Source organism: Phyllobates terribilis, unplaced genomic scaffold, assembly GCF_046119375.1.
Source record: "Phyllobates terribilis strain yellow unplaced genomic scaffold, ASM4611937v1 Scaffold_7__3_contigs__length_470593459, whole genome shotgun sequence".
Classification (NCBI taxonomy): domain Eukaryota; kingdom Metazoa; phylum Chordata; class Amphibia; order Anura; family Dendrobatidae; genus Phyllobates; species Phyllobates terribilis.
This window is the reverse complement of record NW_027362767.1, coordinates 246,490,418-246,742,189: the sequence shown is the minus strand read 5'-3', so window position 1 is coordinate 246,742,189 and position 251,772 is coordinate 246,490,418. Positions and strand designations below refer to the sequence as shown.

At 43.4% G+C, this 251,772-nt stretch overlaps 1 protein-coding gene across 14 annotated transcripts; it reads right to left on the bottom strand.

The window, feature by feature from the left end:
* Positions 1-40,034: 40,034 nt before the first annotated feature.
* Positions 40,035-249,049, bottom strand: NACC2 (NACC family member 2). 14 transcript variants are annotated; one of them, XM_073640151.1, is made up of 8 exons: positions 248,898-249,041; positions 85,621-85,695; positions 77,381-77,449; positions 69,822-70,743; positions 53,364-53,558; positions 47,574-47,679; positions 46,981-47,078; positions 40,035-45,113 (listed from the first exon to the last, which is right to left on the bottom strand). In XM_073640151.1, exons 4-8 carry the CDS (start codon positions 70,684-70,686, stop codon positions 44,608-44,610), a joined length of 1,770 nt encoding a protein of 589 aa, XP_073496252.1. In that variant the 5' UTR covers positions 70,687-70,743; positions 77,381-77,449; positions 85,621-85,695; positions 248,898-249,041; the 3' UTR covers positions 40,035-44,607. The 14 variants fall into 14 exon arrangements, with proteins under 14 accessions (XP_073496252.1, XP_073496254.1, XP_073496253.1 ...); XM_073640153.1 differs by lacking the exon at positions 85,621-85,695 and adding an exon at positions 124,668-124,761 and having other exon boundaries at positions 248,898-249,036; XM_073640152.1 differs by lacking the exon at positions 248,898-249,041 and adding an exon at positions 100,478-100,513.
* Between the last annotated feature and the right edge of the window lie 2,723 nt (positions 249,050-251,772).

The window sequence follows — 251,772 nt, the reverse complement described above, 5'->3', positions numbered from 1 at the left end:
CAATAAACAGATGGTGGATGCCACCGCTTGGCGCTGACCAGGAGAGTTTCTACTCTCTTCCTGAGTCCTAGTGGCCAGTGTGAGGCAAGTAATGGCAGGTTGGTACCACATAGTACCTATATGGTGGAGACACAGCATATCATCATTTTTAAGTCAGTAATACTACTATTAATTCATTAATACTACCCACAATGCTGTGCAAGCAACATAATAATGCCCCAAAATAGCCCCAATCATATATCAGTACCCACAGAGAAAATATTAAAAACAAACAAATACAGGTGCTTCTCACTAAATTAGAATATCGTCAAAAAAATGAATTTATTTCAGTTCTTCAATACAAAAAGTGAAACTCATTATATAGAGTCATTACAAACAGAGTGATCTATTTCAAGTGTTTATTTCTGTTAATGTTGATGATTATGGCTTACAGCCAATGAAAACACAAGTCATTATCTCAGTAAATTAGAATAATTAACAAAAAAACACCTGCAAAGGCTTCCTAAGCATTTAAAAAGGTCCCTTAGTCTGTTTCAGTAGGCTCCACAATCATGGGGAAGACTGCTGACTTGACAGATGTCCAGAAGGCAGTCATTGACACACTCCACAAGGTCCCAGAGTCTGGAGGAAGAGTGGCGAGGCCACAATCCAAGCTGCTGGAGGTCTAGTGTGAAGTTTCCACAATCAGTGATGGTTTGGGGAGCCATGTCATCTGCTGGTGGAGGTCCACTGTGTTTTATCAAGACCAAAGTCAGCGCAGCCGTCTACAAGGACATTTTAGAGCACTTCATGCTTCCCTCTGCCGACAAGCTTTTTGGAGATGGAAATGTCATTCTCCAGCAGGACTTGGCCCCTGTCCACACTGCCAAAAGTACCAATACCTGGTTTACACACAACAGTATCACTGTGCTTGATTGGCAGCAAACTCGCCTGACCTTAACCCCATAGAGGATCTATTAGAGAATCTATGGGGTATTGTCAGGAGGAAGATGAGAGACCCCAGACCCAACAATGCAGACGAGCTGAAGGCTGCTATCAAACCTGGGCTTCCATAACCCCTCAGCAGAGCCACAGGCTGATCGCCTCCATGCCACATTGATGCAGTAATTGATGCAAAGGAGCCCCGACCAAGTATTGAGGGCATTTACTGAACATACATTTCAGTAGGATAACATTTCAGATTTTAAAAACATTTTTCAAGCTGCTGTTATAAAGTATTCTAATTTACTGAGATATGACTTGTGTTTTCATTGGCTGTAAGCCATAATCATCAACATTAACAGAAATAAACACTTGAAATAGATCAGTCTGTTTGTAATGACTCTATATAATATATGAGCTTCACTTTTAATATTGAAGAACTGAAATAAACTAACTTTTGGATGATATTCACCTGTATGTCCGAGAGACCGAATAATCCATCAGTGGTGTCCGGATAATGGAAACGTAGAAGCTGTAATTTTCTGTTCTGCCAGTAGATGCTGCTGTGACCTTCAACTCTGCAATCCGATCATCCGATCAGCGGAAAATAGAAAAAAAAAAAGAAGTTATTCTGTTCCCACTTTGGCAAGAAATATATAGAGCTTGGCTACATTCACAATGGGGCTTTCAGTAGCAGGAATATTGTCATTTAAGGTGCAATTTTCACAAGTCTCCTGCCCCTTTAATGGCGAGCGTGAGCCGTATCATAAGGGTCATCACTTAAAGGTCATTTAAAAAAAAAGTGCAGCTGGGGGCGATGGGTTTTCTGAAACTGGAAAACCTCTTTAAGGGGGGACTTAAAAGGAGGTGTCTGGGATATTTCCATTGATAGGTCATCAATATCTGACCAGCGGGGTGCAACACCTGACACCCCGGCCTATCAGTTGCTCCCGGTAGCCACGGCCGGGGATTACATATCCACCCTCTATTGATTTAGGTGGTGGACGTGCAGTACTGGGGGGCAGCACATACAGTTGATGGAGTTGTGTTGTGCAGCCCCATAACGGAACACTTCGGGCCAGCACGGAGAGAACGGATCACCGGGGAGGGTCGAGTGTTGAACCCAAACTGTAGACCTATTTGAGGGTCTTGGCCTCCAATCTATCACGCGCCAAATATAATGCTGGTGTGGCAGAGGGACTTCTTTATGAGCTCCTCTAGTTCCAGGGATGGGGTGCAAATATATATATTTTCTTACCCAGAACAAAAAAAAAAAAAAAAAGCATATTTGTTACCACCACTTGCGCAATTGATCAAGCTAATAAAATACCAGAAATATATAGCATACGGCGAATGCCAAAAAAAAAAAAAAAAAAAGACAGAATCACTTTGTTTCGATAACTTCGCCCTCCCAAAAGGTCTAATAAAAAGAGATCAGAAAGTCGTCCGGACTCTGACATGCTAATGCTAAAAATTACAGATCGTATTGCAAAAAAAACCAAGTCCTGATAAAACTCTATAGACCGAAAAATAAAAAAAATATATAGCTCTTGGGAAATGAGGTGGAAAAATAGAAAATGAAGAGGGGGAACTGGGACTTTGTTACCCAAGGGCCCGTATAAAGCTGGTGCCGGTTCTGTCCTTCAGTTCTAGTCACCGTTCCCCTTTAAGTACTAGGCAGTAGTAATCTTAGCAAACACTAAAAAGGAAAATGACTACTCACCTTACCAGTTTGGGCTAGGAGGAGAGCTCTCCATAACATAGCAAACACATAATGCACATGCAGGATGGGAGCTCTGGCGCCCCCTGCAGGGATTCATTCTTAACTACAAAACTTGCAGACAGAAGGGAACATTTCCTGCACCTGGTTCACTGGTGCAATTTGTTAATGGCTGTTTGCAGGGTGTATATAGGAGTATACAGGTGCAGGCATCTCTGATTGTCCAGTTCACACATTGCAGTTTAGTGGAGTTTATTTTAACCTCTTACTGACACAGCCATTTTTCCACTCTTATTAAGATCCATAACTTTTTTTCTCTACATAATTGTAGGATGACTTGTATTTATTTTGCAGGACGAGTTGTTCTGACAATGGAAAAAAAATGATTCCAAGTGAGGAGAAATGGTGAAAAAAATGCAAATCCGTCATTGTTTTTTTGGGTCTCGTTTTTCCGGCATTCATTGTGTAGTAAAAATTCCTAACATGATTTTTTTTTTAGGACAGAACGATTACGGCGAGACCAAATTTATACAGGTTTTTTTTTTTTTTAAATATTTTGGAATTTCTAAATTTGTAAGGAAAAAACAAATGTGTTATTAGAAGACGGCTTGTTTTCTTGCTTGGTGAGCTGTAGATTTGATTGATACCATTTTGTTTATTTGATTTTTTGGGGGCGGGGGAATCCAAACTGACTGAAAAAATGTCAAACTGGACTTCTAAGATGGCGGCAGCGGAAGCCTTCGGTAGGCTGCCATGGCAACCCTTCATTAAACCGCGATCTTCCCGTAGGAGGCTGAGGGGCACTCACTCAGATCGCAACCATTTCCAAACTCGGACAGCAGTATCTAAATGGTTAAACGTCGGTGTCGGAGGCAGGTGGTGGCTGTATAACACAGCCGGCGCCCACTCGATATATAAGTTATCATCTGACCCCTTTAAGTCATGACAGAATTTGGGTCACCTTGTGCAATTGAAAAAAAAAAATGGCGTCGTTTCCCATAGCAACCAAACAGGTCACTTCTTTCATTAGCCAAAGAGCCTCTCAAAAAAATCTGGAGTCTATTAGTTTCCATTGGCAACAGTTGAATTTTCCCTTTACACAAGGGTTCATACCTTGTCCCTGTATCTGGATGCAGTCTTTATAGGCCATGGCCCATTTCTGGGATTTCACACAGATTTCATAGATATGCTCCACAACACGTCGAAACCCCAGTCAAACTGAGGTCAAAAGAATTAACCAAGAGTAAAAAAACATGGCCGCTTACTTCAAAGACTGGCGCCACGCCTGTCAACAGGCTGTGTGTGATATTACAGCTCCATTTACTTCAACCCCTTTAATGATGACCAGATTTATGCTACAACCCTTAAGGGACATTGATATTGGTCGTCACCCCCAGCTGCTGATGACACAGAACCAGTTTACAAAGAAACATGAGTCAAGGGCTGAAGAAATCAAGGAATGGAGAGCGCTGTCACCAAGATGACAGTTTTAAAGGTGGTTCTCCTGGAAACAGCGCCAGTCTGGCCTAAGGGCTGTGTCTGGTATTGCAGCTTAGTCTATTCAATTTAAAAGAACTGAGCTGCAGTACATCTATCATATATATATTATATGTCCGAGATGGGAATACTAATGATATAGAGAAACAGACAGAGGTAAACCCGGCACACACAATGGCGACCCTATAGTGCAGAGTTGTCAGGCCTAGATGCACAGTAATCTGTAACAGACCCCCCAATCTGATCATCCTCGATACATAGCCAGGTGGTGTCATGGAAGAAAGCCTGACATGTATAGTATTCATGGCTCAGATCCGGCTCCCGCGAGGCATGGGATGAGCTGCCATGCTGTCAGATGTGATAATCGGCCCTGGCGTCCCGCTCCTGTGCTCAGACAGTCATTTTCCTGTCAGAGAATAATATGTATCCCAGCGAAGCAAAGTCACTTTCAGGTTGCACTTGTGGTTCAAAATGACTGTTCTCTATAGAGGAATCAAGATGCGACCCTACAGAACAGAAAATGGGGCTTCAATCATGGGTGCACGCACGAGGATAGAGAAAACTAGCTGGGTGACACCTGATCTACAGCCGGCACCAGCGTCTAACTGAGCTAGCTTCAATGGCAGCAACATAACCCTTTAGATATTCTTGTGACACCGCCATTTAAAAAGTTGAAAGTTTATGGTCTTTAGCAAGGGGTGTGTGTCTCACAGATCCGTGGGGGCGTGACTCACAGGACCCTGAGGGGCGTGACTCGCAGGATCCTAGGGGGCTTGGCTCACAGGACCCTCAGGGGCGTGACTCGTAGGACCCTCAGGGGTGTGATTCGCAGGACCCTCAGGGGCGTGGCTCACAGGATCCTCAGGGGCGTGGCTCACATGACCCTCAGAGGCGTGACTCGCAGGATCCTTGGAGGCGTGACTCACAGGATCCTCGGAGGCGTGATTCGCAGGATCCTTGGGGGCGTGACTCGCATGATCCTCGGGGGCGTGATTCGCAGATCCTCGGGGGCGTGACTCACATGATGCGCTCATTACCCTGTGTGCCACGCCCCCTTGTAAAGACTATAAAAATTAGCACTCAAAATGGCCCATATCTCTTGAAACGTATGGCGTTTTTTTTTTTTGTTAAATGGTATACTTAGGGGAATAAAATGAAAGTAAAAACAGGTAACTTTTAACTTGGTGATGTGCCCTCGTTAAATAGAAAAAACTCCTGGTTAGCCATCTTGTCAAAGACCCACAATGTACTGCAGACTCCCCCCTCTCCCGGCATCAAGGCGGTTACAGGTACACCTTTGTCTGAGCCGCAGATGTAGCAGGATTTAGTGTGTGCCTGTCACAAACTTTAATGATCATAAAATTTCTTCAGCCTCTTCTAATGCTCCATTTTAATTTGCATGTAGTAGCATTTCAGCGAGGGGAAAATGCTGATGTGCCGTTATGTTAATGCCTTTCTGCATGTTACATCCACTCATAAATCTGCAAAAAAGAAGATTTTAGTGCCAGCTATTCCCAACTAAATAAATAAATAAAGTTCACAACGGACGATTTCTTACCTTTTACAGGAGGTTATTTTGCATTTATATTCCAGTTACAATTAAAGTCCTATTGATAGATCTCTCCTATGTCCTAAGAAGAGGAGGGACGGGGGCCCTCAGGTTATGGGAGAACTCCACCTTCATATCCGTGCTCAGCACAGTCCAGTCATTCACTTACACCAACATGGGTGACCTCCATTAACACCAGATGGGAATGATTTAAAGTGTAAATATGATTTTCTTTTCGTGGCTCTAAATTATGATCTGATTCATTTAATAATATTTCTTTATAGGGTTTCAAGCTTGGTTGTTCTGAAGCAGAGATCCACATCTTCTTTCATAGAGATTCTGATGACCATCCACCACTAGGGGAGCCCTCTTTAAACATAATAAGGCTGTATTCAGTAAGGTGTTGAGCTCCCCCTTATGGTGGCTGCAGGTAGCCAGAATTTCATGTGGATGGGGCACCCACTAATACTGTTCCCAAGGGTTCTTACCAAACCTTTATCTCTAATAAAATTTATGAACTTAAAGTCATAGTTATTGGTATTACATATAATAAGCGGGGGAAGGGGATGTGACAACCTTTCAGTTTCTCTTATAGAACAGAGTGCAGTTTTCACTATCAAATTGTGGGGATGGTTGATTTCACATGTCCAACATACACCATCCGAGTATAAACCATGTATGGATCAGCCGTAGGTCTCATGACCCGAACTCAACAGGCATATATGAAGCTGTAGAGTTTGGATCAAGAGCACCATGGCTGGTGAGGGCATCACAATCAGGCCAAGAATGCCAGACCTGTGAATTCTGCCTTAATGTGTGATATTATGTTTTAGTGTTTCATTCACCCAGGGTTATCACTATTTGGCCATTACTATGGTTCTACAGAGCAAGATTATTGATGGTTGAGAGTTCTCCTTTTTCTTGGGAATTAAGAGTTATGGTTGGAGAAAAGCTGGAGTAAATCACATCCTAATATTTAAGCCTGACCCAAGAGATATCCTCTTCTACCTTAAATTATTTGAGATAAAGCCCCCTTCAACTATCTACAAGGTTTATTATATCTACTAATAATTTTGATAGGACCCTCCAAATACATACACCACTATCTATGGCACACCGAGACACAGGATTCAGGACAAGTCAACATAAATGTGTTCCTCACAATATGAGAAAACCCAGAGGAACAGAGCAATGGTGTACTGAAAGTTAAGAAATCTATACCAGACGGGATGATAACGCTTGGGAGTCCTACACTGATAACAATTGAAAAATACCAAAGAATGTTAGAACAATTGGTCAACTAATGCCAGAAGGGTCTGTAAAAATAGTAGGTTCTAACATTCCAGAGCCTAGAACAATGGTTCATCAACAATTGAGAGATCTAAAATTATCATAAAATCAGAGATGTGGTGTCACGGGTGTGTCAGAAGTGACAGACAGTCGCCCTGCAGTTGGTTGCAGGAGATCTCTATGTTTGGCATTGCAGACACCTTCTTAGAGGCTGTCTCTCTAGGACCCAGCGGCTCCTTCCTCTGGCTAATTAACACCCTGGCCTGGGTGTATAAATACATGCTGTCTGCTAGAGGGAGGTGCCGGCGATACTCACATTACCCTTTGTGAAGTGCATTACTTCATCCTCTCTGGAGCTATTAGGACGGGTGTTCATCTCTCTGAAGTCGACTAAAAGCTAAGCTATCTTCCCTTGTTTGTTCCCCCTTGTTGTCTTTAGTGGTCAGTGGGGATCGACTAGCGCTCATTCCCCTCCCTTCCCTAGCCAAGGCCAAACGCCAGGGAAAAACAGGGCGAGGTTTGCGTGCGGCGATTGGTGAAGAGCCAATATAGGGACGTTAGTGGAGACAAGGTGATACTAGGAGGTCTCCACTCCCCCCTTTCCCTAGAGTCTGGGCTCCCTTTCCCTCTTCCCTTTGTGTTGCACTAAGTCTTTCCCACACCTTGCGTGACATGTGGATAGCTCAGAACAATGACATTGACATTTGAGAGCTATAAAACAATGGTATAAAGAGACACTTGAGAGTTATAGTACAGAGGTATGAAAAACACTAGAACAATAGTAAGAAGAGACACTTTAAAAACTACAACAATCGCAAAAAGAAACACCTAGGGCACCTAGAACAATAGCTGAAAGAGACTCTGAGACTCTTGGAACCTACAACAAAAGGAGACACTTGTCACCATGTACAATTGCAAGAGGAGAAACTTGGGACACCTAGAACAAAGAGATACTTGGAAACATAACAATAGCAAAAGGGGACACTTGACATTTTTGAACAATAGCAAGAAGAGAGACTTGGGACACCAAGAACAATAGCTGAAAGAGACACTTGTAAACCTAGAACAATAGCAAAGGAGACACTTGTCACCTAGTACAATTACAAAAGCAGACAGTTGGGATACCTAGAACAAAGAGACACTCAGAAACCTATAACAATAGCAGAAGAGACACTTAGAAACCTATAACAATAGAAAGAAGAGACACTTGTAAACGTAGAACAATAGCAAAAGGAGACACTTGGGAATCCTGGAACTATTATAGCACGAAGAGACACTAGGGAAACCTAAAATAATTGCAGAAGAAGACACTTAGGAAACTAGAACAAGAGAATTAAGAGACACTTGACACACCTATAAAAAAAGCACAAGTAAAAACTTAGGGGTTCTATAATAGCAAAAAATGAGACCGCTAGGTACTTATTGCTCAAACAATGTGTAATTATTGACACCCCTAGAGCACCACATATTTACTTCTACTGAACTTTATAATGGCTTTATTATTGTTCTTTTATAAAGTATTTTTGGTGGCACAAGAATTAGTTTGTAGTGCCATCTCAATACAAGTAAACAGTTAGTTTTTCATGGTTGCGGTTTTGAGTTTTCCAGATTTTCTTGGAGTATTCTGGTGCATAAGTGTCTTGAGCTGCTTAGACAGTCAGCTTCCAGGTCAGTGCATTGGCTTTTTACAGCTTACTCCTCTTTCTTCTCCACCAAAACTTTCTACTATGAGTCTGGGATGTGGTTGCTGAAACTTAATGGTGAGGACTAATCTAGAAGCCAGTCCGACCCTAATAGTACCATGCAAATAAATGGTTCACCCTGTTGCCTCTGATTCCTATTCCAAGAGCTCCTATCGTCCTTTGTTACTGCTTTCTATTCATTTCCTAAATGACTTTGCTAATTACATTATAAGAACGCAAGGCCTAATGCCTAATTACAGAATTAATGGAGCATGGTAGATACAAAGTACATAGACTAGAAAGAACTTTTACTTTTCCTGCTATCTTTATTGGCTCTTCCACTGCAGTCACTCTAGATGCCACTAACTGAAGAAAAAATACAAAATTAATACTGCATGGTCCCAAAATTCTCTTGTATTTCAAATCCAAAACAGTTTTAATATGGAAATATCTAAGTCTGGAAATTCAAGAATTCAGAGATAGAAACAAAATTAAGGATGTAGCAGGAAGTTAAGGGTTAAAGATCTGTCAGGTCTCCAATCTGAGGACAGCATAGGACAGAGGAGGAGATGCTGAGTTTGGGGATATGTACTTTCCTATGATTTAATTCAGGGGTTTCCTGTAAAAATTACTGTCAGGTCTCATAGAGAAAGCCTGTGAGTCCTACTTCCTCCGCCCACAGACAGTGATGAAAGCTGTTTTCACAGGGGGAGGGACAAGCAGGACTCACAGGCTTCCTGTTTGTGTTCTGGCAGCGGTTAAGCAGCTCTTTACATGAAAATCCTAAATAAAATATTATCAAGCTGTATATTCCTACATTCAGCGTCCTCTCCTCTATCCATTGCTGCTTTCAGATAGGATCTAGACAAATCCTCTTTAAAAACTGTCAAGAAGAAGGGTAAAAATGTTGAATAGTCCAACCCCATAGGACCTTTGAGACCTATTCTGTTTTTATTTATTTGATGTGCAGTGGAGGACCTCCTGTACATGGAATCAGCACCCTGGAGGTAACACTATTAGATCTTTGTGAGCTTATTATCACTTGCCCTACTTGACAACTCAAGGATGCCTTCTAGCAGGGTCTTGTTGTGTTTCCCTATAACCAGATCCCCCTTTCAGGCTATATCTGTTCTATGTCCCCCATTTCCCATAAATATATGTTGGATACTGGGTCTCCATCATCAGACAGATCATTATGGTACACTACATAAGAAACCTTCATAAATCATTGAGTTTTGGGAGGTTCAATGGAGCCCAGGAGATTTGCCAACTCTTCCTGGATTTCAGCAGGCCTCCCTTTTTTCCAGGAGACCTTCCAAAGTGGTCATGTATCGTCTGAGCTTACATTCGAATGGCTGTCTATGGAATGCATGGATACACCAGGTCTGCGGGAGCGAATTACTGGCACTTAAGGGGGATCTGGAGTCTTAATATGGCATATAAACAGGGTCTTATATAACGAGACAACCATGAGAGGGCACCATCTTTTTATTGGAGTTTTTAGGTTCTCCTGGAATTTATACTTTAATCGTCCTATAACTTCATAAAATTCATATAGATCTACCAAAAACATAAAAACTTTACCTTCTCCGGATGGCATACCAAGTCCTCTAGAAAAGGAGTATATCAACTTAGGTGGTTCATGCTTTTTCCCAGACTTTTCCTTCATCATGACAAATGACCAAAATGAAATTACATTTTCATCCCTTTCCTATAATTTTTTCTTGTTTTAGCTTCCCGGATCTGGGGTGATCAGAGATTACACAGTGTTTTAATAGCAAATTGTTTTACTTAGGGCACACAAAAAGAAAATGGCAAACTTACAAGTTCCATGGAAATAAAAATATATTTATAATTCAAAACTGGAATTCTGAAAACAAAATATTCAGACCATCATAAAAAAACAACAAAAAACCTTAGACTAGAATGCAATATATGAATATAGGCATAAAACAACACAAAGTGCCCAAAAGGAATTGGTTTAGTAAGAACTGACGGGTATTGTTTTTTTTTTTTAATTAAATAATTTTTAATTTTTTGCACAAATTTAAAAATATTTATACACAAAGCTATATTTCTTTTTGCATCAGTAGAAAAAAAAACACAGATTTTAATGTGATTGTAAAAAAATATTTTTTAAATAAAAAAATAAGAAAGGTGGAAAAAGTTTTGTAAAAGTTAAAAAAAACTATAAAAGTAATATTTTTATAATAAAACATAAAAAAGGTTGAAACTGTTTTATAAAAGTTAAAAAATAAACATAAAAAATAATATCTGCGGAATATAAAATATTTTTTTTTAATAGGTCTCATAAAAGCTACAAAAATGTGAAAAATAACATTTTGTAATGAAAAAATAAAAAGGTTGAAAATGTTTTGTAAAACGTAATATATATATATATATATATATATATATATATTTCTAAAAAAATAAAGGTTGAAAAAGTTATCTAAAAGTATAAAATATAATATTTGTAATAAAAAATAAAAAGGATGACAATTTTTTCTAAAATGTAAAAAAACTAAATAAAACAATACATATTTTTGTAATAAAAAATAAAAGGGTAGAAAAGGTTCTCTAAAAGTGAAAAACAATATATAAAATGATATTTGTAATGAAAAGGTTGAAAATTTTTATAAAAGTAAAAAAAATATATTTTTTGTATTAAAAAATTAAAAGGTTGAAAAGTTTCTACAAAAACGTATTTCTTTTTATAAATTAAAAAGCAATATATGTCACGTGACATCATTGTTATGTGACCGCTGCAGCCAATCAGCAGCTGCTGATAAAACATATCCAACATGTTCTAATCCAGTTTAGACTCAGTTTTTATACTTTTTGCATTACACATTGCCTTTTAGCCACCTTTTCTTTGTAGGTTTCCAGCTATGCTCAGGTGAGAAGTTTATTTCAATGCATTGCTACCTGGATATAATTTGCACTATTTCTTTTGGGATAGCAGTACTGTACCCCCCACATACTAAATGCTGGGAAATGCTCATCTGTCCTAATTATAGTGACATTTGCTTCTATCTTCTCCAATGGAAAAAGTTAGGGGGGATATTGTTGAATAGAAACACAGAAAAAAAATCGTATTTTCTGCTTTTAGTCGTCTTGGATCGGGAATGAATTATGTATGAAGTCGTGAGTTAATTCTGTCTTATTGGTGGCTTTCAAAACACATTGGTTAATTACAGAACTAAACGCACTTGTCAACTTACAATTTAAAATTGAGAAGAAATCATTCTGTTTACAGATGGAATTAAATAAGTATCAATTCTGGTGACAAGAAAACAAAATCTGATTTACCCTTAAAAAGTAACTGGGAGAGGGAGGGGAGGGCTGGTGCTGGCATTGAAAAGGTTTTCAAGAATAAGAAAATCCCATGAGTTTCCCCTTACGCTCTGATGTTCACTTTTTGGTGTGATGACATAATAATGTCATGTGACCACGATGGCCATAAGTGCACGGAATGGCCAGGAAGTGAACTTCAGAGGAACAGAGGCCAGTGACGGTGCACCAGGACATAACCTTAAGGGTATGTTCACACAGAGCTTTTTTGCAGCAAAAAAAAACGCTGAGTGTTGGTAGGGATAATACCGTGTTCACTACATGTGTCTTTAATGCATTTTTCATATATTCAATTAAGTGGACATCAAAAATGCCACAAAAACGCTGAAAGAATTCACAGCAAGTATTCAATTTCCATGTAGCGCCCTCACAGGTGACTTAAGGCATTACTCATTTCTCATTTAAAAGTTTTTTTCCCATCCTTATAAATAGGTATCGTCGGATACAGCTTGTAAATACAACCAATTTTGTCATTTAAAGTTTATTACAATTTTCAGCCGTTCTTAAGATATTAACACTTTTCATTTGCTTATAGCTCGTTGCTTTGGAAACCGACCACCGCTGCTAGACAGCAGAACATGTGCAGTGCTTACAAGCTCTTTTCTATTGAGCTTGTAATCACAGTTTTTAAGATGGCCAGGATTGCTGGAGCGCTCTGCTAAATCCTAATCCTGGTCAGCTTCAGCTCAGTGCTTACAAGCTAGACAGCAGCGGTGGTCGGTCTCCTAGACAATGAGCTGTAAACAAAAGAAAAGTGTTAATATCTCAAGAACGGCTGTAAAAGAAGCAGTAAATTTTACAAATACTATCCAACAATATCCATCAATGAAGCTAGAAAATAACCCTTTAATTCAAACAACCGACTGTATATAATGCATATCGGATCCTGGAGTGGGAGAGACGTCCTGGCTAATAGATGAGGGTCCAGCTTGGAGGACCCCCTTTCATTATCTCAGAATGCCCTAATGGGTTTAGTTAACCAGACAGCCCACAAGTCACTAAATCATCTTTTGTGATATTGTTATCATTTTTGGGGAAAGTTGGGAGACTTAAAATAAAAAAAATTCCCCGGTAGGAGAGGACATCCCCTTTTTTTGAGACCTAAATGGCAGTTTTGCCTAGTTATGCATCTCCTGATCCCATATAGCTGCACAGGGCACCCCCCATCCTATGTGTATCTATTACAGTCGAGGTGGGGGCCCCAGTATAGCATTTTCACAGGGGCCCAGAACTTGTCTGGATCTTTGTATCAGGTGTGCACGTATCCGAAGTTGCAGAAATGCTTAAATATGCTTAATAATATATTACATTGTTCTTCACTTCTGGCTCCTGCAGCAAAATAGGTTCTCGCAATATGTGGAAATAAATAAAAAGATTCATGAAGTGCATTTGCCTCAGGAATAATCAATGGAGACTACGTCTGATTTACTCCGCAGTCCTATAAATCTTGTACTGAGCTGGGCTCGGCATGCAGGGAAATGGCACACATCAAAATGTCTGGTTGTATGTTGCAATATGGCCTTGGGAGGGTTCTGGAAAGACGGTTTATTTCTGTGGGTGGGTGGTGGCAGCTTGTGTGGGCACCGTATTCACCGCAGCAGGGGACCTACTGGAGGCCAATGCACCAAACAAGCTCCTATAATAAAAGGGGAAGATTCTATGAATGATTACTGCATTTAATTGTGAATGTCGGCCAATTTCATATTGAAGTCAAATAAGTCCAACATTCCGTGTCAATTATTTTTTTTATTACATCTTTATAGTGATTTGATCTTTTTTTTTTCTTATATGGAGCTAAAAATCCAGAGATTGTGATACAATATTAACTGCCTATAGCCACCTCTAGGGTGAGCTCAAGAGTTTACTGCAGACATCGAATACATTGAGATCAGTAGTGAACGAGTATGCAATCAGCTCATAAGCACCCTCTAGTGGGGGCTTCAGATTGTTGGTGATGTCGTTTTCAGGATATCATGGGTGGTCAATAACTCTTATGCGCAAGGCAGATCCACAGAGGCGTCCGAGAGCTAGTGACCTGCGCTCTGGGTCATCTAAAGGTTATATGGGACTGTGCGCTTATACTGGTGGGATTGCTATAAGCTCCTCATATACTCTAAATGACCAACGGCAAATGCCGTCATATTTAGGACAGCCTAATGTGGAGGGGCCATAGGCCACTCCCAACCACGTAGGACAGTGGGATTAGCAGAGGGTGACAATGCAGGCCTCACTATACAGATGGGTAGATTTTATATATATAGTCCTATATAACTGGTCATCGCTGATGCATGAAGTAGACTCCGTATAGACAGGCAATGTCCATGGTGGAGTCTTCCTACTTTTTGTATCTTGGAGGAAGCTCATCACAACTAAATAGACATGAGTTACTCAAAAGAGTGGAGCAAAAAGATTTGTAAGACCTTGGGTTCAGTTCCCATGTCAGTAGTCAGCGGACCAGAGCCTTACCCTTCTACCAGCCGGCAACCCCCGGTTTCTCTTCTGATTAGCAGACCCGGCACAACATCATTGTTCCATGATGCATGCACGAGGTCGTACCGGGACTATGAATCAGAAGAAGTGCCAGGGACTATGATGTGGCTGTTGCACAGGGGTCCTGAGAACATTTTTGCTCAACTCTACTACTCAATGATCACCTGGAACAATCATGCCATTAATGCACCTATTATGGCCCCCACCATATTTGGTTTACGCTGCTAACAGCATGACCAATTTGTGGCGATTTGTCATAACCAGAGCCACCTTACATAGGTGCATGATTAGGTAAATCCAACTACCGCTGCTAGTGAACCACATTAAGTCACATTACATGGACTACAAAACTTTTTTCATGCAATTATTTTCATAAGATTTCCTCCAGTTTCATAAAACTTCATAGAAACATCAGAAGTCTTCATTGGTAGACGTAGAGGTCCATGAGATGTAGCCTCATAATTGCTAAAAGTAAGGGATCATAGGGTTGTGTACTTCTGAAGATCTCCAAGCCAGAGACCCTATATTATTAGATGGACAAGGGGTAGAGTACATTGTTCATTCTTCTATTGAAGAGGTGGACCTCTCCTCATGATCTGAAGGACGTGAAGATCTGTAAAACGTCAAGAAAACGACTTATATGGAATTTCTTCGAGAATGAACATTTAAATAATTGAGGTCAATTCCAGGGGTGATCAGGGACTTCTCCATAGACCCCGTTCATGTCTACAGCCAGGCTGCCCTAATGGATCAAGAATATGGAAGCAAACACCATAGGAGAGTGTGAAGCAGAGGAAGGAAAAATAAGAGAAGAGCCACGTAAGTGTTGAATCCTTATTAACCCGCTGGGTGGAAAGTGATACCAGGGAATGTGCCAGGGAAGGAGATGTCAAACAAGATTATACGAGAGTGAGATCAGCATTACTTTTGGGAAACCAAATTAAACTAAACCTCCAAGAAATACAATTTGTTACTAAAATGGATTGATAGGGCTCCAAAAATCGAACTGGACCACCTTCGTGTTGTTTAAGTACCCCAATAATAATCCCAGGATTGTAGGGGGTCAGGGTCTTTTCCTCAGCACGACTCTGTTTTTATCAATAATGAGGAACGGTAATTGGGCAAACATGATCTGTCCCCGCATCCTAAATAGCAGCAGCTTTGAGAAATGTTTTGTACAGCTTATCCGAAGAAAAGTTAGACATGGCCTGAGAACATTTTTTCTCTCACCATTGTTCTGCAGGAGAGAATCGGAGCTTGTTAAAATGTCAGAGGAGAAAATGTGAAGACTGGAAGAGTCAATGGAGAGTGGGTTACCTGACTGCGATGGCATGCCTACTATCAGAACCAGTTTAGTTGATGAAGACTTTTTATATTTCTTTTTTTTTGGGGGGGCGGGAGAGAAGGAGAAGGGGTATTAGGAAGTTTAGAAAGCTTGGAATGTATTGTGTAATCCTCACCATACTCATAGACTGGCAACATCTTAAAATATCTTCGAGAAAATTGTGTTATCTTTGCACTCATCAAATATATAGTAGTGTCTCTTGAACACTTAAAAGTGGAAAGCCATCATGGTAAAAGAAAATTATACCACCGTAATCTGCCCCCCACTCCAGCACTGTCGCTTCAACGGTATCCAGATTGGAGGCAATGACAACATGACCACTGGTGATTACATAATGTCACCAAACAGTGCTCCGATAATAACATCATATTGTGCCTAATACCACTAGAGTGCTCAAATAATACCACCTTAGTGATAAAATAATACTACCATAGAGTGTTCAAAAATTACCAACACAGAGTGCTGAAATACCACCATTACATTTTAAAAAATTCTATTATCTTGTTCTCACATATCACCATAAAGTGCTCACATAATACCACCCATACAGTGCTCAGGCAATACCACCGTACAGTACTCACACAATACTACCGTAAGGTGCTCACATAATACCACTATACAGTGCTTACATAATACCACCGTACAAACAAATGGGTCTGGAAGAAACAAGGGAAAAAGGGATAGAGAAATTGAAGGAACTGTCAAGTTCGATGGAGGGAAGCCTGATGATATATGGTTGTTTCACAGTCAAATGCATTGGATACTTGACTAGGATCGTTGGTGGTCTCAATGCTGAGCTAGATGTGAGTATCCTACAAGACAAGTTACTTCATACACTCGAGTACTGTGGGTATGACAAGGACAACATAGTGTTCTAACAGGACATTGATCCGAAGCATAAGACAAGATTGGTGAAGAAATGGTTCAATGACAATGAAGTAGATATGATGGATTGGCCCTCACAATCCTCAGACCTCAATCCAATCGAACAAGTGAGCAGAATTGAAGAAAAAGCTGTATACATACTCAAGTGAGTCGATCAGTATGCACCAACTTTGGGAACGTGTAGAAGAGACTTAGCATCAGACTTTGGTAGAGACAGGCTTGAATCTGATAGAGAGCATGCCCAGAAGGATTCAGACAGTGCTGAAAGCCAAAAGGTGGATTTATAAAACACTAACAAAATAATAAAAATTAAAATTTTGATTTTTAGGAGCAAAACAGTAACAATGCAGTGACATGACAAGAATCTGCATAACTAATCATATGCTAAATAGCTGCAAGTCATATTTATGTATGAGATAGCCAAGATGATTGTCTATAAAATGATGGCAGTCTCACGTTCGAAGCAGTAGTGGATGGTGAGATATGGAGCCTGAAAGTCAAAAGTTCAAAACATTGTTACCCTTTTGCCAATTAGTGTATAGTGCATGGCATAGTGTATAGGACAGGTAGTATAGGGATAGATAGTAGGCTGGAGTTTAGGTAGTGACGTTGGGATAACAGAGTTAATGTTTGGAATTAGTCCATAGTGGGAGATGCTTAATGTTAGGTCAAGTGACTGCTTCCTGTAATTAGAGAGTTCGAATTTGGAGTGCTGAGTAAGCAGTGCTGCCAAAGGGGTGATCCATAGCAAGAGGAGACTTAAGGCCAGGGATAGCGAGATCCTGATGGGGAAAAGTGACTGACTAGTCATGGTGATCTTCCGGAGAAGGGTCCGGATAAAGGACGCCGAGTCACAAACCACTGAACTAGCAACGCCAAAAGTAACAAGCCTAAACAGGACTGAAGTTATGGGACTGGGACTAGAGGGGGTCCTGAGTGGTAGATCCTGGGCACCAGTAGTGGAAGAAATAGGATATGGAGAGTAGAGAGACCTACTAATTAGGACTGTGGCGTTCAGGCTGGGTTGTGGTGACGTAGGACGAAACAGAGTGTTTTACTGGCCCTGGAGTAGAACCACAGAGGAAGGATACTGTGTGAAAAAAAAAAGCTTTATACCATAGACTAAATGTCCGTAAGACTTTGTACCCGCTATTCCTTGTATAAACCCTTTGCCAAGTTACCGTTCAATAAAGGAGCCAGTCATTCAAAAATAAAGGCTTTACTGAACTGTGAAAACTATGATCCTGGTCAACCCACACCACTAGCTATTTGCAGCCTGCACAGGCGTGAGGCCCTCACAGCACAAGTCCACACACCCAGCCAGGACCCACACTTTCATGTAGCACGTCGAGGCGTAAAAGGAAACGAGCGCCTCACCCGCGGCTACCGCCTCACACTGTAATACCAGCATACAGTGCTCCCACAATACCACCGTACAGTGCTCACACAATACAGTGCTCCCACAATACCACCGTACAGTGCTCACACAATACCACCATGCAGTACTCACACAATACCACCGTACAGTGCTCCCACAATACCACCGTACAGTGCTCCCACAATACCACCGTACAGTGCTCCCACAACACCATGCAGTGCTCCCACAATACCACAGTACAGTGCTCACACAATACCACCATGCAGTGTTCACACAATACCACCGTGCAGTTCTCACACAATACCACAGTACAGTGCTCACACAATACCACCGTACAGTGCTCCCACAATACCACCGTGCAGTGCTCACACAATACCACCGCACAGTGCTCCCACAATACCACAGTACAGTGCTCCCACAATACCACCGTACAGTGCTCACACAATACAGTGCTCCCACAATACCACCGTACAGTGCTCACACAATACCACCATGCAGTACTCACACAATACCACCGTACAGTGCTCCCACAATACCACCGTACAGTGCTCCCACAATACCACCGTACAGTGCTCCCACAACACCATGCAGTGCTCCCACAATACCACAGTACAGTGCTCACACAATACCACCATGCAGTGCTCACACAATACCACCGTGCAGTTCTCACACAATACCACAGTACAGTGCTCCCACAATACCACCGTACAGTGCTCCCACAATACCACAGTACAGTGCTCACACAATACCACCGTGCAGTGCTCACACAATACCACCGCGCAGTGCTCCCACAACACCATGCAGTGCTCCCACAATACCACAGTACAGTGCTCCCACAATACCACCGTGTAGTGCTCACACAATACCACCGTACAGTGCTCCCACAATACCACAGTACAGTGCTCACACAATACCACCGCGCAGTGCTCCCACAACACCATGCAGTGCTCCCACAATACCACAGTACAGTGCTCCCACAATACCACCGTGTAGTGCTCACACAATACCACCGCGCAGTGCTCACACAATACCACCGCGCAGTGCTCACACAATACCACCGTGCAGTGCTCCCACAATACCACCGCGCAGTGCTCCCACAATACCACCGCACAGTGCTCCCACAATACCACCGTACAGTGCTCCCACAATACCACCGCACAGTGCTCACACAATACCACCGCACAGTGCTCACACAATACCACCGTACAGTGCTCACACAATACCACCGCACAGTGCTCCCACAATACCACCGCGCAGTGCTCCCACAATACCACCGCGCAGTGCTCCCACAATACCACCGCGCAGTGCTCCCACAATACCACCGCGCAGTGCTCCCACAATACCACCGCGCAGTGCTCACACAATACCACCGCGCAGTGCTCACACAATACCACCGCGCAGTGCTCCCACAATACCACCGCACAGTGCTCCCACAATACCACCTCACAGTGCTCACACAATACCACCGCACAGTGCTCACACAATACCACCGCACAGTGCTCACACAATACCACCGCACAGTGCTCACACAATACCACCGCACAGTGCTCACACAATACCACCGCACAGTGCTCACACAATACCACCGCAGTGCTCACACAATACCACCGCACAGTGCTCACACAGTACCACCGCGCAGTGCTCCCACAATACCACAGCACAGTGCTCACACAATACCACCGTGCAGTGCTCACACAATACCACAGTACAGTGCTCACACAATACCACCGCGCAGTGCTCACACAATACCACCGCACAGTGCTCCCACAATACCACCGCACAGTGCTCCCACAATACCACCGCACAGTGCTCACACAATACCACCGCGCAGTGCTCCCACAATACCACAGTACAGTGCTCACACAATACCACCGTACAGTGCTCACACAATACCACCGCGCAGTGCTCCCACAACACCATGCAGTGCTCCCACAATACCACAGTACAGTGCTCACACAATACCACAGTACAGTGCTCACACAATACCACCGTGTAGTGCTCACACAATACCACAGTACAGTGCTCACACAATACCACCGTGTAGTGCTCACACAATACCACAGTACAGTGCTCACACAATACCACAGTACAGTGCTCCCACAATACCACCGCGCAGTGCTCACACAATACCACAGTACAGTGATCACACAATACCACCGTGTAGTGCTCACACAATACCACCGTGCAGTGCTCACACAATACCACAGTACAGTGCTCACACAATACCACCGTGCAGTGCTCACACAATACCACCGCGCAGTGCTCCCACAATACCACCGCACAGTGCTCACACAATACCACCTCACAGTGCTCACACAATACCACCGCACAGTGCTCCCACAATACCACCGCACAGTGCTCACACAATACCACCGCACAGTGCTCCCACAATACCACCGCACAGTGCTCCCACAATACCACCGCACAGTGCTCCCACAATACCACCGTACAGTGCTCCCACAATACCACCGTACAGTGCTCCCACAATACCACAGTACAGTGCTCACACAATACCACCGCACAGTGCTCACACAATACCACCGTGCAGTGCTCCCACAATACCACCGCGCAGTGATCACACAATACCACCGCGCAGTGATCACACAATACCACCGTACAGTGCTCCCACAATACCACCGCGCAGTGCTCACACAATACCACCGTGCAGTGCTCCCACAATACCACCGCGCAGTGCTCCCACAATACCACCGCGCAGTGCTCCCACAATACCACCGCGCAGTGCTCCCACAATACCACCGCGCAGTGCTCACACAATACCACCGCGCAGTGCTCACACAATACCACCGCACAGTGCTCACACAATACCACCACGCAGTGCTCACACAATACCACCGCGCAGTGCTCACACAATACCACCGCGCAGTGCTCACACAATACCACCGCGCAGTGCTCACACAATACCACCGCTCAGTGCTCAAATAAAACACCATAAAGTGTTCAAATAATGCTACTATATGGTGCTCTAATACTACTACTGTATGGTGATCAAATAATACCACCACCTGGGAAACACAAACATTAAAGGGGTTATCCACTACTAGGACAACCCCTTCTTGAACTAAATGTTTGGCCCCGATAAAATAATAAAGCTTATACTCACCTCTTGTGACGGAGCCTTTCCAGTGGTGTCAGCACTCGTGGTCCCGAGCCTCTTGTGCTGTTCTTGTGTCACGTGACCCCGGCACCCAATCAGCGCTGGCGTCACTGTCCCCGTCTTCGTACAGATTGAACATGAAGAGGAAGTCAGATCAGCCGCAGCCCGGACTTCCTCTTCATGTTCAATTCATACGAAGGCGGAGACAGTGACGCCAGCGCTGATTGGGTGCCGGGGTCACGTGTCACAACCACCGCACGGGAGCCCCGGGGAGAGCGAGTGCAGACACCACTGGAACGGCACCAGCACGGGGGGAGAGTATAAGCTTTTTTTATTTTATCAGGGCCAAAACATTTAGATCAAGGAGGGGTTGTCCTACTAATGATCAACCCCTTTAATTCATGTAATTTCCAATAAGCTTATGTGGTATATTAAGTCCAGTATACATGATACCAGCATATCGGTTTCCATTTATGAGTGTTGGAAGCACGGGAATACACGATAGAAGCAGAATGCTATGGGGCCTTGAAAGGATGGGGCCTACGACCAATTGGGACTTTCCTCTTTGCTACTGAGTTGCACGTTTCTTTGGAGAACTCCCTTCCCCAGAGATAGGGAATTGGACCAAGGAACATGGAAATAGTGCAAAGGGATAACCAAATATAAGAACTTTGTGGGAAAACACCCTCCCTAATTGGGGGCTCATTTAATCTTGGATGCTATATCCCCCCGATATGCACGGCTTCGGCTTTAGGTCAGGAGTTTCTAGCTGCTTTCAGATTCTGTGCTGCACATAAATATTCTGGAAAACAAGATTTTACTCACTTATAACCAGAAGAACATTCTGACGGCAGTATAAGACGTCTCCGCGCTGAACATGACTTAATACCGCCACTAAAACAGCACAATCACTTCTAATATGTGGGCAATGGGATTTACATTTGTGTAATCCGTCAGGTTTACTCCGTACGAGCAAAGCGACAAGGTTCTAATTTAGGTTTTAGCAGTAGAAACATGGATTATTTTTGCTTGCAAAAATGTAATATCTGCTCCCCGCGGGTGTAAATCACCAGTCCCCCATCTCCAGCCAAGCCTCCACGCTGGCGTCATTTACACTGACGGCTAATACAGCCTGTGATTTACTAGAACACCAGATGTACATAGAAAAAGAGGGATGGGAGCACAGAAATGGGCACAACGTCCTAGTCCCATAGTCTCAGGGGAGTAAGGACATATAGGAAGCCAATATCTCTTCTGTACCAGATACACAGTGAGACAAGACGGAAACAATCCTTGGATGGGCCCTTTAGAACTTCAGGGGGCCGATTGGTCAGGTGAGTTTGCTGGCCAATCAAGCACAGTGATACTGTTGTGTGTAAACCAGGTATTGGTATTTTTGGCAGTGTGGACAGGGGCCAAGTCCTGCTGGAGAATGACATTTCCATCTCCAAAAAGCTTGTCGGCAGAGGGAAGCATGAAGTGCTCTAAAATGTCCTGGTAGACGGCTGCGCTGACTTTGGTCTTGATAAAACACAGTGGACCTCCACCAGCAGATGACATGGCTCCCCAAACCATCACTGATTGTGGAGACTTCACACTAGACCTCAAGCAGCTTGGATTGTGGCCTCTCCACTCTTCCTCCAGACTCTGGGACCTTGATTTCCAAATGAAAATTGGAACTCTGGGACCTTGTGGAGTGTGTCAATGACTGCCTTCTGGACATCTGTCAAGTCAGCAGTCTTCCCCATGATTGTGGAGCCTACTGAAACAGACTAAGGGACCTTTTTAAACGCTTAGGAAGCCTTTGCAGGTGTTTTTGTTCATTATTTTAATTTACTCAGATAATGACTTTTGTGTTTTCATTGGCTGTAAGACATAGTCATCAACATTAACAGAAATAAACACTTGAAATAGATCACTCTGTTTGTAATGACTCTATACAATATGAGTTTCATTTTTTGCATTGAAGAACTGAAATTAACTTTTCGATGATATTCTAATTTAGTGAGATGTACCTGTATGTCTTTTTGCGGCACTTCTGGTATATATTTCTGTATACAGTCTATTTACTGCTGGCATTTATTTTTGTATACAGTCTGTTCACTGCTGGTATATATTTCTGTATACTGTCTATTCACTGCTGGTATATATTTCTTTATGTGGTTTATTCACTGCTGTTATATATTTCTTTTTGCAGTTTATTCACTGCTGGCATACAGTGAGGAAAATAAGTATTTGATACACTGCCGATTTTGCAAGCTTTCCCACCTACAAAGAATGGAGAGGTCTGTAATTTTTATTGTAGGTACACTTCACCTGTGAGAGACAGAATCTAAAAATAAAATCCAGATTGTATGATTTTAAGATAATTAAATTGCATTTTATTGCATGAAATAAGTATTTGATCACCTACCAACCAGCAAGAATTCTGCTTCTCACAGACCTTCTCTTTAAGAAACCTTCCTACTTTGCACTCATTACCTGAATTAATTGCACCTGTTTGAACTCGTTACCTGTATAAAAGACACCTGTCCACACACTGAACACACTCCAACCTCTCCACCATGGCCAAGGCCAGAGAGCTGTCTAAGGACACCAGGGACAAAATTGTAGACCTGCACAAGGCTGGGATGGGCTACTGGACAATAGGCAAGCAGCTTGGTGAGAAGGCAATAACTGTTGGCGCAATTATTAGAAAATGGAAGAAACACAGGAGGACTGTCAATCTTCCTCGGTCTGGGGCTCCATGCAAGATCTCGCCTTGTGGGGTAAGGATGATTCTGAGAAAGGACAGGAATCAGCCCAGAACTACACAGGAGGACCTGGTCAATGACCTGAAGAGAGCTGGGAACACAGTCTCAACATTATCGTTAGCAACACACTACACACTCATGGATTAAAATCCTGCAGGGCACGCAAGGTCCCCCTGCTCACACCAGCACATGTTCAGGCCCATTTGAGGTTCACCAATGACCATCTGGATGATCCAGAGTAGGCATGAGAGAAAGTCATGTGGTCAGAGGAGTCCAAAATAGAACTTTTTGGTGTCAACTCCACTCGCCATGTTTGCAGGAAGAAGGATGTGTACAACCCCAAGAACACTGTCTCAACCGTGAAGCATGGTGGGGGAAACATCATACTTTGGGGGTGCTTTTCTGCAAAAGGGGATTGGACGACTGCACCGTACTGAAGGGAGGATGGATGAGGTCATGTATCGAGATATTTTGGCCAACAATCTCCTTTCCTCAGTAAGAGCATTGAAGATGGGTGGTGACTGGGTCTTCCAGCATGACAATGACCTGAAACACACATCCAGGGTAACTAAGGAGTGGCTAAGTAAGAAGCATTTCAAGGTTCCAAATACTAAGTTCTGTTTTTCTATGGTATCAAATACTTATTTCATGTAATAAAATGCTAATTAATTATGTAAAAATCATACAATGTGATTTTCTGATTTTTTTTTTTAGATTCTGTCTCTCACAGGTGAAGTGTACCTACGATAAAAATTACAGACCTCTCCATTCTTTGTAGGTGGGAAAGCTTGCAAAATCGGCAGAGTATAAAATACTTATTTTCCTCACTGTATACCAGCAGTGAATAAACTGTATACAGAAATATATACCAGCAGTGAATAAACTTCTTTTTGCGGTTAATTCACTGCTGGTATATAGTTCTGTATACAGTCTATTCACTGCTGGTATATATTTCTTTTTGCGAGTTTATTCACTGCTGGTATATTTTTCTGTATATAGTCTATTCACTGCTGGTATATATTTATTTTTGCGAGTTTATTCACTGCTGGTATATATTTCTTTTTGCGAGTTTATTCACTGCTGGTATATATTTCTGTATACAGTCTATTCACTGCTGGTATATAGTTCTTTTTGCGAGTTTATTCACTTGCTGGTATGTTTATTCATGACAATAAGTTGCAAGTGTGAATGTGGTTTAATGGGGCACATTCAGGCATAGTTCCTAGGGCTGTGTAAGTTCTAAACATGGCCACGCTTCTCAGGGGTCAGGACAATTTGGGACAGAAGAGAGAGGGGCACTGAAAAGAGCCCAAGTAGTGCACAAAATCGGTCACTTGAAAAAGTTACAGCATCAATAAAGCAGGATGAGGTCAAACCTGAGTTGGTGCTGAAACGCTTTGACCCTTCTTCATCAGATCAGAACATGTGGAGAGTTGGCGGACTGTGGCTGTCTCAGATTCATCACAGTCCCTTTCCCATTGTAAATCTTCTCAGGGCTATAATGAGGAGCTCATGTGAAATCTACTTTCTTATTCGGATTTGAGAAGCCTTTGTTCTCACACAAACATCTTCAAAATGTCACGTTTCCATCTCCCAATCTCCGGGCTCAAGATTTTACTCAATTACCCAAATCTCCGGGGATGGCTGGGTGGAAATGAAACCTCTTTTTGATGCAACCTAATCATCTATCTGTTCCTGTCTTCTGGGGGAGGAGAGGTCCCTCCATCTCAGGAACCGTGGAGACTATATATAGTGAGGAAAATCTATTTATACTGTATATATATATTAGATTTTTTTCTCATTATCGGAACTAACTTTGCTAGCACTCTCCATGTGGAGGAACTGGTCACAAATTGTTAACTTTGGGCAGCAAGCAGAACCCGACCATCCAAACAGGACTGTCTTGTGAATGGGACCACAGAGATGAGGAGCTTGTGCAAATACTGTATGCACAAGGGGGTTTTATGCACTTTGGAAGGCATAGAGTGGTAGAATATATTACAAATTCTGAGGAAATGCTTCATCCAAAAAGAACCTATTATTTACATGAAAATTATTTTTTTTTAATTTTTGATGATTTTTTTTTACATTTATGTTCCTTTCTATAATAAAAAGAAATCCTGAAAATTTGCAGCTTTCACTCTGAGCCTTATAATGGGCTGACACTTCCTGTTCTGTAGAAATCACTTCTCTGCAGTCATATCATTATTATCACAGACAGGAATATAATGTCAGATAACATCTATGCATAGATAACCTATTGTGAATGGTGGATGTGGTATTATCTATATATAGATGTTATCTGTCATTGTACAGGAGGGGGAGGAGGTGAGCTGTGATATCAGCTATTGTGAATGGTGGATGTGGTATTATGACACTGCTCACCTCCTCCCCCTTCTGTACAATGACTGATAAAATCTCTATATACAGTAGATAATACAAGATCCACCATTCACAATAGGTGATGTCACAGCTCACCTCCTCCTGTACAATGACTGATAACACCTCTATATACAGTAGATAACACAGGATCCACCATTCACAATAGATGATTTCACAGCTCACCTCCTCCCCTTCCAGTACAATGACTGATTACACCTCTATAGACAGCAGATAACACAGGATCCACCATTCACAATAGGTGATGTCACAGCTCACCTCCTCCCCCTCCTGTACAATGACTGATAACACCTCTATATACAGTAGATAACACATGATTCACCATTCACAATAGGTGATGTCACAGCTCACCTCCCCCTCCTGTACAATGACTGATAACACCTCTACATACAGTAGATAACACAGGATCCACCAATCACAATAGGTGATGTCACAGCTCACCTCCTCCCCCTCCTGTACAATGACTGATAACATCTTTATATACAGTAGATAACACAGGATTCACCATTCACAATAGGTGATGTCACAGCTCACCTCCTCCCCCTGTACAATGACTGATAACACCTCTATATACAGTAGATAACACAGGATTCACCATTCACAATAGGTGATGTCACAGCTCACCTCCCCCTCCTGTACAATGACTGATAACACCTCTATATACAGTAGATAACACAGGATTCACCATTCACAATAGGTGATGTCACATCTCACCTCCTCCCCCTCCTGTACAATGACTGATAACTCTCTCTATATAGTAGATAACACGGATGTCACAGATTACCTTCCCCCCTCCCTGCACAGATCACAGAGCATGCCCACAACACTTTCCCATAGAAGTCTATTGTGTCCTATGGTCCATGTTACTGCTGTAAATCACATTCGTGAATGCGGTTAGCAGCTCAGGCCAGAGCCATCTCCATAATAATGTACAGAACATAGAATTAAAATAATCTACAATAATAAAAAAAAAGCATTAGAAAATGAAATTATTCGTATCCGGTTTGAATTATTACAAAATAATATTTGTGAGACATACAAAAAAAAGGATCGTCTCATGACGACACCCCACCCATGTTGTAGATGTTACACAGGGAGACAAGAGACATATACAGAAATTGCTGCTGTAATTCCGCTTACAGCCAGCAGGTGACGTCAGGCTTTCCCAGTGATTAAACCCTTTATGGATCTCATAAAGATTTGTAAGCAATTTATGGCTCACGTAACAATGGTGGATTTCACATGTTTATAGTATGTTGAGTGCATTGTAAAAACACACATAATACCTGAATCTAGTCCCATACGTGGCGCAGCTAGTCCTGACCGGAGGGCAGAGTGCGGTATACAATGTTATACTATGTGTATAAATACCAAGGAGCATTTTCTTGTTTCTTTATTACATAACAGAAGTCAGGTGACTCTCGATACACCTAGAATGAATGGTGTAAAAGGGATTGATTTCTAATGCATTTCCAGTTCCATGGCGGTGTTGCCACTGGGGGTGCTGTTGGGTCGTAGCCCCGCTGAATGGGACGACACCTGCCCTCTGGGCACCTAGAGCGTACATCTCCATATTACACCAAGCAGTATTCACTAGTTGGATATTTGGACATCTTAGGGCAGTTTTATTTGGCCCCTGTATGACGGTATTATTTGGGCACTTCTGCCAGTCACACACTGTATCGGAAATAATTGAACCTAGAATCTGATGCTTTATCTGAATTTTAGAAAGTTGGCAGAGGGCTTTTGCTCTTTAAAGGGCATATTCCACTCTGGCACCCCATCACCGCCCACGTGGAGCACTGATGTGCCAACGTCCTCCACAGTGTTTGGCCAGGAAGGGATTTAGCTGCTCTTGGCCGTATAAATCACGGACCCAGGTGCCATTTGTTCGTCTGTGGACAGGACAATCCGGGCAGGGTCCCATCTTCCAAATTTTCTGGGCTCATTGATCACTTTTTTACCCCTACCAGACAAATTTTCAAACTTTTCAAAGTTACCTTCTGGGATATAGGGTGTGTTTTTTTGCATAACCACATGGTTTAATGCCCCATTCCCTACCCCTGGATGCGGCAGCTTGGCATCGTGACAATGAGAGAAATCAGAGGAGCACTGCTTTCTTGGAGGCTTTTTAGGGAGACCCCCAGAAAATTCTGGGAGATTAGTCAAGTATGAATATAGGTGACCTGTCCGCTTTCTTATAATGTTAGTTTTAGTACATACAGTATATTCCCCGTGATATAACAGGTCTTTAGCACCTCTTCTTAGCACCTGGTGTTCCTCTATGACTCCTCGTGGAACTATGACCAAGTTGTAAAGTTTAGCAAAAAGATTTGAGCTGCCATCATCGGACGCCCGGTCCATTGCCACCAAGGATGCCGGGCCGCAGGTGTGAAGACTAAATTATAATCAGCATAAATTGTCGGCACAACCAACCGGTAAAAATATTACAAACTTTATTGAGATATTTAAAAAAGTTAAAAAAGTTACAGAAACCTTCCGCGTTTCTGGAGCAAAAAACAGCGCTCTTTATCATAGGAATAAAATAAATTGTCCTAATATGCCATACTAGGTGTTGCTATGTATACGAACATGCATAGATCAATAAGTTGGTTGTGAAACTAAGTATATGAATCGAAAACAAACAGCCCCAGCAACTAAACATTGAATTCTTTATTCCAAGAAAGATACAATAAAGTAACAAAACAAACAGTAAATGGTTAAAAAAAAAAGCACCTCACACTGAGGGACATCAAGACTAAATATGTAACCATCTAGATAGTGTATAATCTGCTTTTTTAACCATTCATTGCCAGGAGGAACAACAGAAGAACAGCACAATGCAAAATTCTAAGGATGGCGCTCCAGAATTAAACTAAAACCGTAGGACAGGCTGGCATCTATGGGCAGCGTAAAAAGCCGTGTAAGCCCATCAGACGCAGCTCAGCCGCCCAAACGGTTAAAAGCTCCCTCCGATGTGAGTAACAAGCCTCAGTAATGTGCAGGTCTGCGAGAGATAACAACTCCTGTTCAGACAGCCAGTGAAAAGGAACACTGAGGACATTTGGAGTTTTCTGCTGATTCAATTACTTCTATGTGCAAGAAGGCAAACAAAAGACTGCAGAATGCAAATGCCAGGAAGTCCACAATTGATGTTGACAGGCCGCGCGGCTCCGAAAGCTGCAAACGTTACATGATTTACCTTCCCTTGCTTAAAAACCCATCGGGTCTGCGCTCCATCCATTTTCCCGATGGCAAAAAAAAAAAAAAAGAACCTCGTATAAAAGCCACCAGGGCTCCTATAGAAGCGGAGCGCTCGTCCGGGGCTCAGCTAACAAATCTATGCAGAGAAATAAATGTGTAAAAATCCTAATAGCTTTACATTATAATGAAACATAATACAGCTATTAAAAGAGGTTGTTTTCACCCGCCGCATTATAGCGCAATAGCTCTACCTCCCTAAATAAGCCATTTATCTTCCCACTCCACTCCACGGCTCGTAATCCCCCCACCCTCCAACCCCTACACGTACAACAAAGCACTAATTTTGGAAATGCCGTTTATAAGTAATCATGTTGAAATAGTGAAAAGCTTTAGCGTCGTTTGCAAGAAAATACTGAGTCGGCAAGAAACGCGTCGCTACGGCGGCAAAGTCTGATTATTATAACAAGCCATTTAGGATAAATCAGACCCTGGGAATATTCGCCATAGTTGTATACGTTGGCATTTTGCATTCAGTCCTGGCTTTTATTGAGTCGGGAGTAAATGAGGCCCGGAATGGTTTTAGTAATGCGAAGGAAGAAACTCCACGCGTTTTATGGAAAGTCAAAGAAAGCAACAGATTAAGAGAGAAAAAGAGGGGAGAAATGTGGAAATGACATGCTTCCCTTTGGAATTATCGCTTCCTCTCACCCTGCCAGGCCCAGATATAGAGCGTTTTGCTAAGAAAAGACAAATTCAGGCGCGGAGCAGATAAATTATACGATGTCCATATTTAAAGCACTGAATAAATGTAATGACATTAGAAGAACGGGTGATGGCATGCCGCTGACACCAGATGTATTTATCATTAATGATCCATTAATAGGATAGAACTGTCCGTGGCAGAAAGAATCAGGAACTGGAGGAAAACAAATCTGTAGAAACATGTCAGATTAGGTACGGTGGAACCTAGGGGCAAACAGAGGAGGTCCTCTGCTCTCAGTAGCTAGAAAGTCTCTCTTCCCTGGAGGACCTGACATGTCCATGCATTAAACAGGCCGCCTGTTGATTTTTAGTGGACACTTTGTAATTCTTGGTTTCGCCAGCGGCGGCACTGCAGGGAAACTGAACACTTGCTGCCAGGTTCTGATCGCTGGACATTCTAGAATCAAATTATCCATTGAAGGAACAGCGAGTAATGGGAGAAGAAAAAAAGTAAAAAACAAAATGCAGGAACAGACCTGATTTTGGTTGGCACTACCCAGGGGCAGAAACAGACAGCAGAGGGCCACCTACTCTCATTGGAGATGTTTAGTGGCTACAAAGAGTATCTCTCGCTCTGGAGGACCTGCCATGTCCATGTATTACACAGTCAATTCATTTTTAGTTGCTGTTGTATAATGCCAGTGGGGGCACTGCAGGGAAACCGAATGTTTGCGGTCTGATCACTTGAATTTCTAGGATTAACATATTCCATAATAATCTTCAAAAGACCATTAATAAAAAGATTTTATTGAAAAGAGTAAAACCCCTTTAAAAAGGTTATCCAAAATAGGAAGCCTTTAAATCATTGAAAGGACACTGAATATCCAGCAGTTGGCTTTTGGTCGTTCATCATTTTGCCCAGTGGAAATGGAACAGGACATGTTACTGGTAGATATTGAGATCAACATTGACCACAGTCAAGATGCCAAGAAACAAAAGCTAGGACCCCTAAACATCTTATAGTACCAAGGATCTCAGCATCTTAGCTTCCAGGTCAAGTGCCATCTCGGGTGTCATTATGAAATGCCAATCTCCTGATAAAAATATACATTTCTTCCACGTATGGTTGGCCAACCGGTTGCTCTTGGATGCATGGGCAATCAACACTTTCCCTGAGATGTCTTCTACTGGACCCACTTGCCAAATTATAAAAGCACTACCTTAAAATTGGCATCACCAACAAGATCCTCCTGGGACCATTTGAGTTGAGTGTTGGTTCTTCAGCTTGCCATTGGTATGGGCTCATCGGGCGAGGTGGATTCTCTAAAGGTCAGGATGACCAGCACGGACCAAAGGCGATGGCAAAGTGAGCAGCACTTTCCTGATGGCACATGGTTCAGCAAGGACCAGGACAGCAGGATGTGTGGGATGACAGGCAGACATGCAGAGCAGGAAACAACAGAAGACATGGAGGCAGGACTGTAGACAAAGACAATGGCTACAGATGTATAGTCTGTCCAAAGCGTGCAGAAAACAAATGATTAAAGGCAGAGTTGTTTTCTATCAGCAGGATGATGGTTCTGGACAGGGACAAAGGTAGCAGAGATGAAAAGGTACACTGAATACTTGTTTGCATTGATGACACACATTGTTGCAGCTGCCTTTGAAGTGTGAACAGTTCCAGTGAAGAGTTCTTATGCTTACTGCAGATGAAGGGCTAATCAGCAGGTCTGAGCCAGGGAGTAAATGCAGATTGGAGAGAAACAAAATAGGAGTTGACTGAAGAGATAATTGCCAGCTGAGAAGAATGAATGGTGAGGCAAACTCAAATGGTAACTGAAAATAAAGCTTACTGAATACTCAGACACAAACAGTTGTCCAAGTTGGCTTTAAAAGACCTATGGTGATTATGTTGCAGGAGCTCAACGGGCAACTTGATTAAACCAGTGTGGACCACAGCAATGGGCGGCAGCCATAGGGGAAGGGAGCAGAACTCGGCCCTGGAGCAGAGACAGGTTAGTAACATCAGTCTTCCATACCTGCCCATTGCATCACTAATGCCAGTCTTGAGAATAACCAAATTTCCATGCTATATATCTTATCACGGCAAGGGCTAATCGGTTATGGTTCTTGTCTTTATTTTGCCTTAGCCATTCCTGCTTGGTTGAGGCATGGAGCACATGCCCCTTGATTTTAGTAGCCTATTTACAACATTCCAGCACCCATAGCCAGTTGTGCCCTCTACAGGAGCCATACCGTGGGCTACTTTAGGCACAAATACACAATATTAAAAGTTCACCCACTTCCTTGAGTCACTGGTACAAGTCATCTACCGGTGATTCACATCCTGCGTATTCCTCTTACAGGAAACAGTAGCTTGCAATTAAAAAAAAAAGTGGCAACATTGTATACCAACAGTGTGCTGTGCACTGTATATGCCAGCAGCGGGTACAGATGAATAGTCAAAATGATTCATGGAAATGCTGGAAGCTGCTGACAGAATAAAATGGAACTTTGGTAAGAGAAGCCAACTTGGCGCCCGTAATACGCTTATCCCACACATCTATATTACTTTCATGTCACAAACCAGACGCAACACAACACTTTGCCAGGTACGTATCAAGTGTTGCTAATGGCCAGTATGCTATTAGGTTAATTAAGATTTAGTTTCATGCTGAGCCTCTTTGTACTGGCAACTGATGTGGAGACAAGGAAATGAGAGGAACCGGTGAGTGCACAAAAATATTATTCGGCTGCCTACATAATCCGGCTGTAGAAAAACACCCGTCCTAAAACCAAACCTCTGCATAGAAACAACGTGATGGGCAATGCCAACCAGAAGGGTTTTTGCACCCATTTTCTAATTACTCTGTGGCATCGATTTGGGAAGCATCAATGTTCTTACCCACTTGAATTTTAGGACATATCGTATAAAGTTGTCTAATAAGGAACCCATTAGAAATGTAATTTTCTTGACATGATCCCACTGTACTCAATCTTATTATGGAAGGATTTAAGGGTATTTAGGCTCCAGGAAATGTACCAATAGGTTCAAAGTCAACCTCTTTGTAGAGGCCACTCCTATACCCAACATTCCCACCCTTCGAAAGCCCATATTGGACGCCATGATGGAGCATACTGGCATCACTCAACGAATCATCCAAAGGTGTTGGCTTTGAGGAAGTTCCCTGGAATGGCCCTGCTGTACTCGATCATCCTATTATAGAAGGATATAAGGGTATTTAGGTACCTGGAAATTTACCTATCGGTCCAAAGTCAATCTATTTGTAGAGGCCATGCCACGCCCATTCCCTATACCCAACAATCTCGCCCTTTGAAAGCCCATATTCGATGCCATGATGGGACATACTGGCATCACTCAAGGAATCATCCAAAGGTGTTGGTTTCAAGGAAGTTTTGGCATTACCCAGGAAATTTACCAACTCTTTCAGCAGCCAAGGAGTCTCACTTTTTTCTGAGGGTCTCCAGGATTTATACTTAAATACCTAAATTCCTTTCCTCTGGGATGTACAGCCCCATAGCAAAATCAAAGTAGGAGCCTCCAACTTAGTCAAGTGGCCACTCATATCCACCTCTACCTTGGCACTGCTTCATGTTGGGCCATGTTTCATGCCTTGGGTGTTGAAGGTCCTAGTGATGGAAGCAGGAGGAGTATGCCTCTCTCCCAACCCCTTGAAGGACATTTTTTGATATCACCTTGACACCCCTTTTCCCTGAGGCTCAGTAGTTACGCAAAGAAAAGAGACTTTCCTTCACTTGGGATAAAAATTCAGTTCGCTCTGGGACTAAACGTCTTAGCTAAGTCAGAGGGTCTGGTTGGTCCATAGCACCTGGGGCTCCTTTGGGTTCCTAGCTTTGCCCCTTGGCACACGGCTCAGCATTTTCTTTTTTACTCCTTCACATAAATTGGTCTCCTTTTCTGTTGTGTCATACGATCATGTTTAGTCACCTGTGTAAACTACACCATAAACTGCGTCTCTATTCAGAGAATGTCTTGTTACGTGAGGTCCGGCCACGGTGCCCGCTTTATCACTGTGTGAAATCCAGCTGATGGGAGCCGCAGTTACACATTAACTAGAAGAGAAGGGTTTATTTTATCCAATGGAACAATGATATAATAACCTATGAGAAAGGGTAGAAAATACAGGGGTCTCACCGTATTGGTGGGAGCTGGTGTAAAGGCAAACACTGAAACCTGGAAGACATGACCCCAAAGTCCCAGCATGATCTGTAAGGCACTGAATTACTGGCAGAGGCTTATGTCATGAAGGATGAGAAACCTTTGTTACATGTAGAATAATCTTTACTAAACAGTGGGGTGAATCCTAGAGGAAGTAGCCCCCCTTGGTACAAGAAAACTCATTCCTGGTGCTGGTGCACTTGAGATTCCCTCCTTGCTGAAGGTTTGCTACCATCCCAGGATCTACTTGTGAGCGGAGGAGAAAAAAACTCATGAAGTGGCCGAGAAGAAGAAATGCTTCTAGAGCGGCTATGCCAAAATCCCAAATCAGCCCCATTTAATACCAGTGTATATCTTTTGAAAAATATTTATAATCCCAGACTATTAAGTGACTTCTGTGGCGCGATATCCAGCAGAACAGTGAGCGCAGCTCTGGAGTATAATACAGGATATAACTCAGGATCAGTACAGGATAAGTAATGTAATGCATGTACACAGTGACTGCACCAGCAGAATAGTGAGTGCAGCTCTGGAGTATAATACAGGATGTAACTCAGGATCAGTACAGGAGTAATGTATGTACACAGTGACTGCACCAGCAGAATAGTGAGTGCAGCTCTGGAGTATAATACAGGAGGTAACTCAGGATCAGTACAGGATCAGTAATGTAATGTATATAGACATTGACACCACCAGCAGAATAGTGAGGGCAGCTCTGGGGTATAATACAAGATCTTACTCAGAATCAGTACAGGATAAGTAATGTGATATTTATAGTTACCCTACTTTTTATGTAGATTAAAAATGTTTATAATATAGCTAGTAATGAAAAATTCCATATTTTTTACCTAGATATTGCTTTTCATCAGACAGTGGTTAAAGGGCTTCTCCACTTTCATCTTCTTCTACACATATTTCTGATAATGGATTACCTGGTGCATCCAAGTCCGCACACTTGCAAAGAAGACGTTCCCACATCTGGAAGTTCCCATAATGTTTGATTCTGTCTGAATGAATAAGTAGAAAGCAGAGATCCCCTTAGAGAAACACTGCACATTTCATCACTTTGCCAGTAACTACACTGAGCCATGAGGTCCTTGGCGCCTCATTCCTCTATTTCACTCCTTTTCTTCAGATTTCTATTGCTGCTTAAACCACTAAGAACGAGCCCAAAGTTTAATTTCAATCGACTTTATTATTCTGTAAATGTGAATTTTACAAAGCATCTTACAATGAATGGTCATGTCTGATGAAGCCTTTGTTGTTTTATTTTTTATCTCTCGTCCATGATATGAAAACACTTCTGAACAATTTTTAAGTTTATTTTTTGGAAATGTTTTTCCCATCATTTTGTTATATTAGGAAAGCCATGGTTACAAAATAACAGTCGGAACTTTACATAGTAACAGCACATACGTACCAGTGGATGGAACAGAAAACAACATAATAATAAAGCAAATCGGGACCCGATGGTAATAACTCTGCAGTGGCTCTGTGAAGTAAGCATCGAACAGTCATGAAATACAGTACTAGGCTCAAGCTAAACAAACCCTAAAAACCCACAATGTCTTTCCTCCCTAAACATCATGTCCGGAGGATTAATGTTGTATTCGAATCCGATGCCATCCAAGTCTTCAAGTCAAAATATTTAGACGACTTTGTGCCATTATTCGCATAAAATAGTATCACGTGTCACGTTTCATCGCCCATCGTGTGCAAAACGCTAGAAGAGATTGATGACGCTGGAACCAAGAGGTCTCCAAGCTTTGTTGTGAAAATATAACTCCAGGCATGCTCCATAACAAAGATGGAGGACCATCGGTTGAAGACAACATAGGGTGGTTTCTTAGGAAATGGTCATGGAGATCAGGGCAGGGCATTTATGGGCTCAAATGATGTTAAGTCCAAATTAAAGGGCATTTCCAAATGAAGCACAAAACCTAGTGAGGTGTCTTCCTGTTTCAAAGGGGTCTTTTATTAGCATAACCCTATTTTAAAGGGTCATTAATGAAAAAACAACCCATGGTATCACATTTCCTGGAACCCAAAAATGAATCTTGAATGGAGCGGAGGTGCCCAAGCTCAACCACCTGTGCTCTATTCGTTGTCTATGGGACTGAGGAGTAGAGCACCACGCCATTCAGGATGGGCTATAGAGTCCCTTTCTCAGGGTTCTAGAGTCTCGATCTCAGATAGGGCAGAACTTGTTATTTTGTGGGGTGGAGTAACCCTTTAAAAAGAGGTTTAAATAAAACAACCTCTTTGAAGAAACACGGGAACCCCTCACTATTTTCTTCAGTTCCAATTGGAAATGCCCTTTAATATAGACTTATCTTTTGAGCCCAAGTTACTCCCCCGTAAAACTTCCTACATGGTGTAACGCAGTGGTATTCTACTGGTGCTCCTCCAGCTTTCTTGTGCTACTACACAAAGATGGACGACCACAGATTGAAGACCCCTTGATTCTCAATGTAATCAATCCACCAGCCTTGAGGGGTCCAAGCAGTGGGATCTCTAGTGATCAGCAAGTTATCCTCACCGTATGGATAGGGAATAACTTTTTTTAAAATAAGCCTTTAAGTAGATGCCAGCCTTTACTCCTGGGCTTATAAGTCGGTCCTGTGGGAGGAACTACCCTTTATGTTATCTAATAAATGCAAGCTGCTTTGGCTCGGTTCACAACCCCCTTCATAGGGGTATTCCCACCTTATAAACTGATCGCTAATGTACACCATCAATTTAATAATGAATGGAGCAGCAGTGCTGACGTGACGCTACATCCCGTTTACTCTATTCTTCAGCTCCGAGGCTCCCTGGCCACGGACTGCACAGGGGGAGGCATGAGGACTTTTTTGCACTGTTGGGTGGCCTGAAGAACTAAAAAAATGCATGAATTTTGCACTATTATCATTTAAAGGGGACCTGTTATTTTCTATAAATATGTAATTTTTGTACTTGGTGTAAATGCCGCTGTTGTCCGGATTCTGACGCCATTTTTCTTTTGTTCCTGCTCCTCTCAGTTCCTGATATGAGGTCCCTTCTTTCCTAGAATAAAAATCTAGTCTTTTTAGCCAAGGGGGCATCGTCTTCATGATGACACCAACAGAGAAAAGGAGGATCCTGCCCACTTGGCTAACAAGACTAAATTTATCTGCAGTCAAGAAAGGCCCATATCTCAGGAACGGAGAGGAGCAGGAACAAAAGAAAAACGGCGTCAGAATCAGGAGAACAGCGACATTTACAGCTGTAAAATTATATATTTAAAAATTACAATGTGCTGATGAATATGGTAGCCCAATACACAAGTCCCACTGTTTTTAAAATTAAATTTATTGATTGTATTACATTTGCACTATTTAGAGTTTTTTTCTCTTGGCAAACCACAATAACGGGGAAAAATATTGAATAGTCTTTTGGTCATGGTCTAACATCCTTCACAGACAGCGCCCCTACAGGTTAGAAAGAGAATTACTCTCTGAAAAAGGAGAACATATGAACGGTATAATATTGGCAAACATCATACGCATACAATGTGACTAGTGAGGAGTGGCCATACCCGGTCTTGGCACACTGAATCTTTGCCTTCTGTAAAGAACAATGAGAACCTTGTTTCTTTCTGGAGAGCAAGCAATAAAAAAAAAGAAAAGAAAAAAAAAAGACCGTATTTCTCTTGCCTGATCCACAGGGCATAAAATATATCAATTTCATGGCATTAACTTACATTTTTTCAGATACAGAGTAACTGCAGGACAATGAGACACGTTGAAGTGAGACTGGAGGTCACTGTGCCCTTTAATAATGCAGTGTAACCATAAAACAAAAAAATAAAGTACAGTGTCATTACATGGGTGTGGAATTCAGAGGAAGAAGACACAGCAAGAATTCAGCTTCTGTTTAATGCTCAACATTAAAGGGGAACGAAACCTATTATATAGCGTCCCCCCTTTAAAGGGGGTTTCAACCTTCAGATTACTTTTGGCTTGCACGGATTCTCCTTTTACAGGGAGTTTGTTACCAGACAGGTCCCTTTAAATTAGGTCCCTTTAAAAATTATGGCATCTTAGACAAATATGTAAATTAAGCCCCTCCCATGCTTAACCTATTTGACCAATCAGCGGGTTCCCATATAGACACTTTCCCAAATTTTTAACTCATCGGAAGCAAGAAATTTCTACTGAGCCTCAGTAATATGGAGATAAATAATCTGATTTGCTTAATGACATATAGTAGAGAAAAATGTTATAGTTTCATCTATTGTCAATTTTTAGGTTTTTCCCATAACCAATAGGTGGCCTTTAAAGGGGTCTGTTTAATGACCGATTCTTTCAGTGAATTATGGTTATTTTATATTGATATCACCAATAAATAATGTATTTTAGATGTGACACGAGATACGATCAAGCTAGAATTTCAAAGTGTCATGTATTCAAAGCCAATGTAAACCCATAATTCCTGTAAAAAAATAAAAACCTATTGCAGGAGGGCCGCCGTATACAAGTTCAAAGTTATCTGAAGGCAACCAACCCTTTTTAAAGATCCTAAATCTTTACAAGACCTAGGAGCAAAAAGGTGCTTTTATATCATGCAAATACTTTTAATATTGCTAACAAATAAAACCAAAAAATTAAAAACATGCAATGATAACAAACGTCATATTAGGCAGACCTTTCTTTGACTTATAGACAGCCCACTTTCCGGCTATTTCGAACAAACAGTTGTAAACAGGAGGGATTTAATAAAAGTTTATTCAATCCCGTTAGGAAGAATTATTTTGACCTTCCACCCACAGACATAGAGGAACTCATTTTTTTTTTTTTTAATTTTTCACGTATTTTTAACAAAAAAAAAAAAAAGAATCCTCTAAGGCACTCAGGAAAGCCTGTACAATCACGATTCTTTGTACATTCGATACCAACTTTTTTTTTTTTTCTTTTGCGAAATTTCATCCACTCCGCGTTTTTTGCCGAACATTATTAACTCTTGACACACAGAAAACGTTAGTGCAAATTTCTCACGTACGTCGGGAGGGACATCCGCAAGTCCTAAACCATTCACATTTATTTTATTTATTTTTTTTAAACACTTTTTATCCTACATATTCTGCTTTCCTAAAATCAAATATATATACAGGAAGAAATGAGCTAAATAAAAATATATATACTCTTCTTCTCTCCCATTGTGCAAGGTGCCTGTCAATACCCCTCCTCTCTTTTTATCGAGTCTGTGCAAGAAGTCAACTTTATTCTAAAATCGGCCCCTGGGGGCCCAAACATTTTTCCTTATTGTACTAATGAAATTGGGGGTGGAAAGGACGTACAAAAAAACTCATGTATTATACATTCAAGGCCATTCCGTAGAATTCCCATTAATTCACAGATCATGATCATTTACACCACACACACGCGCGTTTCACTCCCAATATAATAAGTGCTTTCTTATTCTTTAGACACTACAGATTAATACCGCTTTGGTTTAACCTTATTGATCTTCTGCTATACTAATACCTGCACTGCAGATACCACTGTCAAGATACACTGTGCGAGGAGGTACCTTGTTTTTTTCATTTGTCACATACACGTATATTAAGATCTGGTAATTTGTGCCTATGCTGCTAGAAGTACCTGTAATCAGTGAAGCCAGTAAGAGATACATTTATTGGTATCAGCTTAAGGAACTCAACGCGTTTTACCTCCTGAGACTTTTAGAAGGCTTTTTCCTTTCCTGACCGCTTTGTCTAGGGCTTGGATACACAACATATTTTGGTCCTTTCTAATTTGTGCACATTTTAGAACAGGGTTGGGTTTGATCTTTAAAAAGGGAAATATAAGAGAGGAAGTAGCCAAAAAAACAGACATTCGATAAGCTTTTATCAACATGGGTGTATTACGGCTCCAATTTGTAGGGCAAAAAAAAAAAATGGGATGAGGCACCATGATGTGGTCAATCCCATCTTTGTAACTTATGTCATAATACTGCCACGTTAATAAGACGCAAAGCTGATTGGTATAGGGTGAGGAGTCCAACAAAGGTCAGGAACACCATTTAAACAGTAAGAAATCAAGAAATAAAAAGCTAAAAATGGACTGGGATAAGTGCTATAATGATACAAAAACATATCCAAATCCAGTCCTATATGGTCCTCATCTATACACAATAACCAGTAGGATCCAAACAGCCCATCAAAGTTTTTTAGTTGGGCCAACAAACCAGTCTTGTATCATAAATAATGTCAGTAAGATCCAAAGAGCCCAACAAAGTTTTTTTTAGTTAAGCCAACAAACCAGTCCTGTATCATAAATGATGTCAAAACTGCGATCTCCTAAATGAAATGGTTGTCTATGGCCCGAACCCAAGCCCTGAAGTCCTAAAACCCTTCATCTCCAATGAATGACTGATTAACTTTGTGTGTTACGGTCCCCAAAGAAGATGCTTGTCCTAGCTTTGTGACAAAGAAAATTGGATCAGATTATTACAAAAATTTCCCAAAGATGAGCTCCTTCTGCTTCATCATCTATATGTTCTCTTGAAAAAAAAAAAGCTTATTTCACTCAAGCCAGATATCCTCTAATCTCACCAATCATCTATTATTGGGCTTTACGGGTAAGAAGCTCCCAAAGCCTATAAACATTTTTTCCCCCAGTTACTAAAGTGCTTTTACATCGTTAAGTCTGACTGAACACATAGTGCCCGAGAGTTGATCCTGATGGCGTGACCTGATACTACCTTATCTGAAGGGCCCCCATTGGATTCTGGGAAATGCAGGCAGACTCCATTAATTTGTCAAGGCTTGGGAGGAATCCAAACGCAGAAAACGGGGTTGGGAAGGTTTCTAAAATATACATTAAGACTGATATCAAATCAATAAACTGCTCTTACATGACAAATTAACGCACTCTTAATCCATTTTGAGGATAGCCTGGTGCTGTGTTAGCAAGTCAAATGCTATCGTTCGAAAAAGTTTTGCAGATTACATTTTACCCTTGCCGGAGAGATAAACATCTAATTTTGGAGGATTACGTTATATGTGAGACATATTAACCAAGGACATGTGTAATAAGAGATAAATTAAGCAATCACCAAGCCTAAAGCCCTCAAAAGCCACCCTATCTGTGGTGACAACTTCAAGCTAAACCTTCGAACCGGTAGGTTGAGGTTATAATTGACGAACCTAAATTGGCAAGTCCAACCTACCTTCTATAGTAGTCAACCTAGTGTTGATCGAAAGACCAGGTGAAGCTCCACAGCAGTCAAGCCAAGACCCTCAACTAAAAGTCCAAGGCTTTGGGTCTACAACCTTGATTCCAGAACTTCCAACCAAGTCACTATTTAGCAATAAGCCCTCCAGGTCAAGACTGGGAACAAAGTTTCCATAAACTAGTAGAACCCCTCAAACCAAGACCTACAATGTTCAAACCAAGCGTCAATACCAGAAATATCAAAACCCAAAGCCAGTATTCTCAAATCTTATCTCTATAGCTGCTCACATGTATGAGCAAAGTGGTGGCCAAAATTGATGAATTTGACTCTCTTTACCAATTGTAGTCCATGTGCTTTGGTACAAAATCTGCCATGGTGGATTTTTCTTTCCAGCAGTCACCTATTACTTAAAATCTGTGTTAAGATTAGACAATGGGGTCTTCTTTTCTTCTTGGAAATTTTTAACTAAGCATGGTTGTAAAGGTTTGCAATGCTATCGAGAAAAGGAAGCATTGGACAACAGATTGGGTCATAAGTCTGAGGGCTGGTTTATATCTCATGCCCAAGACCCAGCTGAAATAATGGAACATGAAGACTAAAATCCTATCTGTTCTCCACAAACTTCACAAGGTCTGTAGTCCATCCAACCAAGAAAATTACCTTTTTGAGTCTAGCTCTTACAATGATGTTCAAAAACTCAGGCTAAATTTATAAGAATCAGTCAATACCCAGCATTTTTCAAGGACACTTGCTCCATCTTCTTGGGAGCAACTGACAAATGATACACACTATTTTTATAATAGCTTTCCTATATTCTACCTTATATCCCAAAGCACATTTTACAGATATTTCAAATCTGCCGATAATCCATTGACATTCACATAAAAGTTCTTCAATTAATTCCAGGACCATATTCCCAAAATCACAAATCCAGATTGTGGCCTACCCTCGTTCTCGAGGAACACCACTATCCCCAGGTTAGTATAATTTAGGCCAGAACAGGTATCATATGTCTATTGATACAAGGATGACTTGGGTGGCCAAAATTGTCCGACACCCCATGAAGTTCAGCCATGTTGTTATTGGTCTGTCTACCTTTCTAAAACTCAGAAATGCAAACACTGGGCCTGCTGATCTATTAAAAGTGCATATATTTGTAGAAAAAGACACATATATGACCTTCATTATAATACAGAAGTGTGTTAGGCATCACTATTTTTTTTTTAATAAACTATTCCCAAACTTCTGGAATTTTCTATGGCTTCTACCACTTTGTATCACTCCCATCCTGATACTGTAAAATCTTTGTCACATGCTGCCCTGTTCTCACTAATATAATCACATTAGTTAGGTCACTGTCTTGTACAAAATCAGTTCACTCATCTCCTGCTGACATCATTTTACAGAATAAAAAATATTCTGTGTTTTCATGCTTTATAACCCCAGCCCTGACCTCATAATCAATCATCGGAATGCCAGGTCACTGCTGGCAACAAAGTCAGCTCACACGCATCTCCTGCTGTTCTCCTCTTTCCAACAAATGCCCATTTTCTTTATTCTATCTTTTCCTGCTTTATATCCCTAGTTCTGTCTCATTTAGCCCTCTCTTCACAAGCCATCATGGGAATGACAAGTCACTGCAGTCCACAAAGTCAACTCACACATCTCCTGCTGTTGTCATCTTTCCCATATCATGTCCATTTACTAGATATTCTTTCCCATACCATGTCCATTTACTTGATATTCTATCTTTTCCCGCTTTATGAAACTAGTCCTGTCACGTTCCCATGGTTGATTATGAGGACAGGTCTAAATGACAGGTCACTGCGGCCCACAAAGTCAGCTCACACATCTCCAGCTATTGTCCTCTTTACCATAATATATCCATTTACTAGATATTCTATCTTTATCCGCTTTAAGAAACTAGTCCAGTCTTATTTAGCCATGTTCTCACAATCAATCAAGGGAATGACAAGTTACTGCCGCCCACAAAGTCAGTTCACAAGTTTCCTGCTGTTGCCATCATACCATATTCCCATCATTTACTTGATATTCTGTCTTTGCCCCACTTCATGAGACTAGCCCTATCCTCACTAGTAAAAATAAGAACAAACAGGTCACTGTCTCTCACAAGATGAACACACTCTTAACCTGCTGCCGTCATCCTTTACGCTCATCTGATAGTCTACTGAAGTAAAATGCACCATAAAACAAGCCATGTTGCAGCACCGGTTGTCAGAAGCAGTTACATTAGTTGTAATGCAAGAGAAGAAGTAAAGAAAATAATAAAAAAAAAAACCCCAATAATCTCCATTGTACAAAAATGCCGCGTTATGGCACCTAGACTTGTTCTGTAGATTCCAATTCCCATTAGGTCCTCTACCTTGAATGACTGATGTAAGTGATGGTGACATCTGTTTTACCCGTCAACAGATGAATGGCGCTGATTATATTGTTTTTTTTTTAATAGTTTTTTCTTACGTGCTTTTGAATGATAGATCGTTCAACCTGGTTGGAAGAGAAAAAACTAATGGATGCATTCATTAGAGTAAGTTCTGTTAATTTTTCTTTTTTTTTTTTTCTTAAAAAGGAGCCCGTTTTCGTCTTCTTATCTAAGGAGGCCACTTTCGACCCGGTGAATTTACAGTATAACGAATGCGATTATTTTTTTTTTTCCTTCATATTTTTCCTTTTGTACGTTTTTTTTTTTTTTCTTTTTTTTTTTTAGTTTTTGTTTTTTTGTTGTTGTTTTTAATACAAGCAGAATAAAAATCACATTTTAGTCAGGCAAAAGTAGCAGTTCTGAGGGTAAGTGGCTGATCACATTTGTTTTGTATTAGTAATTCATGCAAGCAGTGCTAATATTACACATCCCTTCTAGGTCACCGTCCGGACGCTCGGCCGTCTTCTCACTTCTTTTTTTTTCTCTATAATGTCCCACTGTAGGCGGCGTCTTGTCTTCTCACCGGGGTTTCTGGCCTGCTAGTAGAGCCCGAGGTTTGTTCAAACGGTGGCGGAGGTGTGCTCTGGTTATCGGGTGCCAATGGATCAGTGCCACCAACCTCCTGGATGACGGAGCCGGTTGCCCCCTCGGCCTCCTGGTTCTGTTCGAAAGGGGGGTTGGAGTTGTTGGTGAGGTCAATGTTTGCTGTGTTAGTTCTCAAAGAGACTATGGCGCCAGAATCGCTTCTCCGCTCAGCGTAGATTCGTTGCTCGAACGCCTGTGCCGGACTCGGCTGGAAATCGGACTCTAGTGTGACCCCAGCGGCTGTGGCACCCATAACGGAGCGATACATCTCCACGCCATCTGGCAACATAGATTTTATTTTGGGGAGCCAACGCTTGCGCACTCTGCGGGCGTTGGTGCACATATCTGCGGCTATGACATTCATCTCGCTTTCCTTAAAGTTTGGTGCAAAATTCTGACAATATACTGGAGAAACAATACAAGAAAATTAAAATATAGGCGTTACAAATGAGCACAAATTACAAGAAAGCAAAACTGTACATCAGAGTTTACGACGGAATAAGGGGACGCGCGTTGGGCATATCACAGTCTAAGGGTAATGTTTACAGAACTGGGTCTCCCGTCGTCTTCTGGTTCCCCCATTTTGCAGCATTTGGGGGTCAGTTATTGGTTTTGGCACTCTCTGTTATGTATTGCTGTACCAGCCCATGAATAAACCGTATACCACCCCCATCCCCGAACCGCATTCACAGTAGTACAAGTCTATGTAAAGGAAGGGTGCACCAAATGCTCGGAGCAGGTTATTCTAGCCAATAAGTACAGTACTATAATCTGCCTTATCATGTGTGCCTTTCACCTGCAGCAATAAATTACTTGCGTGTGACTTTTATAGACTTCCAAGAGGTCAGTTTAGGACTTCCGTGCATACTAATCTTTAGTGACTAAGCAAAAAAATAACCCAAACACCTACAGAAAAGTACAAAACAAGTTAACCGCCCCTTTAAATTTGATGTTATTTGTCATTTCTTCCAGCTCCTTCCCCCCTTTAATGTATATTGTTAAATATTGATTTACTTCAAGACAGGCATTTTGCTAAATTAATTGTGACAATATTTAGGTCACTGCCGCTGCCACATTCAGCTCAATCATCTTCTGTTGTTGTCATCATTACTGCAATCTAACCAATTGCTTGAATGTCTGTCTTTCTCCACTATATGAAACGAGTCCTGTCCATGCCAGTAATCACAGGAGAGACAGGTCCCTTTCTCCCACAAGGTAAACACACTCTTAAACTGCAGTAATAATTTTTCACAATAATAATAAAAAAAATGATGGGTAACTAATTAAATTTTAATTGGCAGCCATTAAATATCTGTGCCATGTGATTCATTCAAATCAATGCTAGATAACATTAGGTCACTGTCGCTGACAAAGTCCGCTCACTCATCTCCTGCTGTTATCATTGTTGTAATATGAATATTTACAGGATTTTTGGTCTTTCCTAACTTCATGAAACTAGTCCTATCCTTGCTAATAGTTTCATTAAGTAGGGAAAGACTGAAAATTAGATTACAACCAAAAGGTGTTTGTGAGTTGACTTGGACAGCGTCAGTGACCTAATATTAACTACCATTGATTGAATGAACCACATGACACAGATTTCTAATGGTGGCCATTTAAAATTTCATTAGTTCCCATCATTTTTTTAATTATTGTGAAGAAGTAAGGCAGCAGGTTAAGAGTGTTTTTATATTGTGAGTGAAAGTGAACTGACTCCTGTAATTATTAGCAAGGACAGGACTAATCACAGGAGTGATAGGTCACTTTCTCCCACAAGACAAACACTCTCTTAACCTGCTGACATCTTTCTTCACAATAATAAAAAAAAATTATGGGAACTAATGACATTTTAATTGGCCGTCATTAGAAATCTGTATCATGTGGTTCATTCAATCAAACGCTAGGTTATGGTTAGGTCACTGTGCTGACAAAGTCAGTTCACAAATCATCTGCTGTTGACATCATTGTTATAATCTGACAATTTACTAGATTTTTGATCTTTCCCCATTTCACAAAACTAGTTCTGTGTTTCCTAGTAATCATAGGAGTGACAGGTCACTTTCTCCCACAAGATAAACATACTCTTAACATGCTGCCATCATCATTCACAATAATAATAAAAAAAAAATAATAATATTGAGAACTAAAGTTTTTCTTGAGGTCTGCTGATTTATCACACTTCGTGCAGGAGACTTGCGTGCTCATTTTCTACCTCCACACACACACACACACACACACACACACACACACAACATAACATAATGGTTCTTACACTTAACAGCATTCAGAACCCTGCTGTCCAGAGGTTTTCTGCTTGGGTCGCTGGTCGAGGAGCGTATTCCTGTCCCACAGCTATTAGCCAGAGTGTTACTGAAACGAGCAAATGACAGCACATTAAAAAACCCTGATGAAGGTCAGGCAGTATCTTTTATTATGACCAAAAATGAAACCATCAACAAGCAGGTCTTCAAAAAGCTGACTAGCTCATTAACATACATGCCAGACATTTACAAAGACATGACCATCTAATTTGCATGGTGATCAATCTGGCTTATAGCCCAATCAAGTCACTAAGTAGTCGAGATCTGCTAAAAGTAACTTTTTGATGGTTTCCAGTGAGCAAACTGTCATGTAAAAGCAAAACAAAGTAAAAATGATTTGTAAGGAATAAAAAAAACAATGGCTGCTTTCTTCCATAAACAGCACCACCCCTGAATACAGGTTGTGAATGGTATTGCAGCACAGTGCTATACAAGCTGCAATACCACACACAACCTATGGGTAGGGGTGGCGCTGTTTCCGGAACAGTATGTATGATGTTAGAATGGAAAAAAGTGTGGAAGAATCCAGATTTCGAGAACCTACCGGTCAAAAAATGTTGCAAGGAGTCGTCTTAACAGGACCTTATGCTTCACACCTGCGCAAAGGTGGCAGTTCATGAGTTGTCCGCGGGTGATATAAACGCCAGACCCTATGGAAACATACGATTTGTTAAAGATTATTTCCCCTGAAAATAAAAGGAAAAACTATGAGTTGTACTTGTGTGAGGCTTCTTCACATCCTCATCAATATAAAGGGTGACAACTTAGTGCAGGGTGTCTTATGAGGGTTGTCAGGTTGGCTGTGCAAGCAAACAGTAATTAGGATAGTCCTCCAATTCTGGTCCAGGGTTAGAATAATCGTCCATGGATATATAGCAGCTCAGCGCCATTAAAGTGAAGGTGGCTGAGCTGCAATACCACATACAACCTGTAGACAGGGTGGCGCTGTTTTGAGAGGTACTCCTGGACAACTGATTTAAAAGGTAGATATCATTGTCAAAAGGTGTAAATATGTTACAGGGGGTGCAAAGTGTTGCTGATCTGTGGGGGTCCGGTACCTGAGATCCCAATCGATTTATCAAAACACTGCTCCTGCATAATCTGTCTGCAAGCACGGATGGGGTTAATAGTAAGTCTATGGGTCTGTGCATGCAACTCTTGCAGGAGCTGCATGCTTCCCACTGGTATTTTGGGGTCTTAGGTCCTGCCCCCCCCCATCGATGAGCAGCAATTTGCAACCCTTGAAACATGTTTAACTAAGCTCAGGATGAACAGATCTGGTGATGCCACTCAAGACATCTTGAGGGCTACAAGATAAGATGATGATAATATATTGCGTCACGATAGTTAATAACAGGCATTCAATTAATAAAAGGGGTTGTCTGGTTTAGAAACCATTTTTTTTTCTATAAACAGCGCCACTTCTGTTTGTGGTTATGTCTGGTAGTGCAGCATTCACGCAAAAAAAGAAATTCTAATTCAGAATCACCCCTCTAAGGCTCTTCTGCCTCAGATCTGGCCTCCATAGACATCCATCAATTTCACGCCGCTCAGGGCATCTCTATCTGGAACTGAACTGGTTAACCCCATCGTCATGTGAAATGAAGGATGAAAATGATAATTTCTCACTCCATTAAGGAGAAGAAAAAAAATATAAAAAAAATAAAAAAAAACTAAAAAGGAAAGGATGCTTCTCTGCGATGAAGAGGCCGACGGTAAACCTTTTTATAAATCACAGCCCCCGATAAATCGATGGAATCAGAAAGCCAGCGAGGAGCTCCGGCGAGCGCTCTCCGCCTCCCCCCATCCTCGGCTCTAGTCTTCTTTACCTTGAATGAACTCCCACACGCAGACCGGCAGCGCGGAGATCTGCGGGTATTGATTCTAATTATATACTGCTGACTGCAGAGGAGCGGAACTCCAGCCCCTCTAGTCAAGTCAATATGCACACTGCCAGATCGGGAGGGGGCTGCATCCCAACACTGCCAGCTTCACCCTGCGCCATAGGCGGCACCACCGCTGCCTGAATGGCATTCCTGAGCACGGGAAGGTGGCACTGAGAACACTTCATTACCCTTTTATATGTATAGAGGGCTTCATAGAGTCATGTTATACACTGTAGACCTGACCAAAATGGACAGAATGTACAAAGCCGTGCCAAGGTCCACGGCATCACATGCACAACAGCGGGTTTACCGCTCTACCACACCGGCCGGGCCCCTACACAAGTCACTATATCCTAGAATCATACCCATACGAAATATTAAAAAGAATACATAGCTATACCTCTATATAGTTATACACTTACATACATATACACACACACTGCACACATATAAAAACATACACACTATACATATACAGTGCACACATACACACTATACACTGTATACATACAATCATACAGTGTACACATATACATACACTGCACACACACACTATACACATGCACTATATACATGCACACAGTCATACACTGTACACAAACACACACTGCACATATACATACACACTGGACACATACATACTGTACTCATAGTACACATACTGTATACATACTATACACACACTGTACACCTACACAGTACACATACTGTACATATACACATACTATACACATACACACTGTACACATACTGTACATCTATACACACACTACACATACACAACACATATTGTACACATACACAGTACATATACTGTACATATATACATACATACAATACACATACATTGTACACATACTGTACATATACACATACACACTGTACACATACTGTACACATACACACTGTACATATACACATACACACTGTACACATACTGTACATATATACATACTATACACATACACAACACATACTGTACACATACACAGTACACATACTGTACATATATACATACTATACACACACTGTACACATACTGCACATATACTGTACACATACTGTACATATCATATATACATACTGCAAACATACACATACTATACACACACTGTACACATACACAACACACATACTGTACATATATACATACTATACACACACTGTACTCATACACAACACATGCACACGGTACATATATATATATAATATACACAATGTACACATACACACTGTACACATACTGTACATATGTATACATACTATACACACTGTACACATACACAACACATACTGTACACATACACATACTGTACATACATACTATACACACTGTACACATACACAACACATACTGTACACATACACATACTGTACATACATACTATACACACTGTACACATACATACACAACACATACTGTACATATATCAATACTATACACATACACTGTACATATATACATACTATAAACATACACACTGTACACATACACACTGTACACATACTGTACATATATACATACTATAAGCATACGTACTGTACACATATACATACTATACACATACACACTGTACACATACACAACACATATACATATGTATGTGTACAGTGTATGCAAGTTGAGCAAAAAGATTTGCAGGAGCCTGGTTCAGTGACCAGATCAGTAGTCCGTGGCCATTGGATCAGAGCCCCTAGCGCCTCTTCCAATTAGTACAATTAGTAGATCCAACGTGATGATGTCATTGCAGCGTGACACACGTATGATGTCACACCTGACCTACTAATCAGAAGAGGCATCGGGGATACCAGCAGGTAGAGGTAGATTTGTAGGGTCCTGGTCTGACAGCCACCAAGGTCCTAAGAATCTTTTTGCTCGACTCAAATATATACATTAAATATACAAAAATGGGAGAAGAGAGCAAAGGCTGTGCATTTCTGTGAAGCCTGGGTGACTCAGTGATCAAAAGTGCACTCCATGGCTGGTAATTATGGCTGTTGTAAGCTAGCTACAAGCGTACTCACCTCTTCAATCCCTCACCAATGTGGTGCAGTGTGCCACTGGTGTTTGTGAGACATCGGTGGGGGACTAAAGTGGCCCTTACCGGCTTATCTTTTTGGCATATTATAACATTTGCACCTTTTTGTTTCCCTGAGGGCTATCTGCAGTCCTATGTAAAGCCACAGAGCATGCAGAGTGGGCTGGGATTGCTTTTTGGACCTCCTGCTATTCCTTCTACTAAAAATCCTTATCTTCTTCTCAGCAAGGAACAACAAATTAATGGGATTGTCCAGTCCAATAGCGCCACACCTGTTGGAGTTTGTGAGCGGTATTGCAGCTTCGCTTCCTTTTAATGGAGCAGCGTTGCAATAGTAGACACAAATCATGGACTTTGGAGAAAGCAGACTTTTTTTTTTATCGCCAAGGGAATAAAGGCATCCCAGAAAGGCACTTTAGAGGTTAATGTGACAGGTTCGGAAGAGAAAAAAAATGTTGGCATCTCCGAGAAAAGGGAGGAAGGAAGAGGGGGAATAAAGCCCCTAACACCTGCCAATGGTGATATTAATGCAGGGGAGAGGAAATAAAACAGGCGCTACATGTATTATGAGCCGGAGATATTAATCTGCCTTCCGCAGATTGAAAAATGCAAATTGTCGCCATCCACAGGTGTGCCGAGACACGATTTACAGTTGTGCCTCACTGTGAAAATAACCCGTGTCACATTTAATAGCGGCACATAAAATGTAAACTGCAACAAAATGAATATTCTAGCGGCATAACGAGTGTTGGTATTCTGTATGCTAACAACCATTTACAGTGCCCGCGCCATTGTGCTGTGCGGGGAAATTGATTTTGTTGGAAATGTACACAGCACTTTGGATGGCGGGCTTGTTTAGTGGATGTGACGGTTTAGGAGAGGCCACTTAGAAAGGATAAACCTGAAGTCTGGATGCGGAGCGTCCCCGGATAATGTCTGCATGCAGAGGCGTCTGCCAAGACCACCCATGGTCGCTGTTAGGAATGAGTCCTCTCTACTTGCAGATACCTGGTACAAGCTGTACCCGGAATAGATGGCATCTGGCACAGACACAATACACTTCAAATCCTATGTATATTCATGTCGCTGACTCTAACAGGAGCTGTCAGGCCGCCTGAGGCATCTGCTCTAGGTTCTGGTTTCCTTTGTCCAACTCCACCGGCATCCTCCATCCACCGAAGACGGATGTGGGCTCTAGTGGAAGGCATGGGGTGGTAATTACTAGCTAAAACATCTTTTGACTGTCTGAAGACCAATTTGGTCCTGAAACGCGTGGCCACTCAACCAATGGACTTCCACAATTTATCCATGTTGGACTATAAACCCATGTCATAGATAGTAAGCCCCCAAACATTTTGTTAGTTGCATTCTATAAATGAAATCTGGGTGGTCACAGATGAGCATTTTTCCAAGGTCAATGGGAAACCCACTCTTCTTGGTAGTTCTGTACGAGGTCTGGAATGACTCTTTAAATATCAAAACATGGCCTTATCCATCAAGAATTCCAATAAGGGAAGGTTGCCCATCAAGAAGCATCTCATATAAGATAATGGAGAGGTTGTACATAATCTTCAAAGAGGGAAATTAGTCCAACTGGCATGAGAGTATTTTTGTGTCCGATGCTCCACATGTAGGGCCTCAACCGATAGCTTGAGGAATCAGTAATTAAGAGCAAATCTTTCATAAGGAGTGAGAGTCCATCCTTCAGAACCGATCCTTCTGATATAACTCTCAATAAAGGATGGTTTCAAACGAGAACACTCCACAATGTCCAGACCGGTCACTGGTCTCTTGACCGGAACTCAACAGCCTCATAGACATATAAGAGGTTGTCGAGCTGAAGTCAGGAGACTCGTGGTTCAGTCTGGACATCACATGTGTCAGACATGTGAAACTTGCCTTATTTATAGGCAAGTTATCATTAAGGAGGATCTCACATCAGATTTCACCCTACAAACTGCACACACAGTGAAATAGACTTGATGAGGATGTTGAACTTACTTTGAAAATCCATGACAGCATGGCTGCGCAGTTCTGAAATTAAGTTGACCATTTTATAAGTCCAGCAAGATCATAACTCATACGATGTTTTTTTTATTACTATAGTGGACTATAGACCACCTATCATATAGTTATCACCCTTTTAAGCAATGTCCAAGTTTCCCACCATCCAGCCCACACTGGAGCCCCAACCAAACCCCTTTGACCCCTCTCCACTCTGTCCAGGTTTTGTCTAGAAATAAAATCTTTTTTTTTCAACCTAATAATCTAATACAACACGAAAATGAGAGAAAAAAAGCCAAAAACAAAGAAGAGTGGTAGCGAGAACGGCCATTTCCGTTCAGACCAATATTGAGAACAGTCAGTCTCCAATCATTATGGATTACGTGAGTAGCAGAGGAGTGTTACCTGCAACTAGTTCCAACTTTTCTCCGGGGTCTCCCTCCGAGTAGAGCTTGGGGTGGCAGCGGTATCCAATCTGACTTATCAAGCTGGCAGGAAGTGCCACCAAGTCTCGGCGGATTAGGACGCAGGAACGATTCTCCATCGAGGTTTGGATCTGATCCGCTTTCTCCTGTCCCACTGATTGGAAAAGAAGAATTGCTGATAAGGAAAATATCAAAGTCATAGGCTGCAATTTCCAGTTTCATCAGAAGTCTTCATTTATGACAACAATAATTACTATTATTACTATTAATTATTCAATGCCATCATATTTAGCCAGGGTCAAACTGACCATTTGGGCATTAGGATAATGCCAAACAGACCATGGCACGGGCATTAGAGAAAACACTACAACTAGTCATCTACAACAATCCCTAGCAGGGTATTCCTGACAATCACGAGCATTGATCACGCCACTGAGACCACCATGTTTTTGAAAAATGTGGTCCTGTGGCCCCATGCTTTTGAGAGTGTGTGGCAATAAGTGTGCTATGACCAGTAGTTGTATCCTGTAATGGCAGGGGGGCAATGACCACTCTTAGTCCAAACTTGTCCTTCAACAGTTCAAAACATTACTGAATCAAAATGGACACAGTCTACATAAGGTGCCAACCAGTATAACTGTGAACGGGTCACCAACACTGACAAATGCAACACAATAATGTCCAAAAATACTTTGTGCTGCTGGAATCTTGCTTCTGTAGCTAGTTATGTATAATGTCCACCTCCACTCATCTCACCAAGAATCAAGACATGGTGTTGCTCTTCCAACACTAATCACACAAAATTAGTTAACAAGTCACTGCCTCCCACAAGATCAACATACTCATCTCCTGCTGTTGGAATGAAGGTCTAAAAGGAATGAGAACAAAAGGCTAATCAGAAAATGATGGTCACTGTCATGGCAATCTTATTCTTTTTTACTGGGCATGGTATGAGATCATATAGAAGCCCAACTGGCCATATATGTGAGTGGATGAGTTCCGGTTGAGATTGTGTGTGGCACCACCATTAGATTAACACAACTTAAATGTGTCATGGCTCCTTCAGTCTGGTCTTGTAACAGTTACTCTTCGCAGTAATCACACCACATGAGCAGGCAAGTCAGTGCCCTCTACAAGATCAACACACTCATCTCCTGCTATTGGAATGAAGGTTAAAAAGGAATGAGAACAAAAAACTATCAGAAAATGATAGTCCATGTTAGGTGATCTCATTCTTCTTCAATAAGCCAGACTAGTCATATCTGTGAATAGATGAGATCCGGATAAGATTGTGTTTGGCACTATCCCTAGATTAATGCAACAGAAGGGTGCCATGGCTACAGCTCTCTTGTTTTGTGATTACATGACAAGACTTCTAGAGCCACTTGGGTTGCATTAATCTAAGGAATGTGCCACACACTCTCTCATCCGAATCTTAACTACTCACATAAATGGCCATACGGGCTTAGAACGTAATCCCACCCCATGCCCAGTGAAAAAGAATGAGATCGTCTAACATGGACTATCATTTTTTGATAGTTTTTTTGTTCTCGTCCCTTTTAAACCTTCATTCCAGCAGCAGGAAATGAGTATGTTGATCTTGTGGGAGGCTTGGTAACTCAAGTGGTGCAATTACTATGGCGAGTAACCATTGCAGGACATAAGTGGGCAAGTCACAGACTCCCACAAGATCAACACTCTCATCTCTTGCTGTTGGAATGAAGGTCTAAATGGTCAGAAAACAAAAAAACTATAAAAAAAAAGATGGAATCAAAGTTATGACATTCTATTTTTCTACACGGAGTATGGTATTTGATTTTATTCCAAGCCAGTCTATCCATATGTGTGACAGGATAGGATATGGTCATTCATCCTGGTTATTATTACACAGTGGGGTTCGTAGAAGATATCTATGAGTTTTTGTTAATGATGAGGCGATGTATCCAAGTTCCTTTAGCCCCCCATCCCACACTCACTCATTAGGTTTTACTCTAGGGGGCTGTATGATGCTACTAGAATCAAGAGGTGGTATTTAGAGGGAAAGGCGCCAATTCTTTCCTCCACAGGCCCCATAGCTACAGCATGGCAAATCTCCATTGCAAACACCCTAATTGTCCAAGTTAAAAACCAAGATACTTGAAGGTCATAGCCCAAAAGCTCCAGTTACTTCCAAATCCAGAAATCTAATAAGTCCATAACAAACCACCAGACTTTAAATAAGAATTATATCAGCGGGTCAGCAACTATGGGGAAATTATTACAGGTCACATGAATTTATACATGTGCAATAAGGCAAACAATAGTGCAGAACTGGGTGTAAAGAGCCCCCGGGGTCACTGTGCCGAGAACATGCTGAGGGCATCATTCATCTCAATAAAGACCATGAAAGGAACACGCCAGTAGCCAGGCAGTGCACACGACGAGCGGAATACTAACACCGCCACTAACAATGACGCTTTCTTCTGCAAACCTTACATAAAAGACACAATTCATGCATCCCTCAACCACTCTCATTGTTTATTTCGCATAATATATAGAGCGTAAGCTCTTCAGCCTTGGTAATGTGCATTCTGCTTGATATATATTAAATTAATTCGATCTTCAGTGGCCCTAAGGTAAGAAAAGGTTTTACAAAGAAAGACTCCATCAAGCAGCTCCTTACTAGTAATGTATTTCCAGCTTTACAGTAATATGACCACTAGGTGGTGCTCACTGTACTTTAAAATTAGCAATACTTTCATTTTAAAGGGAGTTGTCCCTTCTCAAAAATATGTAATTATTTTTAGGTGTGTGTGTGTGTGTGGGGGGGGGGGGGGTAAATGGCGCTGTTCTCCTGAATCCAGCGCTGTTTTTCTTTTGTTCCTATGCCTTTCTGTTCCTCAGATATGGCCCATTCTTCCCTGTATACATAAATCTAGACTTGTTAGACAACTGGGTGTTGTTCTCAGTAAAACGCCCACAGAGAAAAGTTCAGGGCCACACCCATTTGGATACATAGATGAGGTTTACATACAGGGAAGAGGGGCCCATATCTCCGGAATGGAAAAGCACAGGAATAAAAGAAAAACAGAGCAGAATTCTGGAGAACGGCGGCATTTACGCCAAGTAAAAATAATTACATATTTATGGCAAGTAACAGTTCTCCTTTAAATATTTAAAGGGATTTCTTTTTAATAACTATAAGTCGAGGGTCACACAGGCCTAAAATTCTAGTTATTTCAACATATACTCCAACTATTTGTAGGCTGAAGTAATGATAGTAGAGACAAACACATCAGATACCTGGTTGATTTCTCATGACATGTTTGTGATTTGTGCTTTGCTCATTGAAACAAATAATTGAAAGACTTAAAGGGATTGCATATGATTAGAAAAACATGACCTGCTTTCTTTCAAAAACAGCGCTACATTTGTCTACAGGTTGTGTTTGGTATTGCAGCTGAACACTGTTTAACTCAATGGAGCTGAGCTGCAATACCAGACCCAACTTGTAGACAATTGTGGCGCTGTTTGGGAAAGAATGTAGCCGCTATGCTTTTGACTAATCATATTGTGTGGATTACTTTTTTCATATCTAGCTCTAAATTTCAAAAGCCAGCGACATCTCTGGTCATTGACATGCTATATAGAGGTCCTACTGCAAAAATTGGCCCTCATTTTAATCTGGTAAATGGAAGCTTGTGGGCCCCAATGCAAAATCTCCAACATGGCCCCCAACTATTATGGGATTTTAGTGGGCCAAAAGGAACCTTTTGGGTCCCACAGACTCCAGGGTCCAAGTGTGACTGCAACCCCTGCATGCAACTCTTGTACCAATGCTCACACAACCAGGACTGGACGCCTCGCTAAGGGTCCTATAAAAGCTATGTAGTCCCCCTTTAAGAAAGGGATTACCCAAAATGTTCTTCTACACACAAAATGCTTACAAGTATTTTGGCGATAGGTCCACTTTAATACCAGGCGGCTGCCCTTGAGGCCGGGTATTTATGGGCTAGGAATCCCTGCCAATGTTTGCACATATTATACACACATAAACCATCCCAAAGTAAGCACGGGTGATGGTAACGATTGTGCGGGCCGTGGCACAAGAGTCCATGAGATGCGATGTTGTACAAAGTGCCAGGGTCTACATCAACAAACATCAATTGCATAGGAGAGGGCTGTCACACGCGAGACAGTACAAAGGACATCTATTCCTGGACGCAGATCGTATCCTCAGCAGACCAGACCATGAATGATGGCGGAACCCAAGTGAGAGATGTGGAGTCGCCCATGATATGGACAACACTTGTGTTTTATCTCAATACTTGTATTTAGGAAATCTTGTAGTCCAGGTTCACATATTATATTTAAAGAAGTTGTTCTATAAACTACACTTATCCACCAAATAAAAGGTATGACTGCTGAGGGACTGATTGCTTAGATGACAATGTGGAGAACAGGAAGACCAAAGGTCCCATGTGTGAAGATAGGGGTAGTGAGCATGTGCAACCACCATTTCTTAATGAAAATGAATGGAGCAATGGTGCCACAAGCTCATTGCTGCTCCTTTCATACAGGGGATCTTGGGCCCTTGGTTCTTGTTATTGGTGGGGGTTTAAGTTGTTGGACCCCAGCAATCATACAGTTATCTTTTGAGTGGAAGAGCGAGCGAGTTAGAGAGAAAGCCAGAACGAGCGAGAGCAAGCAAGCCAGAGAGAGCAAGAAAGAGTGAGCAAAAGAAAGCCTGAGCGAGTAAGAGAGAGAAAGAAAGCCAAAGTGAGAGAGAAAGAGAGAAAGTCAGAGCGAGCATAAAAGAAAGAAAGAAAGCCAAAGTGTGAGAGAAAGAGAGAAAGAAAGTCAGAGGCAGCAGAAAAGAGAGAGAAAGAAAGCCAAAGTGAGTGAGAAAGAGAAAGAAAGTCAGAGCGAGCATAAAAGAGAGAAAGAAAGCCAAAGTGAGTGAGAAAGAGAAAGAAAGTCAGAGCGAGCATAAAAGAGAGAAAGAAAGCCAAAGTGAGTGAGAAAGAGAAAGAAAGTCAGAGCGAGCATAAAAGAGAGAAAGAAAGCCAAAGTGAGTGAGAAAGAGAAAGAAAGTCAGAGCGAGCATAAAAGAGAGAAAGAAAGCCAAAGTGAGTGAGAAAGAGAAAGAAAGTCAGAGGGAGCAGAAAAGAGAGAAAGAATGCCCAAGTGAGTGAGAAAGAGAAAGAGAGAAAGAGAAAGAAAGTCAGAGGGAGCAGAAAAGAGAGAAAGAAAGCCAAAGTGAGTGAGAAAGAGAGAGAAAGTCAGAGGGAGAAAGAGAGAGAAAGAAAGCCAAAGTGAGCAAGAAAGTCAGAGCGTGCAGAAAAGAGAGAGAAAGAAAGCCAAAGTGAGCGAGAAAGAGAGAGAAAGTCAGAGGGAGAAAGAGAGAGAAAGTAATTAAGAGCGAGCAGAAAAGAGAGAGAAAGAAAGCCAGAGGGAAAAAGAGAAAAAAAAAACACAGGGAGAAAGAAGGAAAACCAGAGTGAGCGAGTGATTGAGAAAAAGCCGGAGCGAGCGAAAAAAAGCCAGAGTGAGCGAGAAAACGCCAGAGCGAGAAAGCACCAGAGCAAGTGAGAAAGCGCCAGAGCAAGCGAGAAAGCACCAGAGCAAGCGAGAAAGCGCCAGAGCAAGCGAGAAAACGCCAGAGCAAGCGAGAAAGCACCAGAGCAAGCGAGAAAGCACCAGAGCAAGCGAGAAAGCACCAGAGCAAGCAAGAAAATGCCAGAGCGAGAGGGCGAGAAAAAGCCAGAGCGAGAGATCAATCGAGAGTGAGAAACAGAAAGCCAGAGTGAGCAGCAAGAGAGAAAGTGAGAGACTTGTCCATCATGGTCATCTCCTCTCCTTCCACACTACAGGAAACTGATAGAAAGGTGCAGTGCAGTCTATGTACTTGTAGATGGTGCTGCGTAACAGGGTAGCTACCGACCTCTAATTGAGGTAACAGGGTAGCTACCTCTAATTGAGAGACTGATTTCTTCTTTTTCATGGAAAGCTAATTTGCATACTTTTTCCCATTAAACATTACAAGTAAGACTCATTACACCAGCTGGATCTCCAGAACCAGTACCTAGCAGAACCACATCTTCATCTACGACGTGGCACTTGAAATTATTGTATTTTTTCCCACAATCCCAACAGTTCTGCTCATCTATGCATGGGGTTAAAGTGGGAGAAGATATGGCGGCAATATATTTGGGCTGCTGGCTAAAAAACCTGTATGCCTGAGGGGCTCAATGTGCTAGGACCTAGGTCTACGGGGAGGAGAAGCCAAGGTGAAATCTGTAACAGCCAAGTATTCTTTAGCAGGGTATGGTGGTATTATTTATTGTAATATATGGTAGCTGTATAGCAGTATTATATTATACAGCTTTTGGCGGTATTATGTGAGCTGAAATTTTGAGCAAAAATAATGGCAAATGATGGCTTATTGGAGGATTTTGTTTTATGAAACCATCCTTGACTGGGGCAAATTATTGGCAACTAAAGGCTGATGGGGTGAGATCTTTGTGGGTGAGTACCATACAAAAAAAATATTATGGGGCCTTTGATAACTTATCCCAAAAAAACCTGAAAAAAAACACAAAAACACTTCCTCCTCCATCAGACGGAAGAAGCTGTCCGGACGGCACACGACAGCATGAGAGGAGTTAATCTCGGCGGCATATGAGGGATTACAGAACAGGTTACATGGTGTTCTCCTAAATGGCAGCTCCTCCCTGGTTTTCTCATTCCTATAAATTCCAAGGGAGCAGAACTTCTTATGACTGTCTTGTAACCGGCCTTATCTGTCCTTTTTTAGACCTCGCTTCTTGTCACAACTTTCATGGTTTATAAATACTCGTATTTCAGCAGCACTTCAGATCTTGTGGAAAAGTCAAACCATCTGCCAGGCTGCATGTGCAATTAAACATCATCTCTGGAGTTTACCCGTTGTCAGCCAGAGGCGACCACAAAGCGCGCTGGGGTTATGTTAGGATACGCCGGTGGTTACATTAACTCTTCCCTTCCTGTACACCTTTACATGGATAAATTTCAAAAAATTATTTTGTATATAACATGTATACAAATACGTATATTATATATACACAGTACTGGGCAAAAGTTTTATGCGGGCATGGAAAGAATGATGCAGAGTAATGATGCATAAAAAAAATAGAAGTGTTAATACTTTGCATTTTGTTAATTGATCAAAATAAAGTGAATGAACAAAAGAGAAATCTAAATCCCATCAATATTTGGTGACCGCCCTTTCCCTTCATCATTTCTTCTAGGTACTTGCACACAGTTTTTGAAGGAACTCAGCAGGAGGTTGTTCCAAACATCTTAGAGAACGGACCACAGATCTTCTTAATCATGCAATACTATCAGGGAGACATCTGATTGGCTCCAAATTTATTCTGCAGCAGAACAACAACCCCAAACATCCAGCCAATATCATTAAGAACAAGAAGTTCTGGAAGTGATGATCAGGCCCCCACAGATCCCTGATCTCACATCATCCAGTCTGTCTGGGATCACATGAAGAGACAGAAGGATTTACACAAGTGACATCAACAGGAGATCTGGGGTCAGTTCTCCAAGATGTTTGGAAAAACCTCCTGCCGAGTTCCTTCAAAATCTGTCTGTAAGTGACAAATGTAACGAGAAAAATTAATGAAAACAAAGAGCAGTCACCAAATATGCCATTCTCCCCTTACAGATTTTATGTTAGACCTATGATCCTGTCCATACTGATATCAACACTGAGGCTACCTATGCTGCTGAGATCACAGGTCCAGGACAACTAATGAGAGTGGCACATAAACAGCAAGAATTTATCTTAAATATTATTTTTTTTTTACGATTGAAAAGAAGAGAAGGTGCTCTCCACCCATGAGCATAAAAATTTGACAGTGCCCCCCCCCCAAAAAAAATTTTTTTCCCTAGGATAAAGTCTATCACAGCCCACTTATAAAGGAGAAGGGCACCCAATACATCATTGCCCATCCCTCTGGACCAGAAGGCCACAGCGAGGTTCAGGGATCAGTGGCCTCCCTTCACCAAAGTTTAGGAAGAGCCATCTTGCTCCCAGTATTCACATGAGCTGCCACCCTAGTACACAAGGAGATCAGTCTAGAGCTAAGATTTGGAGGGAAGAGCAGAACCTAATGGCCATACACTCCGACCTTAGACTGATCAGTGGGAAACCCATAAAGGACCGCATCACGAAAAGTCTTAAAGACAAAACACATGTGCAAAGGATCACTGTAACGCAAGCAGGGGTAAAGGATGAGCTCTTCTGATCACCTTCGACCCCAATTTCCACATCTAGGACTTTAGATCCTGTGCAGATCACGGTAATGGCCACTGTATTCATTTTCTTTTACAATAGTATCCGCTCTAGGTCGATATCTTGCGCTATGTGGTATACGTCAAAAGTGTTTTGCAGCGCATATACAGTCATATGAAAAAGTTTGGGCACCCCTATTAATCTTAAGCTTAATGTTTTATAAAAATTGGTGTTTTTGCAACAGCTATTTCAGTTTGATATATGTAATAACTGTTGGATACAGTAATGTTTCTGCCTTGAAATGAGGTTTATTGTACTAACTGAAAATGTGCAATCTGCATTCAAACAAAATTTGACAGGTGCATAAGTATGGGCACCCCACCAGAAAAGTGACATTAATATTTAGTAGATCCTCCTTTTGCAAAAATAACAGCCTCTAGTCGCTTCCTGTAGCTTTTAATGAGTTCCTGGATGAAGGATGAAGGTATTTTTGACCATTCCTCTTTACAAAATAATTCCAGTTCAGTAAAGTTTGATGGTCGCCGAGCATGGACAGCCCTCTTCAAATGATCCCACAGATGTTCAATGATATTCAGGTCTGGGGACTGGGATGGCCATTCCAGAACATTGTAATTGTTCCTCTGCATGAATGCCTGAGTAGATTTGGAGTGGTGTTTTGGATCATTGTCTTGCTGAAAGATCCATCCCCTGCGTAACTTCAACTTTATCACTGATTCTTGAACATTATTGTCAAGAATCTGCTGATACTGAGTGGAATCCATGCGTCCCTCAACTTTAACAAGATTCCCAGTGCCGGCATTGGCCTCACAGCCCCAAAGCATGATGGAACCTCCACCAAATTTTACTGTGGGTAGCAAGTGTTTTTCTTGGAATGCTGTGTTTTTTTGCCGCCATGCATAACGCCTTTTTGTATGACCAAACAACTCAATCTTGGTTTCATCAGTCCACAGGACCTTCTTCCAAAAATAAATTGGCTTCTCCAAATGTGCTTTTGCATACCTCAGCCGACTCTGTTTGTGGCGTGCTTGCAGAAACGGCTTCTTTCGCATCACTCTCCCATACAGCTTCTCCTTGTGCAAAGTGCGTTGTATAGTTGACCGATGCACAGTGACACCATCTGCAGCAAGTTGATGCTGCAGCTCACTGGAGGTGGTCTGAGGATTGTCCTTGACTGATCTCACCATTCTTCTTCTCTGCCTTTCTAATGTTTTTCTTGGCCTGCCACTTCTGGCCTTAACAAGAACTGTCCCTGTGTTCTTCCATTTCCTTACTATGTTCCTCACAGTGGAAACTGACAGGTTAAATCTCTGAGACAGCTTTTTGTATCCTTCCCCTGAACAACTATGTTGAATAATCTTTGTTTTCAGATCATTTGACAGTTGTTTTGAGGAGCCCATCATGCCACTCTTCAGAAGAGATTCAAACAGGAGAACAACTTGCAAGTGGCCACTTTAAGTAGCTTTTCTCATGATTGCATACACCTGGCTATGAAATTCAAAGCTCAATGAGGTTACAAAACCAAAAAAAGTGCTTTAGTAAGTCAATAAAAAGTAGTAGGAGTATTTAAAACAAGAAAATGATAAGGGTGCCCATACTTATGCACCTGTCAAATTTTGTTTGAATGCAGATTGCACATTTTCTGTTAGCACAATAAACCTCATTTCAAGGCAGAAACATTACTGTGTCCAACAGTTATTACATATATCAAACTGAAATAGCTGTTGCAAAAACACCAATTTTTATAAAACATTAAGCTTAAGATTAATAGGGGTGCCCAAACTTTTTCATATGACTGTATTAATTGGAAACCAATATCATACTATGAGCAGGGCCTCCATCAGATGCTACAGACAGGTAATCTAGTAGTCTATGTATTTTGCCATATTGCAAATGCAGCTCTGTTACATCTATATTGCAAACGCAGCTCTGCTACAGCTGTATTGCAAACGCAGCTCTGCTACATCTGTAGGCAATCGTCTAGATGGAGAGAAATGATACCATGTAAACAGCGAGCGATAACGGATGTTGCTGGTCTCGGCCCATAATTAGGACACTTTGCTGCCTGTCTAGACGCACAGAGTCGTCGTCGGTGCTGAATATTGTTGTGTAGCAGCTGGGCCAACTCCAGGGTAAATACCAGCGGTAGCGGGAGGGAAGGCTTACAGCTCATTGTATAGCAGAGCTGGCGGAGAGATTAAAACGGCTACTGCGACAGATCACAGCAAACATGGCAGTATTACCGGGAAATCGGCACAATCCCGACCTGTGTACAGACGCTGCTTAGTGCTAGAAACAGCAAACACAACTCAACTGCTCCGAGGACAAGGGATTCATTTACCACAACTCGTTGTCTACTCAAATCCAAAGTGCACGTATTTAGGGACCTGCCCAAAACAGTCTGACCAGAAGGACGTCTGTCGACTCATGGACAACTTCAGATCAAACCTTTATGGCAACCTGTATGACCGACTTCTTCCGAAACGCACCGACCAAAAAGTTCAGATGCTAGTTGGCAAAAAATGAAATAGTCACCTTGGCCAGCAAGGCCGGAGTTATAATATCAAGCAAATTGCCCCCTCTCTGCTAGCAGTTTTCTGACAGTCTTTTCTAATGTTGGTTATTAAAATACCACCATATGGTGATGAGAAAATACACCCATATACAGCCCACATAATACCACCATAGTGATCGAATAATATTCAGCATCCAAGTAACATGCCATTAAAGAGCCCACATAATACTGAAACATCTTTCTACATAATACTGCCATATGAATCTCACATATTACTAAAATATGGTTTTCATGTAATACTGCCATACAGACCTCACATAGTATGGAAACATAGTTCTCACATAATACTGGCATACAGACTCCACTAGTAATAAAGGTTTCTTACACAATACTGCCATATAGAGTCCACATAGCATTGAAACATTGTTCTCCCATAATACTGCCATACAGTGTGCAAAAAATACTGAAACATGGTTATTTAACAATACTGCCATACAGTGCCCAAATAGGACTGAAAACTATTTCTCACATAATACAGCCATATAGCGCCCAAATAATACGGAAACGTAGATATCTAATAACGCCATACAGTACCCAAATAATACTGAAACCTGGTTCTCACATAATACTGCCATACAGAGCCCAAATAATAATGAAACATGCTTATCTAATAATACTGCCATACAGTGCCCAAATAGTACTGAAACATGGTTCTCACATAATACTGCCATACAGAGTCCAAATAATAATGAACCATGCTTACCTAATAATACTGCCATACAGTGCCCAAATAGTACTGAAACATGCTTCTCCCATAATACTGCCATACAGAGCCCAAATAACACTGAAACCTGGTTATCTAATACTGCCATACAGTGCCCAAATAGCACTGAAACATGATTCTCACATAATACTGCCATACAGAGCCCAAATAATACTGAAACATGGTTATCTAATAATACTGCCATGAAGTGCCCAAATAGTACTGAAACATGGTTATCTAATACTGCCTTACAGAGCCCAAATAGTACTGACACATGCTTCTCACAAATACTGCCATACAGTGCCCACATAGCACAGAAACATGGTTATCTAATACTGCTGCCATACAGAGCCCAAATAGTACTGAAACATAGTTCTTACATAATACTGCTACAAAGAGCCCAAATAGTACTGAAACATGTTTCTCATACAATACTGCCATATACTGCCCACATAGTAGTGAAACATGGTTCTCACACAATACTGCCATATAGCGCCCACATAGTACTGAAGCATAGTTCTCACATAATACTGCCATGCATAGCCCACGTAGCACTGAAACATAGTTCTTACATAATACTGCCCACATAGTACTGAAGCATAGTTCTCACATAATACTGCGATATAGCGCCCACATAATCATATTTTACCTCTGTGATGGAAGGAGGATCACATTTTTTGCAAAGAAACATGTTGGAAAAGCATCCCTGTATAATTTTGAGGCCTAGAATTAATTAAATGCAGCCATGCATGGCACCGTTCTGTGCTGCTATCCTGATTGCTGACTGTTTCCAATTACTATTAGGAAGTTATAGATTTTACAATTACGGACAATAGACCCAACATTATCAGGGGCTCAGCTTCACGTTTACCAGCACTTTCAGGATGTGTGAAACAGAAGGAGCAAAATCTCTACCAAGAAGAAACCTGAGGATCATCATATTCTTAAAGGGACAGCATATGCAGTCATAGAGGTCTCCCGCCAGGCGTAACCATATATCCTAGTAAAATAAGCCCAAGAGAAGACACAGGCGCTGTGTACCGCTCATGGGATTCATCATTGATCTGCATAGAAGTCACTGCGATACCAAATTGTATTAAATAGCTTAACAAATGGATGTAAAGAAAAGAGGGGTACTGCCCCTTTAATAAAAAAAAAAAAAAAAAAAAAAGTTCAGTATGATAAAATGTCCCACACATCCCCTGAGCCACCTGAAATCTCAGGTCTCCAGGATCAGGACCGTATCTCGGTGCCGATTTAGTATCATCCACCTGATCCGTTCACTTGTGAGAACATCTGTTTAATGCAAGTTATAAAATTGCATTATCATAGGAAGGAAGGAAATGAAAGTCGTACTAATCCCACAGCACAGTCTAATCAGCAGGCAACGTACTGGAGGACCGGGCGAGGGCAACGTGCCCCGTATTAACCCTATAAAATCAGTTATGTACAGCAGATCATCTCTTGAACTAGAAGATGGTTTCCCACTCATGTTCTCCTCTGTGGACACATCAATGCAATTGTTTCCATGTTTTCCAACATCCTTTACAACTTTCTACTGCATTGACGAAATGTTCCTGACCAGGCATCTCTTCTGCCTAGAGGGGTATATCGTAATACCTAGGAAGATTCGGAAAAAGCTTCTGATGGTCCATTGACCAACTGCATGACGACAACCTAACAATGAAGAACCTCTGAAGGAGCCCAAGCTATCCTACATGGTACATTTGTCCACAAAGGAGTGTAGTAGATACAAGTCCATATGAAAGTGTATTCTGCTACTTATGGACTTGAAACTCAATCACCTGTTAGCAAAGGCCCCTTTAGATGCCCATTGACCCACTATGACCTACCCAATACAATTGTCAACTCTTTAGGTCAAGGAGATGTGCCTATCATCAGATTTGGAAGGAAGTAGAGGCAACTCTACCACTCCTCAACCCTCCCATATCACCCATTTCTTCACGTGCCCATCACGTTTCCCCCACAGTCTATATTGACCCCTATAAATGCGCATTTACCCAATATGGCCTACAGAATAAAGTGGCTACTCTTCAGGTCAAGGAGATCTTCCCCATCTTCAGATGTAGTAGGTGGTAAAGGCAGCCTAACACCACCATAGCTTCAAACCTCCCATATGACCATTGCTTCACCTGACCACCAAGTCTTCCCCAATGTTTGTAAATCACCCTGTAAATGCCTACTAACCCACGATGACCTACCCAATACAATTGTCAACTCTTCATGTTGAGATCTGTCCATCAGCAAACCTGTTAGGCAGCAGAGCCAATGCTTCATCTGACCACCATATCTCCCCCACTTTTTGTAAGACCCTTGTATGTCCATTGATCCAATATGAGATACTCAATCCAAAATCCGTTATTTATGTTGAGGAGATCTGTCCATCAGCAGACCTCTTAGGCAGCAGAAGAAGCTCAACACCACCATAACCTCAAACTTCACAGATCACTATGTCCATTGCTTCATCTGACCTCCATGCCTCCCCTTTTGTAAAGACACCTATAGATGCCCATTGACCCAATATGACCTACCCAATACAGTGGCCACTCTTCAGGTCAAGGAGATGTGCCCAACATCAGACCTGGCAGGCAGCAAACCTACAACACAATAACCTCAAACCTCGCATATCACCATATCCAATGTTTTACCTTTCCATCACTACAAATGAACTCATCTTTTTGCAAAGGCACCTGTAGATGTCCATTGATCCACCATGATCTACCCAATACAATGATCACTCTTCAGGTTGAGGATATCTGCCCATAATTAGATGTGGTATGATGTTGTGAGGCTACTTTTACCATCTAACGTCAAACCTCCCATATGTAATGCTTCACTTGACCACCATGTCTCCCCCCCACTTTACTAACAAAGAGATCATTCCAGATGTCTCCAACATGAGAGAGTCCACTATTTAGGGGTTCGCGCAAACTGGCGTAGATTCTCTCATGCGAGAGAATGGGGCCGATTATGCTAATGACACTAGGCTCAAACTCTGTCAGAGTTTGATCTGAGTGTCATCTTCGTGTGATCCGATTCTTTCGCATGAGAGAATGGCAGCAGAGGTGCGGAGAAGACGGAGAACTTAATTTCTCCATCTTCTCCATTGTCTCTGTGCGAGTACATCGGACTGTACTTGGATGACATCAGACGTGGTAGGCAGCAAAGCAAAGGGTAGTCCAACAAATATTTCTAAATCCTGAACACCTGTTCCGCCTATAGCCATCTGAGATGGTCGACCATTCCCAATGACTTTTATATGTGTGGTGGCCCTTGGTGTCCAAATTGTCAATATTTGTCTTTCAAAACTGGTCATGAACAGAATCGCCCAACATCATGATAGAAATGGAGCGGTTGTGGCAGGAACCAGGAGTGGTTGTCATAGGCAAACTTATTAACTGGTATAAGAGACCAGAGGCAAAAAAATATGTGATTCTTCATCTGATCATGTAAGCCCAGTTACAGTATCAGTAGCCCAAGGAAAAATCTGCTGTTGTGTATTTGCACAAATGATATTTCCTCATGAACGGCCCGCGCCTAATGAATGTGGCATCAGCATTTCACAGCTCGTGGTTTATATGTTACATTTTATCACTCAGATAAATAGCTGGTTTATAGCCAACATAATCATTCACACAAGCCGATGTACAAAACGTGATCCCCAGGAGTCCGCCTCAGCCCTCTCTCCGTAAGAGCTCCTAGAGCCCCTCTAAGTTGGACCTTTCAGGTCTTCAGGAGATCACCTGCAGAAATGGTTCTGGAAATCAGCTACAGGAAGCACCAAATAAATACTCAGGAGGGTAACAAGGTATTCAAAACAGATGGGCACTTGACCCAACTCCTTAAATTATACATTTTATCTTAGCACTTCCTTTCTCTAGTCATTTCCTATTTTGTCCTACTCTCTGAACAGGTCACTGCTTCCTGGAAAATCAACACACGCCTCCTTTTAACACTTTGTAGTTTCCCGAAACCCTTTTCCCTCCGCTGCATATTTGTATCCTCCCACCTCGTAGTCCCTACTATTACCTAAAAATAATATGGATAGGTCACTGCCTCCTGCAGAATCATCACACTCTTCTTTTAACACTGAAAACCCATCTGCCTCCCTACATGTCTGTATCCTACCACCTTGTAGTAGCTAATATTACCTAACAATAATATGGATAGGTTACTTTCTCCTGCAAAATCAACACACTCTTCTTCTAACACCAAAAACCCCTTTGCCAGTGTAACATGTCTGTATACTCCCACCTCATAGTCTTCATTATTCCCTAACAATAATATGGATAGGTCACTGCCTTCTGAAAAATCAGCACACTCCTCCTTTTAGTTTCTAAAACCCTTTTCCCTCTGCTGCATGTCTGTACCCTCCCACCTCATAGTCCCAACTATTCTCCACCAATCATATGGATAGGTCACTGCCTGCTACAAAGACAACGCAGTCATCTATTGCTGCTATCACTGCCAAGATCTGATAAAAAAATGTATCCAAAGTACTAATTGTAAGTATCTATTAAATTACTATTATGTTGTCCTACTATGTTTATAGATTATGGTGTTTTTTATCCCTCAAAGTCCTGGGAAAGTAAGATATGTTGTTGCTGTCTAAAGCAGTTAGTGGTTTTATGTCCAATTGATGCCACCGGATCCTGGATTCATAGACTGAATTCAATAGTTACTGACTAGCCTACAACTTGACTGCTTGGTAACTCCTTGGTGGTTGGCCACCATACCCTACATTCATGGTAAATTACCGCAACCTTGTGATAACACTCATCAGCTCTTTCCATAAATCCATGCATAAAATAAGGTACTAAAAATTATAAAAAAAAAACTTCAAAAGCTCCAGTACCTGAGTAGCCACCAGTAGATTTAATGTACATCTGTCCATAATGCTCCTCCACCATGGTTTCATAGGCTTCGTCTTCCTCTTCATCTTCTTCATTGTGGTAGGACGTAGGGCTGTCGGTGGTGGGAATACTGCTTGCACTCGGGCTTGTGCGCTCCCCTTGAGAGTATGGTACTTGCTGTACATTGGGAAAGAGTGCCGCTAAGCTAGACATGCCATAGTAGGATACTCGGGGGATTTTTGGTGGAGCAGACGCTGGGACGCCGCCACCAGAATGGTCTCTATTTTGGGTGTCTGAATGCTTCTTGCCCGGCAAATTGGGCATGGCAATGGGTTGAATCTCCAGACTTTCATTCTTCACTCTGGTCAAAAGAGGGATGGGCATGGAAGGTGACATGACGTAGGGTACCGTCGCGCCCTGTGTCTGGTTACAGGGGCTTTGCGGTTCAGAACTGGCGTCTTCGATCATAGTAGTCTGAGAGTCACAATGGGGGGAGCTCACTTTGAACATCAAGTCCGTACCTCGTTCTACAATGTGCTGGATCTGAAGAAACCCTGCTGTGTACATGACCACGAGCTGCTCGCTGGCAGCCATAGTTAGCTTTCCAGTGTAGCAAAAAGAGAGGATCTGCTGAAAACATGCCGGGGGCACGGTGGCCGGCAGCTCGAAAGCGCTTTTGCTGTTCCCGCTGAACAGATCTCTAAAGTACAGACTGCTTGCCGCCAGCACGGCGCGGTGTGCCTTGAACGCTTGACCTTTCACGACTATGGAGACATCGCAGTACAGTCCCATGAGCCTCTGCTCATTCAGGCAACCCAAGACAGTGTTCCCGAAATTGGGTATTTCAATGTGTAACATCTGTGACATGGCTGGAGTTTTGCTTACAGAGACATTCAACAAAATGATGTCGGAGACAGTTCACATCTGTAATGACAAATACAATTAAAAAATTAGTAAAAAATAAATAAAGAATAACTTTATTCAAAGCTAACGGTCAACCATAAAATCCAACGATGGATCAATGGATCTCAAGCCCACCAGGGACAATATATAAGTGTTTTTTCCTGCCAGACCTCGTTTTGTGGCTAGGTCCTAATATATCAATACTTGTCACACTTTGTCGTTCCTGCTCCTTTACATGACAACTACATGAAAACATGGGATGTTGCTCAACAGCAACCTGTTTCTAGAGAACTGGTGATCTCCAGTGATTCACTTTCCCACAAAGCCATCATTTTATTAAGAAAATAATCAGGGACGACTAGGGCAAGTAAATCTCCAGAACATAGCTTCTTGGCCACATTGACGTTGTCTGGAGATGCGCTTGGCCTGGTGATCCCCGGTTCTTTTACTTTCCTTTACAGCCATCATTTTAGCAAGAAAAAAAGAACCAGGGACCCCAAGGGCCAGCATATCTCCAGATGATAGCTTCTAGGAACCCTTCACATGGGTCATTTTGTGGCTGGGTCCCATTATATTAAAAACTGGCACACTTGAGGATCCCACTTCTTTACATCACACTTACATGGCTACAGCATGCTGAGGTATGGGTTGCTTTTCGACAGGAACTTCTCACGAGAGAGAACTAGTGTTCACCGGTGATTCCCTTATTAAAAGCTGGTTCTGGAGGAAATAATTCACTGGTGAGCACCAGATCTCTCTAGAGAGAAGTTCCTGTCAAAAAGCAACCCATATCTCAGGTTCCTATACCCATAGATAAGTGTGATATGTAAAGAAGTAGGACTCTCCACACCCAAGAGGTCCAAGAAGCTATTGTCTAGGGTTGAGCTTAATCTGGTGGTCCCTGGTTCTTCAGAGCAGTTATTTTAATTAAAAGGGAGAACCAAGGACCACCAAAAAATAGTGTCATGGCCCCATTGATGTCATAAGGAGATGTGTTTTGCCCGGTGATCCCTGCTTCTTTCTCCTACTAAAAAGATGGAGGAAACCACCAGGCCAAGCACATCTCCAAATGATGTCAAAGGGTCCAAGAAGCTATTGTTTGGAGGTGTGTTTGGTCTGGTGATACTAAAAATTATGACTTTGAAGAACAGGTTACCACCAGAAGACTAAGCACATCTCCAGTTGATAGCTCCTTGGACCCCTTGAGTGGTCACCTAAAAGGGTGTGGGAGTGCTACATTTTTAGGTCTTTAATGAAGTTCAGCATATAAAGTAGTAGTGTGGGTGTATCCGACACTAAAGCTCCCTCCTCTGCCGGCACCATCACATGTGAATACACTTCTAGGCAGGAGCTGTGCGCTCACAGAGTAGCCATTCGGGACTTTAGAAAGGTTAGGCAGTGGCCTTGTTGGTTGCCAACAATCTGCTTTGCCAGAAAGAGATATTACAAAGATACAGCTGAAGACAGAAGGGGAAAAAAAACAGTGAAGGATGCATCCCCTCTTAATAAAAAAAATAAAATAAAAATAATAACAACAACATATAAAACTTGCACACTGAAATAAAGTAAAATACGAAATAAAAAAAATGTAAAAAGCATGTCTAACAAATTAAAAATAAAATAAAAATGATAAAAATAAATAAAATTAAATGTATAAAGCCATAATTTTATTTAGCACATCCCGGACTCCGAGTGATTACAGTCTAATTAAGGAATTAATTTGCTTTAGTAACAGAGTGTTCTGAAGTCTCCAGAAGTCAGACGAAGCGACAGATCAAATCATCTCTTAACATGAGTGTCAACAGATGCGACATTTCTGAAGATCCACGTCCGTACGTGTAAAGTCAGGCGCAGCTGGTGTGCAGAGGTAGCAGAGCGGAGTTTGTCGTTTGGCACATAACATGAATGTAACCCTTCTAAGTGTCTTTAGGTGACAGCATATCCTGTAAGTCTCACGATATATTATATTTTGGGATCTTCTGTTGCTGAGGAACTACAAGTTCCAGTACATAAAAAAAATCTCATCAGGCTCTGGGACTTGCGTTACATCTTGAGAACCTTAAGTCTATTTTTTCCTTTAGACTTGGCTGCCACCCAAGGCTCTCCTCATGCTTGATCAGACTCATGGACATGCTAGGATTTGTAGTTCTGCCTCCACCTATTTCTCCTGCTGAAAGGCTATGCTTTGAAAAGCTATAGTCCTGCAAAAAAATACGGCTGTGACTTACCAAGTTCTGCAGAAACTGTGTCCCACCATTTTCAAAATACTAAAAAAGAGCTGGGAGTTGTAGTACCTCAATGTTACAAATATATATTTTTTAAATCTCAAACATGACAAAAAAAATATTTTGATGTGAACAATGAAAACAGTGTTTAAGTATAGAGTCCCTGACCATTTCCTAAGCCAAAAAGGGCTCACAGGGGTCATTGAACACGTCTCACTATGCCTTAGGGTGGCCCATTTGTGACAAGGTGTCTGCCTAGGATGATGTCCATGTTCAAAAGTCTAGGATGGTCCTGCTCAGTCAAGATTGACGGCCAAACTTACCCCCTGGACCAGGGATCGGCCACCTTGGCACTCAAACTGGTATGAAATTATAACCGGCACCCAGTAGACCAGGGATTAGCCACCTTGGGCACCGCAACCGGGGTGAAACTATAATTTACGCCTCCTAGATCAGGGATCAGCCACCTTGGGCACTCCAACTGGGATGAAACTAGAACTGGCATGCTCTGGACCAGAGATCAGCCACCTTGAGCACTCCAACTGGGATGAAACTATAACTGGCATGCTCTGGACCAGAGATCAGCCACCTTGAGCACTCCAACTGGGATGAAACTATAACTAGCACCCTCTGGACCAGGGATCAGCCACCTTGGGCACTCCAACTGGGATGAAACTATAACTGGCACCCTCTGGACCAGGGATCAGCCACCTTGGGCACTCCAACTGGGATGAAACTATAACTGGCACCCTCTGGACCAGGGATCAGCCACCTTGAGCACTCCAACTGGGATGAAACTATAACTGACACCCTGTGGACCAGGGATCAGCCACCTTGGGCACTCCAACTGGGATGAAACTATAACTGGCACCCTCAGGACCAGGGATCAGCAGCCTTGGGCACTCCAGCCTGTGGCTGCCAGGGCATGTGGGAAGTTGTAGTTTCAGACCAGCTGGAGTGCCCAAAGTTAGTAAGCGATACGCTAGACTATCAAGAATAAATTCTCTGCACCCCAAAAAGCAAAGTACAAGTGCCTACGATCTGACTGGCATTACTAAAAATACCTCAATCTTCTGTCAAACCAAAAGCCGTTGAGGCATCACCTGACAGCATCGTATCAAGTTGAAACCCTTTGAAAATCTAAAACAGATCAACTTTTCCCAATGTCCCCAACTGGAATCTTCACGCTGGGAACTTACGGCGAGCAGATGGAGAATTATTCTGTGCGCTGGCAAGGAGCACAGTCGAAAGCCCGAGTTCACACAAAAAAAAAGTCTCTAAACCGTTCCGTCTCATTATTACGCCTCACACACGCAATATGTTGTGGATTTGCAACTTATGTTAACACTCATCGACTCAGCACTGACTCATTTCATCTCGCCAGCGACGACTAACAGGGAGAACGGTGGAAAGATCATCTGAAGGAAACATCACCGCAGCTAATCACAACGCAGACAGGGGAAGTGCCATGCAACACGCCGGCAGAGGGGGAAGGGGGCACATAGTTTAGTTTTTAAAGAGACCACTATACCTTTAAAATGGGTCGTTATATACTGAAAGGAGTCTGGTAACCATGGTGATAGAACTTTTCCTCTGTCTCTTTTCTAGTTCTTAAAGAGCCAGTTGATAAAACAAAAAAAAAAAAACATAAAAGATCAATAATTAGAGATCTTATAGGGAAGTCTCTTACCGGCTTCTTCCAAATGTAGATACGATGAGCGTCCCGACTCCTATGCTACGCATTGTAAAATCGGAACGAGAGAGGTGCAAACTACAGACTTTACTGTAGCAAGAACTGATCGAAAAGACGGCGCTGCAAAAACTCGTCCTGCTCCCTTATTACTGGCAGGTTAATTAGCTTCCCGGGAAATTGGCCCTAGCCCGTCTATGTGTGCCTGTGCCGGAGCTTGGGAAATTAGATTGTGAGCCCATAGGGATTGAAGACAACAAAAAATGCATTTGTTTCTGCCGGCAAATCCTAAAATTTTGTCACAACTTACCGCTAGGGTACTAGTATATAGATGAGAGTTTATTCTTAGGTGTGACATCATAGACACAATGTGAAAGATTATACGCGGGAGTAAGGGCCCAAGTAAAATTATTTTACCCAATTACCCCCTACCACATATTATAAAAGAGCCGCGCTCTGAGTATTACCGTCCCGCAATCGAAAGTCGTACCCTCGTCTCCAGCACTTTGAAAGTTAATTCTGCTGATTTTCTGTCCTCCCTTCACTGCAGAGTCTATGAACCTACTGCATAGATATAATACATCCCAACACATAAATATTCCTGCCATGAATTAGAACTGTAGCCTACCGAAAATAGACATCAAATTGATGCCAGGTCAGAGAGACGGGCAAACTAATTAAGCGGTGAAGTGCTGGGAGACATGTTTTTGCTATATATATATATATATATATATATATATATATATATATATATATATATATATATATATATATATATATATATATATATATATATATACATACATGCATATTCACACACACAAACACTACATTTGTATATAGTCGTACCAAACAGTAGCAAAAACTTGGATCTCAAACTTTGCCTTTTGATTAGCTGGACACCTTTGCTCGTCCCTCTGTCCTTCCATCAATGTGATGTCTATTTTCGGTAAACTACTTTTCTGTCATTCGCTGTTGACTTGCTCAAAAGTGACCAGGGGTTAAAGTCAGCATGGAGTTGGCATGTTTTTCCTGTGTTTAGGTGGTCTGTCACCAGTTTTCTTTTACATTAAAAGGAACATTACAAATTAATTGGCGTCCTCTGAATTTCAGCTTAGCTACAGTGAGTGATTTAGATAGGAAAATTGAATTTATAAACCCCACTAAAGGACAGGAAAGGATATGGGTACAGCACTATGGAATATGGCAGTGCCATACTGCAAAATAGTACAAGGTATTGATATAACACATACATTACATACATGCAACAGGGACGTCGGTAAGGGAGGACCAGTGGGGGCATGTGCCCAGGGGGCACCACTAAGCCAAGGAGAAGGGAAGCCTTGCTCCCACTTCTTACAAACATATATGCTCAAGCCATGTATATAAGTACATGCCCCGATATATCCAGGATAATGCAGTAAGATATAAAACCTTTCATTACTCCAGCAAAATATTTGCATAACAAGTAAACTTTTGATTTATAGACCAGAACCAGCACCTGGAAAAGCCAATGCAAGGTGTTACCCAGGAAGGAGATACACGCTGCAAAAAGTCCTCTGGGTACCGAAGAGGTTAATGATCCGAAGTAACGTGGAGGAATAAAATGAACAATGGAGATGTCACAGGGAGACAGAAGCAGGTCTGCATGCAGTGGTCCTCTACTTACACGCTGCAGAACGTCTCCGCCGTTAGACCCCCCTTACCCTGGTCCGGTAAGATTTCGGCTCTTGCACTTTATTTTTCCTAAGTATATGGGATGTAAACATGTCCGGTTTGAGCTCGGAGATGTGCCAGCACGCTGCCGATGAATGTGCAGAATTATGTGCCAGTGCTGCCTCGGAAACGATCTGAGTGGGCATTACATCCTATAGAACATGCTGCAGTGCGAACAGAGGATTCTAAATTTTTAATACCCGCTGGGTGGTTTGGAGGGGGGGTGATAAGGGTGGGGGGGGGCGTGGAACGACGAGCACCTCTGTACTTCTATCTGGAGACTCCTATGATCTCCACTCCGTGAAGATTTAGAAAAGGAGAGTTGACAAAAGTGCAAGGATGCTTTTTCAAGTCAGACATGAGCCCATTAATGCATCTCCCCCTCCCTCTCCTCTCCTGCCCGCCAGTGTCTGGATCTAAGGCGATGCAGCTCACATAGAGCCTTTAATATCTTGCACTCCAGTATTCCCAGACTGTGTTATGGTATTGCATCAAATTACCTCACAGCGGGCTAAATCAGGACAAAAGCCCGGGCACTTGTGCTGTAATAAGATTTGCCTTTTGCTGCATTAAAGGAACAAGAGCGAGCAGTACCCTCCGCTAATCCCAAAGACTCCGCCAGCCCAAATAGCCAAAGCAATAAAAAAGAAAAAAGAAAAACCCTTCTTTGTATACTGACCATCAGTAAAGAATCAAAAGCCAGGAGTGACGGGCACCTGCATGGGCACCAGCCTTGCCCCTCTTCTTAGAACCATGCGATCAAATGCTAATACATCCATGAAATAGCTCAACGTATTCTTCCCATTTGGGGGCAATAATCAAACTATAGTGTCCCCGAGTGTATGAGAAGCAAATAAGACGGTGCGAGAGAATAGAGACACTAGACAGACAGGCAAGGGGAGGAGGAGGAGGTGGTGGTGGTGGTGGGGGGGTATGTCCCATTTTCTTGTGTCTGCAGAACACAACGTATACACCGACACATAAAGAACTAAAGGAACTTCTACGTGTCCGCCGGATGGGAACGTACCTTAAAATTCCAAAACTGGTCCCAAGTATTCCGACGTCAGGCAAGAGATGTCCCGCTTTCAGCTCGTCACTAAAAAAAGCATGAAAATTAAATTTAAAAAAGCGTTAAGGAAAAAAAAAATAGATCAGCATCAAAACAAAAAACTCAAGGTTTTAGCAAGTCAAAATGTCCACAGCAGTACATAGCATGTCAATGAATTGGCCGGATGCAGATTAACATTCAGCTTTGCTCTCTGCAATGAATAGAGTCCTTTGATTAGAGACTTGGAGTAAATGCCAGTTCTGGGCTGAAGCTTTAAAAAACAGAGGAAGATCAGTGCCAGAATAATGCTTTCAGTGTTGGTACAAGACAGACTTCTGATGAGTCACTGCAATGCAAACAAAGATGGCAGGATTACTGTACTGTATGCTGATGGAGTGCTTAGTGGTGCCACAGCAACACAGACAGGTTGGAAATTTATAGTGCAGTTTTGCATATGAATTACACTGTAAAACTGCCTCTCCTGCCATCCAGTCCAGAGTGTCAAAGCATTTAAACTATTCCAAACAGTCTGCAGAGCTGGCAGCCGCCACGTTTAACTCCTGCAGGCGGAGAGGGAAAAAAAGAGGGAGAGAGATGCTGGAGAGAGTCCAGGACTTTCTATAGATTATTACAGGGTGCAGTTGCCATCCCCTCTCCTCTGGAGTTGGTGTTAGGATGTGTCTGTCCCTACAGCCTGACATCTGGTCTGCAGCAGGAATCCAGACACAAGGGGGAAAGCTGGGAGGTTTATCTGCAATAACAATTTAAGGGAGGGAGGGGAGGCATCAATCCTCACTGTTATTCTTCACATCAGGTCATTACTGTCCAGGGTCAAGGAAAATACCTGCGATTGACTCCTTGCTGTTCCTCGGGGTGGAGATGATGGGCGTTCAATGTCTTTTATGTGTATTTATAAATAGATACATTTGTTTTGTCTGGAGTTTGGAAAATTGATACAATGTGTTTTTGCTACTTTTATGTTTTTTGTTGTTTTTTTAACAATCCCTTGGAAGAGATGATGATCCAGAATCACCCCCTGATGAATGGGATTTATAAATGAGCTGTCAATCAATCTCTAAATTAGAGAAGGTGTGAACACTGCGGTCAGGTAGCTTTAATAGACCTGCAGCAACTTCGGCTGCCCCCATCACTGGGGGACAAGTTAAGAAGAGGCCCCTGGGCAAGAATAGTATATGGTCCCTTTGCACTCCAAGAACTCATCATAATGCACAATACCACCTGCATTGGAGGTACGAATGGGCCCCCCTAGCCTCTTGGGCCCCTGTGCAGTTCTCCAGGTGGTATCAATGATAAGTCCGTCCTTGCCCCATCACTATATTGGGGTGAAGTTTCCAGTTAATCTACTTATAAGAACTTTTGCAAATTGCCGGTGACCACTGCTGCACCATAGTCACCTACAGAGGCTTGCAAAAGTATTCACCCCATTGGCTTTTTATCTGTTTTGTTACATTATAACCTGTGTTTAAATATTTTTGTAATCATTTTCTGTGTGAGGCATCAGCACTAAATAGTCTAAGTTGGTAAAGTGAAGTGAGAAAAATGTAGGCATAATTTAAATTTATGGGATCAGATAACTAAAAATTGGCATGTGCATACATATTCACCCCTTTTGATATGAAGCACCTAAAAATTTCTTGGCCAAACAATTAGCTTCATAAGTCCCATGCTTAGTGACAGGAGGTCCACCTGTGTGCAATCGAAGTGTCATACGCCTGTCAGTATATACACTTTACCTTTTCTGAAAGGCCACAGAGGCTGCAACACCATTAACAAGAGGCACCACTAACCAAATAACACCATGAAGACCAAGGAGATCTCCAAACAAGTCAGGGACAAAGTTGTTGAGAAGTACAAGTCAGGGTTGGGTTATCAAAAATGTCCCAATCTCTGATGATCCCCGGGAGCACCATCAAATCCATTATCATCAAATGGAAAGAAAATGGTGCCACAACAAACCTGCCAAGAGAGGGCGACCACTAAAACTCTCAGCCCGGGCAAGAAAATTATTAATCAGAGAGGCAGCACAGAGACCAGAGGTAACCCTGAAGGAGCTGCAGAGATCCCAAGGAGAGACTGGAGTATCTGTCTATATGACCACAATAAGCTGTGCTCTCCATAGAGGGACCCTAATGGAAAAGTGGGCAGAAAAAAGCCTTTACTTACTTACACACAAAAATAGTAAGGCTCACTTTGAGTTTGCCAAAAGACATTTGGGAGACTCCCCAAATGTATGGAGGAAGGTACTGTGGTCAGATGAGACCAAAATTGAACTTTTTGGCCACCAAGGTAAAGATAATGTCTGGTGCCAAATCAACACAGCTCATCACCCCAAGAACACCATCCCCACAGTGAAACATGGTGGTGGCAGCATCATGCTTTGGAGATGTTTTTCAGCAGCCGGGACAGGGAAAATGGTCATAGTCGAAGGGAAGATGGATGGTGCGAAAGGCAGGGATATTCTTGAGCAAAACCTGTTTCAGTCTGTCAGTGATTTGAAACTGGGACGGAGGTTCACCTTCCAACAAGACAATGACCCAAAGCATACTGCTAAAGCAACACTCGAGTGGTTAAAGGGGAAACGTGTAAATGTTCTGGAGTGGCCTAGTCACAGCCAGACCTTAATTCAACTGAGAATCTGTGGACAGATTTGAAGATTTCTGTTCACCAAAGGAAACCATCTATTTGAAGGAGCTGGAGCAGTTTTGCTTTGAGGAAAGGGAAAAAATCCCACTGGCAAGATGTGGAAAGCTCATAGAGACTTATCCAAAATGACTTGCAGTTGTAATTGCTGCAAAAGGAGGCTCTACAAAGTACTGACTTTAGGGGGGTGAATAGTTATACAAACTGAAATTTTCAGTTATTTTGTCCTATTTGTTGTTCTTTACATGAACTGATACAAAATCTCAAAAAAAAAACAGTGAAATTCCAGGTTGTGAAGTAGCAAAACACGAAAAATGGAAAGAGGGTGAATACTTTCGCAAGCCACTGTATGTCAGAGCACCACTTGTATGGGGTTCCTAATGAGGACTTCAAATACCCTAATTTGAAGTTCATAGATGGGAAGAGGTGTTATCCCTTCAGGGCCCTCATCAGGTAATTAGAATGTTTTGGAGGACCCAGTGGGTCACTAAATGATGCAGAAAGCCAATTGATGTCAATAGAAACAGATTAATACTTAATTTGGCGGCTGCCAGATTTCACTACCGATCACAGCTGATCCCTGGATATAATATGATTAGTTTATATGTTAGGGACCCTTCTAATTGTGAGAATCATTAAAGAGGCTTTCCAGGCTTATTATACTGGGATAGGACATCAATATCAGACTGGTGAAAGTCCAATAGTATCCTACACCCCATAGATCAGATGTAATCAGTGAATGGAGCCCAACTACATAGCGCTGTGCACTGTGTAGTGGCCATTTCCATGTACTGCAGCTCATTTTCAAGTGAAGTTAATGGGAGCTGAGCTGTGCTTTTCGGGCTCCATACCCTATTGACATAGCTGCCGGCTTCGGATCTCCACCAATCACATATTGAGACCTAGGTCATTAATACCAGAAGTGTGCAAAACCCCTTTAATCTCTCCTGATGCCAACTGCTAATTGGGATCAGTACTGGGTGTTTACCCACAAATGATTATTCTTAACAAAAAATGTTATTTCCATGCCCCATTTAATACCAGCATTGACTTATGGTATAGATCGGAGCGTCCCTTTAGCCACCATCCTCAGCCATTGTGCCAGTGCTTCTCCTATCAGGACATCCTCCATTGATCAGCTACTATTTGGATATATGGACGTCATGGGGAGAGACCCCCTTTAAACTGCATGTAATACTACAGGTGAAAGCGAGCAGGTGGGCGCACTCTCTCCGCTCTTCTCACAGGCCGATATTCCATATTATCAGCGCATTTAGTAAATATTCCAAGTCTTCTATTAGGCACTCAACCGCTGCCTAATCCGTAATCCTCTCCTCATCATTCACACGGGGCACAACGCCACAGGGCAAAGATTATCCCAATAATGGCCACAATGCCCACTGGCTTCCCTGCCTGCTGAAAGGAAGGGGGCATCGAATCGGTCGATACAAAACACATGGGCACGGCTATGGGTTAAAAACAGATTATGACACTGCCAGCCTAAAACAGGGAAGGTTTTTAACAATCTATCTTAAAGGGAAACACTCTTAATTTCTCACTTGAGATGCAGCAGAACCGAGTTGGTCATTTAGCAGATTCTGCATATTGCTATTACAATTGCATTACATCTAAACATACACTGATGGTTTAGTGTGCCCTATATATTTAGAAGCTCTTTAAGGGGTGCACGCGTGCTGGGTTGTGCACGCGTCTTCTTGTGCAAAGTGGCTTCGGAGATAAGTGGCAGTTATTTCAGAGGCCACGGACTAACATCCGTCTTCGTCATCTCTTTTCACACAGGTACATGCTCTTCTCCAGCATAATTCCTCTGCTTGCTGTATATGCCGCCATCTAATGCTCTGCTCTCCTGATTCAACTCACTTGTAGAATTCTCAGCTTGATATTTCTGCTTTATCTGTCCCTTTCCACTCAATACTCACATATGTCTGTCCTTTCCCCACTGTAGACTTTATCTGATGTTTAGAGGTGCTAAACTGCAGAGCCTGCAGAGTCCTAGCCCTGTCTTTGATCACCCAGTCATCTCCTGGTGAGATGACCAGCTGCTAATTTAGCCACAAGCAGCTCCCACAATGCCCCTCACCTGATGGTTTAGTGTGCCCTATATATTTAGAAACTTTTAAGGGGTGCACGCGTGCTGGGTTGTGCAGGCGTCTTCTTGTGCAAAGTGGCTTCGGAGATAAGTGGCAGTTATTTCAGAGGCAGTTAGTCAGGGCAGGAGTCAGGTAACCAACACTTTGACCACTTACTCTCTTTTAACCATGTTTCTGTTAGCTCTCAGTTTTTCCTCTATAGTCCTCCACTTTCTAGTAACCCCTCAAATCCCTACATCTAGTAAGAAAGGATCCCTTCTCCCTCTTACAGACATAAATTCCTTACACAATGCAGATGTTGCTGCCGCTTCATATAACACCACAATAGCTGCAACTCTCGACTCGATCACCCCTCTCACACATACCAAATCTCGCACAATCAACAGGCAACCCTGGCACACCAAACTTACTAAAGAACTGCGACGGGCCTCCAGGGTTGCGGAGAGGAGATGGAAAAGGTCTCACTCCATCGAGCAGTTCATCGCATTCAAACAATCCCTCACTATCTTTAAGTCCGCGCTCACTACAGCAAAACAAACCTACTTCTCATCTCTCATATCCTCCCTGTCTCACAACCCTAAACAGCTATTTAACACTTTCAATTCTCTCCTTCGTCCCCCAGCACCTCCTCCCTCTTTTCTCATCTCAGCCGAAGACTTTGCCTCATTCTTCAAGCAGAAGATTGACACCATCAGACAAAGCTTTTGCCTAAAGTCCACACAACCCTCCTCATATCTACTCAACCTTCCTCCTCCAAACCCCACTTCTCCACCATTACAGAAGGTCAAGTCTCCTCTTTACTCTCCAAATCACACCTCACCACCTGCGAACTTGACCCAATCCCATCCCACCTCATCCCTAACCTTACCACAGTCTTCATCCCAACCCTAACCCACCTCTTCAACCTGTCACTAACAACCGGTGTCTTCCCCTCATGTTTCAAACATGCCGCAATCACACCCATCCTCAAAAAGCCCTCCCTTGACCCATCCTCTCTGACTAGCTACCGCCCCATATCACTTCTCTCCTCTGCCTCAAAACTACTAGAACAACATGTCCACCTTGAACTGTCCTCCCAACTCTCCTCCTGTTCCCTCTTCGACCGCCTACAATCTGGCTTCCGACCGCATCACTCGACTGAAACTACCCTGACTAAAGTCACCAACGACCTACTAACTGCCAAATCCAAGCGACACTACTCCATCCTCCTCCTTCTGGACCTGTCATCTGCCTTCGACACAGTGGACCATTCCCTCTTACTACAGATTCTCTCATCTCTTGGCATCCCGGACTTGGCCCTATCTTGAATCTCCTCATACTTAACAGACAGAACATTCAGAGTCTCCCACTCACACACCACCTCCTCATCTCGCCCCCTATCTGTCGGTGTCCCCCAAGGTTCAGTTCTAGGACCTCTGCTCTTCTCCATCTACACCTTTGGCCTGGCACAGCTCATAGAGTCTCACGGCTTTCAGTATCACCTCTATGCTGATGACACACAGATCTACCTCTCTGGACTCGATATCTCCTCCCTACTAACCAAAATCCCACAATGTCTATCCGCCATCTCATCCTTCTTCTCTGCCAGATTTCTAAAACTCAACATGGATAAAACAGAGTTAATCATCTTTCCACCCTCTCATTCATATCCCCCATCTGACCTATCCATCAACGTCAATGGCTGTTCACTCTCCCCAGTCCCACAAGCTCGCTGCCTTGGGGTAACCCTGGACTCTGATCTCTCCTTCAAACCACATATCCAAGCCATTTCCACTTCCTGCCGACTCCAACTCAAAAATATCTCCCGGATCCGTGCATTCCTCAGCAAAGACTCTGCAAAAACACTAGTGCATGCCCTCATCATATCCCGCCTCGACTACTGCAACCTCCTGCTCTGTGGCCTCCCTTCCAACACTCTTGCGCCCCTCCAATCTATCCTAAACTCTGCTGCTCGACTAATCCACCTGTCCCCCCGCTATTCCCCGGCCTCACCCCTCTGTCAATCCCTTCACTGGCTCCCCATTGCCCAGAGAATCCAGTTCAAAACCCTAACCACGGCATACAAAGCCGTCCACAACCTGTCTCCTCCATACATCTGTGACCTAGTCTCCCGGTACTTACCTGCACGCAACCTCCGATCCTCACAAGATCTCCTTCTCTACTCCCCTCTTATCTCCTTTTCCCACAATCGCATACAAGATTTCTCCCGTGCATCCCCCCTACTCTGGAACTCTGCACCCCAACACATCAGACTCTCGCCTACCATGGAAGCCTTCAAAAGAAACCTGAAGACCTACCTCTTCCGACAAGCCTACAAACTGCAGTAACCACCGCTCCACCACATTACTGCATGACCTCCTCTACCCCCACCTACTGTATCCTCACCCATCCCCTGTAGATTGTGAGCCCTCGCGGGCAGGGTCCTCGCTCCTCCTGTACCAGTCGCTGACTTGTTTTTTTAAGATTATGTAAATGTTTTTGCTATGTATATCCCTATCACATGTAAAGCGCCATGGAATAAATGGCGCTATAATAATAAATAATAATAATCATACACGTAAGAAACTTTTCTATATGTAATGCCCATTGTGTCCTCCTGCACTGGGCCAGCAGGGGGCACTTGGGGTGGATCCAGCCACTACATGACAGTTATGGATAGTGAGGGTTGTAGTGACCATGGGGCTTTGAAACAGTCTAGGATTGGAACTAGTGATGTCATGTTATCCAGCATGATGACATCACTTACTGGGAGATTCTAAGCCAATGAAGTAAAGCCCCCGCCCCTTATGTTTAGGGCTTCCTGCCCTCTAATACTTCAGTAATAGAATTTATGGTTATAATGGATGTTACTTTTACATCCAGAGGATGCACTGATTATACGGGGTGAGGTTGGTCATCACTGAAGTCAATCAGTAGATGATTAGTCGTCAATATCGGCTCTGGTAAGGCGATATGTACAGGCAGTACAGCAGCCAGGGAGGCCATCACACGCAGGATAGTCATTCATCATTAATCATACTTTCCAACTGTGAAAGTTAGGAAAGAGGGACACCAACTGCGGAGTGTGAATTTTTTTTATTTTGGGCTAAGTCTTTTCCCTAACGTGGCCCAGTGCTATATACACACGTGGTCAAAATTGTTGTACCCCTCGTTGAATGAAAGAAAAACCCACAATGGTCACAGAAATAACTTGAATCTGACAAATGTAATAAATTAAAAATGTATGAAAATAAACAAAATGAAGGTCAGACATTGCTTTTCTGCTTCCACAGAATTTTTAAAAAAATTAAACTCATGAAATAGGCCTGGACAGAAATGATGGCACCCCTGAAAATACTGTGACAAAAGGGACATGATAAATCAAGTTGTGTCCACTAATTAGCATCACAGGTGTCTACAATCTTGTAATCAGTCAGCGGGCCTGTATATAGGGCTACAGATACTCACTGTGCAGTTTGGTGACATGGTGTGTACCACACTCAACATGCCCGAGGAAGCAAAGGAAAGAGTTGCCTCAGGAGACTAGAAAGAAAATTATAGACAAGCATGTTAAAGGTAAAGGTTATAAGACCATCTCCAAGCAGCTTGATGTTCCTGTGACTACTGTTGCACATATTATCCAGAAATTTAAGACCCATGGTGTAAGAACCCTCCTGTTTGTTTTTGTTTCTATCTTGTGTTTTGCGGTCACGTGACCATCTGCCTATATATTCCAGCTCCGCCCTTCTGGCCTTGCTGGACTTCAGTGTTGTTTAGACTCTTTCTAGCCAGGTGCTTTTGTGCCTATCTATCTCTAGTTTGCTTGGTCCTCTGGGACCTCTAGTACTTTTGTCAGTTTATCTTTTGCTCTGCAACAACTTCTGTTTAGGAGGTGTCCCATTTTTGTCCCAGCCCTTAGTTCTTTTAGGGACCCCTCCCTTTTTCTATAGGTCTCTGTTCAGACTAGCCGAGGACGAAGGCGGGTCTGTTCACAAGGAACAGGTCGCCCGCTACAACGTAGGGACTCAGCTTAGTCTTACTGTAGGGACAGCTCTCCCCTTCTTTCCCTAGTTTATGTTGCAGATCATAACAGTAAGTCCAGCCCAAAACAACAAAAAAAAAACTTTAAGGAAAGAAATCCGGGGATCAGTATGGTTTCTGTTCAAGATTTGGCTCAACGCCTGCAGGGATTGTCTCTGGAGGTGTCTGAGCTCCGGCAACACGTGAGTAGCTGTCCGGGAGAGCATTTTGTGGAACCGAAGGTAGGACTCCCTGATATTTTTGATGGTAAACAACAAGATTTTTTTTCCTTTAAAAATGCTTGTTTATTATATTTTCATTTGAGACCAAGGTCCTCTGGGAATGAATCACAGCGCATTGGGTTTATCATGCCACTTTTGCGCAAGGAACCACAGGGGTGAGCCTTTTCTCTCCAACCTAATGATCCGTGTTTTAGGTCAGTGGAGGATTTTTTTCTGCTATGGGGCTATTGTATGACGATCCTGATCGAGTCTCATCTGCTGAGACAGAACTGAGACGTTTGAATCAGGGGTCAGGTGATGTTGAAAATTATTGTACACACTTCAGAAGGTGGTCCTCAGAAGTGAAATGGAATGATTCGGTGTTAAAATGTTTTTTTCTTGCTGGTCTAAGTGAAAGGGTTAAGGATCTGCTGATTGCATTTCCTGCACCTGAAACCTTGCAAGAAGCAATGAAATTAGCTATACGTGTGGACAGGAGACTGCGTGCCAGGGTTTATGATGAAAAGATTCCTGCAATGGCAGCTCCTAGTTCCCAGAGGGTCTACTCGGACAGCGGAGAACCGATGGAGGTTGGGGTGATGTCACTCCGCTCTCCGGAAAGAGACCGCAGGTTTTCCAAGGGATTGTGTTTTTATTGTGGTAAATCTGACCATTTGATTAAGAACTGTGAGCTTCGTTTAAGTAAAGAAAAAAAATAGGTCAGTTACGCCCGTATTGCTTGTTTGAACTCTAAGGGAGTATTTCTTTCAGGGAGTACTTCATTGCAGGAAGATTTGATTGAATTTCAGGTATTTGTGGATTGTGGTTCTACACTTAATGTGATTGATAAGGGGTTTTTGGAAAAACTTAAATTGGAATCCAAACCTTTGTCATCACCTATTTCTGTGATTGCAATTGATAACACTCCTTTGAAATGTATTACTCACAAGGTTGCTGCATTTCCCCTCACTATCAATGGCATTCACCAAGAAAATTTGGATTTGGTGGTATTAAATAATTTACCCTCTCCAGTCGTTTTAGGTTTGCCTTGGTTAAAACTGCACAATCCTTTACTGGACTGGTCTACTAATGAGATTAAGTCTTGGAGTCCTAAGTGCTATGATAAATGTTGTAATGGTCGCATTGCGGCTGTGGAAAAAGGGGAATTACCTGTACCTATTCAGGATTTTTGGAAGGGTTTTTCAGAGGAGGAGTCGCAAGTTTTACCTCCTCATAGGGACTATGATTGCACCATTGAGTTTGTTCCTGGAGCTACTCTTCCCAAGAGTCGCTTATTTAATCTGACTATCCCTAAAAGAAAGGCCTTGGAGGAATACATACAGACGAGCTTGGCTGCTGGTCACATTAGACCTTCTAAGTCGCCTGTGGCCGTTGGATTTTTCTTTGTTAAAAAAAATGGTGGTTTACGTCCATGTCTGGACTTTCGTGAAATTAATAAGATTACCGTACGCAATTCCTACCCATTGCCATTAATTCCAGACTTATTTAACCAGTTAGTAGGGGCCAAGTGGTTCTCTAAAATTGATCTCCGGGGGGCATACAATTTGTTACGAATGAAGGAGGGTGATGAATGGAAAACTGCTTTTAACACTCCGGTAGGTCATTTTGAGAATCTGGTGATGCCCTTTGGTCTTACCAATGCTCCCGCGTTTTTTCAGAACCTTATTAATGACATCCTGAGACCTTTGATTGGTAAGAATGTGGTGGTGTATTTGGATGACATTTTGATTTATTCGCCGGATCTGGAGTCTCATTGGCAGAGCATACGTGAGGTATTGCAGTTGTTAAGTGACAATTCACTTTTTGCTAAGCTGGAGAAATGCGAGTTCGCTGTGCAGAGAATTATTTTTTTGGGCTACATTATCTCCAGCGAGGGCTTTGAGATGGACCCGGTGAAAGTTCAGGCTGTGCAGGAATGGCCTAGCCCTATTAGTTTGAAATCAATACAGAGATTTTTGGGTTTCGACAATTATCACAGGAAATTCATTAAGAATTTTTCTATAATTGTTAAGCCGATGACCGATCTCACCAGGAAAGGTGCGAATACGGCCCAGTGGACTACTGAGGCCACTGAAGCTTTTGTGTATCTCAAGGAGAGGTTCAGTTCTGCCCCTATACTTATGCAGCCTGATGAGACCAAGCCTTTTTTGGTCGAGGTTGATGCTTCTTTGGTGGGGGTCGGTGCAGTTTTGTCTCAGGAGAACAAGGATGGAGTACATCCCTGTGCTTTTTTTTCGAAAAATTTTTCCGAAACTGAACTTAATTACGATGTTGGTAATCGGGAATTGCTGGCTATTAAACTTGCGTTTGAACATTGGCGTCATTTCTTGGAAGGTGCTAAATTTCCTGTTCAGGTTTTCACAGATAAGAATTTGATCTATCTGGATGCTGCCAAACGCTTGAATGCCCGTCAAGCTAGGTGGGCACTTTTTTTTTCTCGGTTTAATTTTTCTGTTACCTATATCCCTGGTACTAAGAATGATAAAGCCGATGCTTAATCTCGCAGCTTTTCTCCCATGGTTGGTACCGAGGAGGAGGAGAGCATTTTACAGGAAGGAGTTGTGGTAGCAGCATTGGACTCCGTTTTGGAAGAAGGGATTCTGAAAGCCCAAGATGATGCCCCATCTAACACTCCTCATGGGAGGTTGTTTGTGCCTAGAACCTCTAGGAGAGGTTTGATTGTGGAGTATCATGAGTCTCGGTTGGCAGGTCATCCAGGAATTTCTAAGACTAAGAGACTTATCAGTCGCAGTTTTTGGTGGCCTGGGTAGCAGAAGGAAGTCATCAAGTGGGTGCGTCAATGTACGGTGTGTGCTAGGTCAAAGGCTTCACATACCCCTGCGGGGTTGCTTTGCCCTCTGGAGGTTCCTAGTGCGCCTTGGACGCATTTGGCAATGGATTTTATTACTGACCTTCCTGTGTCCGAGGGTTTCACTGTCATCTGGGTGATCGTGGACCGTTTTAGCAAGATGTATCATTTGGTTCCATTCATTAAGCTACCCTGCGCTAAGACACTCGCTAAGGCGTTTGTTAAGGAAATTGTCAGGCTCCATGGCGTTCCCACCCACATTGTTTCTGATAGGGGACCACAGTTTGTGGCTCGCTTTTGGCGTGCTTTTTGTGACAGGTTGGGAGTCCATTTGTCATTTTCGTCTGGTTATCATCCTGAGTCTAATGGACAGACTGAAAGAAAGAACCAGGATGTTGAACAGTTTTTGTGTTGTTTTTTGGCAGACAATCAAGAGGGGTGGTCTGAGTTTCTGCCACTCGCAGAATTTGCTCTTAACAACCATACATCCTCCTCTGCTGGGTGTTCTCCTTTTATTTGTTGTACTGGGAGACATCCGTCTTTTGGTTCGTTCTCCAAATTGGGGTCGGCGGTGCCGGAGGAGGAGAATTTTTCCGGTGATTTCGAGAGAGTTTGGACTAATGTACGTTGTAACCTTCAAGAGGCTAACAAAAAGTCCAAGTAGTATTTTAACAGGAAACGTAAAGAGGTTTTGTTTACTGTGGGTGACATGGTTTGGTTGTCCTCAAATAATCTGTGGTTGAGGATTCCCTCTAAAAAATTGGGTCTGAAGTTTGTGGGGCCATTTAAGGTGCTTCAGGTGGTTAACCAGTCTGCTGTTAGGTTAGAGGTTCCCTCCTCCTGGAAGATTAATCCTGTGTTTCATGTTTCCTTGTTAAAAAAGGCTGATGTATCAGATAGGGAGGCCACTGTCACAGTTCCTCCGGTGGTGGAAGACGGCGAATATGAAATTTCTCGTATCCTGAATTCCAGAGAGCATAGAGGGAGATTGCAGTATCTCGTCGCTTGGAAAAGTTTCGGTCCCGAGGATAACTCCTGGGTTAAGGCAGATGATGTCTCTGCCCCTAGACTTGTCAGAGCTTTCCACAGGAGATTTCCGGATAGGCCTGGCCCTGGAGGATCCTCATAAAAAAGGGGGTACTGTTAGAACCCTCCTGTTTGTTTTTGTTTCTATCTTGTGTTTTGCGGTCACGTGACCATCTTCCTATATATTCCAGCTCCGCCCTTCTGGCCTTGCTGGACTTCAGTGTTGTTTAGACTGTCTTTCTAGCCAGGTGCTTTTGTGCCTATCTCTAGTTTGCTTGGTCCTCTGGACCTCTAGTACTTTTGTCAGTTTATCTTTTGCTCTGCAACAACTTCTGTTAGGAGGTGTCCCATTTTTGTCCTAGTCCTTAGTTCTTTTAGGGACCCCTCCCTTTCTCTATAGGTCTCCGTTCAGACTAGCCGAGGACGAAGGCGGGTCTGTTCACAAGGAACAGGTCGCCCGCTACAACGTAGGGACTCAGCTTAGTCTTACTGTAGGGACAGCTCTCCCCTTCTTTCCCTAGTTTATGTTGCAGATCAAAACACATGGGACTGTAGCCAACCTCCCTGGACATAGCCGCAGGAGGAAAATTGATGACAAATCAAAGAGAAGGATAATAAAAATGGTAACAAAAGAGCCCAGGATAACTTCTAAAGAGATTAAAGGTGAACTTCAAGCTCAAGGAACATCAGTGTCAGATCGCATCATCCGTCGTTGTTTGATTCAAAGTGGACTTCATGGGAAAACACCATTGTTGAAAAAACCAGACTGGAATTTGTTTAACTACATGTTGACAAGCCACAAAGCTTCTGGGAGAATGTCCTATGGACAGATGAGACAAAAATTTAAGTTTTTGGAAGGCACATCAGCTCTATGTTCACAGACGGAAAAATGAAGCTGATCAAGAAAAGAACACTGTCCCTACTGTGAAACATGGAGGAGGCTCTGCTATGTTCTGGGGCTGCTTTACTGCATCTGGCACAGGGTGTCTTGAATCTGTGCAGGGTACAATGAAATCTCAAGACTATCAAGGGATTCTAGAGAGAAATGTGCTGCCCAGTGTCAGAAAGCTTGGTCTCAGTCACAGGTCATGGGTCTTGCAACAGGATATTGACCCAAAACAAATAGCTAAAAACACCCAAGAATGGCTAAGAGGAAAACATTGGACTAGTCTGAAGTGGCTTCTATGAGCCCTGACCTAAATCCTATTGAGCATCTCTGGAAAGAGCTGAAACATGCCGTCTGGAAAAGACAACCTTCAAACACGAGACAGCTGGAGCAGTTTGCTCATGAGGAGTGGGCCAAAATACCTGTCGAGAGGTGCAGAAGTCTCATTGACAATTACAGGAATCGTTTGATTGCAGTGATTGCCTCCAAAGGTTGCTCAACAAAATATTAAGTTAAGAAGAGAACCATCATTTCTGTCCAGGCCTATTTCATGAGTTTATTTATTTTTTTAATTCTGTGGCAGCAGGGTTGAAAAGCAATGTCTGACTTTCATTTGTTCATTTTCATACATTTTTAATTTATTATTTATTTTGTCAGATTCAAGTTATTTCTGTGACCATTGTGGGTTTTTATTCATTAAAGGAGGGGTACCAACATTTTTGACCACATGTGTATGTGCCCACATAGAAATAATGCTCCTTGTGAGACCCATTACTATTCACGCATAGTACGATACACCTTTCATTGCCCCCACAGAGCCCAACACACACACTGATGCACCCCCACAGTACCCTCACACACTATATGATGCCCCCACAGTACCCTCACACACTATATGATGCCCTACAGTACCCCCCCCCCACACACACACACACTATATGATGCCCTACAGTATCCACACACACTATATGATGCCCTACGGTATCCACACACACACTATATGATGCCCTACAGCATCCACACACACACTATATGATGCCCCCACAGTACCCCCACACACACTATATGATGCCCCCACAGTATCCACACACACTATATGATGCCCTACAGTATCCACACACACACTATATGATGCCCTACAGTACCCCCACACACACTATATGATGCCCCCACAGTATCCACACACACTATATGATGCCCCAACAGTATCCACAGACACACCATATGATGCCCTACAGTACCCCACACATACTATATGATGCCCTACAGTACCCACATACACTATATGATGCCCCCACAGTATCCACACACACTATATGATGCCCCCACAGTATCCACACACACTATATGATGCCCCCACAGTACCCACATACACTATATGATGCCCCAACAGTATTCACAGACACACCATATGATGCCCTACAGTACCCACACATACTATATGATGCCCTACAGTACGACACACACTATATGATGCCCTACAGTACCGACACATACTATATGATGCCCTACAGTACCGACACACACTATATGATGCCCCACAGTATCCACACACACACTATATGATGCCCTACAGTATCCACACACACCCTATATGATGCCCTACAGTATCCACACACACACACTATATGATGCCCTACAGTATCCACACACACACTATATGATGCCCTATAGTACCCCCACACACACTATATGATGCCCTACAGTACCCCCACACACACTATATGATGCCCTACAGTACCCACACACACTATATGATGCCCTACAGTACCCACACACACTATATGATGCCCTACAGTACCCACATACACTATATGATGCCCCCACAGTATCCACACACACTATAAGATGCACCCACAGTATCCACACACACTATATGATGCCCCCACAGTATCCACACACACTATATGATGCCCTACAGTACCCACATACACTATTTGATGCCCCCACAGTATCCACAGACACACCATATGATGCCCTACAGTACCCACACATACTATATGATGCCCTACAGTACCGATAAACACTATATGATGCCCTACAGTACCGACACACACTATATGATGCCCCACAGTACCCACACACACTATATGATGCCCTACAGTACCCACACACACTATATGATGCCCTACAGTACCCACATACACTATATGATGCCCCCACAGTATCCACACACACTATAAGATGCACCCACAGTATCCACACACACTATATGATGCCCCCACAGTATCCACACACACTATATGATGCCCTACAGTACCCACATACACTATTTGATGCCCCCACAGTATCCACAGACACACCATATGATGCCCTACAGTACCCACACATACTATATGATGCCCTACAGTACCGATAAACACTATATGATGCCCTACAGTACCGACACACACTATATGATGCCCCACAGTACCCACACACACTATATGATGCCCTACAGTACCCACACACACTATATGATGCCCTACAGTACCCACATACACTATATGATGCCCTACAGTACCCACACACTATATGATGCCCTACAGTACCCCCCCCACACACACTATGATGCCCCACAGTATCCACACACACTATATGATGCCCTACAGTATCCACACACACTATATGATGCCCCCACATTAGCCACACACACTATATGATGCCCCCCTCACACCATCCACACACTCTATTATACCCTCTCTAGTACCCACAAATTTTATGATGCTCCCCCACAGTACCCAGACATACACAGTAAGATTCCCCCACAGTACCCACACACACTATATGATGCACCCACAGTATCCACACACACTATATGATACCCCCACAGTACCCACATACACTATTTGATGCCCCCACAGTATCCACAGACACACCATATGATGCCCTACAGTACCCACACATACTATATGATGCCCTACAGCACCGACAAACACTATATGATGCCCTACAGTACCGACACACACTATATGATGCCCCACAGTATCCACACACACACTATATGATGCCCTACAGTATCCACACACACACTATATGATGCCCTACAGTATCCACACCCACACTATATGATGCCCTACAGTATCCACACCCACGCTATATGATGCCTTACAGTATCCACACCCACACTATATGATGCCCTACAGTATCCACACCCACACTATATGATGCCCTACAGTACCCTCACACACTATATGATGCCCTACAGTACCCACACTATATGATGCCCTACAGTACCCCCCCACACACACACTATGATGCCCCACAGTATCCACATACACTATATGATGCCCTACAGTACCCACATACACTATATGATGCCCCCACAGTATCCACAGACACACCATATGATGCCCTACAGTACCCACACATGCTATATGATGCCCTACAGTACCGACACACACTATATGATGCCCTACAGTATCCACACACACTATATGATGCCCTACAGTATCCACACACACTATATGATGCCCTCACAGTAGCCACACACACTATATGATGCCCTACAGTATCCACACACACTATATGATGCCCTACAGTATCCACACACACTATATGATGCCCTACAGTATCCACACACACTATATGATGCCCTCACACCATCCACACACTCTATTATACCCTCTCTAGTACCCACAAATTTTATGATGCTCCCCCACAGTACCCAGACACACACAGTAAGATTCCCCCACAGTACCCACACACACTATACTGTATAATGCCCCCCCCCCACAGTCCACACACAGATACCCACAGTTGCCCCGACACACAGTATGATGCCCCCACATTGCCCTTCAACACACAGTATGATCCTCCAACATATTATACCCACAGCCTCCCACACACAATGCCCAGTCTCCACCTCACAGTATGATGCCCTCATATGGCCCTCAAACACAAAATGATACCCCCACACACCTCCTGCAGCAAAATGCCCACACTATATGAATTCCCCACAATGGTGCCCACACAAGCATTTCATTGCCCATGTCCTCTTTGATATCCCTGCTCTCTGCTGCCCAGTCAAGTGACTAGAAGGTCCTTGTTGGTCCTACAGTTCCTGCCGAGATGTGATGGTAAAGCAGAGATCTGACGGCTCTCTGCTCCAACACTGTCTTCAGCTGTACGTGTCCTCAGGATATATACTGTTGAAGGTGGCACATACCCCTGACCTCCTGGAACAGCTCCCAAAATTTGGGACTGTCCCACTGGATCAGAGTTGGATGGAAGGTATGTCTTTAAGTGATTAGCTGCTGACACTATAAGGGGCTCGGTAGCAATGTGTTGAGGAACTGTGGCCCACAGTGATAGAAGGATGTGGACAAGGGCTGCCAACGCTCTGAGGGTGTGAACCAAGCCTGCCAACACTCGGGGGGCGCAGAGACCAAGGCTGGAAATGCTGTAGGTACACAGAGCATGGCTGCCAACGATATGGAGGGCATATATTATGGCTCGTTCAGATTTTATTTTAGGAGAAAATAAAAATGTAAAAAAAAAAATATGAAAGCCGCAGCCATTCACAGAATACAGGCTGTAGTGGACAGACGTTCCTCGCTGCTCAGCTGCAGCATCGGTGTGACTCCTGCTTGTTATAAAGCCGCACTATTGTATCAGATAATAACTTACAATACAACTCCATCATATAAGACCGTGGCTGCACTTTACGTTCACAATCTGGAGAGCTCGGGGTAAATGCATTACATGCCAGTACTAGTACTATAGATACTGCAGCACGCCGAGAAGTGTCCAAGTCACTGCAGTATATCAGATATAATGGGTGCAGACAGGTACACGGAGCGTGCCGCCCTGCAGTACTGCGGAGCAACAGATGCAAAACAGATAAAAAGCATTTAGCAAACAATAAAATGTGCATAAAATTATATTTCTGTGTCCCAAAATGATATTCTGTAACTCACAATCATCATATTATTATGCTAGAAGGTTTTATAAAAGTTTATTTGCAACTAAAAGTTTATATAGTCACAATCATGTTCTCTCTCTCAACAGTTAGACGACTGACCGGCTGAGCCAAGCAAATACTACATATAATATATATTACATACGGTATATTGCACATTATTGCCCTGCAACGCTTCTGAGCCATAGAACAAAATTACCAAAATATATCTATACGATGTTGGTGCACGAAAGTCTATGGACCATTATATAATATATATTACACATGAAAACACAATGTATATTATTTACACACAAGCATTTGATGCCATATAAAATATATGTATAGAGTATTATATATACCAATATCCTAACGCATATGACGCTATAATATAGTGCTTCTATACGTCAATATCCACTATATAGAGTAGTATTGTATAGCACTAGTATTTGCCAGTAGCATCCTACTGTATACGGTAGTATAATATAGTGCTGGTATATACCAGCATCTTACAGTTACAGCAGCATAATATAGTGCTAGTATATGCCAGTAACCTAAAGTATATGGTAATATAGCACTAGTATATGCCAGCAACCTACAGTATACAGTAGTATAGTGCTAGTATATGTCAGTATCCTACAGTATAAGGTAGTATAGCGCCAGTATATGCCAGCATCCTACAGTATACGGTAGTATAGCGCTAGTATATGCCAGCATCCTACAGTATACGGTAGTATAGTGCTAGTATATGTCAGTATCCTACAGTATACGGTAGTATAGTGCTAGTATGTCAGTATCCTACAGTATACGGTAGTATAGCGCTAGTATATGTCAGTATCGTACAGTGTATGGTAGTATAGTACAGTGCTAGTATATGTCAGTATCTTACAGTATACGGTAGTATAATATAGTGCTAGTATATTTCAGTATCCTACAGTATACAGCAGTATAGTATAGTACTAGTATATGTCACTATCGTACACTATAGCATAATATATTATAGTGCTATTATATGTCAGTATCCTACAGAATATGGTGGTACAGTATAGCACTAGTATATGTCACTATCCTACAGTATATGGCAGGGCTGTGGAGTCGGTAAGTCAAACCTCCGACTCCTCAATTTCCATGCCTCCGACTCCCTCATACATGGCTCATGTTTAAGTGATAAATTTACTGTAGCACAGATTAATCTCAGCTAAAAGTCTAGACCCTTAGATCAGGAATACAACAGACATTTATAGGACATTTCATAACTTTCCCAAATTCTTATGAAAAAATATTCCCCACAAACTGCATTGAACTACTGTACCCAATTTATTATATATTTTAGTAGTCTGAGTCGGTCCATTTTATACCGACTCCAACTCCACCAAAATAGGCTCCGACTCCGACTCCACAGCCCTGGTATATGGTAGAACAGTTCAGTGCTAGTATATTTCAGTATCCTACAGTATACAGTTGTATAGTATAGTGCTAGTATATGCCAGTATCCTAGCGTATACAGCAGTATAGCACAGTGCTAGTATATGCCAGTATCCTACAGTATACAGTAGTATAGTATAGCACTGTATATGTCAGTATCCTACAGTATATAGTAGTATAGTATAGCGCTAGTATATGCCAGTATCCTACGGCATACAGTAGTATAGCACTAGTCTATGCCAGTATCCTACAGTATACAGTAGTATAGCACTAGTATGTCAGTATCCTACTGTATACAGTAGTATAGTACAGCGCTAGTATATGCCAGTATCCTACAGTATACAGTAGTATAGCACTAGTATATGCCAGTATCCTACAGTATACAGTAGTATAACACTAGTATATGCCAGTATCATACAGTATACAGTAGTATAGCACTAGTATATGCCAGTATCCTACAGTATACAGCAGTATAACACTAGTATATGCCAGTATCATACAGTATACAGTAGTATAGCACTAGTATATGCCAGTATCCTACAGTATACAGTAGTTTAGTATAGCGCTAGTATATGCCAGTATCCTACAGCATACAGTAGTATGGTATATCGCCAGTATATGTCAGTATCCTACAGTATACAGTAGTATGGTATAGCGCTAGTATATGTCAGTATCCTACAGTATACAGTAGTATAGTATAGAGGTAGTATATGCCAGTATCCTACAGTATACAGTAGTTTAGTATAGTGCTGGTATATACCAGTATCCTACAGTATACAGTAGTATAGCACAGTGCTAGTATATGCCAGTATCCTACAGTATACAGTAGTATAGTATAGCGCTAGTATATACCAGTATCCTACAGTATACAGTAGTATAGTATAGAGGTAGTATATGCCAGTATCCTACAGTATACAGTAGTATAGTATAGCGCTAGTATATGCCAGTATCCTACAGTATACAGTAGTATAGTATAGTACTAGTATATCAGTATCCTACAGTATACAGTAGTATAGCGCTAGTATATGCCAGTATCCTACAGTATACAGTAGTATAGTATAGCACTAGTATATGCCAGCATCCTACAGTATACAGTAGTATAGTATAGCACTAGTATATGTCAGTATCCTACAGTATACAGCAGTATAGTATAGTGCTAGTATAGGTCAGTATCCTACAGTATACAGTAATATAGTATAGTGCTAGTATAGGTCAGTATCCTACAGTATATGTTAGTATAGTATAGTGCTAGTATATGTGCCAGTATCCTACAGTATACAGTAGTATAGTGCTAGTATATGTCAGTATCCTACAGTATACAGTAGTATAGTATAGTGCTAGTATATGTGCCAGTATCCTACAGTATACAGTAGTATAGTATAGCGCTAGTATATGTCAGTATCCTACAGTATACAGTAGTATAGTATAGCGCAAGTATATGTCAGCATCCTACAGTATACAGTAGTATAGTATAGCGCTAGTACAGGTCAGTATCCTACAGTATATGTTAGTATAGTGTAGCGATAGTTTATGCCAGTATCCTATAGTATACAGTAGTATAGTGCTAGTATATGTCAGTATCCTACAGTATACAGTAGTATAGTATAGTGCTAGTATAGGTCAGTATCCTACAGTATATGGTAGTATAGTATAGTGCTAGTATATGCCAGTATATGGGGGCACTATATAACATGTTCAGACTATAGTATATGGCAATACAGTAAATCAATATATAAAAATGATCTTGAGAAAATAGACCCTAAAGATCAGAATAATTTTAGTCCATGGCTTCACAGTATAGCACACTCTACAGTACATGTCGGCATAGTATAGTACCACAGCTTGTGAATGTGCCTGGCACGATACAATGCCATTGTGTGTACTACAATGGGGAACACTTTATTCATATTGTATACCGTCACACTATATACCGTAGTGTACAGGTACACGCTACATTAAGCTCTCACAATAGGATGCCATGTAGTACAGCATTAGGGTAGGAGACACAACAGTACACGGCGTGGTGGCATGGCACACTGCAGTATGTGCTGACATAGTATAGCACGTTGGCATCACTGCAGTACACGGGGGGACGCTGCAGTCTGTACTGGCGGCTAGTGATCCTGTAGCACATGGTGTATACTAATCCAGCGCTCAGACATAGAGCAGACTGTGTGACACTGCAGAGATGAGACCCTTCTCTGCTCAGACAGCGAGCTGCTCTGTCATACTAACAAGTTCTCGCTGCCTCTCGCCCGTCTTCTCAAACACGGGGGGTGCTGTTTCCACCAAACTCGAAATGTGCCAGGATCAGCAAGAACAGTGGCAGACTTGCAGTGACTTGGCTGGGAGGCAAAATTAATTAGACATCAGGCTAATGTTCGCCCTCGTTATTAGAGGAAAAGACTATGCCAGCCTCAGCTGCTGCGGAGCTCTTGGGTGGAAGAACAAGTGTCAATCAAAGTTGCTGACTGACAAGTCAGCTCCGGCAGCCCTTGTGCCCTGCGGTACGGATCTCTGCATCCGAAAAAAGAAAGCCTCTTGTCCCAGTCTTACAAGGGTCTTATTATACGTCGTCACCCCCACCGCCCCCTGACTGCACAGCAGCTGGGCACACAACATGCAGATACCAAGCAGACAGCATCCGGCTGGTACAGACACTGCCAGTCAATATACAACGTTAACGCCATATTGGAACACTTCAGAAAAAAATATTATTAGGGTCAGGCTATATTGCATGGCACCTAGGGCACAAATTGGAAAAAAGGGGCGGTTGGCACTATTAAAGTGCCAGACTTGGAGTATGGTACTACAAGGGTTAACCGGGCATCAAAGATTCCAAAGGGTTAATATGAACCCAAAACTAAACCCAACAGCCGTATCCTGCCCAATCTGAACGGTGCCTCGACCCAGCAGCTGCTACCAAAGGCCACAAGACCCCCGGAGATCAACTTCTCCCCCCTCTAATAAAAAGTACAAAGCCATAGAGGATCTTACAGGACGTGCGGCGCAGTTCCTTGGCTCGGCTCAGTCATTACCTAGTATGGAGGAACGGTCTGCGTGTGTTTTCTCCCTCTGTCTTGTGCAAGTTAGTCTGTGAGTCAGCAGTAACACACATGAGGAGAGCGGGAGCCCTGCCGAGCTCGATGCAATGAATGTAGACTGGGAAAAAAAAAGGAGAATTTTGTTGGACGCGAGCCCTGCGCTGTAATTCAATTGCCTTTACTTTTCAATTACTGCATAGACTACTGGTAGCCGGAGGCAGGGGATGTGTGAGCATTGCTTACTGCCAGAGATGAGGGTAGGGGGTCCGTGCTCTATAGGACAGGAAGAGGTCCGAGTGCTAGTGATGAAACCGTAACCTGGAGCTGTCCCCGGGCTATCTGATCCGAGAACAGTCAGAACACCGGGCCGGGCAATGGATAATCAATGGCCGCCGTAATCCGTGCAGACCTGACATGTCCAGATCTGTTCTCACATTCTGAATGTGGACCCCGGCGGTGGTCCTAGATCAATTCCCTCAATGGGATCGGCACCGCTGATCCTGCAATTTGCCGACAGTGCAATCAAACTTTTTCCAAGATTTAGGTCGGATTCTGATAGATTGTTTCACGAGCTGTTTACAGATCCTAATGCCCCGGACTTACCTGAACTTCCAGCCTCATGGACACATATGGATCCATACGTTCGGCCAGGAGACCTTTGGTCAGTCCGGGGCATCATGATATGTATAAGGACCGTGAAATTATGCCCATCAGAACAAGTCTTTGCAGTTGTGCAATAATGGAAGTTTCTAAATTCTTAATTTTTGTATTTCTATTTTTTGGAAAGTTTAAGATCATATGTTAGGTTCAGATAGGGCAAGACAGGTTTCATGAATTTGTTGGAATCCTGGGGGAACCATTACTCAGGGCGACCATAGGCTGCAGCTTCTCTCAGGTTCACGATAGATTCAGTTGCTGAACAGACACATCTGACAAGAGTCTTTTTCAACAGTTTAACAGTGGAATTTAATCTGAATCATGTCCAATGCAATTCAGAGATATTACAGCAAAAATCTTCATTACAGTACAGTCTAATAGAGCAGGTACAGTAACGGCAGTCTCTTCAGCAGCACAGTTTAGCACAGATTAGATCTCTTAGCAGCACACTTCTGTGCATACACAACCACAGGCTTTTCCTTCCCAAGGACTCAATAGTACACAGCATTCTTTGTCCTGCATGGAGATGGAGAGGGTGAGGATTTGATGAGAGAGATGATCCCTGTGACACAATTCCTTCCAGTCCTTATCTTCCTGCCTGATAACTAGAGATGAGCGTTGTTCTACTCGAACTGTTCGCCAATCTCAAATTCGAGCCGTTCGGCGAACACGAACAATTTGAGAAAAATTCGGCTGTTCGAGGTTATGTTCGATAACTGTTCGTGCACCAAAATCATAACTGGATTTTTTCTCAGTAATGATGAAAATTAATGTTAATACGCAGTTTGAGTGTACAGCGGGGTGGGGGGAGGGGCAGGGGATGGATCTCTGCAGGAACAATGAAGATCTCCATTTTTTTTTTCTCTTTCCCGCATTTGCAGTGGGGAGGTGCAATCTGTCAGCCTATCAGCAGCGCACACACGGAGCGAAGTGCTTTTTTTCACACAAGCAAGGGCATGTGTCATTGGCAGTGTATGTCACATGTCCTTGCCCTATAAGACCAAGCCATTTTCCCCGTCGCCACCATTTTCTCACTGCGCAGCTGCGTGTTAGACGGCACCGCTGTTGCTGTGTGCGCTATACCTTGTTAATTTCAAGCCAATTTTCGCACAAATCTACAGATAGCTTGGGAGTAGGGAATAGTTGTGATTGCAGTCCTTTTAAGGACTAGGTTACAGCATTTCCTATGACTTTTATCAGGCAGGTCTGTGCTCTTAAATAGATAGGTTGTGGGAGTAAAGACTAATTGTAATTGGAGTCCTTTTCAGGACTAGGTTACATCAGTTCCTATCAGTTTTTGCCAGGCAGGTCTGTGCCAGTGCTGTGCAAGTTTTTTTCACAGCATTTGGCTGAATCTAGCAAAGCTAATCCTTTTTGGCCTATTGCAGAGTGTGTTAGTCAGTGGAGTAGCCTATCTGTGTTGCAAGATATACCACCTGTGTATAGAATTCCAATTTTTTTACTGCACCTAGTGAAGTAAAATCTTTTGGGCATAGCATCATTCTATTAGTCCATCTATACTGACCTCCATCAGGTTGCAAATTGAATATAATTTTTTTCTGCATCTAGCTCTGAAAAAATATTGGGCTTCTAGCTGTTATGTTCTGCTACCAAAGCTAAGGAAAGAGAGGAGATCTGTCCCTACTATAAGACTCAGCTGAATCCCTACGATGTAACAGGGAACCTGATCCTGCGATCAGACCTGCTAAAGTCCTAATCTAGTCTGTACGGAGACCTATAGATTTGGGGAGGGAATCCCTACAAGTACTAAGGACTGGGAGGAATATGGGACACCTCCTAACAGAAATAGTAGCAGACAGACGAACAAACAAAATAGATAGAACCTAGAGGTCCGTAGACCAAGCAAACTAACAGAGTTAGATACAGAGCACAGGCTAGCTAGAAAGTAGATATACAATGAAGTCCAGCAAAGCCAGAAGGGCGGAGCAGGATTAAATAGGCCAACAAGGTCATGTGACCAGCAAAGGAAAAAAAAACCTAACAGCAAGGTTCTAACAGTACCCCCCCTTCTAAGAGGATCCTCCGGATCCCCTAGGACCAGGCTTATCAGGAAATCTCCTGTGAAACGCTCTGATAAGTCTGGACGCGGAAACATCATCTGACCTCACCCAAGAGTTATCCTCGGGTCCGAAACCTTTCCAGGCCACAAGATACTGCAAACTACCTCTATACCGTCTAGAGTCAAGGATGCGAGAAATTTCATATTCCCCGTCCTCCACCACCGGAGGAACAGAGGCAGAGGCGTCACCATCCGACACAACAGCTTTTTTTAACAGAGAGACATGAAAGACCGGATTAATTCTCCAGGAGGTAGGAACCTCCAACCTAACAGCAGATTGGTTGACAACCTGAAGCACCTTAAAGGGCCCTACAAACTTGGGACCCAATTTCTTAGAAGGAATCCTCAACCGCAGATTCCTAGAGGACAACCAAACCATGTCACCAACAGCGAACAAAACCTCCTGTCGTTTCCTATCAAAGTAGTCTTTAGATTTTCTGTTGGCCTCCTGAAGATTACCACGCACATCCGTCCAAACTCTTTCCAAATCACCGGAAAAATTCTCCTCCTCAGGCACGGCAGATCCCAACTTGGAGAACGACCCAAACGACGGATGTCTCCCAGAACAACAAAAAAAAGGCGAACAACCAGCAGAAGAAGATGTATGATTGTTCAGAGCAAATTCGGCAAGTGGCAGAAACTCAGACCACCCCTCTTGATTGTCTGCCACAAAACAACGCAAGAACTGCTCAACATCCTGGTTTTTCCTTTCTGTCTGGCCATTAGATTCAGGATGATATCCGGACGAAAACGACAAATGAATTCCCAACCTGTCACAAAAGGCACGCCAAAAACGAGCCACGAACTGAGGACCCCTATCAGAAACAATGTCAGTAGGAACGCCATGAAGTCTGACAATTTCCTTGACAAAGGCCTTAGCGAGAGTTTTAGCGCAGGGCAGTTTGACGAAGGGAACCAAGTGACACATCTTGCTAAAACGGTCCACGACCACCCAGATGACAGTAAAACCCTCAGAGGGGGGAAGGTCAGTTATAAAGTCCATAGCCAAATGTGTCCAAGGAGCACTGGGGACCTCCAAAGGACAAAGCAACCCCGCAGCAGGAGTATGTGAGGACTTAGATCTAGCACATATAGTACATTGGCGCACCCACTTAATGACTTCCTTCTGCCATCCAGGCCACCAAAAACTGCGACCCACCAGTCTCTTGGTCTCAGAGATTCCGGGATGACCTGCCAACCGAGATTCGTGACACTCAACAAACAAATCTCTCCTAAAGGTCCCAGGCACAAACAACCTCCCATGAGGAGTGTTAGATGGGGCATTCTCCTGAGCTTTAAGAATCTCATCTTCCAAAACGGAGTCTAAAGCAGCTATCACAACACCTTCTTGTAAAATGTTTTCCTCTTTCTCAGCACCGACTATGGGAGAAAAACTGCGAGACAAGGCATCCGCCTTAACATTCTTAGTACCAGGGATGTAAGTAACGGAGAAATTAAACCGCGAGAAAAACAGTGCCCACCTAGCCTGACGGGCATTCAGGCGCTTGGCAGCGTCAAGATATATCAGATTTTTATGATCCGTAAGAACCTGAACGGGAAATTCCGCACCTTCCAAGAAGTGGCGCCAGTGTTCAAATGCGAGTTTAATAGCCAATAATTCCCGATTACCAATATCGTAATTCAATTCAGTCTCCGAAAATTTTTTTGAAAAAAATGCACAGGGATGTAATCCATCCCCGTTATCCTGCGACAATACTGCGCCAACCCCCACAGAGGAAGCATCAACCTCAACCAAAAACGGCCTAGTAACATCAGGCTGCATAAGGATGGGAGCAGAGGTGAACCTCTCCTTGAGATACACAAAAGCTTCAATGGCCTCAGAAGACCACTGAACCGCATCAGCACCTTTCCTGGTGAGATCAGTCAGAGGTTTGACAATACTAGAAAAAATTTTTATGAATTTTCTATAGTAATTGGCGAAACCCAAAAACCTCTGTATTGATTTCAAACCAATAGGCCTAGGCCATTCCTGCACAGCCTGAACCTTAACCGGATCCATCTCAAAACCTTTGCTGGAGATAATGTAGCCCAAAAAACTAATTCTCTGTACAGCGAACTCACATTTCTCCAGCTTAGCAAAAAGCGAATTGTCCATTAATAACTGTAATACCTCACGCACGCTCCGCCAATGAGACTCCAGATCTGGCGAATAAATCAAAATGTCATCCAAATACACAACCACATTTTTACCGATCAAAGGTCTAAGGATGTCATTAATCAGATTCTGAAAAAATGCAGGAGCATTAGTAAGACCAAAAGGCATAACCAGATTCTCAAAATGACCCACAGGAGTGTTAAAAGCAGTCTTCCATTCATCACCCTCCTTCATGCGCAACAGATTGTATGCCCCCTTAAGGTCAATTTTAGAGAACCACTTGGCCCCCAATAACTGGTTAAACAGATCAGGAATCAATGGCAGTGGGTAAGGATTGCGTACCGTAATTTTGTTAATCTCACGAAAATCCAGACAAGGACGTAAACCGCCGTCCTTTTTTTTTACAAAAAAAAAATCCAACCGCCACAGGAGACTTAGAGGGCCTAATGTGACCGGCGGCCAAACTTGTCTGTATGTATTCCTCCAAAGCCTTCCTCTCAGGAATAGTAAGGTTAAATAAACGACTTTTAGGAAGAGTCGCTCCAGGGACAAATTCAATAGAACAATCATAGTCTCTATGGGGAGGCAAAACCTGCGATTCTTTCTCAGAAAAAACTCTCCAAAAATCCTGAATAGGAACAGGCAATTCTCCCCTATCCAAAGCTGCAATACGCCCGTTACAACACTTGTCATAACATTTATGGCTCCAGGATTTAATTTCACTGGTAGACCAATCCAGTACAGGATTGTGAAATTTTAACCAGGGCAAACCCAATATTACTGGAGAAGGCAAGTTATTCAACACTACCAAATCCAATTTCTCATGGTGAACACCATTAATAGTGAGAGGAAATTCACTGACCTTGAGAGTAATATTCTTCAAAGGGGAGCCATCCACAGAAACCACAGCAATGGGGGATGATAAAGGTTCAGGTTTTAAATTGAGTTTTTCCACGAATCCCCCATCAATAACATTCAGTGTAGACCCGCAATCAACAAACACCCGAAATTCCATTAATTTTTCCTGAGCAATCGTGGAAGCAGCTAAAAATATACCCTTGGAATTTAAACAGGCAATACGGGCGTGACTGACCATTTTTTTTTCTTTCTTCATACGAAGCTCACAGCCTTTAATCAAATGACCAGATTTCCCGCAATAGAAACACAAGCCTTCTGAAAAACGACGGTGTTTTTCTTGAGAGCGAGGTGCCACCGATCCAATCTCCATCGGTTCACCACTGTTAGTACACACATTATCATAACCAGAAACTGACATAGCAGAGGATTTGCTCTCATTAACCCTAGCACGCAGTCTTCTGTCCACCCGTATAGCTAATTGCATAGCCTGTTGCAAATCCTCAGGTGTAGGATAAGCAATTAGCAGGTCTTTAACCTTTTCACTGAGCCCAGCAAGAAATAGACTTTTCAGAGCAGAATCGTTCCACCCTGTTTGAGTGGACCAACGACGAAAATGTGTACAATATTTTTCCATATTACCTGATCCTTGTTTTAAACATCTCAACTCAGTCTCAGCTGATGCCACACGGTCAGGATCATCATATAATAGTCCTAAAGCAGAAAAAAAACTATCCACTGATCTGAAGCATGTATCACTAGGTTGCAAAGAAAAGGCCCACTCCTGAGGCTCTTTGCGCAAAAGTGACATTATGAACCCTACGCGCTGGGATTCATCCCCAGAGGACTTGGGTCTCAAACGAAAATACAATAAGCAAGCATTTTTAAATGAAAAAAATTCTCGATGTTCACCAAAAAATAAATCCGGCAAACATACCTTAGGCTCCAAGAAATATGCTCCAGGACAGTTACTCACGTGCTGACGGAGCTCGGCCACTTCCAGAGAGAGTCCCTGCAGGTGTTTAGCCAAATCCTGAACCGACACCATGATGGAACAAAAAAAAAATCTTTCCTTAGAGAATTTACAGGCTGGACTTACTGTTATGTTCTGCTACCAAAGCTAAGGAAAGAGAGGAGATCTGTCCCTACTATAAGACTCAGCTGAATCCCTACGATGTAACAGGGAACCTGATCCTGCGATCAGACCTGCTAAAGTCCTAATCTAGTCTGTACGGAGACCTATAGATTTGGGGAGGGAATCCCTACAAGTACTAAGGACTGGGAGGAATATGGGACACCTCCTAACAGAAATAGTAGCAGACAGACGAACAAACAAAATAGATAGAACCTAGAGGTCCGTAGACCAAGCAAACTAACAGAGTTAGATACAGAGCACAGGCTAGCTAGAAAGTAGATATACAATGAAGTCCAGCAAAGCCAGAAGGGCGGAGCAGGATTAAATAGGCCAACAAGGTCATGTGACCAGCAAAGGAAAAAAAAACCTAACAGCAAGGTTCTAACACTAGCTGTGTGTGGGACTTGTTGTATTAGTCCATCTATACTGACCTCCATCAGGTTGCAAACTGAATATATTTTTTTCTGCATCTACCTCTGAAAAAATATTGGGCTTCTAGCTGTGTGTGGGACTTGTTCTATTAATCCATCTATACTGACCTCCATCAGGTTGCAAACTGAATATATTTTTTTCTGCATCTACCTCTGAAAAAATATTGGGCTTCTAGCTGTGTGTGGGACTTGTTGTATTAGTCCATCTATACTGACCTCCATCAGGTTGCAAATTAAAAATAATTTTTATCTGCATTTACAGTACCTCTAAAAAAATATTTGGGCTTCTAGCTGTGTGTGGGACTTGTTCTATTAATCCATCTATACAGACCTCCATCAGGTTGCAAACTGAATATATTTTTTTCTGCATCTACCTCTGAAAAAATATGTGGCCTTCTAGCTGTGTGTGGGACTTGTTCTATTAATCCATCTATACAGACCTCCATCAGGTTGCAAACTGAATATATTTTTTTCTGCATCTACCTCTGAAAAAATATTGGGCTTCTAGCTGTGTATGGGACTTGTTCTATTAATCCATCTATACAGACCTCCATCAGGTTGCAAACTGAATATATTTTTTTCTGCATCTAGCTCTGAAAAAATATTGGGCTTCTAGCTGTGTGTGGGACTTGTTGTATTAGTCCATCTATACTGACCTCCATCAGGTTGCAAATTAAAAATAATTTTTATCTGCATCTACAGTACCTCTGAAAAAATATTTGGGCTTCTAGCTGTGTGTGGGACTTGTTCTATTAGTCCATCTATACTGACCTCCATCAGGTTGCAAATTGAATATAATTTTTATCTGCATCTAGCTCTGAAAAAATATTTGGCCTTCTAGCAGTGTGTGGGACTTTCTCTATTAGTCCATCTATACTGACCTCCATCAGGTTGCAAATTGAATATAATTTTTATCTGCATCTAGCTCTGAAAAAATATTTGGCCTTCTAGCAGTGTGTGGGACTTTCTCTATTAGTCCATCTATACTGACCTCCATCAGGTTGCAAATTAAAAATAATTTTTATCTGCATCTACCTCTGAAAAAATATTTGGGCTTCTAGCTGTGTGTGGGACTCATTGTATTAGGCCATCTATACCAAGCTCCACCAGCTTTGAAATTAATAATAATTTTTAGCTTCATCTAGCCCTGAAAATAATTTTTCCCAATAGTGGTAGCAATAGAAATATGGGGCACGCGCCTGGCTAACAAAAATATACGCTTCATAACACAAAACACCAGCCTAGCGCACTGCATTAATAAGATGGCATCATCGTCTCTCCCAGTGCTAGGCCTACTACGCAGGCTAGTATTCCTGTGCCTAAAACACAATGTATGGGTCCGCGCTAGCCACTATGCTGAGGGGTATAAAGCTGCTGCTAACGCTTTATAACAATTCAATTGGCAGATTTTCACAGAGCTCTTCCACAAAGCCCACCCATCGGGCAACAGTTGCCCTCCCTCCCTATGGGATCTAGTGGCGAATAGTTGATGCCATTAATCAGAGCGTCAGTTGCCCCGTCAACGTGGCAGGCATACGGTAAGGCATGGGAAGAGTGGAGACGACTAGTAGCAGGCAGACGGGTTGACCAATGTGAACAAGCCAGATCACAAGTCACCATAGAATTTATCCACCAGCTAATGATGAGGGGCATATCAGGGGCGTCAGCGCAGCGGTGTCTGACCGGAGTAGCATTTCACTTCCAACTACTGAATTGGGGAGATGTGACAAAGATTCATCATCAGACAATCCATAAAAGGGTGGAAAAGGGGTCAGCCAAGTCAGGAATGTAGACGTCCCGTCCCGTGTCACTAAAACTGATTTCTCACATCTTATCCCTAACACCATTAACATGACACTCACAATTTGAAGCAACACTAATGTCTACTGCATTTGTGATCGCCTTCTTCGGGGCGCTATGTATAAGCGAATTAGTCCCTCAATCCAAAATTACCACCAGTGGACGCTTATTACACCAGGAAGTAGTCATAGCCAATAATGCAATACGTGTACGCATACACCAATCGAAAACGGTTCCAGCGGGCAGGGGTACTTGAGTACTTCTACAACCCACAAACGGTACACTGAGTCGGGTAACAATAGTAAAAACATATCTAACCATCAGATCACAAAGTAATTTCTTCGTATCACACATTGATGGAACGCCATTATCAAGATACCTGTTCCAAGCTATATTTAATAAATGCATAACATCGGCAGGGAACCACCCCAAAGATTACGGGACACACTCATTCCGCATAGGTGCGGCCACGGAAGCAGCAAGAGCAGGACTGTCAGAAACGGAAGTTCAGAGGATAGGGAGATGGCGATCCACGTGTTTGGCGAGATACATAAGACCGAACTTGTTATCCTAACGTGGTTTGTTTCTTTTACAGGTGACGCTAAGCCAACAGTGTGAGTGATAGGCCACTCGTATATATATTGGGCACAAAAAAGGGCGAAAGTCCGCCCAGGCGGGAGGAAATTAGAGTTTCATAACACATATTTCAACTGGAGAGGTATTAGAGGCCTGCTATGGCCACAGGTACTAATGGAGGTAATCAAGGTAGGGAGAGAGGCAAGAGGTCCGGTCATCTTAGTTATACAGGCCGGGGGAAACAACCTAGGTCATCACAAGAGCGCATAACTAATGGCAATAATGAAACTAGACACTGAGCGCTTCAGAGAATTTTTCACAAAATTAGCTATAGTATGGTCAGAGATTGTGCCGATAGCGGTATGGCAAGGTGCGCGAGACATCACGGCCATCGAATGGACAAGGCGGGTAATAAATATTCGGATGGCAAAATTTAGAAGAGACAGAGGCGGTGTAGTGATACGACACCGACAACTGGAATGAGATAAAGCAGGCCTCATACGGCCCGACGGTGTTCACTTAATAGATATTGGACTGGACATATTCCTGTCAGGACTCCAGGACGGAGTGGAACAAGCGTTAAGAGTGATGGGTGGGGGTCAGAGTCCTGCATACGAGTACGCTGGATCCTCCGTGGCCTGGAAATAGAAAGGACATGTTGGAGAGTTACACTTGTTGGTCAACTTGCCGGAGTGGGGACCCAGGGCATGCTGCAACAAGCTGAATTATTTTAGAAATAAAATGCCTTTCTAATGGAATGAGTATAAAGAGTTAATAAAGCTGTGACCGATCCTCACCCATCCAGTTGTAAGAGTTACATTATTGGGTTGTCCATGAAAGGGGGGCGGTAGGGGGGCTGAGCATCTGGGTTTGGTTGGGGGTCCCCACAGTCTGCCTAGGCTAGATTAATTTAAAAATTCTTATTAGATACACAGGCGGTGCAGCTTGCTTCGCAGCTGGGCTACTACGCCCAAAGTATTGCCTAGGCTAGATGCAGTTAAAAATTCTACGCTGACTAGCAGACACTGAAGATTTGGAGCAGACCTCTGAGTAAACAGCTCTTCAGACTCAACCATCTGTGTTACCCCAAGCCATAGTGTATGTAGTTTCTTACAGTTAAAAGGGGGGGGGTGCGACCCAACCCACCTGGAATTGACGATGCCAACGTCACGTAAGACACAGCAAGGGGACTCCCAAAATTGTGGCACAGACACCACTTAACCCTAGAACGCATACCTGTGGCCTTGCAGGCCCGCCCAGTTAATTGTTTTCTATTTTCTGCAAGATTGCTTTAGTCAGAATTTTGAAACTCTAGGTATTCTTCATGTATATAGTTGTTTGTCATTTGAGTTTGAGTTATTCCATGTTATTTGCACACGGGCCTAAAAGGCCACAGGTATGTGAAAGTGTAGATTTTTATGGTCATGCGTTCTAGGGTTAAGTGGCATCAATTGCCCCACTGTTGCTTAAAACGGTTGGTGAGGTGATTTTACCAAATCCCCAAGCTTTTAGTCTCCCAAGGATGACACAGGGGTAGAAATGTCCTTGCGAATCCATGATTTGATCATCTTTATGAACGTGAGTCTGTCTACATTCTCAGTGGACAGCAGCGTGCGCTTATCTGTCAGCACACCACCAGCAGCGCTGAACACACGTTCAGAGAGAACGCTGGCTGCATGGCATGACAAGATCTCCAAGGCGTGAGTGGCGAGCTCCGGCGATTTTTCAAGATTGGAATACCAAAATGAGCAAGGGTCCAGTGACACAGTCATGGCTTCGATGTTCACTTGGAGATTCTCCTGTACCATCCTCTCTAGGCATTGACTATGTGTCAGACTTCTTGTCTCCTGTGGCCTTGCAAAGGATGGTCTAAAAAAGTGGTGAAACGATTCCACAAAATTGCTGTTACCAGCAGATACTGTGTTACTGTTACTGTTTGAGTGATGAAGACTCGACAGACCCACCGTTGGCAAGTTAGAACTGTGAGATTCACTACGTGCACCACTGGTGTTTTGTGGAAAAGCACATGTAAGATTCTGCAACAGATACTCCTGCATTCGTCAATACCTTTTTATGGCAGGAATTATTTCGGCAAATATACTTTTGTACCGGGGATCTAAGAGTGTGGCAACCCAGTAGTCGGGATTACTTCGAATTCTGACAATCCGGGGGTCATGTTGCAGGTAGTGCAGCAAGAAGGCACTCATGTGTCTTGCGCATCCAGAAGGACCAAGTCCTTGTTGTGTTGGTAGCGAGGTAAGAATCATGCTTCCTTCCTCTGCCCTCTCCCTCCAACCTCGCACAACAGAAATGTGATCAAGGTCTCCCTCATCTGATGAGTCTTCCATGCCCATTGCCAGTTCGTCCTCCACTTCTTCCTCGGCTCCTGCACCTTCCTCAACAGTTTGGCTGCTACCATGTGCCCTGGTTAATCCCTCTCCCCCACCCTCCCATGCCTGCCGCCTTGGTGCTGCCAACCGTCTGGACCTTGGAGATGTTATCCCTTCCGCATACGACTCCTCCTCTACTTCCTCCACCTCCTCTTGTCCCACCACCTGACTCCGAATTCTGTTTAACATGTGCTCCAGCATGTAAATCACCTAATAGTCATGCTGATAATGGCATCGTCAGCACTAAACATCTTCGTCGCCATTTCAAGACTGTGCAGAAGGGTGCATAGGTCCCTGATCTGAGACCACTCCTCCAGCGTGATTTGCCCCACCTCTGGATCTCGTTGGCCCAGGCTATACGTCAGAACGTATTGCACCAGGGCTCGTCGGTGCTGCCACAGTCGCTGCAACATGTGCAGAGTTGAATTCCACCGTGTCGGCACATCGCATTTCAGCCGGTGAACTGGCAGGCCCAACGACTTCTGTAGAGATGTAAGTCGTTGAACTGCGGGATGCGAACGGCGGAAGTGAGCACACAGCGACCGTGCACTCTGCAGAAGGCCATCTAGTCTGGGATAGTGGGCTAAAAATTGCTGGACAACCAGGTTCAACACGTGAGCCATAAAAGGCACGTGTGTGACATTGCCCCGGCGAAGTGCCGCACCCAGGTTTGCAGCATTGTCGCACATGGCCTTCCCTGGTTGCAGGTCCAGTGGAGACAACCTTTCATGAAACTGGGTCTCCAGAGCTGACCAAAACTCCTCAGCTGTGTGACTCACATTTCCCAGACATTTCAAAGTAAACACTGATGCGTTGAGCCCTGCTGCCAGCATAGTAAGGAGGTGTGCAGGATTCCTTCTGCGCAGTTAGAAAGCAGGTGGCATTACCAGACAGGCTTTGGGTGCAGGTGGAGGACCGAGAGGAGGTTGAGGAGGCAGAAGCAGTGGAGGAAGTTCGAGATAAAGAGGATTAACACACAACTCGTGGGGACGGTAAGACTTGGACAGCAGCCCCTTGTCCTGCTGTCACCATAGTTACCCAGTGCCCAGTCATCGACATGTAACGCCCCTGTCCATGCCTTCTCGTCCAAGTGTCTGTGGTGAAGTGCACCCTGTCACACACAGAGTTTCTCAAAGAAGCGGTGATGTTGTGTGCGACATGCTGGTGGAGCGCAGGCACACCTTTCTTTGAGAAGTAGTGCCGACTGGGCATCTGGTACTGGGGCACTGTGACGGACATAAGGTCTTGAAAATCCTCTGTGTCCTCCAGGTGGAAAGGCAGCATTTCTGTAGCCAACAGCTTGCAGATGGTGAAATTCAACCTCTTAGCTTTCTCATGGCTAGGAGGAAATGGTTTTTTACTTTTCCACATCTGAGGGACCGAGGGCTGGCTGTTGTGCTTAGACGGTGTTGAGTAGGGTGTCCCCGGCAACTGCCGGTCTGTGAGGAAGATGCAGGCGGACATGTTAGGTTGCCTTGATCCAAAGGTGGTGCTCTCGATGTCGGAGAGCGCTCAACACTAGCAGGTGTTTCCACTTCCCAATGAACTGACGACCTGCCAATCACACTGGCTGTTGCGGGTAAAGAGGTGGCAGGTCTGCGTCCAAAAACATGTGTGACTGCTGTCCCCCCAGTCACAGAGGATGAAGAGGCTGCGGATGCACAAGATGGGGCAGACGGTGGTTGGCCCAGCCGGCTAGGCCGCATTGTAGCACAGTGAGCTTCCCACTGCAACTTATGCTTCATATCCATGTGACGGTACATGCATGAAGTACTCAAACTATGTATTTTTTGGCCTCTACTTAGCTTTTGCTGACAAATATTACAGATAACACGAGTTGGGTCATCCTTATCGATCTGAATAAATGCCCAGGCTATGCAAGGCTTAGAGCCCATGTGACCTGAAGAGCCACTACGACTTGTGGTCAGAGGCAGAGTTGTGGTTGAGGATGCAGTTGTTGACGTGCTTCCAGTACTCCGTCTCTGTTCAGGAAGGCGCAACCTAACCTCATCGTCAATAGCATCTGTGATGCCCCGCTGCGCTTGGTATCACAGATCCTACAAGAGTGCATTGATGGAATCCTCCACAAGAGGCCCCCATAAACATTCACACATCTCCACCTTCCACCTCAGACCAGCAGAGGGAGCCCGTTAGGGATATAAATAGGGAAGGTGGAGCTAGGCAGTTCAGTTCCTCTGAAGAGTTCCTGCAGTAGAGAAGCCTAAGAGAGGTCAGTCTGCAGTGGAGCTCAGTCTAGTCTAGAGAACGCAGTTAATAGTTCAGCAGTGGAGCACGAGGCTCCTGCTTGCTAGATTCAGGGAGCCCAGATAGAACTTAAGGTGTGCCGGTGCCGTAAGATCAGTGAAGCGCGGCAAGCTGCTGTTAGTGTGTATAGCCTAGTGAGGGCCCGAGTAGGCCGAAGGCGAGTGGCGAGTTAGTACATAAGGGGCAGAGGAGCTTAACCAGCTCACCCCGAAGCATTTACCGGACACAGGATCCGAGCTTACCGGTATCTCTATGACCCAGTAAGGCATAACCGGAATCCCTGGAGAACTACAAGTCCCAGGATCGCTAAGGTGCTGATATGTAAAAGAGCCAGGAGACGCTTAGGCCCCGCATACTGGGAGCGTGAACTCCAAGAGAAGGCCCTACCACAAGGTCAGCCAGCGCAGGACAGAGACAAAGTTAGCTCCAGGCAGGTCAGAAACTTACTACGCAGAGGCAAGAAACAGGAGGCCCTACACCCGCTCATTGGGGAGGATCCTGATATGCACCCTTCACCCTACAGTGCTCCGGGATGTGCCTGAATTTCCACCAGTAAAAGGTACTGAAGTGACTACCGTGTCCGTTCCCGTTCTTGCTCTGACCCAGCTGGGTCTCGCCTGTCCTGCATTCCCCCTGCATACGCTGCCCTGAGACCTAGCTCCACCTGTGGGGAGCTATACCATCGAGCTGCCTTATCACCGGCCTCAGTGGACTGCTGCAGCGCTGGTGCTTGTCACCAGATACCACAGGTGGCGTCATGAACTCTTATAAAATTAACAATTATCCACCCTTTTAAAGAGAGACCCCAGGGTACGGGCCAGGGAGCCGACCACCGCGACATCCCCAAGGCCAGGCAAATGCCCGGGTACCGAGTCATCCCCATCCCCAGGGCTAGTCACATCCTCCTCCACCTCCTCTGCTGACCTCATCGACTGTCTGACTGTGGGTTGACAGTAAGTGGGATCTCCAACCTCGTCATCATCACCCTGTGTGTTATCACACCCGTCGCCCTCAGAGCCAACCTCTTCCTGCCCTGACCGAAAAGTCAAGTTGTCGCTCCAATCAGGTATTTGAGTCTCATCATCGTCTTCATCATTGTCTCCACCAACAGGAGTTACAGTTTGGGAACAAGGGTCTACATTATGCTCAGAACCTTCTTCATCTGGTCCTGGATCCAACTTATAAAGATTCTGGGCATCGGATCAGATCATTTCCTCATCTGGATTAACAGAAGCTCTGGAGCAGACTTCCGTTTCCCAGGCTATAGTATGAGTAAACAGCTGGGCAGACTCAGCCATCTGTGTTACCCCATACTCAGACGGGCAGCTGGAGACTTGGGAGCTGTGAGGAAGCAAGTGCGATTGGGGTGACACCTCTGAGGACTGGAGTATTTGTGATGTTGAAATTGAGGTGATGGAGAGCCCACTTGAAGGAGCACTTGATATCCGTTGAAGCACCTGCTGTTTTTGTGCCTCATCTAGAATTTGTAGCGATGGGCGTGTCCGTAAGAATGGGATCGTATCACATTGTCCACGAAAAGAAGTCGACATCTTAGTTTGGCTGGAAGATGGTCTTTCTTCTGCAGATGTTACTCCCCCCCCCACCGTGGGGGGCCTCGACCCACCGGCGGACAGGCACCAGTATTGGGATAGGGGGGCTGGCCGTCAGGGTCCACCGCGGCTCTGGCACAAACCCGGCGACACAGAGGTGGCACAGGCAGGAACGGACTGGCCGTGTCGGCTTCTCACTTTTTCGATTTTAGAAGGGCATGACATGCCTATATCTGTGTCTCCCCCTCCTTTTACTCCTCCACCTCTTTTCTTTTCGCATGACTATATGTACTTGTCACTTTTCCATGTGTTAGTTGTGTCTTCTGAGCAGTTTGTCAGCTTTTGGACACCTTTGAAGGTGTTTTCTATGTGTTTCTATGTGTTTTTGTTTGCCTGCCATTGGTTTTAACGGTGTTCGAAGGTGTTCGACGAACAGTTCGGCGAACACACGGGTGTTCGACGAACCGAACTCGAACACTACGGGGGTGGCTCAACACTACTGATAACACTCCACACTGTTAGCTCAGGGAGTCTATCTGACCTGTGTTTAGCTTCCTTCCTGACCTGAATTCTGTTCTCTTGCCTTCTGTGAGATACAGATAACACACCACCTTTCTCTCCGGCTTCAGCCAGACTACAATAACAAGTTCCCCACAATCCCCCCTAGGGCTCTGCTAAAACACTCCCTGTCTCCTGTGACTGTGTTAACCCCTCTAGCTGCTGGATGCTTCTGGAGCAACAGCACTACTTCTGCATGTCACATTCTTCCCTCTTTTTTGAATGTCGTCCTCGACATTCGTCTTAATTGGTCAATCTGACCAATTCTGAGACAGTGGTAAAAGTTGAATAAGTTTATGTACAAATTGACATAGTCAAATTGGTATAACGTTCATAAACATTGATAACAACCTATTCTTATGACCTTTTTCTTGTAGGATGCCTGCAAAAAATAAACAATTAACACAATTAAAACAATCAGCATCTCTTCAGCTGGAGCTTTTCGTAAGTCTTCAACCAGCTCTCTCTCACTAGGCCTTAACAGTTCTTTGTTTCTACAAAGTTTTTTAAGGAAAATCAAAGCATGAAAACAAGTCTTTGCACCAGGCAACATCTTCCATACTGCCTCTCGGTGGTGAATACCACTCAAGTGAGCTTACCTGGTCCACAGGCAGAGACACCCGTTTCCAGTCAACAGTCCTTGGCACCTGACTCGGTTCACCAAGTGTCTCGTACGTCACATCACGGGCCTCCTCACTTCTTGAGTTGACATCCTCCTGGTGAATTGTTCCGTTATAGGAGTTTCTTCCTCCGCACTCATTTCCCGTGCTTCCTCAGATGCTCTTGGAACTGCCTCTGTAAGTTCCTGCACTTCTCCTGAATCGCCTGTTTCCGCACGGTCTGGTAATTCTGTTCCTCCTGAGTGTTAATCAGTCTCTTCAGTGATCAGTATTCGATCATCAGATCTGAATTGGACTTCATCCGTACTCCTTGGTACAAACTCTGGAGCCTCGGGACTTAGTTCACTCTCCTGAGGATAGTACATCCCTCTCCTCGGAGCTTCAGTCTGTGGTGGTCCCTTAGTCGATCTCGGACGATGTCGGTCTACTTCTGGGAAGTCTTGTTGTGGTGGGAGATAATCACATGGTAGTAGTAAATTCCGATGGACTATTCTGGTTTTCTTGTCTCCTGTTTCCAATCGCATTTCATACACTGGGCTGTCAACAGCTTTCCTCCTTATGACCACATACACCTTGTCTTCCTAGTACGAACAAAGTTTTCCTGGACTGCCTTTCTCACGTATGTGCTTGACTAGCACCCGGCTTCCCGGTGCCAATTCTGCTCCATAACATTTTCGATCATAGTACTCCTTACTCTTGCTCTGTCCTTGCGTAACCACTTCGGACACTAATGTTGTATGCCTCTGCCATCCGTTCCTTCCATTTTTGAACGTACTCTGGATACGTTCTATAAGTTTCTGACACTGGAGTGTCAAACATGATGTCGGTTGGCAGTCTTGGCGATCGTCCATACAATAGGAAGAAGGGTGAGTAACCCGCTGCATCGCTCTTTGTACAGTTATAGGCATGTACCACTTTTCACAGAGAACTCTTCCAGTCATTCTTCTCGTCAGCTGTTAAGTGTGCAATATCGACAATAATGTCCGGCTAACAAGTTCCACTTGTCCATTACCCTCTGGGTGATAGGGCGTTGTGTGGGATCTCTGAATTCTACAGTATTTTCCTAGCTTGGCAAAGAGCTGGTTCTCAAATTCTCTTCCTTGGTCGTGGTGTAGCCTCGTAGGGAATCCAAACCTCGAAGCAAAATCATTGAAGATCTTCTCTGCCGCTGTTCGACCAGCTTTATTGGTGGTGGCATATGCTTGAGCAAATTGATTAAAATGGTCCATCACCACCAAGATGTATTCGTAACCACCCTTGCACGTTTCGAGATGTAGAAAGTCTATTGAGACCATCTCAAACGGATAGGTAGTTTGGATGTTGCCCATAGGTGCCCGGGTTGACGTTTATCTTTCAGACACCCACACTCCCTGGTCACGTACCTCTCAATATCTCTCTGCATGTACGGCCAGAAGAAACATTCAAGGATCAAGTTGGTTGTCCTTTCCACACACCAAGGTATTCCATGTTTTCATGGAGTTCTTTGAAGACCAACCTACGGAATACTCTGGGTAGTACCAACTGACGGTTTTGTCCTCCTTTACTATACAGGATATCGTCTTCAGTGAGGTAGAGCTTCGTCCATTCTTTAACTAAAACAGATACTGCTGGTGACTCATTATCTCTCTCCCATTCACTTGGAAACCAATTTTGGTCCACATAAAGTAGTATTCTATCAATTATCTGATCTTCCCGTTGTGCTCTATGGATTTTTCCTTTCGGTAGTTGTTTAATGTACAGGGGGTGATCTTGTTCTCTCACTTTTACACTGGTTTCCACTGTCAACGGACACCACAATGGTGTGTCTTCCTCCTGATTAGCTTGTACTGCTTGAGTAGTGCTCTCAATTGCTTCCAGACTGACTTCCTCCGAGCATTCTTGCATGAACTCCTCAGGCTCTAGTGGAATTCTCGACAATCCGTCAGCATCCACATTGCATTTTCCTGGTCTGTACATGATGCTGAAATTGAAGTCAGCTAGTTCAGCAACCCATCTCTGACCCATCGCATTCAGTTTGGCAGTAGTGAGGACATAGGTCAAAGGGTTGCTGTCAGTGTATACCTCAAACTCTTTTCTGTAGTAGAGACAAACTCTAAATCGTTCACAGATAGCCCATTTCAATGCCAGGAACTCCAGTTTTCCGGAATGTAGATGGCAATTCTTCTCAGCGTCTGTCAACGTTTTAATACCGTAACCGATGACTTTCAACTTTCCATCTTGATGCTGATATAGGGCAGCTCCCAGTCCAACTTGAGAAGCGTCACAATGAAGAACAAATGGCAAGTTGAAATCAGGATATCCCAAGATGGGTGGTTTTACCAGGTAATCTATTAGTTCTTCCAATACCTCCTGGTGGTCTGCTGTCCAGAGAATGGGCTGTTGGGATGAAACGGTGTTGTTTCTTTTAAGCTTGGTCCTGTCCGCGTTCTTCTTTTTCTCCGTGGGTGTTGTTGAGTCTGTCGTCACCCCCCAAGAGGAGGTATAGTGGGACGGCAATCCTGGAGAAGTTCCGAACGTAAGTACGTTAGTAGGAGAGTAATCCTAAGATCTGCCTCAACTCCCCGACAGTAGAGGGCCGCTTGTCTTTTAAGGGCAGTAACGGAGCAATTTCTGCTGGGTCCATGGTATATCCTTCTCTGGACACAATTTTGCCTAGGAATCGGACTTGCCTTTTGAACAGTTCACACTTCTTTCGGGTCAACTTAACTCCGTGTTGTTGATACCGCTGTAATATGGTCCTCACGTGTTCAACATGCTCCCGGAAGGTTTTGCTGTGTACCACATTGTCATCCAAGTACGGCTGGCAGATATTGTCCCTCAATCCTTCTAAACATACCTCCATGCTGCTCTGGAATTCTTCTGGAGCTGAACTGAGCCCAAACGGTATGCGGATCCACTCATGTAATCCCCACGGTGTGATGAATGCTGTCAAGGGTCTACTGGACTCTTCAACAAACCCTTGATGGTATGCTTTACCCTGATTCAGGACAGAGAACCAGGTACTTCCTGATAGGCTATCCAGCATATCTTGTATCTTTGGTATCGGGTGTTGATCAGGTACTAACTTTCGGTTTAGTTCCCAGTAATCATAACAAGGTCTCAACGTACCTTCCTTCTTCTTAACAAACACAATAGGAGAGGAATAAGACGACTTCGACTTTTGGACCCAACCTCTGTTGATTAGGTCTTGTAAATACTCACGGTGTAATGGTTTTGGCACAGACATGTAACTTCTGGTTACTGGGGTCGTGTCTTTCAAATTGATTTTCAACTGCAATGACGGGATACAGCCTATATCAGAGTCACCTTTAGAGAATGCATGACACTCTTCTCTCAGCATCTGTTTTGCTATAGCTATATCTTCAACACACAAGTGTTCCAGGAGTACTGGGGGATCCCAGGACCCTGAGGTGGGTTGTGCAATTTCCTCCCCTGGGCAACTCCTGTTCCTTGGTGGGGAGACTGAATTCACGGTAGACCCCTGGGCAGATCTCACACTAGCTGGATATACCGTTTTAATGGTTTCAATGTGACCTAACACAGTCTTTGGATCCAGTCTAATTTCGTGTTTCGTAGTATTCATTACCGGTACTGTCAATTGAGCAAACCTACCAGTAGGAATCGTAAGCACAGTCACTTTAAACTAGACCTTCCAGAAGTTCTGAGGAGTCTTTTGGCAAAAACAGTATTTTCTAAACTTTTCTTACCGATTCTACCCGGACTCCACACCTCATCCCCACCATTTGGTTTGCAGGGATGATGGTTGGGTGCCAGCCTACCTTGACTTCCTTTAGGTCCATTGTATTCTGTGCTTTCTTTACTCTGTGAATCACATTTTCCGCCATAGCGTTGGGCATGGCAAGTGATGTGGCAATTGCATCCACCACCAGCGTCCCTGACTTGTGTTTCGTGATGACCTCACTGATTACATTATAACCCAGAACAGGATCCTCTGCCACGTTCTGATCACTGGTCACAAGAAAAGGTACCAAAAGCTCAATGGTGTTGCTGTTCTTCGTGGCCCTCAGTTGGAAAGTCACTTCCACCCAGCCTATGAAAGGGATTTCAGTCTGGTTGACAGCTTTGCCGTGGAGTTCCACTGTTCCTGAGTTCTTTTAGCGACCGAAGGCAGGTATATGGCAGGTAGCGCCTTCTCCATTCTTCATTTAAAAGGCTCGCTTGGGATCCTGTGTCCCACAGTGCTTTTACCAGGAGTCCATCTAGCTGGCATTGTATAAAGCACCTTTCACCGATTAGGCTGATGAGGCTATCTTTACTGACTGAGGAATCCTCCTCCCAGGAGTACATCGTTTGACCTCCGCAATGGGCATTAAGTAACTGATGCCCCTGTCTCTCTTGCAGCTGTTGTAGATGGGAACACACTTGGGGATAGTACTGACGCAGCCATTTTACCTCATGTGCCGTTCTGGGGTTTGGTGAGATTTGGATTTGCTTCTGGGACCTCCTCCGTGTCACGGTTACAAGTTGCCCCGCACTGGCAACCTCCTGTCTTTTAACCCAAACGACCATTGGCATTCCTTGGCATAATGTCTTTCCTCACCACACCTTAGACAGTGGACACACACCGTACTCTGATTTGATGAACGGCACACTTCACAAGCCGGGTATCATCTGTTTTGGAACCCACTCCTGGGTCTGAGGGATACAGGTTCTGGCCTGGAACGAATCAACTTTTTCACCTCAATCAACTCGGCTCTCAGTTCTCCTATTACTTCCTCCCAGTCAGCGCTGGCTGTTCGCTCTTTTGTTGGTGCTTTAAGGTTCCCTCTCGGAGGTGGCACTGGAGGGTCTCCATGATGATCTTCGGACTGGCCACCGGGGGTCTCAAACTTCAGCTGACTCATTTTGGTGATTTTAGAAGCAGACCCTTTCTTTAACTTTTGTTCGCTCTCTGACTCCAAACAAGCTGCCTCATTCATTTTTTCAATTAGGACTTCGTCCAGAATGCCAAGATCTTCTAGGTACTGTTTCAGCTGCAACTTGATGTCTTTGCTGATTAACCCCGTTCCCAATGATCTCAAGAACTTCTTCTGGACTAGTCCAGCATCAAACTTATCCTCCGCTTCTACATCTCTCGATGCAAACAACTTTGGGGTGATTCATTATATTTCTGTGAGAGGTTAATGAGTCGGTGGAACAATTCTGAAGTACTTGCTTCTTTATAGTGCCCTTTTAAAATCATCTTCAGCGGTTGAAAGGTCAATTGACTCTTCATTTCTAGCATACTACGGAGGTTCAGTCCTGGGCTGATCGCTTTCACCACCCCCTCAACGATCTCATCTGGCTGGTAGCCTTTCTGTAAGTCTGCATCGATCTGGTGCAACAAGTTCATATTAGACAGTCTCTCTTTCTGTTCACACTCTCCAATCTGTCCCAGGATCTTGAATTCTTTCCTTATGGTGATTTGTGGTGTTAGAGGGGACTGTCTTCCTGATTTATCTAACCCGAGCAGGGTAAAGGTTCTGTTTGAGTCTGTCACCCGTTCAGAGGTTTTGCTCGATTCCTGCAGGGCTGTTAGGGCTTTGAATTGCTCTTTCAATTCCTGTAATTCTGTCTGCGGACAGAGATTCCCGCTTTTGGTAATTGGTACCGCCCCTCCATCCTCCAACTTCAACCTGGTTAGAAACTGTGTTAGCTCCTGGAGGAACGTCCCCATGACTTCTTCAGCTTCTTTCTCCCCCAGCTCATCCATTTTTGCATTAATGGCAGCTAACAGTCGCCTGCGGTTGTGAGCTTTAGAAATCTGTTCTTCTGACATCTTTATATGTTCTGCTACTGTTCTCAATTCTTCACAGGTTAACTAAAGAAACAGCTCACTAATTCTGTCCATTTGTATTTCCACATCCATTGCTGCTAGTGAGTTTTCTTTAGGGCTGGTCTCCTTTAACTGGTGTAGCAGAGTTAAATTGAGGTGCTCTGCTGCTGTGTTCTTCCAGACACGTTTCCTCTTCTCCCTCTACACGCTAATTCCCGCTCAGGACTCCCGGTATGGGCCACCAATGTTACACGCACGCCGCTAGGTTCAGATAGGGCGAGACGGGTTTCATGAATTCGTTGGAATCCTGGGGGAACCGTTACTCAGGGCGACCATAGGCTGCAGCTTCTCTCAGGCACACGATAGATTCAGTTGCTGACCAGACACATCTGACAAGAGTCTTTTTCAACAGTTTAACAATGGAATTTAATCTGAAGCACGGCCACTGCAATTCAGGAATATTACAGCAACAATCTTCATTACAGTACAGTCTAAAAGAGCAGGTACAGTAACGGCAGTCTCTTTAGTAGCACGGTTCAGCACATATCTCTTAGCAGCACACTTCTATGCATACACAACCACAGGCTTTTCCTTCCCAAGGACTCAATAGTACACAGCATTATTTGTCCTGCATGGAGATGGAGATGATCCCTGTGACACAATTCCTTCCAGTCCTTATCTTCCTGAGGGATAATACTACACACTGTTAGCTCAGGGAGTCTATCTGACCTGTGTTTATCTTTCCTCCTGACCTGAATTCTGTTACCTTGCCTTCTGAGAGATACAGATAATACACACCACCTTTCTCTTCGGCTTCAGCCAGAATACAATAACAAGTTCCCCACAATCCCTTTGGGGCTCTGCTAAAACAATCCCTGTCTCGGTGACTGTGTTAACCCCTCTAGTTGCTGGATGCTTCTGGAGCAACAGCACTACTTCTGCATGTCACACATAGAATCCTAGAATGTTAGAGTTGGAAGGGACCTCCACGGTTATCGTGTCCAACCCCCTGCTCAATGCAGGATTCACTAAACCATCTCAGACAGATGTCTGTCCAGCCTCTGTTCTCTGTTTGAAGACTTCCATTGAAGGAGAACTCACCACCTCTCAGGGCCGCCTGTTCCACTCATTGATCACTCACTGTCAATTTTGTTTTTCTAATATCTAATCTGTATCTTCTCCCTTTCAGTTTCATTCCATTACTTCTCTTGTTTCCATGTGCAAATGAGAATAAGAATGATCCCTCTACAGTGTGACAGCCCTTCAGACATTTGTAGACAGCTATTAAGTCTCCTCTCAGTCTTCTCTTTTACAAGCTAAACATTCTCAAAACCTCTAACCATTCCTCATAGGACATAGTTTGAAGTCCACTCACCATCCTGGTCGCTCTTCTCTGAACTTGCTCCAGTTTCTTCATTTCTTTTTTAAGATGTGGTGCCCAGAACTGGACACAGTATTCCAGATAAGGTCTGACCAAAAAGGAGTAGAGGGGGATAATTACTTCACGTGATCTAGACTCTATGCTTCTGTTAATGCATCCCAGAACTGTGTTTGTCTTTTTTTGCTGCTGCATCACACTGTAGACTCATGTTCAGTCTGCGATTTGACCAGAAAAAGGATGAGGCTTATGTAAGAATTGCTTAAAAGTGGTCATTTTGAGGGGATTCCCAAGACCGGGGCTTAAATGTTCTAATTTTGGGCTTTAAAATGTTGGAAAGTATCCCATCCTCTGTGAGCTAAACACAACAGCACAAATCTCTCCTGCACTGATAGTTTGGTACATTGCATCAGTACAGATACATGTGATACAACTGTAGAAAAACACAGATGTCAGATGTAATTAACCCCTTTCTGACATATGACCTAATAGTACGTCATGGTGACCTGGGCCGATTGGACCAATGACGTATTATTAGGTCATATGGCGATCGCGCCTGCACACAAGCGGGGCGGGGTGATCGCCGCTGGGTGTCAGCTGACACCCAGTGCTATGTGCAGGGAGCGGTCCTGCACCGCTCCTGGCACATTAACCCGCTCAATGCTGCGATCGAAGTTGATCGCAGCATTGCGGTGGCAAGGGGAGGTGATCGGGATACTCACCTCTCCTGCCAGCCTCCAGGGCTGTCTGCCGCGGCTCCCGGATGTTGCCATGATGACCCAATGTCGTCATGACAACATCCGGATCACCAGACAGCAGGAAGATATTTTGGTCATGCGCAGTGCATGACCAAACTATCTTCTCCCTGTGCAGCATTGATAGCCTGAATAGCACAGGGATGGTGCTGCATTCCTGTGCTATACAGGAGATCAGAATAAAAAAAAAGTTCCATAGTGGGACACAGAATAAAAGTCCAAAAAGTGCTAAAAAAAAAAAAAAAATAGAAAAAAAAATTGTAAAAATATCTAAAATAAAAAAAAATCCACCAAAAATAAAAATATAATGTACCCATCAATAAATATTATTATGAAAGAAAAACAAAAAAAACAATAAAAGTACACATATTTTGTATCGCTGTGTCCGGAACGACCTGACCTATAAAATTGTGCAACTAGTTAACCCCTTTAGTGAACACGGTAGAAAAAAAAAAAGAAGCAAAAAACAATGCTTTATCATCATACCGCCAAACAAAAAGTGAATTAACACGCGATCAAAAAGACGAATATAAATAAAAATGGTACCGCTGAAAACATCATCTTGTCCCACAAAAAACAAGCCGCCATACAGCTCCATCAGCCGAAAAATAAAAAAGTTATAGCTCTCAGAATAAAGCGATGCAAAAAAATATTTTTTTCTATTAACTTTTATTGTGTAAAAGCGCCAAAACATAGAAAAACTATATAAATGTGGTACCGCTGTAAACGTACTGACCCGAAGAATAAGGCTACCTTATAAATTTTACCACACGCGGAGCAGCATAAAAAAAAAGCATAAAAAAAATTCTGGAATTGCTGTTTTTTTGTTTATTCTGCCTCCCAAAAATCGGACTAGAAAGCGATCAAAAAATATCAAGTGCCTGAAAATGGCACCAATAAAAACGTCGCCATCCCGCAAAAAACAAGCCGTCATATGACTGTCTGTCAAAATATTGAAAAATTATAGCTCTCAAAATATGGCGATGCAAAAACTAGATTTTGCAAAAAAATGCGTCTTTTAGTGTGTGACAGCTGTCAATCATAAAAACCCGATATGATTCTGGTATCGCTGTAATAGCACCAACCCAAAGAATAAAGTCGTCTAATCACTTATACCGCACGAGGAACGGCGTAAAAAATAAACTCTAGGGTTAGGGTTGGGTTAGGGTTGGGCTAGGGATTTTTTTCAAAAGTAAAAAAGATGACGATATGGCGACTAGTGTTGAGTGCAAGTGCTCTCTACTTGAGTTTGCATCGGGTGCTCGGATATGCATTGAGTATTGTGTGTGCTCCTGTCTCTGCCCCACATGCTTCGTGGCATAAAAAACCTCGCGGGGATTGCCTGCCATGCACGAGCGATCCCTGCATGTTTTTTTTTGGGTGTTTAATAACCATGAAACATGTGAGCGGGGACTTAAGCATGTCACTCGAGCACCCGTGTTACATGGTGCATATCCGAGTACCCGATGCAAACTCAAGTAGCGAGCACTTGCGCTCAAGACTAATGACAACTTATTCAATATGATGACCTAATGTTATCAAATTCTGTGTCGTACCTCTGGGTTCAAAATGTTCACTATACCCCTTGATAAAATCCTTGAGGGGTGTGGTTTCCAAAATGGGGTCACTTCAGGGAGGTTTCCACTATTTTAGGCACATCAGGGGCTCTCTAAATGCGACATGGTGTCCGCTCTCAATTCCAGCCAATTTTGCGTTCAAAAAGTCACACAGTGCTCCTTTCCTTCTGAACTCTGCCGTGCGCCCAAACACTGTATTTTCCCCACATATGGGGTATTGGCGTACTCAAGAGAAATTGCACAACAGTTTTTGGGGTCCATTTTCTCCTCTTACCCTTGTGAAAATAAAAAAATTGGGGCTAAAACATTATTTTTGTGGAAAAAGTTTGATTTTTTTATTTTCACGGCTCCGTGTTATAAACTTCTGCAAAGCACTTGGGGGTTCAGGGTGCTCACCACACATCTAGATAAGTTCCCTGAGTGGTGTAGTTTCCAAAATGGTGTCACTTGTGGGGTTTTTCCACCGTTTAGGCAAATCAGGGGCACATCCGCTAAGTGTTCAAGTAAATTTTACATTCAAAAAGTCAAATCGCACTCCTTTCCTTCTGAACCCTGCCGTGCGCCCAAACAGTGGTTTTCCCCCACACATGGGGTATCTGCTTACTCAGGAGAAATTCCACAACAAACTGCATGGTGCAATTTCTCCTGTTACCCTTATGAAAATGCAAAATTTGGGGCTGAAAACCATTTTTGTGGGAAAAATGTGAAAATTTTATTTTTACGGCTCAATGTTCTAAACTTCTGTGAAGCACCTGGGGGTTCAAGGTGCTCACCACACATCTAGATAAGTTCCCTGAGGGGTCTAGTTTCCAAAATGGTGTCACTTGTGGGGGTTTTCCACTGTGTAGGCACATCAGGGGCTCTCCAAACGCAACATGGCGTCCGCTAATTATTCAAGCAAATTTTACATTCAAAAAGTCAAATGGCGCTCCTTCCCTTCCGAGCCCTGCCGTGCGCCCAAACAGTGTTTTTTCCCCACGTATGGGGTATCTGCGTGCTCATGGGAGATTGCACAACAAATTTTGGGGTCCATTTTTTCCATTTACCCCTGCAAAAATAAAAAAAATTGGGTCTAAAGTAACATTTTTGTGAAAAAAGTTAAATGTTAATTTTTTTCTTCCACATTCCAAAAATTCCTGTGAAGCACGTGAAGGGTTAAAAAACTTCTTGAATGTGGTTTTGAGCACCTTGAGGGGTGCAGTTTTTAGAATGGTGTCACTTTTGGGTATTTTCTGTCAGAAAGACCCCTCAAAGTGACTTCAAATGTGATGTCCCTAAAAAAATGGTTTTGTAAATTTCGTTGGAAAAATGAGAAATCGCTGGTCAACTTTTAACCCTTATAGCTCCCTACTAAAAAAAAAAAATGAGGTTCCAAAATTGTGCTGATGTAAAGTAGACATGTGGGAAATGTTATTTATTAACTATTTTGTGTGACATATCTCTCTGGTTTAAGGGCATAAAACTTCAAATTTTGAAAATTGCAAAATTTTCAAAATTTTCGCCAAATTTCCGTTTTTTTCACAAATAAACGCAAGTGATATCGAAGAAATTTTACCACAATCATGAAGTACAATATGTCACAAAAAAACAATCTCAGAATCAGGGGGATCCGTTGAAGCGTTCCAGAGTAATTACCTCATAAAGTGACAGTGTTCAGAATTGTAAAAATTGGCCCGGTCATTAACGTGCAAACCACCCTCGGGGGTAAAGAGGTTAAAACCTTTTTTTTGTTTCTTCATTATTAATTATCCTTTTGCACAGTTATAAATCTTTGTAATATACTCCATTACCTTATTTTGCTTAATTTTTTCCCAAACATCATGCTGAATGTGCTGTTTAAATTGCCTAGCTCATGCCCTTTAGTTTCTGCTTTGATCTGCTGCTCTAGCAAGAATCCATACACTTGTTACAAACACTCTTCCCCTGTGAACTTCTCTCCCCTCCCCCATGCTCAGACAGCGAGAGAAGCGTTTGTAAATAGCATCCATTATGATGGATTTCTACTGGAGCAGCAGTTCAAAGCAGCTACTAAAAGAGCAGGAGCTAGGCAGTTAAAATTTTTGCTATAGATTTTGTAAAAATGAACACCATATTTGCCTATTGCAAACCCATGCCATGTGAACTAGGTCCAACCTTATATCTATTTTACCTCCACCTTGCAGTGATGCCCTCTAGTGTTTTCTGTTATCAGCAATTTCCAACTAAAAGTGTTAAGAAATTAAAAGAGTTAACCTATTTTCCTACTTAACATCATATTACTAGTAGTATTGTTGCTGCTGCTGCTAATCTGAACTGCTGGGACAAGATCTGGATAGAATCAGTCTCCTTCCCATTCTTTCAGCTGACAAGTCCCTTCTTAGCTACACTGTCATGATTCTGAAAACTCTGCTCCTTCCCTTACCAGGAGGGCAAAAAGCCATTTCTATTGACTGCTTTGCAGTGAACAAGAGAGAGAATCACTATGTAAAGAGTGGACTGTGGGGGAATAACTGAGCATGTGAGTCCACCAGTATTGGGCTCATTAGTAACTGAGCATCTGTGTCGACCACTATTAGGTTAATTGGTGACTGATCATGTGTGTCCACCAGTATTGGGCTCATTAGTGACTGAGCATGTGTGTCCACCAATATTAGGTTAATTGGTGACTGAGCATATGTATCCACCACTATTAGGTTAATTGGTGACTGATCATGTGTATCCACCAGTATTGGGTTCATTAGTGACTGAGCATATGTATCCACCACTACTAGGTTAATTGGTGACTGAGCATGTGTATCCACCAGTATTGGGCTCATTAGTGACTGAGCATATGTATCCACCACTACTAGGTTAATTGGTGACTGAGCATGTGAATCCACCAGTATTGGGTTCATTAGTGACCGAGCATGTGTGTCCTCCAGTATTGGGTTCATTGGTGACTACGCATGTGTGTCCTCCAGTATTGGGCTCATTGGTGACTGAGCATGTGTGTCCTCCAGTATCGGGCTTATTGATGGCTGTGTGGTCCACCACTATTAGGTTAAAGTAACTGGTGACTGACAATATGTGTCCACTACTATTGGGCTCATTAGAGACTGAGCATGTGTGTCCTCCAGTATTGGGTTCATTGGTGACGGAGCATGTGTGTCCTCCAGTATTGGGTTCATTGGTGACTGAGCATGTGTGTCCTCCAGTATTGGGCTCATTGGTGACTGAGCATGTGTGTCCTCCAGTATTGGGCTCATTGATGACTGAGCATGTGTGTCCTCCAGTACTGGGTTCATTGGTGACTGAGCATGTGTGTCCTCCAGTATTGGGCTCATTAGTGACTATGTGGTCCACCACTATTAGGTTAAAGTAACTGGTGACTGAGCATATGTGTCCACCAGTATTGGGCTCATTAGAGACTGAGCGTGTGTGTCCTCCTGTAATGGGCTCATTGGTGACCGAGCATATGTGTCCTCCAGTATTGGGTTCATTGGTGACTGAGCATATGTGTCCACCAGTATTGGGCTCATTAGTGACTGAGCATGTGTGTCCTCCAGTATTGGGCTCATTGGTGACTGAGCATGTGTGTCCTCCAGTATTGGGTTCATTTGTGACTGAGCATGTGTGTCCTCCAGTATTGGGTTCATTGGTGACTGAGCATGTGTGTCTTCCAGTATTTGGTTCATTGGTTACTGAGCATGTGTGTCCTCCAGTATTGGGTTCATTGGTGACTGAGCATGTGTGTTCACCAGTATTGGGCACATTGGTGACTGAGCATGTGTGTCCCCCAGTATTGGGCTCATTGGTGACTATGTAGTCCACCACTATTAGGTTAAAGTAACTGGTGACTGAGCATATGTGTCCACCAGTATTGGGCTCATTAGAGACTGAGCATGTGTGTCCTCCAGTATTGGGCTCATTGGTGACTGAGCATGTGTGTCCTCCAGTAATGGGTTAATTGGTGACTGAGCATGTGTGTCTTCCAGTATTTGATTCATTGGTGACTGAGCATGTGTGTCCTCCAGTATTGGGTTCATTGGTGACTGAGCATGTGTGTTCACCAGTATTGGGCACATTGGTGACTGAGCATGTGTGTCCCCCAGTATTGGGCTCATTGGTGACTATGTGGTCCACCACTATTAGGTTAAAGTAACTGGTGACTGAGCATATGTGTCCACCAGTATTGGGCTCATTAGAGACTGAGCATGTGTGTCCTCCAGCATTGGGCTCATTGGTGAATGGGCATGTGTGTCCTCCAGTATTGGGCTCATTAGTGACTGAGCATGTGTGTCCTCCAGTATTGGGCTCATTGGTGACTGAGCATGTGTGTCCTCCAGTATTGGGCTCATTGGTGACTGAGCATGTGTGTCCTCCAGTATTGGGCTCATTGGTGACTATGTGGTCCACCACTATTAGGTTAAAGTAACTGGTGACTGAGCATATGTGTCCACCAGTATTGGGCTCATTAGAGACTGAGCATGTGTGTCCTCCTGTATTGGGCTCATTGGTGACTGAGCATGTGTGTCCTCCAGTATTGGGCTCATTGGTGGCTATGTGGTCCACCACTATTAGGTTAAAGTATCTGGTGACTGAGCATATGTGTCCACCAGTATTGGGCTCATTGGTGACCGAGCATGTGTGTCCTCCAGCATTGGGTTCATTTGTGACTGAGCATGTGTCCACCAGTATTGGGTTTATTTGTGACTGAGCATGTGTGTCCTCCAGTATTGGGTTCATTGGTGACTGAGCATGTGTGTCCTCCAGTACTGGGCTCATTGGTGACCGAGCATGTGTGTCCTCCAGTACTGGGCTCATTGGTGACTGAGCATGTGTGTCCTCCAATATAGGGTTCATTGGTGACTGAGTATGTGTGTCCTCCAGTATAGGGTTCATTGGTGACTGAACATGTGTGTCCTCCAGTATTGGGCTCATTGGTGACTGAACATGTGTGTCCTCCAGTATTGGGCTCATTGGTGACTATGTGGTCCACCACTATTAGGTTAAAGTAACTGGTGATTGAGCATATGTGTCCACCAGTATTGGGCTCATTAGAGACTGAGCATGTGTGTCCTCCAGTATTGGGTTAATTGGTGACTGAGCATGTGTGTCCTCCAGTATTGGGCTCATTGGTGACCGAGCATGTGTGTCCTCCAGTATTGGGTTCATTTGTGACTGAGCATGTCTGTCCTCCAGTATTGGGTTCATTGATGACTAAGCATGTGTGTCCTCCAGTATTGGGCTCATTGGTGACTGAGCATGTGTGTCCTCCAGTATTGGGCTCATTGGTGACTATGTGGTCCACCACTATTAGGTTAAAGTAACTGGTGACTGAGCATATGTGTCCACCAGTATTGGGCTCATTAGAGACTGAGCATGTGTGTCCTCCAGTATTGGGCTCATTGGTGACTGGGCATGTGTGTCCTCCAGTATTGGGCTCATTGGTGACTGAGCATGTGTGTCCTCCAGTATTGGGCTCATTGGTGACTGAGCATGTGTGTCCTCCAGTATTGGGCTCATTGGTGACTGAGCATGTGTGTCCTCCAGTATTGGGCTCATTGGTGACTGAGCATGTGTGTCCTCCAGTATTGGGCTCATTGGTGACTGAGCATGTGTGTCCTCCAGTATTGGGCTCATTGGTGACTATGTGGTCCACCACTATTAGGTTAAAGTAACTGGTGACTGAGCATATGTGTCCACCAGTATAGGGCTCATTAGAGACTGAGCATGTGTGTCCTCCTGTATTGGGCTCATTGGTGACTGAGCATGTGTGTCCTCCAGTATTGGGCTCATTGGTGGCTATGTGGTCCACCACTATTAGGTTAAAGTAACTGGTGACTGAGCATATGTGTCCACCAGTATTGGGCTCATTAGAGACTGAGCATGTGTGTCCTCCTGTATTGGGCTCATTGGTGACTGAGCATGTGTGTCCTCCAGTATCGGGCTTATTGATGGCTGTGTGGTCCACCACTATTAGGTTAAAGTAACTGGTGACTGACAATATGTGTCCACTAGTATTGGGCTCATTAGAGACTGAGAATGTGTGTCCTCCAGTATTGGGTTCATTGGTGACGGAGCATGTGTGTCCTCCAGTATTGGGTTCATTGGTGACTGAGCATGTGTGTCCTCCAGTATTGGGCTCATTGGTGACTGAGCATGTGTGTCCTCCAGTATTGGGCTCATTGGTGACTGAGCATGTGTGTCCTCCAGTATTGGGCTCATTGGTGACTGAGCATGTGTGTCCTCCAGTACTGGGTTCATTGGTGACTGAGCATGTGTGTCCTCCAGTATTGGGCTCATTGGTGACTATGTGGTCCACCACTATTAGGTTAAAGTAACTGGTGACTGAGCATGTGTGTCCTCCAGTATTGGGCTCATTAGTGACTATGTGGTCCACCACTATTAGGTTAAAGTAACTGGTGACTGAGCATATGTGTCCACCAGTATTGGGCTCATTAGAGACTGAGCATGTGTGTCCTCCTGTATTGGGCTCATTGGTGATCGAGCATGTGTGTCCACCAGTATTGGGCTCATTGGTGACCGAGCATGTGTGTCCTCCAGTATTGGGTTAATTTGTGACTGAGCATGTCTGTCCTCGAGTATTGGGTCCATTGGTGACTGAGCATGTGTGTCCACCAGTATCGGGTTCATTAGTGACTGAGCATGTGTGTTCTTCAGTATTAGGTTCATTTGTGACTGAGCATGTGTGTCCTCCAGTATTGGGTTCATTTGTGACTGAGCACGTGTGTCCTTCAGTATTAGGTTCATTTGTGACTGAGCACATGTGTCCACCAGTATTGGGCTCATTAGTGACTGAGCATGTGTGTCCTCCAGTATAGGGTTTATTTGTGACTGAGCATGTGTGTCCTCCAGTATTAGGTTAATTTGTGACTGAGCATGTGTGTCCTCCACTATTAGGTTCATTTGTGACTGAGCATGTGTGTCCTCCAGTATTGTGTTCATTTGTGACTGAGCATGTGTGTCCTCCAGTATTGAGTTCATTGGTGACTGAGCATGTGTGTCCTCCAGTACTGGGTTCATTGGTGACTGAGCATATGTGTCCACCAGTATTGGGCTCATTAATGACTGAGCATGTGTGTCCTCCAGTATCAGGTTCATTTGTGACTGAGCATGTGTGTCCTCCAGTATTGGATTAATTGGTGACTGAGCATGTGTGTCCTCCAGTATTGTGCTCATTGGTGGCTAAGTGGTCCACGACTATTAGGTTAAAGTATCTGGTAACTGAGCATGTGTGTCCTCCAGTATTGGGCTCATTAGTGACTGAGCATGTGTGTCCTCCAGTATTGGGCTCATTGGTGACTGAGCATGTGTGTCCTCCAGTATTGGGCTCATTGGTGGCTATGTGGTTCACCACTATTAGGGTAAAATATCTGGTGACTGAGCATATGTATCCACCAGTATTGGGCACAGTGGTGACTGAGCATGTGTGTACTTCAGTACTGAGCTCATTGGTGACTATGTGGTTCTCCACTAATAGATTAAAGTATCTGGTGACTAAGCATGTGTGTCCTCCAGTATTGCGTTCATTGGTGACTGAGCATGTGTGTCCTCCAGTATTGGGTTCATTGGTGACTGAGCATGTGTGTCCACCATTAGGTGGACGTGCGCAGTGATATACACTCGGAACACCAGGTGGCGCCATACTGTGTTAGTAAACGTCATCAATCTTCACTGGATGGTTCTTTTAACAGAGTGTAATTGGCAGATATTGGTCATTTATTAGGATCTATGCCAAGGCGAAGATATTTAATGGTGGCACAACTCCTTCAAGAAGAAATGGACTAATCTTTTCACTGGGATGACGAGCAATGCGGTTCTCCAGTTGTTGTAAAACTGCAACTCCCAGCATGGTTTGCCCTATCAGCACTTTATAACAACCAGCCTTAGACATACGTTACTTTCATTAGTCTCATTTCATTATAAGGCTATTCAGAAAAGCAAGCTGATAAAACAGTCTCCTGAAATACTCTGTAATGCTGTGAAGTCTCCAATAATACAAGGCTACTTCAAAACCAGAGATTTCATGATCAAAACAGAAAAAACACCAATAAAAAAACACCTGAGTCCAATCTTTCTTAAAAACATACCCTTCCTCATCTCTGAGCATATTCACTCTGAGCATATTCACTAAGTACTGCCCCCTAGTGGTGGGAATTGTAAAATGCAAAAACAAATTCTGCTTTCAACTGCATCATTTCAAGAACTAAAGCACATATATTTTAATGACCCCCAAATGTGTATAAGTCCATTAACTCTTATTAATTTCTCTTCTATACAGATGCATAAGAAGTTAGTTAGCCAACTGCTTCATAGGGCACCTTGTGCCAGGTTTTGCTGAATTACTGCACCCACAGCTTTATTATCTTCACTGGTAACCTTAGTCAGAAAGTCTGTTTTGTTTTGTTTTTTATTCAAAAACAGCGCCACCCTTAGTCCATGGGCTGTGCTAGTATTGCAGTTCTCATTAACTTGAATACTGATGGACTGCATTATCAGACATGTCCTTTGGAGACGAGATGTACAGGTTGGACACTGGGCAGACCATACACCCCGCAGACAAGCTGGCAGGATGGGCAAAAACATGGCAAATCATTTTAATAAAAGAGTTGTCCAGGATTAGAAAGACAGAGTAGCTTATTTCTAAAAAACGTAGCAACACCTGCTTTCAGGCTGTGTACGGTATTGCAGCTCATCTTGAACTGAATACGGTTGAGTTGCAGTACCAGACACAACCTTTAGCTACGTGTGGCGCTGTTTGATGTCTTCTATACCTTGGAACAAAGCAGCCATTTTAATGTCATTTTTTTTTTTCTTGCTTTCCTTTACGAGCCATAACTTTATTTTTTCACGGCCATAGCCGTATTAGGGCTTGTTTTTTTAGCAAGATGCGTTGTCATTTTGAATTACATCATTAATTTTACCATATAATGTATTAAAAAAATGCGGAAAAAAAAATCCACGTCAGGTGAAATGGTTAAAAAAAAAAAAAAAGTAATTTCACTATTGTATTTTAAGTTTCCGTAAAATTGTGGACAATCCCCCTTTAAATCCTTGGCAGATGGAGGTGCCTACAGTAAGACAGACTTTCTGCTGGTTGGTTGGAGGGTCTCAGTGCACCCCAGTACCAGCAAACCAATGACTTATACCAATGCAAATCAATGAGTAAATCTAAATTAATGGTGCAGAATGTTATCGTCAAAGTCATCGTACAAGACAAGGGTTAAAGGGTAATCCCCTAAACAAGTGTCAGAAAGTCCCGAGAGTGCATGGTAGCCCCGGCTCGGTGTCACGTAATTCCCATGCCCTAAGAATTAGATTATACTTTTACCAGGAACTTTCCGTGCAGAGCTAAATATAATCGCACTATCTATTATAACATGTGAATGCAAAATTACGCAACGTGGAAGAAAAACTATTATTAGGATTCATTCCTACTCCCCGCCTCCATCCCACAACTGGAAAACATATGGATTTCCTCGATTCTGCTCGCAAATAATATTTAGGGAAAGTTCCACTTTTGAAAAATAGTTTTAAAAAATTTCCATTTAAAATAAATATATATATATATATATATATATATATATATATATATATATATATCGCCCAAAAAGAGCTTTCTTTTATGAGTTTTTGACACTGTATTTTTGCTGCGCAAATAAACTGCAGCGTCTTTGAGTTCCAGGAAAGTGGATGGGATTTATAGAAATCTTTCCGTTTTACGCTGCGTAAACTGACCTCTGGTGTGTTTTTTTTTTTTTTTTAAATCCACAACATGTCAATTTCTCATGCGAGTATGCTGAGTTTTATACAAAAAATTCAAATGTGTTTGTAATGCGTTTCCACTGCAGAAGTGCACTAAAACTGCAGGTGATCCGCACAGGGCTATAAAAGTATCAAAAACTAGAGAAGTTTACTTAAAGTGGGACATCCCAAAAAGAGACAAAAACAGCAACATCAAAAATACACGGAAAAAAAAAATGCAAGCAACCTAATAGGTGCGGAAATGCTGCAGAAAACCTGCAACATCAAAAATTCACCAAATGCTCATTGTGGAAACAGAGCATGAAAGGGAGAATCCACAAAACTGATCCGCTGGGTTACACCTAAGGAGCAGTGCATGCCCTAGGGATTTCAAGAACCTGCGTAATGCCCCCCACAACCTTCCCCATTGTGAGTAAAACTGGGACACATGGGGTGGTCCACTATTTTTTTTACATACCCAATGCTATAAAGTGGTAGTCGATTGGCTAAATCTAGATGAAGACTGGTTAAATAGACTGATTTTGGTGGGACCAGCTGACAACCTAATGCGTATGGCGACCTCCAGACTCTCCCCTGATGTTAGTTGTCAAAGTAGAAAAAGAGCGGGCAGTTGGAATTCAACATGCCCAATACTTTTATTTCCAGGGCAGATAAGCCACCTCCAGGATCTACAGCGGCATATGCTTGTCTTCCCATTAAGAAAACATGCACACTCAGCTAAGTATGCGAGTGTATGGGGGGTGCCATCTATAGAATATGGCAGCTTTCAGGGGCTGTCCAGGCTTGGGGTTTAAGTCTGCATTCACTCTATGTTACAGCAATCTTGTGATTCCTCGCAGTGTGCATTGTCAGGCGGGAGCAGCGGTCATGTGACCTCAAGTATGAGATTTGCCACATTCCAACTAGACGTATTCAGCCTCGCTCAATTCATTTGTATGGAGCAATGCTGTGCACGCCTAGTTGGCACATGCCCGCACATATGCAAATCGCATCCTTGTGGTCGTGCACCTGCCCACTCCTGACACCAGTACTGAAGAATCTTGAGAGGCTGCAGACTTGAGCCCCAAGCCTGGACAGTCACTTTAAGGCTGGATAGATATAGAATCATGATGAACCTAGAGCCAAGATAAAGAACTCAGATTTGTTTAAATTTTCCTCAATAAATCCTGGAGATTGATTGGATATGTAGCTGTATATTTTCGTTCCCCCGTTTTGTGTGTTTTCCCCAAAACAGAAAGGCTTACAGGTGGTTGCACAAGGGGCTGGCATGGCTACAAGAGGACCCTCTGATATGCCCTACAAGGCCACAAAGGTTCAGCAGGAAGTGAAGTTTGAAGCCAATCATTTGCCACTAATGTTTTAGGTGATGAATCACAATCAACGTTTCCTTAGCACCACCAGAATAGATAATCCTGAGGTCTCTCCATCCATACAGAACATGCGAGTGACCATTTTTCATTGCATTGTAATCTTATAAGTTATTTCTGAACCTTCCCATGAAAAGAAAGAAGACTCTTTTGGGAAGTCATTGCATCCAAAGTCACCTCCAAATGGGGTTATCTCCTGTTGGACATTTGGAGTCCAGCGTTGTGGCCGAGTCTTCGTGTACTGGAAAATCCTTCAGAGGTCCAAATCTAACTTGTATATAAGGTTAAATAATTTCCTCTAGTGATGAACCCCAATGATCTCCAGTATGACACTGGTTGTATTCATCAACCATTAAGGCCCTCCATACACATTGGACTTCTTTAGGCCAAACCTGCAGAAATTGGTGGCCTGTAATGTTTATGAGAGCTTCAGATAGATAATTGTTGGGGGAGATAAGGATCAGACATGTCCAATTTTGGACTGCTGATCCTTTTGTTCTTGGTGAGAGGAATCTGATAGCAGCTCTCTCGTAGAGAACACCGGGGCACTGGGCAGAGCAAGCGCTCATGTATGGCAGAGTCAAAGAAGAGTTGGGGCGTAAACAAGCAGCTATATATATGGAGTCCATATAATATGGAAATACATGGAGAGGTCATTTGAGTGCAGCTTTGCTATATGCAAACTAGTCCTGACCAATAACCTACGATCATATCAAACCCGGCACAACAGATCCAGAACTTAACCAATGTTCTCAGAGCTGAAACTTGGATTCCATCATGTGCGACTGATCTGATTGTCATGGTCGCCGGCCATTATAGTGAAAACACCTTTCGTAAACAAAAGGGTTGGTGGAATTCAATAAAGTTATCTGCTTGAAGGAATCCATTTTCAAAAGACAAGAGATTAAAGTTATCGGAGACAATAGAAAAGTTTCCTAACCATTGTCCATGGATTCAGTTCATGCCGCCACACACACAACGTGAAGCCTTCAATAGGAAAATTACATTTCACTTGTGCAGCCAGGAAGGCCGAGATTGAGAAATGAAGCATAGAAATTCCTTTCCATTGCAAAGAAGGGTCAGGGAGAGACGGCAGCGGGAACAGCATTTTATCGGTGTGAAGACCTGAATGTTCCCGGCACCTCTATACAGTGACAGGTTAGGTTATGACCACATTGTGTTGTCAGCACATCTCCAAGGTAGCAAGGCTTTAAGGACCTTATCTGCCCATCTGTGGCTTTTGTAAACTGCAAGGAACTGTTTGTGACATATTGTACATTAGTCCCGTCTAACGCCTCGGTTCTGCTTTGTCCTGGGCAGGATTTCTGCTTGCAAGTGTGTCCTGGCAAGTCCCCAAATTTCTGTGTGCAAGTCAACAAGATGCCAATCTGCAAGTGCGGAACCACAAAGTAGCACAAGTCGAGATAGATGGTAATGGCACAAAAGAGAAAAATAATGGATAGCTATTAACAGCCATATTTACATATTTTGTCCTAATTGACGTCTCATATGTCTGCAACATTTTTTTCCCCAAGGGAAGTCTGAGAAACCCTGTTTCCAATGTAAAACCTAGTGCCCAGCCCTTCTTGGGTCAATATAGAATTCAGTGAGATCTAGTAAATTCTCACTATTGGACTCATGTATGATCTAGTGCTTGACCTCTGCTGGATCAGGGTGAAATCTACTTATGTCCTTTATGGCACCTAAACAGATTCCACTCTTTTTGGAATGATTTCTGCAAGACCTTGGGAATCTTTGTCCATTCATCCAAAAAAGCATTTGTGAAGTCAGACAAGTTATGGCTGTCTCACAGCTTTATTTTTTAAACTGGCCATAAACTGGTCTTTTTTTAACATAGCCCTCTCCTGACTCCCCAAATACATGGGCGCTGAGTCAGCTGAGTCATGTTCTTCCACCAAACCCCCCCCCCCCATGTCTGTATGGAGCTTGTACACTGGGCGCAGTCATGGGGAACAGAAAAGGGTCTTCCCCAAACTGTTCCCACAAAGCTGGAAGCTACAATTGTCCACAATGTCTTGTGCTGAAGCTTTAAGATTTCCCGTCACTGGGACTAAGAGGCCGAGGCCGCCCCCTGATAACAGCCCATAGTATTATCCTCCTCCACCATCTGTACAGCGGGTACAATGCAGTCAGGGGGTAACGTTCTCCTGGAATCACCAAACCCAGACTCCTCCATCAGACGCCGGATAGAGAAGTGTGATCCGTCACTGCACAGAACACGTCTCCTCCAGAGTACAGTGGTGGCGGCTTAACACCACTCCATCCGACGCTCAGCATTGTGCTTGGTGATGTACGGCTGCATGCAGCTGCTCCGCCATGAAGCTCCTGGTGGGGGCGCAGTTTTTGTGCTGATGTTATACCAGAGGAGGTCTGGACTCTGCAGTTATGGGGTCAGCAGAGCGGTGGTGACTTTTCTGCCCACTGCTCCTCAGCACTCGGCCCCCCGCTCTGTAACATTACAGGGTCTCCACTTTGTGGCTGAGTTGCTGCGGTTCCTTCCACGTCTCAATAATATCACTCACAGGTGATGGGGGAAGATTCTGAAGGGAAGAAATGTCATGAACAGACTTGTTACCCCGGTGGCTCCTATTACAGGACCGTGCTGGTATCAGGGAGCTCTGCACCACCGGCCACTCTGTCACGTTAGTAAAGGCAGACGGCATGGCGGGGGCCAGAGGTTATACACCGGGGACGGAGATTATATACCGGTGGTAAAGGGCCGGCTGTTATACACCAGGGAGTAAGGGGCCAGATGTTATACACCGGAGGCAGGAGGGCGAAGGTTATATACCAGGGGTGAGAGACCGGATGTTATACACCAGGGGGGCAAAGTGGCTGAATGAAAATCTGAATTCAAGGACTTAGGCCATGTTCACGCTAGGTGTTTTTTCAGCTTTTTTTATGCAAATATTCAGCTGCGTTTTACAGTACCAGCAAAGTCTATGAGGTTTCAGAAATCTCATGCACACACATTGCTTTATGTGTCATCAGTATTTTGTGCTTTGCATGTTTTTTTCACAATAGAGCATGTCACTTCTTTCAGCGTTTTTTCTGCGTTTTTCACCCACTGGAAGTAATGGGTGGTGAAAAAGATGCCTAGTGTGAACATAGTTAACAGGTTTTGCTGCATTTTTAGTGGGAAAAAAAAAGTACAGCAGTATGTGAAACTCTTATTTTTGTGATTTTACCATCTTGTTGTTGTCACCCGAAATGGAAGCTTGGATTAGGTCAGTTTAATTAAATTAGTGATTTGTAAAGTGTAAACATTGGCTGAGCTAGGTGTGAGATTGAATAATACCTGTGGCCCACGGAGGTGTGAAATTGAACACTCTCTGAGCAACTCAATGGCTGATCATAGTGTGAAAATAAATAGTGTCCTACAAACAATGCACTGCCAGTGTCTTAGAAAAACTATTCCTTTACAATTCACCTCCCTCACTGTTACATTTGTAATTCTGGATAATATGATTTCACATATGTCATGCATTGGTGACCTGTGTTCATGCTTCTGTGGTGGAAGCAAAGCTGAACTTTGCGATCCTGAAAAACGCACCAAGACCTGCGTTTTTGACGCAGCTTCTTTCCTGGCTAGAGATCAGGTTTTGCTGCAGAAAAAAAAAACTAGTGTGGACATAGCATAAGACATATAGATATACAGTACAGACCAAAAGTTTGGACACACCTTCTCATTTAAAGATTTTTCTGTATTTTCATGACTATGAAAATTGTACATTCACACTGAAGGCATCAAAACTATGAATTAACACATGTGGAATTATATACTTAACAAAAAAGTGTGAAACAACTGAAAATATGTCTTATATTCTAGTTTCTTCAAAGTAGCCACCGTTTGCTTTGATGACTGCTTTGCACATTCTTGGCATTCTCTTGATGAGCTTCAAGAGGTAGTCACCGGAAATGGTTTTCACTTCACAAGTGTGCCCTGTCAGGTTTAATAAGTGGGATTTCTTGCCTTATAAATGGGGTTGGGACCATCAGTTGTGTTGTGCAGAAGTCAGGTGGATACACAGCTGATAGTCCTACTGAATAGACTGTTAGAATTTGTATTATGGAAAGAAAAAAGCAGCTAACAGTCTATTCAGTAGGACTATCAGCTGTGTATCCACCAGACTTCTGCACAACACAACTGATGGTCCCAACCCCATTTATAAGGCAAGAAATCCCACTTATTAAACCTGACAGGGCACACCTGTGAAGTGAAGACCATTTCCGGTGACTACCTCTTGAAGCTCATCAAGAGAATGCCAAGAGTGTGCAAAGCAGTCATCAAAGCAAAAGGTGGCTACTTTGAAGAACCTAGAATATAAGACATATTTTCAGTTGTTTCACACTTTTTTGTTAAGTATATAATTCCACATGTGTTAATTCATAGTTTTGATGCCTTCAGTGTGAATGTACAATTTTCATAGTCATGAAAATACAGAAAAATCTTTAAATGAGATGGTGTGTCGAAACGTTTGGTCTGTACTGTATGTACACCTACTGAACTTGTGTGACCTACTGATTTTTAGATGTCAGATACAGTGATTATTCCCCATTGAACTTGTGCGTAATCTACGAAACGTTAGTGTGAGATCTAGAGATTATGCCATGACGGATCAGATTTCAGACCTAGTTATCATTCCTTATTGGACTTGTGTGATCCATTTATCCCCTGTGAAATCAGTGTAAGATCTAGTGATCATGTCGTGTTGGATCAGTGCAAGATATAGAAATACTGTACCTAATGTGCTTGTGTGATTTAATGACCATCCCTTGTAATATCAGGGTAAGATGTAATGATCAAACCCATTTTGGATAGTGTAAATTAAGCCCCTCTGGGGCCAGTGTGACAGTTTTCACCCCTTTTGGGCCTGTGTTAGATCTATTGTTGACTCCATGTTGGGAAAACGTAATATCTGGCATGAGGGTAGAAATCGTATTGGTAGGGTCTGTAGAAGATCTAGTGAAGTAAAACTGCATGGTCTAAGTGTCACTCAGTGCTCAAAAGTTTTGAAAACCTTAGATCTCCATGGCATGCTGGGAGTTGTAGTCTCACAACAGTAGGAGTACCCAACTTTATAGGGAAGGTCAACAAGCAGTTAACCAAACTTTACTCCCTCCATAAACACCAACTATTACAGGGATTCAGCGACATCTTCCAACACATTCTATCGGGTGGGGCCGAAATTCCAAAACCCTCAAATCACGTATTTGCCGAGGTGATGGGCACAATGCAAAACATTATCCCACAAACCAGTCACATCTGATCCCATGATCGGAAACGGGAGTGAGCGTGACCCACACAATGTGTATTTTACATGTTCGTGCCCACGTAGTCTTCTGGGTTTATTTGGTCTTTTCTGCATTTGTGTAGGATTGCGACCTCCGGTAACATACGTAGAGCGGAGATAACAATGTACGTATTGTGAAAGCAATGAATATCTGCAGTGGATACAAAAGCAGGTCACATGGAACAAAGCGCCTGTGTCATACAGATTTCCACATAACCACACGCTTGTTTAGGGAACAGGACATAAAACAAACGCCACTATTTCATTCTGGCTACTTACGATGTATAAAGGAAGTGGGTGAAGCAATACACAGGAGAATGTCGTTTGCTCCTTGGAACAAGGTGAAAGTGACACCACCTTGCATATAGCTCATATCCCAATAGGGTTGGTCTTACATTTCCGATTTTGATAAGGACGACCTATTCCCAAAATGTTTCCATGGGAAATATCGAGAATCTAATGTCTATGTGAAGAGATGATCAAAGAGGTTTGCAGGACCCAAATCCAATGACCAGATCAGTATTCTGCTGGTTGGACCCCTACAAAATACCTTCTACCTACCAAGACCGCCATCTGACACAAGGCTGTGCCGGCGTCATGCTGCACTGATTACGTTGTATCAGGCCATCTAATCAATGAGGGTTCTGGAAGGTGGCAGGTGATTTGCAGGGTTTCCATCCGGCAACCACGGAAAACTGACCTGGTCACTAAATATTGGTTGTGTGAATTAATTCGCTCATCTCTGACCATGTGGCCTGGCAGAAACTTTTTCGCCATGACATCCCGTAATTGCAGTAGTCTACAGAGGTGGTCTTCTCTAAAAAGAGAGACAATATACATAAGATGTAAGAGAATTAAAACGACAGAAAAATCTGGTCTAGATTAGGGGTGGTCTTCTCAAAAATATGGTATCTGGGAGAGGTGGTAGTTGGGTAAAGATTGGAGAGATTGGATATCACTATGGTTATCCCATCTGGAGATAAGGAATGCTAATGGCATCTTAGAGCCTTTCTTCTCAACCATTCCTCAGGGTGATTAGGGCAGATACCATATGCACCTATCGGGACCCATTACACCTTTGATGATGTGTTACATTGCCACCATTAGTAGCAAATTCAGGCATAAAAAAATGTAATGTCAGACAATCCCTTTAAAAGGTCGCCAGCTCGCACAGTGCTTACACAGTTCTTTTCTTCAAAGAAATATAAAAGGGGTAGAAAACATGGCTTGTGCTTTCCAGAAAGGGCACCACATCTGATTAGGAGTTGAGTTTGATGAAGCGAATATTCTTGGCTCTATCTGGAACCCTCATAGCAATGATTGGAAAGAGGCAGAGCATGTGCAACCACCTCTCCACTCATTGGTGTATGGACGCCAGCAGGAATGGGGGAATGGTCTAGCCTCCCTGTGTCACATAACTGCAGACAGACTGCTTTGAGTAACTTTGTCCGCCTTTCCAAATTATGAATACTGGGTCTTTATGAATGGCACAGATATGACCGATAAGAGAGACAAATTTTTGGCGTCATGACGAAGTGGCGAACGTAACACATTGTCTTACATCACTGGGAGGTCGCGGCAGCACCGCCAAATTAAATATCGGGCAGATGGATGACAATATACAGTATATGCCATGTTTACGATCTATGGATAGCTAAAATCATGAAGGGAAATCTGGCATTAATATCTCCTGCTAGGGCCTCCAGGGGCAGAAATATCCTAAAATTTGAATTTTTGAGAACCTAGCCAATTCCCATGACTAGCCCCCATATGATCTCACCAAGGAGAGATATGTAGGCATGGTTTATATCTAAAAAAATCAGAGGTTTGAGGTTTTTGTCATTGTCAGTCCTGGAAGACACAGTGCAGTGTCGTGCTGTACAGTTTCCCTGCAATAAAAAAAAAAAGAAGAAAAAAAAAAAAGGAGGACTGTTTCCCTTCACTCCGATGCATGCCATTTCCATGACACAGGCTTAGTACATTTCTCGTCATCCCTTTTTATTTTGTGTGACTGTATATACAATACTGTTTTGTCAATTTTGTGACATCTTGTATATTTTTATAAACACTGCCTACTTTTCGGATTAAATATATAAAACTGAAAAGCTTCATTCCTCTTGCTCTATAAACAGCACCCCTGAAGCCATACGCTACATGTAACAGGGGTGTCTAATATTTTCCATGTATTGGAATCAGATGTGTATATACCATACGCTCACTGTGAGTTCCCCAATAACTGGTCTAGTTGTGAAAACAGCCGTGGCCTCGTCTATCATTCATTAGTCAATTGTGTAATTGTCCTGACAATTGGAGGCTGCCGACTGTGTTCTCCTGACAAATCGGTGGCAGTGGTGGGATCTGAGTGATCTCCCTGCTGCTGTTCCCTAACAGATACAGGTCCTACTTCTGAGACCTATTAGATATTTATGGTATATCCAATGTAAGAACCTTGAGAAGAAGTACAGAGTTGCTTGAGAACCAGAGTTAGCAATTGCAGAAGACGGAGACGGTGGTTAGCACGTGGGTCAGCAAACATGGAGAAGTCAAAGCTGGAGGATTTTGACAAAATTAAAACATGCAAGAAGCCAGTAGATATAGGGCATGCGCTTCAGCACTCCACCTCAATACCAGATGGTTATTGTCCAAGAAGTTCTTTAACAAGTGATTCCAAACTTTTGGATGAAAAGTCTGAGATACAGGACATCTGGAAAATAACTTGATCAAGCATGGATAAGAGAAACAAATGATGGGGTAGATATTTTAGGATTTGGGAGAACAAGGCTACTCATTGCGTATACACAAAATACTCTATGGTTTCAGAAAGGTATGCCACAGGGCAAGCATCAGCCCAAAGATTACAATAATGAAGTATGTCACAAATCTTAACAACCTGCCCCATTTTCCCCAAAAGAAGTAGTGTCCAAGAAGGAGTAACTTTAGATACAGATCCAGAAGGTTCCACAGATTTCAGGCACAGATGTGGCATTGCTTAACAATTGTGGTTGAGGAACTGGTCAAGCATGAAACCGAACAGGTCTCCAAAACTTGGCCACTCAACCTTTCCAGTTGCTATCATAAAATCTCATTCGCTGTAGCACAGTTTTATATATTAAACTAACTGGGACAGACCCATCTTAAACTGCTTGGTCTGGGGAAACAATTTATATTTCCTCATTCACATTCTGAGGAAGATTTGCCCATCTTTGTACTGTAAAGGCTGTCAATATTTCGCAACAGTACCTACCTTTGTAGGACACCAAGGCAACTTTTCTGAAATATTAGTCACTTCATCGGGGCTCACTTTAAACTCCGTCTGCCTTTCATTCTGGAAGTGTCTGTCTTTTTTAGGCAGCACAATAGTGTGATAGATGATTCTTTTGAGCCCTCATAAAAGGATGGGCACTGCCGGAACGGAGGCCATATGGAGTACCAAGTAATTCTGTCTGCCTTACTATAGTGATTGAGTCTTTCGGTGGTTATATCTGAATCCCGTTTTTCAAGGCTTCACACAGAATCCCAGTCAGAGTCACAAACATGATGCAGAAACGTTACGTGAACCCGGCCTTAGAGAGATGTTCCCAAGTCAGCCATTTATGGCATTTCCACTTCTATGTGGAGAACATGCAAGGCTATTTTTGCAACACCCATACCAGTGAATGTAGAAAGCCACCTCACCATGCAATCTCTGTTTGGATGTCATGGCGCACATCCCGTAGAAAGACTAAAGTCGGAATTGGAAATAACGCATTAACGAAGTTGACCACTTTGGACAACAATCTCTTGGCAGGGTGTCCCCACTGCTTTCATTAACCTTCTTTCTAGGTCCAATGTTGTATAAGCACAAATGCAGCAATGATGTGGGATCCACACACTACTATCCAAAGCAGACAACAAACCTATAAGCCATGGTATCCCCTACTCCAATTGCTTCAGACTCGGGACTTTGCGCCACGCAAGCGGACCCCAGTATTAGAGAGGATGATGGAATAATTGAGGGCCCTGTTACCTATTTTGCATCAGGCCCAGGAGCTTCACAAGCTCATATTACGTCTAAGGGGTACCCGAATATTACTCAGCAGGATCAGTTTTAATAAAGAAGCTCAGTTTTGCCATTATATATTGATGAAATGTATTTAACAGGCCCAAGTGAGAGATATCACATCTGTTTTCACGCCTTGTGTAGAAGCCTAAAAAGCATCCAGCAGAAATTGGGTTAAGTCTTTGCCCACCCATCCTTGTTAAATCTGTAGAAATAAGCAGAAATAGGAAGCAGCTAATCACCCCCTGCTCAGCGCAACCCCGAAACAATCCCTCAAAAATCTACTAACTAATGCACTGTGACGCTTCCCAGGCTCAATGGCTGATCTGCCTCATTCTAGAATCAAAGTGAGATTACGGGTATTTTATCCAAAAATGTCAGATTTCTGAAAAGTTTTCATTGAGATAGTCTTTTTTTTTTACCTAGTCAATAACTTATACAGCTGTTTACTTGGTCCACTGTAAATAGTAACTTGGGAAGTTGCACTGCAAGCATTTGGGACTCGTTTTTTTTTTATAAACGCGAGCAGGGTTGGACTGGCCCACCAGAGAACCGGAGAATTCTCCGGTGGGCCTTGGCTTCTCCTTCAGGAGAGTTCATAGTGCAAACCTTGCAGCAGCTATGGGGCTCTTGCGTGGGGGAGAAAGGTGGGCTCTCAGAATCAAATCCTCTGGTGGGCTGGATGTTCTTCAGTCTGACACAGTGATCATCAGTGAAATACAAAATCACAGACCCTTGTTAAAAAAAAAATAAAAAAAATACTTTGTGGACAATTGTTAGTAAATACGATTGCTTAAAATTGGATGTAATCTAAAAGAAAATCAAATAAATCCTCCAATTTTGAGTTAACAGCTCATATGCAAATCTTTGTCTCCCCTGGTAACAGACTACAAACAAATGGTCCTGTAGTCACGCATAACTCCTCAGCCGGTCATCTTCATAATTTACAGACAGTAGAGGGGACAGAGGAAAGAGTTATCTGGATCGAGAATTAACATTTCAAAAATGGGAGAGCAGAGGTACTCAAAGGCCCTTTTGCTTCTTAAAATGACACCAGTTTAATTAAAGGCACATGGTAGGTGAGAGCCATGTTACAGATTTTGCGTTCGGCACCAGGAGCTTCAAGTTGCGCATCTATCCACCCAAACACCCTGTCAGGCCTTATACCGTCGCAACGGCCAACTTTAGCGTCAGCTACTTCCTCCTAAGTCCATTTTTTTATGTTGTTCGCATAACGACTCTTGGAGAATCTTTTAGTTGCCAAACAAAATGCACACAGGTCAGAGACTCATCTACGTTTCTGTCGTAATTTACTTTACATTTGTGGTGTAAATCATTACGAATTTGTCAGATGTGTTCTGTCAGGCCCCTCTCCCCATGAACCTCTGCCCACTTTTTAAAAAAATTAAGGGAGCTGGCTGGGACCAACGTAAAAAATAAAAGCCAAAAAGTCGCAAAAATCTTTGCACAGCTCCACATTATGGAAAAAAAAGGTTTGTAGCAATTTCAAACATTTTTACGACTTCTGGCAAAAAATGGTTTGATGAATCGGGGCTAGAGTTTACCAAAAGAAATTTTAAAAAGTAGAAAATTCCTAAATCGTTTGGAACTGACTGAGATCTTGGCAGACATTATCAAAATGTCTTCCCTGATCTCAAACTGCAGATCTGAGAAAGGGTTAGTGGTTAGTCACCAATACTTCTACTCAAGGGCATGAACAAAAAAAAAAGAGAGGGGCAGGGTTACATGTTGATACCGCCCATGAGGAAGCAAGATGGAGCCAATCTACTCTGCAGGCTACCATGCCAAGTACTTGGGGCTACTTCTATGGTAAATATGGCCTGGCCTCAACCAGATATTTAGGATTGTGATGCAACCAAGATAGGCAGGTGTGTGCAGGCCAAGAACGTACTGCTACTAACACCGATTCCAGTGAATACAGTCTCCGAATAACAAGAAGTGAAAGTCAACGTTTGTGTATTTTCACATACAGCGCGCACTGGCTTAGAGCCCGGCTCTATTTTTAATATTGTTTACTAGAAATCCTGCAAATTAAAAGGAAATAAAGATAAATGTTGTAAGAATCCTGGGAGGCCGCACAGAAGCTTTAGCATTGTTTTCCTCCTGCATTAGAGGAAGATTACTTAACCACAAACACCAGATCCCCTTGCAGCTTACAAAGCAGCGATAAAGGGCCTTCTTCATCTCACCATCAAAACCAAGATCCCAGGACGGACTTTAAAGGACAAAGACGACGTTTTATCAATAAGAACCCTCCATCCAACAGAGAGAAGTGTAACATGAAAACAGGAAAGTCTACAGAAGGGAGGCTCATCGGTTGGCTTGACATGAGGGACATACAATAAAATGACAAGGGCCCAAAGAAAAATAAAGAAAAATATCACATGGGCCCCTATGGTAAACCTGTTCTTAAATTCCAAAACCACCACATTGCAATATTGTAATGTCATGGAATGATTATACGTACATGCAGGACAACACAACTAAAGGAGTTTTTTAGATTATGGGCTTATCTTTTTGATGGACCACAAATACTTCTGAGCACCATCATCATGGTCCTTAGCATTTTCCTCTTGGTTGCTTCACATAAGGATTTACCTAAATAAATCGTAAAAATTAGAAAATCCCTAAATCATTTGTAGCTGACTGAGATGTCATCAGACATGCTCAAAATGTGTTCTTGAGCAACTGCAGATCAGAGAAAGAATTAGTGATTATTCACAAATATTCTCATGCTCTTCTATTCAGCGGCGGATTACATGTTGATGCCGCCCATCAGGAATCAAGATGGAGAAAATTTGATGTGCAGGATTCCTTGACAAGTGGTAAGGGTTATCCAACTGACAACAGACCTTTACGATCCAACCTTTTTAGGAATGGGTTACTATTAGTGATGAGTGAGAATGCTCGCTACTGCTCGGTGCTCACCCGAGCATCTCACTGTTCGACATGCTCGGCGCTCGCTGAGTATTTCCGGGGTTGCTCGGCGGGAGCTCGGGTCTCCTCCCTGCATGTTTGGTGCTCTTTAGATTCGGATTGCCGGCCACTCACTGTAATGCCGCAGCCATGTTGGTTGTGGCACTACAGTGATTGGCTGGCCACACAGCGTCATCAGGTCTATATCAGACCTGGCACCGCTGTGCTCGTCACAGTCACTCCGGAATCAGACAGTGTAGGGAGAGCTGCTGCTGAGCTAGAGAGAGATTCGCTTGTTTCTAGTTAGTGTAGGTGTACCAAACTATATTAGAGACACATATCCATCTCACCAAACAGTCCTTCTGAGGACTAATCCATCTGCAGAGATATCAGGCAGGCAGTGTATATAGGCAGGCAGGCAGGGTATATAGCAGACTGCAGTGCATATAGCACAAGAGGCTCCATTCCAGTTCTGTCTGCTGCTGTTAAATATTTCTAGAAATAGGCCCAGGTCTCAGGGGCCTGGAATACTTTTTTTTTGGATCTTAATCCTCATTATTTGCTTAAAAAGCGATCCAGAGAACACAGTTTTTCTGCACCATTTGCTTGTTGGCACTGCAGAATACAGCCAGGTCCTTTCCATATTACAGTGCTAAAAATACAGCTATTTAAAACAGTGTTTTCTCCGTCACACGGATCACATATACGTTTTCAGAAAATACTGCCATTTCTGACCTCCATTCGAAATTTGTTTCAGTGTGTCAGTGAAGCAACTGACACCAGTTTGCTGTTCAAAATAGTTACCTACAGGCCAGGTATTTAAAACTGTGGTTTGTCCGTCACACGGATCACATATAAGTTCGCTCCAAATTCAGTCATTTTTAGTGAGCGTGGAAGATATTGTCCTCCATTTAAAATGGGCAAGGGACGGGAAACTGGACGTGATGGTAAGGATAGTGCATGCAGAGGCCGAGGCCGTGGGCAAGCTGAAATTGTGCCACAACAAACACCCACATCTTCTCGCTCAACCTTCCTGTCCCAATTAATAGGGGACCGCAGAACACCACTATTGAACACAGAGCAGTGTGAAAAGGTTATTGGTTGGATAGCAGATAATGCTTCCAGTCACTTAGCCACCACCACCACCACCTTGTCTTCCACACGGTCAAGTCTCAGTAGCTGTGAGTCTGGACCGCATATTCCTCACCCTGAACCTCCTTCCTCCCACCATGCCGAGTGCCGAGAGACAACCGATCCCACACTTGGACACTCCAAAGAGCTGTTCACTTTTCCATTTATAGATTCGGGACTCTCGCCCGGTCCACTTGAAGCGGGGCAAGAGGAGATTGCATGCAGCGATGCCCAAATATTTGAGCAGCCACGGTCACACGAAGGCGACGGTGGGAAAGTGTCACAAGAGGTGGACGATGAGGAGAGACAATTGCCAGAAAGTCAGGAGGAGGACCAGAGTGCGGAAGTGGAAGACGAGGTGGTGGATGATATAGTAACTGACCCAACCTTGTAGGAGGACATGCAGAAAGAGGACAGCAGCAGTGCACCCCAACAGGCAGGAAGAAGCAGTGTGGTGGCCGCAGAAAGAAGGCAGGCAACCGTTCCCCGTAACACCAACAGAAAGGAAGTTGCCAGTACAACTGTTAGGTCTTCCAGAGTCTGGTTGTTTTTCAAAGACTCTGCCGATAACCCCAAAAAGGCCATTTGCACCACCTGACAGGCCAGCATCAGCAGGGGTGGCAAAACGACCAGCCTGACCACCAGCATGATCAGGCACATGGCAGAAAAGCACCCGACTTTGTAGGCCAAACCCCAGGGTCCAGGAACAGTGTCTGCAGGTGGCACCACTGCTTCTTCCGTTGTTGTGCATGCAAGCCAATCCCCTGTCCATGGTGCATGCGAAGATGCCTCCTGCCTTGCACCTGTCATTGCACACTCTCAAGTAGCAGCATCAGGAAGCACGTCCACATCCTTGTCCCAGCGCAGCGTTCAGTTGTCCATAACCCAGTCCTTGGAACGCAAGCGCAAATACGGAGCCAACGCCCCAGAGGCCACACTACTAAATGCCCACATTTCACGACTGCTTGCGCTAGAAATGTTGCCTTTTAGGCTCGTGGAGACGGAAGTATTCCGCAACCTGATGGCGGCAGCCGTTCCTCGGTACTCGGTCCCCAGCTGCCACTATTTCTCCCGTTGTGCCGTCCCCGCATTACACAAGTACGTGTCCCAAAACATTAGCCATGCCCTCAACAACGCAGTTACCAGGAAAGTCCACCTAACCACGGACACGTGGATAAGTGCTTGTGAGCAGGGACGTACATCTCGCTGACGGCACACTGGTTTAACATAGTGGAAGCCGGGACCCAGTCGGACCTTGGGACGAACACGTCCTCCCGACGCGAAGGATTGCGGGCCCTAGGTCAATCAGGGTTGCCCCCACAGTCTACAGCTCCTGCACCTCATCCTCCTCCTCCTCTTCAACCTCCATCTCCGAAATGATAAAATCAGCTGACAGCACTGCAGCACTGCCTTGGCCAAGCGGCAACAGGCTGTGCTGAAGATAACATGCTTAAAGCTTAGGTGACAAACAGCCCAGCACAGCAGAGTTGTTGAAAGCTGTAACACAGAAGCCTGATCTGTGGCTCTCACCGCTGAACATACAGCCAGGCATGGTCGTGTGTGACAATGGGCGGAACCTGGTGATGGAGAAATGACAGCCGGAGTAGATACAGTTTCCCTCTATGCCAGTCCTTTCACCGAGCTAAAGAATATGGCTGTGGTGAAATACAACTCCCACTGAGAAGCTGTTTCAGATTGAAAAACATTGGGCCAACCAGAGGATTTGATTCTGAGGGCTCACCTTTCTCCCCTGCTCAAGAGCCCCATAGCAGCTGCAAAGTTAGCGCTATCATGAACTCTCCTGATGTAGAAGCCAGGGTACACCAGAGGATTCTCTGGTGGTACCGTCCAACCCTGCCGAGAAGCAGTCCTGGCTAAGAAAAGTGTGTGGGAAGGTTCCCGGGACACTCTATGGCTGCTTTTTTACTGAGGTGGAAACCCACGCAAACACGGGGAGAACATACAAAATCCTTGCAGATGTTGTCCTTGCTGGGATTGAACAGAAAAGTACCAGCAGTAATGTTCAGGGACCCGCGCTTGTAGAAGGCGGAGACAACACCGGGAGAAATAGTGGCGGCTGGGGACCGAGTATGGACACGAGGCATGAGGTTGTGAAAAGCTTCCGCCTCCACGAGCCTAAAAGGCCACATTTCAAGTGCAAGCAGCTGCCCAGAAATTTGGCAGTTTAGTATTGCGGCCTGTGGATAAGTGGGTGGGTGGGTGGCTGGCTGCATACTTGCGCTTGCATTCCAAGTAACAGAAAACTAAGCAGATGGTGGCCTGTATCATCATCATGGCCTCACCTCGGCACTATGAACTCTCCTGAAGGAGAAGCCAGGGCCCACCGGAGGAGACTCCGGTTTTCTGGTGGGCCCATCCAACCCTGACGAGAAGCAGCCCTGACTAAGAAAAGTGTGGGGGAAAGTTCCTGCACACGCTATGGCTGCTTTTTTAATGTGGATCGGACGTGCTTATGAATGTTATTTCCCAAACCGCATTGCAGGTCAGGCCATTGCCCAACTCTGTAGTCATGAAATTAAATGAACAAAGAAAGATGTTTGTGTGTCAAAGCACCACCGACAAGTACGAGTTGATGTTTGACGGTCTGCCATTGCTTCTGCAACAAGCGCATTAGAGGACTTCCTGGGAGAAATGACACCCAGAGTAGATACGGTTTCTCTCTATGCCAGTCCTTTCACCGAGCTAAAGAATATGGCTGTGGTGAAATACAACTCTCAGCAGAAAAAGCTGTGGACTGGCTCCGTACCGTCCCTAGCCACATTCACCTGTCCACGTGTTTGTGGTTAGGCGGTCCTTCCAGTATGTGCACTGGGGAGGGCACGGGTAATGTTGTGGGACCTGTGCTTGTGGAAGGCGGAGACGATACCGGGAGAAACAGTGGCGGCTGGGGACAGAGTATGGACACCCGGCTGCCGCCAGCATGAGGTTGTGAAAAGCTTCCGCCTCTATGAGCCTAAAAGGCCACATTTCAAGTGAAAGCAGCTTCTTTAGAGGACTTCCTGGGAGAAATGACAGCTGGAGTAGATATGGCTTCCCAAGTCCTTTCACCAAGCTACACTATATGGCTGTGGTGAAATACAACTCAGCATAAAAAGCTGTGGACTGGCTCCGTACCATCCCTGGTCACATTCACTTCACCACGTGTTTGTGGGTAGGCGGTCCTTCCCAGTAAGTGCACTGGGGAGGGCACGGGTAATGTTGTGGGACCTGTGCTTGTGGAAGGTGGAGACGACACCGGGACAAATAGTGGCGGCTGGGGACAGAGTATGGATACCCGATTGCCGCAGCCATAAGATTGTGGACAGCTTCCACCTCCACAAGCCTAAAAGGCCACATTTCAAGTACAAGCAACTGTCAAAATTGTGGCAGCATAGTATTGCAGCCTGTGGGTGGGTGGGTGGCTGGCTGCATACTTGCGCTTGATTTCCAAGGAATGGGGTAGGGACAACTGAATGCTGCACTGGGACAAGGACATGGACGGTGATTGTTGCAAGTCTGCAATGACAGGTGAATGGCAGGAGGCATCTTCGCATGTGCCAAGAATCACTTATGATGGTCACACTTTTAGGCAGTGACCTGGGAGTCAGAGATGCTTCCAGAGGTCTTCCCCATGCTGTTCCCATGTCTTTTCACCACTGTATGCATGTGTCTGATGAGGTGTCACACACCACATGGCCAGATAAGGTTGTAAAATGTTAAAATGACATTTCCCAGTGAATGCATTTGTCTTGGTTGAAAGCAATGCAAAAGTGCAAAAACGCATCAAAAATGCTAGGTGTGAACATAGCCCAAGGTGTGGAGGAGTATTTTTGGTTTTGGTTATTTATTTTGCCTTATATACAAGTCATTACCCTGGAAAGGATGTTCCTTAACATATTTCCCAGGAAAATCCATTTTGGATTCGTTTTTGTACATTTTATTGTGAGTCCGTAAAAGTGGCATAATACCTCTGACAATGTTGTTGACAGCAGTGACCTGGGAGTCAGAAATGCTTCCAGGGGTCTTCTCCATGCTGTTCCCATGTCATTTGAGCACTGTTCCCATTGATTTGGGCAATTTTTAGGCCCTCTGCAGACCGCCGGGGGGAGCCGCCTGAAAAATGCTTGAGTTTCCCATAGACTTACATTGGCCTCGTTGCTCGGGTCGAGCACCCGAGTATTCCAATTTGCTCGACCCGAGCATTGAGCACCCGAGTATTTTAGTGCTCGCCCATCACTAGTAACTATAGGTCGGATCATATTGTCGGACTATCACTTGAGAAGGCTCAATTCTAATGTTAAAGGAACCTCTCAGGTGAGATTAAGTAAAAGATGGGAGGTGGGTCGTATGCAATGAAATGCAGAGTACATTAAAGGTCAGAGAAGAGTTATGGGCCTTCTAACTATGATTATACTGAAAATATACTGAAAATCTCTAAATCACAAATAACACATCAGACATGCTCAAAATGTATTTTCAGCCATCAACTGTAGATTAGAGAAAGGGTTAGTGGTTATTTACCAAAAATCTCATATGCTTTTATTCAGGGGCATATACAAAGAGGGATGGATTTACATGTTAATACCACCCATGAGGAGTCAAGATGAAGCCAACTTGATCTGCAGGCTATCGTGCAAAGTGGCAAGTGCTGTCCAAATAAAGTAACAGGGATAAAAGTTTCCCGTTGGGTATAAAAATAACCCCATCTGTTTTGGGTCACAATAGTAGGACTTCCACCATCACTGGAAAAACCCTTTAAGTAGAAGAAAACTTAAGGGAGATTATATATACTGATATACTGGAATGCAGAACTGGGCATACTACAGAAAACAATGGCCATTTAAATCATAACCCTGAGGGGCCATTTAAATATTTTTATATTGGGCCCCACTATGTACCCACTGCCTAAGGGCAACTAGATTACATAATTAAGTTTATACCTATAGTAATTGATAATTCAAAAGGTGCAAGCATGGATTTTTCACAAAGTGTAACTACCGTATGTGTCAAAGTGACATGTCAGAAGTTTAAACGTTAATGGTCGGGGTGTGAAGACAACCTCCGAAGTGCCCAGATGAGCGCTGCACCTCTGCTGATAACACCTTACAGCCCCTGTAAAAATAAAAGCATTATAGGGCTTATTGGATGTCCATCAGGTCCTCCAGTGTGTGGTCTTAAGTTTTCAGTAATAGAGAGGAGCCTTGAGTAGTGATCTCTCCCCCCAAAAAAATTATCCCTTTTAAGCTTAATTTACCTTCAACTCATTTGCTGTAATAGCCTCAGGCCGCCATAAAAAAAAGAAAAAGCTCCTAACATACAGCAATTTTGTTATTTTTTTGTAAGCGGAAAAAATATTCAGCAACAGCTACAACAAAACATATAGCAAGTCATAATATGTAATCACACACTTATTTCTAGTTCATTACGATTTTATTACACTGGAAAATGGAACTGCTGCCTTTGGGATTTAAATTAAGGGTTTGGTCATGCAATTGATTTTAAACTATTGGCTGAAACGATGATGAAACCTTAACGTTTGGTATAGTGAAGGGGGGGACAAACCCGACCGCAAATCGGAGAACGGGGACTTTTGTAGGATGATGATGTATGAGCTGAGGAGGGCGCACTAAACAGGAGCGTGACTGCATTTAGCTAGAAAGCGATCTAATAAGAGCAAAGAAGTCTTAAAAAAAACCCACAATGTTCTAGGCGGTTTAAGGTGCCTACATTTCTGGCCATACTCATTCGGCCAATACCTTTCTTTCCCCACTTTCCTATGAATATGATGCTCATCTTATCTAAGGGTTAAAGATGTTGTCCAATGGAGAGAAATTAAATCACCCACCCACAGGAGGTCCGACTGCTAGGACCCCCAACAATCAGTAGACTGGGCCCTTTTATCACTGTTCGAATGGAGTAGCAGTAGACATGTTTGACCGCCTCTTCATTCATTGTCTATGGCAGTGTTCCCCAACTCCAGTCCTCAAGGCCCACCAACAGGACATGTTTTCAGGATTTCCTTAGTATTGCTCAGGTGATAATTCCATCACCTGTGCAATACTAAGGAAATCCTGAAAATATGATCTGTTGGTGGGCCTTGAGGACAGGAATTGGGGAACACTGGTCTATGGGACTGTCGAATGCCCCAATCTGCAGATAGGTGTGGGTCTCAGCAGTCGCACCCCTGCTGATCTATAAATTATCACCCATCTCAAAGATAAGTGATAACTTCTTTACCAGACAACCCTGCAGGACGTGACCTAATCTAGTATTCACGAAAATAGTGGGGAGATTGATCTGTTGCTTAAGCCTCATTCAGACGTCCGGGTACAGACTATGATGCACGGACCGGCCACGGGTTTCAGGACCTGAAACACATATCTGATACTGTCAAGTTCGGGTCAGGAGACCCACGGCCGGTCCATGCATTATGAGCTGTATTTGGGATTCTGAATGAATATTAAAGAGGAGTTTTCTGGGTTTTAATATTTTCTGCACTTGGGTTAAAAAAAAATCCATATTGGGCACCCCATGGTTTCTCCTGTTGTGTCCATATTTGTCGTTTTATGACATGTCCGTAAGGACAACTCTAGTGACTTTCTGTACATTAATTTTTAAAACTCTGAAAGCAACGGGGTAGTTTGCATTGAACACTGGTGCTCAGCTTTTATTTGGGCAGTATCTGTTCAGTTTCCCTGCAGCACCTCCACAGGGGAAATAAAGCATTGCACAGTGCCCATTTCGATTAATGGGTTGTCTGTGTAATGAAGCCTCCAGAGTGAAAGGCATTTTTGTAGTTGCTCTCCTCAGAACAGGAGATGAGGGGTCCAGAACCAAGGACCACCTCTATTAACTGATTATAGGAAAAAGAAAATGGGATTTCTAAAATACTAAAACTGTTTTGGTTTGGAAAAGTCACAGTCATTTTCTAGCTCTCTCTATTTGATTACATCCTAGACTTCACAATCTGCCTCTCTTCTGGTGTGATCCCAAAGGAACATGCTGCAGATCCAAGGAATTTGTAACCCCCCAATGTCTTATTTTTATTTTTTTTCATTAAAGCCCAAGAAACCACCGCCTCTATTCGTTATTCCAAGACGCGGCAGTGTAAACCAGGACAGAATGGCGGTAGCTGTGGCTCTGCTTGTTCTAGATAGCGAGAACTTCAGACCTCAGGAAAGCGGTGGCGTCTGAAAGACAAGCTGGCAGAGATCATGGCTGCCAATTTCAATGTCCTTGTTGTGTATCGTCTAAGAAATATGCTATCACTGCAATAGTGGATTTCTCTTGTGTGTTCATCCCGCAGTGGAGTGTTCTTACCCTCAGAATCTGCTTTCCCAGTAAAAGTCTCCAAGGTGAGAGAAATATTCTATTGGAAGGTGACCAATGCCTCTCAAGAAGGAAAACAGGCCTGGAAGTGTGACCTCCGAAGTTGGAAAGACAAATCGCTCTAGAATATTCATATATAAAATAAAATTAAAAAAGACTAATGACTAATTTTCTTATTTTAAGAAATAAATGCAGAGAGCGGAAAGTTTTAAGATGTCAGTTAATACTACAAACTGATTGTGACTCTATGCAGGCTGGTAAACTTGAGCAGATGCCAAGGCCGCCTACGTGTGTGGGTCTGATGGCAAGTTTGGTGAACATGCTCTAAACCTGTAAAGATGATGATAGGGTAGACAGGACTCTACTCCCAAGGGCCAAGATACATCTGGAGTCAACGCCGATTCTACGTTTAGGTTTATTCTAAATTATGAAGCAATGGATCTCGTCTATCCATTGTGCCATGGACAATTCAGATCCACATCACGTCAAAAGCCCAGTCATATTCTATCTTACCATGGATCACTTGTCTGGGGATGGTTTTAGAGAAACAGTTTGAGTGGGATCATCATTATACACATAGTGGTTTATCCTAGATCCTGCCAACCCCCCATACACGAGCCCATACTAGTAGGTTTTCTCAATAGGGAAAGGGGAACTAAGCTGCAGCCAGAAAATTCTGGTGGCAGCTCATCTACTGTAAAAATAAATAATTGGGCAAGCTTGAAAACCGGTACATCTATTCTAGCTTTTCGGCCATCACTGAAGAGCATGGACCTCTCCATACATATCAGATGTTTGGCCAAAGTCTGCAAGACTGACTGATAGAGATGAGCCGATCGATTTGCAAAGGATTGAGTTTGAGTCGAATTTCCCAAAATTTGTAATTTCATGCAAATTCAAACATTTTGAGATTAGATTTTCAAAAGAAAAAGAAAAAAAAACTTGCCTGGCACCATTTCCCACACTGCTGATGCCAATATTCAAAAAGGGGACAAAAACTGAACTTGGAGATTATAGGCCGGTAAGCTTAACCTCTACTGTGGGTAAAATCCTGGAGGGTTTCCTAAGAGATGCTATACTAGAGTATCTGAAGAAGAATAACCTCATGACCCAATATCAACATGGGTTTACGAGGGACCGTTCCTGTCAAACTAATCTGATCAGCTTTTATGAGGAGGCAAGTTCTGGACTGGACCAAGGAAATGCAGTGGATGTTGTGTATATGGACTTTTCAAAAGCTTTTGATACGGTTCCACACAAAAGGTTGATACATAAAATGAGAACAATGGGGATAGGGGAAAATATATGTATGTGGGTTAAGAATTGGCTCAGTGATAGGAAACAAAGGGTGGTTATTAATGGAAAACACTCAGACTGGGTCTCAGTTAACAGTGGGGTACCACAGGGGTCAGTATTGGGCCCCCTTCTTTTTAACATATTTATTAATGACCTTGTAGGGGGCATACAGAGTAATATTTCAATATTTGCAGATGACACTAAACTCTGCAGGGTAATCAATACAGAGGAGGACAATTTTATATTACAGTAGGATCTATGTAAACTAGAAGCTTGGGCTGATAAATGGCAAATGAGCTTTAATGGGGATAAATGTAAGGTAATGCACTTGGGCAGAGGAAATAAAATGTATAATTATATGCTTAATTGTAAAACACTGGGCAAAAAGGTAACTGAAAAAGACCTGGGTGTATTGGTGGACGACAAGCTCACGTTTAGTGGCCAGTGTCAGGCTGCTGCTGCAAAGGCAAATAAAATAATGGGATGCATTAAAAGAGGCATAGATGCTCATGAGGAGAACATAATTTTACCTCTATACAAGTCACTAGTGCGACCACACTTAGAATACTGTGTACAGTTCTGGTCTCCGGTGTATAAGAAAGACCTAGCTGAACTAGGGCGGGTGCAGAGCAAGGTTATTAGAGGACTGGGGGTCTGCAATACCAAGACAGGTTATTACACTTGGGGTTATTTACTGTGGAAAAACGAAGGCTTAGGGGTGATCTTATTACTATGTACAAGTATATGAGGCGACAGTACAAAGACCTTTCTACTGATCTTTTTACTCTGAGACCTGAGACGGGGACAAGGAGGCATCTTCTACGTCTGGAGCAAAGAAGGTTTAATCATAATCACAGACGGGGATTCTTTACTGTAAGAGCAGTGAGACTATGGAGCTCTCTGCCGCATGATGTTGTAATGAGTGATTCACTGTTAAAATTTAAGAAGGGCATGGATGCCTTTCTTGAAAAGTATAATATTACAGGTTATAAATACTAGATCCCTTGATAGGGCGTTGATCCAGGGAACTAGTCTGATTGTCGTATGGAGTCGGGAAGGAATTTTTTTCCCCAATGTGGAGCTTAGTGTTTGCCACATGGGGTTTTTTGCCTTCCTCTGGATCAACATGTTAGGCTATGGGGTGAACTAGATGGACTTAGTCTTCCTTCAACCTTAAAAACTATGTTACTATGTTACTATCAGAGAGCAGGCAAACGTCATTATGCATTTCCATGCGGGCGTCGCATAATGCCCTGCAGCTATGAAATCTTACGGATTATCACACCTTGAACAGTGGTGGTCAGAATCGGGGCCATCATAGATCAGCATTTCCTAATGGAGCACAGTATGTATGGCAGAGCCATTTTCCATCTCCAGAGTCACTGGGTAAGTCTCACCTCTGGAGTGTAAGCTCTTATGGTCAGCGGTGTCCTCTCTCTCTCTCTCCTGTAGAGTATAAGCTCTTACGATCAGTGGGGTCGTCTCTCTCTGTCCTGTAGAATGTAAGTTCTTATGGTCAGCAAAGTCCTCTCTCTCCTGTAGAGTGTAAGTTCTTATGGTCAGCAAAGTCCTCTCTCTCCTGTAGAGTGTAAGTTCTTATGGTCAGTGGGGTCCTCTCTCTGCTGTAGAGTGTAAGTTCTTATGATCAGCGGGGTCCTCTCTCTCCTGTAGACTGTAAGCTTTTATTATCAGCGGGGTCCTCTCTCCTGTAGAGTGTAAATGCTTATGATCAGCGGGGTCCTCTCTCTATCCTGTAGAGTGCAAGTTCTTATGGTCAGCGGGTTCCTTCCTGTAGCTACAGGACAGAGATGACTTTGCTGATCATAAGAGCTTACATTCTCTGGAAAGAAAGAGAGTGCGAAACAGTGAAAGACAGCGAGAGAGGACCCCACTGGCTATAAGAGATTACTCTTTACATACAGGAGAGAGAGGGAGGACCCTGCTGACCAAAATGAGATTACACTCTACAGAAGAGTGTAAACTCTTAGGCTGTGTGCCCACGATGCGTTTTTTAAGCGTTTCCGCAGTGGCAAAAACGCTGTAGAAACGCTTAAAAAACGCATGGTAGAAGGCCTGCCATGTCCCCCAATGATAATCCGCATGTGCTGTGCACATGCTGCGTAAATTTCCGCTGCAGATTATCATTGTGGAAAAAACGCAGCACTACCAATTATTTTGCGGAAGTGCTGCGCTTTCGCTGCCATTAACTTGCATTAGAATGCGCCAATTCCACAAGACTGCATCTGTACTTGCGTAATTGGCGCGTTCTAATGTGCGGATGGTACCCGGATGTAGAGGAGAGGAGAGTCTCATCCACACTCAGGTACCATTAAAAAAGCTGTAAAAACAGAATAAAATAAAAAAATAAATGTATAATTACCTTCTGGCGGCCCGCGCTGCGCTCCTCCTTGCTTCCCGGCACTTCGCGATGGAATGAAGAACCTGCGCTGACGTCAAGAGTCATGTGACGGGTCACGCGACGCTGACGTCGGCGGGTCCTTCAGTGTACCGCTGCCGGCAGCCGGGACCGAGCGAAGCAAGACAGTGCAGGCCATCGGAGGGTAAGTATACATTTATTTTTTTATTTTTTGACATTCTCTCGGGTCACACTATATAAATCTATGCCGGTTGCATGGATTTATATAGTGTGACCTAGTTGACAAGCACTTTCGAAGTGATGCTAAAATCGCTTGGAAAGCGCTTGTCAACCCGCATGCGGAAATGCAAGTGAAGAACGCTTCACATCCGCATGTCCCTGGCAGGGAAAACGCATGTACAATCCGCATGCGTTTTTTTCTGCCAGGGAGATGCAGAAAAGCTCAGGAAAAAATCCTGAGCATTTCTGCATCGTTGGCACATAGCCTTATGGCAAGCGGGCGTCCTCTCTCTCCTGTAAAGTGTAAGCTTTTATGATCAGCAGGGACCTCTCTCCTGTAGAGTGTAAACTCTTATGGCAAGTGGGGTCCTCTCTCTCTCCTGTAGAGTGTAGGCTCTTATGATCAGTTGTGTCCTCTCTTTCTCATGTAGAGTGTAAGCTTTTATGATCAGGGGGGTCCTGTCTCCTGTAGAGTGTAAACTCTTATGGAAAGTGGGGTCCTCTTTCTCTCTCCTGTAGAGTGTATTCTCTTATGGTCAGTGGGGTCCTCTCTCTTCTGTGGAGTGCAAGCTCTTATGGTCAGTGGGGTCCTCTCTCTCTCCTGTAGAGTGTAAGTTCTTATGGTCAGCAAAGTCCTCTCTCCTGTAGAGTGTAAGCTCTTATCGTCAGCGGGGTCCTCTCTCTCCTGTAGAGTGTAAGCTTTTATGATCAGCGGGGTCCTCTCTCCTGTAGAGTGTAAACTCTTATGGCAAGTGGGGTCCTCTCTCTCTCTCCTGTAGAGTGTAAGCTCTTATCGTCAGTGGGGTCCTCTCTCTACTGTAGAGTGTAAGCTCTTACGATCAGCGGGGTCCTCTCTCTCCTGTAGAGTGTAAGCGCTTATGATCAGCGGGGTCCTCTCTCCTGTAGAGTGTAAATTCTTATGATCAGCGGGTTCCTCTCTCTCTCCTGTAGAGTGCAAGTTCTTATGGTCAGCGGGTTCCTTCCTGTAGCTACAGGACAGAGATGACTTTGCTGATCATAAGAGCTTACATTCTCTGGAAAGAAAGAGAGAGTGCGAGAGAGAGTGCGAAACAGTGAAAGACAGCGAGAGAGGACCCCACTGGCTATAAGAGATTACTCTTTACATACAGGAGAGAGAGAGAGGACCCTGCTGACCAAATGAGATTACACTCTACAGGAGAGTGTAAACTCTTATGGCAAGTGGGGTCCTCTCTCTCTCCTGTAGAGTGTAGGCTCTTATGATCAGTTGGGTCCTCTATCTCCTGTAGAGTGTAAGCTCTTATGATTGGTGGGGTCCTCTCTCTCCTGTAGAGTGTAAGCTTTTATGATCAGCGAGGTCCTCTCTCCTGTAGAGTGTAAACTCTTATGGAAAGTGGGGTCCTCTCTCTCTCCTGTAGAGTGTAGGCTCTTATGATCAGTTGGGTCCTCTCTCTCCTGTAGAGTGTAAGCTCTTATGATTAGTGGGGTCCTCTCTCTCCTGTAGAGTGTAAGCTTTTGTGATCAGCGTGGTCCTCTCTAATGTAGAGTGTAAACTGTTATGGAAAGTGGGGTCCTCTCTCTCTCCCCTGTAGAGTGTAAGCTCTTATGGTCAGTGAGGTCCTCTCTCTTCTGTGGAGTGTAAGCTCTTATGGTCAGTGGGGTCCTCTCTCTCCTGTAGAGTGTAAGTTCTGATCGTCAGCGGGGTCCTCTCTCTCCTGTAGAGTGTAAGCTCTTATCGTCAGCGGGGTCCTCTCTCTCCTGTAGAGTGTAAGCTTTTATGATCAGCGGGGTCCTCTCTCCTGTAGAGTGTAAACTCTTATGGCAAGTGGGTTACTCTCTCTCTCCCCTGTACAGTGTAAGCTCTTATGGTCAGCGGGATCCTCTCTCTCTCTCCTGTAGAGTGTAAGCTCTTATGAACAGCGGGGTCCTCTCTCCTGGAGAGTGTAAATTCTTATGATCAGCGGGGTCCTCTCTCTCCTGTAGAGTGTAGGCTCTTATGATCAGTTGGGTCCTCTCTCTCCTGTAGAGTGTAAGCTCTTATGATCAGCGGGGTCCTCTCTCCTGTAGAGTGTAAATTCTTATGGTCAGCGGGGTCCTCTCTATCTCCTGTAGAGTGTAAGCTCTTATAGTCAGTGGGGTCCTTCCAGTAGCTACAGGACATAGAGGACTTTGCTGATCTTAAGAGCTTACATTCTCCGGAAAGAAAGAGAGAAGAGTGCGAGAGAAAGTGCGAAACAGCGAAAGACAGCGAGAGAGGACCCCACTGGCTATAAGAGCTTACTCTTTACATACAGGAGAGAGAGAGGACCCAGCTGACCAAATGAGATTACATTCTACAGGAGAGTGTAAACTCTTATGGCAAGTGGGGTACTCTCTCTCTCCTGTAGAGTGTAGGCTCTTATGATCAGTTAGGTCCTCTCTCGCTCTCCTGTAGAATGTAAGCTCTTATGATCAGTGAGGTGCTCTCTCTCTTCTATAAAGTGTAAGCTCTTATCGTCACCGGGATCCTCGCTCTGACTCCTCTCCCCCATGTGTATTTTACGAGCAATTGAAAGCTTTACAGTATCGAAATTTTAAGAAAAAAATGCGTCGATTTTGAATTTCAAAAGATTAAAGTATGACCACCATTAAAAATAATTTTATTTGTATAGCGCCAACATATTCTGCAGCATTTCACAATTAAAGGGGTTTTCCCACAAACAAAAGTTCATTTTAATCAATAGATCTTGGAATGATAATAAGTTCCACAATTGGATGTGTGTAAATAAAATGTCCCTGTGCTGAGATAATCTTATAAATGTGCCCCTGCTGTGTACTGTGTAATGGCTGTGTCTGACTGTGCAGGGACATGGTCTGATCATACCACATCTCCTGGGCAGGGGAGGAAGGAAAAGAGTATACAGACATTACAGCGGGGGAGCACAGCTGATTCTTTTTCTGGGGTAAAACATTTTCCTGCCTGTTTTTAAACAATTTTAGCTCAATGCAAACTGGGTATCTCCTCCAATTGCCGCTGCTCCACTGATTCTGAAACAGTTTTTCTTTTTCTTCCGTGCACCTCCGTTCCAAAGTTATTCCCCACCGATTTCTTATCTGATGCTGGCCAATCAAAACAGGGCCACACCCACAGGAAGTTCTATGGTACACGCCCAAATAGTTGAAGAGAAAAATTTGCACCATTATTATTGGGGGGAGGGGGCATAACTTTGGAACAGAGGGGCACAGAAAAAAAAGAAAAACTGATCCAGAATTAGTGGAGCAACGGCAATTGGACAGGGCACTTAGTTTAAATGAAAAAAAATCCAGTCAAAGTCCACTTTAAGTCAGGTGCCCCAATATTTTGAATACACAAGAGTGAATACAGGATTCTAGACCCAAGGTGCAGCATGAGAGGAGTACTCTCTGCTGATTATTATTACAAACGTATTAGTCAGAATAAATAGCGAGGACTAAAAAGGCGACAAAAGCTCTGGGCACCTTTTGTAATACCATCTTCTACACAGTAGGGCGATTTCTTTTAAAATGCCACTTGAATCCCCCTATAAATACATACAGTCTAGAAATAGATAAATCATGAACTGTCCCAGAAAAAAAGCCATTCCAGACAGAAAACACAAAGCAATAACTTGCCTCTGCCTGTATAATAAGCCGTCAATTATACCTGATCAGAGCGGCGTAGGTTCAAGAAATACCAGCGGAGAATCGGAGAGGGGCAGAAGGAGTTTGTGTTTAATACTAAGCCATAAAACACGCATGGCTTCATAAACTATTATGGTATTACGACCGACAATAACAGAAGCAATTGAGGGAACTCTCTTTAAGAGAAATGAAGCTTTTCAAATCCTTCTCAAACCATATTAGCTCCAAAAAATTGTATTTGGAGCTATAACCTGTTGCGCTGACATAGTGAATTGTATTCTCCTATATGGTGCTGTACCACTGGGGCCACAATCAGAGGGATTGTATGGGAGGGCATCTACAAGATCATAGTTTAAGCATGGGCATCTTGAAGATTTCTTTAAGTCCTTTATCTACCCGATAAAATATGTCAGAGCTCCTGCTCATTTCTAACAGCTCTCTGCTCTCCCTTCTCTTAGTGCTAAGAGACAAAAGCAGGGGAGGGAGTTGTACACAAATCTCCAATGGAGAGGGGAGAAAACATGTACAGTCTCAGGGAGGGCAGAGAAAAATGGGTATAGAAAAGGCGGAAGGCACATGAAGAGGAAATAAATGCAGGATAAAGCTGTGCTGATATATGAGCTAATAAAGAGAGCAGCACCCTGGATATACACAGAGCTCACATACAGCCTATATTACTGGGAGAAACACTCACACAAGAGGAAAATCTTAAACTTGAATCAGGCTACATACTAAATATAAGGGGGGTCTGAAAATGAATTAAGAAATTAAGATTGCAGGTTGAAACATAGTGGTTACCTTTAGGTTTTAAAATTGCACTAAACTTAAGTAAAAATCCCCCCTTCCAGGTGAAAACTAGGCACTGAAAATTTGCTGTGAAGTTAAAGAAAAAAACAATTCAGTATTCAAAGAATGAGAAAAGCAGGTAGCCAAGCGATATCCCATTTTGGGAGCAGTGGCCCGAACATAAGCCAGAATCAGGAAAGGCGGTCTGTTTTGGCATTACAGATGCCCTATAAAACTGCAGTATATAATATCCTTGTTCTCCTAGTACTGACCAATCACACACATACCTCTTTATTTTCTGTATCTCAAACCACTGGAGTGGGTTCTCCAAAGCAGGGGCTTAGTATGTGCCCCAGATGACAGGTGCTAAAGGAGACACCAACCTTTCAGCCAGTGCAATTTAAAGGGTTCTCTCTCAGATCATTTGGGGTCTGACACCCGGCACTCCCACCAATTAGCTGTTCGCAACACCGGTGGCGGCCAGAAGTAAACGGTTTATGAAACCGGAACAGAACAGCTCCATACACTGTGTAGTGGTCATTCTCAGGCACTGCAGCTCAGCTTCTATTGAAGTGAATAGGCACTGAACTGCTGACCGGATGTAAATAGCTGATCCATGGGTTGTCAGAAGGATTGCTCCAAAGGATAGATCATATATAACCTAGTTGTGAACAACCTCTTTAAAGGGGTTGTTCACTTCTAGGACAACCCCTTTTCACTGTGAATGTTTGCCCCCATTAAAATTAAAACACCTATACTCCCGTGTTGGCGCCGTTCCAGTCAGACCAATCAGCGCTGGCATCACTGTCCCCTCCTTTGGACGTATAATCAACAGAAAGTGAGAGCTGCACCTGGTCACTCACTGCCTCTTGATTACTTATACATCCGAAGGTGTGGACAGTGGCGTCAGCGCTGACTGGCCCCAGGGAACGCGGGTGCTGACACCACTGTAACGGCGCTGGCATGGGAGGTGAGTATAGGTGTTTTTATTTAATGAAGGGAAACATTCAGATTGAGAAGGGATTGTCGTAGTAGTGGACAACCCATTTAAATAGAGATGGGCAAACAAAATATTTTACTAGCTACAACTCTGCCCAGGGCAATAAAGGGGTTGTCTGGTCACAACATATTGATGACCTACCCTTAGGATAAGTCAAACTTATTAGATTGGTGGGGGTCCAACACCTGGAACCCCCATTGATCAACTGTTACTTGCTCTGGCGGTGCAGCTCCATTCAGTGTGTAGCAGCTGCTTCTGGGTACTGCAGAACAGGTCTGCTCTTTTGAATAGGAGGTATAGTGCAGTACCCGCCAATGGCTGCCACACATTGAATGGAGTTAAGATTTGCAGCTCTGTTCAAAGTTTTTACATCTGGTCACTGGAGGAGATTTTAACTGCTCTTCGCTGGGTGTTGCAGGTTTCGGACCTCCACCCATTTGGTACTGATTATCTATCCTATGGACAAGTCATCAATATTGTTTGTCTGGACAACCTCTTTAAAAGGGTTATCTGGTTTAAAAAGCCAATTTTCTAATACCCTATTAGAGCACTCTAAGTAGAAGGGGTTTCCAACTTGGGACCTCTAACAATTTAGAGAGGCTTCAATTACCAGTTTTCTTTCTCGAGAGGACTTGGCATGTCCATGCAGAACCCAGAGTGTACTGCTTTCTCCTGCGGGGGCGCTGTAGGAAAACTCAACACTTGATTCCGTTTTGAATCCATTAAAAATGGATTGTGGAAAGCAGCCATCCCTTTACATAGCATGAAAGTCAGGTGAAACGCTTGGATGGGGCATGCATGTGAAAACAAAAATCAACTATATGAAACTGAAAATCAGGCATATGTACAACTTGTTTACCCAAGTATGCAAATAAGTACACCCCCATTCCAATAAAAATATATATAAAAAAAGGTCTAATTGTTATGAGTTTGGGAAAATCAGATGGTTCGGGCTGTTTGTTAACAAGTGAACAATCGGCATATGTACGGCCACCTTCATTAAATACATAACATCTGTCACTCATCATTAGATTACAACAGACGTTTTTGCATCTAAATCTTTCCCTGGAATGAAAATATGTAATGCCCAAAAGATAATGAGATCATCTCTAGGCTCATCATTGGCCGATCTGTCGGGTTAATCTGACCCCTTGTACGCTAGCCAGTCTTCAGATATCCAAACACAATGGGATAATGTAAGGAAAAAAAGATGGACAAAGTTGAAAATGATCTAAAAGGAAATGTTATTTGATTGCAGGCAGATGTTGCCGTATAGCATGGGATCAGCCATGAGTAAAAACACATACGATATAAAACGATCAATCATTGTCTTCCACCAAATGCAGAAGAGTGATTTCTTGTGGTTTACCTTACGTTAAATGCTAACCAAGGATTGCGAAACACAGGAAAGCCAGCGGTCCGTACGCAAAGAACAGACGAGGGACTTGGGTTCCCTTGCTAGAAGACATAAGACTTTCATGATTAAGCTCTGCCAGTTTGGAAAGAGTGCCTTGTGCCCAGCATCGTTTGGAGACAGATGGTCAGAGATGCACATGGGTGACATGTCCTCAGCATGGAACATAGACCAGACGCTTACTCATACGGCACGGAGTCATTCTCATGAACTGTACACTGCAATGCATCACAAAATGTCACAAGGAGTGACATACTGAAGAAAAATCCGAATTTGCTCAGTAACTTATTATATGACAAGTCAAGCGGAGGACCAGAAATCAGAAATATGGATCCATAATGGCTCCCTACAGGTGTCCCATTTTTTCATTCTTCTCATGTGTTGTAAAGCAAGGGGAGTGAGACCCATGGTCTGGTTTCATCTGTCCAGTTTTCTGAAGATCAAAGTGCTCATGGGATAGCGTGATGGAGCTAACCTAATGTAACCCTTCCATTCTTCATTAATCCCATAGCAGTACCTTGGGAAGTAGACTGGAAGATCTAACAATCATCAATGGTTGGAGAAAATCTCCCTATAACTACGTTCCCTCAGAGATATTGTGGACTCATTTCATCTGCTTAAAAAGTTATCTGTTCAATGAAGAGCTCTTAAGACCACTCTTGAGGAGCATATTTTTCACTCATCTGTTGGACTTGGTCACAAAAGTTAGTGAAATAAGGCCTTCTTAGGACTTCAGAGGAAGAGTAAATCATCAGACTTTGGGCAGTGGTTGCATATCCTCAACCATTAGTTAAAGGAAGATCCCTCTGTAGACAAGACTTTCCACAAACATTAGGCCTTCAATGATTAGTTATGGAACTTTTAATAAGTGAATCTAATGGCCATACAAATTAGTTTAGATGGCTGAAAGCCAAAAGAGGTTTCGACCGGCAGTCTTCTCAGCCATTTCTCCCATAAGCATGAGTTCATGAGCTCTCGTTCGGCCGAGCACCCCTGTGAACTCTATGAGAAAGCCATTGCCAGACATCTTTGGCAGCGTCTTATCTGCGTGAAAACAAAGTGATCGGCAGTCCGAAATTGGACTTGTCTGGGGTCCCATACACATTAGACTGTCGGCCGAAACCTATCAATATCTGCAGTTTCGTCCGACAATAGTCTAATTTGTATGGGCAGTGGGGATTAAAGGACCAAACAAGGCAGAAGATGAAATTGGATCGACCAAAGCTATGGGATAAAGTTCATAAACTACATCCCTGACCAATCTATGTACCTGGTGGAACCTCATAACAATGACAAACTGTTAATAATGCTTGGTTGCTGGGGAATGCAGAATTCAATAGTTCACAAGAATAAATGATGTAAGCCCTCTTATCATGACCCCAAAACATAAACAAATTATTTTCTTCAAAAAAAATTGACAGATATTAACTTGACCCATTAAGATCAAGAACAGGTTTGTGGAGATTTCTTCACCTCCTACCGTAATTTTGACTGCATGTTCTTTCTATCTTGACATATCAAGATTTAACTAATCTATATAAATAAAAATGTAAATGTTCATTTGTTCAAAATCTTACATCTCCGATAGTTCTTCACCGATTGCTTTGACACAATGACACACATGTTTTTATATACCTACTATGTTTTTATATACCAGCTGTTGGACGTAAAAGCAACAGCGAGAGGGGGGTGTTACGAGCTCAGTCCCACGCTGACTCCCCGGCTGCCCTTCATTGTCCCCCCCTTAGTGACATCTCATTCATAAACCCTTCTCCCTCTCCTTCATTCACCCCAGCCGCTGCCTGTGCTCTGCTCCTTTCGTGTCCGCCATGGGGGTTGGGGGGAAGGGGAATGATGAGACCGCCTGTTCGAGGCCGAAAGACGCTGCTGCTCATCACCACCACCGCCTGAGAGGCGGCCGCCTCTGCTCTCTGGCACTGCTGCTACTGTGGCTTCTTCTTCTCCGGCAGGTGAGTCTTATTTCCGACTGCACAACAACAACAGGAGGAAGGAGAGAGGGAGGCTGCGGCCTCCGCTCTGGGCGCTGAGCTGAGCCCGAGCCTCGCAGCAGTGGGCGTATAGCGAGCGACTGCAAATCCCACTGCGCCAGCGGTGGGAGCGGCACTGTGATCGGGTCGGTACCGGCCCGGGACATGTGAAGCTGATCACCCCCTCCTCCCCTGCCGGTGCCGCCTGCCTTCATCTCTGCGCCCCCTCCTGTTATATTCCCTCTGTACTAGGGAATTACATAACTAGCAATCCCTGACATGACCGGCTCCATTGTGACACCTGACAGCAAGTACCGACCTCTTTAGTGACCTGTGCAGAGTACAGTCCTGCAGCCACCAGCAGGAGCGGCGCTGTGATCAGGCCGGTACCGGCCCGGGACATGTCAAGCGGATCACCCCCTCTTCCACAGCCTGCCTTCATCTCTGCTCCCCCTCCTGTTATATTCCCTCTGTACTAGGGAATTGCCACCATGCCTGATGGGCACAACTATCAACAACGCCAGCATTGCCCCATCTGATATGGAACAACAAAAAATATTGTATACCCACAAGCATTGTGAAATTAAATATTTTAGAAACGTGCACTTTCTCTTTCCTTTCTTTTCCATTTAACCAGACTGAGCCACAGCAATGCGTGGCCGGGTACAGCTAGTATTCTATGAAAATGGATAGATCCACCTCAATGTAATCTGTTAACACAAACTTTTTTTTTATGGTTTAACTCAATGAAATAAAAATACAAGTTTGATAAGGATTTTTCCCAGAGATAATTCCATCTACTCTGTGGCCAAACTATAAGCTTAACATAAATGTACTTTTTAGATAAAAAAAAATTAACAAAATCATCCTGTACTTTTGTTCTCTGCCTTTTTAGTTTCTTACATTTCTTTTGCCTCCGGAATCCCTCCGCAGGGACTTCTACATCAGTTTATTCCCGGCTTTTCCTCCTGCTCGTTTAGCAAAGCTTCCGATCACCCTCCGATTCCAGGCTCTTTGATGTCTCCACAACCTTACATTTTTTCGTTTGCTGACTTTGCAAAAAAACGGATCGTCAAGGTGAAGGAAAAAAAATTAGAAAGCTTCGGAAGTCTCAAAAAGAGGTTTATCATATAGGAAAGTGGCAGTAGTTCATACACGGTAGTGACGTACTACCGAGTAAAGTTACAAAAAGAGGAACAGTGGGAAGAATAGCGCGAGTCTTGCAAGCGGGGCAGTTCAGACGTAGACGGAAAACTGATCAGCAAGAAGAAGAGTCTACCAGTTAGGTGGGTGGCATCAACAACGTGAGACTGGATCCTGGCACGCTGACAAGATTGCCATGAGTTCTCGTGACAAATGTTACTGAGATTTTGAGCTGTACTTCCATGACTTCAAATCCACATCTTTTTCTTTGGATTGTCTAAAGCTGACACATTTTTAACCTTGAAATTACATTTTTAGGTGAGCGAAGACTTCAAAGTAGAGTAATATTTTAGGGCTCATGAACTTGACCATATTACGGATCCATAATACCACGCCAATAGAAGTCCATGGGCCTATATTGTAACTCCTTGTGCCACCAATTTCATATGCCGGCAAACAAATGTGGCACATTTTATCTCAAACATGTTACCAAGCCAGCCATTGGGACGCTTTGATGCTTCGCAGAAGCTCCATGCATGAGCATTTGAAGGAAATGGGTCTTCAGAAATTGACCTACTGTATAAATCAGGCTTCCACACCAGTCAATGGGGATACTCTAAACTCATATTGTTCTTTCAGGACATCCACATGTACATTAGCAACAATACATTGACTCAGACATGATCTTATGTATGGAAGCATCTAATGTGCATTTTCAAAAGGTCATTGTTAGTGTTGAGCGATACCTTCTGATATCGGGAAATATCGGATCAGATTGGATCGGACCGATACCCAAAAAATATCGGATATCGCCAATTCCGATACCGGAAACCAATGCAAGTCAATGGGACACAAATATCGGAATGAAAATAAACCCTTTCTTTCCTTGTAGGTTAATTCTACATGAAGGAAAACAACTAAGAATAATGTAGAATGTATTACATGAAAAGCCAGCAATTCAGCAGCGGCATACACCGGTATCCGACAATTTACAACAGAAAGAATAGAGCTTCACACATAGATTAGATAGATAGAAACATGTCAGTCACATATATATGAAGCAAAACCTACAAAAGACAAAAATATATCTCATACCCTACCATCATTATATATAAATGTAAAGCAAAGTTGCATAATAAATATAGGGTACTTAGTGAACTATTTTTGATCAAAAAAAGTATACAAGCCGTCCCACCAGCGGCAAGGTGACCCTAAATTGGGACGGTACCTATACTGTCTATATTAAAAACCTTACTGTATATCAAAGTTGAAGTAATGCATATAAAAGGGTAGACAAATAGGACCGGGTCCCAACTCCAGACCACCCAGGCCCGTGGTAAGCTACATATATACTAATCAGCTCAACAAAGGGGATGCCACACCCTTAAATTGCACAGAATGCAAACAAGACAAAAAACCAAGCAATGTGAACTGAGGTCTAAGATGGTAGACATGCAAGAAATAGGAGCATGTTCACACTAGCAAAAAGAAGCAAAACCTACAAAAGACAAAAATATATCTCATACCCTACCATCATTATATATAAATGTAAAGCAAAGTTGCATAATAAATATAGGGTACTTAGTGAACATATATATGAAGTACAGTGACAGTGTTGCTTACTGTACTTGTCATTTAGTGTTAAAGGATTGATTTAAAAATATAATAGTGTTTTCATGCACCGTCTCTTTAAAAAAGCCGGCCGGCAATTCAGCTGCGGCATACACCGGTACCCGACAATTTAGAACAGAAAGAATAGAGCATCACACATAAATTTGATAGATAGAAGCATGTCAGTCACATATATAAGAAGTACAGTGACAGTGTTGGTTACTGTACTTGTCATTTAGTGTTAAAATAAAGGATTTATTAAAAAAAAAATTGGCGTGGGGTTCCCCCTAATTTTAGGCTCTAGCGGAGGTTAAGCAGACGGCTGGGGCAGATTTTGAAGCCTGGGAAGGGGGGGTAATACCTACGGAGCTTCCCAGGCTACTAATATCAGCCCCCAGCTAAATACCTAGCCTTTACTAGCTATTAAAATGGGGGACCCCCAAAAAAATGACGTGGGGTCCCCCCTATTTTAATAGCTAGCAAAGGCTAGGCAGACAGCTGGGGGCTGATATTAATAGCCCAAGAAGGGTGCCATGAATATTGGCCCCCTCCCAGGCTAGAAACACCAGCTGTCAGCCGCCCCAGAAATGGCGCATCCATAGGATGCGCCAATTCTGGCACTTAGCCTCGCTCTTCCCACTGCCCTGTAGTGGTGGCAGTGGGGTAATAGGGCTGGGGTTGATGTCAGCTTATAATGCCAGCTGACATCAAGCCCAGGTTAGTAATGGAGAGGCGTCTATAAGACACCCCCATTACTAACCCCATAGTCAAAGTAAAAAAAAAAAAAGACAAACACCCAGAATAAAGTCCTTTAATTGAAATAAACACACAATTCTTTATTGTTCTAAATTAAACCATACTTACCATCACGCCCATTCCAGCTGAAGCCAATGTCTTCTGCAATAAAAGTAAAATAATAAAGCAACATCATCCTTACCTTTCCATAGTTCCCACGACAGCTTCAGCTCTGCTACATTCACATGACAGGCTGGATCGCAGCTGAAAGCTGCCATCCAGGTTGCCATGCCGCAGACACTGAGAAGCGCAGGCATGCTTGTGCTCCTCAGTGTCTCGCTGTGACGGCATAAAGATGAGCCGAGGTCATGTCCAATGAACTCGACTCACCTCATGCACGTCACTGACAGCGTGGGAGAATTCTCCTGCACTTGCAGTCAGCGTGAGAGAATTCTCCTGCTGAAGCGCTGAGTGCAGGAGAATTTTCCCACGCTGTCAGTGACGTGCATGAGGTGAGCTCATGTCCAATGAACTCAGCTCACCTCATGCACGTCACTGACAGCGTGGGAGAATTCTCCTGCGCTCAGCGCTTGAGCAGGAGAATTCTCCCATGCTGGGATGGCATTGAGATGACAGACTGGATCACAGCTGAGCGCTGCCATCCAGCTTGTCATCCTTCAGAGACACTGCAGAGCGCAAGCATGCCTGCGCTCTGAAGTGTCTATGAAGGATGGCATGCTAGATGGCAGCGCTCAGCTGCCATCCAGCCTGTCATCACAATGCCATCCCAGCGTGGGAGAATTCTCCTGCTCAAGCGCTGAGCGCAGGAGAATTTTCCCACGCTGTCAGTGAGGTGCATGAGGTGAGCTCATGTCCAATGAACTCAGCTCACCTCATGCACGTCACTGACAGCGTGGGAGAATTGCCTGCGCTCTGCAGTGTCTATGAAGGATGGCATGCTGGATGGCAGCGCTCAGCTGCCATCCAGCCTGTCATCTCAATGCCATCCCAGCATGGGAGAATTCTCCTGCTGAAGCGCTGAGCGCAGGAGAATTCTCCCACGCTGTCAGTGACGTGCATGAGGTGAGCAGAGTTCATTGGACATGACCTCGGCTCATCTGGATGCCGTCACAGCGAGACACTGAGGAGCGCAATCATGCCTGCGCTTCTCAGTGTCTGTGGCGTGGCAAGCTGGATGGCAGCTTTCGGCTGTGATCCAGCCTGTCATGTCAATGTAGCAGAGCTGAAGCTGTCGTGGGAACCATGGAAAGGTAAGGATGAGGTTGCTTTATTATTTTACTTTTATTGCAGAAGACATTGGCTTCAGCTGGAATGGGCGTGATGGTAAGTATGGTTTAATTTAAAACATTAAAAAATTGTGTGTTTATTTCAATTAAAGGACTTTATTCTGGGTGTTGTGTTTTTTTAAATACTTTACTAGAAATTCATGGCGGTCATGTCTAATATTGGCGTGACCCCATGAATTTCGGGCTTAGGACCAGCTGATAATGCCAAGCTGGCCCTAACCCCTTTATTACCCAGTAAGCCACCGCACCAGGGCCCTGGATGAGTTGGGTACAGCGACAGAAGATGGCGCATCTATGAACGCGCCATTTTCTGGGGTGGCTGCGGACTGCAATTTGCAGCGGGAGGGGGGGGGCAGAAAGCTTGGGCCTCCCTGCGCTGCGGATTCCAGCCCCCAGCTGCCTAGATGTACCTGGCTGGACACAAAAATAGGGCTAAGCCCCACGTATTTTTTTTATTTAATTATTTCATGAAGTTCATGAAATAATTTAAAAAAAAAGGGGCTTCCCTATGTTGTTGTGTCCGGCCAGGTACAAATAGGCAGCTGGTGGTTTGGGGCAGCCCGTTCCTGCCTGCTGTTCCTGGTTGGACACAAAAATAGGGCGAAGCCCCACGGCAATTTTTTTTTTAATTATTTCATGAAATTCATGAAATAATTAAAAAAAGGGCTTCCCTGTATTTTTGTTTCCAGCCAGGTACAAATAGGCATCTGGGGGTTGGGGGCAGCCCGTTCCTGCCTGCTGTACCAGGCTGGATACAAAAATATGGCGAAGGCCACGTCAAATGTTTGATGAAATATTCAAAAAAAAAAAAAAAAAAAAACACATTTAGGGACTGCATCTTTATTAACCCTTCCACGAGAGGAGTTAATAAAGATGCAGTCCCTAAATTATTATTATTTTTTAATTAATTTTTCCCAAAAATTTTGACGTGGGCTTCGCCATATTTTTGTATGGCAGCCAGGTACAGCATCCAGGAACGGGCTTCCTCCAACCACCAGATGCCTATTTGTACCTGGCCGGACACAACAATATAGGGAAGCCCTTTTTTATTATTATTATTTCATGAATTTCATTAAATAATTAAAAAAAAAAAAACGTGGGGCTTCGCCCTATTTTTGTGTCCAGCCAGGTACAACTAGGCAGCTGGGGGCTGGAATCTGCAGCGCAGGGAGACCCAAGCTTTCTGCCCCCCCCGCTGCAAATTGCAGTCCGCAGCCACCCCAGAAAATGGCGCGCTCATAGAAGCGCCATCTTCTTGCGCTGTACTCAACTCATCCAGGGCCCTGGTGCGGTGGCTCACTGGGTAATAAAGGGGTTAGGGCCAGCTAGGCATTATTAGCTGGCCCTAAGCCTGAAATTCATGGGGTCAATGGGGGTGTCTTACAGACGCCTCTCCATTACTAACCTGGGCTTGATGTCAGCTGGCATTATAAGCTGACATCAACCCCAGCCCTATTACCCCCTGCCACCGCTACAGGGCAGTGGGAAGAGCGAGGCTAAGTGCCAGAATTGGCGCATCCTATGGATGCGCCATTTCTGGGGCGGCTGACAGCTGGTGTTTCTAGCCTGGGAGGGGGCCAATATTCATGGCACCCTTCTTGGGCTATTAATATCAGCCCCCAGCTGTCTGCCTAGCCTTTGCTAGCTATTAAAATAGGGGGGACCCCACGTCATTTTTTTGGGGGTCCCCCATTTTAATAGCTAGTAAAGGCTAGGTATTTAGCTGGGGGCTGATATTAGTAGCCTGGGAAGCTCCGTAGGTATTACCCCCCCTTCCCAGGCTTCAAAATCTGCCCCAGCCGTCTGCTTAACCTCCGCTAGAGCCTAAAATTAGGGGGAACCCCACGCCAATTTTTTTTTAATAAATCCTTTATTTTAACACTAAATGACAAGTACAGTAACCAACACTGTCACTGTACTTCTTATATATGTGACTGACATGCTTCTATCTATCAAATTTATGTGTGATGCTCTATTCTTTCTGTTCTAAATTGTCGGGTACCGGTGTATGCCGCAGCTGAATTGCCGGCCGGCTTTTTTAAAGAGACGGTGCATGAAAACACTATTATTTTTTTTAATAAATCCTTTAACACTAAATGACAAGTACAGTAAGCTGAGCGCTGCCATCAAGCTTGTCATCCTTCAGAGACACTGCAGAGCGCAGGCATTATGGGAACTTCCGATTCCGGTATTCGATATTCTAAAAGTATCGGAACTCAGTATCGGAACTCCGATACAGCGAATATCGGTCGATACCCGATATTTCAGTATCGGAATGCTCAACACTAGTCATTGTTATTTACTGTATATAGAGGTGTTATCAGTCATTGTACAGGAGGAGGAGGAGGTGAGCTGTGACATCACCTATTGTGAATGGTGGATCCTGTGTTATCTACTGTATATAGGGGTGTTATCAGTCATTGTACAGGAGGAGGAGGAGGAGGAGAGCTGTGACATCACCTATTGTGAATGGTGGGTCCTGTGTTATCTACTGTATATAGAGGTGTTATCAGTCATTGTACAGGGGGAGGAGGTGAGCTGTGACATCACCTATTATGATTGATGATCCTGTGTTCTCTACTGTATATAGAGGTGTTATCAGTCATTGTACAGGAGGGGGAGGAGGTGAGTTGTGACATCACCTATTGTGAATGGTGGATCCTGTGTTATCTTCTGTATATAGAGGTGTTATCAGTCATTGTACAGGAGGGGTAGGAGGTGATCTGTGACATCACCTATTATGAATGGTGAATCCTGTGTTATCTACTCTATATAGAGGTGTTATCATTCATTGTAATCCTGCCTATGATGATGCGAATTCTGAAAAGTCCTCTATAAAGAATGGGAAGAAGGAGTCTAAAAGACTCTGGTGGCAAGTGTGAACATTTGCAAGATTTCAATTTTTTTATACAAGTTTTTATATGAAAAAAAAAACCCACAAAAAAAACCTACTTTAAAAAAAATATGTAATCGGTGATCGCACATTTCCTCAAAGCCATACCTGCTAAAATTGTACCAAGCCCATCAGAAAGAGCACTGCATTTGCTGACAAAAATATTTCTCCATAACCTTGGCCACTTTTTCCAGGCTACACACCCCCTCCTTGTGGCTCTTCACACACTCTCTATACGCCGCTTTATGGTAGGTTTTGGAGGAGTTATCAACTCTTCTGGGAGCTTATTGGGCATTTTGTGGGAGTTGGCAACTCTTCTGGGAGCTTACTGGGAATTTTGGGGGAGTTGGCAACTTTTCTGGGAGCTTATTGGGCATTTTGGGGGAGTTGGCAACTCTTCTGGGAGCTTATTGGGCATTTTGGGGGAGTTGGCAACTCTTCTGGGAGCTTATTGGGCATTTTGGGGGAGTTGGCAACTCTTCTGGGAGCTTATTGGGCATTTTGGGGGAATTGGCAAACATGTCTTAGCCAGATGATTTTTTTTTGAAAACTGAAATCTAACTCTACATCATCATGCTTTGGAAACTTAGATTCTCCCACCAATTGGCCACGACCAAGATGACCCAAACACGTCATCTTGTACTAGGCTCAAAGATTTAGTGCATTAAAAAAAATACCATTGCCGTTATAGTGGCGCCCCCAATACCTTTTATTAATGAAAATGCATCTTCTGTGCCAATCAATCCTCAGAAGTCCACGCAGGAAAATGTATAATGAGAGGCGCTGTATGAAGACATTTCTGTCTACCGTGTAGAGCCGCACACACGCCACGCATTTACAAATCAAGTCCATATACTCAAGTCAGTCTTGTGCAGTCTCTCTCAGGTCTCCTGATTGCGGTACTAATTAATCGAGTTATTTTACCCAGAGAGAATTCCAAAAATTAAGAAAAAAAAGACGTTCAGACGAGGAAGGAGCAGAATGTAAAGTCTGGATACAGCAATGCATGTTTGTCGAGATAAAGTATGAAATAGCAAAATATAATAGCGTGCAGCCAGAATCTCCCAGCTGGGCTCCAGCTTCAATCCCTTCCATCCTGAACCTAAAGGCGGCAAAATGCTAATCTGCCGTAGTTTAGGGAGGAAAGCTCAAGTTTAGGTAAAATGACATGAAAAACATTGCAGCTATTGCAGTATGGATATTACTTTGCATGGCATTACCTTTTTAATGAGTCTGTGCACAGCAATATTTGGACATAGCCTGAAAACCTACAAAATTTGCTGTTCACAAAAGGTATCAGTTAAGTTCATCTTGCCATGAACAGCGGTAACCTGAAAAGTTCTAGTTTCAAACGAGAAATCTCCCCCTATAAAAGGGCAGAAAAAATAAAAGATGGTATGGCATTAACTGATAACTTGCTGGCTGTGGCTGAGTGGAGATGCATGGACCGGCGCTGGAGCCAGTACAGTTGACTAACAACTAGAAATGTGATTGTTGATTCCAACCAACCTTAAGTGACATCAGTGCCCGCCACCTCTAGTTCTGCTTCCGTCCCCAGGCATCTGTTGTAGATGAAACGTAACTACAACGTGGTGATCCAGTGTAATGCTGAAATTTGTAGTACCATTGTGGAGTGTTAACTTTTGTCTTGGATTCTTGCTGTTAACCTTGGGCGAGGCTGCTGGCTATTTGAAATCATGCATGACTGTTCCTTACAACCAGTTATTAAGTTCGGCTTGACCTGGTCTACATACCTGCTCTCCACTCCTGTGGTGCTATTTTAATTATTCTGTTTTAGGACCTCAGCTTGTTTTTTCACTGCTCTCTTGCTTTCAAATTCTGTTTCTGACTTGACCTCTTGGCGCAAAGACCCTCCTTGCTACCAGGGATGCAGAGTCAGAGTTGGAGTCGTGGAGTAAGTGCCCATTTTGGTGGAGTCGGAGTTGGAGTTAGTATAAAATGGACCGACTCAGACTCCTAAAATATATAATAAATTGGGTACAGTAGTTCAATGCAGTTTGTGGGGAATATTTTTTCATAAGAATTTGGGAAAGTTATGAAATGTCCTATGCCTGATCTAAGGGTCTAGACTTTTAGCTGAGAAAAATGTGTCCTACCGTAAATTTATCACTTAAACATGAGCCATGTATGAGGGAGTCGGAGTTGGAGTCGGTGTCATAGAAATTGAGGAGTCCGAGTCGAAGGTTTAGCTTACCGACTCCACAGCCCTGCTTGCTACCAGCTTGCTCCACCGGCCAGCATCTGTGCAAGTCCAAATCCCTGTACAAGAGTTAGAGAGGTTGTCCCCTACTTTTACATTGATGACCTATCCATTAAGATAGGTCATCAATGTCTGATCAGCCGGGGTCAGACACCCGGCACCCCGCCCGATCAGCTATTATTGGTATCGGTGGCTGCTGGCCGGAAGTACTCACTTGCCGAGCTGGTCCATCTTCTGGTAGTGGCCGGGGCTTGGTACTGCACATCCGCCTCCTATTAAAATCAATAGGAGGCGGATATGCAGTACCCTGCGACGGCCACTACAAGTAGACAGAGCAGCTCCGCAAGTGAGTACTCCATGCTAGCAGCCACCACCGATAACAGCCGATTGGCGGGGGTGCCAGGTGTTGGACCCCGGCCGATCAGACATATATGACCTTTCTTAAAGATAGGTCATCAATGTAATAGTAGTGGACAACCTATTTAAAGGGTGAAGGTACCTGGCAGGCAGAGTGGCCAACACTAAGCCCATCTGTGGAAGGCCCTGTTAAGAGCTGTCAGGCTACTACAAGCAAAGCTCATGTGGCACCTAATTGATGATATATCTTAACTGTATAGTCATCACTTTTATATTCCTAAGAACACCTTTAATAATTGGTGGCACACTTTAGGAGAACTGAAGCCATGCTGGGTTAGTCTTGTGAAATAAACAGGAGTTGTAGCGGCATAGACTCCAAACTATCTGAATACTGAGGCGGTGCATAGCCGCCTGAGCCCGCCTTAATAAGGCAAGGAAAAGGACTTCAAGAAAGTCAGGGAATGTGCTAGGATTACCCTAGTATTTTAATGCACATGAGAGCAGAGAGAGACGGCAGCGGCAGAGGGGAAACAAGTGGACCGGCATTGGAGCCTGGTCAAGTGAATAACAATAAGAAATGTGATGGCCTACAACTAATTTAAACCAACCAAATCAATGGCCTATTCTAACTATCTCCTTCCAATTTTCTATTTCTAAGAACACCTTTGACAAATTGCTATAGGCTCCCAAATATGCGAGTAACTCTAAATTTTCCACTTTTTTCTTAAAAATTTTAAGAAAAACAAAACTATGAATAGGAGGGCCTTCTTGGTCCCATAGATGCTGGATTATTAGATGTCTATACACCCTTGTGATTATTACTAGTTAACTTCTATTTACAACTGTTTTGCTAGATTTAATGGTCCATTACCAAAAACAATGATTTTATATGACATTTAGTTAAAGGGGAAAAAAAAAAGATCTCAAAGAATATAGTCCATTAATTTAACAAGAACTCCGTTTGCAACCGCTGCATTTGGCGCGAGTGCACCGGGCTGAAGGAGATTTCTCTTTCCGAAGCACATGACCTAAACTAATACACATAAATCGCCATAAAGAGGCTTCCACAAGGGGTCGATTTCATTAGCTAATTTTATCTTCACTTATGCCGGCGTTTACGACTTGTGAGGTTAAATCCCGACTTTATAAATCGCGTCAAATTTAAGAGATGCAGAGAGGGAAAAATTCTGTGTCTATTTTATGATCCCTAATAAATTCTGCCGGTTCAGGAGCACGCTCTGACACACAGCCGTCTCATTGATCCCGTTACCTCAAAACAAAAGGAAATTTTACATGAACAACAGATTTTTTTTTTCCTTCCTGGCAGGAATACAAAAGCCGCAGGAGATTTCCATTCATCCAGGAAATAAAGTCATTACCAGAATTCTCGGCAAAGAAATGGAAGCCCTCAAATATTCTCCTATTGATTGAGACAACACAAACTTCGCGGCTTCTGATGCATTAGGTGGGATTGTGGTCTCCTACAAGGTTTTTGGCTTCAGGATGCCCTTATAGTTACAGTGGCATGTAAAAGTTTGGGTACCCCTGGTCAAAATTACTGTTATTGTGAACAGGTAAGCAAGTTGAAGATGAAATTATCTCTAAAAGGCCTAAAGTTAAAAATGACACATTTCCTTTATATTTTAGGAAAATATATATATATATATATTATAATTTTTTTAATTTTAAAAATTACAAAAAGGAAAATGGGCTGATGCAAAAAGTTTTGGCACCCTTGGAGATTTGTATGCTCAGATCACTTCGACAAAGGTTTCAGACTTTAATTAGCCTGTTAGGATTTTGCCTTATTCCCCATCATCGCTAGTAAAAGCCAGGTGATTCAAGTTTCCCAGATTTATAAAAACCCAGCCTCCTCTAACCTTGTGCCAAAAAAACAGCAGTCATGGCTTCTTCTAAGCAGCTGCCTAGCACTCTGAAAATGAAAATGGTGGAGGCCCACTAAGCAGGAGAAGGCTATATGAAGAAAGCAAAGCGTTTTCAAGTTGCCCTTCCCTAAGTTTGAAAAGTAATTAAGAAATGGCAGTAAACAGTGAAGGTCAAGATAAGGTCTGGAAGACCAAGCAAAATTTCAGTGAGAGCTGCTGGTAGGATTGCTAGAGAGGCAAATCAGAACCTCCGCTTGACTGCAAAAGGCCTTCAGGAATATTTAGCAGACTCTGGAGTTGTGGTATATTGTTATACTGTTCAGAGACACCTGCGCAAATATGGCCTTCATGGAAGAGTCATCAGAAGAAAACCTCTCCTACATGTTCACCATAAAACTCAGCGTCAGAAGTATGCAAAAGAACATCTAAACAAGCCTGATGTATTTTGGAAACAAGTCCTGTGGACCGATGAGGTTAAAATATAACTCTTTGGCCACAATGATCAAAGGTATGTGTGGAGAAAAAAGGGCACAGAATTTCGGGACAAAACATCTGGTCAACCATTAAGCATGGGCGTGGATCAATCATGCTTTGGGGCTGTGTTGCAGCCAATGGCACAGGGAACATTTCATGGGTAGAGGGAAGAATGGATTCAATGAAATCTCAACAAATTCTTGATACAAACAGACCATCATCTGTATAAATGCTGAAGTTGAAAAGACAGTGGATAATGATCCTAAACACGTCAAAATCCACAATAGACTACCTCAAAAGGCTCAAGCTGAAGGCTTTACTATGGCCCTCACAGTCCCCTCATCTGAACATCATTGAAAATCTGTGGCTAGACCTCAAAATAGCAGTGCATGCAAGACGACCCAGGAATCTCACAGAGCTGGAAGAATTTTCCAAGGAAGAATGGATGAAAATCCCTCAAACAAAAATTGAAAGACTCTTGGCTGGCTACAAAAAGCGTTTAGAATGGTATATTCAAAAGGGGGCGCTACTAGGTACTAACCATGCAGGGTGCCCAAACTTTTGCATCTGCCCATTTTCATTTTTGTAATTTTTAAAAATGTTAAAGTTTTTAAATCGGAGGATGTTCATTCAGTTGTTTAATGTTGTTGAAAAAAAGCAGATCACAGACATGGCACAAAACAAAAGTAATTTCAAATGGCAACTTTAGGACTTTAAGAAACACAAAGAAATAAAGAAAAAAATGTGGTACTCAGTAAGGGTAATTTTTTTAAGACCAAGCAAAGGGAAAAAAATTATAGAATCACTCAATTCTGAGGAAAAAATTATGGAATCACCCTGTAAATTTTCATTTCCAAAACTAACACCTGCATCAAATTAGATCTGCTCATTATTCAGCATCTAAAAAGGAGTGATCACATCTTGGAGAGCTGTTGCACCAAATGGACTGACATGAATCATGGCTCCAACACGAGAGATGTCAATTGAAACAAAAGGAGAGGATTATCAAACTCTTAACCCTCCGTCACATACAATAGGCCTGACAGGCACATCTCTTTTACTTTCATTTCTCCTTCCTCACCAGATTGTGAGGAAATCCCCTCCCTCCAGGTAGTCTCCTGTCTCTAGCAGCTCTGTGAAACCTCATACCACAGTTGGATTGCAGAGCTTCAGGAGGACAGATTTAACTGCGCTAATCTCTCAGGCTCATTGTATGTGAACACGTCACACTCAATAAGGTTGGTATTTTATGTTTTTATTCATCACAATTTTTTATTTAGCTTGTTTTATGAATGTATAGCACAAAGTGTGAGGATATTTCATAGAAATAAGGCAGATTAAAAAAGAAAGTGTGCTGCTCAGGCATATACAGTAGTTCCCTAACACATATTCCTTCTCTTGCTTCAGATTATCTGCTGAAATGGAGAGGAAAATGTACAATTTATCAAAAAACCTTGATGTTGAGGAAGTAACAAACATGCTGTTAGATGATGCAGACCCCACACTGAATGAGGATTTAGGAGAGGAAAGTGAGATTGATTCTCATGATGAGGTGGAAGTATGTGAAGTGGATTCTGAAACAGAGCAAGATGGTGACAGTGATGAGCATGAAGATGTAGAATCTTATTATATGGGAAAAGATAAAAAAAAACAATGGAACAAGAAGCCACTCCAGAAAAAACGTAGGGAACCTCAAAACATTATTACTCACCTTCCTGCAGTTATAGGAACTGCAAGTAATGCAAAAACTGCAGTTGAATGCTGGAATAGTTTATCCACAGATGACATTCTGGACTCTATTGTCACATATACCAACCAATATATAGACATTATAAAAGGACAAGTTCATCTGCAACAGAACCATCAAGGCCACAGATGAAATAGAACTGCGTGCTTTTTTTGGATTATTATACCTTGCAGGTGCTTATAGGGCAATCTTGATAGAGTCCTGGAAATATCCAGCACTCAAATGGAGACCAACAGGCAAATAGACAAAGTTTGGAGGAACTTTGGAGTAAAGATGGGGATGGAGTTGAAAAATTTGGCCTTGTTATGTCCATAAACAGATTCAAGCTTCTAATTCGTTGCCTTCGGTTTGATGACAGAACTACCCGAACCGAACGTAAAACACATGACCGACTTGCTCCAATTAGTGATATATTCCAAAAATTTGTTGAAAACTGTAAAAAAAGCTATTGCCCTGGGGAGAATCTCACTATTGACGAAATGCTCCCTGGTTTTCGTGGTAAATGTGCCTTTCGTCAATATATTCCATCAAAGCCTAACAAATATGGAATAAAAATGTATGCCCTTGTTGATGCCAGTAAGACCTACACTTACAACCTGGAAGTTTATGCAGGAAAACAACCAGAAGGTCCTTACTGTGTCAGCAACAAACCCAGTGATGTTGTAAAAAGACTGGCTAAGCCCTTATTTGGATCGGGTCGCAATATAACAGCTGACAATTGGTTTTCAAATTGTGATCTGATTGATTATCTGAAAATGCAGAAGCTTTCATATGTCGGAACTGTAAGAAAAAATAAAAAACAATTGCCTACACAGTTTGTAAGTGTGAAAGGGAGACAACAGTACAGCAGTATGTTTGCATTCCATAATGGAAAGGTTTTGGTTTTCTATGTACCACAAGCAAAAAAAATTGTACTGCTTCTATCAACACTTCATGATGATGATGCCTTCGATCCTGGGACTGAGGCACAAAAAAAAACGGAGATAATTACACTTTATAATGCAACCAAAGGGGGTGTTGATACAGCTGATCAGATGGCTCAACTTTCAAAGTCAGCAGAAACACCAAACGCTGGCCAATGGTCATATTTTTTGCTATGTTGAATTTGGGTGGTATAAATTCACAAGTCATTTACCTTGAAAACAAGCTTGAACCACTCCGTAGACGATTCTATCTGAACAAATTGGCCCATGAACTAGTGCTTGGAGAGCTACGCAGGAGAAGTATGAAAACAATCGGTATCCCCTCTCGCCTTCAAGTTCAGCTCAAAAGATTCCGCCCAGAAGATGATAGTGAAAATTCACCACCTGCACCACCTCCCAAAAGAAGGAGATGCACCACCTGCACCACGGGAAGCGGAATCAGAAGGCTTTCTAATCATGAATGTCACAAATGTCATAATGCAATCTGCCTGACACATGCAAAAATGATGTGTAATTCTTGCTCTTTGCTCTGCAAGTGTAATTTTTCTGGGGAAACTTCAGGATCTAATTCTGATTGAATATGTGTTTAATAGTACTTAAGGTACCTTAAAATTAAGTTTGTTTCCATAAATTTTCTTTGTAGAGTTTTTTGACAGAGTCGAACTGGGGACTAATTGGCGGGAGTTTTGAAATGTTTGTATTCCAGAGTTATTAGTTTTACGTTAAGTAAATGTTTTTTTTTTGCACCTGATTATATGTAGTCTCTTTTATTACATCCCTATGAAGGTCACTGATCACTTTTAGAGAACTGAAATTGCAAACATTAGATATTATAGGTATTTTTCTAGCCTGCGCCTGACAGTCACATTGTATGTGAACTCGTTAGAACCGATATTGTATGTGACGGAGGGTTAAAAGAAGGTAAATCATCACACAATGTTGCAAAAGATGTTGGTTGTTCACAGCCAGCTGTGTCTAAAATCTGGACCAAATACAAACAACATGGGAAGGTTGTTAAAGGCAAACATACTGGTAGACCAAGAAAGACATCAAAGCGTCAAGACCGGAAACTTAAAGCAATATGTCTCCAAAACAGGAAATGCACAACAAAACAAATGAGGAACGAATGGGAGGAAACTGGAGTCAGTGTCTGTGAAAGAACTGTAAGAAACCACCTAAAGGAAATGGGATTTACATACAGAAAAGCTAAACATAAGCCATCATTAACACCTAAACAGAAAAAAACAAGGTTACAATGGGCTAAGGAAAAGCAATCGTGGACTGTGGATGACTGGATGAAAGTCATATTCAGTGATGAATCGCGAATCTGCATTGGGCAAGGTGATGATGCTGGAACTTTTGTTTGGTGCTGTTCCAATGAGATTTATAAAGATGACTGCATGAAGAGAACATGCAAATGTCCACAGTCATTGATGATATGGGGCTGCATGTCAGGTAAAGGCACTGGGGAGATGGCTGTCATTACATCTTCAATAAATGCTCAAGTTTACATTGATATTTTGGACAGTTTTCTTATCCCATCAATTGAAAGGATGTTTGTGAATGATAAGATCATTTTTCAAAAACGGTGAAAACATTCCTTGAAAGAATACACATAAGGTCAATGTCATGGCCTGCAAATAGTCCGGATCTCAATCCAATTGAAAATCTTTGGTGGAAGTTGAAGAAAATGGTCCATGACAAGGCTCCAACCTGCAAAGCTGATCCCGCAACAGCAATCAGAGAAAGTTGGAGCCAGATTGATGAAGAGTACTGTTTGTCACTCACTAAGTCCATGCCTCAGAGACTGCAAGCTGTTATTAAAGCCATAGGTGGTGCAACAAAATACTAGTGATGTATTGGAGTGTTCTTTTGTGTGTTTGGTTTTCATGATTCCATAATTTTTTCCTCAGAATTGAGTGAGTCCACAATTTTTTCCCTCTGCTTGGTCTGAAAAAAAATTACCCTTACTGAGTACCACATTTTTAATCTTGATTTCTTTTAGTGTTTCTTAAAGCCTTAAAGTTGTCATTTGAAATTACTTTAGTTTTGTGCCATGTCTGTGATCTGCTTTTTTTCAACATTAAACAACTGAATGAACATCCTCCAAGCCATGTGATTCCATAATTTTAGCCAGGGGTTGTGTGTGTGTATATATACAGTACAGACCAAAAGTTTGGACACACCTTCTCATTTACAGATTTTTCTGTATTTTCATGACTATGAAAATTGTACATTCACACTGAAGGCATCAAAACTATGAATTAACACATGTGGAATTATATACTTAACAAAAAAGTGTGAAACAACTGAAAATATGTCTTATATTCTAGGTTCCTCAAAGTAGCCACCTTTTGCTTTGATGACTGCTTTGCACACTCTTGGCATTCTCTTGATGCGCTTCAAGAGGTAGTCACCGGAAATGATCTTCACTTCACAGTTGTGCCCTGTCAGGTTTAATCAGTGGGATTTCTTGCCTTATAAATGGGGTTGGAACCATCAGTTGTGTTGTGCAGAAGTCAGGTGGATACACAGCTGATAGTCCTACTGAATAGATAGAATTTGTATTATGGCAAGAAAAAAGCAAAGTAAAGAAAAACGAGTGGCCATCAGTACTTTAAGAAATGAAGGTCAGTCAGTCCGAAAAATTGGGCAAACTTTGAATGTGTCCCCAAGTGCACTTGCAAAAACCATCAAGCACTACAAAGACACTGGCTCACATGAGGACCGTGCCAGGAAAGGAAGACCAAGAGTCACCTCTGCTTCTGAGGATAAGTTTATCCGAGTCACCAGCCTCAGAAATCGCAGGTTAACAGCAGCTCAGATTAGAGACCAGGTCAATGCCACACAGAGTTCTAGCAGCAGACACATCTCTACAACAACTGATAAGAGAAGACTTTGTGCAGCAGGCCTTCATGGTAAAATAGCTGCTAGGAAACAACTGCTAAGGACAGGCAACAAGCAGAAGAGACTTGTTTGGGCTAAAGAACACAAGGAATGGACATTAGACCAATGGAAATTTGTGCTTTGGTCTGATGAGTCCAAATTTCAGATCTTTGGTTCCAACCACCGTGTCTTTGTGCGACGCAGAAAAGGTGAACGGATGGACTCTACATGCCTGGTTCCCACCGTGAAGCATGGAGGAGGAGGTGTGATGGTGTGGGGGTGCTTTGCTGGTGACACTGTTGGGGATTTATTCAAAATTGAAGGCATACTGAACCAGCATGGCTACCACAGCATCTTGCAGCGGCATGCTATTGCATCCGGTTTGCGTTTAGTTGGACCATCATTTATTTTTCAACAGGACAATGACCCCAAACACACCTCCAGGCTGTGTAAGGGCTATTTGACCAAGAAGGAGAGTGATGGGGTGCTACGCCAGATAACCTGGCCTCCACAGTCACCAGACCTGAACCCAATCGAGATGGTTTGGGGTGAGCTGGACCGCAGAGTGAAGGCAAAAGGGCCAACAAGTGCTAAGCATCTCTGGGAACTCCTTCAAGATTGTTGGAAGACCATTTCCGGTGACTACCTCTTGAAGCTCATCAAGAGAATGCCAAGAGTGTGCAAAGCAGTCATCAAAGAAAAAGGTGACTACTTTGAAGAACCTAGAATATAAGACATATTTTCAGTTGTTTCACACTTTTTTGTTAAGTATATAATTCCACATGTGTTAATTTATAGTTTTGATGCCTTCAGTGTGAATGTACAATTTTCATAGTCATGAAAATACAGAAAAATCTTTAAATGAGGTGTGTCCAAACTTTTGGTCTGTACTGTATATATATATATATATATATATATATATACACACACACACACACACACACACATCAAAGCCTCAATATATATGTATACACATACACACAGATATATACACACACAGTGGGTATGGAAAGTATTCAGACCCCTTTAAATTTTTCACTCTGTTTCATTGCAGCCATTTGGTAAATTCTAAAAAGCTTTTTTTTTTTTTTTTTTTTTAACATAAATGTAGAAATTTTTGCAAATTAATTAAAAAAGAAAAACTGAAATATCACATGGTCATAAGTATTCAGACCCTTTGCTCAGTATTGAGTAGAAGCACCCTTTTGAGCTAGTGCAGCAATGAGTCTTCTTGGGAATGATGCAACAAGTTTTTCACACCTGGATTTGGGGATCCTCTGCCATTCTTCCTTGCAGATCCTCTCCAGTTCCGTCAGGTTGGATGGTGAACGTTGGTGGACAGCCATTTTCAGGTCTCTCCAGAGATGATCAATTGGATTTAAGTCAGGGCTCTGGCTGGGCCAGTCAAGAATGGTCACAGAGTTGTTCTGAAGCCACTCCTTTGTTATTTTAGCTGTGTGCTTAGGGTCAAAGGTCAAACATTTGGGATATCCTTCCACAAGCTTCTCACAATAGTTGGTGGGAATTTGGGCCCATTCCTCCTGATAAAACTGGTGTAACTGATCCAGGTTTGTAGCTCGCCTCGCTCGCACCTGCCTTTTCAGATTTGCCCATACATTTTCAATAGGATTGAGATCAGGGCTTTGTGATGGCCACACCAAAACATTGACTTTGTTATCCTTAACCCCTTTCTGACGTGATCAGCAATAGTACGTCTCACCGCCCTGGGCCTATTGGACTAGGTACGTACTATTACGCATCAAGCTATCGCGCCCGCAAACAACCTGACACCCAGTGCTACGTGCCAGGAGCGGTGTCACATGGCTCCCTGATCATTAACCCCCGAAATGCTGCGATCAAAGTCAATCGCAGCATTCCGGGAGCATGGGGAGGTAAGCGCGGCTTACTTACCTTGTCTCAGGTGTCCTGCGCTGTCTGTGCCGGGTCCCGGTAGTTGCCATGACGACCCGATGTCATCATGACGACATCCGGGTCCCCAGGCATCAGTAACTTACTTTGATCATGCGTAGTGCATGATCAAAGTAACTTCTGCAAGTAGAGCATGTATAGCATAGAGATGCTGCTGCTGCATCCCTATGCTATACAAGCGATCAGCCTGAAAAAAGTGAAAGTCCCATAGTGGAACGAAATGTAAAAGTAAAAAAAAAGTGTCAGAAAATGGAAAAAAAAAATTGTAAAAATATATTAAAAAAAAATGAAAAAATAATCCCCAAAAAATAAAAATATACTGTACTCAAATATTATGAAAAAAAAACAAAACAAAAACAAACAATAAAAAAGTACACATATCTGGTATAACCGCATCTGGACTGACCTGACCTATAAAACTGTCCCATTAGTTAACCTCTTTAGTGAACACGGTAAAAAACAAAAACGATGCTTTATCATACCGCCTAACAAAAAATGGAATAAAACACAATCAACAAGACGAATGGAAATAAAAATGGTACCACTGAAAACGTCATCTTGTCCCACAAAAAAACAAGTTGCCATACAGCTCCATCAGCCGAAAAATAAAAAAGTTATAGCTCTCAGAATAAAGCGATACAAAAAAATATTTTTTTCTATAAAATAGTTTTTATTGTGTAAAACTGCCAAAACATAAAAAATATATAAATATGGTACCGCTGTAAAAGTACTGACCCGAAGAATAAAACTGCCTTATCAATTTCACCACATGTGGAACGGCATAAAAAAAAAACAATTCCTGAATTGTTGGTTTTTGTTTTTCTCCCAAAAATCAGAATAGACAGCGATCAAAAAATGTCACATGCCCGAAAATGATATCAATAAAAACGTCAACTCGTCCTGCAAAAAACAAGCCATCACATGACTCTGTCGGCCGAAATATGGAAAAATGATAGCTCTCAAAATATGATGATGCAAAAACTAGTAAAAAAAAAAAGGGTTTTTTAGTGTGTGACAGCTGTCAATTATAAAAACCAGATATGATTCTGGTATCGCTGTAATCGCACCGACCCGAAGAATAAAGTCGTCTAATCACTTATATGGCACGAGGAAAGGCGTAGAAAATAAACTCTCGGGTTTGGGTTGTGCTAGGGTTAGGGTTAGGGTTGGGGTTGGGGTTGCGTTTGGGATTTTTTCAAACGTAAAGAAAGAAAATGCTGACGATATGGCAACTAGTGTTAAGCTAAAGTGCTCGTTACTTGAGTTTGCATCGGGTCCTTGGGTATGCACCGAGTATCACGGGTGCTCGAGTGACATGCTCGAGTCTCCGCCCCATATGCTTTGTGGCTAAAAAAAACTAGCGGGGATTGCCTGCCATGCATGAGCGATCCCCGCATGTTTTTTTTTGTGTCTCTAATAACCGTGAAACATGCGGGGTGGGGACTCAAGCATGTCACTCAAACACCCGCGATACATGGTGCATACCTGAGTACCCGATGCAAACTCAAGTAGCGAGCACTTGTGCTCAAGACTAATGACAACTTATTCAATATGATGACATAATGTTATCAAATTTGGTGTCGTACCTCTGGGTTCAAAATGTTCACTATACCCCTTGATAAAATCCTTGAGGGATCTAGTTTCCAAAATGCGGTCATTTGTGGGAGGTTTCCACTGTTTAGGCGCTTCAGGGGCTCTCCGAACGCGACATGGTGTCCGCTCTCAATTCCAGCCAATTTTGAGTTCAAAAAGTCACACAGTGCTCCTTCCCTTCTGAACCCAGCCGTGCTCCCAAACAGTGCATTTTCCCCACATGTGGGGTATCAGCGTACTCAGGAGAAATTGCACAACAGTTTTTGGGGTCCATTTTCTCCTCTTACCCTTGTGAAAATAAAAAATTTGAAGCTAAAATATCATTTTTGTGGAAAAAGTTAAGATTTTTTTATTTTCACGGCTCAATGTTCTAAACTTCTGTGAAGCACCTGGGGGTTCAAGGTGCTCACTACACATCTAGATAAGTTCCCTGAGGGGTCTAGTTTCCAAAATGGTGTCACTTGTGGGGGGTTTCAATTGTTTAGGCACATCAGGGGCTCTCCAAACGCGACATGGCGTCCGCTAATTATTCAAGCAAATTTTACATTCATAAAGTCAAATGGCGCTCCTTCGCTTCAGAACTTTTCCGTGCGCCCAAACAGTGGTTTTTCCCCACAAAAGGGGTATCTGGTTGCCCAGGAGAAATTGCACAACAAATTTTCGGGTCCCTTTTTTCCTGTTACTGTTGCGAAAATAAAAAATTTGGGGTCCAAAGTAATATTTTTGTGAAAAAAAAAAAAAGTTAATTGTTTTCTTCCACATTCCAAAAATTCCTGTGAAGCACCTGAAGGGTTAACAAGCTTCTTGAATGTGGTTTTGAGCACCTTGAGGGGTGCAGTTTTTAGAACGATGTCATTTTTGGGTATTTTCTGTCATAAAGGCCCCTCAAAGTCACTACAAATGTGATTTGGTCCCTAAAAAAATGGTTTTGTAAATTTTGTTGGAAAAATGAGAAATCGCTGGGCAACTTCTAACCCTTATAACTTCCTAACAAAAAAAATGTTGGTCCAAAATTGTGCTAATATACAGCAGACATGTGGGAAATGTTATTAACTATTTTGTGTGACATATCTCTTTGATTTAAGGGCATGAAAATTAAAATCTTGAAAATTGTGAAAAAATCTGAAATTTGGAGAAAATGTTGCAAATAAACACAAGTGATATCTAACAAATTTTACCACTATCATGAAGTACAATATGTCATGAAAAAAACAATCTCAGAATCAGGGGGATCCACTGAAGTATTCAAGAGTTATTACTTCATATAGTGACAGTGGTCAGAATTGTAAAAATTGGCCTGGTCAATAACGTGCAAATCACCTTCAGGGGTAAAGGGGTTAAGCCACTTTACCATTTTGACAGTATGCTTCGGGTCACTGTCCATTTTGAAGACCCATTTACGCCCAAGCTTTAACTTCCTGGCTGATGTCTTGAGATTTGCTTCAGTATTGCCACATAATCTTCTTTTCTCATGATGCCATCTATTTGTGAAGTGCACCAGTTTCTCCTGCAGCAAAACAACCCCACATCATGATGCTGCCACCACCGTATTTCACAGTTGGGATGGTGTTTTTACACTTCCAAGCTTCTCCCTTTTTCCTCCAAACGTAACAATGGTCATTATGCCCAAAAGTTCACTTTTAGTTTCATCAGACCACAGGACATGTCTCCAAAAATTAAGGTCTTTGTTCCTGTGTGCATTTGCAAACATTAATCTGGCTTTTTTATGTTTATTTTGGAGTAATGGCTCCCTCCTGGCAGAGTGGCCTTTCAGCCCATGTTGATACAGTACTCGTGAAGAAAATGGCGGAAGCTGGTAAGATTGTGTTAATATCCACAGTGAAACAAGATCTTTTGCTTTTGTCCTTGGGTTGATATGCACATATCGGACCAAAGCACGATCATCTCTGGAACACATGACATCATATGGGCAGTTGAGAATTGTTTAAAGGCATAGTAATCTTACTGTATGTAAATTTTGACTTTGCAGTAAGTAATAAATATGCCTTAAAATATTCTCTCTCTCATTATTCTGGCATTCGGCAAATATTAAACATTATGGTAATCCTAACTGGCCTAAAACGGGAAAGGTTTATTCTGATTTCATGTCAGATATTGAGAAAAACATGCAGATGTGTCTTTTTATATAGTGTATGTAAACTTCTGGTTTCAACTGTATAAAGTAGCCACCTTTTGCTTTGATGACTGCTTTGCACACTCTTGGCATTCTCTTGATGAGCTTCAAGAGGTAGTCATCGGAAATGGTTTTCACTTCACAGGTGTGCCCTGTCAGGTTTAATAAGTGGGATTTCTTGCCTTATAAATGGGGTTGGGACCATCAGTTGTGTTGTGCAGAAGTCAGGTGGATACACAGCTGATAGTCCTACTGAATAGACTGTTAGAATTTGTATTATGGCAAGAAAAAAGAAGCTAAGTAAAGAAAAATGAGTGGTCATGATTACTTTAAGAAATGAAGGTCAGTCAGTCAGAAAAATTGGGCAAACTTTGAAAGTGTCCCCAAGTGCAGTTGCAAAAACCATCAAGCGCTACAGAGAAACTGGCTCACATGAGGACCGCCCCAGGAAAGGAAGACCAAGAGTCACCTCTGCTTCTGGGGATAAGTTTATCCGAGTCACCATCCTCAGAAATCGCAGGTTAACAGCAGCTCAGATTAGAGACCAGGTCAATGCCACACAGAGTTCTAGTAGCAGACACATCTCTACAACAACTGTTAAGAGGAGACTTTGTGCAGCAGGCCTTCATGGTAAAATAGCTGCTAGGAAACCACTGCTAAGGACAGGCAACAAGCAGAAGAGACTTGTTTGGGCTAAAGAACACAAGGAATGGACATTAGACCAGTGGAAATCTGTGCTTTGGTCTGAAGAGTCCAAATTTGAGATCTTTGGTTCCAACCACCGTGTCTTTGTGCGACGCAGAAAAGGTGAACGGATGGACTCTACATGCCTGGTTCCCACCGTGAAGCATGGAGGAGGAGGAGGTGTGATGGTGTGGGGGTGCTTTGCTGGTGACACTGTTGAGGATTTATTCAAAATTGAAGGCATACTGAACCAGCATGGCTACCACAGCATCTTGCAGCGGCATGCTATTCCATCCGATTTGCCTTTAGTTGGATCCTCATTTATTTTTCAACAGGGCAATGACCCCAAACACACCTCCAGGCTGTGCAAGGGCTATTTGACCAAGAATGAGAGTGAAGGGGTGCTACGCCAGATGACCTGGCCTCCACAGTCACCAGACCTGAACCCAATTGAGATGGTTTGGGGTGAGCTGGACCGCAGAGTGAAGGTAAAAGAGCCAACAAGTGCTAAGTATCTCTGGGAACTCCTTCAAGATTGTTGGAAGACCTTTTCCGGTGACTACCTCTTGAAGCTCATCAAGAGAATGCCAAGAGTGTGCAAAGCAGTCATCAAAGCAAAAGGTGGCTACTTTGAAGAACCTAAAATATAAGACATATTTTCAGTTGTTTCACACTTTTTTGTTAAGTATATAATTCCACATGTGTTAATTCATAGTTTTGATGCCTTCAGTGTGAATGTAAAATATTCATAGTTATGAAAATACAGAAAAATCTTTAAATGAGAAGGTGTGTCCAAACTTTTGGTCTGTACTGTATATATATATATATATATATATATATATATTTATTTATTTATTTTATTTTATTTTATTTTTTATTTTTTTTGCCTACAATACAAAGGAAATGTGTCATCTTTACCTTTAGGCCTTTTAGAGATCATTTCATCTTTAACTTGCTGTAACTGACCAGGCTTGATACAATTTTTAATGTTGGAATATCTTTGTGAATAACATGGATTATCTTGTGACAATGGAGCCTGTGGTATATATTAGGAAGCAAGTGAATAGTTTATGTGTTGGAAGCCAAAATTGGGCAAGCATAAAGATCTAAGTGACTAACCAGGGCCAAATTGTGATGGCGGAAGGACCAGGTCAGAGCATCCACAAAATAGCAGGTCTTGTGGGATGTTTTCGATATACACCAGGTCTTTTGGGGTGTTCCCATCATACTTCAGGTCTTGGGGACTTACAATATATTGGATAATATTTATCTTAAACCAATCCTGAATTACAACATGCATTATTACTTCAGAGCGGCATTCTCAATTCTGCTGGCTGCTATTGAAAACAATTTTATTGTTTTCTGGCAAATTCACGTTTAACAGCTTAGCGACTCCAATAATCCAGTGGGATAATTTGAAATATATTGCGGTACAGCGCATGGTAAAAATTATTTCCTAGAATGCAGACTACCAGAAGTTTTTCAGACACAGCTGAAAGGGAGAAGAAGAGGTTATCCAAATAAGACAAGCCCTCTAAACGGTCCCTGCAATTTTAGACAACTGTATCTTATCTGATAATGTTATAGATATCTGCAAGTCACTTTATTAAAAAATCATGGTGTATTAAACCCCAAAAAATATCACCATAAAAGTGCCATCCACTAGGTGTCTTCATTTCTTTCTTAATGCCTTTGCTAATTCCTTTCCACTGCCTATTGTCAAGTGTTGTAGTAAAAGGAAGTAGGGGTCAGGAAGGTGTCCCTCGACCAGAAGTTGGGGGTTGGGTCTCTGTCCCCTCGACCGGAAGTTGGGGGTCGGGTCCCTGTCCCCTCGACCGGAATTTGGGGGTCGAGTCTCTGTCCCCTCGACCGGAAGTTGGGGGTCGGGTCCTTGTCCTTCTGCTCCAGCTCTCCAGTTTCTTACACTACATACAGTCATAACAGAGAAGGGCTTTCAGTTCACAGCATTCAAGCCATTGGACAATAACAGGAGCTATATGTGCTGGAAAGTGAGGGGAAATGAAGTTCCAGCTCTTACAGCGCTGGTAGAATTGCCGCTCCAGACTGATCACCTACTAAAATGCACTCTTGAAAATTAATGGGTACCTTATAATATGATTTTGCAAAGCCATCCATGATAATAATGTGTGGCCAGCAGCAACTCAATCAGCTGATTATCAGGGAGTTTCAAAACTTGGAACTTTTGGCATCATCTTGGCTTAAACCCCTTTAGCCCGCCCTGCAGTGTACCGCTGGCCGCCGAAGAGGACAACGGGGGCCGCTGAACAGGTGAGTATAAAAGGTTTTTTCTTTTATTTTTACTTTTTTATTCTTTTTTAACTATTGCGGGCACGCGGGCTGGGAAGAGCAGACTGCTGCTCCTCCCATCCACGCTGCTCTCGCTGTTATCAGCCAGAGCAGCGGTTGATGAGAGGAGTAGCAGCATCCTCTCCCGACCCGGGTACCACCCGCAACGCGATTTCGGCGCGATTTTGCGCCTATTGATTTTCATTGAAACACAGGAAATCCTCATGTATAGATATTATACATGCGGGTTTGCTGTGATTCAATGCAAGTCAGTGGGCACGAATTCGCCGCGGAATCGCGCAAGAATTGATTATGCTGCGGTTTGTGCCGCAATGATAATCCGATGCGGATATTTCCGCACCATGTGCACAGCACATGCGGATTATCATTGCTATACATGGCAGACCTTTTACCAAGCGGTTTTAATGCGTTACCGTGGCGGAAAGACCGCCGCGGAAACGGAATAAAACCGCATCGTGTGCACTCAGCCTTAAATTACATTATTCAGCAGGAGGTGACAATGAGCATGAAGAGAGCAAAATCTGATTTTAGAATATTATTTTTGACATTTTATTTAGGTGCACTCATTGCTCTATTCTTTTTTTTTTTTTTCTACTTGAGGAGATGGCTCCTAACTTTGCAGCAAACTCTTAAGCAGACACATTTCCTTCTGGCCATGCCGGTCACATTACTTGACAATAATCCGTATACCAAATACTAAGTGCATGGCGTATAAAAGCAATTTTGCCTGGGTGGTCGGGTGTATTTATGAGCAATGCAATTTCCTTTAAGTGTTTTTGGTGTAGAGTATTCTTCTAAGCCTCTTCACTTTTCAAGCATCATCAAAATGGCATTTTTATAAGCCCCCGACAAAGCCCGGTGCCTGCCTTCCGCTGCTAGTCATTGTGCCGCGCACACTTCTCCTGCATGCACACGACGGCGGTCGGTGGCTATGAATCACATATTAACAATGCCGTAGAAGGTGTTACATGGGGCAAGCGCTTTCGTTTTATTGCGGCTCCCGTATATCTTGCTAAGTGGCTATAGCAATTTAGCATTATCGTTTTAGCGCTGCAGCTGAAAACCAGATGCTAATGGCACCGTCCCTGTGACTTCGGAAAAACCCTTGGGCAAAACTGAATTTTAATAGCCATAAAAAAGAATTCAATCAGTATATAATTTTACATTTGCACAGAGAGAAAGAGAAATATTTTATCTGTGATGGGTCAGGCTGACTTAAATGTACGTATTAGCGCTGCTCTTCTCAGTCCCATTTTGTCTCCATCTGACAAGGTTAAAAAGCTAATGTACTTTGAGGCTTCCACGGAACTGTGTCGGTGTCACTATCGGACGCCGCTATTAACTCTTCCCATTCCATGTTGCACCATACATTTCAGGTCAGGTCACCCCACTGGCCTATCAGTCACATGGACAGTATAACTTTCATAAAAGTGCAATTCGGAAAATCTGCCCATCAACGAAATGGTGAAAGAACCCAAGGATGCTACCATGGTTTAAATCATTCTGGTCACACCTGTGGCTTTCAGTTATTTCAATACCTGGTCATGTGTGGTGTGAATGAGAGAAAGTAGGAACACATTTATGATTTCACATGGTGGTCATCAACCCTTTTTCCATAAAAGATGTCAAGATCATCTTGCAGAGCAGCATATTCACGGTCAAAGAGGTCTCATCATCTACTGCCTTCAGTACGGTATTCATGTATGACCACTTAGGACAAAGGCATTGCTATCTCTGTAGAAAATAGAAGGAATGCTCTCGTGGACCGTGCCAAGCCTCGATTAACAGAGCCATGTTAAATGTCCTAAATTTCTATTGAAATGAGGGAAGAAAGACTGGATGATCATTGAAGATGAAGTGGATTTATCCCAGTTGTTCTACACTCCTTCCAAACTATGGCCACCTCCAACGGTGGGAATGTAGAAGAGTCGCTACTAAGGTCCTGAATGAGCAGATGCTTCAGAATCTGTTTTTTTTCTAACCATCCAGGTGAGAGAAGTAGAGATGAGGAACAAAAGATTTGGCTGCCATGGTCCAGCGTCCAAGTTAACTGTGGTTGCCGGACAAGGGAAGTCTTCACGTCGGCAGCTGGCATCCTCATCTTGGAACCATCAGGCATTTTGAAAGCATCCTCAACATTAGGACATCGTAATGCAATGCTCGTCATAACGGGTATGGAAAACACTATGTGCCCAAAATGCTCGGTTGAAAATGCAAGCTGTCAGAAGTGAAGGCCTGCCTGGTTCGGCTGCCATAGAGGAGCTGACTAGACACTGAACCAGAGCAGCTTGAGTCTTTTTAGTTAACTCCAGAGATAGTAGTTGGAACTCAAACTCTCGTGATCACCGATTAGGGTAAATGATTTGGGGGACAGAAGATCAATATATGTAAGAACTAAAGATGAAGGAGAAAACTAGAAACATTGTGCTCCAAATAGCTGTTTTTACTCCCAACTATCCTGAATTTCTTATAAAGTACAATGCCAGTGGAGGGTAACCATAAGTATATGATCCTCCCATGTGCGGCCGCCCTAATTTCTGTAGTTCATTTTACCTATGAATTGTTTCTTAGTGTTGCATTTTAGGGCTACATGGTGGTAATAGTCGCCTCAGAGGACGACTATACTGCCATAGTGGTAATAACGGTGGAGTACACCTGATTAAAGACAATGCACAGCAATGGATAGGGCCATGATGGCCGTATTGTCCGCTCTCATCCGATTATGCTGCATGGACAGATATTAGGAGACATTCATGAGATGTAATACAGATATAGGAATTATCATCAGGCATGTTCCTTTAATTGCTCTGAAAGGCATCTATAATGCGTATCAGTTTCCATACCGTCCTCCCCCTCATCTCATGAAACCAAACAGAAAGTGCTGACCTGGTTTTCACCAGTTTTGGCTCGCGCCCCTCAGCCGCCCATGTTTAACTCACTGCTGTCCTTCTGTCGGGATCTCGTTTAGCAATAAATGAGCAAGCTTTTACTGGGGGAAGCAGATTTCCTCTACTCCCCTCACTTCCGGGATACTTGTCGTCATCACATGTGCGGAGTATTTTTATACAATCATATACCCAGGACACCACGTTCTATCTGTTCATCAGCCACACAGCATTTCCCTAATTGCTGTTATGTGAGAAGGGAAAACACGTATACAGTGGTGGCCAAAAGTATTGGCACCCCTGCAATTCTGTCAGATAATACTCAGTTTCTTCCTGAAAATGATTGCAATCACAAATTCTTTGGTATTATTATCTTCATTTAATTTGTCTTCAATGAAAAAACACAAAAAGAATTGTCCTAAAGCCAAATTGGATATAATTCCACACCAAACCTAAAAAAGGGGGTGGACAAAAGTATTGGCACTGTTTAAAAAATCATGTGATGCTTCTCTAATTCGTGTAATTAACAGCACCTGTAACTTACCTGTGGCACCTAACAGGTGTTGGCAATAACTAAATCACACTTGCAGCCAGTTAACATGGATTAAAGTTGACTCAACCTCTGTCCTGTGTCCTTGTGTGTACCGCATTGAGCATGGAGAAAAGAAAGAAGACCAAAGAACTGTCTGAGGACTTGAGAAACCAAATTGTGAGGAAGCATGAGCAATCTCAAGGCTACAAGTCCATCTCCAAAGACCTGAATGTTCCTGTGTCTTCCGTGCGCAGTGTCATCAAGAAGTGTAAAGCCCATGGCACTGTGGCTAACCTCCCTAGATGTGGACGGAAAAGAAAAATTGACAAGAGTTTTCAACGCAAGATTGTGCGGATGGTGGATAAAGAATCTCGACTAACATCCAAACAAGTTCAAGCTGCCCTGCAGTCCAAGGGTACAACAGTGTCAACCCGTACTATCTGTCGGCGTCTCAATGAAAAGGTACTGTATGGTAGGATACCCAGGAAGAACCCACTTCTTACCCCGAGACATAAAAAAGCCAGGCTGGAGTTTGCCAAAACTTACCTGAGAAAGCCTAAAACGTTTTGGAAGAATGTTCTCTGGTCAGATGAGACAAAAGTAGAGCTTTTTGGGAAAAAGCATCAACATAGAGTGTACAGGAAAAAAAAGAGGCATTCAAAGAAAAGAACACGGTCCCTACAGTCAAACATGGTGGAGGTTCCCTGATGTGTTGGGGTTGCTTTGCTGCCTCTGGCACTGGACTGCTTGACCGTGTTCATGGCATTATGAAGTCTGAAGACTACCAACAAATTTTGCAGCATAATGTAGGGCCCAGTGTGAGAAAGCTGGGTCTCCCTCAGAGGTCATGGGTCTTCCAGCAGGACAATAACCTAAAACACACTTCCAAAAGCAGTATAAAATGGTTTGAGAGAAAGCACTGGAGACTTCTAAGGTGGCCAGCAATGAGTCCAGACCTGAATCCCATAGAACACCTGTGGAGAGATCTCAAAATGGCAGTTTGGAGAAGGCACCCTTCAAATATCAGGGACCTGGAGCAGTTTGCCAAAGAAGAATGGTCTACAATTCCAGCAGAGCATTGTAAGAAACTCATTGATAGTTACCGGAAGCGGTTGTTCGCAGTTATTTTGGCTAAAGGTTGTGCAACCAAGTATTAGGCTGAGGGTGCCAATACTTTTGTCTGGCCGATTTTTGGAGTTTTGTGTAAAATGATCAATGATTTGATTTTTGCTTCATTGTCTTTTGTGTTTTTTCCTTGCAAGCAAATTAAATGAAGAAAATAATACCAAAGAATTTGTGATTGCAATCATTTTCAGGAAGAAACGGAGTATTATCTGACAGAATTGCAGGGGTGCCAATACTTTTGGCCACCACTGTAACTGGTGACAACCACTAATGATGATCATTATATCAGCCACTGGGGATGCACCCAGCCTTTCACAAGCCAGAATTACATTCCTCCTACCCCCTGTACCTTACCAAGATATGTAGCGTTAGTCAGTGGTCTGCGGACAATATTAGGGGAAGGCAGTGGTCTATATAATTAAATTGGGGGAGTGTAGTGGTTGGTGTACAAAACTGGAGGTGGGCAGTGGTCTACATACAAAATTGGGGATCGACAGGGGTCTACGTACAAAATTGGAGGTGGGAAGGGGTCTATGTACAAAATTAGGGGTGGGTCGTAATCTATATGCAAAATTGGGGGTGGTCAGTGGTTTATGTACAAGATTGAGGGTCAGTGGTCTACATACAAGATTGACAGCAGGAAACGGTCTACATACAAGTTTGGGGTTAGGTAGTGGTCTACATACAAGATAGGGGGAGGACAATGGTCTACATACAAGATTGGGGGTGGCAGTGTTCTACGTACAAGATTGGGGTTGGGCAGTGGTCTACGTTCAAGATTAAGGGTGGGCAGTAGTGTTGAGCGAGTATGTTCTGTCAGAGTATGCTCGGGCCGAGCTCCGAGTATTTATAGCTGCTCGGTGATATGGTTGAATCGCTCCCGTGTGCATGATTTGCAACTGTTTGACAGCTTTATTACATGTGAGGAATGTGTAAGAAATAGACATTCCTCACATGTAATAAAACTGTCAAACAGTCGCACATCATGCACACGGGAGCGATTCAACCATATGGCTGTGTGCCCACGTAGCGTTTTTCAAGCGTTTTTGATGCGGAATTTCCGCAGCGGAAACGCTTGTAAAACGCTTGGTAACCCGCACCCCATGGTCCCCAATGGGATTCCGCAAGTTCTATGCACATGCTGCGGATTTTTCCGCAGCGTTTATGCTGCGTTCAAAAATCCGCAGCATGTCATTTAATTTTGCGTTTCCGCAAGCAGAATTGCCTTTGTCCAATGCATAAAAAACGCAAGGCAATTCCGCATGTGGAAAACGCGTGATAAACGCGAAAAAAATGCGCGATAAACGCGTGCGGAATTCCGCATGCGTTTTTCCGGGAGAGGACTTGCAGAAATGAAGCAGAAATTTTCTGCTTCATAAATGCAACGTGGGCACATAGCCTATCACCGAGCAGCTGTAAATACTCTGAGCTCGGCCCGAGCATACTCGCCGAAAGGGTTAATAGAACATACTCGCTCAACACTAGTGGGCAGTTGTCTACATACAAAATTAAGGGTGGGCAGTTTTCTACATATAGTGGAGAAAATAAGTATTAGATACACTGCCGATTTTGAACGTTTTCCCATCTACAAAGAATGGAGAGGTCTGTCATTTTTATCATAGATACACTTCACCTGCGAGAGACAGATTCTAAAAATAAAAAAACAGAAAATCACATTGTATGATTTTTATATAATTAATTTGCATTTTATTGCATGAAATAAGTATTTGATACAATAGAAAAACAGAACTTAATATTTGGAACAGAAACCTTTGTTTGCAATTACAGAGGTAAGATGTTTCCTGTAGTTCCTGACCAGGTTTGCACACACTGCAGCAGGGATTTTGGCCCACTCCTCCATACAGATCTTCTCCAGATCTTTCAGGTTTCGGGTCTGTCGCTGGGCACCATTGAATTTCAGATTTTCTATTGAGTTCAGGTCTGAAGACTGACTAGGACCTTGAAATGCTTCTTACGCAGCCACTCCTTAGTTACCCTGGCTGTGTGTTCCGGGTCACTGTCATGTTGGAAGACCCAGCCACGACCCAACTTCAATGCTCTTACTGAGGGAAGGAGGTTGTTGGTCAAAATCTCACGATATATGACCCCATCCATCCTCACTTCAATACGGTGCAGTTGTCCTGTCCCCTTTGCAGAAAAGCACCCCCAAATTAAAAGGTTTCCCCCACCATGTTTCATGGTTGGAACGGTGTTCTTGGGGTTTACTCATCCTTCTTCCTCCAAACACGGCGAGTGGAGTTGATACCAAAAAGTTCTATTTTGGCCTCATCTGACCACATGACCTTCTCCCATGCCTCCTCTGGATCATCCAGATGGTCATTAGCGAACTTTAAACAGGCCTGGACATGTGCAGGAGTTAGCAGTGGGACCTAGCGCGCCCTCCAAGATTTTAATCCATGACGGCGTAGTGTGTTACTAATGGTAATGTTTGAGACTGTGGAACCAGCTCTCTTCCGTTCATTGACCAGATCCTCCCGTGTAGTTCTGAGCGGATTCCTGGGCTTTCTCAGAATCATCCTTACCCCACAAGGTGAGATCTTGCATGGAGCCCCAGACCAAGGAAGATTGTCACTCATCTTGTGTTTCTTCCATTTTCTAATAATTGTGCCAACAGTTGTTGCCTTCTCACCAAGCTGATTGCCTATTGTTATGTAGCCCATCCCAGCCTTGTGCAAGTCTACAATTTTGTCCCTGGTGTTAGTAGACAGCTCTTTGGTCTTGGCCATGGTGGAAAGGTTGGTGTGTAATTGATTGAGTGTGTGGACATGTGTCTTTTATACAGGTAACGAGTTCAAACAGGTGCAATTAATACAGGTAATGAGTGCAGAGTAGGAGGGCTTCTTAAAAAAAAAAACTAACAGGTTTGTGAGAGCCAGAATTCGTACTGGTTGGTAGGTGATCAAATACTTATTTCATACAATAAAATGCAATTTATTTAAAAATCATACAATGTAATTTTTTTTATTTTTAGACTCTCTCACAGGTGGAGTGTACCTACATTAAAAATTACAGACCTCTCCATTCTTTGTAGGTGGGAAAAGTTGCAAAATGGGCAGTGTATCAAATATTTATTTTCCCCACTGTACAAGATTGGGGGTGGGCAGTAGTCTACGTACAAGATTGAGGGTAAGTCACCATACTTCATTTCATAACTGGTGTACGTTTTCCATTTTATTGTTTGCTGAGGAGAGTCCACATTCCTGAATGGGTTCTCACCACCCAGTAAATGGGCACAAGACCAAACTACAATATGCCCCTATTGCCATGGACCTCACAGTAGCAAGATAGGTTGCTGATACATATGATCTAAAGTTCTACCATTCTGTCCATGGACCAAGAAGAAGAGATATAGAGATAGTAGTCACACACAAGCATGGTGCCTAAAGGGTCCCAAATGCTCTTCTGACACATACAACAAGACCATTATGTTAATTGGTATATGGTGGGTTGGGGGCCCTGCAAATTTTGCATTTGAGTAACAAGCGAACAGTCTCAAATTTGCATATCCCATTTTTTCAAATATATTCCTGGCAAATTTGGCCAAAAAGGGGTAGCTTTTTGCAAACCCTGCCCAAAGTGGGTGTCCTCAAGTGAGTCAGGGGCGATCCCGAGCAGGGGATTTGCGTAGTTAGCATTAACGCCCCTACAGTGGTCTATAACATTCTTTCAGTTCTGCATTAGGACTCAGCTCTGCAAATTCTGCATTTTAGACTCTCTGGCAAACTCAACTATGCTGCCAAGTCAACTTCGCTATAATATTGTGCCAGTTCTGACTAGATTCTGTAACAAACTTAGAGTCACCTCTGCCATACCGTTATATCAGCTTCGCATTGAATTCTGTTGCAAACTCAGCTCAACTACATTGGCGAGTCTACTCCACGTCCCATTGGATTACAGTTCTGCTTCATCAGCTCCTGTGGTTCCCAGTTCTGCTCCTCCTGTTGCCATCCAGTCACAACAGCCTCTGTAGTTCCTACTACAACAAAGTGACCCATCTGTGCTACATAACAGCTACTCACCCTGGACCCTGGGGCTTCGAGGATCCTTTGTCAGACTTTATCAGCTGTCTACTTACTGACTGTCTCCGTAAAGAGACTGATGAAAAAAATTGATGGTGGCAAAAGAACATAACTTTGCTGGTCATCAAGGATATGGAATAAAGCTTCTCAACCGTCTCCAGAAACAGAAGTTACCATGATGGTCATGCGGAGACATTTTTCCATAGTAGAAAATTTTTTTAATACCCGTTAAATGCACCCAAGGAATAATCATGTTCCAGAAGAAGTAAGCCCAACCAAAATTGAAATATTTGCCCAGTGCAGGAGATATTATTGCAGGATTTTTCCAGCTAAAGATATTTCTAGATGTAAATTTCCAAAGTGAGTGTGTGTACGATAGAAAGTTGGGCACATCCTGTGGTACAGTCATAAAACTTACGTACTGTTTCCTATCTAATTTTAGGTGCAATAAACTCCTTTTATTTATCGATAAAAATAAAATACTGCTCTGTAAAAATGAGGCATCTGCATATTCATGGACGCAGCGCTGGTGTAACCAATCAATGTCAATTATAACCCTGCCAGATGGAAGACATTTGCATAAGTAAATGTCCTGTTGTTTAAACCTGCAGAAACATCTTAACTTTCTGAACGCTGGGAATAAGGGCACAGCAGATCACTGGTAAAATGCTATAAATGCAGTGACTTCCGTAGAGGAGTTGCATGAGATGAGAAAAACATAATGCATTTCTTCCAGAAAACAGCGCCACTCTTGCCTATTGGCTGTGCAGGGAATTGCAGCTCTTTCTTATTGACATAAATGGGGCTGAACTGCATTTGCAAATCGTTTTACGGTTTGCAAGTTGGGAATGACCAACCCTTCAAAGGGTTACTGCCCCTTTGGATAAGGGATAACTTGCTAATTTCTAGGGGTCCCTCAGCAATCTTGAGAACGGAGCACTGGAACCTCCAATGCAGTGGTGGTACGCATGCTCAGTCGCTGAACAGTTTATTGTCAATGGAACTGTTGGAAATATCGAAGTACAGTGCTCGTCAGTCCAACAGACAATGAATAAAGCGGGGCCGAGCATGCGCACCACCGCTCCATTCAGGATAGGGCTCTGCAGCATCGTTCTTGGGGTTCCAGCGCCAAGTACTAAAGAATTCTTTGGCTACCAGCATTCAGATCCCCCCTACGATCAGCAAATTAAGCCAGTATCCAATAGATAGGGGATAGATTGTTTCTCTGGGGAGTTACCCTTTAAGAATGCTTAAGCAGGTGAACAATCACCTTACTGATTAATGGATAAAAATAGGACTACAGAGCATATCTGTATATTTAGCCATTTGTTAGAAGGTTTTGTTAACCATAAACTGACCACAGGGTGTCCTACTACCCAGATTTCCAGGGATCAGCTGTAATCTGGAGGAGGACTGGGCAACGAGTGTTTCATTTCCCTACAGTGCCTCCACAGGAGATATTAAGTATTGCATTGGTTCTTTAGAAATCAATAGGCATGTCCATGTAATACACTAACATGCCAGGTCGTCCAGAACTGAATTACCTAGTAGGGATTTTTTTAATTCTAAAATTACCACATAGATAATCAGGAGGAAAGATATAGATCATAAGAGGAAAGTGGATTTGGAGCAGCTGACTGGAAGCAGCAGTGGGTGCTGCTTCCATCAATTACAATGAATTAAATGGGGTTCAAAAAAAGTTTATATACTTTTTTTTTTTTTTTCCACTTTCATTGCATTTTTTTCTCACTTATGAAATGACTCAATAATGTGCCAACGGTTTTGTAACTTCTAGGGTAAATATTAAAGGATTGTGTAATTTCTGCCGATTTCTCAATTATTTACAGTTTAAGAATATATAGGATTTCTTTCATAATAAAAAAAAAAAAAAAAAAGCAGACAGCGCCCTGTCATATGCCCTACATGTAAAATATATAGTGAATCAACTCCCGCTCTGGGTATAGGCAGGGCCCCCCCAACATGCAGGCAAGGTTACTTTTACTCTTGACTGTAATGTGTCTAGTGCTGGCTCTGAGTGGGCGGAGAGTGACACACTGATTGGTGTTCTTTGTTATGCTCCGCCCCCTAGGGGCCTGCTCTTATAATAATAGTATCAGTATTCATTTAAATAACATACCCTTCATACATGTACAAGTAATCATCTGCTTGTGGTTAGGGAGGTCATCCAGACTGAACAACTTCCTTTAAGATCCAACTAGATGGTCAACGAAAATATGAAATATTCTACCGGTTATTAAAACGCAATACTCCTCACACATGTAAAAACACAGTTAACCTATCAGTATAGAAGGAAATAGGATTTCTCCTTGTTCCACGCTGATGTTGCCCTGGCTGGAGTCTAACATATGGCCTCACAACCGCAAGAAAAATACTACTAACCACAATGCCACCCACCATGCAGCATATCTGACACACATAATTAGTAATCCTTACTTGGAAGGTTTGAAGCTTCTTTGCTTGTATTTTGGTGGGAGTTTCACGATTCGCATATTTTTATAGAACTAAAAGTGACATTACATAAAAACTCTATGTGCTGACAATTTTATTATTATTACTATTATTTATTATTATAGCGCCATTTATTCCATGTGAAAAGGGGTATACATAGCAAACACACTTACAATTATCTTGAACAAAACGAGTCAGTGACTGGTACAAGAGAAGAGAGGACCCTGCCCGCGAGGGCTCACAATCTACAAGGAAGGGGTGAGGATACAGTAGGTGGCAGCGATAAGCCTGTATACTGGCATTGCTTGGAAAATACATTAGACAACCTATTCTGAAGCGCCCTCAGAGACATACAAGGATCAGAGCGCCCCCAGAGACGGACAAGGACTGAAGCGCCCCCAGAGACTGACAAGAAAGGAAGCGTCCCCCGAGAAGGACAAGGACCGTAGCGGCCCCAGAGAGAAATAAGAAAGGAAGCATCCCCAGAGACAGACAAGGACCAAAGAGCCCCCAGAGAGGGACAAGGACCGAAGCGCCCCCAGAGAGGGACAAGGACCAAAGCGCCCCCAGAGAGGGACAAGGACCAAAGCGCCCCCAGAGAGGGACAAGGACCAAAGCGCCCCCAGAGAGGGACAAGGACCAAAGCGCCCCCAGAGAGGGACAAGGACCAAAGCGCCCCCAGAGAGGGACAAGGACCAAAGCGCCCCCAGAGAGGGACAAGGACCAAAGCGCCCCCAGAGAGGGACAAGGACCAAAGCGCCCCCAGAGAGGGACAAGGACCAAAGCGCCCCCAGAGAGGGACAAGGACCAAAGCACCCCCAGTGAGGGACAAGGACCAAAGCGCCCCCAGAGAGGGACAAGGACCAAAGCGCCCCCAGAGAGGGACAAGGACCAAAGCGCCCCCAGAGAGGGACAAGGACCAAAGCGCCCCCAGAGAGGGACAAGGACCAAAGTGCCCCCAGAGAGGGACAAGGACCAAAGCGCCCCCAGAGACGGACAAGGATAAAAGCGCCCCCAGAGACGGACAAGGACCAAAGCGCCCCCAGAGACGGACAAGGACCAAAGCGCCCCCAGAGACGGACAAGGACCAAAGCGCCCCCAGAGACGGACAAGGACCAAAGCGCCCCCAGAGACGGACAAGGACCAAAGCGCCCCCAGAGACAGACAAGGACCAAAGGGCCGCCAGAGACGGACAAGGACCAAAGCGCCCTCAGAGACGGACAAGGACCAAAGCGCCCCCAGAGAGGAACAAGAAAGGAAGCGTCCCCAGAGACGGACAAGGACCAAAGCGCCCCCAGAGAGGAACAAGAAAGGAAGCGTCCCCAGAGACGGACAAGGACCAAAGCGCCCCCAGAGAGGAACAAGAAAGGAAGAGTCCCCAGAGACTGACAAGGACCAAAGCGTCCCCAGAGAGGAACAAGAAAGGAAGCGTCCCCAGAGACGGACAAGGACCAAAGCGTCCCCAGAGAGGAACAAGAAAGGAAGCGTCCCCAGAGACGGACAAGGACCAAAGCGCCCCCAGAGAGGAACAAGAAAGGAAGCGTCCCCAGAGAGGAACAAGAAAGGAAGCGTCCCCAGAGAGGAACAAGAAAGGAAGCGTCCCCAGAGACGGACAAGGACCAAACCGCCCCCAGAGAGGAACAAGAAAGGAAGCGCCCCCGGAGACTGACAAGGACCGAATCGCCCCCAGAGAGGAACAAGTACTGAAGCGCCCCCAGAGACGGACAAGGACCGAAGCGCCCCCAGAGACGGACAAGGACCGAAGCGCCCCCAGAGACGGACAAGGACCGAAGCGCCCCCAGAGACGGACAAGGACCGAAGCGCCCCCAGAGACGGACAAGGACCGAAGCGCCCCCAGAGACGGACAAGGACCGAAGCGCCCCCAGAGACGGACAAGGACCGAAGCGCCCCCAGAGACGGACAAGGACCGAAGCGCCCCTAGAGACGGACGAGGACCAAAGTGCCCCCAGAGAGGAACAAGTAAGGATGGGTCCCCAGAGAGGAACAAGGAAGGATGCGTCCCCAGAGATGAACAAGGAAGGATGAGTCCCCAGAGAGGGACAAGGACCAAAGCGCCCTCAGAGATGGTCAAGGAAGGAAGCGCCCACAGAGAAGGACGGGAACTGGATCACCCACAGAGGCGGACGAGAACTGGGATGAGACAAGGACCAGATGAGAAGTAACCCCATTACTGCAGGATTACAGTGAGGAGGAGTTCAAATGTAAGTGTGGTCCCTGCCACTAGGTTTAGTGCCTACTGGTGAGATGGAAACAGATGGGAGCTGCCCTTGTGTCCGGCGCTCTAGTCAAACCTCATTGCATTTGTGCAGTGATGAGGAATAAGGGGCTCATGATCACCATTCTAGTGATCGGTCAGGGGCCAGCAGTGGTGCCCCTAGTCATCAGTCATTTACCACCCCTTTAAGCACTATGACCCCTTCATATATTTAATGTACGTATCATGTGCAGGGAACATCATCAGAGCTCCATTTACCTGACTCGAGCATTGCTGCAGCTCTCTGCGCAGCGGATAGTTAGGAGCGCCATTGTGCAGGAGAACTGCCGTAGAGTCTGTCTCTTAGTTTTGGGGATCACCACAAAATGTACATTTATTTTATTTACTCCATACCACAATCTCTCCTGTCCAAGTAATTCATTATCACTACCATTTTTTCATGATCAAGGAAGATCAATATGAACAGAATTGTCGATCATGCCTACATAGGACAGTGTTGCAGTGCTTGTATTTTTAAGAACGGGTTTGAGTCCTATGGACCCCCAGAAAATGATTAATACGAATATTAGACATCAGAAGGGGTTAAGGATTAGGGAACCAACAAAACCACAAAGCAAAATACAGTAATTCCCCCCTAAGCGTCCTCCATACCCAGACCCCATTGTTTTATTCTCCTGGACTGATGCTCAGATTAGAGCATATGCTCCGCAAACCTTTACATCAGTCTATTTATAATCAACCTAAAAAAATATTTCTATGCAGAAGGAGCAGGATTTCGTTGTGTGAAGTGTTCGGGTCAGGAGACGTCTCATTTCCCAATAAATACATATGGTAAGTGATCACAAGCCGGGACATGGAAGCAGAACAGAGACATGACGCCATAATGCGGGTGATGCACCCAAATGGGGCAATTATTAAAATATCATAAGTCATTAGGTTACCCCAGGGCCATTTACATGGAATTGGAGACGCAACGGGCTACAACAGACATCTTCAGGCACATCTATTTTTATTGCTTTATATAGCAATGGCCTAATTGCTCTTTTTTGGAGAACAGAAAGGATCAGAAATCCCACATCGGAGCGAGAACACCACTGACTAGTCAAGTCCTCTGGTGTCCCAGTCAGCCTAACGAATAATGGCATCTCTACTTTGCCAAGGGAAATGGCCAGGAATGTAATGCCGCTAGTACATATGCGAGGTTCACAGATCTACACATAGGTTAAAATCTCTTTAAATTAAATCAGTACCCACCAGGACTGTAGTCGTTCTGCAGAGTGAAGGGGTTGGGGCACCACGTCCCCTTCGTTGTTGATACAGGTAGATTACTCTACATACTGTATGAGCATGGCTGTGTCCCATACAACAGATCGCCCCTGTTCACTTTTATTCGGGGGAGCTGCTATACAGGGACAGCCACACCAGAAGCGTGGACGAGACCGGAGCCAGGGCGAGACCAAGGCTAGATGAGATCATAAGCCGGGGGTCATGACGGCAAGGCCAAAGACTGGCTGACGTCAAGGTCACTACAATTAATGCACCCAACCATGTCACAGAATTGAAGGTGTCTTCCCACCTTAGATATTTAAAACATATCAACAAGATAAGATATAAATGTCTGATAAATTGGGGTTGTGGAAGACGGGGACACCTATCCTGGAGGGTCCGGTCCTGGAGGAGGTAGATATCCATCAGGCATTTATGTCTTTTGTTTATACGTTATAAATTTTGAAAGGTGAGAATACCCCTTTAATTGGCTGGGCTGTTTTGGTAACTCCCATTGAGTTTGTATGGGATGGTAGTGAACATGTGCAACCGTATACCAACTCCGAGGCGGCTCAGGGGACCCCGACCCTTGTACTACTGCTCAGTAGGGATCATGGTGATTCAAGCAACATATATAAGTAAATCTTCCATTCCTGGATCTTACAATTTATAAATGCTGGACTATCGGAATTTCCAATCTAGATCATACAGACATCTGACTCAAGGGGGTTAAACAGTGGAAAAATTAGAAACAGGTTCCCAGTACAAAGCAGCTCACCATTTCTTCATTTACTGAAAAAAATGAAGATATTGAGGTCATAGTGCCCTGAACTTGATGTACTGTGGGTAACTCACCTCTGAGTTTACAGCAGATTATCCAATAGTCAGTACAAGTACAACATTTATTACCAGCTTCATTTACAAGGGAGTTTTCCTTTGAAAAAGTGCCTTTTTATGAGAAAGACTTCTATGCAAAAGGCTGAACAGAGGTGACCACCAGCGATCAGCCGTAATCTGTGCTCCATTTCTCTGCAGTGCCTCCACAGGTGAAATGAAGTAATACACTTGTTTCTATTGCAATCAATGGGCTGTTCATGGAACATACGGACACTACGAGTCCTCCAGAGCAAGAGAAGCCCTTACTATCGCTCTAATTGAGGAGGGTCCTGAATGAGATAGGGTCCCACAGCCATTAATGGGAATGTCCATTTATAAATTCCAAACTCTGAATCCCTACTGTTTGCATTTAGAAGTCCTGTAAGAAAGCAAAGAAATTGCATAAGAAAACAAGGTTTCTTCAGGTTTACTGCAGGGCCATGGAACGAGAGGGATGAATAAGGAGGCGGATTGGATTTCACTGGCCTTTTATTCCCGCTGTGAAGGCTGCGCGTTTCATGACGAAGGGGAGATGGAGAAATCACAGAAAAGATACACATTGTTCTGAGAAGACGTCTTCACCTCACACTACATTTAAGGTTTCTTGTACTGTACTAATTATCTGTCTGAATCACAGCGCGGACAGACCAGCCTTTTACTGCAACCTTCACTGACCAAGCATGCAAAAGCTGAATATCCCAACCCCGAGACACTGCCAGAAACTGCCGCACCGACAGCCAGCGAGAGGGCAGATCAATCCTTTCCACACAAGCTGGATCAACTTGGCAGCCATAACAGTGCCCGCAAGAGCCAAAATCCCCCTCTTCTACATTGCCTGTGTCAGTGCTCACTGCGCCAATGGAATTCTAGCTATGAACCAGGATTATCAGGATGAGTAACATTGTAGTATCGGGTGGGCTGCAGCTCAGGAAATGGGGGATAGGCAATTTAAAACAAACCTGGCAGAGATAGTGCTGGGGATGGAAGCATAGACTTATGGTCAAGGGATGACATGGGGTGTTGCAGCTTAGCCCCATTCACTTTAAGGGATGTGAGCTGCCATATTAGATTAAAACAAAGGTCGGGTGTGTCGTCGATTTAAAAAAAAAAAAAAAGCCATTCACATAAAATAGATTTTTTTCCGCCGACAGCTTCCTCTTCCCACTGCCCCATACACATTAACCCTGGCCCAGCTGGGTGCTCATGTGCTTTTGATGGACAGCGGGGAGAAAGCCGCTGCCAGTCTCCTTCATCAGAAGCATGTCCACCCAGAAAACAAAAGGAATGGGCGATGAAATTACAACATGTCTGATCCTTATCTCCTCGCAGTAGAGTCGAAAAAAAACCCATAAAATCAAATAAGTGTTGGGCCCTATGTTTAGAAGCCTTAAGGGCTGGTCCTGCTCCTCTCACTTCTGCATCAGAAGTGCGACAGGTATCAGTAGATGTGCCCTCGCCTGCCCTGCTTACCTCCTTAGGACAAACTCTTTAAAACTTTAAACAACCTCTTTATTTAAATATCCCCATCTCCAAGGTCCTATCCCAATATGTAGTAGGTGTAATAATAATATTATTAGCAAATACCGCCAATTAGAAGTGTAGTATAATTTTCCTGATTCGCTATGTCTCTTTCCTCATGTGCAGGCATTGCAGGAATACCCCTTTAAGTCTTCGCTCTACCAGCCAGTACAAGGTAAGCCTATGGGGAACTCGGGTCAGCAATAAGAGATAGAACGATTTCATACATTATTACATATTAACTGGTACTTTAGGCTTAGTGGACATTAAAATAACAAGATCGGAAATAAAATGGAGAATTATTAGGTTTCGCACTATATTATGGTGAAGCACAGATGTGACCGGAAGCCTGAATAATCGTACCGAGGTACATTGTAATAATCACTAGAGACCTTGTCAATGCTGAAATATTAATACTCCATCCAGAACCCTGGGAGTGGTACTGATAGTATACTGGGCATGGGTGCTGGTGCTTTATTACCAGATGGATTGTATAAAGCCATAAAACCTTAGTCATTGTGTTACACATACGCCGCCTAAGTTCAGATAGCGGCGAAACCGGTTACATGAATTCGTTGGAATCCTGGGGGAACCGTTACTCAGGGCGACCATAGGCTGCAACTTCTCTCAGGCACATGATAGATTCAGTTGCTGACCAGACACATCTGACAAGAGTCTTCATAAACGGTAGAACAGTAACATTTAATGAGGCACGGCCAGTGCAAGGCAAATGTCTCTTTGAGCAACAGGCTCCAGTAATAACAGTACAGTATCCTTTGCAGCACAGCAGTACACAGCCTATTATCCGCTAGCACAATACAGCACAGTTTTAATGTATACACAATATTCTCAACATGTAAAGTGCCATGGAATAAATGGCGCAATAAGAAGAAGAAGAAGAAGAAGAAGAAGAATACACAACCACTAGCTTTTCCTTCACAAGGACTCAATAGTACACAGCATTCTTTATCCTGCATGGAGATGGAGGGAGGGGAAGGGTGTGATGAGGGAGATTATCTCTATGACAGGCTTTCTTCCAGTCCTTATCTTCCTGGCCGATAATACTCCACACTGTTAGCTCAGGGAGTCTAACTGATCTTTGATTAGCTTCCCTCCTGACCTGAATTCTGTTCCCTTGCCTTCTGTGAGATACAGATCATAAGCCACCTTTCTCTTCGGCTCTGGACAGACAGTAAACAACTTCCCCACAATCCCCCTGGGGCTCTGCTAAAACACTCCCCTTCTCCTGTGACTGTGTTAACCCTAGAACGCATACCTGGGGCCTCGCAGGCCCGCCCTGTTAATTGTTTTCTATTTTCTGCAAGATTACTTTAGTTAGAATTTTGAAACTCTAGGTATTCCTCAGGTATATAGTTGTTTGTCATTTTTTGTTTGAGTTATTCCATGTTATTTGCACACAGGCCTAAAAGGCCACAGGTATGTGAAAATGTAGATTTTTATGGTCATGCGTTCTAGGGTTAACCCTCTAGTTGCTGGATGCTTCTGGAGCACAACACTTCCTTTTCTTCTGTGCTTGCGTTACTTCTAATAGTTGCTGAATGCTTTTAAAGCAACAGCACTACTTCTGCATGTCACACTCTGCAACAGCACTACTTCTGCATGTCACACTCTGCAACAGCACTACTTCTGCATGTCACACTCTGCAACAGCACTACTTCTGCATGTCACACTCTGCAACAGCACTACTTCTGCATGTCACACTCTGCAACAGCACTACTTCTGCATGTCACACTCTGCAACAGCACTACTTCTGCATGTCACACTCTGCAACAGCACTACTTCTGCATGTCACACTTGGGCCAAAACATAGATCCATGTTTTATCCTCCATTGTTAAACAGTCACCAATTTACTTTACGCTGATGCACCAGTAGTAATTGCAAAAATGCAGTCCAATATTACCCTTCTTGCTTATCTACTGCTGAGCACTAACTAACCATCTCTGGTTATTATTATGTATATACCATGTTATATATTCCCTTAGAAGGCTGCTGCACTGCTTTTTCTAGCAGAAATCCCCACTTACACAGGACCGTAGGCTTGAGCATGAAAAGAAGTGAGGGGAAGAGAGGATGTTACACAGGGAATTCCCACCGAGCCCTGAACTTGCAGCCGCACAAGCAGGCATGTCAGAAAAGCAGGTATTAATTAGAAAAAAATACTATAGCACCTACTTATAGTAGATACATTTTTAAGTCATTGAACTTTAATGTGGGAGGGCATAGCGGGTGCAGATGTTGCTGTGACACTCGGGCCCTAATGCCCAAGAGGGATGCCAGTATACGATAGACAAGGTGCCCTATAACGGATCTCACGGTGGAGCTAAGATGCTTCTACCCACCTCACTAATATAACCATTGATAGTCACACTATGGGCCCATGCACACCATTGATTACATCGTACGAGTGTTATCCGTGGTTTTCAAGGATAGCACTCATACCCATGATATTCTATGTGGCTGTGGTCCGAGGGAAAAAAAATAATTAAAAATCGGCGACATATCCAATTTTGATCAGTGTCGGATAAAAATCGGCAATGCATGTCTTTTGGTCAGTGAAAAACATTGGACCGTTCTCGGATGACATCCGAGTGCAGTACGATTGTCACAGACTTTGGCTATGTGCCCATGTTGCATAAATGAAGCAGAAAATTTCTGCTTCATTTCTGCAAGTCCTCTCCCGGAAAAACGCATGCGGAATTCCGCACGCGTTTATCGCGCATTTTTCGCGCGTTTATCACGCGTTTTCCACATGCGGAATTGCCTTGCGTTTTTTATGCATTGGACAAAGGCAATTCTGCTTGCGGAAACGCAAAATTAATTGACATGCTGCGGATTTTTGAACGCAGCATAAACGCTGCGGAAAAATCCGCAGCATGTGCATAGAACTTGCGGAATCCCATTGGGGACCATGGGGTGCGGGTTACCAAGCGTTTTACAAGCGTTTCCGCTACGGAAATTCCGCATCAAAAACGCTTGAAAAACGCTACGTGGGCACACAGCCTAAAAGAATGGAGAAGGTGGAAAAATTTTATTTTTCTCTCCACCTCTGAGAAAAACTGATGCCAGTGTGATCACAGTATGATCAGAATAATAGGATAGTTTTTATGGGATGGAGAGAAAAACTGTTGTGTAATCCAACCTTATGGGTTCACTCACATTTGCTGAGTGCAATGCGATAAAAAAAATAAAAAAAATAAAAAAAATCGCATTGCACTCGCACCAATGAAAGGCAATGAGTCAGTGCTGATCTGTGAGCTTTTCCTAAGCGGTAATCGGGCTGAGGGAAAAAAAAACAAAAACGCAGCATGCTGCATATGGCCATGTAAAACGGACGAAATTCGCCTAAGCAAGTCAATGGGTGCGAGAGAAAAACGGACGTCACACAGACCATCCGTATGCCGACTGATTTTTAAGCATACAGCTCAAAAGTAACATATACACGTGCATCTCACTAAATTAGAATATCATCAAAAAGTTAATTTATTTCAGTTCTTCAATACAAAAAGTGAAACTCATATATTATATATATAGAGTCATTACATAGTGATCTATTTCAAGTGTTTATTTCTGTTAATGTTGATGATTATGGCTTACAGCCAATGAAAACACAAAAGTCATTATCTAAGCAAATTAAAATAATTAACAAAAAACACCTGCAAAGGCTTCCTAAGCATTTAAAAAGGTCCCTTAGTCTGTTTCAGTAGGCTCCACAATCATGGGGAAGACTGCTGACTTGACAGATATCCAGAAGGCAGTCACTGACACACTCCACAAGGTCCCAGAGTTCCAATTTCCATTTGGAAATCAAGGTCCCAGAGTCTGGAGGAAGAGTAGAGAGGCCACAATCCAAGCTGCTGGAGGTCTAGTGTGAAGTTTCCACAATCAGTGATGGTTTGGGGAGCCATGTCATCTGCTGGTGTATGTCCACTGTGTTTTATCAAGACCAAAGTCAGCGCACCCGTCTACCAGGACATTTTAGAGCACTTCATGCTTCCCTCTGCCGACAAGCTTTTTGGAGATGGAAATGTCATTCTCCAGCAGAACTTGGCCCCTGTCCACACGACCAAAAGTACCAATATCTGGTTTACACGCAACAGTATCACTGTGCTTGCTTGGCAGCAAACTCACCTGACCTTAACCCCATAGAGAATCTATTATAGAGAATCTATGGGGTATTGTCAAGAGGAAGATGAGAGAACCCAGACCCAACAATGCAGACGAGCTGAAGGCTGCTATCGAGAGAACCCAGACCCAACAATGCAGACGAGCTGAAGGCTGCTATCAAAGCCACCTGGGCTTCCATAACCCCTCAGCAGAGCCACAGGCTGATCCCTCCATGCCACATTGCCGCATTGATGCAGTAATTGATGCACAAGGAGCCTGACCAAGTATTGAGGGCATTTACTGAACATACATTTCAGTAGGACAACATTTCAGATTTTAAAAACATTTTTCAAGCCGTTGTTAAAAAGTATTCTAATTTACTGAGATAATGACTTTTGTGTTTTCATTGGCTATAATGACTCTATATAATATAGGAGCTTCACTTTTTGTATTGAAGAAATGAAATAAATTAACTTTTTGATGATGTTATAATTTAGTGAGATGCACCTATATATCATTTCACAAGCCCCCTTCATATTATAAACTTGCACCCTTCAGTGCCTTTCATGTGGAGTTTATGGTTCAGCTTTTTAGGCTTGTTTAACCTAATTACCGTATTTTTCGGATTGTAAGACGCAGTTTTTTCCCCCCAAATTTGGGAGGAAAAAGGGGGTGCGTCTTAAAAAGCTAATGTATGGTATTTTACCAGGGGGACAGCGCCGGTGGAGTGGGGTCACAGATACAGGAGGTTGGCGGTAGCTGTAGCAGGAGTCGGGCGATGCTGCGGGCCCCATCCTCAGAAGAAGGGTCGCTGATTCAGGATAACCTGGGTGGTGGTGGTGGTGGCGGGTGTAGGGCGATGCTGTGGCCCCACCGCCACCACCCAGGTCTTCCTGAATCAGAGACCCTTCTTCTGAGGATGGGGCCCACAGCATTGCCCGACTCCTGCCGCAGCCGCTAATCTCCTGTATCTGTGACCCTGGCTCCTGTGACCTCCGCTCCACCACCGCCGTCCCCCAGGTAAAACGGAATATAAAGGTACACCATTTTATTAAAAAAAAAAAACAATTTTTTCCTATTTTGCACCCCAAAATTTGGGGTGTGTCTTATAATCCACAAAATACGGTAATAAATAAATGAATGAAAAAAAAATGGAGTGGGGTCCTCCCTATTTTATGAAACCAGCAAAGGTAAAGCAGACAGCTGTGAGCTGATATTATCAGGCTGGGAAGGTCCATGGTTATTGGGCCCTTCTGAGCCTAAAAATACCAGCCCGCAATTGCCCTATAAGTGAGATGCTCCAATTCTAGCACTTTGCCTTTGCTCTTCCCAATGGCCCTGGTGAGATGGTAATCAGGGTAATGAGGCTTAAGGGTTGATGACAGCTGTATAGTGTCCAAAAATACAGCTGACATCAAGCCATGGTGTTAGTAATGAAGACCTATCTATCAGACACTCCCCACTACTAACACAGAACTAAAAAGTAAAAAAAACATACACAAAAATAGTTGCCTGGTTTCATAAAATAGGGAGGACCCCCATGTTGTTTTTTTTTTATTTTGATTAGGTTAACCCCTTTTCGACCATGGACGTATAGGTATGTCCAAGGTTGTGTCCCCTGCCTTTGATGTGGGCTCCGATGCTGAGCCCACATCTTTACCTGCACATGACAGCTGATCTGATCATTGTGAATACCCTCTCATTGGAGATTGTGATTCCTGCTAGAATTATGTTTTTTTGGCTGCCACAACATTGCAATAAAATACAATAACAGGCGATCAAAAACATCATATCTACCTCAAAATGGTATCAATAAAAAAAAATCAGCTCAGTGCGCAAAAAATAGTCAGCCCCAGATCTCGGAAAATGGAGATGCTACGGGTCTTGGAAAATAGCAACATAAGCAAATTTTTTTTCTTACACATTTCGGATTTTTTTTTCACCACTTAAATAAAAACGAACCTATATATGTTTGGTATCTGCGAACTCGTACTGACCTGGAGAATCATAATGGCAGGTCAGATTTAGCATTTAGTAAACATGGTAAACATTAAAAAAAAAAACAATTGTGGAATTGCACTTTTTTTTTTTTGCAATTTCACCGCAGTTGGATTTTTTTCCCAGTTTTCCAGCACACTATATGGTAAAATGAATGGTGTCATTCAAAAATACAACTCGTCCAGCAAAAAAACAAGCCGTCATATGGTCATATTGACTTAAAAATAAAAAAGTTATGGCTCTGGGAAGAAGGGGCGCAAAAACAAAAGCACAAAAAAGGGAAAAATTGCAAGGTGGTGAAGGGGTTAAACAAGGATAAAAAACTGAAGAACAAGTTTATATGGTGGGGGGGTGGTTGAAATTATATGTCTACAGGATTTCCATCTATCTATCTATCTATCTAATATCTTTCTATCATCTATCTATCTCTTTATACAGTGCATTGTGAAAGTATTTGGCCCCCTTGAACTTTTCTACCTTTTGCCACATTTCTGGCTTCAAACAAAGATATCAAATTCAAATTTTTTTGGGAAGAGTCAACAACAAGTGGGACACAATCGTGAAGTGGAACGAAATTTATTGGATATTTTAAATTTTTTTAACAAATTAAAAACTGAAAAGTGGGGAGTGCATTATTATTCGGCCCCTTTACTTTCAGTGCAGCAGACTCCCTCCAGAAGTTCAGTGAGGATCTCTGAAGGATCCAATGTTGTCCTAAATGACTGGTAATGATACACAGAATCCACTTGTGTGTAATCAAGTCTCCATATAAATGCACCTGCTCTGTGATGGTCTCAGGGTTCTGTTTCAAGTGCAGAGAGCATCATAAAGACCAAGGAACACACCAGGCAGGTCCGAGATACTGTTGTGGCAAAGTTTAAAGCCGGATTTGGATACAAAAAAATTTCCCAAGTTTTAAACATCTCAAGGAGCACTGTGCAAGCAATCATATTGAAATGGAAGGAGTATCAGACCACTGCAAATCTACCAAGACCCGGCCGTCCCTCTAAACTTTCATCTCGAACAAGGAGAAGACTGATCAGAGATGCAGCCAAAAGGCCCATGATCACTCTGGATGAACTGCAGAGATCTACAGATGAGGTGGGAGAGTCTGTCCATAGTACAACAATCAGTCGTACACTGCACAAATCTGGCCTTTATGGAAGAGTGGCAAGAAGAAAGCCATTTTTCAAAGATATCCATAAAAAGTCTCGTTTGAAGTTTGCCACAAGCCACCTGGGAGACACATCAAACATGTGGAATAAGGTGCTCTGGTCAGAGGAAACCAAAATCAAACTTTTTGGCCACAATGCAAAACGATATTGTTACGGATCCGGGTGGTAGAACCTCTGTGCTGCGGTGCAAGGAGGGACCAGAGGGGCGTAACTAGGTATCAACTCGGACTGACCAAGGTCGCATGGCGGCTCAATCGACTCCGTGAACCGGGGAAGGACCGAGCAGAGGGACCTGGTGCTACTCTGGGCCTGTTCTTGTATGAGAGCAGGTGACTCCCAGGGGGAACTGGCAGGAGCCTCCGGGTAGGCACGGCAGGTAACTGGTAGGAGCCTCCAGGTAGGCTGACTGATAGGCACGGCAGGTAACTGGTACGTTCTCCGGGTAGGCAGGCAAGCCAGGCCCATAGACAGACTGGTGGGTTTGGATCATAGGCAGTCCGTCGGGCTGGAGAGTACACTTGGCTGGCGGAGACTGGTAGTCAAGCTGGCGGACTGGACTGATAGTCAGGCTGGCGGACTGGACTGGTAGTCAGGCTGGCGGACTGGACTGATAGTCAGGCTGGCGGACTGGACGTCAGGCTGGCGGACTGGACTGGTAGTCAGGCTGGCGGACTGGACTGATAGTCAGGCTGGCGGACTGGACTGGTAGTCAGGCTGGCGGACTGGACTGATAGTCAGGCTGGCGGACTGGACTGGTAGTCAGGCTGGCGGACTGGACTGGTAGTCAGGCTGGCGGACTGGACTGGTAGTCAGGCTGGCGGACTGGACTGGTAGTCAGGCTGGCGGACTGAACTGGTAGTCAGGCTGGCGGACTGAACTGGTAGTCAGTCTAGCAGCGGGACCTGAGGGCTGAAACAGAGTTTAGGACACAAAGCTACAACCTTGCACGGGCACCTCCATTTTGGAGGCGGTGCCTTTTATATGAGAGGTCCTCCAGCCATTGGCCGGGGACTCCTTAGGACGGCACGCGCGGCCCCTTTAAGAGGGAGGGAGCGCGCGCACCCTAAGCACAATGCCCGGGAAGCTGCGCGCGCCGGCAGCAGCAGCAAGAGAACCGGAAGATGCCGGGCCGGGAGCGCGGCGGTAAGAGGGACAGCGTCTCTGCCTGTCAGGAGGCAGAGACGCCGATACTACTGTACACCCCCCTTTCCGCCCCCTCTTTTTTAGGCCGGAAAGAAATTTAAGGAGAAGAGGGGCGTGGATGTTCTCCCTGGGTTCCCAAGTTTTCTCCTCTGGGACAAACCCCCTCCAATCCACCAGAAAAAAGGTTTTTCCTCTTACCCTCTTGGTGGCCAGAATGTTCTCTACCTCAGACGTCCTCAGCGGAGACCGGAGCTGGGGAGGTACCTGGATTGTCAGAAAAAAAATTAAGCACAACTGGTTTGAGGAGAGATACGTGGAAGGAGTTGGGAATCCGTAAGGTGGCCGGGAGTTTTAATTTGTAGGCTACTGGGTTGATTTGCTTGAGGACTTCAAATGGACCGATGAACTGTGGACCCAACTTATAGGAGGGTATTTTGAGACGAACATGTTTGGAGGAGAGCCAAACCTTGTCTCCCGGACGGAATTGAGGCGGATCCAGACGTCTCTTATCAGCATGTCTCTTCATCTGCTCGGAGGATTGAAGAAGTGCGGACCTAGTGTCCTCCCAAATGGTGGAAAATTCGTTGACCAAAGACTCCGCGGCAGGGTTGTCCACTGAAGCGGAGACGGGAAACGGACTCCTGGGATGTTGACCGTAGACCACAAAGAACGGGGACTTGGAAGAAGATTCGCTCTCATGGTTGTTATAGGAGAACTCAGCCTATGGTAGGAGCTCTACCCAATCGGTATGATGAGCGTTGACGAAGTGCCGGAGGAAGCTGGTAAGGATCTGGTTGATACGCTCCACTTGGCCATTGGACTGCGGATGGTAAGCAGAGGAGAAATCCAGGGTGATATCAAGCAGCTTACACGTAGCTCTCCAGAAATGCGAAGTAAACTCGACCCCACGATCAGACACAATGTGGAGGGGTAGGCCGTTGAGACGAAAGATGTGATGGATGAAGTCCTTAGCCAGCACAGATGCAGACGGGAGACCAGGCAGAGGGATGAAGTGGGCCATTTTAGAAAAGCGGTCAGCGACCACCCAAATGACCGTACAACCGGCAGAAACAGGGAGATCAGTAATAAAGTCCATAGCAATGTGTTGCCGTGGGGCAGCAGGTACGGGAAGAGGCAGGAGGCGGCCGGCTGGAAGATGTCTGGGAACCTTGTTGAGGGCACAGGACGAACAGGCCGTGACGAAGTCTACCACATCCTTGCGCAGGGTAGGCCACCAGTAATGCCGGGTAATGAGCAGGTAGGTCTTCTTCTGGCCAGCATGGCCGGCTAGTTTAGATGAATGACCCCAGTGAAGAACCTTCTTACGATCCGGAACCGCTACAAACGTCTTACCGGGTGGGAGACGAGACAGGTCCAAGGGGGCCACATTCATCATTTTGGAGGGATCGATGATATGCATAGGCTCCTCCTCCTGATCGGAAGACAGGAAGGATCGGGACAAGGCGTCGTGGCACCGGGTACCAGGTCGATAGGGCAATCATATGACCTATGAGGTGGCAGTGTCTCTGCTTTCTTCTCGTCGAAGACATCTGCATAGGACCAGTAAGGTGCCGGTAGACCAGGTAAATTAGCCGGAGTAGACGGAGGTCGAACCGGGCGAACCGGGACCAGGCAGTTCTCATGGCAATCCTGCCCCCAACGGAGCACCTCACCGGATTGCCAATTCAGAACGGGTTCATGTCTCTGTAGCCAGGGTAGACCTATCAAAAGGGAGTGAGAGAGTCTGGAAAGCACATGGAAGGAGATCCTCTCTGAGTGCAGCATTCCCACCTGAAGGGTTACAGGCTCTGTGACGAGCAAGATGGTCACCGGAAGGAGTCTTCCATCCACGGAAGCGACTGCCAATGGTTCAGCCAGAGGTTTGGTAGGAATCTGATACTTCTCTACAAGAGACTGGGAAATGAGATTCCCAGCGGCTCCGGAATCCAGATGGGCGGTTTCAAAGAAGCGGTTCTCTCCACAGGAAATAGAGATGGATAAAGTCAAGAACGGAGAGGATTTACTCTTGCCTAGGATGACCTCTCCGAGCGGTCCTAGACACTGGAGTTTCCCGGCTTCACCGGGCAGGAACGGATCAGGTGCTCCTTACTACCACAGTAGAAACAGCTCCCCTCGGCTCGGTGTGTTTCTTGGCGAGACTTGACCATCTTGGTCTGGTCAATCTGCATAGGTTCCGGCAAGCGTGCCCGGGGAGTTGCTGGTTGGGAGGCAGGTTTCTGGAAAACAGGAGCAAGACGAGGAAATCTTCTCTCCCGGGTAGTCTCCTTAGCACGTTCTAGGAAACGGATGTCAATCCGGGTAGCTAGTGACACCAGGTCATCCAGGGTGGTAGGAATGTCCCGGCCGGCTAGCTCGTCCTTAATCCGACCGGAAAGACCCTCCCAGAAGGTGGACACCAGGGCCTCGTTGTCCCAGGCAAGCTCAGAAGCGAGGGTACGGAACTGTATGGCATACTGGCCCACGGTGAGACTCCCTTGGCGGAGACTGAGTAATGAGGAGGCAGTAGAAATCCTTCGTCCGGGCTCATCGAAGACCCTCCGGAAGGCAGTGAGGAAAGCCGGAAGAACGGACACCAGGGAATCCCCTCTCTCCCATAGAGGGTTTAGTCATGCCAATGCTTCCCCGGTGAGGTGAGACATGATGAACGCCACCTTGGCCCGGTCGGAGGGAAACTGATGTGCCAGAAGTTCAAAGTGTAGCGTGCACTGGTTCAGAAAATCCCGACATAAGACGGGGTCACTCCCAAAACGAGGAGGCGCAGAAAGCCGGGTTCCTAGGCTGGATGCCGTGGTATGGGTAGGCAGCGGCGCCGCCGGAGCGGGTGTCGCTCGGCTCGAGGCGGGCACAGGTGGGACAGACAGCGTGTACAGGCGAGAGTTGACAGAACGCAGGTAGATCAGGATGGTTTCCTGTTGGGATCTCTAACGAGAAACCTCCTGGTACAGGTCAGCAAGCGAAGGAGCCTGGGGGCCACCGGGTTCCATGGCCCGTGCAAACTGTTACGGATCCGGGTGGTGGAACCGCTGTGCTGCGGTGCAAGGAGGGACCAGAGGGGCATAACTAGGTATCAACTCGGACTGACCAAGGTCGCATGGCGGCTCAATCGACTCCGTGAACCGGGGAAGGACCGAGCAGAGGGACCAGGTGCTACTCTGGGCCTGTCCTTGTATGAGAGCAGGTGACTCTCACGGGTAACAGGCAGGAGCCTCCGGGTAGGCACGGCAGGTAACTGGTAGGAGCCTCCAGGTAGGCTGACTGATAGGCATGGCAGGTAACTGGTACGTTCTCCGGGTAGGCAGGCAAGCCAGGCCCATAGACAGACTGGCGGGTTTGGATCGTAGGCAGTCCGTCGGTCTGGAGAATACACTTGGCTGGCGGACTGGACCGGTAGTCAGGCTGGCGGACTGGACCGGTAGTCAGGCTGGCGGACTGGACCGGTAGTCAGGCTGGCGGACTGGACCGGTAGTCAGGCTGGCGGACTGGACCGGTAGTCAGGCTGGCGGACTGGACTGGTAGACTAGTAGCGGGACCTGAGGGCTGAAGCAGAGTTTAGGACACAAAGCTACAACCTTGCACGGGCACCTCCATTTTGGAGGAGGTGCCTTTTATATGAGAGGCCCTCCGGCCATTGGCCGGAGACTCCTTAGGACGGCGCGCGGCCTCTTTAAGAGGGAGGGAGCGCGCGCCATAAGCTCAGCGCCCGGGAAGCTGCACGCACCGGCAGCAGCAGGAGAACCGGGAGACGACGGGCCGGGAGCGCGGCGGTAAGAGGGACAGCGTCTCTGCCTGTCAGGAGGCAGAGAAGCCGATACTACAGATATGTTTGGCGTAAAAGCAACACAGCTCATCACCCTCAAAACACCATCCCCACTGTCAAACATGGTGGTGGCAGCATCATGGTTTGGGCCTGCTTTTCTTCAGCAGGGACAGGGAAGATGGTTAAAATTGATGGGAAGATGGACGGAGCCAAATACAGAACCATTCTGGAAGAAAACCTGTTGGGAGTCTGCAAAAGACCTGAGATTGGAACGGAGATTTATCTTCCAACAAGACAAAGATCCCAAACATAAAGCAAAATCTACAATGGAATGGTTAAAAAATAAAGGTATCCAGGTGTTAGAATGGCCAAGTCAAAGTCCAGACCTGAATCCAATCGAGAATCTGTGGAAAGAGCTGAAAACTGCTGTTCACAAACGCCCTCTATCCAACCTCAATGAGCTCGAGCTGTTTTGCAAGGAAGAATGGGCAAGAATTTCAGCCTCTCGATGTGCAAAACTGATAGAGACATACCCCAAGCGACTTGCAGCAGTAATCGCAGCAAAAGGTGGCGCTACAAAGTATTAACTCAAGGGGGCCGAATAATATTGCACGCCCCACTTTTCAGTTTTTTAGTTTTTTTTTAAAAGCCAGAAGTGTGGCAAAAGGTAGAAAAGTTCAAGGGGGCCAGACACTTTCACAATGCACTGTATAAGACTGCTTTATTAGTTATGACAGCAAGCTTTAAGTTGACAAGAGTATTATAGTATGTAAAAGATTATATTAAAAAAGCATTGCACACGGATGCTAGATGAGAAAAAAAAAAAATAGCATTTCGCCTGACATACAGAATGACACTCGTCCAACTTTTCAGGATGAACATCGGAGTGATTTTTTATATGTAGACGTGAGTGAACCCTATGACCGAGTCTCCTGGTTTTGTGCAAATCTACTATGGAGCACTGAAGAAGTAGCTCTGGCTAGTATTATTTATACCCCATGTTTTATATGTTCCTTGAGAAAGCTACTCTATTGCTTTTTCTAGCCAAAAATCCTAACTTTTACAATCATGCCAGTGTTTAAGACACAGAAACATAAGCTTGAGCATAAAAAGTAGTGAGGGGAAGTGAGCATGTTACACAGGGAATGCCCACTGAGCTCTGAACTTGCAGTCCCACCAGCAGGTATATCAGGAAAGCACAAACTACGTACATACCTTTAATACATACCTTTTGAACTCAATAGACACTTGTAGTTGCACTTTTCATTACGAAGCTCACACCAATGCAAATTTTGATTAATGCAGTAATGCTTGAATGAGGAAAAAACTGAACTCAATTTCCAGCAGCAACGATCCCTTTAAAACAACCTGACACCCATTTCCACCCCTAATTCAATTATTTCCTTATGGAACTGTGAAAATGCAGTAGATACCAAAAAAAAAGGAATAGTCACTATGTACAGGAGCCCGGGGACTGCAGAGCTGTGAAGGGCATTGTCCGCTCATGAATCACATTTGCCGCTTCCTGAACTATTGTTGCACTTGATATAATGTGCGGAGCACAGAGATAAATGGAGGGCATTTTTTACAGATGGCGTCACCGTAAAGCAGAGTCAATTTACTTCTGTACACACAGCCTGTCAAATGTCTTATTATTCAGTGCCGGCCAAAACAAACAGAACTTCTGGTAACATGACAGTCATACCATAGCGAGCCTCAGCCTTGAAATATTTTGATTATCTAAGACAATTTTGTGCCCTTTCCAAGCATGGTATATTCAGCTTGTGGCAGGGTGGCAGTCAGTGGATATATAACAGGGGTGGGTAGCAGCATAACTTTAGGTACCTGAGTACCAGTCTGTAATTGATTCCCATATCTACTATGTCCTGGTATCCTACTTGGGCATCAGGGTCTAGGTGTGACAGCTGCAAACACTGTAGCCATGTCCCTGGAGGTGGTATATACTATAAAAGATATCCCACATTGATATCCAACACCAGTTCACGTCCCTTGAACAAGTCGGCAGTGGCAGCCCCAGCGCCTCCTGTGATGACTATACGGCAGCCCCAGCGCCTCCTGTGATGACTATACGGCAGCCCCAGCGCCTCCTGTGATGACTATACGGCAGCCCCAGCGCCTCCTGTGATGACTATACGGCAGCCCCAGCGCCTCCTGTGATGACTATACGGCAGCCCCAGCGCCTCCTGTGATGACTATACGGCAGCCCCAGCGCCTTCTGTGATGACTATACGGCAGCCCCAGCGCCTCCTGTGATGACTATACGGCAGCCCCAGCGCCTCCTGTGATGACTATACGGCAGCCCCAGCGCCTCCTGTGATGACTATACGGCAGCCCCAGCGCCTCCTGTGATGACTATACGGCAGCCCCAGCGCCTCCTGTGATGACTATACGGCAGCCCCAGCGCCTCCTGTGATGTCTACACAGCAGCCCCAGCGCCTCCTGTGATGTCTACACGACAGCCCCAGCGCCTCCTGTGATGTCTATACGACAGCCCCAGCGCCTCCTGTGATGTCTATACGACAGCCCCAGCGCCTCCTGTGATGTCTATACGACAGCCCCAGCGCCTCCTGTGATGTCTATACGACAGCCCCAGCGCCTCCTGTGATGTCTATATGACAGCCCCAGCGCCTCCTGTGATGTCTATACGACAGCCCCAGCGCCTCCTGTGATGTCTATACGACAGCCCCAGCGCCTCCTGTGATGTCTATACGACAGCCCCAGCGCCTCCTGTGATGTCTATACGACAGCCCCAGCGCCTCCTGTGATGTCTATACGACAGCCCCAGCGCCTCCTGTGATGTCTATACGACAGCCCCAGCGCCTCCTGTGATGTCTATACGACAGCCCCAGCGCTTCCTGTGATGTCTATACGGCAGCCCCAGCGCCTCCTGTGATGACTATACGGCAGCGCCAGCGTCTCCTGTGATGTCTATACGGCAGCGCCAGCGTCTCCTGTGATGTCTATATGGCAGCCCCAGCGTCTCCTGTGACTTGTTCAGTGATATATATATGCCACAGCCCCATGTCTCCTGTGATATATATGCCGCATCCCCCATGTATCCTGCGATGTATATACTCCAGCCCCAGTGTATCCTATGTGATGTATATACTCCAGCCCCTGTGTCTCCTATGTAATGTATACACAGCAGTCTGTGTTTCCAATATGATGCATATACAGCAGTCTGTGTGTCTCCAACACGATGTATATACAGCAGTCTCTGTGTCTCCTATGAGATATATATACGTCAGTCTCGGTCAGGGCTGTGGAGTCGGAATCGGAGTTGTGAAGTCGGAGCCTATTTTGGTGGAGTCGGAGTCGGTATAAAATGGACCGACTCCAACTCCTAAAATATATAATAAATTGGGTACAGTAGTTCATTGCAGTTTGTGGGGAATATTTTTTTCATAAGAATTTTGGCAAGTAATGAAATGTCCTATAAATGTCTGTCCTATTCTTGATCTAAGGGTCTAGACTTTTAGCTGAGATGAATCTATGCTACAGTAAATTTATCATTTAAAACATGAGCCATATATGAGGGAGTCGGAGTCATGGAAATTAAGGAGTCTGAGGTTTAGCTTACCGACTCCAGAGCCCTGGTCTCGGTGTCTCCAATGTAATGTATATACTGTAGTCTCTGTGTTGCTTATGTGATATATACGGGAGTCTCGGTGTCTCCTATGTGATGTATACAGCCCTCTCTGTGTCTCCTATGTGATGTGTATACGGCAGTCTTGGTGTCTCCTGCCGCAATGTATACTGCAGATCTCCCACTTCTTGAATTCTATAAACGTAAACACAAGTAGTGAATAATTTTCCACTGGGTGGAGACCTGCAGTGTAATATACATCTGTGATCAGTACTACTTACCTCTGCGAGTTCTTTACAAAACTTTTAAATCGCAAAGAGTTGCTTGCGCTCCAGACTGTCGCAAATCTGGAAAAGTAGTTACAAGCAGCAACATCATCCGTACCACCTAACATCACAGACACACCAAAGAGAAGCAGTTCCAGCCGTCACATTAGGAGTGAGTTAAACGTTTGACCCAATATAGCAGGGTAATTTTCAAGTTGATAATTTTGGACGGCCCCCAAAGGATGGTATAAAAATCCAAATGACCCTTGGCAGAAAAAAGGTTCCCCACCCCTGGTCTAAAGGGTATGAATGCCACTTTTGGAACCACCATACTATCACCATGATGATTCATTTACAGGTGGCAGAACATACAGCTTCCCCCACGGGAGTCTACTGAAGCTACAAATAGGCTGTTCAGATACATTTCCTTTGGAGAAAGCCATCTTTCCATTGGGGTAAATGCAACAAAGAACCACTTGGTAAACCAGGGGCATAGGCCTCTTGTTACCACAGTAGATGGGCCCTAATCTACTAGGCATTTGAAAATCCCTAGCGATTAGCCTGTCAAATTACTCTGGTTTCAAGCTCAAGATAAAATTATTACTGATGGCATATAAGGGGCAAAAATACTTGCCATCAATCAAATCAAGATTTCCTGGTTCCTGGTTCCTGCCTTATTAATCAGATTTTTCATTAAAATACATTTAGGAGATGGAGACCTTCTTAAACCCAGAAGCAGGAATCACATATTGCATAAAATGTTCAGAACGTACTATACACACAGCCGTTTTTTTCTTGGCATTTTCTAATGTGTGGAAGCTAATGGTTTTGCTGAAGCAGTAAGATTACCATAAATAAATGGCAGACTGTGTGCCTGGCATTATCAAGTAGTCGATACAGAACATAACACCCCTAGGAAGAAGCGAAGAGAAGGATATCTTAATCAGCACAAAGAGGTGAACATTCTTTTTTCATTATTTGCAATATATTATGAGAATACTTCTTAAGAATCTGGCATGTCATCTACGTATAATGGGCCCATGCCGTAATTGGAGCTTGTTTGGCAAATCTAAAGAGCCCCAAAGACAAGACAGAAGTCTGCCTAACACTGGGTTAGGCAACCATGCTCTGCCCTACGTCCCCAGACCTATGAACCCTAGGGTCAGCCAATCACTTGTGTTATCAATTGAAAAGAGGAAAGATAGCTGCAACCTCTCCCATGAAAATAAGAGGATCTGTCGTTGAAATTCCAACTGCCTGATCCTTCTCTCCCACGACATAGTCTACTTGGAAAGAGTTAGGAGGCCCCTATTACATGTCCTATGGTTGGATGATCCTGCCAAAATTATTGCGTTTGGCCAAATTTAATCTCAATCGTATGGAGACCTTTACTCTTAGAATAAGAAAGCCTACATTTAAACCTACAAAACGTTCCTAAAAGAAGGACTGTCTCTACTAGCATCATTGGAGAGCTCACATATTGGACCAATGGCTGAGCCATGCCAACTGCCCGAACTGCCGATCTTCAGGAATGCACCGACTCAGGATGCCAGGAAGCAGGGGAGCAAAGACTAAAGATTAGACAACTCATTTAAGATAACTTTTTCATGTTGTCTTGCCTGGGTTTACTCTGTTGCGGCATCAAAATATATCAAAGAGCTGTACTCAGCGATCTTCCTCAGTTGAATCTTGAATGGAGCGGCATTGCACATGCTCGACCATCAATCTATTCAGACACTGTACAGACCCCTTTTTTGGGATGAGTGGGGGTTCCAGTGATCAGACACTTTTTGCCTATTCTCCAATTATTGGAGGAACCCATAAAAGCTGGTGAATAAATTATGGGCTCCAAGTCAAGGATCTTAATTCATATTGGGATGTGATAAAAGGGTGATCCAAAAACACTAAGTTGAAGGTACGGTCTTTATGAAACGGCATGGATTATGCTAAAAAAAAAATGGGTGACCCATTTGACTCCTCTTTTCCTAATCTCAAAATCCAATATGACTGCTCAAGAGTATGTCAACCATACAGACTTATGGCATCAGTGATGATCGTCGCTCACGGTAATTTGCATCGATCTCATAGAATCACCACAATATCCGTTTCCTCCAAATCTGATAAACGGAGCCCTGATGTTTCAGCTTTAGACAGAAATGAGTCTACAAATAGGAGTAAGATGTCAAGTTTATTTTAAGATGTTAAGGTGGGAAAACAGCTACAGTAACAAGCTCTTCTAGATAGCTTTCTTGCTTACCAGTGCTTGTTTCATCAATTAAAAGTTCTTTACGATGTTAGTAGTTGAAATGTTTATTTTCCTGCTATTTTTTTTTTTGGGGGGGGTGTTGGGGTGGTCATTCTTTACAAGCCTGTACACAGTAAAGTTTGGAAGTTTCATGGGGAATAAATTTTTGGTAGATACCAAATCCAGTAGACCTCCACAGTCAAAGGAGGTCTACTTCTTACCATGAGTGGACTCTCAACGGTCTTAGTTTGGGTGGGAAGTACAATGTCACTCCAGAAAAATACTCCCTCTTCTTGGATGCAAACAGTGGACTCTATTTGGTAAGCAAAGCCCTTTTTGAAACCAAATGGCCAACCTACTATAACCTGAAGCCTAGAACCCCATAATAATACAGTAATAAACCATATCACATACATGGAGTCAGTATATCTTCTGGGGAGTACAAAACAGGTCAGGGGTAAGAAGATCCTCTGACTGGACCAGATTCTGTGATAAAGACAAAGATAGCCCCATGTGGAGAACGTGTTGGAGCAAATAATTTGCCTTTGGGATCTATCCCTAGTTTTAGATAAAGTGGTTGTCTCATGAAGGCAATACTTTCTCTACAGAAGTGGCCATTAGTTTTGACATAGTTTTAAGCTGGCCATACACATTAGATGACTGTCGGCCAAATGAGGTTTTGACCGATATTGGGGGCATAAGCTGACATTAGTCTAATGTGTAAGGGGGCCTTACATTGCAGCTATTCAAATGAATGGTTGGCCTTGATCAACAAGGGTGGGAGCTGGTCATAAGGTGCCCGTATTCCTTAGATATCAGTCAACCGAAAACTACTTTGGTTAACAATAGAGTTGGTGCAAATCGATTCGCATGATCCGGTGCATCGGCCACATCAGTAATATCTGGCCACTGGAAGGGAGCCACCTCTTATCTGACGGCACCCGCAGCTCTTCATTTCATTAGCCTGCCTGGCACAATGTCACACGTGACAACAATGATATCACAGAAGAAGAGCCGTGGATGCCACCAGGCAAGAAACGGTTCTCAGGGATCCATTCCAGAGGTCAGAAATTCTTGACATGGCTAATTGATCGGGTTCTGTCAATCAAGTAGCACCAACTGTATTGAACAGTAATCTCTTCCAATCCCCTATACACAATCATTTGGCTAGGCCAAGCTTTTTGCTTGAAGACAACTCTGTCAGGGCTTATCTCATCAATATATGAAAAGGATAGGAAATATGAAATTTTACTGTCCGATCCTTCTCTCTCCTGGTAGATGATATCTGGAAGGCCTCCATACACATTACAAGGGTGGCCAACTTTAATGTGTATGGAGGCCTGCTCTGGCTCTAGTAGATGGGGGTTCATAAATGGGAAAGTGGGAATTTCCCATTAGGCACGAGAGGGAGATATGTAGAGAGAAGACTATGGGAAAGAACACCTGGTCTTCTGGCTTGGAGCTAGTCGGTAGTCAATATAATGGGCGAGTTGGTGCAGTAGCCTAAATTATTATTATTTTCTTAAGAATATCATTCTTATAGAAAAAATACTAGAGTTTTGAATGCGTATGTTGCTTGGTCAATAGTATAAAATGTATGCAATCTTGAAAAATAAAATGTCAATCTTGAAAAATAAAATGTATTTGTCAATGACACCAACATCAGGACCACTTGCCCATTAGATGCGATACCAATAGTGAAGCAGTCATATGACTGACGGGAGGCTCCGTGTCATGACGGGCCCTGGTGTAAGTCTGGCATTGTAAATTCTTATCCGTCTCATCAGTAACAATGGTTTATAGTTATGGTAAATTCACAGCGTACGGCCTCACGGCCACAATACATACGGCTCCACTCTGCATCTAATCCTGAAATTCAGACTATAACATTCTCAGTGGGTTTCTGTATAAACCGAGCCCCTGCCGTTGTGCGCGGCAGGATAATGATTACATCTCCTGGAATATGATGCTGAAAACTAGAACATTGTTCAGCCCTAATTTCTGGATTGTTTCTGTAATGTATTTTTCCGTTCACCAGAGCAAAATTCTCTCAACATAATCATTGTGTTTGTCAGGGCAGAGGACAGAGCTCTAAAGGACAACTGGCCGTGAAGGTAATAATCTGTCATATAGACGAGGAGAGGGGGTTATGTTTTTATTGTTTGGCAGCAATTGTTTGTTGCCTTACCTTGCAGTACAACTTTTGGAAAATTCACTAGACACCACCTTATTAATAGCCTGGACCCTGTGAGCATTCCTATGCTCCATCAGCTGTTTGCTCCTGGCATTTTATTTGAGGGTCTGGGTACCAAATTTCATCCATAATACTTCTCAAATAATTGTATCGAACGCTGCGGAAAGGAGACCAAAGATCAATGACAAAAACAAATTGGTCTAATTTTGGCCAACTTTTCGTACTTGGCCAATCGTTGCTGTTAATAAAGGGACTTTTTATGGCACCAGATATTGACTTTTTTTGTTTTTACCATTTTTAGTTTTTGTTAATTTCCTCCTGGTTTGGGACTTTTTGAACCACGATTCTTCCCTGGTCTGTGATGACTACTCGTCCACCAACCATGTGTTGAAGACAATCATTTCTTGATTTTGTGTCTTGCCATCTGTTGTTGGCCACCTCATTCCCATGTCCACGGAGCCAGCCAAGTACTGGTGGATAAAACAGAAGTCAACAGGTAAAGGTGGTCCTAGAGGTAAAAAGTGTGAACCTCTGGGGCTTTTTTTCCCCCTTTTGTCTGTTTAGATCTGTCCAGGCTTCCTCTGGACGACAAGTTGGACTTATCCCGAGTAAAGAGTAAATTTTTAACCTGCAGACTAAAAAACAAGGGCACCACATTACAATATTAATCTTAACCTTAGTGACCCCATTGGCCCCTAAAATCTTAAGCCTATAGCCAAAGTTTAACTAGCTATTAAATGTTCATCACTCTACCACCTCACCCAAGCCTTTTGGTATTGGTAACCGCACTGACCTATATACTCTCCAATCAAAACCTCTTTGTTAGAACCTTGCTCTTAGGTTTTTTTTTCCTTTGCTGGTCACATGACCTTGTTGGCCTATTTAATCCTGCTCCGCCCTTCTGGCTTTGCTGGACTTCATTGTATATCTACTTTCTAGCTAGCCTGTGCTCTGTGTCTTGCTCTGTTAGTTTGCTTGGTCTACTGACCTCTATGTTCTATATATTTTCTTTGTTCGTCTGTCTGCTACTATTTCTGTTAGGAGGTGTCCCATATTCCTCCCAGTCCTTAGTACTTGTAGGGATTCCTTCCCCACATCTATAGGTCTCCGTACAGACTAGCTTAGGACTTTAGCAGGTCTGATCGCAGGATCAGGTCCCCTGTTACATCGTAGGGATTAAGCTGAGTTCTATCATAGGGACAGATCTCCTCTCTTTCCTTAGCTCTGGTAGCAGAACATAACACTCTTCCCAAGGCTTCTCACGAGCTGCACCTAAAATCTGAAATGCTTTTTCTCAGATATAGGATTTAGGAATATATTTCTTGCCTCCCAGTAATAACTGGAGTGACTAGAAGAGCCAAGGTATATCCTACTCTCCTCGCATATCCGCATTAGTACATATACTGTACTAGCTGGTTTCTTCAGGTATTAACAAATTCATTATACCAATTCTTTGGCTTCCAGCTATTCTCTCATTTTTAGCCTCCAAACTGCAGGATCATTTCATTTTTTGTCACTTTTGGATGCTTATCACTTTGTCTGAGCTGAGCAAGCCACAATCAAAATTAGTGGAGGTTCCTTTTTACTTTTTTTTCCCCCTTTACATTCCATCCATTATACTTCCAGACTATTGTAACCTGCCAAAATTAGACCATCAATCAATGCCAAAAAAAAAAAACTACTGCCGGCAAGATAAGATCAACTAGTAATATTGTGAGCACATAACAATGCCTAAGTAATACCACAGTATCACACACACAATCATACACCCAAATACCAGATAAAGGGAACCTGCCAGGACAAATGTTACCTCTTCGAATAATCTGATGTGGCAGTAACTGCGAAATTGAGTTTTGAAGCCACATGTAAATTAGCCTGGAAGTGCACAGGGGGCGTGTTGGTGCATTTGTGAGTACAATGACTTCAAACCAGTCGACTTTGAAACTAACTTGCATGTGGCTTCAAAGCTTGATTTCTCAGCACTGGCATATTCGATTACTACAAGAAATAAAATCATCCCTTGTGCAAGCACTGAGAAACAGAACATTGAAGCAGCATGCAAATTAGTTTAGTAGTGCATTGGGGGGTGTGTCAATGTACTCTGAGAGTACTTCACAGATACGCCTCCAATGCACTTCTGGTTTAATTTTCATGTGGCTTCAAATATCGATTTCTCAGTGCTGGAACATCAGATTATTACAACACAGGTATCATTTTTATTGTTGTTCTACAGCATATTCAGTTTGATTGGTCAGATGATCTTGAAAGCATCCCTTGAAAAAAAGTTTGAGACGAGAGGAACTTTAAAAAGGTGGAAATGGGATGATAATAGTGGAGAAAGTAGGGCATTTCATACTTTGATTCAAGAATTAGAGAATACGTTGAAACTACCACGTTTAAAAGGTTATTTTTACATTGTTTGCAGTGGTTTTTATACTATTTAAAAAGTATGAAAGATCAAAAAAATAAACCAAAAAGTAGCCAAAGCATTAAAGAAAAAAATAAATAAATAGGCAAGCACCAGAGATAATTGGCTCGAAAAGCATAAAAGTTGCCAGTGAAGTTTCCTCCTAACAAACTTAAGACTTTGGTTTACCGACGCAAACGTTCACTGCTGTTTAATATTTTAGCTCTCAAAAAAAGATAAAACAATGTGATAGATCATCAATTACTCAATACACAAGATACCCGCTTGGCAAGCAGACGGGCACATCGCTGCCCACAACACAACATAAATGCCTTTTAAAAGGAAGGAACACACCAGCAGTATGCAGATTAATGAGTCAGCATGTAATGGAGTCTCCATTTAAAGTAATCCGAAGGAGAACGTTTTACACAGAGAACATAAAGTACTTGTCTGAAGACTTTCTGTTTCTTTTTTTTTTTCAGGGATAAGCAGGTCTGAATAATGCATACTAAAGAACGGCAAATATGATTTAAAGGTGACATGTTGTACTTGGGAGTTGTTCTGCGAGGCGGACACGGGCCTGGTACAAAAAAAATTCAATCATTTATTATAAAGATGGCGCATAATATTTCACAAATATGATTTATTTTTATTGAGGGCGGATATAAAACCAGTGCCAGTGGACATCAATGGTTAAGTTCATTGACCGTAGAAAGTGGCCTTAAAGGGGGTTTCTGGTTCAGAAAACCCTTCAAGACCAGGCAATTTTCTTCTTTTTTTTTTTTTTAACACTAGTTTTTAGCCCTCCAAAGGGACTTAAACCTGCGATCATTTGAGCGCTTAACGTAGTACCGCAATATTGTAGAATATAGTTTAAGTTGAGATTCTCCTATGAAAACTTCAATATATATTGGGCTTCATAGGAGGAACAACATGGCAGGAATTGTAACCATTCATTACACAGCGATCGCATCGTGGGGGTAGGGCGCAGAACGCTTGTGCACTCGCGCACAGCAAACCCAACCCATTTAAAGGCCATTCTCAGTAATTGACAGCTGCATTCAAAGGGTTAAAGAGTAGCGATGATTGAAGCTGTTCCGGGCAGGTGCTGGCTGTGTTGCGCAGCTGGCACCTGTTAACCATTCCGCAGGCTCAGTTCCCGAGCCTGCTCTACATACCTCCTGCACCCATATGATTTAAATTTACATTATATGGTCTCAAAGTGGAAAAAGGCGTTGCAAAAACAAGATTACAAATTATCAGATATCCACAGGTTCTCAGTTCCACAGACTTTCAAAGGAGAGGTAGGGTACATGCTTGAGCGCCATAGCATTTAGTGGCATGCTCAGTAAGTTGTCACATCTTATTTATTTTACTCACTTATTTAGTCCCATTAATTCCACAGTGCTTTACAGACATTATGGGCACTGTCACCATTTGGGCTCACAAATCTAGATTCCCTATTAGTATATCTTTGAAGTGTGACAGGAAACTGGAGAACACGGAGGAAACCCATGCAAACACGGGGAGAATATACAAACTCCTTGCAGATGTTGTTTTTGGTGGGATTTGAACCCTGAACCCCAATGCTGCAAGGCTGCAGTGCTAACCACTGAGCCACCGTGCTGCCCATGTTCTTAGGATCTTGGCACAATCCCTTTAATAGACAAGATCCTTTTATTTAACAGCAACTATAAAGTTCATCCTTCTCTGCAGGACCTGTCCTACATTATATAGACATCCATTGATTTAATAGAATGTTAGAGTTGGAGGGGACCTCCAGGGTCCTCGTGTCCAACCCCCTGCTCAATGCAAAATTCACTAAACCATCTCACACAGATGTCTGTCCAGCCTCTTAAGACTTCCATTGAAGGAGAACTCACCACCTCTCGTGGCCGCCTGTTCCACTCATTGATCATCCTCACTGTCAAAAAGTGTCTTCTAATATCTTATCTGTGTCTCCTCCCATTTAGTTTCATTCCATTGCTTCTCGTGTTTCCATGTGCAAATGAGAATAAGGATGATCCCTCTACACTGTGACAGCCCTTGACATATTTGTAGACAGCTATTAAGTCTCCTCTTAGCCTTCTTTTTTGAAAGCTAAACATTCCCAGATCCTTTAACCGCTCCTCGTAGGACATAGTTTGCATTCTACTCACTATGCTGGTAGCTCTCCTCTGAACTTGCCCCAGTTTTTCGATGTCTTTTGATTTGATCGGGCATTGTGTAATACTTCTTTTCTCCAGTGGTGGTGCTGTAGTGATAAGAAACGGTTACTTACAAGGTTTCTCCACACTACTGATCACTGGGTGACCAAGCACTTAATAGGTTCCTTTTCAATGAGCAGATTCATTAAAAAGTAACTTTTGGGCCTAATTAAGGACTCGCATAAAATATCCCTGTATACATTTGTTTGCACATTCCCTTCAACTGGAAGTTTATATTCTTTCCCCTTGGAGCAGAAAGTAAAATCCTTTGTAATTTGTTTTCTCAGTTTCTTTTTTTTTAACCAAGGAAACCACAAACCACCAAAGCATGATTTGGTGTTGCAACCATGACTGTGAAGCTCTCACTGTGGTCAGAGTCACATACATTTTTTACTGCATAATTCCTTTCTCAAATATGTAAAAGGAACTACTGGCGGCAAAAAAAACGGACATTATGTTCAGACAAAACTAAAGGAGTGCACCCTTTATACCCCACTCAAGGGCCCAGCACCTAAGGCACACGCCCTACAAACCTGCCCTCATATCTATGCCCCTAAGTGTGTATGAAAAAATACAGTAATATAAAATGGTGGAAGCCTAACTGTCCCCAACAAAGATTAGACATGTTGTGTTTCAACATGTCCAATCTTTCTTTCCTGCCATGGGATACCAATGCGGACGCTGGACTATAGGGTAGTGCAAATCTTTTTGATCTCTAGCAGACATTTTTCTTTACTCATTTAAAGAGTACCTGTCACCAGGTCAGAGTAGCCAGGTATTGCAATTATTTAATTCCCTTGAGGATTGTGTTTTGTATTTTTCTTGCTTGCATTTTTTTTTTTTAAATCCGCTAAAACGGTTCAAGAGATATGGGCCTTTTAGATTTAGGGCTAATTTTTTATGGTCTTTCAAAAGGGGGCGTGGTTCACATGGTAATAATGCAGATAAGCCTAAAGACCCGCCCCTGAGGATCCTGTGAGCAACTCTTTCTTGGTAAAGACCATCAAATTTAGTACTATATTAAAAGGATTAAAAAAAAAATAAATAAAAAAAAAAACCCTGAATAATTAGGGAAACAGTGGTAATTAGTGATGAGCGAGTATGTTTTGTTAACCCTTTCGCCGAGAATGCTCGGGCGAGCACCAAGTGGTTACAGCTGCTCGGTGACATGGCTGAATAGCTCCCGTGTGCATGATTTGCAACTGTTTGACAGTTTTATTACATGTGAGGAATGCCTATTTCTTACACATTCCTCACATGTAATAAAGCTGTCAAACAGTCACAAATCATGCACACGGGAGCGATTCAACCATGTCACCGAGCAGCTGTAAATACTCGGCGAAAGGGTTAATAGAACATACTCGCTCAACACTAGTGGTAATATAAAAAGAGCAAAAATTGGTCACTCTTTTTGCATGTTACAATGGCAATTATGTTGGTTCAAGGACCAGAGCTACCAGCTTCATAGATCCCTAGAAAGAAGCCAGTTTGGTTCCTTGGCTCAGCAGACAAGCTGGAATGGGAAAAGCATGCGGAATAATAGCGCAAGAAAAGTGTCCATTAAACGCTTGTCCGAAACCAGCCTGTGACTAATGTCTCAGAGCTCTGACCCCTATCGAGTCAAAAATATAAATATCACAGGCCACTTCCAGGTCAGCAACGAGCGACATCAAATTATATTCAAGTTGTCCAGCGCTCGTTTACCTTCCCGTATACACGGGACTGTGAGCAATGATGGGGACAAAATCATAAGGAGCAACTTCATTTTTCCATCATCTACAGCGCTTGTTCTCGGCAGCACATATTCTGTTCACATGAGGCAATGTGCTGCTGATAACGATCATTTTATGCCTTCCCAATAAACAGGGTCAGTTCAGTTTATTATCCAAGAAAAAAAAATAACATTCCCCAATCTATAAGAATGGATCAGATAGCCAAAAAGAGAAACAGTACTGAAAACGTTCCGTTCATGGTGGACCTTGTTCACACTGGTATTTAGTAACAATAAAAACATAGCAGAATAGTGAATATTGATGCAAAAAAAAAAAATATATGATATATACCCCTGTCTAATCCTATTGACCCAAAATTAAAAAGGAACATCAGAACACCATACATGTGAAAGATATAACCTATTACGGAGATATACATACCCCGCGACCTGACAACAGATCAGGTGGAGGTGTTGGTCTGCTTCTTTCAACAAAATGTTCAGGTTATCCCCCCTGTACCCTCCCTTATCTTCCCGTCCTTTGAGGCCCACACAGTCAGACTCTACCGGCCCTTCTCCCTGCGAGTGGCGGTTGTCTATCGCCCCCCAGGTCCCCCCCGTCAATTCCTGGATCACTTTGCTGCCTGGCTTACAAATTTTCTATCCTGCGACATCCCCACGATAATCATGGGAGACTTTAACATCCCAATTGGCGATCCTCTTTCCCCATCTGCCACGCATCTTTTATCATTAACCTCCTCCTTCGGCCTTTCACAGCTTGCTAATTCTCCTACACATGAGGACGGGAACACATTGGACCTGATCTTCTCCCGGCTTTGCTCAGTACATGACTTTACTAACTCTCCCCTTCCACTCTCTGACCATAATCTTCTTTCATTCTCTGTCAAGAACTGTGACTTTACTCAAGACACTCCCACCGTCCACACTTATAGAAATTTACGCGCCATTAACACCCAGAAATTTATAAAAAGGTTGCAATCATCATTGGCCCCAATCTCCTCCCTCTCATGTCCCGACTCTGCATTGAAGCATTATAACAAAATAATGCTATGCGCCCTGGATGAAGCCGCACCTCCTACACAAAGAACAATTCGGCATAGACGGCGACAACCCTGGCACACGCCTCAAACACGTCTTCTCCAGAGGTGCTCCAGGTGCGCTGAACGGTTGTGGAGAAAATCTAATCTGCCCGAAGATTTCCTCCACTATAAATTTATGCTGAAAACATATAACTCTGCCCTTCACCTCTCCAAACAAACCTACTTTAACAACCTCATCATCTCACTTTCCAATAATCCTAAACGACTCTTTGACACGTTTCATTCTCTCCTCAATCAAACAGCACAGGCCCCGACCACCGACCTCAGCGCAGACAATCTGGCTAACTATTTCAAAGAAAAAATTGACCATATCCGACAGGAAATTTTCTCCCAATCCCCAAATGTTATGCATGCTCCCCCCCGCCACATTGTATCTTGCTCATTTTCTGACTTCGAACCAGTCACGGAAGATGAAGTGATCAGGCTCCTTGCATCTTCTCGCCCTACCACCTGCACCAGCGACCCTATTCCCTCACATCTCCTTCAGTCCCTTGCTCCAGCTGTCACCTCTCACCTAACTAAAATTTTCAACCTTTCCCTCTCATCTGGTATCTTTCCCTCTTCTTTTAAACACGCCAGCATACAACCATTACTTAAAAAACCATCCCTCGACCAGAACTGCACGGCCAACTACAGACCTGTTTCCAATCTTCCCTTTATCTCTAAACTCCTGGAACGCCTGGTCCACTCCCGTCTAATCCGCTATCTCTCAGACAACTCTCTTCTTGACCCTTTACAATCTGGTTTCCGCTCTTTACATTCTACTGAAACTGCCCTCACTAAAGTCTCTAATGATCTACTAACAGCTAAATCTAATGGTCACTACTCCCTGCTGATTCTCCTGGATCTCTCTGCAGCATTTGACACTGTGGATCACCAGCTCCTCCTCACTATGCTCTGCACTATTGGCCTCAAGGACACGGTTCTCTCCTGGTTCTCCTCTTATCTCTCTGACCGCTCCTTCTCTGTGTCTTTTGCTGGCTCCTCCTCCTCCCTACTTCCTCTTACTGTCGGGGTTCCTCAAGGATCAGTCCTAGGCCCCCTTCTTTTCTCCTTATACACCGCTCCTATTGGACAAACAATCAGTAGATTCGGTTTTCAGTACCATCTCTATGCTGATGACACCCAATTATACACCTCTGCTCCGGACATCACCCCTGCATTACTACAAAAGACCAGTGATTGTCTTTCTGCTGTGTCTAACATTATGTCCTCCCTCTACCTAAAACTGAATCTGTCAAAAACTGAACTACTCGTCTTTCCTCCCTCCATTAATCTACCTGTGCCCGATATTGCCATCTCCGTTTGTGGCTCAACCATTACTCCCCAGCTACAAGCCCGCTGTCTTGGGGTCATTTTTGATTCAGATCTTTCCTTCACTCCTCACATCAAATCACTCGCTCGTTCATGTCATCTACACCTCAAAAACATCTCAAGAATCAGGACTTTTCTCACCTTTGACTCGGCAAAAACTCTTACTGTCGCTCTTATTCATTCTCGTCTTGACTATTGCAACGCTCTACTGATCGGACTCCCTCTTACTAAACTCTCCCCTCTCCAATCCGTCCTGAACGCAGCAGCCAGGATCATATTCCTCGCCAACCGCTACACCGATGCCTCTTCCCTGTGCCAGTCATTGCATTGGTTGCCCATCCAATATAGAGTTCGTTTTAAACTTATCACGCTTACCCACAAAGCGCTCCATGCTTCAGTACCCCCCTACATCTCCTCCCTTGTCTCAGTCTACCACCCTACACGTGCCCTCCGTTCTGCAAATGACTTAAAACTAAAATCCTCCATAATCCGAACTTCCTACTCCCGTCTCCAAGATTTCTCGCGTGCTGCGCCAATTCTCTGGAATGCACTACCCAGGACAGTTCGATTAATTCCCAATACCCACAGTTTCAAGCGAACCCTAAAAACACATTTCTTTAGACTGGCGTATCACCTAAACACACTCTGTCCATCCCAGCTTTCCCCCATATTAAAATCTTCTTCAACTTCGGGTTCAAACCAACCATGCACATAAAAGCCTCTGTCAGGACTGCACACATACTGGCTGGAGACCAGTCCATGTATTATTATTTATCCTATTCAGTATATCAAGGCTGCATTATACAATATATGTACTTTTTACCTTTTGTGTCTCCCCCACTTCCTCATAGACTGTAAGCTCGCGAGCAGGGCCCTCACTCCGTTCGACATGAGATATGCTTATTCTGTATTGTCTGTTTAAGTCCCCCCTAAAATTTGTAAAGTGCTGCGGAATATGTTGGCGCTATAAAAATAAACTATTATTATTATTATTATTATATAGGGATATTACTTCACCTCCCCTGTCCCTGTCCACTCTGTATTCGGTGCCACTGGCCCACTGCAAACACATCCTTTACAGCAGGATTTCGTGCCAGATGTGAGTTCTATTAGTTTTAATAGTATTTTTTGGTATCGTGAATTTTATTGCTACGTGATTCTTTTTATCTTCTAAGCCAATGGTGCTGAATTTCTTTTCAAATATATATATGTACACACACATCGTATTTAAGATTCATTTTCTCTACTTTGCTATTCTCACTTTGCTATAGCTAAACTCTCTGTCTCAGATTAGTAAAGTCCCTTCTTCTCAGTGTCTTCGTTGTGACTGCAGCAGGAGCCTCTCCCTATATTTACTCAATTATATTTTTTCATTATTATTTTGTATAGTACAGCTCCTAAGAATGTATGGTACATGTCCCATGGACATATTTTGGTACACTGACTCTTTCCTATGTATAAACTATTTATGATTTTTCTGATGAGAGATACATATACAGTGGGTACGGAAAGTATTCAGACCCCTTTAAATTTTTCACTCTTTGTTTCATTGCAGCCATTTGGTAAATTCTAAAAAGTTCATTTTTCGCTCATTAAAGTACACTCTGCACCCCATCTTGACTGAAAAAAAAAAACAGAAATGTAGAAATTTTTGCAAATTTATTAAAAAAGAAAAACTGAAATATCACATGGTCATAAGTATTCAGACCCTTTGCTCAGTATTGAGTAGAAGCCCCTTTTGAGCTAGTACAGCCATGAATCTTCTTGGTAATGATGCCACAAGTTTTTCACACCTGGATTTGGGGATCCTCTGCCGTTCTTCCTTGCAGATCCTTTCCAGTTCCGTGAGGTTGGATGGTGAACGTTGGTGGACAGCCATTTTCAGGTCTCTCCAGAGATGCTCAATTGGGTTTAGGTCAGGGCTCTGGCTGGGCCAGTCAAGAATGGTCACAGAGTTGTTCTGAAGCCACTCCTTTGTTATTTTAGCTGTGTGCTTAGGGTCATTGTCTTTTTTTAAGGTGAACCTTCGGCCAAGTCTGAGGTCCAGAGCACTCTGGAAGAGGTTTTCATCCAGGATATCTCTGTACTTGGCCACATTCATGTTTCCTTCAATTGCAACCAGTCATCCTGTCCCTGCAGCGGAAAAACACCGCCATAGCATGATGCTGCCACCACCATGTTTCACTGTTGGGATTGTATTGGGCAGGTGATGAGCAGTGCCTGGTTTTCTCCACACATACCGCTTAGACTGGCCACCAAAAAGTTCTATCTTTGTCTCATCAGACCAGAGAATCCTATTTCTCATAGTCTGGGAGTCATTCATGTGTTTTTGAGCAAACTCTATGCGGGCTTTCATATGTCTTGCACTGAAGAGAGGCTTCCGTAGGGCCACTTTGCCATAAAGACCCGACTGGTGGAGGGCTGCAGTGATAGTTGACTTTGTGTAACTTTCTCTCATCTCCCTACTGCATCTCTGCAGTGATCTTGGGGTTCTTCTTTACCTCTCTCACCAAGGCTCTTCTCCCACGATTGCTCAGTTTGGCTGGACGGCCAGGTCTAGGAAGACTTCTGGTGGTCCCAAACTTCTTCTATTTATGGATTATGGAGGCCACTGTGCTCTTAGGAACCTTGAGCAATGCAGAAATTCTTTTGTAACCTTGGCCAGGTCTGTGCCTTGCCCCAATTCTGTCTCTGAGCTCCTTGGGCAGTTCCTTTGAGCTCATGATTCTCATTTGGTCTGACATGCACTGTGAGCGGTGCAGTCTTATATAGACAGGTGTGTGCCTTTCCAAATCAAGTCCTATCAGTTGAATTAAACACAGCTGGACTCCAATGAAGGAGTAGAACCATCTCAAGGAGGATCACAAAGAAATGGACAGCATGTGACTTAAATACGAGTGTCTGAGCAAAGGGTCTGAATACTTATGACCAAGTGATATTTCAGTTTTTCTTTTTTAATAAATTTGAAAAAATGTCTACATTTCTGTTTTTTTTTCAGTCAAGATGGGGTGCAGAGTGTACTTTAATGAGAAAAAAAATGAACTTTTTAGAATTCACCAAATGGCTGCAATGAAACAAATAGTGAAAAATTCAAAGGGGTCGGAATACTTTCTGTACCCATTGTAATATTATATATATATATATATATATATATATATATATATATATATATATACACACACATACACACATTCACTAGAATTAAATTGTTGCCATGGTAATCAATTCATCTATTATTTTGCATCAGTATCCACCTTTCTGATTGGTATTTTTAAACAAAAAAAATACCAATGTGAACAAGGTCCAGGAGTACTGGATTGTTTCCTGTATTCTGTTTCTCTTTTTGCCTACCTCATACATTTATATAGGTTGGTGAATCTTGACTTCTTTTTTTTTTTTTGGAGGATAATAAAGTGAATTGAAGTACAATAAAAAGTGACGCAGTATATTGTGAATATATTGTAGTAAAGATTCCCTGCCATTAGAATTAATATAATGATTTTTTATGCCAGTATAAAACGAAATTACCCAATGAACAATCGTTCTGCTCTTTCATGGCCGGCATGTTCACATTGGTAGATAATCAGGTATAAGTCGGATGATTATTGGCTCAAAATGGCTATTGTATTACCACTGAAACTTTTTGCCAGTTTTTAGGATCCTCAGGAGTACCGTGTTGCAGCCCTATATAATCTATGAACTGTAATGCGCTGCCTATAGAAGTTTATGGAGCCGTACCATATCTACCACAGCATGCCATGTTATTTGAGGTATTCTCCCCAATACTATGTTGTACATAGACTGGCAATCTGATCAGTGTCAAAATAAAGAAGAGGGATTTGGGTTTTATAAAAACTAATTAGCCGCCTCGCTCCCTTATTTCGGAGCCCATCATCGTTACCTCTATGAGCAAAGAAGGGACGAGACGGAGTTAAGAGAGTCATACATAGCGGTCACTTCCATATTAATAGCCCTGGGACACAGATGGTTAATCTGACGCTTGCAGGTTCCTGTATGTGTGATGTGCCTCCGGTGATGAGAGTTGGCACCAGATGAAATGAGACATTGCCATAGCCTAACCTCTGCGTTGCACAATTTTTTTTTTTTTCCGTTTACGTCTTTTGGACGGCTTTTTAGATTGCAAGCTCTGCAGCACAAACTATGACAGCAACTTCATGCATTCTTTTAGTGAACTTCACAGTAAATCATCTGGATAAATAATAATAAAAGCCCGGGACGTACCTGCCAGCGTGCCCATGTAGAAGGGCGCAGCCAGGCTGGGGATGGCCAGGCCTCTGCTGGGCACCCACACAGGCTCTGTCTCACTCCCTGATCTTCAGACTCACAGCCACAAACAGCAGCAGCAGGAAGTGATTCCAACTCACATGGACTTTCTCTGACCTCACCCTCCATGGCAACAGGGAATTTAAAGGGACAGCTTTCCATGTCCTGTAATGGGACAAAACAGTATCTTTTCATACAAATCAATTCTATCAACTTTAGGGATACAATCGAGCATCAATGCGTAAAAATAAAAATGGTAAAATATAACACATCATTGGAAAATAAAGAGCAAAACTATCCATACAAAAAGCAAAAACATCTGCTCCCGGAAAAGCTGAGTGACCACAAATTTATTGCGGTATGCACGAACATAAAAGTAGAGGGTGGGCTGTCTCACAGCTTTCTCTTTTAAACTGGCTTTACACATAAGATAGCCCTCTCCTGAATCCCCAAATACACGAGCGCTCATCCTGGCCAAGCCATGTTCTTCCACCAAACTCCCCCCCATGTCTGTATGGAGCTTGTACACTGGGCGCAGTCATGGGGAACAGAAAAGAGTCTTCCCCAAACTGTTCCCACAAAGCTGAAGCTACAATTGTCCACAATGTCTTGTGCTGAAGCATTAAGATCTCCCTTCACTGGGACTAAGAGGCCGAGGCCGCCCCCTGATAACAGCCCATAGTATTATCCTCCTCCACCATCTGTACAGCGGGTACAATGCAGTCAGGGGGTAACGTTCTCCTGGAATCACCAAACCCAGACTCCTCCATCAGACGCCGGATAGAGAAGTGTGATCCGTCACTGCACAGAACACGTCTCCTCCAGAGTCCAGTGGTAGCGGCTTTACACCACTCCATCCGCCGCTCGGCATTGTGCTTGGTGATGTACGGCTGCATGCAGCTGCTCGGACTTGAAGCTCCCGGCGGGGGCGCTGTGTTTGTGCTGATACCAGAGGAGGTCTGGACCCTCCAGTTATGGGGTCAGCAGAGTGTTGGTGACTGTTCTGCCCTCTGCTCCTCAGCACTCGGCCCCCCGCTCTGTAACATTACAGGGTCTCCACTTCGTGGCTGAGTTGCTGCGGTTCCTTCCACTTCTCAATAATATCACTCACAGGTGATGGGGGAAGATTTAGGAGGGAAGAAATGTAATGAACGGACTTGTTACCCCAGAGGCTCCTATTACAGGACTGCGCTGGTATCAGTGAGCTCTGCACCACCGGCCTTTATGTCACATGTTAGTAAAGGCAGACGGCATGGCGGGGGGCCGGAGGTTATACACCGGCAGCGAGGGGCCGGATGTTATATATCATTGGGTGAGGGGCCAGATGTTGTACACCCAGGGACAGGGGGGGGCGAGGGACCAGATGTTAAGATGTTATACACCAGGGGCAATGGCACTGGATGGAAAACTTTAATTCAATAATTAAGATGTGTGTCCCAATTCTTTTCTCCAAATAGAGCATTTAGAAGGATGATGACTACAGGTAAATATTAATTTTCCTACAGCACCACTGCAGGGGAATTTAAAGATTTTATAGTGTCCCTTGCGATCAATGGGTTATCCATAAAATGCACCAACTTGTTGGGTCCTTCAGAGCATGAGATCGTGTTCGCAGCCGCTTCTGTATTGAGAACCCCATTATACCACACAACCACACATGCATTTTAGAAGTTCTCCATCTGGTAACTAGTTATCCAGTTCTCCAATCCAAGTGTTCAATTCACACCAATTTAGTCTCTAGATTATAAAGATAAACGTGAAGAGCAGAATGGTCACCGACTGTACTCATAGGGTCACTGCCACCTCCATTCCAGGAAAAATACCCTCAGACCCATTTTCAAGAATGTGACAAATAAAATGCTAATATAATCTATTTATAAATTCTACGGTTCTCAGAAGGCAGCAGACCGTGTCAGGGTGGGGCACCCGCGTCTATGGACTGGTAATAGTACCATCAGCCAGACGGGTATGTGCTATATTTGACAGCAGTGTCAGATGTGTTCTGCTCTCATAACCCGGCTCCCTGCGTCACATGAACATATCATGCATATCATATATCATACAGGCATGTTACAATGACCACATCGCGGAGGAATGTGCTGTCCTAATATTCCTAATATATTGTGGGTTGGGGGAAGTATGGTGCTCTCGATGCCAGGTCCAAGCTACATGCCTAGATGCTGAGCAAAGCCAGCAGGGATTTATTTACATGCATGAGTACTATGGTAAGGGAAGATGCTGCCCATAGTCACCGATTAGATAAATGAGATCCCAGTGGTTGATGCACAATTTTCAAAAATGTATATTATATATATATATATATATATATATATATATATATATATATATATTAAAATCCCATGATTACTGCAAGTACAGCAGTATGCAGAGTAAGGATATAAAAAATCCTCCACTGAGAATCTGCAGCAGCAATCCAAGCCAGATCCCCGAATTTACAGTTTGATGCGCTTCAGAGCCCACATATAGATTTGGCCCAACCATTAGCTGCGGGCGGCTTGCAGATGCCTAATTCACTCAAATAAGTGGCTCATCCCAATAAAATAAACAGAGGTGGCGTCTGTTGATCAAGTATACATGTTAAATGTACTCTGTCTGAACATACCCTTAAAGAGAATCTGTCACCACTTTGGAGATATCAGACCTCCACCATGGGCAAACAGGGTATAGAGAAGTAAATCTATACATAACTGTATGGCCCATAGCAGAGGTCTGATTACAGAGAAAAGCGCTTTAATCAATTCTATTTGGCACAGGCTTGGCGTCCGGGGAGACAATCCCTGCCTATGTGCTTATTATTCCCCCAAATCCCCAC

Coding starts and splice junctions, on each gene's coding strand:
- NACC2 (XM_073640148.1), bottom strand. CDS start 70,686: ATGTCACAGATGTTACACATTGAAATACCCAATTTCGGGAACACTGTC. Junction 53,559..69,821: donor ATCTACTGGTGGCTACTCAG/GTACTGGAGCTT, acceptor TTTCCTTATCAG/CAATTCTTCTTTTCCAATCA. Junction 45,114..46,980: donor GGTTCTGAATGCTGTTAAGT/GTAAGAACCATT, acceptor TTGTTTCTCCAG/TATATTGTCAGAATTTTGCA.